Source organism: Pholis gunnellus, assembly GCF_910591455.1.
Source record: "Pholis gunnellus genome assembly, chromosome: 14".
In the NCBI taxonomy this organism is placed as follows: domain Eukaryota; kingdom Metazoa; phylum Chordata; class Actinopteri; order Perciformes; family Pholidae; genus Pholis; species Pholis gunnellus.
This window is the reverse complement of record NC_136541.1, coordinates 11,805,238-12,070,863: the sequence shown is the minus strand read 5'-3', so window position 1 is coordinate 12,070,863 and position 265,626 is coordinate 11,805,238. Positions and strand designations below refer to the sequence as shown.

General features: G+C 41.5%; 27 protein-coding genes and 1 pseudogene across 32 annotated transcripts; 13 read left to right on the top strand and 15 right to left on the bottom strand.

The window, feature by feature from the left end:
* Positions 1 to 4,968: 4,968 nt before the first annotated feature.
* Positions 4,969 to 6,534, bottom strand: LOC306705910 (uncharacterized protein; the record flags this gene model as incomplete). The annotated part of the gene is made up of 1 exon (XM_079172786.1): positions 4,969 to 6,534. The coding sequence occupies one exon, from the start codon at positions 6,532 to 6,534 to the stop codon at positions 4,969 to 4,971; it is 1,566 nt and encodes a 521-aa protein (XP_079028912.1).
* A 972-nt stretch (positions 6,535 to 7,506) lies between these two features.
* Positions 7,507 to 10,410, top strand: cldn1 (claudin 1). Its single transcript, XM_079173803.1, has 4 exons — positions 7,507 to 7,828; positions 8,636 to 8,800; positions 8,980 to 9,064; positions 9,866 to 10,410. The coding sequence occupies exons 1-4, from the start codon at positions 7,606 to 7,608 to the stop codon at positions 10,026 to 10,028; spliced, it is 636 nt and encodes a 211-aa protein (XP_079029929.1). The 5' UTR covers positions 7,507 to 7,605; the 3' UTR covers positions 10,029 to 10,410.
* A 24,825-nt stretch (positions 10,411 to 35,235) lies between these two features.
* On the top strand, positions 35,236 to 41,315 carry bcl6ab (BCL6A transcription repressor b). The gene is made up of 9 exons (XM_079172682.1): positions 35,236 to 35,307; positions 36,956 to 37,127; positions 37,253 to 37,474; positions 37,574 to 38,395; positions 38,504 to 38,631; positions 38,735 to 38,902; positions 38,998 to 39,128; positions 39,221 to 39,358; positions 39,584 to 41,315. Exons 1-9 carry the CDS (start codon positions 35,277 to 35,279, stop codon positions 39,725 to 39,727), a joined length of 1,956 nt encoding a protein of 651 aa, XP_079028808.1. The 5' UTR covers positions 35,236 to 35,276; the 3' UTR covers positions 39,728 to 41,315.
* A 556-nt stretch (positions 41,316 to 41,871) lies between these two features.
* cmpk (cytidylate kinase) lies at positions 41,872 to 46,915 on the bottom strand. Its single transcript, XM_079173619.1, has 6 exons — positions 46,662 to 46,915; positions 45,493 to 45,639; positions 44,627 to 44,779; positions 44,426 to 44,502; positions 44,058 to 44,154; positions 41,872 to 42,431 (listed from the first exon to the last, which is right to left on the bottom strand). Exons 1-6 carry the CDS (start codon positions 46,803 to 46,805, stop codon positions 42,390 to 42,392), a joined length of 660 nt encoding a protein of 219 aa, XP_079029745.1. The 5' UTR covers positions 46,806 to 46,915; the 3' UTR covers positions 41,872 to 42,389.
* A 958-nt stretch (positions 46,916 to 47,873) lies between these two features.
* On the top strand, positions 47,874 to 49,684 carry fam78ba (family with sequence similarity 78 member Ba; the record flags this gene model as incomplete). Its single annotated transcript, XM_079173669.1, has 3 exons — positions 47,874 to 48,275; positions 48,440 to 48,719; positions 49,442 to 49,684. Exons 1-3 carry the CDS (start codon positions 47,941 to 47,943, stop codon positions 49,682 to 49,684), a joined length of 858 nt encoding a protein of 285 aa, XP_079029795.1. The 5' UTR covers positions 47,874 to 47,940.
* Positions 49,685 to 51,558: 1,874 nt separating this feature from the next.
* On the bottom strand, positions 51,559 to 61,913 carry slc35a3b (solute carrier family 35 member A3b). Its single transcript, XM_079173343.1, has 9 exons — positions 61,568 to 61,913; positions 57,982 to 58,086; positions 56,271 to 56,517; positions 55,908 to 56,050; positions 54,820 to 54,942; positions 54,449 to 54,623; positions 53,157 to 53,275; positions 52,942 to 53,075; positions 51,559 to 52,470 (listed from the first exon to the last, which is right to left on the bottom strand). The coding sequence occupies exons 1-9, from the start codon at positions 61,619 to 61,621 to the stop codon at positions 52,377 to 52,379; spliced, it is 1,194 nt and encodes a 397-aa protein (XP_079029469.1). The 5' UTR covers positions 61,622 to 61,913; the 3' UTR covers positions 51,559 to 52,376.
* A 1,675-nt stretch (positions 61,914 to 63,588) lies between these two features.
* On the top strand, positions 63,589 to 65,367 carry imp3 (IMP U3 small nucleolar ribonucleoprotein 3). The gene is made up of 7 exons (XM_079172470.1): positions 63,589 to 63,758; positions 64,163 to 64,270; positions 64,437 to 64,511; positions 64,613 to 64,692; positions 64,830 to 64,881; positions 65,057 to 65,129; positions 65,231 to 65,367. The coding sequence occupies exons 1-7, from the start codon at positions 63,622 to 63,624 to the stop codon at positions 65,255 to 65,257; spliced, it is 552 nt and encodes a 183-aa protein (XP_079028596.1). The 5' UTR covers positions 63,589 to 63,621; the 3' UTR covers positions 65,258 to 65,367.
* A 992-nt stretch (positions 65,368 to 66,359) lies between these two features.
* On the bottom strand, positions 66,360 to 68,109 carry sec22ba (SEC22 homolog B, vesicle trafficking protein a). 2 transcript variants are annotated; one of them, XM_079172469.1, is made up of 5 exons: positions 67,938 to 68,109; positions 67,340 to 67,449; positions 67,039 to 67,199; positions 66,798 to 66,944; positions 66,360 to 66,580 (listed from the first exon to the last, which is right to left on the bottom strand). In XM_079172469.1, exons 1-5 carry the CDS (start codon positions 68,010 to 68,012, stop codon positions 66,426 to 66,428), a joined length of 648 nt encoding a protein of 215 aa, XP_079028595.1. In that variant the 5' UTR covers positions 68,013 to 68,109; the 3' UTR covers positions 66,360 to 66,425. The 2 variants fall into 2 exon arrangements, with proteins under 2 accessions (XP_079028595.1, XP_079028594.1); XM_079172468.1 differs by having other exon boundaries at positions 66,798 to 66,901.
* An 80-nt stretch (positions 68,110 to 68,189) lies between these two features.
* Positions 68,190 to 73,072, top strand: LOC306705788 (uncharacterized protein C1orf21 homolog). The gene is made up of 7 exons (XM_079172639.1): positions 68,190 to 68,247; positions 68,370 to 68,534; positions 69,629 to 69,770; positions 70,924 to 71,003; positions 71,417 to 71,487; positions 71,649 to 71,712; positions 72,164 to 73,072. Exons 3-7 carry the CDS (start codon positions 69,680 to 69,682, stop codon positions 72,185 to 72,187), a joined length of 330 nt encoding a protein of 109 aa, XP_079028765.1. The 5' UTR covers positions 68,190 to 68,247; positions 68,370 to 68,534; positions 69,629 to 69,679; the 3' UTR covers positions 72,188 to 73,072.
* Positions 73,073 to 74,137: 1,065 nt separating this feature from the next.
* Positions 74,138 to 75,822, bottom strand: tsen15 (TSEN15 tRNA splicing endonuclease subunit). The gene is made up of 4 exons (XM_079173512.1): positions 75,721 to 75,822; positions 75,554 to 75,635; positions 74,959 to 75,094; positions 74,138 to 74,834 (listed from the first exon to the last, which is right to left on the bottom strand). Exons 1-4 carry the CDS (start codon positions 75,784 to 75,786, stop codon positions 74,663 to 74,665), a joined length of 456 nt encoding a protein of 151 aa, XP_079029638.1. The 5' UTR covers positions 75,787 to 75,822; the 3' UTR covers positions 74,138 to 74,662.
* A 16-nt stretch (positions 75,823 to 75,838) lies between these two features.
* LOC306706070 (procollagen galactosyltransferase 2-like) lies at positions 75,839 to 81,464 on the top strand (annotated as a pseudogene). Its single transcript has 8 exons — positions 75,839 to 75,870; positions 76,387 to 76,479; positions 76,601 to 76,700; positions 76,824 to 76,836; positions 76,906 to 76,978; positions 78,293 to 78,425; positions 81,058 to 81,185; positions 81,292 to 81,464. The product of its transcript is annotated as a procollagen galactosyltransferase 2-like (transcript).
* A 685-nt stretch (positions 81,465 to 82,149) lies between these two features.
* Positions 82,150 to 89,080, bottom strand: LOC306706684 (Krueppel-like factor 9). Its single transcript, XM_079173841.1, has 2 exons — positions 88,322 to 89,080; positions 82,150 to 86,396 (listed from the first exon to the last, which is right to left on the bottom strand). The coding sequence occupies exons 1-2, from the start codon at positions 88,809 to 88,811 to the stop codon at positions 86,152 to 86,154; spliced, it is 735 nt and encodes a 244-aa protein (XP_079029967.1). The 5' UTR covers positions 88,812 to 89,080; the 3' UTR covers positions 82,150 to 86,151.
* Positions 89,081 to 121,797: 32,717 nt separating this feature from the next.
* On the bottom strand, positions 121,798 to 125,440 carry LOC306706067 (V-type proton ATPase subunit d 1-like; the record flags this gene model as incomplete). The annotated part of the gene is made up of 8 exons (XM_079172978.1): positions 121,798 to 121,974; positions 122,305 to 122,382; positions 122,472 to 122,648; positions 122,772 to 122,849; positions 123,034 to 123,113; positions 124,074 to 124,252; positions 124,533 to 124,704; positions 125,320 to 125,440. 8 exons carry the CDS (start codon positions 125,438 to 125,440, stop codon positions 121,798 to 121,800), a joined length of 1,062 nt encoding a protein of 353 aa, XP_079029104.1.
* A 1,921-nt stretch (positions 125,441 to 127,361) lies between these two features.
* On the bottom strand, positions 127,362 to 130,993 carry asip2b (agouti signaling protein, nonagouti homolog (mouse) 2b; the record flags this gene model as incomplete). Its single annotated transcript, XM_079174025.1, has 3 exons — positions 127,362 to 127,529; positions 127,761 to 127,834; positions 130,885 to 130,993. 3 exons carry the CDS (start codon positions 130,991 to 130,993, stop codon positions 127,362 to 127,364), a joined length of 351 nt encoding a protein of 116 aa, XP_079030151.1.
* Positions 130,994 to 139,160: 8,167 nt separating this feature from the next.
* Positions 139,161 to 150,235, top strand: ripk2 (receptor-interacting serine-threonine kinase 2). 2 transcript variants are annotated; one of them, XM_079172627.1, is made up of 11 exons: positions 139,161 to 139,664; positions 140,236 to 140,389; positions 141,024 to 141,179; positions 141,582 to 141,739; positions 142,827 to 142,876; positions 143,018 to 143,179; positions 143,895 to 143,980; positions 145,974 to 146,075; positions 146,563 to 146,659; positions 146,797 to 146,976; positions 147,092 to 150,235. In XM_079172627.1, the coding sequence occupies exons 1-11, from the start codon at positions 139,339 to 139,341 to the stop codon at positions 147,478 to 147,480; spliced, it is 1,860 nt and encodes a 619-aa protein (XP_079028753.1). In that variant the 5' UTR covers positions 139,161 to 139,338; the 3' UTR covers positions 147,481 to 150,235. The 2 variants fall into 2 exon arrangements, with proteins under 2 accessions (XP_079028753.1, XP_079028752.1); XM_079172626.1 differs by having other exon boundaries at positions 146,560 to 146,659.
* An 838-nt stretch (positions 150,236 to 151,073) lies between these two features.
* LOC306706191 (Y+L amino acid transporter 2) lies at positions 151,074 to 158,853 on the top strand. Of its 2 annotated transcripts, none has more exons than XM_079173151.1 (10): positions 151,074 to 151,209; positions 151,522 to 152,051; positions 153,033 to 153,158; positions 153,239 to 153,383; positions 154,394 to 154,517; positions 154,625 to 154,728; positions 154,820 to 154,916; positions 155,025 to 155,174; positions 157,068 to 157,251; positions 157,560 to 158,853. In XM_079173151.1, exons 2-10 carry the CDS (start codon positions 151,532 to 151,534, stop codon positions 157,652 to 157,654), a joined length of 1,545 nt encoding a protein of 514 aa, XP_079029277.1. In that variant the 5' UTR covers positions 151,074 to 151,209; positions 151,522 to 151,531; the 3' UTR covers positions 157,655 to 158,853. The 2 variants fall into 2 exon arrangements, with proteins under 2 accessions (XP_079029277.1, XP_079029276.1); XM_079173150.1 differs by having other exon boundaries at positions 151,074 to 151,222.
* Positions 158,854 to 159,347: 494 nt separating this feature from the next.
* On the bottom strand, positions 159,348 to 161,771 carry LOC306706066 (uncharacterized protein; the record flags this gene model as incomplete). The annotated part of the gene is made up of 5 exons (XM_079172977.1): positions 159,348 to 159,446; positions 159,557 to 159,635; positions 160,600 to 160,710; positions 161,065 to 161,173; positions 161,674 to 161,771. The coding sequence occupies 5 exons, from the start codon at positions 161,769 to 161,771 to the stop codon at positions 159,355 to 159,357; spliced, it is 489 nt and encodes a 162-aa protein (XP_079029103.1). The 3' UTR covers positions 159,348 to 159,354.
* Positions 161,772 to 164,845: 3,074 nt separating this feature from the next.
* LOC306705919 (uncharacterized protein) lies at positions 164,846 to 166,097 on the bottom strand. The gene is made up of 4 exons (XM_079172792.1): positions 165,970 to 166,097; positions 165,726 to 165,842; positions 165,568 to 165,650; positions 164,846 to 165,351 (listed from the first exon to the last, which is right to left on the bottom strand). Exons 1-4 carry the CDS (start codon positions 166,022 to 166,024, stop codon positions 165,265 to 165,267), a joined length of 342 nt encoding a protein of 113 aa, XP_079028918.1. The 5' UTR covers positions 166,025 to 166,097; the 3' UTR covers positions 164,846 to 165,264.
* A 613-nt stretch (positions 166,098 to 166,710) lies between these two features.
* On the bottom strand, positions 166,711 to 174,170 carry ccdc39 (coiled-coil domain 39 molecular ruler complex subunit). Its single transcript, XM_079173745.1, has 20 exons — positions 174,059 to 174,170; positions 173,216 to 173,335; positions 172,945 to 173,091; positions 172,703 to 172,861; positions 172,512 to 172,604; positions 172,298 to 172,426; positions 171,959 to 172,150; positions 171,737 to 171,840; positions 171,499 to 171,631; positions 170,762 to 170,956; positions 170,479 to 170,643; positions 170,241 to 170,378; positions 169,454 to 169,662; positions 169,209 to 169,332; positions 168,955 to 169,114; positions 168,690 to 168,796; positions 167,935 to 168,075; positions 167,597 to 167,776; positions 167,347 to 167,423; positions 166,711 to 166,954 (listed from the first exon to the last, which is right to left on the bottom strand). Exons 1-20 carry the CDS (start codon positions 174,140 to 174,142, stop codon positions 166,777 to 166,779), a joined length of 2,835 nt encoding a protein of 944 aa, XP_079029871.1. The 5' UTR covers positions 174,143 to 174,170; the 3' UTR covers positions 166,711 to 166,776.
* A 634-nt stretch (positions 174,171 to 174,804) lies between these two features.
* On the bottom strand, positions 174,805 to 177,648 carry dcun1d1 (DCN1, defective in cullin neddylation 1, domain containing 1). Its single transcript, XM_079173579.1, has 7 exons — positions 177,604 to 177,648; positions 176,742 to 176,955; positions 176,447 to 176,615; positions 176,003 to 176,133; positions 175,839 to 175,921; positions 175,652 to 175,748; positions 174,805 to 175,423 (listed from the first exon to the last, which is right to left on the bottom strand). Exons 1-7 carry the CDS (start codon positions 177,604 to 177,606, stop codon positions 175,347 to 175,349), a joined length of 774 nt encoding a protein of 257 aa, XP_079029705.1. The 5' UTR covers positions 177,607 to 177,648; the 3' UTR covers positions 174,805 to 175,346.
* Positions 177,649 to 177,938: 290 nt separating this feature from the next.
* On the top strand, positions 177,939 to 179,079 carry setd9 (SET domain containing 9). The gene has a single exon (XM_079173353.1). The coding sequence runs from the start codon at positions 177,957 to 177,959 to the stop codon at positions 178,815 to 178,817; it is 861 nt and encodes a 286-aa protein (XP_079029479.1). The 5' UTR covers positions 177,939 to 177,956; the 3' UTR covers positions 178,818 to 179,079.
* Positions 179,080 to 181,426: 2,347 nt separating this feature from the next.
* On the top strand, positions 181,427 to 186,487 carry eif4a2 (eukaryotic translation initiation factor 4A2). The gene is made up of 11 exons (XM_079173612.1): positions 181,427 to 181,503; positions 182,679 to 182,730; positions 182,854 to 182,986; positions 183,258 to 183,397; positions 183,794 to 183,962; positions 184,055 to 184,164; positions 184,487 to 184,630; positions 184,982 to 185,119; positions 185,219 to 185,308; positions 185,565 to 185,644; positions 185,726 to 186,487. The coding sequence occupies exons 1-11, from the start codon at positions 181,475 to 181,477 to the stop codon at positions 185,868 to 185,870; spliced, it is 1,230 nt and encodes a 409-aa protein (XP_079029738.1). The 5' UTR covers positions 181,427 to 181,474; the 3' UTR covers positions 185,871 to 186,487.
* Positions 186,488 to 192,761: 6,274 nt separating this feature from the next.
* On the bottom strand, positions 192,762 to 196,618 carry b3gnt5b (UDP-GlcNAc:betaGal beta-1,3-N-acetylglucosaminyltransferase 5b). Its single transcript, XM_079172888.1, has 2 exons — positions 196,445 to 196,618; positions 192,762 to 194,980 (listed from the first exon to the last, which is right to left on the bottom strand). Exon 2 carries the CDS (start codon positions 194,735 to 194,737, stop codon positions 193,574 to 193,576), a length of 1,164 nt encoding a protein of 387 aa, XP_079029014.1. The 5' UTR covers positions 194,738 to 194,980; positions 196,445 to 196,618; the 3' UTR covers positions 192,762 to 193,573.
* A 9,413-nt stretch (positions 196,619 to 206,031) lies between these two features.
* Positions 206,032 to 223,672, bottom strand: tbl1xr1b (TBL1X/Y related 1b). Of its 2 annotated transcripts, none has more exons than XM_079173827.1 (16): positions 223,538 to 223,672; positions 221,864 to 221,930; positions 219,177 to 219,280; positions 218,860 to 219,005; positions 218,443 to 218,680; positions 217,090 to 217,222; positions 214,326 to 214,467; positions 213,853 to 213,916; positions 213,669 to 213,766; positions 210,287 to 210,347; positions 209,785 to 209,906; positions 209,425 to 209,499; positions 209,155 to 209,282; positions 207,830 to 207,995; positions 207,607 to 207,708; positions 206,032 to 206,512 (listed from the first exon to the last, which is right to left on the bottom strand). In XM_079173827.1, exons 3-16 carry the CDS (start codon positions 219,232 to 219,234, stop codon positions 206,486 to 206,488), a joined length of 1,560 nt encoding a protein of 519 aa, XP_079029953.1. In that variant the 5' UTR covers positions 219,235 to 219,280; positions 221,864 to 221,930; positions 223,538 to 223,672; the 3' UTR covers positions 206,032 to 206,485. The 2 variants fall into 2 exon arrangements, with proteins under 2 accessions (XP_079029953.1, XP_079029952.1); XM_079173826.1 differs by having other exon boundaries at positions 223,542 to 223,668.
* An 8,156-nt stretch (positions 223,673 to 231,828) lies between these two features.
* Positions 231,829 to 233,209, top strand: kcnmb2a (potassium large conductance calcium-activated channel, subfamily M, beta member 2a; the record flags this gene model as incomplete). The annotated part of the gene is made up of 4 exons (XM_079173701.1): positions 231,829 to 231,887; positions 232,038 to 232,208; positions 232,481 to 232,676; positions 232,925 to 233,209. The coding sequence occupies 4 exons, from the start codon at positions 231,829 to 231,831 to the stop codon at positions 233,207 to 233,209; spliced, it is 711 nt and encodes a 236-aa protein (XP_079029827.1).
* A 1,233-nt stretch (positions 233,210 to 234,442) lies between these two features.
* On the top strand, positions 234,443 to 245,593 carry LOC306706713 (phosphatidylinositol 4,5-bisphosphate 3-kinase catalytic subunit alpha isoform). Its single transcript, XM_079173876.1, has 21 exons — positions 234,443 to 234,744; positions 235,689 to 236,104; positions 236,290 to 236,499; positions 236,615 to 236,865; positions 237,224 to 237,469; positions 237,680 to 237,765; positions 237,870 to 237,975; positions 238,832 to 238,984; positions 239,478 to 239,612; positions 239,810 to 239,934; positions 240,046 to 240,127; positions 240,315 to 240,479; positions 240,581 to 240,684; positions 241,101 to 241,272; positions 242,147 to 242,253; positions 242,573 to 242,694; positions 243,080 to 243,158; positions 243,360 to 243,530; positions 243,711 to 243,828; positions 243,921 to 244,072; positions 244,185 to 245,593. The coding sequence occupies exons 2-21, from the start codon at positions 235,753 to 235,755 to the stop codon at positions 244,453 to 244,455; spliced, it is 3,207 nt and encodes a 1,068-aa protein (XP_079030002.1). The 5' UTR covers positions 234,443 to 234,744; positions 235,689 to 235,752; the 3' UTR covers positions 244,456 to 245,593.
* Positions 245,594 to 247,206: 1,613 nt separating this feature from the next.
* Positions 247,207 to 250,148, bottom strand: kcnmb3 (potassium calcium-activated channel subfamily M regulatory beta subunit 3). The gene is made up of 4 exons (XM_079174022.1): positions 250,008 to 250,148; positions 249,038 to 249,241; positions 248,667 to 248,841; positions 247,207 to 248,053 (listed from the first exon to the last, which is right to left on the bottom strand). The coding sequence occupies exons 1-4, from the start codon at positions 250,061 to 250,063 to the stop codon at positions 247,685 to 247,687; spliced, it is 804 nt and encodes a 267-aa protein (XP_079030148.1). The 5' UTR covers positions 250,064 to 250,148; the 3' UTR covers positions 247,207 to 247,684.
* Positions 250,149 to 251,507: 1,359 nt separating this feature from the next.
* mfsd8l2 (major facilitator superfamily domain containing 8-like 2) lies at positions 251,508 to 258,109 on the top strand (the record flags this gene model as incomplete). The annotated part of the gene is made up of 11 exons (XM_079173362.1): positions 251,508 to 251,583; positions 251,788 to 251,973; positions 252,389 to 252,451; positions 252,557 to 252,676; positions 252,902 to 252,981; positions 253,438 to 253,720; positions 255,146 to 255,219; positions 255,668 to 255,881; positions 256,814 to 256,936; positions 257,109 to 257,239; positions 258,029 to 258,109. 11 exons carry the CDS (start codon positions 251,508 to 251,510, stop codon positions 258,107 to 258,109), a joined length of 1,431 nt encoding a protein of 476 aa, XP_079029488.1.
* Positions 258,110 to 265,626: the final 7,517 nt, after the last annotated feature.

Genomic DNA, 265,626 nt, shown 5'->3' with positions numbered 1-265,626 from the left:
TCTTGCTCAAGGACACATCAACATGTGACTAACGAAGCCGGAGATCGAACCGTCCACTTAGCCACCGTCGCCTGATTGATGGACTGAAAAGTGTTTTCATTAGAGGGTTTTGTAGCCGCCAAAGATCACCAAGAACTAAGTCTGTCATGCATTGTTGAATCGTTTCTGTAGAGTTCCAGTTTGTGGTGTGATGTGATGTTGTTGACGTGTCTTGTGCTGGATTGATGACTGAATTGAAGTCACTTCAGATAAAAAACAACTTCACCACCTCAACCACTATACCTTTAGAAAACAGCTGCAGCATTTGGACCAAAATTCATTGATTCAGATAATGGTTTTGAGGAGCACTGGAGAGGACTTCATCAAAGTCAAGGCTTTTCTCTTCAAACTTGGAACCAAAACATGACAAGCTTCAGACCTGATGGTACTGTATTCATGATATGTTAAATCAAAGATGCTTAGCAGGGCTTTTGCTAAACCATAATTTGTCAAGAGCACTCAAGCAACATTTTAGTATGTCGTTCCATTGTGGAATCACTCTGGATTACTTCTGCTGCTGGTAGTTGGAGTGTGGGAGGTATTTTTTCAATTGTTTTGCAGCAACAAACTGCTAGGTTCGGCAGTGACCCTGCAATACATGCATGCATAATAAAACATCTCTAACTGAGGGGCTGAAGACAAAACAAGTATAGGCGTATAAGAGCAGGGTTTCGCAGGGCCATAGTTCCTGATTCCTCCTCCATAATTGTAATGGGATGATAAGGAGCTTATAGCCTCTTGTTGTCCTCCAATAAGGACGGACAAGACAAAAGCCAGCGTATCATGCAAAAGATTACCATTCTGGTAACACCTTCACGTTCACTTAACACCCACATCAGGTCAGCTGTTCTTAATTTGGTCAGCAAAACCAATTTAGCCTTCACCCAGGGCCCTGGGTGCACTGAGGGGTAAATATCGACCCTTGTTTGTAGGCAAGGCTCCCATTTTGAGTGTGCAAAATGGCCTATTTGTGTCCTTGAGATGTTTAGGTCATCGTGTCATGGACGATGTGTATCACAGTCTCATAGTCTGAGAGAGAGAACCTAATAGACACATGCCCTCATAATAGCAACTGGTGATGGATATCATTTCACGGATGACTGAGCTCATTTAAGAGAAGCTGAAACCCTTCCAAAAACAATGAGCATCATAATCAAAGAGATAAATCTACTATTAGCGTCTATCATTTTTGTCCGACAGACATATGCACAGCTCTTGTAATACAGTATGATATCATCAATGATAATATTGATGATACACCTGATCTGAAATTAGTTTACATTTTCAGATCAAAAACTCTCCTCTTGAATTCTTGCCCCAGGCATTGAGTCTGCGATGACCTCTGCTCTTTGTCCTGAAGACTCTGCCCGGCCCTTGCCACCTCCCTCCTCACAGACCGGTCTAAACTCTGTGGGAAACCCCCCAGTGCTTTGTGTTTTTTTTTCGGACATTGTGCGTCTCACCAGATAATGTCTCCACCCCTCTGTTTCTTTCCTTTCCCATCTAAAGAGGTGCTGTATGCAGCGTGGTGTCCGGCACTAACTGCCCACTAAGCAGGACAGAGAGATGGGATCTAACCATGGGGGTCAGTGCTGCTTTTCATCGGGCCTCAGGACGGCACTCAGACCCCGCTGCTGTGAGTTTGCGAGGGCAATGAGAGTAATTGGCAGTGATGGATGCTGACAGGTGTTCTGGTTTTGAAGATAACTCTATCAACCTCTAAATCTATGCCGTACCTAACAGTAGTTTAATCTTTACAAAGATGTTTTGCGACAAGTCGTTGCTCAAACCCACAGAACTTTTAAATTCTACTGGCGATGGCAAATTTATCAAAAAATCTAACTATATCAACCACAGTTTGTGTGGTAAAATGTAGCTTAAGATACAGAATATCCTGAATGCAATATTATCATAAATTCCAGAAAAGTTTTTTCTTGAAGCTTAAACCTGCATCAGTTTATTTTTGGCCACTTAGGGGCAGCACAACAAGGTGTAAATACAACATGGACATATAATCATTTGTGTAAAGTTAATATGGCTAACGTGTTAGCTACGCATATAGAGCCAATCCCGGAGCAACATTGGCATTCATGTGGAATCAATGTTTCGGTTGACCTGATAGATGTAAGTACAGTCGTCACTCTCCCACCAACTCTTTAGAGAAATATCTGGCTGTAGCAGCAAAATGCTCCGATTTGTTCACTAGCTTGTTGCTGAGCTTGACTGGCTGCTGTTTGGCGCTTGGCAGGTGGCGTACAGTGGGTTTGTCAGAGCCTTTCAAAAACGTGTTTTTAATGAAAGCAGTGCCTGACTGTGATACCATTACTCTTCTTTAAGCTGTTCGATATTATCAGTACAAACGCCGGCACCCTCACTGAATAAAGATATGCATTTAAAGACTTGCACATGTCTTGTTGCTCATTAGCTAACAACCCCATGCTTTACATGTTAAATGTCCTGTTTAGACCATAGTTTTGCTCAAGTGTAGATTACCTCCAATTTCATGCCATCACTCCAAACTTTGGAAGTAAGACAGTCTCCTCTTTTTGTCATCTGAATTGTGATGTCATTCAACTCGGACCGAGGACCCAATCGACCCCCTGGCCTTTGACCCTTATTAACCCCGGGTTAGAGTGCTGTATTCAAGGTGAAGCCATCTGTGAGCCTTGCTGTGTCGGGGCATCCCTCCTCCCTCACTCTTTATCGTCCCTCCCAGTGTTCAGGAGCAGTGGAGTGATCAGAGGGTCTCGATCAACTTTTGAAAGCCCTAGATGACAGGATGGTTCACGTCTACAATCCTGTAAAAAATAGAAATATATATATGTGCCAAGTACAATTTTAAGTTACTTGTAGAATTACATGTTATACTACTTTATACTTCTCCAACAGAGGAAGCTATATATTGTACATTTTACTGCACTACACATGTATAACAGTTTCTTTATAGAACATGATTTTACGTACAAAAGCGATGTTGAGCTCATTTGATGTATTGGTATGAGTAAAACTATCCAACAACGGTATGTACAATAGTCAAAATTAGCTTCATATATACCTGTATTCACCCTCCGTCTGAAACGCTCAGTTTTAGCAGCTGTCTCTTTAAGCCTTGTTCGGGATAAAACCCAGTCTGCTCTGCTTGGTCAGAGTTTTCAGACTTCCCCATCTGCGTTTTTGTTCTTCACGTACTCACAGACTTTAGGGTGCACTCCTGCAAAGTCCGTGAGGGTTTAGGACTGTCCCACTCTCAAATCATCGAGCGTTTGAGGCTCTTTTGCAGAAATGTTGAGCCCATTATGAACCCTTTCCGTGAGTCCGCACTTCTGCAGACTTTGCGCAAGGGAATTACCCACAATTCATAGCAATGTGACGTTAAACACGGGGTAACCAGTGGAAGCATGGAGACAAATTACATTTACCCAGAAACATTAAGGATTAAAGATGGAACATAAAAACACATGAAGTCAGAGGAATGGAAGCAGAGATTACATTACACAGATTTATTCATCAAACAATTAATTTAGTCGTTGAAGCTGTTTTGACAATAGATTATTTGAATATTAACTCTCATCTTGTGAGAAAAGAGCCTGAAAGAATCAAGGAATAAAAAGTATAAAATAAATACCCACAATTGTAAATAATATTGTTTAACGTTGTCATGGTAATGGGATATGTTGCAGTAAATTGCTGTAACATTTGTATTTACACCATTTTAAGCCGTTACAGCCTCTCACACTCAACCATTTACCAGGTGACGTCAGTAAGTCCCTGAGGGTTCAGGGTTCAAGGCCTTATTGGGCCTCATTGTGTGGGTCAACCATGGATGTATAAAGAGAACTGGATGGAGCGGCGGAGGCAGCGGCCCATTCATTCCTATGATATTGCTGCTCAGTGGTGCATGAAGTAAAAAAAGTTTTATAAAAAAATTTAGATCAAATGATCTGGATCCTCAGGCGAGCAAGCACACTAACATTTCCTTTAACCCCTCCTCCAAACCCTTGGTCCATCCTCGTTCTCGGGATCATTCACATGAGGAAGGAAAATAACTCTGAACTCAGCTACTAGTGCACTTTACTACTTTTAGGAATATTCAAGTGTTCCTACTGGGAAGTTGATTCGCCTAAAAAAAAAAACACAGACATCTCTTGTAAGTCTTTGGTCTTTGGTCATAGTTTGGCCACCATGTAAAATTAGCTGTAAAGCCCGTCGCTCTTCCTGGGGGCTTGTTGTCAACTACCGGTCACTGTATAGTTGCGACATCACAACCTTATGCAAGTCCTGATTACTAGTTTAAAAGCACAGTTCCTGAATATGGGCAGTGTGCATCTCTCAGTGGATTGAGCGTCTCATTACTTGATACAGTATTCATACAGCACATAGACCTGCTTTATAATGAAAGAAGACATGGAAACCTCACTTTCTACAACTTGGGATCTTTAGCTGAAGGATCTGAATACTGAATACTTCCTCCGACATTGCCTAAATGTTTCCTGCCTTTTCAAAGTGTTGTACATTTTCAATTCAAACACATCCTTTTAAGAAGCAAATAATCCATTTTATTGACCTTTTACATTGGCAGCTGTTCCAAAACATTCCAAAGTATTCTGTACTTGTTCGGTTTAACAATGCTAGTGTACGTAAACAAGGGAGCCAGAAGCATCTACTGAGATTCAACATGTTAGCAGATGATTACTCAAAGTTGCTTTTAGCAGTGATCTTAAAAAGCAGCGGGTTGAACTTTGAACTTCACAAGAAAAGGGTTCATCCACCCCTCTTATCATTCAGCAGCATGCTTATCACATAGTGAGTTCGAGGTTTGTTTAGAGTATTGACTGTGACAGTCAGAACGGTGTGACTCTTAGCATGAAGAAAGGCTGAATGCATGACAATGTATTTGCACAGAGAACAAAGTCTGAATAAGAAGAAAAACTACTGAACAGGGATCTCGATTATTGTCTCATTGCTACATTGACGCTCATTTTTCAAAATATGCTCCATAATGCTGCCGTCATCCTCCTGAAACTGTACCTTCACTGTCAGTGGAGAGCATTTATCCACTTTACATTTGATGATTACAGTGTCACCGGTAGCTTGAAGGCTACAGCTCCTGAGATCAGGCATGTCATCTCTAGACACCGGACACACCAGCTGGTCCTTTTCGATGGAGACGACTGCCCGTCCTCTCAAATAATCGGGGCTCGCGCAAAGCATTCTGTCAAGCATCTCTATGTCTCTGCTGTTTGCCAGCATCCAGTCGTGCAGATACGACATGTGGCAGTCACATTTCCAGGGGTTCCCGTGCAGTCTCACTGTGTACAGGATGACAAAAGGGTCTAAAAGGCCCAGCGGGAGAGTTTCCAGCTGGTTGTCAGACAGGTACAGCTGCTGAATGAGAAGCTGGTTCTCAAACAGTTTACTGTCCACCTTGCTCAGGTTGTTCTTGTGAAGATAGATTCCCTTGATGCTAAATAGATTATGAAAAATCATTTCAGGCAGCAGGGTGAGCTGGTTTTCAGACAGATCAAGATTCTCAAGGGCTGTAACATTTCTAAAAGCGTCCTCAGGAAGGTCAGAGAGCTGGTTAGAGGACAAGATGAGGTCGGTAAGAGACGTCAAACTGCACAGAGAGGACAGCTCAGTCAATCTGTTCCCTTTTAGATTCAACTCCTTCAAATTTGTTGTCTCGAATCCGAACACTTTATCGCTGAAAATTGTAAGTAGGTTTCCGCGGAGGTTCAGCACCTTCAGTTTGGTTAACACAAAGAAGATATCGTCAGCGAGTTCTGATATCTTATTCCCCTCAAAGTGCAGCTCTATCAGCTGAGACATATTGTGGAACATGTCAGATGTCAGATTGCTGATGAAGTTGTTGTTCATTCTCAGGATCTCCAGTCTTGCCAGACCAGAAAAAGTTTCCCTTTTTACGTCTTCAAGCCTATTTTGGGACAAATCCAGGACACGCAGATTATGGAGGTTCGGGAAAGGGACTGGAGGCAGATCTGATATGATGTTGCCCTTCATCTGCAGAGTTTCAAGCTCTTTAAGAGAGTCAAACGTGCCAGGAAGCAAGGTCTTGAACCGGTTGGAGTTAAGCAACAGTTTAGTCAAGTTTCCTTGCTTTGAGAAAGTCCCCAAATATAAATGCTCCAGCCAGGGGTTCCCACTGATTTCCAGCTCCTGCAGCTCGGTCAGATTCTCAAAAGCCTGAGAGTGAATACTTCGTAGTGCATTACTGAGGAAGATAAGCTTGGTGAGTTGGGGGCTCTCCTCGAAAGTGTTGGAGAACAGGTACGTTACGGCTGAATTGATCAGGATAAAGTCTTTGACCTGCCTGGACATGTTCCTGGGTAAAGAGACCATCCGTTCATCAGAACACAGTATTTGGACTGAATTGAAACACTGGCATTTGTATGGACAAGAGGTTTGTGACTGTGTGTTGCCTCTGTGACAGAGAAGCAGTGCCAGGAACAGAATCAGGCCCAATTCTTTGTCCATTTTTCACTGTCAAAACATGAAGAAAGTTTCTATAAATGAACAGGAAACCAAAGTCGATTTTACTTTGACATACGAGCAGAATAAAGCTACAAAAGCTGTTTGTTCCAATGAGAAAAGAATGAGTATTTTTCTATTTAAAAAAAATGAAATCCAACATACCTGTGTGTTACAGGGATCCCGTAGCATTGAAACGAATCGCCCTGTCAATCCACAGGCCAGCTGACACAAAGTGCAAACGACACGTTTGAATTAGGCAAGACGAAAACCTTTGGTCAGCGGTCAGCTCCTGCCACGGTTTCATTTGCTCACAAAAAAAGGGGGACTCTCCTTTCGTCCAGCAATTCAACTCACAGAGCAGAAAATAGGAAACTTTTATTTGATACTTTAATATTAATATACAACATGTAAAAAAAATACGGTCTTCTGGATGACTGAGTCTTCTGTCTTTTTTATTAGTATTAGTTTCAGTGGAAGTCTGTCAGAGAAGTGTCGCTATCTACAAAAACAAAGCAAATAGATTCGAGCGGGAATGTCCTGTCACGAGAAAAGTTACTCTTTCCAGTGATTATTTTTGTCCACCAGAAATAATTCTACAACCAGTGCGACTTGTACTTCTATTTATTTAGGTATTTGGAGACACATCATTTATTTAATGAGGGTCTCTCATAGAGTAATAACACAGAGAGGCATCAATTGGAGCGCTTGAGCATTGCAAATGATCCATTAAAATTAGTTTCAATTGCTTTTGAAAGCACAACCTCAGCTGTAGTGTAAATGCAAAATGTGAATTGTGTTGTTTTAGTGTGTTTGAGTCCTGTGAGGTGTCAGTCGTTGAAGGAGACCATCTCCTCCACTAGGTGTCAGCCTGCTCCTCCTAACTTTGAAGTCAGAGTTGGTGACATTCTTGGATCCTCCCTCTCCTCTGGGATGTTCCTTGAGGATGCGCGGGTAACTGTACACTGTTTAGGATCAGCTCCACCACCCCAAGCCTCCGGGAACTACATCAAGACAAATTTAGGATCGTTTTTTATCTTTTCTTCATTTATCATTTCTATTTTCTGAAAACAAACAATGGCCAATGCAGGTATACAGCTCCTTGGGTTCACGTTGGCCTTGCTGGGCTTCATTGGCACATTGGCATCCACAATCATGGTGGAATGGAAAGCTTCGTCGTACGCCGGAGACAACATCATCACAGCTCAGGCGATGTATGAAGGGCTGTGGAAGACCTGTGTATCACAGAGCACTGGTCAAATTCAGTGTAAAGTGTATGATTCACTTCTACAACTACCAGGTAATGTTGTTAAACATATCATGTTTTCATTATGCTGTACTACTGATCGTATCATCAGGCCCAGCACAGTGAGCGTATAACAGTCACAGTATATTGTGTCCTAAATCATTTCCCTTCATCATCATTTCTTCTTCTACAAAAATAGCGTGGGAAGAAAACGGGAAATGGGATAGTGAAACATTGTTCGATTTTTTTCAATATTTTATGCATTCAGGAAATGTCTACATTTTCAAAGTAAGATGTGTGGGCCTGTATGCTGTAAAAGAGGAATGTGTGAATCTCTCTGGGCATTCAAACCTTCCTAAAAATGGCTTGCATGCTGAGACATGTCCGTCAAATACCAGCAGATGGCTGAAAAAAAAACACCTATTCTTCATTTAAATCAATTTAAGAGGGATAGAAGTTATGTATTGTGTTGGATTTCAAATGTAAATGTAGCCTTTGTAAATAGATTTTTAACTTCTATATGATAAAAGGTTGATATGTGCTTCATCAGATAGGAACGCTTCGAGTACACCTCAGCTGGATGTGACTCATGTCGTCTGCTGTTTTGTGCCTGTTGTAAACAAGAAGAACAATGAGATTCAATAAAGAACTTTCTTAAGCTTAGGTTTTGTTTAAGCTATCATTTAAGATACATTAGAAATAGGGGCAAGTAGTCACAAGTAATCACTGTTTGCAATTAATATGTATTTGAAGTCAGAACAGGAATGACCCAGGGGGAAATTAATAAAACAAATTAGAAAGCTGGGAAAGTGCATGAAACCTGCTCAAATCTATGATCCTGTGCCGTGTCTTTGCTTCCAGGGATTGTCCAGGGCACACGTGGGCTGATGCTGAGCTCCCTCTTGCTGTGCTGTATTTCTATCTTGGTGAACATGGTGGGCATGAGGTGCACCACCTGTATGGCAGATAATCCGGAGCAGAAGGACAAAGTGGCTCTAGCTGGAGGGGTTATCTTCATTATCGCTGGTCAGAGTCCATTCACTTCACACATGCAAGATGTTGCACCACACTACTGTGTGTTTTGTTTTGACTACTGTATTGCAACAGTAGTCATATGGTAGAAATGTTGGTACAGGACAGATGACACAGTCTGGCATTTTTTAACCTGCAAAACTATAAAATCTTTTTCCGGTCATGGTTTTCAGGTGTGCTTGCTCTGGCGGGAACATCTTGGTATGGCCACAGAATAGCCACGGACTTCTACAACCCATTCACTCCGACTAATTCTAGGTGAGGTCGTCCTTCTCTGCACATTCAGTCAGGAATTCACACTAAGTATCACTGTGTCTGTGTGTAATGACACAGAGGACAGACTCTTGCCAACTAAACTATCTTTTATTATACTGTTGTTCTCCTGCCAGTCCAAGTTAATCAGGTAGTATTACACACTTAAAGAAATAGTTTTCAGTGGTGTAAAAGGTTTTACTGAAGTACAATACCATTCTGTAAAAAATGATACAAGTAAAAGTCCTTCCCTCAAGGTATTTCTCAAGTAAAAGCACAAAAGTAATATCAGTAAAATGTATTTTAAGTATCAAAAGTAGAATCCTTTGTTGGGCAGTAACTATTTTATATACTCTATTTTGTAAATGGATCGTATATATATTGTTTGTAAAAACTTAATCTGCAAATTAACTGGTAATTATGTGTCACATAAATGTAGTGGAGTAAAAAGTACAAAAGTAAGCATGTAAAGGACAATACAATTGAAACACTCAAAATAAAGTACCTCAGAATTGTAGCCGAGTCAAATAAAGTACTAAATATACATGGTGACTGGAGAATTTGGAAAATACTAGTAAATATGAAGCTACAACCAGCAGTCGGTTAGTTTAGCTTAGCATCGAAACTGAAAAAAAGGGGAAACAGTTGACCTGTAGTCGTGTTGTGATCTTTGAATTTTACTGCTGTAAATCAGATCCAGCCCAATTAAATATAATATATTCAGCTTGTATTTAGACTTGATGACTTGTAATGGGTGTCCTTTTCCAAATGCAAGCATAATCAACGTGATGTGTGAATAATTCGCAGGTATGAATTCGGAAGTGCCTTGTTTGTTGGATGGGGAGCGGCCAGTCTCATCATCATAGGAGGGAGCTTCCTCTGCTGCAACTGCTCCAGCGAGGACTCTGGGAAATCTCCCCGCCACCCAGCGTCCCGCTCTGCAGGCCAGCCAGGCAAGGACTACGTCTGAGGAAGAAACGTGGTCTTTTGCAGGGAATTGTCTTCTGTTACTCAGATTTGTGTTTCTTAATATTTTGCAATGTGTATATTTGCAGGTGTTGTTTTTGGTGTATGTTTGTATTTGTTTGGAAATACACTCCATTCTTTGGTACTGCATACAGCTCATAGACAGACAGCAAACATTTGGAAAAATGAAAGAAAATATTGGCATCCCTCAAGTACTGCAGGAAACTTCCACATATTCACAATGGAAATTTATATTACAGACGACAACAACTATAACCCATTTAATATAAATCTGCTCAGTGCATGAGTTTTATTTTTGTTAATTGCTTTGTTTGGATTCTTGCCACTATTCCATCAAATCATGTAAAATAAAAATTGTTTTTGTACTATTGTATGTTTTTATAGCATTCAGGTTTGGTTTGGTTTGATGTGTAACATATGGCTGCTGTTCAAATCCTATATAAACCCCTGCAAGCCAACAATGTTTTTGCATCTCTCAGTACTTTTGAATTTTGTGTGTGTCACTCATCCACATGCCCACTCGTTCTTTTCATGCTGTTGGAATGGCCACTTAGCGGCTGGACTTCAAGAGCAGCATGCTTGACACAGAGGTTAGGTGCAAACCAACATTTATTTCATCAACAATTATCACAAAGCAGGACAGTCATCTTAAGCGTGGTCCTGGCAGCGACAGCACTTGATTGAATCGGGCAGCTTTACTGGCGAGGACCTCAACCCCACTACAGTATAGGTCACCTAACAACACAATTACTTACACCACAACAAATACATTCAAATGTATTGCTATCAGCCTAATACCAATCATCTGCATGCTCTCTATTGGTGTTACACATCACATCAGAGATCATATAAAGCCCGAACAGGGAATTCAACTTCTCTAACGCCCCTCTACTAATTAATACATGGAGAGGAAACACAACAGTGGTAAGTCACTTGAACATAATACACACTGCATGTTATTTGACTGCATAAACAAACAGTTTGTACCCTCAATCATCATTTTGGCAAAGATAGCCAAATGAATCATATGTTTGTCTTTACAGGCACAGCCTTCAAACAATTCTACCGGAGGCTACTACAACATCTACCGGAACCCAATGATCAACACAGTTCAATAAAACATTCAACCCTTTGAGTGTGTGTCTTATTCCCTGAAGCAGTCCTGTGTACAAAGTGCTACAAATGCTTGTAATGGAGATGGCCTTCATTTCACATGCTATATCTTTAAAACAGGGTTACAGATATGTCAAGGGAATTATGATTTCAACGGTAAGTGTGTGTGTGTGTGTGTGTGTGTGTGTGTGTGTGTGTGTGTTTGTGTGTGTGTGTGTGTGTGTGTGATACTCCTAACCAAGGTTCGGTACCTTTGTCGTCGCCATCTTGTTTTTTTGGCCGCAGTTATTTTATTTTTTGCAACCAGAAGTGACAAAAAAGAATGAAGGTAAGACTTCTCAATGCCGAGTAAGACATTTGTAGTCGACCGGTGTTAATTTTAACATAAAGTTGTCAAACAAAAACACGGACAACTTACAGACTAGACAACGCAGTGGTTTCAACATGTCAATCAGAAGGTAGCCACACCCTAACGCATACCTTGCTTTATCGTCTATTTTACACCCTGTTGGCTATTACAAAGAATGCAAGTTTAAGGCACTTTCGCATTGGCTTCATTTATCAGAATGAGAGGTTGCTGCCTGAGTGTGGCACTAATGCACTTTGCTTTAGTATGGTGCCGTTCCATCTGAGAAGGATGTTAATCACACTACCATCTGTGCATATCTGGAAAGTCAAATGACATGATTTTTATATTTGAATGATAATGTGTCTGTAATGTGTTTTTTTTGCAACTCTAATTTATGTCAAAAAAGGTCCTGAATAAGTAATGTTATATGTTGTCAAGAAATTAAAAATATAGTATGTCAAAAAACAGTCATAGTATAGAATTTCGGAAAAAGTGTAGTATATAGTATAGTACTCGAAAAGTACAAAATAGTCTTAGTTTAGTATGTTGAAGAAAGTCATAATTAAGTGATAATATAGTATGTTGTAAAAAGTCATAGTAGTTCTATGACTCTTTTCAACATACTATACTACGATTTTTATCGACATAACCTTTCAATGTCATTTATAAATGCTTTGTAAGATAGTCCCCACTTTAGATGAGGTCACGCAAAACACTTTACTAACGACTAGTAACTACCTTAATTAATCATGAATTAATCATGAATTAATCATGAATTGCAGTAATAATACGCATTTATAAAACATATATTAACATAGTCCCTAACCATATATTATTATATATATATATAAATGGATGAATAATGTACATCTAAATATGTTCTTAATCATTTACTTACACTTTATAAATGATCGTATTAATCATCTACAACTCATTAATAATTGGTTTGTAATATAATACTTAATTTACAAATGGGGAATCCATCATTTATAAAGTATGAAAACACAATCATGAAACACACAATAGACGAGCTTATTAATGAAGAAAAAAACATTTATAACTGTTGTTATGAATACCATACTAATGAGTGTTAATGTAGAAACAATGCTTTATAAATGATGAATTAAGTGTTTACTCATACTTAACTAATGCTTCATAGTGTGTAGTTATTATAAAGTGTTACCAAATTTTTTATGCTATACTATGACTTTTTTATGACTTTAAGTCTGTGCAAGAATGTGCGTGCGTGTGTCTCCCAAAGTGATGCATTACAGCACATGGCCAAGTTATACCGTGACATCTTCTAAGAAAGATAGGGATCTATAAATAAAATGTAGGCCTATCTATAGACTAATGTTTCGGAGTAACTAAAAGAAATACTAGCGAACAAATAAACAGTGTAGAAAAGTGACAGCTCACAGGACTTGAGTGTTTGTTTAAAGCTTCAACCTAACCATTTAACATATCTGTAAAGCAAAAATAAAGACCTTAGAGTGAGCAATTGTATGTTTAAGAGAATGAAATGAGTCAAAATAATCTTTTCATTGTCCAACATGTGGCGACGACTGCTGCAGAAATGTGTTGCCTCAGGGTCAACAAAACCAATCCAGTCAAAGAGAAAGGAGGCTGGGGAGCGGCTCCTGACAAGCATACCTCAAGCCCTTGTCCCAACATGCCTTTTCACAGCGAAGGCATCAGATTTTATGAAAACCTGATTCCAAATAATTTACACCCATCTATGTTTAGTACATAAACTCACACTGTGATATATATGGAGGGGTGATGTAGAATGCCCCCCCCCCCCCCCACATCCAACCAGCACGCTCACAACAATACTGCATATGTTTTACCTTCTGTATGAACAGACAGTTGTCTTCATTGTATCTCGCACAACACACACTGTGCAACGATTCTGCAGCAGCGAGCGCCACCATCTGGTAACCCGAGAGTCTGCAGCTCAAATAACAGAAATGAAAAACAGAGAGAAGATGCAATGGTTTAAGTATTGTTTGAAATGCTGGATGTCTGACAATAAAGTTCAAATTTATGTTGAACTCGTTTATGCAACAGGAAAAAAACATAAGACAACAGCCTAAACACAATACACAAATAAGAAGAGGGACGACATGCAACAAAGGTCCCCATCTGGACTCAAACCAGGTTTTGTTGCAGTAACATCAGCATCTTAAAAGCCGGGACCATCAGGAGGATGAACCTCCATATCACATTCTTTGCAAAACACTATTTAAAATTAAATTAGGTTATTAGAAAAAAAATGCACCTTTGACATATTGGCAGTTTATGTGCCTCGATAATGTTGAACTGATTTAAAAATGCAAGCAGCACAAAACATTGTATTCCTTCATAAGCAACAAGCACACAGTGGTCATTGTATGGCTCCCTCTCCAGAGACACAACTACTGCAATAGAAACTCACCGTGGAGCAAACAGAAAGAGGAAGTTGATAAGAATGGACAAAACTAAAGTATTTCTTTAAGATATGAGTAGTCTTCATCATAACATTCCTTCATTAATTCATAATTCCTTCATTAATGATGTCTGAAGATGTCGTTCAATCATGGCTTGAAAACATCAATGCCTTGACTGACTCATCGTTTTGTTAAGAATTCCTGTTGTTGGGGTGCCCTCATATTTTAGGGGTTGCGATGCTGAACATAAACTGCATCGTAAATCAATTTTGCTTCCCGAGAAGTCACAAAAAAATACAGAATGAATCATCAAGACCCTTCTAGTCAAATGTCACAACCGTCCTTTTCAAGTTCCTGAATTTGAAATAGCGAAAGTGCACTCAAAGTTCAGGTCCAGCGGTTGTGGTGTGGTGATGGGAAGATGATCATTTACTCTTCCCCCCTTACATCCAGGAACTAATCTGGGCTCATATTACTGTCAGTGACACTGCTTTGTATTGTGATGTACATCCAAAGTACAGTTCAAGATATACTGACGGGACGTATTAATAAAAGGTATCCATAAACAGCAAACTCTGGATGAATTTAAAAGCCGTGAAAGAAGAATCACAATATTTGAAATTGCAAGTAACAAAAACATTAAGATATGATTCAACGGGCAATTTTAAACAATGTTATGCTGATGTAGATTTTTTCTTTTTTAAATTACAAGATGAAAGTATAAAGTATTTGTTGTTAACTTAGTCAATAAGTGCATTGTGAAAATATTCTGTAGAAAATGTGTGAAACGTGATCATGTGTGGCCACTAGAGGGCAACAGAGGCAAAGTTTTGGATCACTTTCCCAAAACCTGACATACATGAGAGGTATACACATAAAACTGTAAACGCCATTTATTGTTAGTAAGGTTTAAAAAAATAAAGACGAATGGATAATAAGATTATGAGGTTTATTCTGATATGTTTATACAACAGTTGTAATATTTATCACCATTTTGACCTTACACAAATCAACAAAGAGAATCGTTTGATGGGAAATGAACTAAACAATGCAATATCACAACTATCATATATTTTCAAATCATAGAAAAATATTATTAATCAACATAAATCATGGATACTACTAGTTTGATAATAATCACAAAAGACACAAAGGAGGACAAACAGGAACGCACATCTCGTGATCTTATAAGCACCATGACTTTAAAAGGTAAACGTATCAATTGCATTTATTTGACCTTTCATGACACTGTTTACACTTCTATATGGCTCTGACTCTCACTCTAGTTCACGTTAATATCTTTAGAAGTGGTATAAAATTAATATAAACGTTGGGGATTCTTGGAGTCTCGGCTACTGCTGTAGGTCAAAGGAGGGGAAGTATGCAAACAATAAACCACGGCGCACCACAACATGTCCTCAGATTTGACCTTTGCTCTTCTTCACACTTTATCCTCAGACAACAGTCTTAAAATAAAATTGCCCAAATCCTATTTCCCCAAAGTTACGATGTGCACAGCTACTATGCAGAAGTTGCTTGTATCGTAATCCAATTTTTTTTTTTTGTATCAGCAAATGATCCATAAAGTATGACAAAACGCTGCAGTGAAGGTCATTCTGAGTGACATTTTTATGATCTTTCTAAAACGACTGCACACTCAGACCGAGGAAGTGCATCAGCAGAGCAGCACTTCCAGTAACTCCAGGGCTTTTCCCCTCTGTAGCCTGGTATTGGACCTGGATCTGGACCTGGACCAAACTCTAACTCAAACTGCTGTAATCAGCAGAGAGCAGCTGCCAGACATCACAGAAAAATCATTGAACGGCTACAAAATCAAACAGCAAACTACGCTGCTGTTGCTAAAATCATTTCTTTCTTCTTCCAGTAGCATCTGTGGCCTCTTGAACATTACAGAACGATCCTGAAAGTACAGAACGAGGGGTCGTACTTGTCTTAAAATAGTGTGTCAGCTACTGTCAACGCTAGGTACAGATCAGCTTTATCTCACAGTGCAGAAATCTAAACCTGAATTATTTGAGATGTGTAACTGACTAAAGTTACACTGACGCTCCCTTAAGATAATTACCACTATATATAGAGCGAATATAGAAATAGCTCTGCCTGTTAGCAGAGAGTGAATATGAGTGAAGTAAAATAATCACATAACAGTCTTTAAAAAAGGATATAATGACTTCTTAAAGTCGTTATACTGACGATGGCGGTGAAAGAAATATCCCTGAAATGTAATGACTTTTCTTTTTCTTTGCTTGCTTGCGTCATTGTTTTGTCCTCTAATTTTCGATTGTCTCTGAAAGATAGTGACCCTATCTTAATATATGCAATATATTAATGGTATATTGTCTTCTCTGCCTTTTACTTACTGCTTAATTAAGTCTTTATATTCTAACATGCTGTACATTTATGGTTCAGGCTCTAATAGAAACACTGGAAATCTGTCTCCTTTAATGCCCTTTAAAGTATGAATCATCAGTTAGATCCATTCTTTGCTCCGTTGTTATAGTCTTATTAGCAGGTGTTGAAGGTATCGCAGTACATACACTCAAGAACTGAGGTACATTTTTTAGCTTAACTTGAGGGCATCCATTCACTTCATGCTTCTAGACCACTATATATATATAATTTATATATATATTTATATATATATATACAAATTATATTTGCTGTTAGACATGAGTCTGATCTCCCTGTGAAGGCCATGTGCATTTATTGTCCTGATCCACCTCCTGTTCTCATTGTTACATTTTTATTTCAATGGTACTTCATAGGAATAAAAGCACTCATTGAAATTAATTGAGAAGATTCACATAAAAGCACACTCACACACACACACACACACACACACACACACACACACACACACACACACACACACACACACACACACACACACACACACACACACACACACACACACACACAGAGGCAGTACAAACAACGACGCAGGCAGATAATCCTTGAAGCTTATAATGAGATCACCTTGAGTTAGAGAGAAATCTTTCATATTTATGTTTCTGTGGTTGTGTGTGTGTGTGTGTGTGTGTGTGTGTGTGTGCATCATATTGACTTAATCAACTCTCATTGCATGTCATAAGCAGTGCAGCTCGCAGCTCATCAACACTTATTCCACCTCCGCTGACCTCCTCAAACAGCTGGATCACTTTCTGTACGAAACAGATGACCGTCTCCATGGGAACCAGGGTCTCCTCCTCCATCTTTGTCATGAGTAAACACGAGCAGTGCTTTTTATGTAACGTCTCCATCCGCTACGCTACATAGAAAAGAGGGAGACGGACACTATGTGACGCATGCCGGTGATGCACATATGTGGTTGAAATTCAGCTTTTTGGAGTAATATTAAATTTAACATTTTAACTAATTTGAATCCCATCTTATGTTGAGAATGTGGTAATACACAAAGACAGTTATAAGCTCGTTAACAGTAGTAGTTAACAATGTGGTAAAATAAAGTACAACCTCAACGGAGATACTCACTTGCAATCTTGTAACCTTCACTAGAAAGCAACAACATGAATACAAAAAATGAAACCATCTGCAGCGCAGTTCTCTCTGCGTTGAACGATCAAAAACAACGTCCTTCAACTCAGCAACAACAAACTTAAGGCATCTAGTTGGCATTTCTTTATCAGAGTATAACTTGGATACAAATCTTCACCTTTTCAGCAGTCGACCCTCACTCGACTTTCACCTGCAAGATAAAACATTTTGCATGGTTCCCTCTCCTTGAATCTGAGGAATATTTCCACATTCTCTCTTGCTCTATTAGGTGCATATTTTGGATCCCTAGCAGGAGTCTCCAAAATATCCAGAGCAGCATGACCAAGATGTGGACACGAGTAATTTAAACACAGACATTGCCAGGCGTTGCTGCTGTGACTCCCTGCCTCCTCCCATCTGAAAGAGAGCGGGAGCCAATTGAATTCAAGACCCGTCACCTCTGCTTTCCTGAGCGATGCCACAGCCGACGTCAGGAAACATATTCAAGGTAGGCCAAGAGTCCCCGGAGTCATAATTTGTCAAGATATAGAGTGTATGAGAACATTGGATTTACCAATGCAACCATTTTATTTGTCACTGCTCTGTTTTGAAATACAGTTTGATTCAAACCTTCAAAAAATGTTAAAACAGTTAAAACATTCTCAAAAACATGATAGGGGAGAAATAAAATGTTTCAATGGACAATGTTCCCTTTTTGAGCAGGGGACCATGATGGAAGTATAATTAAAATACATTTTTTTTACAACCAACATTATTTTTCCTGGTCTAATAAAAGCTTTGGTTTTAAGTAAACACTCACTGCCATTCATTTATCTGAAGTTTTTTCTTTTACTTTTCATTTTTCTTTGCCTTTCATCCAAACTGTGTCATAAATAAAACTCTAGACATCGACATATTCACATCCACACATCCGGTATTTCTTAAACAGTTACGTAAATATGGTTGTACATGTGGTATCAGCTCATATTTTGTCCTCAAAAGGCCATGGAAATGTTCCTCCTTGAGCCTTAAACTAACACCGCAAACCCTCCACGTGGCGGACACATGGCTCTGATCATGAAACATGGAAAGCCAGAAATTATATCTCTTTTCCAAACACACACAGACTTTACCACTGAGCTGCTGGCTTATTGAAAAACATTTAAAAAAATTTAAAACAGGTTTTTTTGTATTTAGTATTTTTTCAATTACAATACTGCTTTCTTACATAAATGTAAGTTCTTAGTCATTAAGTGTTCTAAATGTCCCTATTGGTCTGCATTTCTAAATATTGCTGTTATGCTTGGCATGAAGGAAGAAGTCAAATGATATTGCCCAAATGTAACTTCAAACTGTCAGTTAAAAGCCCTGCTCACCACGTTCCCATACTTTGGCTGATTAAAGCGGTTGACTTCGGGCGGTGCTTTGCTGAGAGTTGAGTAATTTCATCTGCTCTAAGGGGCAATAAGACAAAGAGTGTTGCTGAGCCACATGTAGCAATGCCACCATGCAGGACCATGTTGTCAATCCAAATGCATCCCATGTTAAGGGTTCACAAGTGAGATATATGAGAATGGGTGCGTGAATATCGTACATTTTAACAACAGGCTGCAATTTGATTTACATTTACTCCGTGTCGCACTCCTGCTGCTCTGGACAACCACGTTTCCATCAGCAACATGCAAAAGTTTTCAGCATATTGATGTTTCCTAAAATACCAGAGGGGGTTGGGAGAGAGAGGGGCCACTGAGAACATGAGGAACTAACGGAGACTTTAAGTGAGTAAAAAACACTCGAAGCTCTCTGTGAAAGGTGTCTGGCAATTTTGTGTATTGGTAGAGGAGTTTTATTCCCTAACTATGCCAACAGAGGGGGTTAATAGTGACATGGATGATAGTAAATAGAAATCATCTGTTTCAAATAAAAAGGAAAAAATAAGACATTTCAAAATGATCAGTCGCAGTTCTCCAAAAAAGGAAAATGATTAGAATCATTTTTTACTTATGCCGTCATATGAAATTCATCCATTCATCCAATTAAGTAATTTGGTCTGCGTGGGAAGCTAACTGGAAACACTAAGATAGAAGTTAACTCGGTAAGTCTCTTCATCACTGAAGGACTATTTTAGTGCTTGCCGGTATTTAGTTTCATTGTCAATGAAAAATACACATAATTTCCCTCGTTATTTGTGGGAAATCACATATTAAATATGGATTTTAAACACATTTTGTAAGTACTGCAATGTTTTCCTTTGAATCAGCTGCAATCAGCTGACAAGTAAAGCCTAAAGTGAGATTAAGTACTGGAATGTATGTTATATGACATGTATTACAAATATGATGCTATGATAGCATGGTATTTTACATGTGTAAATGTAGTTTATGTCAATCAATAAGTAATAAAGTGCCCTTTATTTCCCACCATCAGGATACCCTCCACTGAGGTTTTGAAACAGAAAAATATTAAAAAACAATTATTCCAACATCTTGGTTGTATAAAATATATTCTAATCAAAATATCTCAAAAGGTAACATATTAAGATGTATGAAAATAAATTTGATAATACTTCATTTCATCCTGTTCATCCAGAGCACAATCTTGACAATAAAATGATTTGTTTTTTAAATCAACAAAAACAATCTGAGAGCCATGAAATGATGACAGTTGAGGTGGTTTGACCTTTAAAAACTTGCTTTTGTATATTGGTTACCAAACACTGAAGTATATGGTGTGTGTGTGTAAGGCCTGATCAACATCGTTACCCTCCGCTATCTGACCCAATAAGAAACATGTGCTGAGGCACTCCGACGTTCTCACATTGAAAAGAAACTACATCATTGTGTTGCATCCCGATTTTAAAGGATTTCTTTCAAGTCTGAATAAAATCATTTCAGTCCTGTCAAAGAGCTGGATATCTACCCTTTGTTGAGTTTTAATTTCAACAGTTTGTGAAGGGCTTTTGCTCTGCTCTTGGCAATTTCAATTGTCATTATGCATTGAGACATGAAGGGACTGTTGAGAGAAAAAGATGAGGGTGATAGTTCATCTTCAGTGGTACAATTATCTAACTGAACATTGACCAGATTTGTTTCATACGATGAGATTTTTGTCTTTGTTTTTCATGAGCAAAGAGACATAGTACGACTGACCTGCTGGCAGCAGATGATTTCTTCATGTGCCAAAAAACATGAAAACAAATAGTGAACTAAAGTCAACATAGCATTAAATTACATCAATGGTTTTGAAACCTTTTGTGCCCAGGGCTCTCCAAAGAGCAAGCCAAAGTCTCAAAGCACACTTGTTTTCACATCAGTGCAAAATAGCATCTATAACACATGCTATCATTCTTATCACTCTGAAAATCAGAGTACTGTGAGTATAGAGTACTTTTTCTGTCCGTGGACACATTTTGTGACCGCTATAGCGTCGTCAGATGCAGTCACGCAACCACAAGGCCGATTTTGAAGATGTGTGTGGTTCGAATAACGGCGCCGGAAGTAGAGGAGTAGGAAAGTGATAAGGGGCCATTGTTCAAGCACATTGAGTGTGACATTTTTAAATCTTGTCATTTACAAAAAACACAATAGTGAAATCTCTGCAGACTCACTTCGCCGCTGAGAGATAAGCAGGAGGTTACCTAACACAGATAATATGATTGGTCTCACATTCCATGGAAAATGTAACAAATTACACGGCAAAGCTTACATAAATGCGTAAGGTGGCATAAGTAAGTGTACACATCAATCCCACTTATAGAGTCATGCGTCACAAAATGTATTATTGGTCGCCTTTGAAGGCGCAGGCTCTAACAAGGCTGCTGCTAATGAAAAGAACATATAGACAAAACTGCATCTATTGCAATTTGTTCTAAAGAGGTCATGGGAAGATTAGAGCATCCAGATTCAAGCCGGACACAGTGTGTATGTAGTGTTCCCGTCTGATTCAATTTACAAAGAACATGTGAGTGTCACTCAGAGGACAGACAGAAAATTACAGGAAGATGACAACAGGAAACTGTGAGCGCACTGCTGCTGTTATTTCAGTCTGAAATTGGCCAAAATGTTCAATCTGTATCTGACGATTTGATTAGACTCCATCCACCCCCAGAAAGACACGTTCAGAAGTCAGAGTTTGATATTTAAAGGAAGCATTCAACATTTTGGGAAATATTCTTATTTACTTTATTGTTATTTCCGTCTTTATTACTGGAGCACTTATGGCATTTGACACGATACACTCATCTACATCGGAGAAGTTAATCGGGGGGTTTGGATTAATTAGTGGGGAGAGGACCCTGAGACGTTTCCTGACCATGGACGACCACTCAGTCAGACCTGCCGGACCAAACGACCACTGAAAGAGGAGTCGAGAGGGAGGAAAGCTGAGATGGAAGCTAAACTAATCCAGCTAAGACCTCAGTCAGCTCCTGGCTAATGTGGGGTCGCAGGGAAATTCAACCTAATTCAGCGGCGGTAGGTCAGTGACTGTTGTGTCTACATCTTCACAGAGACCTGGCTCCATCGTGGCGTCCTAAATCAAGCTGCACTTGAAGGGCGGGCCGACAGAGCGCAGGACTCAGGTGGGACTAGCTTGTTGACATCAATTAAGCGTGGTGCTGAAACATAGTTAAAGTTGGTGGACAGTGTTTCCCTGATGTCAAATCCTTTATCTCACGATGGCGTCCATATTTGTTTCTGCTGTTTGTATTTCTCCTGATTCCAAAAATGCACAGCAGGAATGCACAACTGTTTTTGTTTTGTCTTGTTGTCTTGTTTTTCTTCGCGGTGCAACCCTGTGTTGCATAATCACAGTAAATTGTCCTCGAATCCTTGAATTATGCTACGCAAGCTAACACGCAGCTGGTTTCAGCTTCATGGTTAGCATAAAGAAATGAAAGCGTGTATTGATCTTCTCGTCCAACTATCAACAAGAAAGAAAAATAAGCGTATTTTTCTTTTTCCCAAAATGTTGGGTTATACCTTTAATGTCCCTTATTCGTGAGCACATCTGATTTTCCAAGATTGTTTTGTTTACTGGTTGCTTCTTCTGTGCTGAGACTAGGACAGGACGAACCAGGGGAGAGAGCTCGGGTAAACAGCAGGGTGTTCAGTCCCCAGCATCGATTATGGACCCCAGAGACTGTCGGTTGCTAAGGCTGATCTTGGCCTTTAAGCCACGGGTCACTAAGTGTTCATTTAAAAGTGATTCATCTATCTATGAAAAAATCAAAGTGGCTGCTTCTCTGCACAGCCAGTGGAGATATCGCATTAAGAGACCACACACATGCAGCATGACACACTGACTGGTCGGGGATTGAACTTGTGTAAATCAATACCCGCAATCATTTGGGGATACGAAGCCACTGGCTCACTTTGAGGGGAGATTAATGTAAATCTGTGAGCCTGTTGAGATGTGATGGCGCTAGTGAGACTTGACACCAACACTCTACATACTGGAGTTCCTCTAACATCCAAACGCTGTCTGGATAGCTCTGTGGAAACAAACATGCATAACTGCTTTGTTGATAAATGCTCACAATTTGTGGAGTCTACTTCAGTTCAATAACTTTTCATGAGTGAGGTCGTCTATGTGATGATATATCAGTGCAGCACCGCAAGTTGTCTAAGATTAGGAAAATATCATAGGAAACAACAGTGAGTGCATCCAACACATCCACGCTGCAGTCTCCAATGACTTTGCAGCCTAAAAGTGTATTTTGGTCAATTTCCTGTATGACATTGAGACAATGCAACAAAGAGAGGTATACTTTCTGCGATGATAAAGACAAAGCTGCCAATCAACCAAAAAAAAGTCTCAAGTTTTGCCGTATTACTGGGCTTGAAAGTATCCAGTAAGACAAACTGAACAAAACAGTTCATGTCTGTGTGAATCTCACACCCAAGTCAACACAAAAATGATTCAGGAGATATTTTCTCATATAAAACTGGACCTGCATGTACATTTCGCCTCCAGTCTTGGGGCGGTCTTGTAAAAGTTTATTTTTCCCCAAACACCTCATGTCATGTTTACTACTTTTTGCCTTTCCTCACCCTATCTCTCTCTACCTCTCTAGTTTCACAATATAAACTTGCAGAATAAATGGCAGTTTAATAAAAGTGTGTTTTTCAACCCATCGGTCAAACGAAGCAGTGCTATTTGTGATGGTTTCCATCCTCTCCTGCGTCCTAGCAGAGGAATGTGATCTCTCAATCCACCCGGATCTCCTGTGGCAGACTGAAAGCTTTGTGTGAACTGTTTGACCCGGACGGGGACTAATAAGCTCTGACAGGTCGTGGATCAACACTGGACCCTTAAATAAAGGTTTTTGTGTACCTGTTTAGATGTACGCAAGAGATTCACAGACTGTATTTCATCCACACCTGTTGAAAAGATATATAATTAGTTATATATATTATTATTTTTATATAGCATGCAGCATTGCTGTAGGAAAATAATGTTTGCAGTTAGGAAATCATGGATTAACACTTAATTAACAGTTTCCCCGATGCCTTCTTTCCAACACATACAGTAGTGAACAGTGTTGATTACAGTCAGGGGCTGCTGTCTCTAGCAGACGTGCAACGTTATTATGTTTCCTCCCTCTCCTTCCTTGTCCGTTACTGCGCCTCGTTGCAAACTGATCCAGGCAGCGAACACCAACTAGTCCTGGAAATCTGTCACCTGCAGGTGTCAAATGCAGAACAGAGACAGAGGGCCCACCTACAACATGGCCAGTACCCAAATAACCCCTGATGATTAGTCTCATGTACGGCGCTGCCCTCTTTCACACCTCCCTGTCGCTCCCGTGTGGAGCAGTTGTTTACCTCTAGCTCGGGTTACACATGTGGTTGTGCATTGGCTAGTCTTTTGAAACCAAAGCGATAACCTGGAATTCTATCCTTTGACCCCTGTGTGAAAGGTGCACTTGTGACCAAGCTGTACTCACATGATTGGGTTCTTTTTTTCTTAACCCTAACCCCCCCCCCCCCCCCCCCCTCAAACCAAGAAAGACTAAATCAACACAGCCTAACACATTAAACCATACCTAATACCTTATATTAAATGGAATAAACATTTCTGTAATGAAGAAGGAAATCCTCCATTCAACACATCAGGGCAAAAATACTGCTATCTCATGTTTCAGGTCATACTCCTCAAACTGGATTTACCATCTCTGTGTATAGCCCAACCTTGAATGGCCAACAGAGTGCATAGCTTTCAAAAACATTGTGGCCTCTGAACAAAGGATCGTTTCGGCGACATGAAAAGCCTGTTCACAGCATCATAAACAATCTGCTACATTACAATAAGAGAATGCAGAGCAGCAGGTAGCAACAGGTGAAATATTTTTAGATTCGTATGACCACAACGGGAAATGTGACGATTATAGCACGTTACTGTTACTTCACAGAGGAATAGAAATAGACTCATCACTTTCTTTGTATCTGTGTGTGCTGGAGCCACTCTGGACAGTGTGAACTGAACAACAAGTTAAAGGACACAAGGTTAAGCTCCCTCACTGCCAGACAGCATTGATGCAACAATACATATTTGTTAATAATTGATAATTACACAACTCTTCAACTACAAGTACATTTTTTTGTCAGACTAAACAACAACTTAATGGGACTTGCTTCATAATCCATTACATTGGACCACAGCCTGCATGCTGCACAAGTCACATTTCTTTGGTCAAGTTTTGCTTCGTTGAGGTTTTTGGTCGCTGGGATCCAATCCCTCAAAGTGCTATGTTGTTATCCATGACTTTTCAGATTTTCATGAATCTTATGGACCTCACCTAGGTTCTAAATGCTGACATTGTTATTTTATTTTTTTTAGCAACAGTGGAATCATCACAACAAGAGTGTTGAGTTTAAAACACAGGAAACTCACTTGTTCGCTTTCTTGTCCACATTGAGATGAGAAGATTGATACTCTTGTCGTTGTCCGTTGAATATGAAGCTACAGTCAGTGCCGGCTATAGCTTAGCTTAGCTTAGCATAGAGACTTGAAATAGGGGGAAACAGCATGGTTCTATGCCAAAGGTAACAAAATCTGCGTACCAGCACATGTAGACCGCACTAAAGAACATATTATATCGTGTGGAAAAAATGACAATTGCCCATTAGCTGTTGGACAGGGCCAGGCTTGCTGTTTCCAGTCCTTAAGCTAAGCTAAGCTTAACAGCTGCTGGCTGTAGCTTCATATTTACCATTCAGACATGAGACAGACAAAGACAAGCGAATTTCCCAAAATGCCAAAACATTCAAACTGTTGCAAAAAGAACATTGGAGAGACAAATGTAAAGAGACATAGCAACGGTAACAACAATTCATAAAAAAGTGTTAAACAAATTTCTAAAAATCATAATTTTATTCAAATATTTCATTTGAGATTAAGAAAAGAAAATGTACATGAAACTTGGGTTTATTCAAAAAATATATAGATATATATATTTAAGCAAAACTTAAATTTCATTGACGAATCTCAGTTTGCTCTCCATTTCTTAAAAACTAGTTGGACATTTAAAACACAATGGTATTTGGTGACGAGGAAGGCTCCAAGTAAAACATCAAAAGCTTCAGCAAAATGGATGATTAAAAGCACACCATCTGCTCTGCGTGTGACACTCCCTTTTTTCCATGTTCCACCAGCATTCCTGAAACTAACAGCACATATATTTTAACTGTCAGACAAAAAACAAGCCACGTGTATCTCCCACACAACCCTGCAGAGAGGGGGGAGACGTCCACTGCTGGGGAACATCATATTTTCTGAGCTGCAGTTAAAAAGTTTAACATACCCATCTGTCCGACATTAACGCGGGTTATGGATTAACCCGCTTCTTAAATACCTCCACTGCAGAAGCAGCATAACTTTCTGTTTGTGTGTTTCTCGAGGGCAGGTGTTTCCCTTTTAGAATGTGTAATAAATCATAAGTTGTTGGAGTGACCGAACAGGTTGAAACCAAACTCATATTCTAAACCGGATTTTGTGAGAAGTTAAAGCATCGTCTCAGGTGCTGGCACTGCAAACTGAGAGGGAGAAACGAGGACTCCAGAAACATGGACTCAAAACCTGTGGACATATTTGTATTAAAGTTGCCGTGAAGAAAAGGATTTACGTTTTAGAAAACAATTCAATTTCACCCCATCACAATATCAATGGGTCGTTTTAGACCAGCTGGACTCAATGAATCACATCAGTGCCCGACACTCAGGTTACACAGTAACAGATATCAACAAGGGTAACTAAGAGGCTGCTTTTATGATACGCTTCACCCCATTAGCATGATCTCCTGGAGACATCCAATGACAGTCACTGCATAGCTTACATATTTAGCATGAAGGGATGTTCTGTGGTTCACGCTTCAAATGCAACCCCTGCTTAAGGTCGAGGGCGGATCTGTGGCCTGAACATGCATGTCAGAAAAGGGGGAGGGGGGCCTATGTATTTTTTTCCTTTTACTGAAGGGAGGGTTGTCTAAGTTTTTTGGGGAGAGAGAAGGTTATCTCTCGAGGCAGCATGTCATTTGTTTTCCTGCATCTTAACAGAAAGCAGAACCACTATGTCGTAAAATATGTATCAAACTGTAATTATAATCGCATAAAGAGATAATGAAAGAAGGATTATGAAGAATGGTGACACTGTTCATTGAACAGGATTCATCACTTGTTTGCCTTGATTTTGGCATTTACTTATTCCACTTCTATTGGACATCGAGACAGTTCAAAAGACTAACATGAAGAAAACAATGTGATTGCCATTGAAAACACACAAAAAAATGCTAGAAAATATAATATAATATCTATAATAATTATGATTAGAAATAATGATAATACGATTGTATGTGCATGGACAAAAAAAAGAACAAGTGTGCTGCAGTCATTCTTTATTGGAAGCTTGGATTATTTTGAATATCAGTGTTTCTTCTTTCAGTTCAGTTTTCGCCAGATCTAAAGTCACTGTCCTGGCTCCATATGATTGCATTTTCGTGCCAATGTGACAATGATGGTACACAGTTTTAGTTATGAATGCAAACAATTCAAAAGTGTTATATTACCTGAAGATATTGGAGTGTTTCTCTTATTTACCCCAGTAGCTTTCATTCAGTCCCTTAGCTGAAATTGCCTGTAGTAACATGAGCCCTTGACTGACATTAACAGCAAAAGTATCTGTTGTATAACCTTGGCAAATCTAGAATGAATGTTTGTCCTCAGAGCTCCGTGTTCCCTCTTTCCCTGCAACGTCAGTCAAATCTTCCTGCAGCCAACTCTGTTTACATCGTCTGCTTTTTCTCACGGGCTCACCAGCATGGGACGAAATGAACCTCTGGCTTCTTCAGAGTTTCACCGAGTTATAGATTAGCTGCTAATCGGCGTGTTTTCTTACGACAATTCTTATGACTGCAGCTGGCGGCCGGACTAATATTGTTAGCTCTGTGCTCTCTTGTCCTAATCTTGTCCTAATCTCAAAGGAAAAATCAGGAACAATAAGTAATTTATTCGCCTCTTGCAAGTTTGAGTGTGTCCACTTTTGATATAAGGGATTTCAGACAAATAATGTAGCACAATAATGGATAATAATAAAAATGTTGTCAACATAATTACTTACTATTGCATGCAGTTAGTCCATTAAATACAAATCTGGGGGGTATTTTAAAAGTGAATGTGTGCAATTACTGTAAGTTTCAAAGGAGGGCACCTGGCTGCAGTTCATTTGCACTGTGCTGAACTGTTTAGAGAGCAGGCACAATAAAAACATGTCCACATCATGATGCAGGGAATACATACAATCCTCCCAGTGTGAAGCTTCTAACGTCTACTTTTCTGTTCTATCAGAGAGGAGCTGACTCAACGCTTTGGGAGTTTTTGATACGATTGTTGGATTATTGCTCAATCTGGATCATATTATATTATTAAAGTAATTCTTGTTTGCACTTAAAATATAATAAAATCCAATATAACATTACAAACTATGGCCTCATGTTATGCAGCGCCTAAAGACTGCTAAATGAAATTATTCATTTACATTTATATTGAATTAAAGCTGCATTAACTAATGAGATTAGTTGATGCACCCATATGTTCAATATCAAAATAAATCAATAACTTAATTTAGACAGTGAAATTAGAACACAAATACATTTTTTGTTTTTAAGAGACCTTGATTTTCGTATAATCTGTTTTCTTTCCCACACTCCCACATTAGTGTTTCTCCTGCATTGTTTCCAAAATGTTGAGCAAACATGCACAAAAACCACCAGGCTGCCTTTCAACGTCACCCAGAGCCATTGTTTATATTTCACTGACATTCACTCAACTGCCCTCTTTGGTTTGTGTTGTGTTTTTACAGCATCTCTGGTAAGAACAGGACAAACCAAACAGGTTTTTGCCAGGTCAATGAGCAAAACAGCACATTGTTCGGCAAACAACTGACTGCAACGAGAGATGACACAGGCTTCTCATTAGAAATATGGAAGTGAAATTCAGCTTTAAAATATTGTTCTAGATGGTAAAAAAAGATGGTAATCATTGACTGTGCGTGTGATTGGTTGTTTGACTGATGGAACATCCTTGTTGCTACAGTATGTAGCAGATAAGGACGGTGTATACGGCTACGGTATACATAAAACACAGATACACACACAGAAACAAAGATGCTGCAAGCACTGTTTTTGTTACATCTTTAATATGTGAGCAAACTTTATTAAAAGAAGATGACCTGGAGAATCGTAGAACGATAACAAATAACGAGCTAGTTCAGTGGGACAACCTGATCTCCATGTTTATTTTAGAAAACACATTTTCACAATACATTTTGTCATTTTTAATTGCATCTTAATAAATGTACTGCAATGTGTGCTTATTTGTGAAGAAACCATATTTAGAGTTTTCTCAATTTAAATATTGACTTGATGAAGAATAATTAATAAAACTGGAACATGTTGTCATTGTTACTTAAAATGCTGAGTTGAAGAGTCAAGCAATACGTTGATTTTACTGCAAACTTCAAGTACAAACAATTTGGCTTTTATTTTAGTTTCTTTCAATCTATTAGTAGATGTTGAGGTGAAAGATGTCATTCCTCATACAGTTTTCCCATTGAAATATTCCCAGCTGTTCTATTGTGAAGGTACATTTCCAAAGCTCAACCACTGGAGAGGCACACACAATCAATAACTTTCCTGACTCTCTCTCTCTCTGTCTCTCTCTCTCTCTCTCTCTCTCTCTGTCTCTCTCTCTCTCTCTCTCTCTCTCTCACACCTCTTGTGTCTGTGCAGCCCCCCCTCCCCCCCCCATCGTCCTCCCTGAGGTTTAGCTGTAAAACAACAGGGGAATCAGCAGTGTTGACGCGGCGTCCCCTGGTACTTTTCCACAGATAACATGAAGTGAGAGGTAGAGTGTTGCAATATGTGTTTATATTGACTTTGCACATGTATTGCCACACATTCCCCATATCCAAGGTAAACCATGCTCAAGTATTCCTTCAGGGCTTTAAAAGTGGGTCAGGTTACGCCACTTCTGACGATGCTTATGGTGACAAGTGTTTGTCTGTCCATTAACCTATTTTTAATAAACTGACTGTGAACTGTGTGGTGTCCAGACAAGCCACAGGCAGAGACACGGCACCTTACATATGTCTTGTTGCACGGAGTGGTCAGCTGACCTTTCCTCTGTATGTACAATCCATCTGAGGATGCTTTTTTTGAAGAGCAACAAAGCCACCATTCATGTATCCTCTCTGAACATTATATTTGAGATTAGACCACGAGGACGAGTGTTTGTCCTCAAGCGACCTGAAACCAACAGGATGATCCAAATAATGTGATTTATTTTTTGGTCAGTGTTGAGTAACACTGCAAACTGGCCTGTTGTTGATTGAGAAGACACTCCTCATTGTACAGTGGAATGGTTGAATCTAAATTAGTTTTTTAAATGTTATATAACTGTCACTGTTATTAAGCATGCTTGATGTAAAATTATTCAACTTTAATATTATATTCAACTTTGCTGGCAACCCAGGCACCATACAAACATTTGTAATGTACGTTTTTGCAAACCTTGGAATACGTTGAATGTCGACATTTCTAAAAAATCTTAAATACATTTCGAAGTATCACGGTTTTAGAAACTTACAATGCCACGAGGTTAAAGATGTGAAACGAATTGTTAGGTTCAGGCAACAAAACTACTTGAAGTTGAACAAAACGTAACAACGTAACTTACATAAATACATAACAACCGCCCTTTGCAGACTTTCTTGCGAACAAGCGTCAAAGTCAAAGTTTAGTTTTGGTTTCACACAGGACATGAATAGAAGACTTCTGGGTCCAGTGAAATTCTGAAAGTCCAATGTTTGTTTGCCCCATCCATCATCATCTCCACCACCATCCACCATCCACCACTTGCCCTTAGTGGACTTTTTTGCTTGTTATTCTCATTATTTCATCATGTAACTTTCAGTTGCTCAATATATCATGTCACTTGCTCTGTGTGTTGCTTGTTGTACTGCGTCTAAATTTAATGTATCTGTGTTTTGCAAAAAAACTCATGTTTCACTTGACAAAAGTGTCTTAGAGGCAGCAACTAACATTATTTGTTAATGACCCAATTATTTTCTTAATTAATCAATCAATTTTTGGTTGTCGAAATATCAGGAAGTATTTAAAACCACAATTTGACAATTTGACATGTTCCCACAGTTGCTGTTTCCAAATTGTGGCTTATTTTGGCTGATCAATATTCAAATAAGCCAAATGTATCAATTCACAATTTAAGGGAGTTTTGCTTGAAAAATACTTCAACTATTAATCCATGATTGCATCTCTTGCCAATTCATTTTCTGTAGATCGACTTCTTCTTTCAGCTCTACGGTGTTGTGTTTCATGTCTGGTTAATTACAATATAGATTACAACACTTCAGGTTATTCACACTTATGGTAACATATCATCTCAGCACTTTAGCAGTTTGACACCCCAGTATTTGATGTATCCAGTCACCCGAAGTTCACCGGTTATATTGTAAAAACTGCACACCAACAGAAATTTAAATATATACTTCTAACTACGTCCCATGCAAGCAGCATGAAGGCAGTTCAAAGTTCACTATGTTTAGCTCACATGGACGTTCCATATTCAATGTTTCATAGGTTGTGTGCAGTGTTCATAAACAGCTGCTGAAAAATGACACTGAACTTTGTGCTATAAATAAGTGAGTCAGGTATTTTCATGCATCTTCTTTTACCTTTATACATGTTGATCACAAACAAGCTTCACATTTTCTTATTCTTTTGCCTTTCTGTGGAACCTTTGTGCCATGCAAAACTACTGACTCATTATGTTGCAAATTAGATTTTCCTCTCTTGCATGCTTCTCCCCAAATTCAAGTGCACACTCCTGCTTCAACAGACCTCCCTCTATCCCCCCTTTGGCTATGTGTCTGTGAAGACTGAGCTAGTTTTAGAGTCATATTTTACTGATATGACCTTTGATCCCTGTCAGACAACCATGTACCTGGGTCATGTTTTGGGACAGGCACGTTGATATCCGTCTGCGTCTAGGTCCCGGGTCAGCGGAGTTCATGAGAGGGGGGGGAGTGGGGGAGCGCTTGTTAACACATAGCACAGCCTCTTTCACTAGCCGAGCAGGAGACGGGAATGGCAACAAATTTGTTCCAGAGCTGGCTGGAAAAATCCCATGCAGTGTTGTTTTCATGACATGCATTCTTCAGATGGGCCCCGCAGAAAATGAAAAAAGACGGCTGTTGATATATGGCACACAGGCACAAATGTTTAGAAAGGAATTACAAGTTTTGTTCTGTTGATCTTTAGTGTTTTTTTAAAATAATTTTAAAGTGGCACTCCACCCATTTCACTGATATCGGTTTTACTTATCATGGCTACTGCTTGTCAGTCGGTAAAAACAATCAAAAATATGTAAAATATCTTCTGTCTTTGGAGGCGCCTTCTAAAGAAAATAACCCTGAAGATGTCATGGTGATGTCATCAGGGTTATTTTCAAGTGGGGTCAGAGACACGACACATTTAGAAGAAAAGTTTGGATTTTGAAAGAAGTGAGACTTTACACTATTGAGTATTTTTGATAACTTGATTAAACATCTGGATATATCAGATTCTGCAGCATTGACTTTTAATTTGTCTTTTGTAAGCCTCACAACATCAAAAACATTGTGGAGGCGCAACAATAAATCCCTGCGGTGCCCCTTGACCCTTTAATCCATCTCTGTGACCAACAGCAAAAACAGACACACTTTTTACATTTTCAGCAGATGAGGGGAAATATTTATTTTTGTGGCGCAGAAAGAATCAGACCCTGTTAGAAATGTATTCTGCAAATCAAACCAGAAGCAGCATGTTTGTGTGATTATGGACTCTTGAATGAACGACACACAGCAGTTTGTATGTTTAACATCTGCTCTAGCTTATCTGCTATTGCACTGCAGCTAACTACTAATGTGACGTTAAAGATGCTGCAGCGATATGAGCAAGAAAAAGGCTGACTGACCAAATCTATGCATTATTGTCTGCAAATAAACAACTTTTAACCAGGAAATCAGATGTATATTTTCAGCCAAGGTGAGAGCTGACTGAGCTGACTGAACAAGTGCTGCCTCTTCTCAATCAGACCAGAAAGTATCACTTCTTTCAAAGGATGTGAAGATGATCAACCCACAGGAACTTGGGCCACTAAAGATAACCACAGGGGAAAAACATCTAGAGTGAAAACATTAACTAGAAATAGACCTCTTTGTTGCCATAGCCACCTGAACAGCTGTAATTTAGATCTGTTGAGCTGCTCTATTCATTTATCTCACAGGAAAATTCAGTCAGTTTTTCTTTTTTGCAACAGACAAGCATAAAGGAAGGACTACATGCTTATTTTGCTCTGTTTTATGTGTGGGTAATTCAAGCAGTGATAATAATATTCACACGAGACTTCTCTGATCAATTATTAAGTATCATTTTTACTGTTCCTTGTATTTAATGTTGCTAAATATGACCTACAAATTGTAAAGTGTTACTAATGATGTTCCATGCCAGACTCTTAGACACTTATTGGAAGCTATGTTTATTACTGGTTAAAAACAAAGGTGTTTGCAATACTAATATGAGCATGTTAATAATGGTTAACAATGGGCATACGGTAATATTGACATAATGTATGCTAAATAAAACTGGAAGTCTGAAGTCTAAATGTTTTACTTCAGTGACGAACATGGTCCTTGTTAAGTCACAACTACTGGCTCTAGTTCTCAATTACTGTGGTTGTGTTTTTTCCTCCCACTGAATCCTCCAACCTGCCTGAGTGTTTGTTCAGCAAAGCCTCTCTGCAGCTCTCGATGTGAGAGTGCAAGGTGATGCCAACAAATGGTAATTCTATATATTCCAAAAACACAGAAAACCCTTTTGTTCATCATTAGCTTTGACTAAATCAGGGAAGTGAAATAGGGAAAAATTCAACTAAAAATGTATTTAATTTACAGAATATAATGTTGTCATTAAAGAAACTAACTTGAAAACGTGAGCTCTACGTCATATTTTGTTAGTATGATCACCTGGAAAAGAAAAGAAGCCTGCCACTCGTATTCTTAGATAAAGTTCAACATACTGTGCAGAGGAGCTGAGGTTATATACATATGAATAGGTTACAGATTAGATTAAGGCAACACTTTGCACAAGGCAAACAGAATGCTGCGTAGCTATCAAGGAACAAGTAGGAACACACCCCTTGTCTTAAAGGGACACAAAATAGTAACAAAGATGTAATAAGTACTTTAGAGTTAATCAGGAACGAGTCATTGAGATCTAGAAAATGTCATCACTGGTTCTTTTACATAGTGTATGTAGCAGTCTGTTTTTTACAATCTTGTCATTATATACTTTTATTGACATTATTTATATACATACAGCGGAGTTATTCGGGAACGTCGTGTTGGTTGTTCATTAAAGAACAGTTAGTTCCAGATTTGTTGACTAATTCATTGGTAGCATTTAGGATTTTATGTTACCCAGATGAATATACAGCTGCGATGGTGAGACAGGAAGTGGTGGGAACACAGACGAGTGCAAGTGAGCCTTTTGGAGAGTTGAAAACTTCACACACTCACAAACGTTGCTTTCTATACCTGTGTGACATTAAAAACCCCTCACAGTCGCAGCACACACTGCATGCGGGAAGGGATGCACACATACTCTAAGATGCGAGATCAATTATCAGTATTGCAGAATTCCCCAGCAAGGTAATCAAATGCCCAGTGCAAACTTTGACAAAACATACTTTAAGAGAAAGTATTCACATACAAATATTGCCAGAAATGTTTTGGGTTGAAATCAAACACAAGACAGACAACTCTGGTGGGGAGATGTTAGTTAAAAAAATAATAATTAAACGGAGGCATTTTTATTGCTACTTATTAGAAAATAAGACGACCGACTTTTCTCAACTCTCCGTGGCACCTCAGGCAGGTTAACTCACATGCTCTCATATTCCCCACGGTATTTATAACTCGGTCAGCTGACCTTGCACTCGGACCCATCCACTACACAGGGAGCTAACCCCACTAGGAAACACAGTTATTAACTGCTAACACTACTCACACAATACTAGCCCTACAAACGTGATTAATCATTAACTGTAACTGCGCACAAATGTAACACCGTACAGTATTGAGGGTAGAGGATGGAAACCACGCAGATGAGGATGAGCAGCTCCCCCGCCTCGCAGATAATGGTACGGTCCTCTGTTGAAATTCCGAGAATTGAGCTGTTGTGTTTCTTAGAACTGGATTCTCAGAACTGGTGATGCACAGAGTTTCGAGGAAACTTTTACAAGGTGACTTTTTTTCCTTCCTATTCTCCCAGCATTAGGTCAGAAGTGTAGCGAAGTAACAGATGCTCATGTGACTGCTCCGGGGCTGGAATCGTTTCAATATTTTGAATATTTTGTCATTCTGTTTAGCTACAAGTGAACTCACAGATTTGAAGTTTGATAGTTGACTTTGATGGCTGTACCGTCTTTGACTGTGTTTTTTAACGTTAGACGGAAGTGCGACTTTCTAGGCTGTGTGCGGATTTAATTTGACCATTTGTAGTTTTAAACAGCTGCCTGAAAACAAGTAGATGTTTTTTTTTTTTTTTTTTTGCGGCGTTAACCTTGAGCTAAGGCAGCATTGTTTTATTTATAGCGAGCTCAGTGTGATTTAGACCGTTTTCTAGTTGTATTTGTTACAGCATCTGGCAAGTTAAGAGGCGCAAGAAGTGGCGCAACAGGACAAGTCGATCTGGTTCAGTCACCGGAATTTTCTCTCTGCGTATTTCTCGAGAAACAATCTTCACTTCACCAAATGTCTAGTAGAGCGGGTGACTTTCCTGTAGTTTTAATGAATATAACAACACATCGTTATTCTGCAGACTTGACAGTTCAACACTGTTTCTGAACTTGAACCGACTTGTGCTGGCCTGCTCGCTGGTTCACAGCCGAAGTTACGCAGCAACCACTCCTTGGAAATAAAATCCCACGAAATCATGCCGTCTCGGTCTGACCGAATACTACTTGAGATAACTGTAGATGTTTGTGTAGCAGGAGGAGAGTGAATGTTAACGTGCTAAATGAGATGAGTGAGTTCTACTTCGGGGAACAGGAAACCTCTCTGTAACGTTTCTGGCAACTTAATCTGAGCAGCCAGGACGGAATGTGCTCAACGTCAAACACGTTTACAACCTCCAGGCTGCAGGCTGCCAGCGCTGTACTCTGCCCTGTTACACGCTGTGCAACTGCAGCAGGGGAAACAAAAAGCGTACAACCTCCAACTACATCATTTATCCTCAGAAATGCGATGTAGGGTTTTGCAATACATGTACTGTTTGTACATTTACTGTCTAAACGTTGCGAAGATTTGTTGTCGCCTCGAAAAATAGGGTCAGCGTTGATCTAACAACTGACAAATATCACGATTTTCAAAAGTAAAAGGTTGAACTATTGCTTATGTAATAATAACACCGTCATAACGGCCAAGTAATAAGCAAGGCATGGCTGAGAGGGTTTAGTGAAACTCCCTTTTTACTTTTCTGTTTGCAATGGCGCCGCTCATCGATGAGACTCTGTCAAGACACTTGTCAGGTTCAATGTTTTGATCCCTGACGGCAGGTGGCTCGTGGTAGAGAAGCATGAGTCAGGGGTGATGAAATGAAAGTGTTTATTATCTTATAAGTCTTAATTTATCTACAATTGACTCATTATAAATCATTACAAGTCCAATTGTTTGGCTTACAGTGTGATTTTGTTCGAAATTCAATTGCAATGCCGCTATTCTTTATGTAGTGGCGCATATATTATTAGTGAGCAGTGAAGCAATACATTTTTCTGAAAACTGGTTATGCTCACATTGGTGCCAATATATTTTCCCCAGCCTGCAGTATGTCACTCCTATTAGAGTCACCAATAATGATCAACCTATTTGTTATTTATTGCTCTTGCTCAGATTGTGACAGCATGGCCACGACTGCAGATGGCTGCATTCAATTCACACGCCATGCAGGCGACGTCCTGCTCAACTTCAACCGCCTCCGCAGCAGGAACATCCTGACTGATGTCACCATACAGGTGGACGGACAGCATTTTCATGCTCACAAGGCCATCTTGGTGGCATGCAGGTATTCACCATCATGAGTTCAGCAGCATGAGTACTTTGAAGTACTATTTCTGGGACGACACGACCTCATCCCAAATCAACAATTTTCAATAACATTGTATCTCCCTCTCTCTTGTTCTCTCGCAGTGGTTTCTTTTATTCTGTGTTCATGGACCCCAAGAACGCGAACCTTAGTGCCATCAGCTTAGACCCCAAAGTGGACCCCAAGGGTTTCTCCATCCTGCTGGACTTCATGTACACATCCTGTCTGGACCTTAAGGACTGTCTGGTCCTGGCCACCATGAACACAGCCATCTATCTCCAGATGGAACATGTGGCCGACACCTGCCACAGGTTCATCAAGTCCAGGTAAAAAGAAAATGAAACAAGACACACTCTAATGTCTTGGTAAAAATGGATGAGATGTGAGTCGGAGTTAATAACTTCTCATTAATTATGTTTGTACAGGCATCAGATTGAAGAGGTGCAGATCAACTCCTCACATCTGGCTGAGGAGATCCCTGCTTTGATGCCTGTTGATAAAAAAGAGCCAGACTATAGAAACAACCATATTTCAACATCAGACCCTCTCCAGGAGTGCAGGGGCGTCATCCCTAATGTTTTCAGGGGGATCAACACCTCTGGTTCCTATCACGTCTACGGGGACCTTCCCGTCCCTGCTGGGACGCTGGAAGGTAACCATAAGGTCAGCGACCTTCCCAGAGGAGGGGCGTTGTCCCAGAAACAATGCTCGCAGGTGCCCAGTGCCAACATGGCTCACAACGAGTCCACCACCACCTCCCACCCTGTGCCATCCCACCCAAGTTTCCCCACCCCTATCATCCGACCTGCAGGAGAAGACGGCATTCACCATCCCCAAACCAGCTGCCTAAGATTGTCTCCAGGTTTTAGCAAAGGTGTGATTTGCAGCCCTCTAAGCCCCCTCAGATCTGACTGCCAGCCCAACTCGCCCACTGAGTCCAACAGCAGCAGAAACGCCACGCTGAGCCTCAGACAGACCCCAGACTGCCCCAAAGACGCCAAGGCCCGCAACTGGAAGAAGTATAAGTTGATCGTTATGAACCGATCTCCTGATGAGAACGAAAAGGAGGCTCAGGGAGGCAGTGCTGAAGCTGTAGCCATGTCCCCTACGCTGAGCCACTGTAGGAGTGGTGCATCCGGTGGACACAATGAGGTCCAGGCAGAAGACGGAGCCAGCAATCACAGAGAAGAAGTCCTCACGTCTCAGAGTGTGGACAGCTGCAGCAGCAGCACTTGTAGCAGCATTAGGTAAAACTCAGAATCATTGTGAGAACATAGTTAGTTGGAACTTAATACACATTTTTAAGAGAAGAACTCAACTTTATTTGAACTCCGTGGTCGTCTTTCTCTGTTCAGCTACCGCAGATGCTCCTCCTGTGGCTGTGACAGCCCCCAGTGCATGGAACTGGGTCACCTTTCTCCTGACTCATACAGCCGAGATGACGCCACCAAACTGCCCTCCGAGTATTCCTCCTCCAGCTGTGGTAAGTGGACTCCGCAGGTGCCAGACCATTAACACAATTATTTCAAACACCACCACAGAGGTTGTGTTGTGTTCACATTGATTTTGTTTGCTTCTTTGTACAGAAAGCAGCATCTTCTTCTGCAACGGGTGTGACTCCAAGTTCACAGAAGAAGATTCCCTGAAAGAACACATGGCCCAGGTTCACAGTGACAAGCCATACAAGTGTGACTGCTGCCAGGCTGCCTTCCGCTACAAGGGCAACCTGGCCAGCCACAAGACCGTTCACAGCGGTAAGAAGAATAATTCCTTTTTAAAGTACCATCAAGCTGACTTAATGGATGTGACAGCTTCATTCATTGCACAACCTGCCGATCTTTTCTTCCAGGTTCAAAGCCCTACCACTGCAACATCTGCGGCGCTCAGTTTAACCGGCCAGCCAACCTTAAGACCCATACCCGCATCCACTCAGGAGAAAAGCCATACAAGTGTGAGACATGCGGTTCCAGATTTGTCCAGGTGAGAGAATTTTTTTTTTTCTTCTCATTTGCAGATATCAAACCACTGTCTTTAATTGTACGTATTTTAATATATGTTTTATTGTCCTCCAGGTGGCCCATCTTCGCGCCCATGTGTTAATCCACACAGGAGAGAAGCCATACCCCTGTGAGATCTGTGGGACTCACTTCCGCCACCTTCAGACGCTGAAGAGCCACATGCGCATTCATACTGGAGAGAAGCCTTACCATGTAAGCCTCCTCGTCAGTTCCTCCCTCCTTATCCACTGTGTCTGCTGGCTAAAAAGAGAGTAATCCCTTCTCCCCCATGATCCATGTGCCTATCAATAGTTATAAGTCCAGAGTGGTAATCCTAGAGAGCTATGAACTGTAGCTGTGGGGGTTGGGGGATGAAACTGTCCCTTTTTAAAAAAAATAAAAAAAAGTGATTATAAATGATTTCTCTCTTTTCTTCAGTGTGAGAAATGTGACCTCCACTTCAGACACAAGAGTCAGCTGAGGCTTCATCTGCGGCAGAAGCACGGCGCGGTCACTAACACCAAGGCTCAGTACCGCAGGACTCCTAGCAACATCATCACAGGCCGAGTGAAGTCCTGCTGAGCCCGCTACAGTCCCCATGTGTGTCATTTTTGTTTTCCTTTTGCATCGCCCGCCATGTTGTTAAAAGGCTTTTATTTTTACAAACAGAAATATAAATATATATATATTTGTCCTTTATGCATTTGTAAATGATGCACATACTTAAGCTCTTTGGTATTTCAAAGATTGTAGAAGTTTATGCTTTCGTTGTGAATGTCTAACAACAGAATGTACATTTTGAGTGTAAATTTGAGCAAATCACATAATGTCAGCATTGAAGGACAGTCCTCTTTCTCATTCAGAGAATCACTGTTACAGGTTTTCTGTAGATATTGGTATGAATTTGCCCAATAATGTGGTCACAGTTCATGGAGTTATTTTCCGTGAGGTTATTTTTTGTAAATAAGATAATATATATTTTCAGATTGCCATCTGCTGGCAGAGTACAAATATATTTACGTTAAGTTTGTCGTTAACAAAAGGGCTTGTTACTTTTGCCATCTCATAGTTTGTGGTACGTATTTTCATTGTAAAGATTGCTATGTACATATTTCTTTTTTTCAATCATTTCTAGCCTGTTGGTATTTTGCACATACTCATAATGCTGTAATTCATATATTTTCATAAAAATATTTCTACTTAAAATGTTAAAATGACACGTTTGAATTGTTGTTTCGACCCCGTGCCCAGCACTTGCTTTTTTCTTATTTATATTCAAAGTTTTATTTGATGTATTTGGTGTATATGGTGCTGCGATGATCCATGTTCCTCAGCAGTATAATTTAAGTCTGAATGTATTTCATCTAACGATATGTATTATAGTGCACTCGTACGAACCAGTTTGAATAGTGCCTTACATTCACTTAGATATTTGCTATCTACCCAGACTAACCATTAATGTGTTAAAACTTTGACTATATAAAAGCCCCGGGAGTTATAAACTGCTGTTGTGAAGCATTTTACATTTGGTACGTTGTCCTGTTGTCATGTGTGTGCACGTCTGGTACTGTTGTTTTGGAAGCTGATTATCTGTTGAGTGTAGCTCTTAAAATGCAGATTCACCAGGCCTCAAGCTAAAAAACGCTCAGGAATATTCGATAATATGTAAGCAAATTTCTTTGTAACTGCAGATGATATATATATGACATATGTCATATAATACAAATAAAAATGTATTACTAGCACTTGTTGCAATAATTATGTTCATTATTTTCAAGTGCTTTGAGCAAAGATGTAATTAAGCCTTTAAGTATTTAATAACATTTTCGAGTATAGTTTTGTAGGTATAAGTAAAGTTTACTTGCTTCTCTGTGGCTCACCCTGGTGTTCACTCTTAAGAACCATCATTTATTCTCCTACAGTTTAACAAAAAGAGACTTGCAGGGAGCATTTGGAAGAGCACAGATGGTTTAGTTAGCCAATCAATTAGCCTCTATTTGTGTTTGGGTAAAGTGGTGAAACCACAGAGGCCAAAAGATTACTTATCAATAACATGAATAAACTAACAGTGAAATATGAAGAATTGTCCATTTGAACTAGTAAACTTTCTAAATATATGAATGAATGCTGAAATAAATACAGAAATGCGTTACTATTATATATGTATTCAAATTAAAATACTGATATAATTTACTATTTAATGGTGAATGAGTCTTTCTTCTTCCTTTGTAAAGATCCAACTGACAGTTAATTGAAAAAAATTAACCTGGTCAAAATATACAGTGGGGTCTAGCGCCCCCTGCTGGCTGAAAGGGGTTGAACGCTATTACGTGCATTAGGTATTGTGAGTTTGTAAAACCTGATGCAGCAGTTAATAAGTTAAGTACTGGACTACAGTAGAGAGAGAGCGAGAGAGAGAAACTACCAAAAAAAAATCACTACTGTATAAATGTACAACCCTCACTTAGTATTTGCTAAATAATCTAAATTAATTGAGCAAAACAAGGGGAATAAGTAATCGTTTTTACTTTTCCTTCAAGCAGATACAGTACAGATTTAACAAAACCTTAATTTTCATTTTCCCTCTCTGATTAGACCCGAGTGTCATAGCTGTGATGAAGCACATGGAGGCGTTGTGGTGCAAAGTCAAATATTGATTGCAGAATGGGCCATCTACCACAGAAACATCTACCGGATGCAATACTGCCCATTAAACATGAGACCGATGATTCACACATTTTATTTGGAGGCTATTGGATGTTCTGTCAGTCTTAAATCAATCCCAGTCTGTCGTCATCAGGTCAAACTAGTCGGTCTGAAGCGTTATCGCTGCTTCCAACAACATGACTCTCTTGTGGATAACAAGTTTGTAGAGAGTTTCACGACTAGATGCATCTTTGACAAAAAAAATGTGTCTATCTAAGCTAATGATACACTTGGTTCCTATGCAAAGGCCTCAAACTATGATGAGCACGCACTTCTGAGCAGGAACTAGTTGATCATAAGGAGCTGCTCGGCAACTCTACTTCTCATTCATACCAATACATATTGTACACACACTAACAAACAAACAGTGCAGCATTTTACAAAACAGATGGCAATATGTAACCAAAATGATGTAACCAAAAGGGAAAAAAAGTCATATGAATGGACATATAAACGTATTATAGTGTACATGTAGTTGATACAAAGAAAACTTAAAAAAAAAAGTAGATAAGTGAATGTTGTTGGCAGCTGGGGAACCTCAACCCTCTTTGTCCAGGATGGCTTTCACATCAGCAAACACCTGAAAGAGAAGAAACAGGTGAGAGTTCATACATAAAAAGACTGAACTGTACAAGTCATTACGAAACTCAAACTATCAAGAGGAGCCTGACGTGCTGTCCATCTCCAGAACTCACACCACAAGTAAAACACAGAGGAAAGCATTTAAACGTTTCAGATTTGGGGATGAGGTGACACGGCTTCAGTGGTCAGATCATCAGACAGGTTTTAACAAATTCCCTCAGAAGGATTTGACCTGATTTAGAGATTTGACCTGATTTAGAGCTGCAATTAAGGATAATTAAGGATTACAATTCATTATTGAGGTAGAGCGGTTCGTCTTACAATCAGTTAGATTCCACAGCTCCCCCAGTCCATGTTAAAGTGTCCATGGGCAAGACACTTAACAAATTTAGGTATTGAAAAATTCAAATACCCAAAATGTCCCAATCATCCACTATCATACATCCAATGTTACACCCACTAAAAGTGTGAACAGGTTAATGTTCAACCAGATTGTTTTTCTGCTACATCTGATGGATGTTTACAACTATTCAGTTGGGGAATCATTTTGGTTTTCACTCAGAACTAAATTAAAATGTGGATTTGTTTAAAGACCCCCCCATAAAAAGGTTGGATTGACAAATTAAAAATGACATCCAGTCCTTTTTCATGTCAGAAGATTAACTATTAGACACAATATGTCTCCTACTTCAGTACGTTTTGCATAATGGACCAAGATTGGCTTCAAAACTAGTTACTAAGATGTCACAAAATCAGCTGGTACTTTCATATCTTAAACTCAGATTTAGGGTGAGCTCAGAGTAACTTTCCCTCTTCAGCAGACAAATGTGAAAACAGCCTTCAGTGTCAAACTTAAGCATCCAAGTCAAGACACAATAAGCAACACATTCTTGTGAGTGGAGGGGGACTTGTTGTTGTTTCCCACATTAGCCAGAGGCACTCAATGCCCAGATGTTAGCAATTAAAGCCAAATTAAAAGAAACATAAACTAAACCAAACTGTTGCCATTGCCTCATTGAGGCCATGCAACATCTTGTACAGAGTCTATGACGTCAGCCTCGTTTCTTCATTTTGATCAACAATTGACTTTGCAAATCCAGCTTTTTGTTTTCCTGCTCGAGTTTTTAAGAGCATCTAGTGGCCACCAGATGAACTTCATATTAAGGCATTTACCCTTTGCTCACACACGCACGCCCCTAAACCTGAATTAAGTGTCAGTCCTCTGTTTCCACTGACTTTTTCAGTGGATTGCCGGACTTTGCTGACAAATAGAACAAACTACTTGACAACTATTTGGCCACTAATGTGAGACTGAACTCAATCTGGTAAATGCTGCTACCTGACATCTTAGTTTTTGCAGTATTTTCTTTGGTCCAACCTCATTAACATGTCTAACAACCCGATGTGCAAGCTATTGTGGAACTGCCTTTAAACTGAATTTCTTCAGATTACCACAACAAGCTGGAATTAAAAGAAATGTATTAGACTGAGGATATTGGTGGGAAACCCCTCTCGTGTCTTTTTAAGGACTTCTTTGCACTGAGTGACAACTCCTCCGTGGCTCCACCCACAAAATGTCTCTTCAGAAATATATGGATGGCGCTCATGGATGCCTTTTACTCACCTTATCCAGAGAGCGAGAGGCGTCTACAGTGCGCACCTTGCCTTGTTTCTCATACAGTTCAATGATTGGTCGTGTAGACTGCAGGTAGGTTTGGATTCTGCATGAAAAATATGCCTGGTTATTGGGGCCAGATGACACACGGGACTCAAAAGAGACACAAATTAGGTCAAAAACAGACATGCAGGTATCCAACACTCAGCTAAACGGGTCAGACAAATCTATACCAATCATATGCTTGATGTACTTTGTTACAGACAGAAATCCGTCCATGAAATCAATTAGTGGTGAAAGGCAGCAGTACAAACTTCTGGGGTTCAGTACTATTAAAGTCTGAAGTGATGCATCTTGTTTATGTTGCGCGATTATACCTTTTCTCCAAGCTTTCTCTGTTGTCGTCTGTGCGTCCACTGCTCTTCCCTCTTTCTAGACATCTGTCGATGCAAACCTGTGGACAAAACAGAAATAAATCTGGTGCTCAGTGTAAGATGTCTGAGGATTTCCCCTCAGTTCTCTGTATTTATCTGAAAAAAAGCTGCAAGAGTTTTAGCTTTCAAGTTTCCATGACGCACCTCGTTGCTGCAGTCAAAGAAAAGCACAAATTTGACATCTGCTTTGTCAACCATAACGGTATTCCACCCCGTAAGGTTGTCCTCGTTGCGGGGGAAACCATCTATGAGGAAACGGAACTGTTTATCGTCTTTCCGAGTGGTCTCTTCCATTGCCTTAGAAAACAGAAAACAACGTGAATTCATTAAACAGCCGTTTATTCAACTGACCAATCACAATAAACATTGACGTACAAATTCTCCTCAATGTTCTTTGTATACGTCTACATAAAAAAAGAAAAAAAACGTTGTCTTGGATTGGAAACCTTATAATTTTATCAGGAACAAAAATAGAGCTGCAACTACTGATCACTTTCGGTACGGCGTTGTTAGCTGTAACCTGCTTATGAGAGCGGTGCAGAGCGGGCTGCAGCTAACCAGCAGGGCTCGCCCACATGCACGAACAGAGGTAGATCTGCTTTCTCTGCTCAGGTAGACATTACTACACTACATATTTAATAGCAAACTGTTGTTTGCTGTTATATTAATGCTCTGAATCCCGTATATTGCACCTTAAATGATTGACTACATGTATAAATGTAATCAATGTATCGATTGTCACCGTTAAACAGCCTATAAATTGAGTGATTGTCTTGGTTTCAGTACTAAACAAGAGAAGTTCTGCCCGGATACTGGCATTATTAGCCAAGACAGTAGAATCAAATTCAAATTATTTTTTGTATAAGTGTGTGTCAGAGTTCAGTCGAGTTGTGCTAAATTACAAACAGGTCCTGAATAAAAGTGTCTGCGCCCAGGCAGGCAGACTGGTTAGGATTTGTGTCTTGCTATGCAAACACAAACCTGATTGACAGCATGTTTTTGGTGCATACCATTCTGAGTAAGTTGATGGTGATCTCCACAGGGACAATTTTGCCCTCCTTGATGTAGCTGTCGATGAGCTGTCCAAACTCTGATCCCTCTCGGGCTCGCTCTGCCCGCAGCAAGTCCCCAGCCGACAAATGGGTGTAGCTGTAATTCTGGGAGAAAGTGGCAGAAGGTCATTTAAAAAATTAAGTTAATTTCTATTAACACTAAAGATCTGTATTTGACAAGACGGCTTTTACAGACAGATTAAAGTCATCTCTCACACACACACACACACACACACACACACACACACACACACACACACACACACACACACACACACACACACACACACACACACACACACACACACGCAGGTCAGGAATACGTGTGCTGAATGAAAGGAGCCTCTATGCATAGCTTCCATTCAGGTCTAACCACCTTACATAAAGCACAACGGCCAACACCCAATAAATAGTTATACAGTCTCTTCAAGAAGCTCTCTCTCTCTCTTACTTACTAAACTGTAATCATTTCTTAAATTTACAGTCTGCGTTGAGGTGGATTACATATGTTGAAGTATGACTCATCATCCCTTACAGCAGGTTGTAAGTTACAGTAAATGTCTACGTCACCGACTGCTGTTTGTTCAAATTCGATGGTGGAGTGACCAAGCACTGTCCAGACTCATACTGACCATTACATAACTTCACAGATGAGTCAATGATGAGTCTACAACACAGAAGAAATGTCAATAGAGTATCTCTCTGACTATCAGGTATGTGTGAAGCTCCTTAATTGAGCCTATTCATTCAGGCTTGACTGCACAACAGCTAACAGTGGGCCACAGTTTAATTCCACTGCTTTGACTCACATATCAGAAATTAATACTGTGGCGTTTCTGAAGAATACGGATTATTAAAACTGTATGTTGTAGCTCCTGTATTCCTGCACAGGGTATATGAGCGCATAAACTGAAGGCTATAACCTGTGTGGCTAACTAGCTAGCTGGCTAACACAGATTCATTTTAGAGGACAACCGGAAGTCAATGAAATCTAGACATTACCTTATTAAAAAGCCCCAAACACCCTGAAATCATATTAATAACATTTTCGTTACGACATGCTAAATGTTAACCATCAAAGCCGCTAGTTGTTAATGTCCTTTCTCTCGCCATCTCTCGTAAATTACCTCCACGATTTTGGAGCATTGGGTCCCTTTACCGGCACCAGGCCCGCCCAGCACGAACACAACCTGCGGCTTCATCATCAGCGACACCCGGTACAACAAGCTGTGCGCCCTCTGAGACACGTTACCGAGCAAGGAGCCGATCATAAACCAGCGCCAGCAGCAACAGAAGTGAACCGGCTGGGGTGGGGACAAATATAACGAGCCAAGCTGACCGGTGAATGCGTGTCAGTTTTGGTGAGTAGGAAGTCGATGGGCCAAACGACACCACTTCCGGTGTTGACTTCAGCGACCAATGGGGGTTTCACACAGGAGTGATGCGGCGCTGTAGCCACGCCCACTTGCACTTGTTGTTTTTTTTTTTCAATGCAGAGGTCGGGCGACGCCCCTCCCCTGCCTCTCTAGCATCAGCACCTCCAAATTGAACAAGACGGCTGGTAAAAGGATGCTCTCCGGTCCGCGATGCTCACCAGCTCGAGGAGACGTAACGATGAGGCGACACACCGCGAGACGCTCGAGCGGCTGGGTATAGTCACTGTTTCTGCACGTTTATGCTGCCTCGCTGCCCCCATTCATGATGCACCATTCATGCATCCCCAAGAATGGAAGCACACTGCGAGGAAAACATTAAAATAGCCTTTTACAGCCCTGTTTTCTCGCCTTTATAATACACATTCTCGCTTTCTTTTTTTTATGAAGCTTCTTTTCATGTAGGTCAAGGTGATGAAGAGCCCGATTTTGTCTTTTGAGGGCGCCGCGCGAATGTAGGGCTAATACAGGAAAGCACAAGCAAACAAAAGGCATCCAGCCCCCCTCCTCTGACGCACCTGGCTGCCCTGTCGCCACTTGACATGACAGCGCAGAGCCGGGAGCAGAGCAGCAGGATCAAGGGGCACCGACGTGCAGCCGGACGTGTGGACTCGACGAGGAATAGAGGAGCATCCGGACGCACGGCGGAGAAGCAGCAGCTGCCCAGGGGAGGCCGGATTGCAGTTTCTGGGGACGAGCGCCAAGGGCAGTGCGGCAGTCAGCAGGCAGACCGGGGGGAGGAGGCTGCGGAGATCTGTGATACTTCCCCCCCAGGCCCCACCGCGCTCTCACCTCCGTATCATCCTGAAAATACGATGGTGGACGCTTTTATATTTCATCTATGGTGACTCTGATACTCCCCGTCATTTTCTTTCCTTTTTTTTCCCTCCTCCTTCCCAACCAATCAGTGGTGATGGGCAATTAAAAGATTTAGATCTGGTCTTCAGGCAAGGGTGGACCCCGGAGGGGACTGATGTGCATACTGGCCAGGTATCATTTGCTCCCCACTTCTCTGGTTTTGCTCATTTTGCTAGTCGCCTGCACTATGGGCTGTATTCAGAGCATTGCATGCAAGCCCCGCATCAGACGGGAGAACATTGTGGTGTATGAGGTATCCGCCTCTATCGACCAGTGTCCCACCATCATTGAGGAGAACTCACCGATTGTGCTCCGTTACAAGACGCCTTACTTCAGGGCCTCAGCAGGGGTTGTGATGCCACCAGTGCCCCGCAATGAAACCTGGGTGGTTGGCTGGATCCAGGCTTGCACCCAGATGGAGTTCTACAACACCTATGGTGATATTGGCATGTAAGTGTAAAGCAGACAAACTTTTTGCCACTGAATGTGCTCAGTGTGTGTGTTTAGTGTTTGGATGTGCACACCTGTCTCCAGTAATATTACACACTCAGAACATCTAGACCACAACCCTGCACCTGCAAAAAAACGTTGTCCTCTTCCGTCCACTGCCGCAGGTCCAGCTGGGAGTTACCAGAGCTGCGAGAGTGTCGGGTCAAGGCCATCAGCGACTCAGATGGCGTCAGCTACCCCTGGTACGGCAACACCACAGAGACAGTCACCCTGACCGGACCCACATCCAAACCGTCACGCCTGACGGTCAGCATGAACGACAACTTCTACCCCAGCGTGACCTGGGCTGTGCCCATCAGCAACAGCAACACGCCCATGCTAACCCACATCACCAGGGACCAGAGCTTCATCACCTGGCTGGTAGCCATGAACTCCGTCACCAAGGTAGGACAAAAACATGGAGAGCAGCTCGACATTGGAGATATATCACTTTGCTCCCACTTGCATCAAGCTCGTATCTTCATACTGCTGCGTTATTTCACCAGCGTTCTCACAGTTGTTTTGCAGATTTGTCCGGTGCAGTTTAAATGAAGAACGCTGGCTATGCATCTTCAGAGACTGCTCTTGCATTACACACACAGACTGACTGTGATGTAATCATCTCCCCCTGCACTTTCCCTTTCTGGTGTAAAGTTACAAAGTACCTCCTCCTTGCCTTCAACTCTTCTGAATAAAGCCCCCGTAATGGCCCAATAGGAGTCAGTCCAGCTTAAAGTGTGTATCAAAACACTTACAGTATTCATGTATTGGCTTTGTGGAAGAGTTGTATTCTTTTTAGGATGTTACAGAGAAGGTTGTCAGGCTTGTTTGCTTCATTGTTGGTCAATAAGTTAGACGCAGAAGAAGAGTATGTATTTAGGGACAGAAAACTAGTGTTCAAATTCTGCATTTTAGCCAATTGTTCTTTTTTGTAATTTAAGATAAAATTATATTTAACAAAGCTGAAATAATACATCAGGATGTACAATAACTACATATCTATTAGCAGTAGAAGACATGATGCACAATCAACTTTAACAAAACACTTTTCATGTACTTAATATAGAATGTACCATGCACAAATAAATGTATACAGTACTGACCAATATAACATTCCCCTCCTCCAGGAGCGTATTGTGCTGCAGACGGTGCGGTGGCGGATGCGGGTGGACATTGCTGTGGACCCTGACATGCCTCTGGGCTCTCGGGCCTCGTTGGTGGGTCGTCCCTACCAGGAACAACCGCACATCCTCAACTACCAGGAGCCCATCCCTCCCAACGCGCTGGGGAGGCCGAATGCCAACGACGCCCAAGTGCTCATGTGGAGGCCACGGAGAGGAGCGCCACTAGTGGTCATACCGCCAAAATAAGAGGGTGAAATGGTTGCACAGACAAAAGAATAATTGTTCCCTCCTGCAGAAAAGCGGGCACGATGAAGGTGATGAAGTCATGAAGCCTATGTGAGAAGAGAGAAGTGACGGTTTCACTGCGCTCAAGATGCCAGTTGCTCATTGTCCCTGAAAGATTTAAGTGGGCCATAACATAACAAGCCAGAGTGGATATTACATCAGCTTGGTGTCAGAATGGAAGTCTACAACAAACTAATGTCAAGGGCCTGGGGTTGCATCAAGGCCTTTTTGGCCCCCCAACACGTTTTGGACTGCATTAAAGAGTTCTGCCTGCTTTTTAGTGAAGAAGGAACGCTGTTTTTAGACGTACCACAAAGGTATTAGACCACAACGAGAACTGCACCCTGCATCCTTATGTAGATCTTATTGCATGAGAGAGTGAGCGTGACAAGAAAAACTGTCCTTGAGAAGTTTAAGAATAGCATTTGTTTTGTATAACTTGATACCTGAAGACATTTTGATTGAAAAGTCAGCCAAAAAAGAAAAACCTGTGGGCTGGTTAAACCTCGTCAGTGCCAACAACGGCCTTCAGCACACTCAGCACAGAGTCAAAGGATGTATTCAGAGAATTTAAAAGAGACAAAGTATTATATGAATCTTTTTAGGTTAAGATTAACTCATGCATCAATCAGATTGTATTAAGAGCACCCACCTCGCATAAAAGTCTGGAAGAAAAACAAATATGCTGTAGTTTTCACTGGAGCTTTTCTTACACACCAAACTTATGCACCAATTTATCAACTCCCTCGCCTCTGTCCTGCAGCTGATATTTTATTCAGATGGGTGACAAACTATCAGAGAGGGGAGTTGGACCTGTTACCACACTAGATACATAATGTCAGCTATGCTTTCAATAAGTGCAGTGTAAATGACTTGGATTAGTGCCATACAACAAATTTAAAACAAGAGGGTGATAGTTGGAACGGGGCCGAATTGTACTCAGGCCTAAGGTAGATTTGATGTGGCACTAATCAAGTCATGTTGCACTTTCAAGTTACATAACTCTTCCTACAATCAGGGAATCTAAATGTACTCTTAATAGTTTCCTTGGTGTTGAATTAAACCAGACTGAATTTTGAAAATGATTCATTTGAATTAGTGCCATTATTTAACATCGGTTTATATGAGGTCATATCTCAGTTTCTGCTCACATCATTTAACGAATATTATTTGCAGTAGTTCTGCAGATAATCCTAGGCGAAGGTTTCCTGTGTCATGGCATGTCCAGTGGCTCATCCTGGGCTCAGTCCAAGTTCCTGCCTGCCACTCCACACAGGAGTCACATGACTCATCCTCCATCTGTGCTTCTCTCCAGGTTCACGCCTCACCTTCCCAGTCTGCCTGCTCGTTTTCTCCCGTCTGTCCACCTCACCACACTCACTATCTCCATCCACGTACACTCATTCGCTCTGAAATCCACAACTATGCAAAGATTATCTGTGTCTGTAAACAAAACCAGAAAGAGAAAGATGTGTATTTTTGTGCATCTGCCTCAATCTCTTTCTTATTTGTCAGGGTCATTGTTGGACAAAAATGGCTGTTGTAAATGTAAAATACTCAGATATTAAAATAGGTTATATTAAATCAGTGTGTCTACATGTGTCGCCGCGCCGCAGCTCATTCAGCCATCTGTTGCTATAGAGACTGGTTTGGTTTTGCAGAATGCACTGCAACTGGAACTGAAAGAAAAGCAGTTCAAAATATTCATGGGTGTGCCCAGCTCTGTGTGTACGCATTCGTGTGTGTTGGAGACAGTGTGCACACATACACACACTCACAGCTCCAACGTATCCATTCATTTCACTTTGAAGTAAGAAAAAAGATCAAGGCAGAGCTGGTTGCTTGAACATGGAAATATGCCTTAATTTATTCATTTGTTCTCACACAAAGACCCTTTTTTTCCGCATTTGAATAACAGCAGAATGAGTGCTTCTGATATGAATACTCAGATTGTGAGCAGCAAGGTCAAAGCAGTCATAACCCATCTCATCTCATCTCATATGAAAAAGGACATTCAGCATCTCTGACCAAAGGTAACCCCTCCTCTTTGCAGCAAGTTGGCTCCTCATTCCACCACTAGATGGAAGCTCTGTCGAGGAGTTTCCTCTCTTTGAGGAAGCCGCTGTCAGCACCATTATTAATAGACTTCCCTTTTTGTTCAGTAAATACACTCATTTCCCCATATCCCATCACACATAATTACACATACAGTATATTGAACTATAAAATAATGGCTTCCAAATATCCACTCGGCCATGGTTTCATCCCAATCTCCCCCTGGTCCCTGTACATTGCACCTATAGAAAGCTACGTTTCCATGGGATAATTCTGTCATACAGTATGTGAGTTTTACTGCAACAGTTGGAATGGAAAGTTAGCTCCACTGTGAGAAGACACTTAAATAAATACATCGACAAAGGACTAGTACATATTGTTGACCCCCATCTTTTGTGCGTAGCAGCATTTCCCCAGGAGTGAAGGGCAGCCTTCAGCTGTAATTGTTTGGCAGTAACAGGTTTTTATCACACTTTTCATATATTCTTAATTTCCGCATGCCAAACTCTCTGTCAGAGTGCATTGAGTCCTGCTCGGGTTTCTGTCGTGTGTGTGTCGTCCCTTCTGTCGGGTAGCACGCTTCACAGAGCGTCTCTGTTTATACTTTGACGGCGCTGCCACTGGCCGGTTTGCGCTCTTTGCTGTAGAGAAATGTGGCAGCAATAACCAGTATTGTCCCAAGGAAAAATAGACTGAGAAAGGCGGGAACAGGGAAGAAAAGAGAGAAAATAAAGAGGCATTAAAAAGTGAATTCAGTTAACAAACAGCTGTGTACTCGGCTCATGTCATGTAAACAAGTTAACAGTTTGGACACTGAACTTAATGCTACTGACAGCATGCTAACATGTTCACAATGACAATGCTTACATGATGTACATTTCCTGATGTTTAGCAGGTGTGGTGTTTGCCATGTTGACCATCTTAGTTTGGCATGTTACCTAGCTGAGGCTAATGGGTTTAAGCTATCTAGACATAAACCAAAGTATTGGAGAACTTGAAACTTTGACCTCCTGTTGCATTCAATTAAAAGTCAGAGGATCATAAAGCCATGCAGCTCACTAGCATTGTAAAAAAAAATAGTGAGCTAATTATTAGTCATGAGGAATTCATTTCAAACCGAAATTAAGCCTTGTGGGGGTGTTCATGAGCATGTATATGTTTACCTTGTAGGGTTAAAGTCCTCCAAGAGCAAATATGAAATAACTGAGGACATGATGATGGACATAGAGGTGGCGAATCCCTTGAGGATGTTGTCTGCATATTTAATGACCACTGCTACGATCAACCCGCCCAGAGCCTGCAGACAGTTAGAAAGGTAGTAAAAGTTACAATGACAATTTGACAAATGTGAGATTGAAGAGAAACTTAATGATCAAACCTGCAAGGTGACGACTGTGCAGGTGACGGTGTTGTAGCCCTGAAACATTCCCGACTCTCTCACCATCTGGCCGTCATACACTATCATTCCTATCAAGCCAAACACAAAGCTGAATGCACCTGGAGGAGACAAGGAGAGACACAGAGGTCAGGTTTGGGTTGAAACTACAAGGTATAGTGATGTTTCAACTGATCTTAGACAGGAAACATTAAGGCAAAAACAATCATGACGGGATGGTGCCATTACTTTTGCTAGAGTTTAGGACAAGTTGTTGTCTTAAGAAGTTGTATTACTACACCTAACTGCCGCTACTGTATTTGAGGTTACAGCTAAAGCTGCTTCACATAAGGTTCAACAGAGTGTAAGATTTAGTTTAAGATTCACACACACACACACACACACACACATACAGGAGAGAATGGAATAGTTTAGTCAAGTGTCACGTGTCCGGCCCATTAACTCCTATACCTCCAAGCACTTATCACTCATTTTTCATGCATCATCACATTGTTGTAACACAAGCACAACATACTGAGAAATCCATAAACAGGCTATATACATGGATTTCACATCAACTGATTGCTTTGTTTGTTTTATGGCTAATGCTCATTGATTGAATAGAGTGCTGCAGGAATGAGTCCTAAAACCAGGAAATGAGTTCGCAATTTTGCACTCGTCTGAATACTAATTCTGAGCACATTACCAGGGTCTGAAAACCTCTTTCCAGGGCCACATGAGACCTTAGACATCTTCACAGGCTGACTAGCACTCCTCCTGATGAGTAAGGTGAACTTTATGAGAAAAATGTAAACACCACACACTCGTCAAATCTCCAGCAGTCAACATAAAGGAGATGTTTATTTTTTCTGGTACAAACCTCCAACAAAACAAGGTTTATGAGTTTCTAAAAATGGTGGCCATTATTAACATTAATAACCCACTCATTAACTCTTAATAGGTCAGTAATAAAACATTGATAAGACCAACGTTTGGGATGCCAGGTTGCGCAAAATCCCTTTCCCTAGCCAAAACTTTTCAGTTGAAATTTGTTTCTTTCAGAATCTATTTTTATTTAGGATACAATTAAGAAATAATTTGGAAAATGATGACACCTTATTCCAGTTTATGTTTGTGACACACAGAACATGAATTTCTGTGAGTGTGAGAGGAGGATGGGTTAGTTTAAACGTCTTATTCTAGTTTATCTATCTAACACACACACACCATTATTGACTCAACACAAATCGTCTCTAAGTCATCTAACCAAGCCAACGGAGGTCATAGTTACCCACCCAGCTGTATGTTACGGACCCACACACTCTGTTTAGTCTGCTTGAGGATTTTCTCAAAATAAACTCCAGCGAAGCCACTGGACACACAGGCCATCAGCACAGCCATCAGCCCCACAAACCGGGAGCCTGTCGACAGGGTCTTGTGCTCAGTGTCACCTTCAGACTCTGAGGGCCACTGTGGAGGTTACAACACTGATCATCACATGCAAGGACAGGCACAGATGGGAAATCTGTCAATTAGAGTAATACAACTCATTTAGGACTAAAACATCTGATGAGTCAATATAGTCGTATTCCACTTTCATGCAGCAGATAAAACGGTGCAGATGTAAATTGCTCAGGGACTTTGCAGGCTCAGTGTCAGCTGGTACCTGCACTAGAGTGACTCCTGCCATGAGTAAGAGCAGGGAGAGCCACTGGTAGAGGCCCAACCTCTTCCCCAGCATGGAGATAGAAAACAGTGCTGTTGTGAGGATCTTCAGCTGGTATGTGACCTGTGTGGAGCACAACACAAACACACCACTAAGCAATAGTTGGGTATATGAATATGACAGAACACTTACATCATCCTGAGCAAACTTAGAAAAGTCAGCTGGTTAGCTTAGCTTCCAGTCAAGGTAAATTAACCAGCTGTTGGCCGTAGCATTAATTGAAGACAGATATGAGAGTGGTATAAATCTTCTAACTTTTGCTTATTGCTACTTATAGAGTTATGAATATGGTACCAATCTTTGGGTCAGCCACTTTTCTTTGTGATGAGTAAAAATGAAAACTTTCTATGGTGTAAGTATTTGATTCTCAAAAGTGGATTTTGCATATATGTCTTTACGTTATTTGAGGTTACAAACTGATGGAACAAAAAAAGTATAATTAACACATTTAATGGAAATGTTAAGATGTTATGCATTCTCTTTAAAGAGAGACTTTATGTCTCTCCAAACAGCAAGCTTTAGTGCCGTATGGTTATGCAATGACCAGGACAGAACAAGATAAGATGGCCTTCATTGTTCTGTGAGATGCTGTTTTTATACCACGAAGATAATGTGTACTCAACAGTCTCCAGTGTATAAAACACTGGCTTCTCCTCTGACCTTTGCTCATTTGCGCATTATAATTATTTTGTCTGTGCTGTGAATCCGACTGCAGGCGCTTGAATTACACTTACAGAATGGCAAAAGTTGACTTTGTTCTTTATTCAACAGAAATTGCCACATTAGACAAAAATAATGGAGAATATATTTTAAAGGATTTATGTAAAACAACATAAAAAAACATTTCCCCTTGACACATACCAAGCTCTGTAAATTCATGGCTACACAGTGAGGCAAATACCAAACCATATGGAAACTAATAACACGCACACACACACACACACACACACACACACACACACACACACACACACACACACACACACACACACACACAGTGAACTTGAACCAGTACATTCATGTGCTACCTGATAGGTGGCTGCGTCCAGGTTGGATAAGGCAACATAGAGCAGATTGTTCTGCAGAGTGTAGATCCCTGCAGGAATAGCCAACTTCATGGTCTCCGCAGGCTTGTTAACAATCTCCTCCTTCAGCAGCCGTACGCTGAAATCTGGCAGAGACAGAGAGGGTGTTGTCAGTAATTTAATCAAGGGACCACCCAAGGACTGAAGAGACAGTGAGCAGAGACAGAGAGGATCTGACAGCCAGCCTGGTATTAAGCGGAAGATTTGAGGACATTTATATGAGATATTGTGCCCTGTAGAGCCTTCAAATAGACTACTAAGAGAATGGAAAAACAGAAACTGCTTACTGTCGCCCTTCTAACTCACTGTTCTCCTTGAAGACGAGGAGGGTGCAGACGAGGATCTTGAGCAGCTCGGCCGACACCACGGCGGATGAGGCCAGGTAGCGGGGGCCGTCTTCCTTCAGGGTGCGGGAGTAGCGCATGGTGAGCACCAGCGAGGTGGTCTGCAACACCAGCACCCCCAGAGACAGATACTTCAGCCTGACGGAGTGTGGCGGTGGCACCACCATCGTGGAGGACTCTGTGCCAGAGTCAGCAGACAACTGAGGAGTCTTTGGGATGGACAAAAAAAAAGAGGACGAATGAGTGAGCCTGGTTCAGTCAGAGAAATTAGGGATTCCCCTGCAGCTATATAATATAATAATATTAAGAAAAACCTATAGAGGGAGCATGAAAGTGAAAAACAAAGGAGAACAGTGGAGGGTGTCTCAGAAGAGTCTGAGAGAGGAGAGAGAGTGAGTGTAGAACAATCAGGAATGCTGGTCGGTAGTTAGACAGAAAGTGGAGCCTGAGGCTGTGCAGGGCATTCCTGGGACTGGCCTGCAGACCTGGAGCCCATTAAACAAGCATCAGACAAGAAATAAGAATTATGGGGTCAAGGGGAAAAAATAGTATTTTACAGTACAACTCAAAGTACAAAACAGCTGTTATCTTCTGTATACTTAGTAAAGAAGACTCCTCCACCAAAAGAAACAAACTGCTTATTCAGGAAGGAAGGGACTGGTGAATTATGAATGAAGCTTCAAGTGACCAGTGTGTTATAAAACAACACAGCCTTCTTTACTTTTCATACCAAATTTGTATTAAAATTCTAAAATTAAAATGTTTCTGTTATATTCCATTTATCATCTGGTTGATGATATACCTATTGTCAGTTAGTTCTTCCTGTTTTAATGTTCTGTTCTAAGAGAGGAAACGTTTTGTGTGCTTGTGTTTGTGATTCTGACATCTAACTACAAGGTCAATTTGTCCTCTGAGGCAATACAGGTAAACTATATTTAAGTATCTCATAAAAATCTAATTAGATCTAAAACTGGCTGTGATCAGTAGAAGTACTCTCCAGAGTATTCATAGCTACTATTTTACATGGGTCTTCTTAATAACATTTGATAATGTTATCACTGGTGTAACTGTCAGGGGGTAGAAGATGTACTCAGATCCTTTAGTTAAATACAATTACCAATACAGCAGTGTAAAATACTCCAATACTCCAAGTGCTACATTAACAATCCTACCCAATAAAAGTACAGTATTATACAGCCTATATTTTACATAGGTAAAATAATCCAATATGATAATATAAAAAAGCAAAGAGATAGATGAGACAAAAGTACAACAAACAAATACAATCTAATAATATTAGTAATAATAGCTGATATCACTCACTGGGGCTACTTCTGCAGAACAAATATGTTTTTTTGATGCTTTAAATACTTTTTACTGATAATACTTAAACCTTTTTACCTAAGTAGGATGATGAACGCAGGACTTTACACTGTTGTATTTGTACTTTTACTTAATTAAAGGGTCTGAATACTTCTTTTAACACTGACACACATACACACACACATGCTGTGTCACAAGATGTCAGGCTTCGGTAGTCTACAAGTTTGATGGAAATTTCACTAAAACGTTTTGTTTATCTACACAGCAGGCTGTCGAGTGTTCAGTGTAGTTGTTATTCATAACCTGTCATGCATTAAAGGTTAGGTCGAGAGAAATGAGGTAATTATTACCAGTCTTGTGACTATGGTGTCCTGGAGGTTTGAAGACGGACATTCTTCACTCTTTTGCCTTACATGGCAACTTGATTGAAGCATCTTTTCATCATCCAAATGCCCCTAAATTAAAAAAAAATTGAAGGCAGAACATGAGGGAAACCATACTCAACTTCTGCAGCGATGTCACTTCTAGAGTAGGTCTGCTACAGCCCCCTTCAAGAGGTGGGAGGAGCTGAGGGACCGCTGCTGGATTTTCTGAGGTAAAACTGAAGCGTGTGATTGGCTCAGGTGGATTATTTGCTCTAGCTAATGTGTACCTGGATCTGACTATAACACTGTTTTTTCCTTCCCGCAGTTAAATAATTATTTTCTTATTTCAAGCACACAAACTGTAAAAGTTATTTGGTGAAAGTACCGCAGGAGGGACTGTGTAAATCTGTGTGCTCTTTTACTGCGAGATAAAGTCCACTGAGCCATGTTATAAAATGGTTGTATATATATTCTACTATGGTTTGTATCTTTTGGTAGAAAGAGGCTGTACAGCAAGCCACGAGGGCCAAAGAAGTGTTGACAGTATAAAAGGTGTGGTGCGTTCAACACACTGATCTCCCTATTTAGCAGCTCTGCTTAGCTGAGGGCCACGGTTACACAATCCCTCTCTGTTGGTGTGTGTCAATGTGTGTGTGTGTCCTTCTACACACACCTAAAACTAACTCTCCTCTCTCTCTTTCTAAGCACATTTTCAGAACACTATCAGCTTTCATTTGCAGTTGCCACACTCTAAACAATTTCACTGTAAAACAACGGTAACTTACTGGCAGCAGGGACGCCAGTAATTGACAGGGTTTTTTTACGGTGAAACTACCGTAATTTACTTTTACGGTATTTTACCATATACTGGATTACGTTATGTGACAGTAGGATAACTGGGTTTTACGGTGAATTTACTGCATATGCCAGAATGTTACCGTTTATTTACAAAGGGTAATACAACCCAATACTTGCATTTAATTCCCAACAAATAAAAGAATAACAATAGACATTCAACACATAATTATTGCAGTTTAATATATGTTCTCAAGACAAATAATAAAGGGACATTTGTATTACATCACAAAACTCACAATGTACTGCATGTTGAGAAGAAAACAAATAAAACCATAAAATCTTTAATGACCGGCTTAACTGAACTCATGAGGATAATCTCAGACCAGTAGCGCCGAGATCGAAAAGTGGCCGATGGTATGCTACTGTTGTTCTGTGGTAGGTACCCATCCCTGGACTGGAATGCTACTTGTTGAGTGGTAGGTACCCATCCCTGGAGTGGTATGCTATTGTTCAGCAGTAGGTGCCCATCCCTGGAGTGGTAATTCACTGTCAGACAGGCACACCAGTACCGTCTATTGATGCATATGCACATTTAATGTAAATTGGTTTGATTCACGAACAGTGATGCCGTAAATGTATTTTTTTAACTTTATTGACAAAGTAGTGCAACATAGTGTCTTAAATTAAGGAATGTATCTATTTTATCTCGTCCATTTTCTTGTTCGGATATATAAAATGACAATAAAGTGATTTAGTATTTACTGGTGTGCCCTGCAACTGATATTATAGCCAATTTATATATGTATATACATACCACTGATCTAAATGGCATACCACTGTAGGGAGAGGTACCTAACCCTGAACAACAGTGGCACACCACAGGGATAGGTACATACCTCTGAACAACAGTGGCATACCAACGGCCACTTTTCGATCTCGGCGTCACTCGCTCAGACACTGAATTAGAATAGCATTAGGAGTGAAACGCTGAATTAAAATAGTATCAAGAACAGTGTAATTGAACATGCATCACAGTCTAGCTTGTTAATAAGTCTTATACACATTTATAGTTAATTTGAACTGCCTGAACTCACACATGAATGAAAACAACAAGGAGAGAGAACACCTTGAAAGAGGACTTGACTGCAGCGTCTGGCTGGTATCCTCAATCTCTGATGATGAGTGACTGTAAAACAAACAAAATAAAAACTTATAGAAACACAATGTACAAACTTCTGGAAAGTTCTATGACATCCAGGATAAACACACTTAAATGAAGCTTTGGGTGTTCATCTGTGGGTTTGCATGTGCCTCACATATGTTAACATATCAGTGCAAGTCTTTGAAAAAACCTAATACAACAATACCATACAGTTTAAATGAACAGACTATGTGATGAGCTGATTACGTTCGGTGAAGAAATGAAGCTAAGACAATGGACCACAACGGACTAACTTGCAACACTAAAATGAGTTTGATCTGGTGTTAATGTTGCCCCTGGGACAACACACACTAACGTTACTGTTAGCGTTACCTCAACTGTTCATCGTCTTCAACATAAGTCGGCGATTTCTGGTCCGCTCTCCATTTTAATAATCGCACCGTTTGCGGTCCTACAGTCGGTTCAATAATAGCGCAAGTAAACACAAGTTAGGTTACTAACGTTACATCTTAACACTGTAATTGGTGATTAACTTTATTTATGTTAACTTAACTTGCTATGCTGTTAGCTAGCTAACCTTTCTACGGCTAATTTAGCTCGAGCTAGCTGATGTTACAGAGCTAGCTCCACCAATATCAGAAACCTAACGTTAATGTAATGAAACAGACCAAGTCGTCGCCTTCCTAAAATAATGGCCCAAGTAATTTTTTCAGTTTTTGCAGAAAACACAAAATAAAATGGCCTAAGTCACACTCTTGACATAGGCCATTAAACTACAGGGGTAGAATCGCATGATCTGTTCAACTGAGGATGTAGGCAATTCTACCAGAGGTGGCCAGCATCATGAGGAGATGATTTAGGCAACAAAATTGTTGTCAAAAAATGACGTAGGCCATTATTTTAGGAAGGTGACGAAGTGAACCTTCATCTGAGATGTTAACAGATCAATAATCATGAAGACAAAACAATACTGGAGACTTTGAATTTCGGATGATAAGCGTAACTTTACCTTGGCGCCTCGGGTGATCTTCACATGGAAGCTGAAGCTGTCCAAAGGCACGTTCAGGAGCAGTCGGTCACGTCTTGACACTCAAAAATGACTTTTAGGCAATGAGCAGTTTGAATAATACAAACTATTCTATCATCATTACTTACACATTAACCTACAATAGACAGTACGATGTAGATGGATTGTGACTCACTGAACATGTATAGAGAAGACCACTTCACAGAAAATACTGTATTATGCTGATAAGTTACAGTAGTCTGCTGGTATGGTTAATTGACGGCATTGACTGTTAATTTGCATGTTACAGTTATTATGAAATACTGTAAGATACTGTTTTAAATCCACCTTAAATGTACAGCAATTCATTACAATGCATGCAGGTATGCAAGGATTTTCAAATTTTTTTATCAAATCGTTTGCTAAAGTTTACTTGTCAGCTGCAGGAATATTTAAACTCCTAATAAGCAGCACCCTATTGGTGGCTCGGTCATTACAAACTCATCCTGCGCAGCCTACAGAGTTTTTTAAGTTCTTGTGGAGATCCCAAAGTCTCAAAAGATATCAAACATGCCAGGCTTCTTTTGTGAGATGACAATATTTACCTGCTGTTGGATGAGAAAATAGTCCAGTTGTTGATCTCTGGACAACGCACTCATATCTTTCAGTCCTCAATCCATGTTGCCAAAGGAAGTTACTAAAGCTATAGTGCAAAGTAGATTTGAAGCAGGAGACGGTGTGCAGTGATATGAATTAAATGAAGTTGAAAAAAAGTTCTAAGCTCATCGTAGGAAGATGCAAATAGGCTCTGTGTCAGATACCTGTTGGCAGGTGAAACAATTTGACACAGATGTTGTGCAAAGCTTTCTTCCCCATGTGTCAGTTGGCTTAGCTCAAATATGCTCTTCCCGCCTCCTTCCCTTGGAAGACAACCGGTTCTAAAATGACTGAACTGAGGTCATTATCATGAATGCCACTGTACAGTAATTTCCTGAAACAAGAGAACAATACTACACTCTTCTGATAGGCTGGAGCTTTGATCACATGGAAGCGTCAGGACCAATCAGTTATTGTGAGCAGCTGAGCAGAGAGCAAGGGAAACACACATTTTCAAAGCAGATGTAGCATCAGATAACATAGAAAACAGATACGTGGTGGAAAGCAGTGTGCCTGGTGGCTGTGGGTGGGACGTCCACCAAGGTGTGCTCCATCTTTGGGACATTTGAGACAACTATACGAGCACGTAGCTCTTATTCTGATAATTCAGCCTGCATGATATAAGGTAACCCAACACTATTGAGATACACAGGTCAAACTGCTGTAGATGTAATAGGAGTGTATTGAGTATTAAGTTATTCACCTGAGCAGATGACTCAGGACCTGTGTAGACAAATGCAAATCAAAAAGCCAACCGTGGCAAACAATGACTCATGTGTTTGACTTGAACAAATATTGAACATAACAAATTCATCAGGATGTGGATCCGGCAGAAGGAAAAGTGGTAAGGAGAGAAGTGAGTGAGTGAATGAATCCAAGCAACCTCTAATTAAAGGCTCATCCGATATTAAGTTGCTTTCTATATCTGATGAGTCCGTTTGATCAAACTGTCCCTGAAGGGATCTTGACAGATTGAAAGAGGCAGGATATAGAGACTAAACTAAAGACAAAAAGAGACCCCTCTCAAACTCTCCATCATACAATCATTTACCTGTTGGAGTGGAGCTCAGCTAAGGACGTGGGTGAAAGTGTCCCGACACTCACTCGCTGGATAGTCTTCTCCTTTTTGCTCCACTTATTCTAACACTCAAAAAGTTAATCCGACCCCTATGTAGGGCAAACCATGGCCAAGACACAGACTCTCTCACAGCTGTATACTGGAAAATGTTGCGGTAAAAACTGAGTCTATAGCTTACTACAGTCCCGACTACAGTATATCCCTCTGTTCTCATGTAGGCTACTGACTATACACCAAACGTTTAGCGACTCCTGCTGGAGTACAAACTTACTTTTTTATTTTTTTAAACCAAGTACGAAAAAAAAAGTAAAACCATATAACAGCTAATTAAAGCAATCCTTATCGAAACAAAATGAAAATAGATCAAATATCATCACCAAAAAATAATATTTACACAAGCCAACCAGTAAATAAAAGTAGCAGTCTCGCGAAGTGTAACCCCAGAGGTTTCTGTGCGGGGGTGCATTACTTTTTTTAGGTTACATTGATGTGTTTGGAGTGATATCGTTCATGTCCACGAGGTTTATGGAGGTGAACAATTCATAATTTAATCCAGCTGCAGATCAGTCTGAGTTAATTACGCATCCACGAATCTATATGGACAGGCTCCCATTCATGCTTTCAACCTATTATCGTCTGGCACCTTAATACAAATTTTAAAAAGAATAATGTGGCTTTATGAAATATTTGAACGTAAATGGGCTTTGATTTGCTCCTATGCCTTTTTTTGTTGTAGATAAAATAATTGGATAAAGACTAAAAAAATCAGACGTTAAATGTTGAGCCATGTGGTTGAGCCGCGGTAGATGGCGCTGCAGCTCACGTGGACTCGACGCACGACGTTAAACGGTCGCCGAAGAAGAAAAAGAAGAACACGTGTTTCCTCTTCAGTCCGCTGCATGGGAGCAGAGAACGTTTTTAAAAATGGTTCGTAAATTAAAGCACCATGAGCAGAAGTTGCTGAAGAAGGTTGACTTCATCAACTGGGAGGTGGACAACAACCTGCACGAGGTCAAAGTGTTGCGGAGGTTTCGCATCGAAAAGAGGGAGGACTACACCAAGTAAGACGTGTTATCTACAATAGTGCTGCTGGCTACTGTCAGTACACATACTGCTGTGTGAAGACTGGAAAATCAAGCTGAGCTACCATAACAACACGATAAACTGTTTCATTTTGAGTTTTAGTAAAACAAAATGTAGCCGAAATAGCTAGGTTGAAACTCAAAACACAAATATTCATCTTCTTATTTGACCTGATTAGCTACACCACGTGAATTACCAGATATCAGAGCTTTTTTTTTTAAACAGTGCGTCAACATTTTCAACATGTAATTGTGTAATTTGAGTGAAAACATTCAATTTGTTTTAAGGGAAGCAGCTGACCAGTGAATGGTACAGACGTATAAACCCAAATTCATATTTATAGTAGTGTATAGTACCGGCGTTTATCTCTCTTATGTCTCAGGTACAACAAGCTGAGTCGTAACATCCGGGATCTCGCCAAGAAAATCCGAGACCTGGATGAGAAAGATGGCTTCAGAGCTCAGAGCACACATCAACTACTGGAAAAACTGTGAGTGTCTCCGTGTGATATTGTGTCTTATAACTGTCTTATAACCGCCTGAATCGCAAAGACATAAAGTGGTGTTGGTTTTCCATTGCTGCTTTAGAGCAGTCTTGGTTTATCTGTTTTAAAATCACAACAACAAACTGATAATCTGCTTGTTTCTTCACACAAGGTACTGCATTGGTCTCTTGCCCACCAAACAGAATCTGTCCCTCACAGATAAAGTCACAGCTTCTTCATTCTGCAGGTAAATCACAACAAGCACATTTTTAATCGAGTCCCTTTGACGTGAACGTGTATCACGACTCTTGTTTTCTGTCATTCATTTGACCTTTGTGGCTCCTGCAGGAGGAGGCTGCCGAGCATCATGCTGAGCCTCCGTATGGCTCAGAACCTGAAGACCGCCATCACCTTCATCGAACAAGGACGTATCCTTCATTACTTCCTTATTGCAAGAGTTTATGTTTTGGGAGCGAAGTTTTACGCCTTGAGTTTCCTTTGAGTGATTGGTTAGTTTTGTCTACGTCCGAGGGTAGGAACTGTTTAGACCTTGACTCACTCTCAGATGTGCGTGTTGGCACAGACATCGTCAAAGACCCAGCGTTCCTCGTCTCAAGGTTAGTGTTCACATTAATTTAGTCTTCTCATAAATTGTGTGGAACCACTTTATGCAGCCAGGTGTCTTTCGGACAAAACCGTCCATTCTGCAGAAACAGAAATGGCAGCATAGATTATATGTGAAAAAGCATCTCAAGTGATCAAATACTAACACAACACGGCCGCTTTCTCCAGAAATATGGAAGATTTCGTCACATGGGTGGACTCCTCCAAGATCAAGCAGCATGTCATGAATTATAATGATGAGGTGAGTTTGAAGTGAATCAGTTATGAAACCTACAAGTTTCATCGGCCATCTTTTCTGGACTAAAGCATGAGGCTTATACAACCGCTGTGTTTGTTTTGCAGAGGGACGACTTTGATCTGGTGGCATAAGCCTGTTGTCTATCATCCATTCATCACCCTGGAGAATCGCTCTACAAGAGGATGGACCATGTGTGTGCACATCCAGGGACAGATACTCGGGTGCAAGACAAAAGAACTTAGCTGCAGGGCACAGAGGAGGTCTGCACACTGTCAGGCTCCAGGCTTTTTGGAGTTTTACAGTTTGAATAACTCAACAGTTCAACTTTTCTATCAACTGGGAAATTGTGAGAAGAAAATAAGTGTCAATAACTTAAGTTTCATCTGAGCAAACGCCCAGGCTTTACTTTGTGCAGCGAACACCTCGTTTGATGTGGTGAAAATGAACAACTAAAACCTGACTAACCTGATCTACTAACCATCTCAAATATGTGGATTCATCCGAGACTGTATTTGTGACTGACAATATTTCCTGCGCCTTCAGCTGCACAGATTCTCAGTTTTTTTCCTCATGTTTCAAATGTTTACTTGAACATTAGCAGTCATCACCCTGTGTACAGAGCAGCTTTTAGTGTTGTGTAGGTGACTGTCACCTGTCCCCCCTCCCCCACCACACACACACACACATTAGCTTTTCATATTGTGTTCTTTGTGTGAACATGAGCTGGCTTAACAGGATATGTATATGATCATGGAAATGCTGGTTTATAGGTGTGTATATACCACAAGGACTGTCGCTCTCTGTTCATGATATTAACATAGCATGCGTCATAAATACAGCTGTAAAACAGAAAATACAATTTGATAAATATTTAATATTTTCAGAAAGACTTTGTTACAATGTAAACTTTGTGAACAATAAACATTCTTTTATCACAGTATCAAGACCGTTTCACAAAACTTCTGCATATTCATACTTTCTCCTTAATGCTGAAACCCTTATTTCCAGTTAATTCATTTATCAACACCCTGCTCTTAATATTCCAGTAAACATGAACTCCCCACGAAGCATTTGTTCCAATACATAAAGATGTCCTGTCACAGACCTGTGGCTCAGTTTATACTCTATACACGGCATAAATCAAAGCTGGATAAAGCATAGAAATAGTTTTAACCTTCAATAGGGAAAGACCATACGATCCCTTTAAGGCACCCGGGTATATCATAAATGTAACCGGATCAGTTAAAGTGCTTGTTTTTCCAAAATGAAGCACCCTCAAAGTCCTTGTCGACAGTCCCATCAGAGCCACCAGAAACGCACATAGATGAGCAGTGTGATGAAGAACACCGACACAGCAGCCACCTTGGCATACGTGGAGCGGGTATTGAGATATTTGGCGTCGCTGCGGTACTTCTTCGACAGGCTGGACAGATTGCTGGCTTTTGTGTCAAGAGCTGAGGGAAATAAAGAATCGCGATGAGATGAACTGCATATTTACAAAGCAATCAATGTACATTACATCGAGTTGTGGAACAGTACTGACGTAATACTGTGAGAACATTCTTCCCGAAGGCAGAAGTAACAGCAAAATAGTGATTGATTTCTGTGTTCTTGGTAATTTGTCCTTTGTGTTTTGTGCAGGTACTCTGTACTTTGTATTACTGTACTCACCAGTAAGAGATTCTCCTCTTTGTAGAACTTCCTCAATATTTGCCACCATAATTCTCTGGACATCCTGCAGCTCTGTGTTGATACTGCCAAAGTTCCTCCTGGCCCTATTGTCAACGAATGATTTCTTGGTTTTCTGGATGTACGTGTCTGAAACAATGCATGTATGACATAAGCTTAGTTAAAGATGTTGTTCTTTTTACATAAAGTTTAAGACGCAACATTTTCTTGAAAGATCTCTTACCAAACTCGATGAAAGAGTACGGCCTTGTTACTGTGGGTACTTTCTTTCCATACTGCTGATTGAACTCACTGTGGAGGTCTTCAAGGTAGGCAAAGACCATCTTTTTGGGAAATGAAGCCTCACAGAGGAACAGGTAGCACACACCCTGCGCTATTAAGTAGCTGAGAACATAAAACAAGTTCAGTCCGAATCAGTGGTTATGTATCTATGGCAATGTATGCAATACCACATAAGCAACGTGGGTTTACCCTTTGAGACTACACGTAATGAACCAGAGTGCGTCGAGCTTCTGGTGACTTACTGGAAGTTCATGTCCCCAGCCTCCAGGGTGCAGCGGTCCGGACTCTGAGCGTTCAGTTTACGGCACAGCTGCTTGGCTTGGCTCTGGTAATGCTGGAGGTCTCTCCCTGACTGACCCAGATAAGCAAAAAACAGGTTGCAGTCAGAACTGCCATTAGTAAAGTTGTAAATGATGGTATAAATCAACCTGAAACAACTTATCGGCATTCAAACCGACGACAAAACATTCATATCTATTTTATTTAGCTAACGTTTGAAATGGTTATTTTTACTTCTACAGTTGTTTTCAGTAGAATAACGTCCTGTTACATAGATGGACAGTAGGAATGTTACTACGTTTGTTGTTAGCGTACCATAAGATAAACAAAATAGGTTATAGATTTATTAATGCGTCATCGATTACCAGGTTACATGGCAACTTTCCCAATATATTAACGTTATACCAAGAATCACATTAATGTCTTTATTCTTGTTAGGGTAGATCTAAATCTTAGCGGATAAGCTAGCAGTCGCTACACATGATATTTTTGAATGGAGCTAGTTGTAGTTCTCTTCACACAGAGAGGCTACATGGTGGGAATGCTAGCTTTCATTCAGACCTGTTCATCCTCCTGAATGGAAGCAGCGAGCGGAAGTCCGTCCGTTAAACGAGTGATTATCGTCAGTGAAGTCATAACGACGCAGGTCAACAATCGGCGACGTCAACTGTCAGTTTTTTGGTCTGAGACAGTGAAACTTTAAAAAAAAACTTCTCGTCTGTTTTCGCTGTCAACTTTGATGACGCGTAGGAATGAGCTGGACGAAGTTCCTGGTGCGCCGATAAATTAAGTCCGAGTGGCAACGGGTGAAATTTCAACTTCGTAGTCGAATTTCCATCGCATGAAGAGGTCGGATGCTTCCAAAAGAATCGTATGGAAATTGAGCTTAGCGCTGGAAAATAATAGCAATTAAAAAATATATAAATATTTTGGAATTATTTGACTCGCTTCTTTATTTTCTAATAGGTCGCCACTATTTTATCACTTTAACAGAGTGTCGGGCCATGAGCTCCGACCAGACAGCTGGCAGACGTACTGACTGCATCTCGACTGCTGATGCCTGTATTGAGCCGAGAGGTGCAGATGCGGTCTGGGTCCTGCATCAGGAGTGAAGCCTCTCTGAATTTAAACCAGAGGAACCATGGACAAACCGGAGAGGTAATAATGCCCCCATTGTTGTACGTTTATTTGGCTATTGTTCGTTTACTTGTTTTCCTTTTTTCCATGTCGCCTCGGCGTTTCCTGCTGGCCGTAGAATGGCTGCTCTTTTCCCACGTTCCTTTTGTTATTACTTGTTTAAAGGAACCCTGATCGTTGTCCCCTCTCTCCGATGTTGTGAAACGAGACGATGGTTGAAATGTTGCAGCTCAAAGGGAATGCATTTTCCCCTCACCTCTCGTTTCTTATTGGCTTGCCTAGAATTGTACGAGATAGCCCAGCAATGCACCGTTCACAGGCTGCAGCTTGTAATCTATATACATGTACAAATGTGAGCTAATTGTGAGGAGGATAGTGATGTGTGCGGTTCAGCTGATCCTGCAGCTGAGGGGTAAGTGCGTTTAAGATCATTTATACCACATGGATTTCAATCACTCCTGCGTTTTCCCAGAGCTGACGTCAAAGATAGCGTTATGTTAGCCATTGCTGTGGGTCTCCCAAGTCAATATGACGGTGGAGATGGGAGCACTTGTGCACGACCACACTTTAATCCTGTGAGCGCCACAGAAACCCCCCATTCACTAATAGAAATGAGCCGGTGGCTCGCTTGGCACAGTGGTATCCTCACAGCTTGAAAGGCCTTATTGTTGCAGTGCAGCTGGCACAACCACGCGCACGTTCTGATTGGTGTTTTCCCACACCGGCGTGTGCATGATTCACACCCGCGGCTAGACCGTCTATTTTACGGTCTTTTCCAGAATAGGTTGGGATGTTTTAATGCTAGGGTGGGGCTCTTCATAACTAATTGATTGTGGAGAAAAAAAAGAGAGTGATTCCCAAGCTGGAGTTCAGGGGAATCCTGCGAAAGGAAGACTAGTTTACTTCCTGTAATGATAATGACAGAGACCACACTCTCCACTGGATGTCTCTAATAAGGACAAATGCTCCTCAGATGATTTCCCCAGGGACCAAACCTTCATCAAGGGGCCTGTTTGTGTTCTGAGGCTTTTCTGCTCGTGGGGGTCTTTCTTAAAAACAAATACGTTTGTGAACTCCTGTATCCAACCATACTGCCCTCATACCTGCGCCCCCAGGTGTGGCTGTAATGCTCAGGGGTGAGAAGGAGAGCAGCTGAGGAGGAGGAGATGGGCTGCACCTCCACCAAGCAGGTGTCTGCGGTGCCCAACGGCGAAGAGGGCCAGAATAAAGCCTACAGCAACGGGGACCTGCTCTCTGGTCAGTCTGTTTACTTTTGATCACATTTCCAATGCTCCTCTATTATCAGGTGGCTTTCCACTTCCTTGATACTCTTGCTTTATATTTGGGGTCAGGCTGACCTATTGATAAATATGAGGTATATTTGCCACCGTTCAACAATGTCATTCACTGCTGAAATGGAAGTTCCCTTATGATTCAGATCATTTTGGGAAATTGTTATGAGTATTAAATATAATGAAGGAACCATTGATTAGTGCTTTATTAAAGGCTGCGGATGAAAGGTCAGTTAGAGCTATATATCACTTTATAACTGAATCTTGTCTGGGGCTGCAACCAACAATTTAATTCACTATCAATTCATGCAGCAATATCATTTTGCTATTTTTCAATTCTGAGTCCAAGATGTCGTCTTACAATTTCTTGTTTATTAAAGTTTACAATTATGTTAAAAAGCTACAAATTCTCACATTGTAGAAGCTGGAACAGGTAACAGTTTACATTTTCTGTTGCTTTTCAGTTTATTAAGCAAATCAAATTATTTCAGCTTTCTTTGTAATTAAATTACTATATAAACACAGTATACATGTTGTATGTCTTGGGAAAATGGGTAGATAAAAAAAAAAAGCTTACATTTCTGCTCACTTCTCATATTAACTCTAGCCCGTGAACAGAAAAGTTGTGATTTAAAAAATCAAATACTACAACTACTACTTGTACTACATATATCAATAATAATGATAAAACACTAAACATGTTTAGCCATGATCCAAAGGGCTGGAATGAGCGTTTAAACTCAAGCTGTCTTTCTCTGAGCTAAAACAACGATGTGTTCTAACTATCGGTCCATCAGGCCCTCATAACTATGCATCGTTACTGTCATTTCCTTCTTTCTAAATGCGTGGGAGTGAGACAGAGGAGGGGGCCGTGCATGTGTGACGGGAAAAGATGGAGAGGCAGAGAAAAGAGGAGAATCAGGCCGACAGCTCATGTGTTCGCAGATTGCCAACCGTTGTTAAGAGAGGATTTAGTCTGGAGCGTGAGAACTCGAGCAGATAATTACTTTGCCAAGTACTGAACTGTGAGAACTATTAGCCCGGAGGATTGTGCTGTGAGTGGGTCGTCCTCTGCTATCGTGTATTAATAAGAGGAGATGTGCTCCTCTCTGTCACAGATGAATACAAGATGAAAGGAGTGGAGAAAGTCAAGTACATCAGTGGAGAAGAGGGAGTCATGGACGGCCAGGACAGCACAGTGCGTGATTCTATTCTGTTCTTATGTCTTTTATCGAGTCAGTAACGGGACATTCACGATATAGTATGATGGATTCTGTGCATCTGTAAAAATAGTCAATTTGTAATCGAAATGAGTAATGACATAAAACTTCATAATCAGACATTTTTTTTTTTAGGATTTTGGTGCTCCCTGCTGCATACATCTGCATATTAATGAGGACAAACTGAATGCTTTTTGTATTAATACCACACATTTGTTATGTTAATATTTTTTGATAACTAATTTGGAAGTGTAATTAGTTCATTGTGTGCCGTGTCTCATGCTGTGTTTCCTATTCTGCTGAATGATGGGACATAAGACAACTTTTGGATCAGATGGTTGGTTGATTGTGTGTGTGTGTGTGTGTGTGTGTGTGCTTGGATGTCCTGCAGGAGAAAAGTGCTCTCCTTGGTAAAGGTCAACACATGGATGAAACGGGGTCAAACGGAAATGGAAAGATTCTGTAAGTGCCCCCGACTGACGATGCTGTTTCAATATCATTTAAAATGTGTTTATATGATGTGTATTAGTAGTGTGTTTGTCTGTTTTGTTCATCTAAACAGCTCGTCATGCCTTACGTAATACTGCAAGGCTCTAACCCGCGGTACCATTTTCCTTTTGCAGGAGCATCCACTCCTCAGAGAGTCAGCAAGAGTTCTTCAGGATGTTGGATGAGAAAATTGAAAAAGTAAGAAATGACAACCCATCACTGGAGTCACTGTTTGTTTCTCTATTTTTGCAACAAGCTCCTGCTAAGTGACATAATGGAGGTTAATCCTACCACTGCATCAAATCTGTAGCAAGTGGGGTCACAGCAGATGACGTACTTAAAACAAAATAAAAGCCTCAATCTGTCGTGTCCTGTGCTTTCCACTGTTGTTGAAAACATGTTGCACTGAGTGCTGCAGTGCGATTGGATCTGATCAACCAGAGAAGTGGTTTAAACAAACTGGGCCTCTTAATGAGTTGTATTGTTTTGTGGCATAAAGGTCAAGTGATAAATGATATCATGTGTATCAGAGTATAAGGCCTCCACTGTTATTGTTTTGTAAGGTGTGTAAGCCTTAGGGATATGAAATGCATATCATCAAATAAGACTAAAACTGTAACGTAGACTAACATCTCTGTTTTGTTTACAGGGCCAGGACTACAGCTCGGAGTAGGAAGATGTGACACAGCACTGTGGTTGAGTATCCATCGGCCCCCCGATATGAAAGAACCGTCATCGCAGTGTTACGGACGGATCGTACCATGTGTCACCATGAAGGACTGTCCCTTGTATGTACACGCCTGAGAAAAATGGAGTACTGACTTGAATCAAGCACCTTTTTTGCCCTCCTGCTTACAGCATTAGTTCCTGCTTCATATATCAACCAAGTGGGAAAGGGCCACAAATATCAAAGATGGTTTAATATTTTTAAGTTATTGAGGTTTTTCTTCCTTAACGAAGCCATTGCAGGATGACGATATACATGGCTTTTACCGAGACTTCCTATAAACATTTGAAACGTTCAGACTGTTGCACACAAACATATCCAACAACAGAGGCACCCTGTGCTCTCTCGGACTCTCAAAGTGAAGATTACGTCTCCATCTGCGTCATTTTGAACATTTCATTCTTGAATGCCTCCCTGAAAAGTCAACAGGTTGGACACTTCCTGCATTCCAAGACACAGTATGAACCTCTTTTCTACAGTACGTTGGCCAGTACAGTGTCCGTCTGTCCATGTCTGTTTCTGCTACGATGTAGAGTATTTATGTTGAATAAGGCTCAGGGTTGAAGTGTTGTAATCTCTGTCTCATGTATTCAAGTCCCTCCTTTCGTTAGGACACCGTTGCACCATTAAAACTACACACTCATGCACTCAAACAGCAGGGTTATCGACGTCCACTGCTTCAGTATCTGTCCCGTGTTGAACCTACAGCGTGGACTCTGCTACGTCACATAATAAGTCTATGTATTGCGCTCACCAGTGTTATGTTGTTGTGTTCAGTTTCTTTGTTGAGTTTTTGGTTTTCTAGAAAAATAAAGTGTTTTCAGTAACTTATTCACACAGCTGACAAAATTGTGTTCCTGTAAAGAAAAGCCCACAGAACAAGTCACGTGAATCATTTGGTCAGCAAAATGGGCTACTTATTGAAGCTTGATTCAAATGAATACACCGTTGCTGCATTAGCAAATGGGATTAAATATGCTGCACCATATCATACAAAGTTGTCTCACCATAAGGCACTGGAGCTTGTAAAAAAATACCTAAATTGGGTGATAAGATTATTATTGGGCAGCTCAAAGCGGTTGGTAATGAGACCAATTGATGGCTGATATTATCAGGCGATGTTCTCATGATATTAAGAAATCTAAGGATATCATTCCCGAATGTAGCATTTTCCTATTAAGACGTGGGATACACCAACATTCTGATTTCAAGAGAAATCTATGAACAAAAATGACATTCGAATATAAGTTACATCTGAATTGGGGGTCTGACCACAGTTTGCGACACACAGACTTGTCTGTTTACAGTCTGCTCTTTTGTAAACAAACTATGAACACAAACCAACATGTAACTAACCAGCCAAAAGTTTGCAAGGCTGGAGCAGAGATGCATGCCAAAAATAAAAGGCCACATCTCTGGTCGGAAGGGCAAACATAAACATTATGAAAGGGCGTTTTAAATGAATCGGAGTATGCCCCACTGCATGCAATCAGGAAAACTAGTGGAATATTCATGTCCATGAGCATGTAAACTTAGTAGGAATATAGTCTTTTGTGCACGGGAACATAACGTTAGTCAGAGCGTCACTATTACATAGTGTGTCACTATAGCACTGCACCAAGAGCTAAAAAGAAAAGAACAAAAGTTAACACATTAAAATAAACTTCTTTTTTTTTGCAAACACATGAATTCATTCAACATACATTGTTGCCACTTTCACCTGAAGCCTAAATTACACTCTTTTTGTTAGCTTCATTTATTGTTTACTTTTCCGGTGTCTGTAGATGCCACTATTTCTGTTTTTCACATCGGTCAATGGTCCTTTCAAAATAAGATACTTCTGTTTTTGAGAAAGTAACTAAATAAAAAGCAAAAAAACTAAACGATAATAGGAAATATGTCTTGATATTTAATTAAACTTTCAAATACCAATGTGTGTCAAATATCAGTCAGGCTCTAGTATTAATGTACCCGAAATGTTTTGTGGATCCCCCGGGATCTAACTCATCAGGTCCCGTAGGAATGTTTTGAGGAAGGCAGGTAACCTCAAACTGTCAAGCTGCAGGGTTGTGTGAACACATCCCTGACTGCATTGAGGGAGTACCTCGTCAACAAATCTCTCAAACATGGAAGGTTTGCATCAATAGATTTAACGAATAACAAGCCCAAAAAGTTGCAAGCCCCTGATCTAGACTTCGCAGGTTGTAAATAGCTAGTCGTTTCTCACCGACAGCACCTGTTTGGGCCCTGTGGTTTGGTCCATTTGCACCTGCTGCTATGTTCTCTGTGCACCTTACACCTGTTTTTAGAAGCAGCTTACACAGACAGACAGACCGACCGACCGACCGACCGACCGTCTGTCCCATTCCGCTCTTTTATGTTTCACCAACAACACCAAGATGACGCCGCACTCCAGCTGTGTCAGGGCTTCTGCCGTCTCTTCCGGTGCTGCCGACGTCCCAAATCCTGGAAGGGGCCAGCAGGAGGGTCCGGTGTCACCAACCCATCGGTCATCCTCTGGTAGACCAGGGTGGAGTCAGAAGCCACGGCACACAACAGCATGGGGAAGCCTCTGTCCAGCACGTGACGTATGCTGCACAGCAAGAGAGGAGGAAGCTGTGAGTTTGGCGAATACATTTTGTGATGGTAAAAAAAGGTGTTGAAACCAAAAGAAGGAAGGGGCGGTACGTCTGAGAGCTTCTCCAGCGCCTAATTACCTCTTGTGGCTCAGAGATCGGTGAACAGGCAGTGGAAGAACTGTCTGGACGGGTGCTCCTTCTTTCTCCCTCCCTTCCAGCAAAATCACCTGCAGCTCAGGACTCTTGACACAGGACACCTCTTTCCACTGACGCACTGGAAACACAGAGTACAGTGAGAGCGGCAGCTGCCATCGAAGACACCACGCTCATGTCCTCCGTGCTGTTTTAGTGAAATGATGGACCCGAGGAGGAAATCACAATCTACTACACATTGAGGGATTGAAAAGGCTGAATCTATTACTTCTTCCCCCTCAAAATATTTAACTTTGAAAATGTAAAGACAAATAAAACGAATTAAATGAAAATTGTATTAATGGGTTTCTCATTTCTTCATCGTTAGGGCTGAAGCAGCATTTTGACCATAGTGGGGGATAAAACTTACAGTAAACACAACTGATCCTTGTTAAAGCACAAGTGATTCATGTGAAAATAAATAATAATATCACCCTGTTAGATGACCCCCCCTCTCTGCATGACACATAAAAAGACAAGAGTGATAGTTTAACAGGAATAATAATCCTGCTAAACTCTTCGTAAATCTCGTCAAACTGACCCTCAGTAAGATCCATGAACACGAGGAAAGCTGCGTGTACTTGTGCACTGTCCTCAATCTGCAGACTCTTCATTTGTTGATACTAAAAAGAAGAAAAAACACGGTGTCTTTTTGCACGGTTTAGCAACAGAACTCTGAATGCACGGCGGAGGTCCGCTAACACTCACTGCAGGGTGCTGAAGGATCCAGTTCGGAGGAGGAGGTTTCTCTGCTCTGTTTGACGCTTCCGACATTTTATTTACTGCACGAAATGACTGAAACTACTGTCTCATTAAACGCGTGCTAATGCCAGGACACACCGCTGCTGTCACGAACATGTGAGAGTTGTGTTTTCAGGTTTTGCCGGTGTGCTACAGTGTAAATCGTCCGGGTGGAAAATCGTAGTCATTCATTTCAGCAATGCTGGGGAACGGCAGTTGCCTTACAGACTGAACAGAGGGCGCAAACACCCAACAGTTTCCATTTATGGTAAATTGATTCAAATTTACTAATTTTTTTTAATAATTTCATTTTAATATTGTTATTATAGATTATTATATCATAGTGTGTATTGTGTGTGTGTGCTTGTACACAAAATAAAAGCAAGATTACAAAATATGTAAATATAAATTGTAATTAGAAGCAATTATATAATGAAATTATAACAGATTATACATTGTTATATGTTTTACACTACATTTGAAAAAAAGAATGTGTACATTTCATTCTTCACATTTTACAATAATGTTTATCATTAAACTCAGACAACTGAGAAAATAACACACAGATGGGAAAGGAAGACAGAAAGAAAGACAGCACAGAGAAGTGAAAACAAAGAGCTGACGTCTGACCAGTGTGGACAACAGCACGGCCATGCTTCTGGAGTGGCTCAAAGGAGTTCAACACTTTTACCACTCGGTGGAGTGGAGGCCCATGGAGCAACCGAGGTGAATCACCTGAGGCAGCAACTTCCTTTATAATCCACCATCCTGATATTAATCGTAGATTTGATAGAGTGGCAATAAACCTAAAATATCCATATCATTATTCTGTCCTTCTTTCTTTCAGCTCTTATGCAGACGAGCAGGGTGCCAAACACTGGCCCGACTCTCAGTTCACCCACGTGATGGAGTCAAAGCAGGCAGCACTCTGGACTGAGTACATACCGGTGAGACAGAAAAATACCATGAGGAACAGATAATTAAGTGTCCTATTGTTCAGAGGCATTATCCATTATCACAGTATCTGGTTAATCACTATCACCACTCTGTCATCTATTACTGTCCCTCAGTTTGTGGACAGTGGCAACCTGCAAAAAAATTAAAAAGCCTTTATTCCAACTTCTGAGACGTGATCCGTTTGCTCCGCTGCAGGGGCTCAGATGTATGTGTGCAACAAGGAACATTATGGATATTTACCAGTGCCCCTCAAACAAGACCAGACACTGGAATAAGAAGAGGAAAGTTTACCCACACAGTGACAGAGGCACTCAGCAAGCACTTCCTCTAAATGTGCATACCATGTAGTTGACTATAAGATTGACAATTCGGAGTAACAGGAGGAATTTCAAGGCTCTCTTTCTTCAGTCTTTGCTCTCTTTTTTTCTTGTTCCTATATGAGCATTTGGTCCTTTCGGCTCTCACAGTCCTGACACATGCCTCACTCCTCTGTTAAAGCCCACTGCCTCTCATTTCCTGTTCTTCCCCTCTTATTTGACTGTTTCACATCAGTTATATGTTGAACTGATCTAACAGATCCCCATGAAACCAAAAGACTGTGCAAGAAAAGACAAATTTGCTAGACCTCATGTGAAATGTGTAACTTTCTTTTCCAGTTGCCTAAACCCTGGAGTCTTCACAGTATAATGTATGCACACTATGCCTAAAGAACCAGGAAAGGTGGGATTTAATGAGGTACAAATAGCTAAAGAGATATCTTCCAGTTATTACAAGTTATTACAAGTCCAGCAATCAAAGTTTTTACCTACATGAAAGTATAAAAGTATCAAAAATAGTAATATTACTTTGAAATAAGTTTTTTTACATCATATTATATTAACACTGAAATAATAGCGTTGTAATTGAGGTGTACCTCACTTTAACCACTTTTGACCATATTAAATGGTCCTCATCAGCAGACCATAGGCCACGTTTTATATCAACTTGAATGAGAGGTGCTCACAAACGTGGAACGTCCATGGCGACTGAGCAAACTCAATCTGCTGACGAGGACCTGGTGATATGGTTGAAAGTGAGTTAAGATGGTTTTGCCGACTGCTGTTTCCACACGTCATGAAGCTCTGATTTAGTTTACTTTATATTCTATTGGGTAGTTTGTTAACAATATATCACATTTAAATATTCATCTCATGTTTTACAGTGACTGTCGACAAATCTTTAGACGGATTGATGTGGCGGAGTGAGTACACATATATCGCCTAAAATGGATCTAGTAGTACCTCAAAATTGCCTTTTTAGCACAGTATTGGAATAAATTACTTTTTACCACTCATATGATGCTCTTTCTTTTTGGTAAAATAACTGCTCTTGTATACTGGGGTATACAGATGTATTAGTAGCCTGAATTAGAAAACACACAAACAGAATATTCAAGTACCTTTAATGACATTTTAATAGGTGCATTTAGGATTATTGTTGTAGAAATTGACAGTCGAAATGAAGCTTCACCTGTCAGAACATTTTAAAGGTCTTATAGCTGACTGTGATTGTGAGGAAATATGTTTCCTTGTGTTGTCCACAGAGCCTTGAACTCCTCCCGGCTGCAGGCCATGGGTATCGCCATGCTGCCCGGGTACAGAGACCCATATTCAGGCCGCGTGCTGACTAGAGGGGAGATCGGCTGCTTCCTCAGCCACTACAACATCTGGAAACAGGTAGCTCTGTAGATGTGTCAAGCAAGACTCAGCTACGTGCAGTGAAGCTGGTGTGGCAGTTTGATGAAGAGCGACAGAAAGGAAACCAAAATCAGATTAAGTTTAGGTAAGAATATACTGGGTTGGGTTTAGGTAAAAGGAGGGGCTAGGTTGTGGTTAGGATTACGGTTAGGTTTAGGGCATCCTAACAACAGAAAAAAGACAAAAAGACAAAAAGAAAGAAAACCAAGCAATAATCAAGAGCGTTTAGAAAAACTCAACAATAAGTGAAAAGAAACAAAGCTAGTTTATAATAAAATTGGTGGTCGAGGTCAGGGTTCGGTTAGGGTTAGGCACCAACGTCCAAGTACACAAATTAAAAGTTACAAAATAAAAGATCAAAGATGAGGGATGAAAAATGAGAGGTAAAAAATAAATAATAAATAAAGATAAGCGTTAAAAGAAGGTGTTTTCTAGGGGCATAGATAAAAGAACTCCTCCCCTAGGCACTGGCAGGGTTAGGTTTGGGTGTGGACGTGGCCTCCTGGTGGAGGTCACGGGGGTCACGGGCACAAGGGGATCATTTATCTAAAAGAGATCTTCGAGTGTTCTTCTATTGGGAGCATAGGTTTGCTAAAATAAAAAATAAAAGTTTGAAATGGGATAAAACAAAAAAATTCAAAAGATTCAAATATCATAAAACAATAAAATAAAAGATTTTAAAAAGAACATCAGAGCAGACAGACGGGCAACGGGCCCTTAAAAGAAACCCCAGGATCTCCAAGGTCCGTCCCCCTGTGGGGGTTCCTATAGAAGTTTGGTAAGTAAAAGGCACCGTCCAAAATAAATTATGATAAATAAAATTACGTTTTTTGGCAGAAGGGATTTATTTGTAGGATAATGGGGTTGAGTTTAAGATAGAACAGTATAAAAGCACACAATACAAAGGTGTTTCCTTAGTATAAATACATTACAAAGAATTAGAAATATATACAACATAAATAATATATATACACACACATACACGCAGGTGTGTTTAATTCGCACAGACTGTGAACCTCCTCCATGGCATTGCAACATCAACCAGACTTTATTCCATTTTTTCTTATTTTTTCTTATTCTATTTCTTCAAATTCAATATCTGCTCTGTTATTTTATTGTACTGTATTGTGCGTAATATTTTATATTTTATTTTACTCTGTAAAATGCTGCTGCTACATACTAATTTCCCCCTGGGGATGAATACAGTATACATCTATCTATAGTATTATAGTGTAGGATGATTGTATTGTGAAGGACACACTGCTACTATATATTAAGTCATATTGCAGGAAGTTTGCTCAATAATAATGTGTGGGTGGCTCTTAAAGGAGCCGTTTTGGATGTGCTTGGGCATTACACGGTTTCTTGCCATGGGACCATTCCCTCTGCAGAGAAGTGGGATGTGAAGGCCTCCCTCACCCTGATGGCCTCTCTTGCTAAGTTGTTGGCAGCAATTCTTCCCAGATCTGGCAGTGGCTCCACCTCTCCAAGTTATGCTCACTGCAGTTGTTTGGCTGGTTTTCCACAGGAAGTTATGCAGAACACATGTAGTCTTCACACACTTCTCTGCAAATTCTGGGTGGACCTCAATGGCTCGCCTGTACATCCTCCCCTGAGAAGAAAGGATCCCAAAGGCATTCTCCACAACCAACCGAGCTCGGGAGAGACGGTAATAGAAGATCCGGCGCTCCCTTGGAAGGATGCGGCCGGGGAACGGCCTCATGAGATTTTCTTCTCAGTGTAAAGGTGTAAACAAAGACGTGTGGCTGAAGTCCTTGGTGGTCAGCTCCTGGTAGCGGCAGGTCAGCAGGCAGTTGGAGGGTGCCAGATTTAGGAGCTTGACCAAAAGCTGAGTTGGCCAGACTGCCACCATCGCTGGTTCTTCCGTAGCCCCCGACATCAATCAGCCGGAAAAACAATATTGCGCATCCACAACTGCCAGGAGAACTAATGACGATGTTCCCTTGTAGTTGAAGAACTGAGATCCGGAATTAGCAGGGGCTTTGAGGACAACACGCTTTCCATCCAGTGCTCCACAGCAGAGAGGAAAATTCCACCGCTCCTCAAACTGCACAGCAATTGACCGCCACTCCTCTGTGGTGGGCACAGCCATGAACTCCTCCACAAGGCAGCCCCAAATAGCTGTGGCAACATCTGGAGACAGTGGAGACCCCAACACGGAAGCTGTTTGCAATGGTCCTATATTAGTCACCAGTAGCAAGATATCTGCAGCACAGAAAAACATTCAATTTAACAGTTATATTGAAGGTACTGTAGTTGCTAATAGAAGTATAGTTTTTATTGATATGACTGCACAGCTGCTATCATGAATAATAATAAAATCTTAAATGCTGGTGATTTTACAATATATACGTATCAGCTGGCAGCTAACTACCCCACACCCAGATCATGGCAAGGTAGTTTTTTTTCTAATTTATCCCATCCCCCACGATTCAACAACTCAAACATGAATTAAGTATGTAGAACCATCCAATAGATAAAATGGTTCTTTAGTGGAACCACACTGCTATTTAAAGAACCATTTTTTTTCTGTGTGTATGAAGAGGTGTATGCCCTTCAGAGTTGACTGCTGTTACGTGTCTCCCCCTAGGTGGTGCAGCAGGAACTGCTGCAAGTGATTGTGCTGGAGGATGATGTGAGACTTGAGCCCAGCTTTTGCAGCAGGCTGGTGACTATCATTGGAAATGTACAGAGGGTGGGCCTTGAATGGGACCTCATGTCAGTCACTTTATGCAGTTTTATACACATTTTTCATGGCTTGTACCTTGCATACTCGTATTCAAAGCACCACAGACCTGTCACTCACGTTCCTGTGCACATAAAGTTATGTAGGCCGTGAGCGGCTGCAGGTGAAGGAGCCAGAGCGCTGGGTGAAGGGAGTCAGTAACCTCGTGCACCCAGGTTACTCGTACTGGACCTTGGGTTACGTCCTGTCACTGAACGGGGGCCCAGAAGCTCCTGCAAGCGAAACTCCCTGAGCAAAATGCTGCCTGTTGATGAGTTCCTACCTCTACGTCAGAGACACAGACACCTCCACCATCTTGGACGACGAAGCCGTGGAAACAGACTGGAACAGAAATGGTGAAACTGAGAAAGAAGAGTCTCTACCTGCGGCTCCTCTCTCTGTCAGTGGAAGATGGAGCAGATTTTACGTGTTCATTTGAAAAACTTGTGTATAAAACTGAAATGACGGTACAAAAACTACCTTTTAGTAAAAAAAAAGCCCTACACTAATCATCTCAGTTGATTTTGGGCTCTGGTGGTATTATTATATGGTGGCATATTTCAACCAATCTTCATTCAAATTGTTTTGGAGCTTTTGGGGCCCCAGAGCAGCTGCTTCCACATCAAGACCACCCGTCGAGATCAAGACTGGCACATTATAGTGTAAAATAATACAACCCTGCTGCCACTAATATTGCCTTACATGCATTACTGGGTCAAGATGTCACGTGTCTTTCAACGATGGTGACACCATCCTTGATGGTTTCCTTTATTTAAGAAATATGACCTTCAAGTGAGAATCAGCTACAACACCTTGTACTCATCAAATAAACTCATTTCTGTTTACGTCTTATCTAGGCTGATTATTATTTTGAACTGCCTGTAAGTGCTTATAGTGCAACTTCAATGAGCCGAAGAAAAAAAGACACAAATCAACTTAAATGTTTTAATTCCTTAAAAAAAGCACAGGTATTTTCATGTCAAGCAAACAATGGAACCATTGTATATTAGCACTGTTCCATATCACAAAATGAGTAATGAAAAGAATATTTAAACCACACAATTTCTTGGAATAAATTAATCAGCACAACAAAAGAAGAAAAACATGCTTGTACTTAGGTGTTGCACAGGAAATATTGAAACTCCAATGCTGAAAATGTAAGACACCTGAGAATATAAATATCAAAACGACTTGCTGCAGCAGTTATTTAGTTCCACAGTTCCTCCTCTTTACCTTAACTAAAGCGTTGACAAGAGTTTTCCAAAAATTACATTAATGTAAAAATTAGGCATCAATTTAAAAAACATCAATTTTTGTACAATGTGCATATCTGAATTAGTGTGGTGACGAGCGAAATCATTGCATCTTCTTTCTCAGCAAGGCAGCAAATAATCAAATCCAAAGTGGACAACGCTCGTCTGTCATCAAGCCACATTCAGTGATATGAACAGAAGGATTTGGACTGAGCTCTTTCAATTGAAACCTGCAGTGAAGTGAGTTTACAGATATTTGTTCTTTACATTTTAATAACCCTTTTTAAGCCTCTGCCCGAGGCAGCAGAGAGCCTTTCCCTCCATAACGAAGACTCCCGCTGGGCTTTAATGACAGGGGCTTGATTTATCCCAGAGATTCATTTGCTACTGACTATTAACAACAGAAGTTCATTGAGGCAGGAAAAATGAAATTCTGCTGCTATACAGGTAGTAGTGATGTTGCATATAAAGACAAGATAAGGGCAAGGGTACATAGCAGATCGTCTAGCTGATTAAAAACTCATTTCTGAAATCCAAAGTTCGATGGCTGTTCAGGACTTTCTGAAAGACAGTTTGGATGGATTTTGTAAAGAAAAAAATAATCAGTGAGGTATGTTGTTATTGTGATATTATAGCTTTGAGACACGGACAGAGTCTGTGTGTGAAGATGCTCATCTGTGAGAGCAAATATTTCCATTTGACGTAAAAAAAACAAAAAAAAAACACATTGTGTGTGTTCCTTAGTTAAACAGTCCATGTGTTCGTGGTTACTGCCAGCAGCAACCACGAACAGTCAACAGATCAAACTTCTGAAGAAGAAATGTGTACAAAATTTCAAAGCATCGCATTCACTCCAATGAGCATCAACAGTGAAATGGTGACGGTGGTTTGACACATGGATGAGGAAGACATCTGAAGTCTGAATGTGGAGGAGACAAAGTTGAAAGATCTATATAGAAATAAAATACATATTCCATAACGAGAGATGATCTGGATGACTATGCCACACACGCGCACACAAAAAACACGAACCAAAAAAAGAAAACTACCACCAACTTATTCTATCACGTTTTCTAAAGCACATGGACAAAAAAGGCGTTTTTACAAACCAATCGGTTAGCAACACATTAGTTCCACAGTGCAAGCCATTACACTACTCAGCCAAATACACCTGTGAGAAAAAGTGCCATCCATATTGCATAATGAGCATCTGTGATGAGCCCACGTGAGGGCATGTATACCTATACAAGCATCCAACTGTAAACATGGTGCGAAGTAGTTCTGACATAGTTTAAGGCTTTAAGTGTTAATTCACTGAGATAAAGGAATATGTCCATGCGCTGGACAAACAGTGTGGAAACATAGAAAACAAATTAAAAAAAAGATTCTCTCTCTATAATCAAACCGGTCAGATATCATTGAATAGATTTGAAATCTCTAAATTACTTGAGGTTTGCTGATGAATGTTGTTTTTCCTGAAATACATGGCTGATTATTGACTTGTTTTGGCATGTAGGAATATTTAGGTGTCAGTTTTCCTAGAATGGACTGAACAGGTTCTTCATCTGTTTTTCCAACATGCGATTATGTCATTGGATATTTTGACTTGTCAAACACAGGTGTAACCAATAACACTGTACCCTGTTCACACGTGCCTGCTGGTTCAATGACACGCCTTCATAGAATAGTCATTAACTTATTATTTATATTAGTTGCACCTGTGCTTTTGCTGCTGTGACAAGTCAAAATGTGCGCCTCACCAAATGGGAGCACAGTAGTAGTTTTTAGCAATTTTGTTTGTTTTTTCCCCCAACGCCATGCGTTAGACTTCTGGTTATTTTGCTGCTGAAACTCAAACCATACAGAAACACCTGGTACACCTGGCTTCACAGCCCTGATGAGTGGGATGAAGACTTTTACTTTGAAGGCAGCAGGCTGAAAGTCAAGCTCAACTTGTGTCATCTGTTTTATCCCAAAAATATTTTTGACATCATAGCATACACACTTTTCCCAGTTCTGTCGCTAACAAAAATGTAAATAAAAATACACACACACACACACACCGACGCTCACAGGCAATGCCATCCTATCAAGAGTATACCATTACCCCTAATATAAGGACTACAATTCATCACACATTAATTCTGCTGCTAGTAGCATTACCATTTATCTACATTAAAAGCTTAAAGCTTATATACATTTGCATCAGTATTAGACATAATACTACTGTGTATTATGTGCCAGCATTTCTTGAGTGATAACTGGTCTTAAGGATGGCGTGCAAACAGCTCCTATACAGTTTGATCCGCTTTCTGGCAAAATCAACATTTGATCATTAGTTAAACTGGATGTAAAGAAAAGATTACAAAATTGACTCAATGATGGTTACCAATGCAATAAAAAATAAAAAGAAGGAATATGTCACAAATAAAACTTTTATATGGAATGAGCAAAGCTAAAAAACAAATACATCTAAAAGGCTTCTAGTCACCGCCTCGCTACCTAACATCACAAGTTTGTGTTACTCGTGGTAAATAAATGCTACTGAAGAGCACAACAACAATCTACAAATTAACCACAGAAAACAAGAGGAGGTTCGGCTTCTGATGAATGTGAAGACTTTTACAGAAAATGTGAAAAATCCCTGCAAGTTGTGAGTTTTTGAGTTATTGTTAGGGTTGGGTTTATCGATTCAAATCTGCTTAATGATTCCTTTCCTAATCGAATCCTGAGTAAGAAAAGAGACCAAAGTATGTTGAAAGTAAAAAACACATTTATTTTCATAAGGTTTAGGCTGCCATATACAAGTAATACATGACAACGTATTTAGCAATTTGTTTTTGGTTAAAAACAGAAAAATATATAAATAATCTCTGTTGAGCCAAGTTGAATGGTTTTACATTTAATTTTGCTCTCTGAGGCATTAATCGTTGTTTTAGGCAATGTGAGGCAATCAATGAGCATGACTGCTTTATGGTATAATTAGTTTTACAGTTTTGCATCAATGTGATGAAGTACCTTGATTTGCCCTGTATTAAATTGAGTGGATCAAAAAAAAAAAAGACATTCTCATCTGGTTATGTGATCTACAAAAATGTTTCATTTGATTTAATTGTCATGATACAGGACATCTAAAATGTTTAATTCTTAAACCATTCTGTAGTAAATGTGTCATATTAGGCAGACTTTTTAGCCTTGCATGTATGTATTTGCAGTGATTACATTTCAGTGCCTCACTACGGTCTTGTCTGAAGCGTAACCACACTTTTTAAAGCGAGCTCCAGACCGTCATATTGTAAACATTATACACGTACTTTGATACACGTGTAACCGGCAATGCAAATGCAGTGCATAGGTCCAAACTTAGTTTTCAGGAAACGATATGTGGAATCGAAAAGCACATTTCTTAACGAATCCCCCCCTCTTATGGATTTGGAGCATTCTAGATACCCAACCCTAGTTATGTTGATCTGGTGAATAGTGGTCACATGACTCATCTATGTTGATGGAGGGATGAAGCTGCTTCAACCTCGCATCTAGCTCTGTGTCTGTGTGTGTTGTGTATGTTATGTGCATTTTTTGAGTACAACACAGCAATGCTAAACCCTAATCAGTGGATCTGATTGTAGTTGGTTAACTTGAAACCACTGTGACCTTCTGTGCTCCTGCTAGGAACCCCCCCCCCCCCCCCCAAACGCAAACCATTCTAATGGTGCATGACTGGGCTGGGAGAGGAGGAGGCGCCCTTGTTGCGGCCCAACATGGAGGGCTGGAAGTCAGGATGGCGACGGGCATGCTTGATCAGGTGGTCGCTGCGCATGAAGCGCTTGTCGCATAGTGGGCACAGAAAGCGTTTTTCCCCCGTGTGGGTGCGGGTGTGGCGGGCGAGCTCGTCGGAGCGGGCAAACTTCTTTTCGCAGTCAGGCCAGGTGCACGGGAAAGGCCTCTCACCTGCAGCGCGGAGGCAGAGAAGAGAGGGGAGAACCATTTAACACCATGTACTTTATCACACTGTTGACTTTGCAAAACAAGCATGCAATAGATTTTTTGGGATGACTAAAATATGTTGCTGACACATGGGAGACAATCACTTATTCCCATTCTGCCCAACTATTAAGAACTAACAAGTGTTGCACCAATGCAGTACATCTGTGAACTAGCAGCCGGTGTGTATAATGACTTCCATTATCGATAATCTGCAGAATGGTGATGTCAAACAGTTCAAACCCTCAAATTATGTGATTTACTATCACAGAACACAAAGAAAAGCAGCAACGTCTCACAATTGATACTGAAATTAGGGAAAGATTGCAAATAATTGTAATTAAATAATTGTAATAACCAATTATCAAACTAAGATTTGATTCATTTTCTTATCATTTCCATTTTATTTTTGATTAATTTATTAATTGTGCATTTATTTTATTTGTTTAATCTTTAATACATCATATCTTATATATGTACTTATGTTTGCATTTTAATAACATGATCCTGGGCATTGTGCAAGCACGTTATAGTCTCTGTATTGTTTTATTTTGTTCCTTTAAGATCTAATAATCATCTGCTTTCTAATTACCGTGTGGCAGAATAGGTTTGTTTACTATGTTTTAATTGAACAAATGTACTCCTGCATACAATATTAGTAAGAAATGTGTGATTACATCCCTGGAGCAAAAAACTAGTTTTTAACTGAGCACATTTAATAGCAATTATGGTCACAAATCTACTGCCTGCATTACTTCTATGAAATATGGTGTGTAGACAAATAATCTCTACATTGTTAAATACGTGACAACACATATCTGGCCTTTGGATTCTCCAGATTAGTCTTGCTAAGCTATTACTAGCCTTAATCTCCTGCAGGCAACACGAGCAAAACCAGGATAAGTGAGTAGGATGCTCGGTGCCATTTTCAAGATCACAAAGCCAGGCCACGTTGTTGTTGCAGAGTTCTTTGTGGGCGTTCCCACCACCGTTTCTTTGAGCCGTTTCCTGTCCTTAATCCGTTTGCGCCTGCTCACTGACCCTGAACACACCGATTTATTTTAGCGACAATTCACATGGACGTTTCAGCTCCGTTTTCATTCTGACAGGTGAATCTACTCCCAACCACATATAGCTCTTACATCGTGACAATGCACGGTGGAAGAGTGAGGTGCAGCTACACATTCGGTGACTTTCCTCCGCGAAACACACACAAATGACATGAAAACCTGTTCATTCAGAACATCGGGGTGACGCATCCATTATCGGACGCACCCTCTGCAGCTCTCCCTCCAACGTTTTATCAATAATTTACACATCGCAGAGAACAACATCGATTTAAACTCGTTAGCAGACGCCAACAAGGAGTTGATGCCCAGAGGGGGGGAACAAAAACTTCAGTCAAAACATCGCGCACTTGCTGCCGTCAACAGGACCAACTTTGCCCGACAATAAACTCTCTGCTCTCGACGTTAAGGTTTCGTCTTACGTTCATTTCATATGCAAATGCGGGCGGGAGGAAGACCATCGTCACCGAATTTAACGTCCAGCCCAGTTCTTTTGTTAGTTTACTTCTTTGTCAGAGTCTCTGAGGGGAGAGTTTTTCTGTCTTTCCCTCTTTGTTTGGCCACGTTATTGGACCAAGCGGGGGGTAAATGGGGAAGCATTTTCCACCACCACACCACTATTAGCTAATTCTAAGAAAACACACACACACAAAGAAGAGCACAGCACTTCCCATATTCCCCCATGATTAGTCCCGTAATAACAATAAGGGTTTGCATGTCACCGACACAACATTAGTCGGGGACCATGTTTATATATTTGGGGGTTAGCTAACAGCTACACATGTGAACCGCTGATGCAACCAAACTGTTATTGTGTCTCCGTACCTGTGTGTGTCCGGATGTGTGCCTTCAGGTGGGACGATTTCCCGTAAACTCTGTCGCATCCGTCAAAAGTGCACTGGTGTCGCTTCACCGGGGACCGCGGGGGCCCCACGCCTCCTCCCCCCCTAAGCTGTCCGGGGACAGGGGTGGCAGAGGGGGTCATGGTAGGGGTGGTGGGGTCGGACAACGTGGTGTAGCCGCTCTCCCCACCACACGAGGAGTTGCTGCTCTCCGAGTAGGCCGACATGGGGCGGAACTTGCCGTGTAGGTCGGTGAGGATACCGGCCACCGCCATCATGTTGGCCCCCTCAAGTCTCAGCGCCTCCCGCACTTCCCTGTCCTCGCACGACACCTCGGGCTCCCCGGGGAGCAGGCCCACGGTGGTCGGCAGACTGGCGGGGGCGACCGGGGTGGGTCTGTGCAGGACGGGACCGCTGGATATCGACACGAGACACTCGGCAGCAAAATAATCAGACGAAGCAGTCAACGACATTGTTATCTGCTTTGTTTGGGTGGCGTTATCTTAAAAATAAACGAAAAAGATTCCGCCAGGAGGGGCTAACGGTCGTCTAAGCCTGACCTCGTTTTCATCAAACTCGACGAACCAACCGTTTCCAGCGGAGCCTCGTTACAGCCATACAGCGTATCGGTAGTTTATAAAAAATACTAAGTTTATCAAAAAAAAGATACAAATGAGAATAATAATGTGCTAAAACCGTGCCAATGCCTCCGGGCCAACACGCGTGTCCCTCACCGTCTGACGGTTCATTGTGTCTGAGCCGCGGAGAAGCCGGTCAAACCTACGCCCCCTGGTCCGGACTGAAGATGCGTTCAAGACCTATCTGATAAAACAGGATGAAGGCGTTGATGAGATTAACTTTCCATAAATGCCGCACTGGTACGGCTATTTTATTCTTTCACTACAATTGCTCCAATATTGATTTGATTTATACATTTACGTCACTGTCATATAGCAAATCACAAATCCCCACATTAAACTCAAACGGTGAATGTAGCATCTAGTTGTGTTCTAGTTGCGTACTTTTATATATCACCTCTAAAATACGTGTAGAATTGTTTTAGTTTTAGCATAATACATAATATTTGGCATACTTACTGTAACTTATTGTACTACTATTTCATGACCTACAAGTTGGGGGGTGAAAGCACGTTAACAGTATTTTAAGCGAAAAGTCTAAAATTCCATTTTCTTTAGTTCTTTGAACGCAGCGTCAACCAAAAGCACGCAGAGACTGACGTCGCAGATCGGGCGTGGACCACGCCGGCGGGTGCATCCTGGAAAGTAGGTGGCAGGCAGCTTGGGTAATGATGGGGGAAGGAGATGGGGTTTGAAGGGGAGGCGTGATGGGCTATTTAGTCTGAGCCCAACTACGTGGCTGAGCGGCGCATGGCTTTTTAATTCATATTTCTGGCAAATAAAGTTGTATGAAGAGCCTTTATAGTCCCTAAATATCTACTTTCAAAAGTTGTATTATCACAAGACACAGACACGCTCGTAGCCTACCTCTCTCAACTAGTTTGCTTTGTTTTCAGAGTTGGTTGTGTGGTTTATTGATATAGACTGTATGTGTATAGGAGTGTGTATCTGCAAATAATCTCCAAACAAATCTATTCTATTGTTAAAGATGTGCAACAGAAAAAAAACGTCTTGTTTTGTTTTGTTGTGCTATTCTATTGTTCTGCATAAGGTGTTGTTGTTATTTTGTCCTAGTCTATCCCTGCAGATAACTATGCCATTATAATTCCGGCCTGCCAGCGTTCAAACTGTTTAACTTCCCTGCAATAAACAGAATTTTCTCTTTCTGGCTCATGTCGTATTTATGTCCAGGCTAATGGGAGGAATAAGAAAACTTTTTTTTGTGAGGCCCAGTACTGTGTCGAGTGATTGGCTCAGAGAGTTTTTGTAGCCCCAGCTTGGTAGGTATTTCCTGATTGGTCGCTGTGAGCACCATGGGTCACTGAGGGAGCCCACATACAAGTGTGGTCTTTCAGTGGCTGTGAACAGTGCTTGGTTTTCATCTCGCTTACATGTGGAGGCTTAGATGCAGCGAGACCTGCCGTGACTTAGGGTTGCTATGGCTATGTCCTTGTTACTTCTCATCTGTCTAAATGTTACACTCATTTTTCTCCTGCTACATGGTGAGTTTTATGGCTTTTGTTGTTTTTCTTGTGTGCTTTTTTCATTCCTGGTGTGCAATTTAATTTTCCATTGAATTTAGAGTTGACTAGAGTCAAGATGAAATTACTTTGAGTGTTCAGTAATGTGTTTATAGCCGGCAATGTTTGAGAAAAGTTGGTATTTTTTGTCATTATGTCTGATATTTTTTACCTGATATTCTATGCAGAAGTTGATGGATTTCAGACGGAACCAAATCTCTGTGATTCAAGTTGTGCTGGTGAGAATCCAGTTTGTGCTTATGTTGAATATGATGCATGCTCACTGACAAATACTTAAACAAAGTGTTTTTTTCATTCAAGACATTCAATTGTTTGTACTACAATATTTGCCTTAGTGACACATTTCTTTTTTTGAATCTCATGGTTATTGTTTCTTGTCTGTAGGGTTTCCTACCCTTGACTTGTCCTATCAGAGAGGGGTGAGGTACACTTACAGATATAGCACGACAATTACCACAACCCTTCATGGCTCCAATGCTGGCAGGAATGGACTGGCTTTGGACTGTGTGGTTGATATTGACGTGGTTTCAAAGTGTCACCTAATGATGCAGGTCAGCTTTAATCAAGGATTTATTCATTTTTTAAAGAAAAAAAGAGTAGGCTTCTGTAAAAAGTCAATGATCTATGCACATGCTTGTCCAACAGATTAGGAATCCACAGATAAAGCGTCTTTCCCCTCAAAAAGAACATTCTGTGCAACGTTTAAAGAGCTTGAGGTACTATTCTTTTGATTTCACACAATTTGATGTGTTTTTTTAAAGTATAGTGAATGAATGAATGTTGGATTGAATGCATGTGGTTCTGTCTTTTCTCGGCCTGCAGCAATCAAAGTGTGAGTCCAGATCATTTTGGAATGCTACAACTGTTTTTCCTCTGAATGTGATCCTCTGTTCAGACGCTCCACTTGTCTGTGTTCTCGGGTCTCGGGGGGGCTCATCTGGTGTTTTTGTTTCCCAGGGAGTCACTGGAGAGAAAGCGCCTCAAGTTCTCCCTCCAGGAGGGAAAGGTCACGGCCCTCTGTCTCCAGGAGGGGGAGCAGGTGTGGGCCCTCAACATTAAAAGGGCTCTACTGAGCATGCTCCAGACCTCCCGCATGGCCTCCAAACAGGAATTGGAAAAGGAGGTGAGGGTTAATGAGGGCTATGTTCTATCTACATGCCCAATTTGCAAGATATATACACACACCAGCTCTGAAGTCTTTATCGTCTAGTCTGACAAATACCACCTCTACTCCTACTACAAACAATAACCACCATTAACACCATCTTGCCTTAATATAGTGCATTCACGTGGTGATTATCTGACTTTTCGTAAACTCCTCTTTCTCAGACCGATGTGTACGGAACGTGCACCAGCAGGTATGAAAGGAGAGGACCTGTGCTACTGAAGAGCAGAGATCTAAATGAGTGCCATCAGTCCAGGCTGGCAAACTTCTGGCCCCATTCAGTCTCTTTAACTGAAGATACAGTGAGTTCACCTCTCTTCTGTGGAGACAGAGTTTACATTCTATTCAATTAAAAAATGTACACATGGTAGTTGTGTTATAGGCTGATTCCAATGTTATGAGACTATATTTAATTAAGAGTGCTTTTTGTTTTTAGGTCAAATTCATATTTAAATGATTCCCTATTTCTCCAGTTTAATTTTATTAGCAGCTGTGTGTAGAACTTAGAAACATCAGTTAGACCATAATTTTAGTAAATAAAAAAAGTAATTAAACACAACATAGTTATTGTTGGACTTTGTCCCGGGATCTCAGTACTTCTAAATTCCTAGCTATGGGCCTGGTGGTACATTATGCTTCTAGAATCCTTTTTTCTACTCTTCGATATCTGAGTTCAAGAGAAGTGGAAGTTGAAAGTGGGCAATGACGTTGGTTGTCACTTTTCTGCACCACAGAATAAGAGGATGTCCTTTTTAGACAACAATTTTTGCCAATATTACATCAGTCATTTGGTTTCGATTCATGCTTTTTTGATGGGAGGTTTGTTTTCTCTTTTGCTAGTCAGTGCAGTCAGAGCTGCACTGTGTTCAGAGGCATGGATCTACAGTGATGGAGGAGGTCAACTGTACTGAAGCCGTTTCAATGGCAACGTGGTCCGCGGCTGCCGGGCTGGTGAAGACCCAAACAGTGTCTACCTTGCTCCTACTTAGAGCCCAACCGGGCACTCCTTCGGGAGCAGGTCAGGAGTAGTACCAACACCTTAGCAACTGTGCGGTTTTACAGACATGGACCCTGATGCTTTCTCAATGCTCATGCAGATTCCTTACGTCTTGGCGTGCTAACTGACCTGCAGTTTGAGGATGAGGGGGCTACAAGGCCAGGAAAAGCCAGAGCATCAACACCTCAGCAAGCCAGTCAAACTGTCAGGATGTTATGTAGCCTCACCTCAGAGCCACAACTGGTAGGACTCAACAGGTGGCAGTCATCTTCAAACTGTATTTTTCTGTAAAGAACACATTGTTTTCATCAAATGAATATAAATCCCTCATACGTAGCTGTACCCTGCCAGACCACTGTTGGCTTGTTTGTTGACTTCCCCTTGGGCTTTGCTGTGTATCATTTTAATGTGTCCCATACACAGGAGGCCAATCAATCTAATCGGGCAACCTTCACTGTAGTCTATTTACATGGGATGTGTTTAAAAGAGGCCATCAGAGCCACACACTCTGTGATTTATTACTGTGTTAGGATCAGGTGATTGATGTGTTGAAAAAGTGTGTTCACAGAAAAGGAATAGTTTTGAAGAACTGGAGTGTAAATTTCACTTGTTTATGATGCATGTAATGTAAGTCCTTGTATGTGTTTGGATTTCCTCCCAAGGTATCACAAAAGTTCCTTCAACTGGCTTTCCAGCTGAGAGATCTGACTCTTTCTCAACTCCAGACACTTTGGCAAGAAGCGTCTTTCAAGTGTCGCAATGACTGGTCAGTATCTCCCCAGTGTTTTATAATGGAGCATCTTATGTCTAGTCCTTCAGGTTTCCATCAATGTCTCTACATGATGGTTTAAGTTGGGCATTTCCACACTTGTTACAATTAATAAAAAGTCTTGTACTACCAGTAAATTGGATTAAAGCCGATAGGACTCTTGTTTATGAGTTACAATTCTAAAATGCTCAGCCTCTGGCTCAGTCAACAAGCACACAAAGAACAGTCTGTGTGGGACAGTAGCCAACCTAATCAGAAACTACTCTGAGACACAGATGACGTACAGTAGAGTGTCCTTATCATCACAGTATATCGCAAATACATCTTTATCATAGAGGACGTTCTGACTTGTTAAACACAGGTGTGACTGATACAAAAATCAACAATGACCTCCTTTCAGTGAGGTGTGGCAGTACCTCATGTTGTGTACTATTGTGCATTGCATGACTCACTGGCCCAACTAAATGAGATCGAGATTAAATAACCATCTCATGTCAATCGGAAGCTACAGCTAGCAGTCGGTTAGCGTGGCATAAAGACTGGAAACAGCACATTTTTACAACACCACATTATAATGTAGGACACAGGTTACAGCAGAGGTTCATATTGATGCTGATTAACTGATTGGACAGGCAGCCTTTGTTGGATGCTTTACCGGCCTGTGGATCTGAAAACTGCATCGTACTACTGACCGACCTCATGAGGAACAAAGAGCTGGAGGAGGAGCAGACTCACGCTTTTCTCACCACCATAGCCCTCATCCCTCATCCATCGCCACAGATCATCGACTCCATCAATGTAGGAACATCTATGCGACATTAATGATGTCCTAAACTTCTCGTCAATGCTACTCTCTGTATTCACTCCTGATGTATAAGTCAAATTAATGCCAGAGATATAGAAATGCAAGTAGCTTCTCCATCCATCTTTACAAGTAAATACCCTCATCTTGTGAAAGAAACATTAAGGCCTAGAGGCTGAGCGCATACTGTGTCTCTGCTGCCTCTGTTAGGCCTTACTGGAGGTCCCTGAGGTGCGTTCCAAGGCGCTGTTAGCTGGATCATCTCTGGTCTATCAGCTGTGCCAAAGGTCTGAAAGCTCCTGTAGTGAACTTCCTCAGGTACAGTCATTCATAGAGACACTTGAGGAAACCCTGAAGGACGGCTGCGAAGGAGAACAACCCACTCCAGTTAAGGTGCTTGTATTTACAGACCAAGACACATTAAAAGCTGGCACTAAAACTGGTGCTTTGAACAATTTTACATAAACAATGCCTAATATGCATATATTTTGTCAACCCTACAGCTTTTGTATGCACTGAAATCAGTGGGAAACACCGGTCTGTCTGCTTCAACCTTCATTCCTCTGCTTAAGTGCTTCATGCTCGGCCACTCAACTGCACTGGAGCTGAGACTTGCTGCTGTCCAAGCCTTCAGACGCTTTCCCTGCTCAGCTGATGTGAGATGATTCTGAAACTAATTCTTAAATGGACATATCATGAGAAAAAAAAACACTTTTTCAGTGCATGTGCACATACATTTGGGTATTTGGAGTGAAAACCAACCCACAAACTGTTAAATAAAACAACCCTGTCAGTTTTTTGGGCTGCCTAAATCATAAAGCAAGTGATGTGAGCCATTCAGAATAGGCTCCCCTTCCTGTGTCACATGCAAGCTCATCAGAATATACAGCCCCCCATTTCCACAGCTTGAGAACTACCTTTGCAAAGGTGCACCATGTTATTCTTGCATGCCAATCAGAGCAGACTGGGCTTGTTCGGTAGAGGTCTCAAAGAGACAGGCACTAAAACGAAGCGTTTCAGAGGGTGAATACAGGTATATTAAGACAGACAGTATGATAAATACTGTGTGACATTGAAGCAATGAAACATGTTCCAGTAGAAACCCAAAGTACAAGTATGAAGCTGGAATTAACATTTTATGTCCCCTTTAAGTCAATAATGAAATGATTATTTGCAACAGTGACTTCATGATATTTCTTTCACACATCCCTTCACATATGTTTTGTTTAAATTTGTGGAAAACAAATTATCTCACTTCCAGCTCACTCTGCATAACAAAATAATTTGACAAGATAGGGATCCTGGACCTTTAAATTGATTATAAGCCAGTGTTCACTTTTAAGGGGAGGTTTGTCACTCAAATGTAAATATGATAAGTCTAATTGATTCATGATGAGTTGAGGTGGAGGTGAAGAGGTGATCGTCAGTCTAACATTCGTGACTGACAGCAGTTTCCTTTCTTCAGAGATCTGTGCTGTTGCAGCTGTATCGGTCCTCCCAGGAGGATCCTGAGGTCAGAATCGCTGCATACCAGCAGCTCATGCACTGCTCCGATCAGAACGTGTTTGAAGTGGTGAAGATGACGCTGAAGAACGAAACATCCAGCCAAGGTCTGATTTAAACCACTGTAACTTCTCCCAGTTAAAATGTTTAGCAAATGAAAATGTTGATGAACTAAGTCCACTGCTTCTCATGATCATATTTCTGCTTAATTGTCAAACAGGTGAACTATTCTTTGTTGCAGTGACTTTATCATATATTTTCTGTTTTTTATATGTTGTGTTGCTGTACCACAAAACCTAAAATTGATTGCATTTGTTTCTTTATACAAAGCTGATGATCCATGTTCTTTGTATAGACCAATTTTGACCAAATAATTAAACAATTTATTTGTATCATATTTCTGTATCTAATAAAAGCATTTGCTCCAGTGAATTACAACAATTATTATTTAAATAACAGAGAAATAGTTCTCGACACAGCATTTATGGCAAAAAAATGAAATATATAATAGAGAACAACTTATATAGATGTTAGTTTGCCAATCTCACAAAGCACAATTACAGTGGGGTGTGCCCCAGGGGTCCATTCTTGGGTCGCTTATTTTCCTCCTTTACATAAATGATTGATCATATTTGTTCGATAAAGTTTCTTGCATAGTGTTTGAGGATGGCACAGCATCGGGTCTCTCAAACTCTATTTTTCACTCATTGATTAAAGAAGCTAACCAATATTTATCTTCCTTGCAAAAAGGCTCAAAGCAGACAAAATCAAACTTCAGAACTTTCAGTGGCAAAAAAAATAAAATAATAATTTATCTAATATCCAAGCATTTTCTTGTTCAGTTTGACATTCATACGCCTTTCCTCTTCTTCTTCTCTAGTGGGATCATATGTGTGGAGTCACCTGACTAATGTCCTGAGGAGCGAGGACCCCATTAAGCAGGCCCTAATCGAGTCACTGCCTGACGACATTATCAGCAGAGACTTTGAGGCTGAGTTTTTGAAATACTCCTCCTATTCAGACTACACAGTTTCATCAGGTAATGACGGCTTCACTTCAGCTTCATATAAAGAAAAATTGCAATCAGGATTAATGTCTGAATTATTCTGCTTCTTTGTTTGTTTCAGGCATGGGAATTACAAATGTGGAAACATCTTTGGTTTTCTCTCCCAAATCATTTCTACCAAGATCTGCCACTGCCAGTCTGACTCTATATTTTCACGGCAGAGCCCACAACCTTCTGGAAGTGAGTTTGGTATCCATTTGATTCCTATATTAGTATGTATATTACAATCTTACAAAATGATATTGAAGGCTTTCATTTTGTTTCCTAACTAAGGTGGACCTCCACGTTGAAAATGCTGAACCCCTTTTGAAGAATGTTTTCGGTCACCAAAACTTTGACTCCAATGGAGAGTCTGTGGCTCAAAGTCGAAAGACGCAGCCTAAAGAGACTAAGAGGACAAGAAGAAAAACAGATGATGACCATAGAGAAGAAAAAGAAAAGTGTTTATCTGGCAGCAACAGTTATCTGAGCCAGGCCAGGGCCATGGTGAGGTCACCGCGAATGTTGTAAGACAATCATCTCTACTGGGGATGGGGAGGAGCATTGTGAAGCAGATTATGTGGCATTTTAGATTTTTGACTTTTAGTCAATGCTGTTATCTTGACAGTGCATTAAAAAAAAGGGTTTTTGTATGAGCAACAGTCCAAAACCCCAAAATATTCAGTTTACAATAACTGAAATACATGTAAAAGCAGCTAATTCTTACATTTGAGAAGCCGGAATTATCAAATGTTTGTCATTTTTGCCTAAAAATGACTTAACCGATACTTGATTCAATACGTTCAAGTATATGATAACCAGCATTTTAACCAACAAAGAGTGAAGAGAGCAAAGAAAAAGACAGAGTGCCCTGAATATAGATAACAAGAAAGACAATTGCTAAGATAAAAGAATACAATTTACAATACAAGGACGATTTTTTTTCAAATGACATGTTTTGGCTTTGTCTTTTGCAGTTGTTTGGGAGGAGGAGAACAGAGGATAACAGGCCCAAGTGTTGGGTCGGTGTGAAGGTTTTTGGCAACGAGCTCAGCGTGTTTACATGTGAAGATCTCTACAATCAGATTGACCAGCTGTCGCTGAGCATGGCAGGACTGGCTGTCAAACTGCTCAAGGTATGCTGGAGGTAGATTGTTCTCACAGTCGCTGGTCTCTTCTCTGGCTGTTTACCCCCCCCTCATTTTCATTCTCGCTTCTGTTTTCACTCTCAATCTGCCTTCCTTCCTCTTTGTCCTCCAGGGTCAGGAGGTTCAGCTGAACCACAGGGCCGTGCTGATGACAGACGAACTGGTTTTACCGTCTCTGTCTGGTTTGCCCGTCAAACTGAGCATCAACACGACCTCCCTCCTGTCGCTGCGTCTGAAGGGAAACGTCAACTACAGGGATACCTCTCACTTCTCCCTGACTGGATACATCAAACCCAAGTACTTCCATATTAACGCACGTAAAAGGGGCTACAACCCTGACCTTTGGTTTCGAACTGCGCTCTTCACTAGAGTGTCCCCGCTGTCTTTATTCTCAGTGCCTATGTGGGGCTGTCTGCCATGATGGGGGTTGACGGTGCTTTGGGTCAAGCTGCAGTGGACTGGGTCTCTGAGCTGAGGAGCTCCACCAGTCTGGATGGCAGCATTCAGCTGCAGGAGGGGCGGGATGTCAGGGTGACACTTAACACGCCGGAGGACGTCATGGACATCATCTCTCTAAGGTTAGTGAGGGCATGTATTATAAGGATTTACATGTATTATGAAGGCGATAAACTTAAAAAAATGTATAGAAGGTTGAATGTTTTATCCTCTTCCTATCATGTAGGCTTATCAACTGCATTACCATACAAAAGTATAAACATATGCATTAAAACATCCAGTACTTTTTATATTGTCTCTTGAAAAACATTTTGTATGCTTTTTCGTTATCATGTTTAGCAGGTTGCATTATCTTGGAGTGTAGCGATAATAAAGTTCAATTGAATTGAACCAAAAAACTAAGCGTAGTGTTTGTTAGTTGGTGTTTATGATATTGCAGAATATTTGAAGACGTTTTGAGAATGATGGTTTCCTAAAGAGCATGTGTTTTTTTTTGTGTTCACCAGCTCCAGAGTGTTTCAGATCAGTGGAGACCACCGAGAAGAGATAAAGGGGCCAAAGAGTCAAGTTCAGAAGACCAGCTGCACACCAAAGACATGTAAGTCCTCAAACACTGTTTGTATGGCGTCATACATGACCCTTTTAAATTGTTACTGACTATTGACTTTAAAAAAATACCACAGCACGTTCTCTATTTTTCTGTGTGTGCATGTTTGTATGTATACATTCTGGCTGGATTTTGAAAGTGTGATTCAGAAAGCCATTTTCTTCTGTTTTTATGCATCGGAACATTTATCTAAAATAGTGAATGTTGGCCATAATTGTTTGTTTGATCAGCTGACTCCCTGCAATGGTCACATGATAGTAGTACAGTTCTTTAACAATCCCTGATGTCTGTTTCCTCGCAGTGTCCAAGATGGTTGGCTGGCAGCTGTGCTCCAATGCCTCCTACCCATTACCTGCCACAGGTGTTTCTCTTCCTGCTCCAGGACCGGTCCACCTCTCCCTCAGGCTGCTGAAGCTGGACAGAGGCCTCCATTACTACCTGCTGGAGGCTGCCTACTCACTGCTCCCTCAGGTGCGAATATCCACAGATGAGTTTCATCTTTGAGATGATTTTCTTGTCGTATTTCCCTGAGTGAGATCTCTTTATCTACTCTCACGGGGACTAACGCACAAAGCTGTCCCAACTTATGTTTCAGAGAGGCACCTGGCTCCCCAGAGAGGCCTCCATCCACCTCCTCCTGGCCACTCCTCAGTCCTCCATCCCCAGGGACATGTCTGTGGACCTCACCTTCAACCCTCACAGACTGTTGCTGAGGATCACCCATCCGCTGAAAATCATCCAAATACAGGGTTGGTCACAAAGGAACACCATAAAAAAAACCCCCCTCTGTCAGGGTTCAATGCTGATACTGTGTTGTTTTCTCAGGGCAACTTGAACAGGAGAGGAACATAAGGTCAGGAAAGCTGGAGCTGTTGATTGATGGGTTTCATTGTTATGTCATGGTAGGTATTTAGATTTACTATAACAGGATTGTTCTGTAGGAAAGATACAAACCTGAAATGATTTTACAGTGATAAAATATGTTAATGATTGTGTCATCTTTAGGGTTTGGTCGACACTCAGACCCTCCTGTCAGAGCAGAGAACGCGCTACCATCTTGAAGCCAAAATGGCCGCTGATGGACATCCCATGATCCTCTCTGCTAATGTTACTCGTGGACTGGGCAGGAAGACCAGGTTCTCTGCCACTGTGAAGAACGTGTTCAGAGAAACAGCATCACTGTCAGGTATCCAACTGACGCGACCAAACAGTACACGTTTATTATCTCTCACTAGTTTTATATTGAACATTTACATTTTACAAGTCATTTTGCTGTGTTTAGTGGCCCTGGAGCAAAGGCGGGACGGCAGCAGTAGGCAGTACTCTGTGGAGGCCGAGCTCTTGTTACCCGATGTGGTCGGCACCAGGATGCTGGGACTGATGGAGCGGAAGGGCTCACTGTGGAGCTCCGCGCTCAGGCTCAAATATGGTCTGGGAGGTAAGTGACTGAAAAACACATATATACTGTAAATGGTAAAGTTTTCAGCTGCCGCTCATAAGAGTATTACAAATATTTCACCATCAGTTGGTCCTGACCGTTGACCCCTATGCAGGTGATGCCAGGCACCTGCGTCAGGAGTGCTACACGTCTCAGAGACTGAAGAGCGAGCGGTACTCAAACCTCACCTACATCATGAGAGCAGATCATGAATTCTACTGCTCCAACACAGCTCCTATCAACCACAAGGTACCTGGAGACACGTTAACATGAATCTTAATGTAAAACTTTTTGTGTGGTTCCGTCTTCCACGCATGCTTACGCTTCTGGTTTGCAGCTTCTGAGACTGATTCATTCCTGGGTGGGTCACACAGGTAACTGAGCAGCTTTTATGTGCGTCCGCAGATCCACCTTAGGCATGAGGAAAGCCGCGACCACATCAAATCATCCCTGGACATGAGCTACGGCAAACACTGGGATGAGATCAACAACAAGCGTACAATTCTCCTGAGCCAGTCATTCAAAAACCAATCCACACAAAACCACACCAGCTACACACTAGAGGTAAACAGACCTCTGTGAGGGCTCAAAACGCTTCTATAAACACAAATATACGTTTTTAAATGCATTGCCTGTTGGGGCATAATCCTTTTCTAAGCATTAAATGCATATTTTCTTTGTCTCATGATATTCTAGTTCAGTCTCCAGGTGCCAGAGAAGAATTTAAACTACAGGACTCAGCTTCTGCACTCTCACCTGAGACAGCTCGGGTCTGAGAGCAGCACTCACCTAAAAATCAACTACAACAACGTGATGCCACTGGTGGCTGGATTACACTGGAAAAGCCCTCCTAAAGACGCGCCGCAGAAAAAATGGGAAGGTAAGACGGCTCTTGTGAAATTATTTTTAGAGTCTATAACGGCAGTGAGGCAGAACTCAGCATCGTGTCTCTCTGATCATTGTCCAGGCACATTTAACATGGACACGCCGTGGCTGTACATCTATACGGCCCACAAACTGAGCCAGCACCAGCGCCACACGCTCCAGCTCGCCTCAGAGCTGACAGCCAGCAAGTGGCTGGTCATCCGTAACCTCAGGCTAGAGGGTTTCTACAGAGACAGGGGCAGAGAGAGGGAGGCCCGTCTGGAGCTCTACACACAAGCTGCCACCTACATCCAAGTAAGGAAGGAGCTGTTCCATCTAAGAATCAGTTCATATTTCGCACTTTTTTTTCCCATGATGGGCATTTTATTTGTTTGTACTGACTAAGAAAATGTGCTACTAAATTTGCATTGCCTTCGTCGTCCCTCCCCAGGCAGGAGGGTGGGGCGTGGTGGGGAAGCGAAGTGCGAAGGCCTCCGGCTCGTTGAGCTCCTTGTGGACTCCTCCCTTGAGAGGAGATGTCTCTCTGGAGACCTCTAAATTCAGCCACGCCCTGCAGATGGCCTCCGCCTACGGCAAGCACAACGTCAGCCTCACTGCTGCCCTCAACACCTTGAATAAGGTGGGTGGCGACACCGGGCCTCGTAGAATGGATGTGTTCAGTTAAGTGCTTTTTTAACTCTTCATAGAATGACTCTGCTAACTTCTTTAAGAATTTGAAAAAGAGGCAAGCCATACTGAAGATGACCTTCTCTAAGCCGAAGAGTCCGTCCACAGAACTGCAGTTTGAGGGAGTAGTAGAGGAGCTGAGGAAGGACAAGAAGATGTATCAGAAAACAGCAATGCTCCAGCTCAGGTCTGTGCCTCAATCTGATTGACTTGGAATTAACCTGTTGATGTATTTTAGGACGGTTGTGATTTTATTACTGAAAACAATGGCAGCGAGAGCACTGCTGACTTTAACAGCGATCCCATATCGCACAGACAGCCCTTCCAGACCTTTCCTCAGACTCTCCTCCTGCGGGAGACTTTTACCGTCGACCTCCTCAAAGGCCTTTACATCCTGGAATCGAAAGCTGGTTTGCACGGCAACAGAGAGGTCATCCACACCCTCACCCTCGGCTACCGACCCCCGAGCCCTTTTGTAAGTGTAGCACAAGCATGATACTTCAACAGAAAGTGATTCATTACTGTATTCAGAGATGTTTTTGTTTTTTGTTTAGGTTTGCTCTGCACTCGTCCATTCTTTCGGCTCCGACACTATTCCATCAGACTCAGAAGCCTGTGTGATGATAACCAGCAACCAGGTAAATGCCAGCCTTCAAAACACAAAACACTGACGTAAAAGAGACAAACGTTAATACAAATCTAATTCAACATCCTTACAGAGATTTATATTCTCATACATACTTACTTACTAACCCGTGTCCCAATGTTTCTAAAGATATTACACATTTACATTACAAGCTGTCTTGCAGAGAAATGAATGTAATGTCAGTCATTAATACGGTGTTTTGGATTTATATGATCGATGATGAGTATGACCTAGCTTCAGTAAAATACTTGATGTTGATATCAAAACATTTGTGTATTCAATATATGTTTTATATATGGCGCATTCCTTCTCAGACCCAGAAAGACATACAAGGGAGGCTACGGGTTGGCAGCAAGGAGAGGCTGACTTTCTTCGGACGAGTTCAGTTGAACCCTTTACACTCGAGTCACCACGTGGTAACAGTTAAAGCCAACTTCACTCATCAGCTCCAGGTAAGTCTGCCTCTCCACTCAGGAAATCAGCATTTTACTGATAAGACGAGATAAGTGTTGATTTGTATGATGTCTGGTGATTGCAGTTAGCATTGTAACAAGCCATGTTCATCGACCTCCAACAGCATACAGTATAGTCTACAGTAGGAAAGGCCAAACTTGTGACCAGTTTGCTGGTATTGCTGTTACAGCTGCAGTTCCCCTCCTCCGCTATAGTGGAGGGAAATGTATGTTGGAACCCAAAAAACAACAGTGACTTTGATTATCAGGCCACAGGGAAACTGAGAATTGAGCGCCAGGAGTGCCAAGTGAGTAAAACCAAACCAGCATTTTAATTGTTGCTTGATTAATTGGCTGCATTTCTGATGTGTGTGTGGTGTTCTTGTCTCATTAGCTTTCTGTACAGCTAAATGGAACTTCAGGAAGAGTCGGCCTTTATTCCTCTCTCAGCCACCCTTTCAAATCAAAGATTCCCAAAACATTAGAGGTGGGTCGCTTCTATGTTTTGTCAAGATGCGTCATTCATTGGTCCCAAAATAGTTTCAAGTCTGAATTTAGTTCTTGAAAACAAACGATTTTGATTTTCATGTTTTTCGTGTTAAGGTAAAGGCCACTGCAGACATTTCTGCAATGGCTGGTACAGGAAGAAGCTCAGTACAGGTGAGGGCGGATGGGAAGGACCGGGTGAAGCTGAACGCCCAGATATCCCACACCTTCCAGGGAGGAGACAGAGCTGTGGGACTGAAGCTGAACGTATCCCAGAGTCTGCTGCCTTCTGCCACTGACATGCATGTAAACATGGCTGCCAACATGTCCTCAGACAGGTGTGTGCATCCACCTGTATTTTATCACACTGTCTAAATGTATCCTTTTGTCTTTATCAGATATACAAAGACAATCACACATGCAATAAACAATGCTCAATGTCTCTTTATGGACTTTTGGACTTACTGTGCCGTGTCTCCTCCAGTGTGTCTCTACATGGCTCCTATACACAGGGAGATGAGGCTTTGCTGGCTCAAGTCAAAGGGTCTCTAAAAGACACCCGTGGTCTCCAGCTGGCGATGTCGGGGGACCTGAGGCACTCCGTGGCCAATCTCGCTATTTTGCCTCCAGTGCTGGGGTTGGACGGTGTGCTGGGACAGTCTGATACCCTCATTGAAGGTAGAAGAAATCTTTAATACTACTTTAATATTTCATGATGCCATGTCATTTGGTTTGGATATTATCTTTAGACGAAACCCATCCTGACTTTTTTGTAACTTAATATTATTGTAGGACAGCTGAGAGTTAGAGTGATGGAGACCTTGCACGTTGTGGAGCTGAGACATCAGGAGGCACCTGGAGATACTTCGGACAGAGAAGATGAAGAGGGCATGATGGGAACGAAATTCCACGTGGCCCGTGATTGGCTGTGTGTTTGGATAGGGGCGGAGCATTTTTGTGTGAATGCGAGCCGTCGACTGGGGGCTCGAGGGACGGGTGAGGTCACCACCAGTCTATCTCATTCCCTCCGCCTGCTCAATGCAACAGGTAAATCATCGAAGCAATAGCTTCCTGACAGGCCGTGTTATGTTGTGATTACATCTCATAGCTGTGATAAAATCACAACATATGACACAACATCATGAGCTTTTGCTTTTATAAAAAGGTCATGAAGTATTGCAATATGAAAGTTATAGACAAATTCCTTTCTAAATATTTCATTCATTGTGCGACCACTTAAAAAACCTGTCCAGCGTCAGTTGGAGGGCTTTTATAACTGCGTGTACTAGGCTTGCCTATATTTGTGGAGGTGTGTAACTTGGCGTGGCGAGGATGCTCCCCCACTTTATCCTGTCTCGGTGTTACGTCCCAACTGGTTTTCAAACTACCTTGTTTCCGTACTGTTGTGTTCACTTAACAGCAGCAGTTGTGTGCCTCTGTCAACAGATTCGTCACACGTACACAAAAATGTTACGATTTTCAACCTGCATCTTATATAAACTGCAGCGAATATCATTGAATAAGTGAGAACTAAATCACAACCACCTCCGAAAAAATACATTAGGAATATATATTTTTGCAAGATTGCATCGAACTAGATTCGATATTGCCAAATGTTTTGCTTGTATAAATCTGGAGGCTGTACCGGGAGACATGGAGGGGCAGTCATAGCGGTCGAGAGGAAGGCCAGGGCTTGCAGAGCATGTTGGAGGGCAGGCTCTTAATCCAGGGGTGTGTGCTCACTGAAGGACAGCCGGTGGGGGACACTCTGTCCTGGACACTGACCCCGCTGCTGTCCCATCCCTTTTAGATTCCAAATCAATTTTGGCAGATGTGACCCCCCCCCCACACACACACACACACACACCCGTGACCCTGTCGCTAACCAACCATGACAATAGTCTAACGGTTTTTCCATTGACTGGAGTGATACTAAAAAAGATGAGGCACCATAGCAGTGGTATGAGAGTATTATAACACGGCTATAAACCAATCAGACGGCTTATTTTAACCCGTATAATCCTTAACACATAACATATTTTATATCTTAAACATTATAATCTCTCCTGCATACAGGTATATATGCCAACAGTAATGCCCAGGTGAGGTGGGCTCAGGATGGCGGACGACTTTCGGTCTTTGCAGAGCTGCAGGCTGGACCAGAACATCTAAAAGCTGAGTTTAATGGAGGCAAGACAGACAAGGTTCCCCTCCGATGGGAGTATTTCTCCAGGCTGCAGCATCAAGTCAAGGCTCTGCTGGAAAGCGGTGTATCAAGCTCCATACAAGCCAAAGCACATTACCAGGTGCAGGTCTATCTTCTGTTTTTCTATCCCGAGCATGTTCATATTTTATTGACGACCTTAGAAGCATCGATGTGTCATCTTTCTCAGAATATCTGTACTGTTTGTTTTTCCTGAATTTTCATATTTTTCTTTCCTCTGTTAGTTAGAAGCAGACGCTCTGGACACAAGCTTGGTCCTTCACGTGGAGGACGAGAGACTGGTTGACATCCTTTTTAACGCTAGATCGAAAAACAGCACAGCTATATTAGTAGTGTCTCTATGGCAACAGATAAAGCTGCTCCAGGGACTCATACCCACCTCTTTACAGGTAAATGTTTTCATAATTTACACATGTTCGCTACCAGATCTCTACCTGTGACTGAAAATATTTCTTTGACTGTGTTTTTATTCATCTTTACCCATGATCTTTACCTAGTTTAAGAGCATTGTGTTCAAACCACCTAAAGGAATTGTGCCACATTGTAACATTTGTAAATACAGCTAATCGGACGTGCTTGTATTTTGTTACCTTTTGAAGCAAGTCGGGGTTTCTAGCGCAACTTCATCTAATTCCGAGATGCATGGAGAAGGGGAAAAGTCTGAGGGTGTCAAAAGTCAAGCAACATTTGTAGTATATAGAACAACTTATTGTTACACCAATGCATTTCGGCTTGTTGCCTTCATCAGGGTCCGTCAGGTCCATTTTGTTTTCTTTGTACAGAGCCAGGCTAGATGTTCCTTCCTGCTTCCAGTCTTCATGCTGATAGCTATAGCTTCATATTTACCATACAGACAAGAGAGTGCAATAAATCACAACTCACAGCAAGAAAGAGAATAATCATATTTCCCAAAATATTCCTTCAAAGAAGTTGACCCACTAATCCAGCTTTTCCAACAGCACAACATGATCGTATTAAATAAACCACTAAGAATAAAACAGAAATACTGTTCTAACATTAAACATGTATTGGTTCATAATACAGGCTCATATAAGCATGTTGGTACATACACAATTGTATGATTGTATGTGGCTGGTCTAAAGTTCAGTTATTCCTCAGAAATTTTTACGTCTCCTTCTTCAGTTTCGTCTTTGAAAAACAAACTTTGCCAACAGGGGTTTTGTTTTCACAGATGAACTGCACAGGGGACGCCACCGCGGACCGACTCTCAGCCCAGTGTTATGGAAATGTGGCAGGTCGCCCTGTGGAGGTACGAATCTTTCGCTCCTATAGACCACACAACAGGCTCTGCTATGGCCTGTCGCTCGCTCACTTCAGCCTCAGTGCTCAAGCTAAAGGCTGTCACAGTTCCAGAGGCCAGAAGGAGCTTAAAGCTAACCTCACTCATTCATCCGTGCCACTGCTGACCTATCTGGGCGTGCCCACTAAATCTAGTCTCAGGCTCCTGCTCCGGCCTGGGCCTCAGAGGTGGGCCCTGGGGATCGGGTTGATTGTTGACCCCTGGAGAATGGACTTTAATGTGGGACTGAGGTTGGAGAGGCCTGAGCTATATGGTTGGCATGGGCTGCTTGAGTTTGGGACCCGCAGTGTTACACGCAGGGCAGAGGTGACAGGTCGGATGATGTTGGAAAGTTGGTGTCACATCTGGGCAGATGTCATTGTAGCATGGGACTCAATCACTTCAAGTCTGTTGCTGTCTTTCCGGTGTAAACGGCTGGGGAGGCTGGCATGGGTGCAGGTTAGTAGAGCTGACGGGGGCGCATCACATAAAACATCTTTAACCATACACGGACAAGCGGGGAAAGATGGACTCAAAGGTTCTTTGGATTTAGAAAATGAGCAGGACTCCTGTCAGTGCGTCGTGTTTGCACTGCTGAAAGACCAAAAGGCTGAAGTAGACTGGACCCTCCAACATCACTGGGCCTCTCTTGCCTCCGTCATCCCAACCAGAGTAGACCTCCAGGGTTCAGGTGAGCTCAGTGACACCTCCCTCTCTGGAAGCGCTCGGGTCTCTTTCAGCACTCGCTCCGCTCTGATCAACCTGACTGCTGCCTGGGAGCCCTCCACCTCCTTGAGGGTCATGCTTCACCAAAACCTGGCCACCACTGGTGTACCAGGGGAGCTCACTGTTAGCATGTCGACCACGGCTAGTCAAGCTGAATTGGAGTTGGAAAGTGACGTGTGCTCCATGCTTCTCCTGGCAAACCAACACAGGGGAGGAGAGGACAGGAGGACCAGCTGGAACTTTTTTGTCCACCAGCGGTGTGTCTTACTGAAGGTTAGAGAGGAAACAAGAAAAAGGGCCCGGAAACTTGTTTCCCCAGAGATTAAAAGCAAAAGAAACATCTTCATCTTGGAGATGACTCTTTCCATTACAGAACAAGATGCATAGATAACACCAACACTATGTTAAAATAAGTACCAACAAGATCATGGTTGAAATGAGGGTTAAGCTACTAATGGATTTTAGCTATGCTTGTGACATGGCTTTAGGGAGACTGAAACATTTGGATGGAATGCCATGAACTTTGGTACCAACAGTCACATTCCCCTCAAGTGACATTGTGAAAATCTATATTAACCTTTTGCACAAAAAAAAAATGTAATGCAATGAATCCTTTCAGCAATGGTCTTGTTTGTGTATTTCAGTATATTTGTGCACCGTGCGTGTTTAACTTGTCTAATTTGTTTGGAAGGATTGAAGGAAAGTCCCGTTTCTAATCTTTCCTTTTTAATGTTTCCCTCATAGACTCTCCTGCCGTCGCAGACTTCAGCCAACATCTCCATCACCCGTTCTGGCTGCTCCACTAATCTCAGTACCATTATCCACACTGAGGGGAAACAGAAAGGCAGCCTTAGTCTGCATTTAACTTGTCACCCTCACCTTGGTCTGAAAGCATCTGCACAGCACTCTATAGAGGCATTACAGAAGCTGGGATTTCCTGCCCATGGAGCATTAATCCTGAATGTTTCAACTGCACATCTGCCTGGTGTGGAGGTTGGCCTGGAGCTGGGACGTTGTTATTTTAGGGGTAATTTGGGGAAAAGAGAGACTTCAAACATGAAGGAGCAGTCTTCTTATGCTGTGAACGTGACAAACTACTGTCCTGCTCTACAGGTCAGACAATCAATCAATTACTTTGGATGTTGCTTGTGGAAACCTGAATAAGCAAGTTGTGAATATTACTGTTACGTCTAACTGTGAAAATATATTGTCATTTCTTTCATCACAGTTGGAAGAACTGGGATTTCCTAGTGATTCGCACATGTCCATATTAACACAGTTTCCTTTGAAATACAGTTTCCAGCTCACTAGAAGGTCAAGCTACAGCTCAGTTATTACAGCAGCAGAACAACACAACAGATGATACAGCTGCTAGATTACCGTCACCTCTATTTGACTTGCTTCCACTTTGGACAGAGACACAAAGTCAACTGTCCTTCCACCAATAGGCAATCTGAGTATCTCAACACAGATTAATAACATTCTCCGTGTATATGTGCCATAGGGAACGGTCCTCCCAGCGTCCCTGGCTCTTCAGGGCCTCCTGTCAGTCGTCCCCTGCCAGCTTACTATGACCTCCTCTCTGAGGGCAGACAGCCAGGACCTCTCCCTGGAGCTGAGTCAATCCTGCAGGCCTGCTAGTTTCTCTGGGACCCTCACACACTCCTTCCTTGGGCCGAGGAGCCACGGTGTGCCCCAGATGATCACCGTAGAGGCCACTGCTCCTGGAGGCCCTGAGCAGGCTGGGACCCTGTTCATTAAGGCTGGGGCATGTTACATTAGGGCCAATAGAGACGTAGAGGCCAAAGGAAGGACACAGTGGCTCTGGTCTCTGGAGTCAAAGTGCCCGGTGTTACAGGTACTGTAGGTTTTTATGGATGGCGAGTGAAGCGTTGACATAATTGAATGTTGTAATAAACTCCATCACATTATTTGATTTGGGAATTTTGTAGTGTGTGCCAGTCAACTGGGTTAATATGGGCGTTTTCATTATACAGTTCATGGTCTGAATGAAATCAAACCTCTCTTACACACATTATTGATTGCCTAAGCCAGGCACTACATTAGACCCTTCTCACCGGACAGGACAGGTGTAATTAATACCATAATTAAGTCTGTGGCACTCAATTGAACTGAGCAGCCGTCAGTCTTATAGGTCCAAATGGTCTAAATATTCGGTAATTGAATAAGAATGCGTCATCCTCAGCCAGTGTTTGTGTGAGATGTTTTTTTCTTTTTTTAACAGTCTTAATGACATTGGTGTTCTGACCTTACTAGGCCCATTTGAATGGCTCAGTGTGGCAGGACCCTCATGGTATCTGGACAGCGATGGTGGACGCCGATTTGGAGGGCAAAAGGGGTTTCCTGAGGCTCAATGCAAGGGCCTGGCCAGAGCTGAGTGTGGAGGGCGAGCTCAGGCACAATCTTCCTGCTCTCCAAGATTTACCAGAGCACAGCAGACTGAAAGTCACCTGTAGGGTCGGAAAACATCGATATGACACGGAAGCCGTCATTCAGATGGAGGAGTGTACTGTTGCAGCCAGTGGAGCGCTGATGTCACAACCAGGCCTGCAGGGGTCGCTGGTGTATCACAACAACTGCACAGTGATTCAGGTTGAGTAAACATACCACATGATTATCGGAGTGCCTATTAAAGCTATAATAACTTCACTATATCACTTTCTAACCATGTCTGTAGGAGTGGGGTAGTCCGGACAAGATGCAGTCCTCTGCTTTGTTGGTTGTGTCACCAACTCATGCAGAATCTCGGGTCTCCATGGCTATGGATGGAACAGAGTTACAGGCTTCAGTGGCTCTTAAGAAAACTAAGGTTTGATGATACATGAAAGCATTTGTGATTTTACATTGTGTTACATTTTTAAAAAAAGTAAATTATTTGCCTTTAAAATGCACCCAAATTCACATTTCACTTGTGATATGAAGTTGCAGCCCTAATTTATCTATTTTTAGAGACTGGGACGCCATGCGTCATAATTCAATGCTGTTGTTTTCCCAGGATACAACTGAAGCATCGCTCAATCTAAACCACTCTGTGCCCCTGTTGGAAAAGCTGGGTCTCCCTGTTAATGTTGCAGTGACAATGAATTCTGGGACTCAAGGCAATGGCTCGTACTATTATCTAGTACACAGCAGTGCGGGAAACCAAAAGGTAGGAGGCAGCATAAGTACTCGATGCAACAGTGTTGTGTGAGGTTTGTAATGAATTGCTCTTTCAAGTCGCACATCCCTGAAGTTTAGGACCATAATGATAATCTGTATGTGCATTCATAACCACGGCAACCTGCCGCTGCATGTAACAGCTGCTGCAGTTGATACTCTGAATGTTTTACAGATAACTCAAGAGATGACAGTTTCAAAGATGACTGAAACGGTCAGAGTGAAGAGTCATTTTAGACACACAGTGAAGTTTCTGAAGAAACTGGGAGTCCCTGCTAACAACAGCATCCAGGTTAGAAACTCGACTCGACCACCAATAACTGACAGTTGATTGGCTTTTTAAAACAGCTCACGGAACAAAGCTGTACATTCTCTCAGATGGTTGATATCACAGTGACTGTGTGTGCAGGTGGAGCTTGGCTCGGTTGAGGGCAAGACCTTGACATTACAGTCCCAGTTTGGAGGTCAGCAGGCAGGAATGAGACTTCAGATGAAATGTCTCCCAATTACCAAAGAGATAAGAGGAACCATCTGGCACAGCTGGTCGTGGCTGCAGGACAGAGGACTGCCACTTAATATAGAGGTAGCAGAATACATCTATTATTTTTGGGGGTTCTTTATATTGTATGGCTTTATTGAAGCCAAGAGTTGATGAAAAAATAAACACCTCTCTTATGATTTTCTGCTCCAAGGGCCTATGTTCCATCCAGGGAGTGTTTTCTCAGTTTCAGTCCAGAGCTCGTCTCACTGTGGACGGACACAATCTGCTCGCCTCCGGTTTGAATGTCACTGTGGCCAGTGGGCGTCTGGCCCTGCTGTTTTCCTACTCTCCGCCAGCTTCTAATCAAACAGGGATGCAGCACAGACTGGACACTTCCCTAACTGCTCAGTACAAAGGTCAGATTGCATTAACAGCTGGATTTCATGTTTGTGTTTTTAACATTGATTTCTGAAGTTTAGGTTGTTTAAATGCGTCTGGGTTTTTTTCTCAGTACCTTTTTGAAGATGAAGAGCAGAAGTGGATTTCATTCTTTTTCGTCATAACTCATCTCATAACCAGCACTATCCTAATTATTGTATTTCTGTATGTGTTTGTATTCTCATGATGGCAGTATTATGGCTTTTACATTGAACAGCTGTAGTGATGCTCTGTGCAGGTCCTCTGCGGAGCGCCTCAGTAGACATTCATTGTCACGACTGGAGAGTCCGAGTTGTGGGGGACGTTGGCGGCTGGGGGGCACATAGAGGGTCCAGGGAGGCCAGAGTCACACTAAAACACTTTGTGCAGGGACTAACTAGCCCTGCCTTACAGGTGAGGGTAACATACACTCAAAATTCCCACAACTTTACCCCTCTGTGCTAACCATCTCTGTGACTGTCGATGTAGGTCGAGGCCTGGGGAAGACTTACTGAGTCACAGCTGAGGTGCTCCATGGCTGTGAACCCTGAACTCAGCTCCTCAGTGGCACTCATCATTCAGGGACACCATCTGCCTCATAGGTACCATCGACACACACATACAGACACCACATGGGTCTCATTGTTTATAACCCAAAATGGACGGCTTGACATTCTCCCGTCAATCAAACGCATGCATACACACTTACTTTAGGTGACAGGTGTTCTTTTGTCCAGCAAGGACCTGATGGTGAAGGTGGTCCACAATTTTCCCAGGATGTTGGTTTACCTGCCTTCTCAGCTCAATGTCCGCTCTCAGGTGGGTTCTTATTCTCAGAGGCGCTCTTATTAAATCATATTAAAACAAGAATTAAGCAACGTGTTCTGCAGTTGTTACACTGTTTTCAATGCATTTGTTCTTGTAATTAAAGAGTTTAATGGGCATGACATGTCACACACAACTCATGCTGCCATCTCTCCTCCCTCGCTCCAGCTGAACCAGACTCAGTCCAGTGTGGCAGGTTTGGTGGAGGTGTTGTCAGGCAGGAGGAGGCTGTGGGCTTTGGGGGAACTAGCAGCTATAGAGAGTGGATACAGACAGGCTCTAGAGCTTAAACACTCTTACCCACAGGTATTTCTGAGCTAAAATATCTCTTTACAGATCTAAAAAAAAGTGCAGTTGATCAATCTGTAATAAACATTTTGACTTTTCACACCCTGCGCATCACTTCCTATATGAATCACTTTGTTCTGTAGTTGAAGCCGCTACCCAGGACTGTCGCAGTGAGGACGGTGTATGAGGCCAGGAACTGGAGCTACCAGGTTCAACATGGAGCTGTGTGGGGCGGCCAGGAGTTCAACTTGTCTGGTCTTTACTCTTCACCTCCAGCACTGGAGATGGGGAACCAGACCCTGAAGGGTAAACTATTGCAGACCAACTCTGCCAAACGTTACAACCATCACAGGGACAATGTTTGTTCAATTCTACGACATCTTAAGAGGATGCAGCTATTGATGAGTGACCTATGATTTTGTCTGACGACAGATTGTCGATGTTTTTATCCCGTTCTTGACTTCAGTTCAGATCAACTGCGTTCCCCGCTGGACTAGTTTGGAGGTGACTCTCGAGCGTTCCTTACACGGGCGACTGGACAGTGTTTTACTGGGCTGGACGAGGCATGGTCGACAGGAGCAGGTCAGACTGTACGAAGTGTGTCATGATCCTGAAAATGTGATGAGCTTCATTCAAACTTGTCTTTTTAGTCTTGTCCTCTCAGAAACTATCATATTCAATAGTAAAAATGTAACGAACATTTTGATAAAAAAACATGAATCCGGTCCAGTTTATCGGAGACGCATGTCCGGCATTCTAAAACCGCATTTCTGCGGTCACAAACTGTGGTTTGTTCATCTCAAGGTCAGAGCTCTGAGCTGGTGGAGTCGATCAGAGGAGATGAATGAGACCAAACTGGAGCTGAAACAGCCCTTCTCCTCCACACTCAGCCAGATGTCCCTTCACACACTGTCACACAGCTCACAGAGGGAACGACGCAGCAGCCACCACGTAGGCTGCCACACTTATACCTCTTCATTTTAAACTATTAGAATATGTATCATCTCAGCTATTCATTTAACCCGGAAATGAGTCTCACCATTTGTTCTGTGAACTTGACACATTTGGCATTTCAAACAATATTCTTTACCTCTATTTCTACTCGCTGAAATGGAGCAGGTAACTGTTTTTCTGGTTTCTTTCACACCATACATAACGTTGTTTACCTAAACTAAACTACATGATTAATAATTCCCATGATTTAGTATAGTCTAATGTGTCATTTTTATTTCTGTTTTTATTTGCATGACTATTACTGTGCATACAGACACATCTGTCATGGGACAGCGCAGTCCCTGTCAATATCACCGTCACCCTGAACAAACAGTGGCAGAATAACTCCAGCAGGGGGCAGGCATGTGCTCTGCTCTCATCGCAGGTTTGTGGACTCTTTTCAAATATTAAACTCTTCATGGATGTCATGTATGATACGTCTTTATTGAGTGCCCAATGACTTGATCTGTGTGTGTGTGTGTGTGTGTGTGTGTGTGTGTGTGTGTGTGTGTGTGTGTGTGTGTGTGTGTGTGTGTGTGTGTGTGTGTGTGTGTGTGTGTGTGTGTGTGTGTGTGTGTAGATGGCTGTGTCTTTGGTTAAAGGTTGTGTGTCAGTGGGTCAGGAGGGAAACTTGTATTCACAGAATGCAGAGCTAAGATGGGACAACAGGAGCATCAAGCAAGGCATGAAGTACCAGGTACTCTGAAAGCTAAAGCTTTGACTTTATTGCTATGAGGTATTCTCTCGTCATGCGATTGCAGATGACTGATGTTGTTTTTGTGTTGTTTTTAGAGAGGGCCACAAGGAATGCACAGTCTTCAGGTGAATGTTGGCCTGGACAAAGTGTCTCCTGCACCCTGTCCGTCACACACACTCCTGACTAAGATTCAGACCAACCTCAGGGATCGCTTGGAGCACACCGTGCTGCTGGGCCTCTGCCCCCCACAGCCTGTGAGTCAACTCATCTGCATCCTTTGGTTCTTACTGCTTTCCTTCTCATGCAGTGATTTATAGTTTGGTTTTACTCCCACATTTTAAGACGTGGAGATTGTAGCTGCCGTGCTGGTATACATGAGTAACGGTCTCTCTGTGGGTGGTTGTACTACGATTAACTGCATAGTCTCTGAACGTATGTCCACGTATGTCACCACATACAACCGTCTTTCAGGTTTTCAGACCTACAGAATGCTGTTGTTCTTATTCCCTTTCTTCAGCTGTTGTTTGTTCTCTGTATGTTTCTCCCAGACTTTGTCGTGGTCAGGATCCCACAGAGTGAACTCAGGAGAGGAGCTATTTTACTCACAGTCTCGCCTCTCGGTGACAGGACGGCCCCACCAGTGCAGCCTCACCTTCGCCTTGACAAACTCCTCTACTGCTCAGAGCTCCAACGTGTCTCTGTTCTCTGAGGTGAACAACACTCTGGGGATTAATTAACAAGAATGTGTCTCAGTTAAGAACTTTAGTTGAACAGGGCATGTCAAGTCAATGTTGTATTATTGGGTATGATGGTTTTATTGCATTGCTGCCAGGACTTTATTGTGATAAGGCATTATTAGATTTGGATTAAAAAGCACTCTGTACACAGTGGCTGTTAGCGCTGCTACTCTGTGTGCTTTTGTGTTTCTGTCTTTGTGAGGACCAATAACTTTTAGCTTAGAATGTAAGGACAATTTTTGTAAAGTAAAGTGTCGATCCTCATTTCTTCAAATAGTTTTTTTAATTTATTATTCTTGTTTAACCTTTATTTTACCATGAATATTTCCCATTGACATTTAGCATCTCTTTTAAAGGGTAGTCCTTGGCAAGTTAGCAGCATAAAAGGTTTCACAAAACAGAATTAAAAACAAAACTGCAAAAAATGTAATACAAATATAATACATTTCATATAAAAGAAACAAGCAACAAACAGTAAATTGCATCAACCAATGGATTACTGGTGTTCAGTGGTCAAATATTCCTTTATCCTGTTTTTTGTAGTCTTCCATACTGAAATATTCTAGTTTATAGTGACTCACAACAAGATCAGATTGCAAAAACTTTACAAGCTTTTTAACCAAAGACGTTGCGGGTTCGAGGAATGACGTATATAACGTGTCTGCATGCCCGAAGGTTACAGCTGCTGATACTTTTAAAAGTCAGTCGAGCACACAGATAAGAAGGCAGTTTGTGGAACATATAGCCTAATAAAGACAAATGTACCAGTGTTCCAACTTTCTCATACAAACTGCAATGATGGGTAAGGAAACCACAATCAGAGACAAATCGCAATGCAGCACGCTACACTGAATTTAATCACAAGGATCAATTGCTGATAAAAGTATTACTTGAATTATCATTAATTAATAATGTTGATATTTTATATATGCATGGAAGGTAACATTAAAATTACACCTCTAAAGCTCACTGATTAAACAGACGAATAACAGCATTTAAATCTGTACAAAAAATGTTTATATGTAAAGTGTAACAACAACCAGTTGTGGTTTTACGGGAGGTTCTGTGCAGACTATATCAGTCCATTAATTTAAGAAATATAACCACAATAAAGATATATTTGAGGGTCCTTATGAATGTACAAGTACTGTGTGTGTGTGTGTGTGTGTGTGTGTGTGTGTGTGTGTGTGTGTGTGTGTGTGTGTGTGTGTGTGTGTGTGTGTGTGTGTGTGTGTGTGTGTGTGTGTGTGTGTGTGTGTGTGTGCGTGTGTGTGATAACTTCACAGTCTAGGATTGGTAATTGGAGTGTTGAGGTGGGGGGCAGTGCCCTGTCTTGGCCCGGGAGGTCTGGTGTTCAGATGCAGGCCAGACTGGACCGCAGAGAGAAGATCTGGCTGAGCGGGACGTTAGAGGGACGATGTCTTCAGACCACAGCAGGTTACATGAACGGTAAATACGGAATCATCTCTGCAATACTTGCAAAAACATTAGGAAAATATTAACACTAGGATTGTGAAAAACTCAATCTGTTCATATCCGGGTCCAGGTCTGAACGAGGATGTCACTGTACTGGCCTGTGTGGGAAGAAATCTCAGTTTGATGCTGGACGTGGAGAAAAGAGACGGCAGCAGCAAACCTCAAACTCTGGGCAGTGTGTCTGTAGGATCAGCCAGTCAGAGGCTGATGCTTCGAGCAAGTGGCTGTTTGGAAAGTCTAACTGCATTGGAGGTATCCGCAAAACAACAGAAGTTGACACATTTTTACTACAACACAGCATGGCACTTTGATATACCGTGTGGTGTTTTTTGTCACAGGCACGGCTTCAATACTTGAGCTCTCAGATACAGAATAAGTTGCTGAGGAGAATCAAGACATTACAGCATCTCCTTGTTGAATTCAGGCGCCAGGTAACCGAACTGCTGCAGGATTACTTAATGTAAACAATGCATGTAGTGGTTTAGGCTCAGCCAATGATAATGATCTCTTCTCTTCACAAACATCTCTGCAGTCCAGGGGCAGCGGGTGGCTCCAGGAGCTGAGCGCTGTGCCCCTTCATATCTCCCAGCGAGCAGAGACTCTGCTGGAGCACAGAGGCAGAGGTCTGTTGGCTCTGTGGCAGAACAGCCCCCCGCGTCGCATCCTGACCGACAGCCTGCCTCGCTTTCTCGGTCTGCTGCAGCACGCCTCGCTGCTGGGACAACAGGAACTGAGGAGTGAGTGCAGAGAGATGACGTTAATCAGTCGCATCAGTCGCTGCCTTAACTGGCAAAGCCATTAAAAGTTTTGATTTAGTCGTGCGTTTTGATTCCCTGAAATTAAATTGTAGAGACAGAAAGATTGAGAGAGCAGATAGAGGAGATAGCACCCTCTCGTGTTGTCTTGTTTGTCCCTGCCTTTCCTCTCAGGCAGAAATCTAATCTCGTTAAGAAACTCTAAATAACATTCTAATCTTTTCTTCCATTATCTGACGTAGGAAAAGCATCTCTTCTGTCTCGCATTTATTATTTATTTCGTACATAATCACAGACTTTTTCACTTTTTTGGGGTACTCTGACCCCTACACTTCTTCTGAGTCTTGTATCGTCAATGTGAGAAAAACATTTGCCTGCAGTTGCTATTATAAAACAACCATCTTAATACGTGAAGTGTGAAAAGGTGTTGTGCTCTGCTGTCAGGGCCCCTGGCCACTCTAGCAGGCGTGTACCAAGATGTGAAGGGCCAGAGGTTGGAGGTGTTGTGGAGGGAGGCGGTTTCGTTGTGGACTGACGGGGTGGTGGAGGTCCTACCTGTACTGTTGGAGAAAACTCAGCTGAGTTCGCTGGCTCAGGCCAGTGTCGTCATGCTCAGTGTCTTGCTGGATGTGGTGAGAAACCTTAGTATTCATCATTTCTCTTTAGCTGGTTTAAAACATTTTGTATATATTTTGTGTGCATGTCGGGTTCTGTATCATTGAGTCTGTTTACATGCACACCAATATTCCGTGGGTTTTTGGAGTATTCCTTTCATGTTTTCTGCATGTTAATATCCGGGTTTTAAAAACGTTGATGAGCTCGTATTCTTGTTTTGATAAACCTGGATATGCTAGGAACTGAGTTACTGTGTTTCTAATCATTCTCGTATGCGTTCAGGTGCGATAATTAGTAAAGTATAAAATATGGTGAGAAACTTGCAAAATGTAATCATGACCATCATGCTGAAATTCATGCAGAGTAGATGGAGAGGCTAAATCCAGCAATGTTGAGGAAACTCAGTCACACAAGACAAATCCAGGATAAGACCAGCATACTAATGCAGATGCAAACACACTCATTAATGTGTGTTAATGGTTGATGTTCTCTGTGAACCAGGCAGGACAGCATACCTACCACTGGGTGGACACCAGGCTGGCAATGGCTCTGTCTGGAGTCAGGAAACGACTGGCCTCTGTCTACAAATTCTCCCCCAGGTACTGCACATGTCTGAGACATACATGAAGAAAAGCTCTCTGTGCCACTCTGTTCCTAAAATGGCCTTTCCCTCATGACATTTCCCTCACTATGTGATATTATGCCAATCCCACTAAAAACCAAGGTCAACAAAAGATGACGAGGAAACAACTGGGCTAACTTTGGTTGAGGCATGACGTTTTTGTTGGATGCCTCAGTATAACTAATAATGTGACTTTATTTTAGTTTGAAGCAGGTCCTAACTTTATGAAATATAATCATTGAAAGGCTCTTGCGACAAAAGTTCATTTCAACCTGGCTGCAAATCACTAAATTCATCCGTATTGCAAAAAAACCCAACAAACAATAAAGAACTATTACTTTTGTAAAAATGTTAACCCAAGCTTCAAAGTTCTGCATTTGCTGTTAAATGAACAAATCCGAACAAAAGAGATATAATAAAATGTTTCCAGTAAGATATTTAGAATCAAGTGTTCTTGGTTTTTACAGTGAGTGTTCAGTGGTTGCGTCAGTGCTGCTCCCCTGGTCCAGGGTTTCCGAGGCTGGACTGGTCGAGATCCTTCTGGAAGAGTGGCTCCTGAGACCCCTGCAGACCCTCGCTTTCATCAGGCCCACAGCTGAACTTTACCGCCTCAAAAGGAAGATCATGGACAGCCCCTTTATACGTATGACTAGTTTCTCAGCAGTAAAAGCATGATGTAAATTTTACTGCAGGACTTAATTGAATTGCAATGCTGTCTCTCTTCTTCTGCTTCTCTCTATAAGACCAAGCTTTGTTGGTGGCAGATCAGTTTGTGGTGACCTTTGACGGTCACCTGTATGAGCTGCCGGGCTCCTGCCCTCTGATCCTCGCTCAAGACGTCAGCGCTGAGCCTTCATTCACGCTGCTGCGCAGTTCAGACTCGCATGGCTTCCTTCTGATAGGAATGAATAACAGCACCATCAACATTCAGCACAACGGACAGGTACAGTATGTGTAGCCGTCGGTGACAAAAAATGGCTGGCTGAACCACAAAAACATTCATTTAGAGAGTGGAGTTTAGTGATTTACAGCAGTGCAGAACAAAGAACAAAACTGCAGCTTCTTCCAACGTGTCTGAAAAATAAAGAAAATGTTTGTCACAGGTGAAGGCCAACTGCAACAACGCTGTAACGCGCGCATTTCACAGTGACAATGGATTGTCTGTCAGAAGAGGGTCAAACGTTGTGCAGGTGTCCAATCAGAATGGTGCGTCAGTGTCATGTGACCTGTCGCTTGAGGTCTGCAGCTTCACTCTGGATGGATGGTTGCATGGTAGGATTAAAACTAAAGATGTAACATGTGTTAGGAGAATAAACAAGTCCATGGTCATAGTTACTGATCCTCATTATTAGTAACATGTTTTTATCCACACAGGCAAGTCCACTGGTCTGTTGGGGACTAATGACAATGAAGCAGGGAATGATTTTCTTTTGCCTGATGGGTCTCAGGCTGAAAACATGGAGGGATTTTTGTACAGTTGGCAGGTAGGACATATGAGAGACTGGCAGTGTTTGTACATCAAATAAATACATAAGACAATCTTGTGTCTGCACATTCCTGTTGGTAGAGCTTTATTGACATAAAAACATTCAGTTCTCACATGCAGTGATCATGTTTCTGTGTCTTCAGATGAAACCGGATTGTATGAAACCGCAAGGTGTAACAGAGCACATTTCTAAAGCAGCCTCAAGCCCTGTGAGCTGTGACTTTCTGTTCTCCTCTCCTGAGTCTCCGCTGAGTTCCTGCTTTAGGGTGGTCAGTATTTATTTTATCGCATGTGCCAGACACTGTGAAAACATGTATCTTCCACAGCGCCCACCAAACAGCCCTGGCCTCTCCTAATTCTTAATGGATTTCAAGGCCAAAATAAGAAATTAATCAGCTGGCCGTGATGATAAATGTCCATGTGCCAAAGTAAATGTTGACTCTGCACTTGTGAACTTCACTCATAGATTAGAAGAAGCAAAAACTATGTCTATATCGTATCAGTGAAGAGAGAAATAAGAGAAATAATGCTAAACAAATATACATATTTTCATCTAAAATAATTCAAATCTAATATAGGTTTGGAGAAAGGCAATATATTGGACTTTCCTGCTGCTTGACATGTCCATGGCACCACAATCATAATCTGTTTTTGTTTGACTGATTAAGCCTTAGTTTCACAATGTCTTTTTTGTCGTCAGGTGGATCCTGGTCGGTTCTTGTCTGTGTGTGAGTTGAGCTCCTCCAGAGCACCGTGTAGATTAGCATCTGCTTTTGTTCATCTCTGCCAGCAGAACTACATACCCCTGGAGGTCCCTGTTCGGTGCTGTAAGTTAGGCCGTTATACAACTAAAGACGTGCACACTGTGATCTAATCTATAGTGCTGTACTGCCAGGTGTTTTACATTTTGTTTTTGTTTTAGTGAAAAAGTGACGGGAGGACGAGCTGATGAAGAGCAAAGATGGGTGATTCTTGAACTCACCTGCCAAAGCTTAGCTGCTAAAACTGACAGATTAGACTTTTATACCACTGTTTTTGCTACATTACTTATATTCTTATATTTTGTATTACATTTTGTACACTATTGTATAGTTACACATTATTATACCTCATGAAATGCACACGTGTTCTTTTTACTCATGCAGATATTGTGCCAATAATGTGAACGTGAACATACTAACTATAGCAAGTAGTTATTATTAATCACGAGGCTTCACTGTTGTATTTTCTGAGGTCTGTAATAAAAACACAGAATATATTTGTGACTGACTTTAAAGCACCACCAGTATCTAATCCTCACAAACAAACTTGGATAATGAAGAGATCAACAAGTATGCTTTTGATGAAGTGCATTTATTACCTCGTTGTTTCACAACTCTATGTTAGATTTATGTTTTTATTGCTCAGTTCCCTGGAAGATGGGTATGTAGTTGTGTATCTTGGATTTCTGTCTCTGTGTGACACACTCGGCGATCCAGACAATGTTGCGACTCTCCTGCTCCTTCAGTTTGATGTAGGAGTAAAATACTCCGAAGTGGAACTGCTGCAGGAAAGCAAGTGTGTTCAGTTTCACCTGAGAACAGATAAAGGATAAAGGATGGACGCTCAGAGAGACAGAAAGGCAGGTTAAGATAAAGTTAAGATGTATAGTTTACACATGAATCAAGTTCAGAATGTGTTTGCTTTGTCTCTGGTTGACTTGTCAAAAACATTTACTTTGCAAATTGTCATTTCGTCAGTAAAAATAATTTAAACAAACTGCCCATACTGCAAAACTGAATTTTATGTGAAATGGTTTGCTCGGTCCAAATATTTTTGCAATATCAAAAGTTCAACAGCTGGACGCTACATCCTGATCAGACGGTACCCTCTGCACTACTGAAGAACATTACAGTTATATTACCTCTTGTTCAAAGAATCTGTCTTCCAGAGTCTTAAATCCTGATCCTGGCTCAGGGTCATCAAAAATGATTTTATACGCCTGCAGAGAAGTTAAGTTTGAGGTCAACCACTTTAATGACTGAAGTTAACTGCAGAAGCAATACTCTTGTTAAGAGTTCACAGACTCACTGGGTAACAGTCGGCCACATCTTTAACCTGCCCGTGGTCCTCTGCTCTGCCCAGCAGGCGCAGCCCTTCAGGGTAAAGTTTGCCACAAGATGGATACAACGCAATCCGGTCTGCTCTGCTAAGATCTGTCCCGAAGGAGTTCACTGTGATGATGAAGGCCCGCCTGTCTGCCTCAAACTGCAGAACACACACACACACGCATACATACAAAGCATTTTTGACAAACACAAATAAGTATATATATATATATATATATATATATAGTACATACAACTTCAATAGTGGATATTGTCACAGTACCTCCAGGACAGGACACATTATATCTTTTGTGGCTCCACCCATGTTCTTGCAGAAAGAGTGGAACGACTCTAAATATGCCTTTGAGGAAAATATATGGTAATTTCATGGAGATGGCTTTAAGTGTCTGTAACATAAAACCCTGACTTCAACCAAAGAATGTAAGAACAACATTGTAAAACTCATGTTAGACGAGTAAACCCTGTAATCCAGAATTTATATGAACACACACATTATATAACAGTTTTTAAGTCACCATAGTCACCTTAAACAGTTTGTTTCTGAGGATCTCAGCTTCCATCTCATCCAGGTTGGACTCAGATACAGCATCCTGGAAAAACTGAGCTATGACAACAACACAATGGGCATCAGATTCATTAGTCTGTTTTATATATCACTTTAATTTTTTTTATCGAGCTTCAATTATTAAGATGATCAAAATACAAACTCTGACTAACTGAAGGGCTGGACGGACCAGCGTTTAGAAATTGTGGTGTGAAAATGAATTCAATCTGATGGAATAGTTGCGGTTTGTGGATTTGTTTTATGTTCCTTCAACCCTTTGTTCCCTTAGCCCTATGTTCCCGCAGATGTATGCTCCCTTAGCCTTATGTTCCCGCAGATGTATGCTCCCTTAGCCCTATGTTCCCTCAGATGTATGCTCCCTTAGCCCTATGTTCTCTCAGATGTATGTTCCCTTAGCCTTATGTTCCCTCAGATGTATGTTCCCATAGCCCTATGTTCCCTCAGATGTATGCTCCCTTAGCCCTATGTTCCCTCAGATGTATGCTCCCTTAGCCCTATGTTCTCTCAGATGTATGTTCCCTTAGCCTTATGTTCCCTCAGATGTATGTTCCCTTAGCCCTATGTTCTCTCAGATGTATGTTCTCTTAGCCCTATGTTCTCTCAGCGGTATGTTCCCTTAGCCTCGTGTTCCTCATCCTTATGTTCCCTCAACCCTAAATTCTCTCTGCCATACGTATTCATAAAATAATTCACTGCCACCTAACGGTATGAAGAAGCCCTTCAGTCAACATTTATGATAATGATTCTAATGTTCGAGTTAGTTAAGTTGACTAAACATGAGCCTTTTTTTCGCTATCCAAGTGGAAATGGACTCCCATACTGCAAAGACTTTTCAGAGATGTTTCCTCCCCACCATAAAATAAAATCCACTCTCACTGTAAACTGGTTATGGTTAATCATGTTTAGTGACTTGCAACAACCCTGTGACTGGCATTAGTCCTGTTCATACTAAAGGTTACAGTCTTCTGAAGTTCAACACAGGTTGTTTGATGAATCTACCTAGTGGTGTGTCCACCAGGATGGCTGAGTAGAGCTCAGTCGGGGTACGAGCGATGCCCACTGCTGCCATTTGGTCAAAAGCTCCCAGTGGGTGACACCGCGGAAGGAGCTCTGCCACATCTCTCTGTTTCAGGGCCCCGGTGATCAGCATCACCACATTGTCGATCATGTAGCTGTAGCTATGGCAACACAGAGAGCAGGGTCCCTTTATTTTTCTGCATGGCATTTTATATTTAGCCACAAACATGCCTTTGTTTTTAGAAACTGGTAGCAGATGCAGTACGTTTAGTGAAATGAGCTTTCTTTGAATGTGATGGACTAAATTATAATGGAGGAAAAAAATGTATATGTACATAATCCACAGTTTTCTTTTAGCGATAATCAATAAAAATGGATAGATAACAAATAAATATGACATGTGACCTTTGTGTAATGTATAACTTAACACATGAAGCGTACGTTATATAGTCAAGGAAGGTTGATAGTGGAGGCAGGGCATTGGAGCGAAGGCAGCTGAATTCAGTCACCAGGTTTTCTCTCAACTTGCTGTCCACCAGAGACACCGTCAGGTCCTCTTCAGACGAGGACAGCATCTTACCGTAGTCTGTGCACTGCAGATGCAGCTTCATGTCTGAGAAGGGGAGAGGAAAGACATTGCATCAAGGTTCTGTACTCGACCCCACTTTTTATTCATGGCATCTCTGTTTTTCCACAGCAGCTTCCTGTTAGGTTGCAGGAACAAAACAAAAAAAACAGGAATAGCTGAATCATACAGTATTTCACACATAGCTCTTTCTGACTTTTGACCAACTTGTTAAACACATTACAGCTGGTAAAAACTAACATCCCTCATACATATAGATATATATAGATTATATACACAAACACATGGTGTTTGTGTATATTTGGAGTCTTTCCAAGAACCACTTGCCCCAGTATGGACAAACTAACATAGCTGGAGAGTGGGAGAGTAAACATTCCTGAAAAAATATATCGTGCAGAACTCATCACAAACATCTCATTTGTCTTAACTGACTTGCACTGTATGTGTCTCCCACAAAGAAATGTCTTGTTCCATGGTAAGAAAATTCAGATTATCTGCTTTGAAAATGGGATCAAATTAAGTAAGATGCGCCCCGTCAACCCCACACATGACCAAACTTTTTTAAAAGATACATTTCTGAGAAAACTAAATTCCCAAATTAAAAATGTGTCACAAAATGGCAGTGTGATACAATATTCTTACCCTCAAGTGTGTCACACTGAGCCAGATTGTTATAGTCGGAGCGAGTCAGGATTCCGGCCTTCATTCCTCGAACCAGACCCTCCAGATAGCCATGATCCACGTTGAAACTGAGCTCTGCCATGATGCCAAGTGAGCTATCAACCAGCCTGGGTGCATTTAAAGTGATATTTCTCTGCCCAAATGGGTCTATCTTTGTTTGTTGTTTTACACTGACTTCTGCATTATCCCTCTCTGACTAACATTCATGCGGTTATTTTTCCCTTCCTCTTTGACACCAATACATTCCATAGCTGCCCTAAAAGTGTTCACCCAGTTCCTTCTCTCAACTACTTTTAGTATAGATACCCAGGTTAATAATGTGTTTGTGTGTAGCCTGCTCTATACCCAGGGGGAGAAATATCTCTTTTTTGAAAACAGTTTGAGTTTATAAATCATAAGCCATGATGTTCTTTGGCCCGACATCATGCAGGGGTAAAAGGAATGAAGCGAACTCATCTGTTTTATAACCGGCGGTAGATGAACAATGACCTTAACTGCTCTTCCATCGTCAAATGCTCCCCATATTTATGGGCAATGAATCTCAGATCATACATTTTTGCACGTGTGAGCATGGATCTGTTCAAAATCAGGCAGAAGAACACGGATCATGTGGTTTGTGAAGATGGCATTTTTGCAATTGACCATGTTCCCTGCAGACACATTTATGTTAGACATAATCGCTGACCTTTCCTTGTGTCCTCTTGTCTATATACATGATTATTTTTCATTTAAGCATTGATTGTGACATAATCATACACAGTACATGTATTCAGCTCAGTGAATTTATATGAGTCCCTTCATCATGGATTACTGTAAAGTTAATATGGCTCTTTTGATCAAAACTTCGCTTGTCTTAAACTCCCTTACTGGTCATGGTTCTTTAGGACTCCCTGAACGTATGATGATCTCTGTGAAATAGATTATCAATCAAGACATAACTACTGTTACATTTAAGTGTGCTTATTTTGTGTCCCAGACAAAGTAATACAGTAAGTAGATCACAGATTTAAGAGAAGCAACATTTCTGTATTTTGGTTTTCACAGACTAACATCAACATGTGTCCATGCAAGTCCTTCCTGGATACACACTTGGACATAAGATCAATAAGATCAATGTGCATTATCTTGAAGATTTCCACATAGTTGTCCTGGAAGAGAACACAAATCGGCTTTAGTCCGTTTTTCCACAAGAGAGCGGCCCGCCAACATTTGATATAACTTTTTATTTTTGTTGCTTTGTTTCGATGATGTCTCTCAAAACTAAACATGGTTTCCTCCCATGAATCCACATATAAGTGACTTGTAATTCTACATTTATGTATGTATGCATTTTAGGACATTTCCACTCAAAAAACAATTAAGTAAAAGTACAAAGCAAAAGGATAATATAGGTTTATGATATATTTATTCAATAGCATAAACATAAACTAAGTTTAACTCATCAATCCGCATTGGGTATAATGAGCAATTCCACATTTTGGGATCTAAATGCATCGGTTCTCCAAGGAATATTTTACATAAGAACAGAAAAGTCTGGCTTTTAACTGTTTCTGACTCAAATCATATGACTTTGCTTTATTTTTCCACATCTACTCTGTAGAAGAAGAAGAAAATATATGTCCTAATGAAAAGCAGCGGGAAATACCTAAGGCACTATGCGTAGTTTACATGTGTTTGTCTACATACATGAAAAAGCATATGTCACTCATCCTTTGCTTCACCTACTGTACATACTGTATGTTGGGTATCTGGATATTCTGTACATACTTATGTGAATATTGTCACTTAGAAGACAAAAAAACACAGGCTTCATTATTTCATCCTCTTCTCTCCTTTCATCAAGTGTTGAAGCCACAGACAATACAAATAACTTTTTTTTTCATGATTTTCCAAACTTTATTAGTAGTATAAATATTATCTGAACTGTACATTTCTTTGTTTATATATGCATGTCACTGTATAGTGGAGGTGCTGGGTTGTATCTGTGCGCGTTTGTGCTTCATCTACGTCTTCTTTAAGCACAGGGGGTTCATCCTCCAGCAGTGACAGATGGTGTTGAAGAGTCGACAGCGGCAGGAAGCGCAGTGGTCACAGCACGGGACATGGATGGAGCAGCTCTCCATCAAGCGGCCACAGCGACGGGCAGGGGTCATGACGTTTGACTTGTTTTTCTGAAATAAAAAAAAAGGAAAAATAATCCCTCTGGACCCTATGGATTAAAACTCACCAATTCAGATATATTCACACAGAAATGCAAACTTACACCGCCAGCTTCCCGAGAAATTGAGCCATACTCTAGTCATTTTAAGCATTCATAAGCATGCCTTCCTGAAAGGTTAGTGCACACATGGTGGCCTTATTGAGATAAAAAGGCAGTTAAAGAGGAAAAGAAGAAAGCTTACAGGAGCGAGACTTTCCTGTGGTGGAGAAATCTTCCTTCTTGCAAACAGTCGTCTGGTCCTAGCTTGGCTCAAAGCTACAGTTGGAAATAACAGAAGAATCAACGGTTAAAAACAATCCACAAACATCCATTATTATACAGATTTTTACAACTTTTTTCCCAGTGGATGTTAATTCAGCTTTGAAGAAAAACAAAAACCTCACCATACCCTCTTGTGACCGATATTCTGGTCACAGAAAAAAATCATGTTTATCCTCCTTTTGTTCTGTCAAGACAACACTTAGCCTCAAAAGAGAATTTAACATGCATAAAATACTATACGAATATGTATCCCAGATGGGTGGTTATGGTCTGCCCTGGGTCGTCTTACAGTCGGATGTCCCTAGCTACTGTGAAGGAGCACTAATTTTACTCTGAGCTTCTATTGGATGTCTAAACTCCTCGTTGTTCTCTGAGAATCTGCATCTTAATGTGGTGAACAGGTTTATGTGTCCCTAGGAGCTCTATTGTAGAGTTCAGTAAGCCTCTTTTTTTACCTTGGAAGATCCTATGCTCAAGGCAAAAAAGATAAATTCGAGAACCCGTAAGACTCGACCACAAATTGAAAGACAACCCTGACAGGAAATAAGCAAACCGGGATCCCCTCCTGGAGCCAGTACTGCGAATAATTTATTGCTAAAGTAGATGCACATTTTTCTCTAAACAAGCCAAGAAAGAAGCCTCAGAAGCCGCGCAATTTGGGCGTCCTTTCATCTCCTTCAGAGACAAGTGATCACTCTGTCATCAGGTGGGCCTCATCTGGACGAGAACAACAAGAGACTCAGCTTTTCTGGCTTCTTTCTTTGGTCCACGGCCATCCTGATGTAAGCGTTTTCAACACTTAATCAAATAAGGTTGTACAAAACATATCCTGCCTCTATGAGTCGTTTGTCGGGCCAGTTGGCTGGAGGATGTATTATTGATCAACATCTCTTTCCTCACACTCTTGCCTGATAACAGTGAGAATCAGATGGAAACTGTTTTGGCTCACATAAAAGAGCTGATAAAATAAGTTTAGCAGGAAGTGAAATCCATTTTAAATGTGTTAAAAGACCATTCCTGGAGCCGATCCCAGCTGACATTGGGCGAAGGCAGGGTACACCCTGGAAAGGTTTATCGCAGGGCACATGTGGAGACAGACAAACATTCACATCTACGGGCAATTTAGAGTCTCCAAATAACCTAAGCTGCATGTCTTTGGACCGTGGGAGGAAGCCTGAGAACCCACGCTACTACCCAAACTACTCACCTCAGACACTGGCACCTTAAATTCTTTGTTAAATTCTCCTTCTTGGCTCAGACATCTTTCCCTCTGCCCCATGACTGATGGCTGCTGCCCTTGCCGTCCAATCCTTTGACTAGTCTTTGGCCAGATGTTCATCCGTTATTTTTAAGAGAATACCTTCAGCTCGGTGGCGTCTCATGCCTCTCTTCCTGCTGATGCTGATCCACGTGCATATCTTCCTTTTTTTAGATATATCTCCATTTGACTTGAAATAAAATTCTCATTCTCAAATGCTTGATGAGTACTTAATACCAACCTCAAAGCTTTGTTTTACTGACCTCTTCTGGATGCCAGTTTCAAGTCTAGTACCTTCGACACAGCACAACTGTTGGATTTGGCCCAGCAGTAATGTCACGTAGTGACCATACCCTCAGTACACTTCACCGCAGCAAGAATTTAAAGATGCAGCCAATTCCTATTTTCATACTAACTATGTAATAAATAATGTTTGTTGTCAGAGTCTTCTGTAGTGACAAATCCACAGAGAATTACCACCATCCTCTACCGTTTCCCTCAGTGTTTCAGCGTCTTTCAGGGTTTTGCAGCAGCAACATGACTGTTTTGGTGAAGTCTCACAGATCTTTTTTAAAGCTAGCGGCTTGCGAGTGAACATAGTGAGGCATGTAGCAGCTAAAGTGTCAGATATTTTTCCAAGGAGGTGTTGGAGATTAAACACACAGCTGAGAGAGAGTGAATGCTGGACCCACATTCACCAGGTGGCCAGAGAAACACGACGACGACGTTGAAGTTCAGTGTTGACTGTGTATCAACCATTTGAAAACACTTTTGCTATATTAGCTAGCGTTATGTTACTTTAAAAAGGAACAAGTCCTGATCCAACTGTAAACAAACAGTTTACCCAGCACAGCACAAAAACAGAAGACAATTACAAAATATAAGTTTTAGAAGTTTCTGCATGTGGCTGTTAAAGGTTTGGTATTAAAGTTTGCAACAGTAAAGTGGGTTTAATACACAGGAATATGTGGGTTTTTTTACCTTTAAGTCAAACTCCTGGTCAAAATGATGGATTGGGGCTTTAAGTGTGACAGACTCTGCACATTTCATGCTCATACTGTATTGAAACTACTCCTTTACTAAAGAAAACAAGCTGAATCAAACCAAAATGAAACCATGCTTTAGCCAAATTAAAGCTGTCACAAAGAAACAGAATACTGAGATGATCGGTCAGTCCAATGATTTGCTTTCAAACTTTTTTTGCTTTAAAAAAAAATATAAAAGCATTATTATTATTTATTCTAATAATATGCAAGACTGGTTAAAAGACAACGATAATTTAAATATAATTAATTATTTATGAATTAAATAATGTATACAGCCAGCAATAAAAGCTGTAAACCAAAAGATTTCAACATATCTACGTTTTTAGGTGTTGATAAAAATAAAAATAATCGGACTCATATGTTTGCATTAGTCAGGAATTGAAAGCAAACTTCATTACAAAGCCTCCTCTGAACAGATTAATAGTGATAATTGTATGTGTTATTTCTTACGAAATTATATTTTGAAATACAAATTTAACCATGAGCATAACCTCCGACTCTTCTTAATTATTTTATGTTATTACTGATAAGTGTTTGTAATGTATGCATTTTAAAAGGGCACCCATAAATCTATGACAGTCACATTTATTCATTTAACTAGTTATGCTCTTTTATATTACGAGCTGCATGCACGGTGCAGCATTTTAACGCCCTTTTAGCGGGGCACGGCGCTAAATAAAGCGAATCAAATCAGTTTGAAAGATTCATACACAGGATTTAAAAAGCGGTGTAATACTCACCTGTGTTATTCTCACTCTTCTTCACATTTTGCTTCATGTCCTCTGCCCAGGACAGCGGGAACGCAAGTAGGAGAAAGCACAACAAGTGTCTGCCGGCTACCTTCCTCATGATGATGATGATGATGATGAGTCGTACAAATCTGCCTCACGTTAATTGAATAAATCCAAGGCTACCAGGCGCATCTGGGGGAATAATCTGTGATTGTACTTCTTCTACTCTTACTCTCTCTGTGAGGAGGAACCTCTCCCTGTGACGTTTGGGTGGGTGACGAACGACAAAGACCGAAACGCGTCACCTCGCGTGACGGGCTCGACGGGCGACAAGAGATGAATTTCCCTGGCAACAGACATCAGATGGGGCAAACGTAATAAAGTACAGGGATTTAGTGATTTGGGGGCACGAGGCAAACTGACCCATCGTGCTTTATATACTCAGATTTTCGCTGACTGAGAACCCTTTGGTGGTAAGAAGTACTCATATCCTTTACTTGAGTATTCTACCAACACCACAGTGTGAACAAAAGCCTACATACAAGTAAAAAAACCTCACTTAACCTTACTTTAAAGTCAGTATTATCAGCAAAATATATAAAGATGTAAAACTATAAGTATTCATTGTGCAGTAAAATGTTCCAAGTCAGTGTTTTACTATATTATATATTATGCTGTTGGATTAATATCACTGCTGTATAAATGTGTGTGTTGGATTTACTGATATAGATATTTAAGGTTGTGCTAATTTCAACTTCAGTTTATACTGTTTTACATCTAAAGCAATGCATCATATTCTATAATATCATATTGTAGTGAAGGCCAACATTTCCCAACATACCTAGTAATAATATCCATATGGAGCGGAGCGGCCCTTTGGAGCGGCCCTTTGGAGCGGCCCTTTGGTCAACAGGCCTCGACAGACGCCGAGCGTGATGCCCACAGTGAAATGATTCTGAATGATCCTTTAAAGGCCCTGCACATGCACACAAGTGTTTTCACTTATTCAGGTTGATTAGACTTCTGCTCATGTTATAGTTGGGTGGAGCTATGCTGGATTCACTCAAATCTATATATTAAAAAAAATAAAAATAAAAAATAATAAATAAATGAATACACCTGTTTGGGTGGACATGGATGGGTTGGGTCTTTGAAACAGATTCAGTATTACCTGGTTCTTTGTTATGGACGTGTACTTGTACACTCAAAGTGCTTTTACACTATATGTCATTCACCCATTCATACACCGTGTGTAGGCACAAAGAACAACGTGTCATGATATAAGGAAAAAGAGCCTTGTATTTGTTTCCTGTTGTTATCAACATAAAAATCATTGGGAAATACATGACCCAAGAGTCAATGAAGTTAGAACAGTATAGAGTTCTAATATAAGTTTTGTTCTTGTGTAACCCTACACAGTTGACAGTGTTCAACACTAAACTATTCCCCCTTAGTTGCAGCTTTGGAACACATACAACAAGCCATCGTTCTGTGGGTACATGATTCAATTTGTATGTATCTATGGTGCGAGTTTCAAAGCTCCTCGTTGGAGGATAAATTACCGCCACGGCAGGATAGAATGATCCAATGGATGCATATACATAAATAAAGTAATCTGACTCCTGTGTAGTTTTTGTCGGACCTGTACTTTATTTACCTTACTTTGTTTGAAGACCTAAATGAAAGGTCTATAATAGCTTAATGCTCCCTTTGAAAATGAAAGAAAACAAAATCCGATTTATGTTTACAGTCTGAACAATTATGATCCCGAATCTGATTTAACTTCTTCTGATCTCCCTGGTGAGTCTTTCACATCTGGCAATGTTATGCAAACCTTTGAAAAGTGTAGATACAATAACTTACTTGATGTACTCATAGTCTTACATTGTGTAGTTTTACTTTCTGAAAATGAAAAATGCTTTAGTCATATACGTATGATCATTCTGCAGGATGTTGGATTTATGGTGATTCACAAACGTTCTAGGTATCCATTGGGAATTAAAAATGCTTTATTACTCCACATAAATCAACTGTCAGGACAGGTTTCAGGACTTCACTTAGAGAGAACTTGACATTCACTTTGAAGATGTATGCAAATGTTAGAAGACAATAATTCTGACTGGTTAATGTTCTGTATACTGACAAACCCTTAAATCTGCTGTTGAATCTTGTTAAAAGCCACTTAAGATCAATGTTTCAGAGCAAAGACAACCGCTAATAAAATCAATCTAATTGCAAGGCATGTGGACTGAAGGAAAATAAGATTAGTGGTGCAATATTAGAAACACAAACAGTACAAGGTCATTACTGTCGACCCACTATAAATCCACAATCTCTCCTGCTGCCTGGTGTGCTGCTTTTGACAATTATCCAATAAATGCCTCTCTCTCTGACAACGCCCAAATCCCCAGAAGCACCAGTCCCAATTTCACAGTCCATCACCAGACAGTGGACTGAGTGACCTTTAAGCTTTGGGGGAAGATGTGGCACCAACACAATTCTAGGTGAATGTGAGATTCTGGAAAATGCCCAAATATAAAAAATATTTATACTTTTTGGCTTACCATCATAGACAGTGCCCCCTCCAGTGTAAAGGCTGGTTTCACAAAAAAACACTGTGACTATGGAATACCTATTTGACTTCCATTAGACGTCTCCATCTGTTGCACAAAGCTGTCCAGTTCTTTATTATTTTCGGACTAATGTTCAATGACTTCTGGGTAAATTAAGACTTGTTTCAAACGAAGAAACATGGCTGCACAGCTCTGTTCATTCCAGCAGATAATGTTTCTTTGTTCAGCAACGAGTGTCACAATACAACATTGCATTTAAAGCACAAAATTACGAGACATGTTTTCCCCTTTTTCTTAGCTAGCCTGCCAGAAACCTTTTTATTTGTGAATTTATCAAACTTTCCTAGAAGCAAACGTAAGCCTGGCCTAACATTACTGACCAGTCAAAAATATCTTGCATGCAGCTGTAAGAAAACCTCCAGTGCCTCCGAAGCTCCAGGTTCATTGTGTGCTTTACTGATATATTGAAAGTGTCTTTGAGAACATGCACTAAAGCAGGCTATAAACTGGATGATAAGAGTCACTGAGGGGCCTTGTGTCAAAATATAATTTCAATAACTATATAATTTCAGCTGATATCATGTTTACATAGAACACACTCCTAAATAAATGTGTTTTTAATCATATTATCACATTTTTAAAACATAAAAACAGCAGTCCCAAGGAAGAATATGAATCACGAATGGTAGTGTTTGTCCTTTTCTTGGGCCAAAGTTCAAAATATAATGAATCTGGCATGTAACTGTGTGCACTGCATGGATTCATGAGTGCGGGCAACATGATACTCATAAAGCAAAAAATGTGGGAGGAACAAAGAGGTCAACAGGGGCTTTTCATAACAAATGTTCCCCAAGAACTCCCACTGGACCGATCCAACCATGCAAACTGGGCTCTACAACATCACCTCCATAAATAAAATCATGTGTACCAGCACCACAGTGAAGCCTTCAATGATGTGAAGGTGTTTCTACGCTTCAGTAGTTGTGTTCTGGATGTTGCATTAAGATCGACTCAAAGGTATTCTCGCCCAAAAATCTCTCAACAACAACTAGATTGTGAGCAATAATGCAAGATTTATGTCCACATATTTTTTATTTCCAGGAAAATCTCCAACATTAGTCCCCACTGCGGGACTAATAAAGGATTATCTTATCTTATCTTCAACCTCTGAGATGTTGAAAGCAAAAAATAAAAGCTGACATTTTGCAGGTCAGGTAACATTTTGAAAACTGTCTGTACTCTTGAATGGCGTCCCGTGGACACATGTAAATAGATGAAGTAAGTGAACTGTATTAATATTAAAGTCTTGGATGTCTTGTCACATTGATGTTCATGTGAGATGAAACCCTGTGGAGTAATCTGTAAGCAGGATGGTCCATGTTTTTAGCTCAGCTCTTTATAAATCTTGGGATTCTGACACCTTTTGGTCATAATTTTTGGGAATTGTGACGTACTTGTGTCGCCACTGACTGATTCCAAGTCGGCTGATTCCAAGTCGGCTGATTCCAAGTGAGCTGATTCCAAGTGAGCTGATTCCAAGTAGGAGATGAATTTGCCTTTTATGAGGAGTGGAAATCTTCATAACTGTGTTCCAACATTATGGCCCTGACTTTTCCCTCATGCAGAAATGAACAGCTTCTGACGTTCTGCCGTTGAGCGAGTGTGGGATTCACTTCACAGCAGAACATTTGTCTCCAAGGTTCTATAATAGATGGATCAACACTGGACAGTAATTAAATCTAAGTGATTCATTTATTCATGCTGTTCGCGGTTTCTTCACCTGCGACAGTGTGATTGTTTTCACAAGTGTTCGTATGAAGTCCCAAGTCAAGTCCAACTCTGAGACGTTGTGCTTCAAGTCCTAAATAAGTCATTATTTGTCTGCCTGCTGGTCTGCACCTTCATGCTTGTGCAATTAAATGTGCTGCTTTGGGATTGATTGAAAGTATTGCCTCATGCCAAGAACATGTGATTCACTGCAGAGTTTTTACAATATAATCTTTCATCTTTGGCCGTTGGGCGTTGGGAGTTATTCCAAGTCAAAAGCCTCAAGTCCATGTGAAATCACGAGTCATTGGTGTCTAAGTGAAAGTAACGTTGCATCTGTCTTTTTTGTTATCGAAAGTCTTCAAAACACCCATTTCAACATGATTGGGATTGTTATTATTTATGTAAGGAGAACACAATGTATAAATAAAGATATAAAGCAGTAAGGCTCTCAGACATTCTGTATTGCTTTCAAATGTTTATCCGTGCAACACACATGCATGTCATGATCTACTTTTGTGCCGTGTGTTATGGGAAGTAACCTCTTTGAATGTGCATGTGGCACCCATTTTTACATCAATAATATTCATTTTCATTCATTTATAAACCCCCTTGACTTTAATCGCTCAAACGTTTTTAAGCAAGATTTCTGCTCATGTTCAAAACATTTCCACCATATCTGTGTTTTCTGAGATGTCGAGACAAAAGTTGTAATAATTTGAGGAAAAAGCCGTAATATTACGGGAATAAGGTCGTTATTTAATAAAAAAAATGACCTGCTCTAGTGTGCTTTGCAAGAATCTCTTCATCTGAGGTGGAAAACCGAAACTGAAAACACTTCTGATCAGACTCATACTATGGTATGGCCTATCTTCCACACAGAACTTCACCACCTCCGATGAAGTGCAGCTTCCCTCAGCTTTTCAGTAGGAAGCATCTTTCACAATGTTTATTATTCTTGCTTTTTTAGTTGTTGTTTATTATTTTCCATATCTTGGTTAGGCAGTGGGACTACTTTCAGCTTCCGTGGACGTTTTATTCTGACATGTTCTTTTCATTCAAATCCGTTTCATTGTACAACTAAAACAAAATGTCGTACAAACGCATTCAGTGTGGCAGTACGAGTCTCTGCCCACGTCTGTTATTTGTTCTGTGACTCAAATAGAATGAATGAAGTGAAACAAAGTGTCTCTTCAATCTCATAATGACGCAAGTATGAATATAATTCACATTTTGAGGGGTAAAAATCTCATCCCAACTGTGCACAAGGTTTGGAGAGATGTCCTTGTGTGTGACGAGCACATGAAAGCCCTGGAGGCAAATGTCTTCCATATGCGTATGATGAGAACAGAACATCAAGTTCCCGGGATCCCTTTGATTCAGGTGCAGTGGCTTTATCCTTGGAAGCTGATAATACACTGCCACCTTCTGGTCATATTTGTCTTTCCAAACTCATAGCAACATTATTAATAACAAGGTTCACTGCTGCTGTTAGTTGACAAGGACTCTTGAAGCATCTCCGAAGAAAGTGACAGGGATCTGTGGGAGAGGAATAATAATACTTCTTCTATGTCTGTGCAAAAGACACACAGAAGATTGACTTTCTTCTTCAGGGGAGGTGAAGTGGTTGTCCTTCTCCTCCAGTGTCTTCTTTAAAGTGTAAACCTCTCCCTGATTTTCAAGGCATTCCCTCTGAAGATCATGGTTCCTCCAGAGTCTCACAAAAGCCTGTACAACAGACAACGGTTATCAGATTTCTTGACCTTAAGCCCTTGAGATAATATTGTTGTGAAGAAAGTGACATCACCCTACTTTCCTCCAGACTGTCAAATGAACTATGGTGAGTCAACCAAACACAGAACGTGTCTGACAGCTTCACTGAGAAACACATAGATTAAAAACTCCTGATCAACCAAGGCAGAGTGCGATATCTGAAGAGGTGTTGAAAGAAGTAAGGCGCATTACCGCCAACGACAGAAACACCTGCTGATGACGTCTTTGTGTAACTTCAGGTTCTGCAGAAATGTATGCAAAACCTGATCTGCCTCTCCTAGAAGATCCTCACCAGTTGTCTTCGAACCAGCACTTAGGAGGCTCAACGAAAGCTGGGAAACTACTTTTTAAGCTGCAGCGAAGCAATGACCGAATGGGTGAGAAAACAGAAAAAAAGTATGGCAACACTGTCATATTAGTGAGAGTGAAAGGTCGTTTATGATGGTAAAAGCACTCACACTGACATGAATGAAGATGAATGTCATGTGTATTGGATTAATTACAATGTTTGGAGGCTGCAGATTGTATCACCCTGCATATCTGTCCTTTCCCCACAAAGGTTTGTCTTTTCACACCACGATGCTGCATAAATAACATTTGAGAGTGACAGAGGTGCATGATTGTTTCCCACCTTGCAGAAGTCAGTGTCCCGTCTTAAGACCACCCAGCTGTCTCGTAAAAACCTGCCACACAGAGGCCAATGCAGGCACCAACAATAAGTTGTAATATCAGAGATCACCTGGACGGTCTCTGTAGTGAGCTGTTCTGAGTGTCTTAGCAAGTTAACACACAAATAGAACATAAAGAAACATCAAATTGGGGGTTTTTAGGCGTATGCTGCTGCAAAATGTACTGACATGCTCACACATGATTTGGCTCATTCATTGGTAATGTGCCATCAACAAACAGGTTATGTAAGCTTTGTAAAGATAGGAAGTCACATGATGTTATGACATCACATCAGACAAAGTCCATGTGTTTTATATGTGTTGTTAAAATGCACACCCAGCCACACAATTTTAGAAACCCCGTCAGTCTGAGTTCTTTTTTTTTCATTGATGGATTTATATTTAAGTTTGTCCTACTTAGAAATGACATACCTGTTAAATCCCTCTAAATGCCCTCTCCTCCAGGAAATACTCTCCGGTTGTGAAGGCTCGCAGTTCATGGATGAAGTAGAATGTACGGGAGACCCCCTTTTGGTCCAGGACCTGCCAACTCCAGTCCACTGGGAATGGGACTTAGAGTTAGATGATAGTCTTGCTGGATCATCAAAAACTGTAGACACGTGTGACCTCCACAGTAGTTAAAACGTCACTGATTTGTCGACACCCTCTGCTTTACAGGGGGTTTCAGAGAACAAGCGGGACAAGTCCAGTGTGTCCAGTTCCCCAATCCAGAAAGCTTCTATGATTGAAAATATAATCAATTATTTTTATATGATGAAATTGTAAATAATGATACACACTTTAAGTTGATAACACAATACGGTGATTGCAATGTTATGGGAAGTGCGGACAGTGCTTAGTGACATATATTTAATATAATTTATTATTATTATAAGATTTTAACTATATTATACCACAAAACAAATGTGACATTTGTATAGGATTAATTTGAAACGTATGTTTGTGTTATAAATTGTCTTCTTTACTCTGTGTATGGTCTTATTAAGTGAAACGCTGAATGAAACATAGGCCTATAGTTGTTTTTCTATCGCTAAAAGAGATGTGGGACGTTTTACCCCTCGCAGGAAAACCCCACGTTAGGGAAATTCCAGCATGTTAAAAAAACCAAAAAAACCCGATATGACCAGTTGGGCTCAAGCACAGAGGAGGAATTTAGTTCCATCGAAAGTGAAACAAAAATCTGTATTTGAGGTTTAAACATTACAATAATGTATTCACTTGTAAACACCTCGTCATCGTATTTGGGCTTGCTCTTGTCTTTACTTCCCTTTGGAAAGGCTGTGTGGTCAGAGGCCCGTCAAACAATAAAATAAAACTCAGATCAACTCTGTCATTCTCTCGAAACGTCACTATGACCCTGAACGCATCGCACAAAAACCAGGAAGTGTGTCGTCACTAGCAACAACAAAACCACCTGGGTTGACAGCGGCGCTGAGCAACTCGCTGTTGTTGGTCCTCTTTGACTCAGCCTGTGGCAGCTGGTTGGAGGCAGTCTGGCCGCATAACACGAATAAACGGACGAATTTAAAGCGCGTACATTTAATTATAGTCGTTGGGTGTTCGCCGGGGTGTTTTTCTTCTTCAGCGAACGGGTGAACCGTTTATCGGTTTCCGCTCATCAACGGTAGCTTAGCTTTGCTAGCAGTCCGCGACGTTCTGGCATGCGTGTGGATGGAAGAGCTCTTCCTCATTGCTTTCACCGTAAAGGTTTAGTTCTGCTTTCAGCTGCTGACCTAGTGGAGGAGAACTCCTCAGAGAGACTTCGCGTAAAAGGCCCACAAGCTGCCATGGAGCCGTGCGCGGCTATGGGCTGTGTGAACATCGGCAGTCTGACCAGCACCTTGCCGGTGATCCCGTACCAGAAGCTGACAGACCTGTACTACGTGAGCAGAGGCGGCTTCGGCACCGTGTTCAAGGCGCAGCACTCGGACTGGAGGACCACTGTGGCCATCAAGTGCCTGAAGCTCGACTGTCCTGTGGGAGAAAGGTACCCTGTGTGTTGACGTGACCACCTCGCGTGACGCTGACTATTTAGGCTTTCGATGCGTTATTAAAAGGACGTTTTTACAGAGAAGTAACTGTGCGGTTACAGACTGTCTAAGGTGGAAACAGAGCATCAAGTCTTCAATTAGTGTCACTTTTTAGGCTTTAATCAGATGTGTCCAAAGTGTCATAAACGTTGTTTCATTAATTGTCTCTTCCTGCAGCTCAGGTGAAGAAACTTGCTTAAATCCGCATATTCAAGCCTGCACACATTTATTTTAATATATATTACATGTCAGGGCTCTCTGGTAGACAAGCTATGTATTGGAGACTCCATTTCTAAGTCATATTAAATATATCTTGGTATGTCTGTGCTGTAATTACTTGTTACTTTGCCAACATGCAGTATATGCCGATATATTAGTTTAGCTGATTAATGCGACAATCAGCTTCCAAGATTCATTCCTTTGGCATGCTTCCTGTAATCCACACCCCAAACGTCATCAATGTTTTGGCTTGTTTTATTTCTTTTTGTGAGAATAAAGACTGACTTTGTGTCACTGGCTGTGTTTCAGAGAGAGGAACTGCCTGCTTAAGGAGGCCGAGGTGCTCCACAAAGCCAGGTTCAACTACATAATCCAAATCTTTGGCATCTGCAACGAGCCAGAGTTCTTCTGCATAGTCACCGAGTTCATGAGCAATGGCTCTCTGGACCTGCTGCTCCACGAGGTAGCTATATGTCATCATGTCATTTCATAAAGCTAAGAGTTGCTCTTTCAAGTAACTGCTCTAGTCCTGTGATAATAATCGATGGATCAATCTTAAAGAATGAATAAGGATTAAAGATTAATAGAACAACCGCTGTCCTTCGCTACGTGGCATTTCTATTCTTTTTCCTCTTTCCCTCAGGAAATGAGAGCTAATATGTAACTAAAGTACAAAACATGTTCTGTATTCAATCAAATTACACGGTCACAAATGTAGAGAACATCTAAGCTTTCCACAGTGCTTTCGTTTCCAAAATAGCTAAAGTGAAAGAGTCTCTTTGTGGTTTTTGGTAAGCTGCTCTGTCTCATGTATGCACCACTCGTCATGTGTATGTGTGCCATACCAGGCATTCATGCCTGTGACTCAGCAAGCAAAAGTGGAACTTGAAAGTATTCACAGTTTATGATGAAACTCAGAAACAAGCAGGGGAAGAGAAAGAAAAGCAGACAAATATAGTTTGGGGGAAATTCCTATTTGTCTTGGTGTAGTAAAATGTCTCTCCTCTCTGCCTGTGCTCTTGTTGTGCTCTGTTTCTTAGTCGGTCTCCCTGTGATGCTCTTACATTTGAAACAGAGTCTGTGGTCTCTTCCTACAGAAGGACATGTACCCCGGGCTTGCCTGGCCTTTGCGACTGAGGATCCTCTATGAGATTGCCTTAGGGGTTAACTTCCTTCACAACATGAATCCACCCCTCTTGCATCATGACCTAAAGACGCAGAACATACTGTTGGATGGAGAATTTCACGTTAAGGTGCGTCAGCAAGACTTTGGTACAGTATGACCTGGATGTGTGACAAAAAGAAACAAACATTTGAGCTTAGGTGTCGCTGAGTGTGGTTGACTGTGTGTGTGTATATGTTCAGTAAAGTCCCATGTTAACCCACAGAAACCATACAGTACGGCACAAAAAAGAAAAAAAAATAATCACCAAATTAATCAATGACAATAGTTGTTGGCAAAGTGCTGCAGCAAAATCATGTTGTGCTCTGTGTGTTATAGTAGCTCCTACTATAATAATATAACAATTATCCCACAACATGGCTATTGTTCTTAGAGCCTCAATCAGTTGATAGATGAAACGGCTGATCCAGTGAAAACAACATTTATCTAGAATTATAAATGAATGCTAATGTTCTGTTCTCACTCGGCCCAGATTGCAGACTTTGGCCTTTCAAAGTGGCGGCAGCTGTCCGTCAGTAAAGGCTCGGGGTCCAAGCCCACAGAGATGGGGGGCACAGTGATCTACATGCCCCCTGAGAAGTACGAACCATCCAAGAGCCGTCGGGCCGATGCGAAGCACGACGTGTACAGGTGAGACAGCGAAGCTCAATAACTAGTCGTTAGAAAGTGGTTGGACAATAGACAACAACAAGTGCGGCCTCCTTTAATCTGGGTTTCAGAATCTACAACATGAGTTCCATCTAAATATGTTTTATGGTCAATTAGTCAGTGGTCAAATTATTGGGCTGAATTTTGGATTGGACGAACTCTCGAAGACTTCACTGCACAGTTTATAAACTCTGACAGAGTAAATATGTGTCGAGCTGAAGCATTACAGGGAAGCAAGGTTTTCCTGACTGGCAAGCTGTCATACTGTGCCGGCATGGGGCTGTTGGCATACCAACAATCAGAAGAGTGCAGCTGTATGTGCCGGTGGTTAAAGCTGTCATTGATGCTAGGAAAGTGGTTTAATTTCAGGAATCTCTCAGAAAGAGGGTGTGGTGACTGTTACAAAAGAAGATGAACAACGTGGTTGTATGAGGTACTTATCCACAGTCGGTGTATTAACTGCAGTACAGTAGAGGACAGTCTGCACACCTCCAGCCTGGAGAAGCAGACAAAACATATTTTAGTCACCTAAACGAAAGGCCCACCTAAAAATAATCGATACCACTTTAAGTGTACACTATATTCATAATATTTCACTGCTTTACCTTAACTTTAGACAGCCGTTAATCTGAAGCTTATATCCATCTATGCTCTCTTCAAAACAACCAGACTTCATTGACAAAAGTCATTTCCCCTTAAAAAACCACGGCGACCTCGATCGGTTAGTTTGTTTGTGATATTGTGAGACTTTGGTCAATTTGAACTAACACTTTAAAAACCCAAAGTGTCCGTCTCTTTCGTGCAGACCACCGTCTACTGTAGAGTAATACACGATCACGGATACGTAGCTTAGACAATCCCACTGTGAAGAATCCAAACTATCGCTTGAATTTTTTGGGCAATGGGTTTCGATTGCTGCAACAGGTCAATTGGTCATTGTTCTTCCTCAAAGCAGCTTCTCTGGTTAGCTTGACGTAAAGTCCCTTAACTCTGAAGGGGAATACCAGTCGAAGAGAATGATGTAACTAATTTCCCTTCACTGATTCTCTCCCACATGTTTACATTGAAGCTATGCCATCATTATGTGGGAAGTGCTGTCCAGGCAGATTCCATTTGAAGGTAACACATTATCTACTTTATTATCTTTTTTTAAATTTTATTTCCAAGTTTAATGTAACTCTCTCATTCTGTCCAGTTGCTCTTTTGAGTGAACTTTCATGGTGCCACCAGACTAACACTGATCTGTATTTGTGCGATCAGAGGTGACAAACCCAATGCAGATCATGTTCAGTGTGCTTCGTGGGATGCGTCCTGACACGAGTCTGGACAGTCTGCCTCCCGACATCCCCAGCAGAGAAACCCTCATCAATTTAATGACCCGCGGCTGGACCACTAACCCTGATGAGCGACCTTCCTTCCTCAGTAAGCTCACACAAATAACCGATTTGCAGAAATTCCTTTCTGGCAGGAGTTAAACATTCCACCCTCTCAAAGGATTGCACTCTGTTGAACCTGTTTTACAGTTTGGGATAAAAAAAATCCTGCTTGTCAGTGCAAAATTGTACCCTGACAAGGCAGTGACTAAGAATCAGCTTCCTGTCACATTATGCTGCTGTCTTCACTGAATCATTTTCATAGACATTGTTCATCTCTTGCACAAAACAGACAAATATAGACATTCACTACTTACTCACATTCGTTCAGACAATAATCTTTGGCAAGTTCAGGACTAAAACTGAGTGCGTCTTATCTTCTATCTCTTTCTCACTGACACACCCACTCCAGCTCCAGAGTCACAGCAACACAGTCACATTACATAGTGTATTTTCCACGTCTTGATTTAACTGTACATTTGTGGTATTGAAACCACAAAACTGAGAACTGAACCTCAGTTGGTACTAAGTGTTTTGATGACCATACAGCTTCCTTTCATCTGTTGATAAATGTACCAGTAACAACCAAATGTGCACTAAAATCACCAGTAAACATCGACAAGTTTATGTCCACACCTGCAGCAAAGAAAAAACACATAACTGTCAGTGAAACCAGTTAAAATAGTTTTGTCCTGTCCTGTTGACTAGATATCCTACTGTGAGAACAAAACCGTAGAAATGTGATGTGTTTTCTGCCATTTCAGAGTGTCTGATTGAACTTGAGCCCATGGTGAGGACGTTTGACGAAATTGACTTCCTGGAGGCCGTGCTGGAGATCAAGAGGTCAAAGGTTAGTCAGCTCACAGTTTTTTTTTTTTAAGGATACCTTCCATACCTGTAGTTCAGTTCATTTCGTACGAACCAAGGGAAAAACTTAGACATGGTTGCATTTTAGTTCTGGTCCGGTTCCTGTTTACATTGACTTTCTACAAACGAGCCAACAGGAATAAACATGAAGTTATACAGACTGACAGGGCACTTGTTGATTGGACAGATGATAACAGTCAAAGGTCGTAGCTCAGTGGGTAGAGCGGGTTGTCCTTTAACCACAAGGTTGGCGGCTTGCAGCTGCAGTGCTGACAGAGCAAACCGTGTTTATCTGAGGGGGAACCGGAGGATGGGTGCTACGCGTCCACAAAAACGGCCTCGGTTAGCGGACCGAGACCCACCTTTTCAAGAGTCTCGGTTCGATTGTTTGGTCCGCACGAGGCTCTGATTGACGGCTTTCGCATCAGCACAAATGAACCGTACTAACCGGGGAATGGACCTGAGTGTGAACCTGCCTTAAGTGTTTAGAGATGAACTAAAGGGAGAGAGAGTTGGGCAACAACATGCAACAGAGTGCTGAAGTTAATTAGAATTGTCACAAGTTACCAGAGCCTGAAAGTGAAGTTTTATATATATATATATATATATATATATATATATATATATATTGACACTCTTTCATGTTTTTTCTTGGTTAATGAACAAAAACTGTCAATTATTAAGATTTGAATCGATTACCTGTGTTAGTTGCTTGACTTTGCTATTGTTCCAGGAAGCAGTTTTATCTTTATTGCTCCCTTTCACTAAACACCCAACTGCTGCATGGCAATTCAGAGAGCAGCTTCAGAGGAACGTAACTGAACAGTCACCGTTGTGGCTGTGCGTAACTCTGAGAGTGAAGCAGAACTTCAGTGTGAGAAACAAAACACACACATTCTCAAAAAAGACCCGTTTCTGTCACATATCAGTGATTGGTGGTTCAGTAATACTTGTCTGGGTGTTCAGAAGAACATAGTTAGTTACAATGTAATGCTGAATAATTGATGTCTGTAGATGAACAAGTGAAACCGTCCTTGAATTGTGTGTAATTTGGGACAGTTTGAATTGTACTGTGATGAAGAGGGGATTGATTTTTACAAGAAGAACACACATTTTACTTCATAATTTGACCTTAATACAGCCTTCTTCTTGGTATGTTTATGTGTGCACATGACTGAGACCATTGCAACCAGCTTTGACAGCGACGCTGGTATTGTTTGTGTTTGTGTTGTCATGGCAGAATGTGGTCTACTACAGAACCGGTTTTGAGCACTCTACCAGGTGTTTGTATTTCTGTGGATAGCCACCGTCGTAGCGCCCCAACTGTGCAAGATGTATCCATGAAACTGTCAGGTGTGTAGTTGAGATCAAAATTAATTCAAAGTACAAACATTGGCTCCATTTGGCGTCACGGCTGCTGGGATCCCATCGCTAACATGAAGTGGAAAAGGGGAAAAAAAAACAATTGCTGTGTTAAAGGATTAGTTAGTAGTTAGTGTGGTTTATTGTGTAGTGCTACTATGTTCGTATGTCTATATATTATAAGACCTGTCAATCAGTTTGTGACTAATAGCTAATTGTAATCTTGTGTTTTAAATTGTGTTACTACTAATGAATAGTCACTATTTATTGCTTTTTACTGAACTGGGATCCACAAAAAGTAGTACTTGGTGGCTTTTATATTTTCAGATATGCATTGAGTCTGAACAATGAAAGGCAGCAAAACTTCCACCAGGAACTAGTGAAGTGGATATTTAACTGTGTGGTCAGATGCATGAAAACACTTCTGCTCCAATAACTGTTTGACACCGTTTATAGTCATGTATGCTTGTTAGTAAATAAGGTGTCTTATTCGGGTTAATAGCAGATGTGATTCATTTGACTTTGGCATATTTGATTGAACACAATTGATTGTTTCCTGCTATTCGTCTCTGTCAGTATGACTCACTCCCCTCTTCTTCCTTGTTCCTCCACAGAGGATGCAGACATCCGGCTGTTGTTCAGCCGAGTCAGTGAGTGAGAAGAGGAGTGAGGATGGATCCCTGAACATGCTGAAGGACAGGCCCAGCCCCTGGCCGGTCAGTAGCTGAAATCTCTGTGCAAACATCAAGAACAAGTCTAATAATATACAGCGATACTTGGGAATCTACATATAAGCATTGTCTGTTTTTGGTATTATGTCTTCAAAGTCCCAGTGAGTCTTTAGCTTTTATACTGTGACGTATTCCCTCGTGAAACAAAATATTTGAGCGGTGCACAGTTACAAGAGGGATTTAAATCCGATCCTTTGCATTTGATTGGATCAGCTACAAAGTGGGTGGCCTTAAGTAGCTCAATACTTAAAGGACTGTAGAGGAATGTAGCTCCACACACACCTCACTTGTTGCTAAAAGTTACAGATTGAGAGATGGATGGATGTCATGATATTATTGGTTGCATATATTGTTAAATAAGTGCACAATATGACCGTGGATGTGATCTAAAAGGGCATCTTTCATATCTTCTGGACTTTAATGTCTGTGTGGAAATGTGAATTAAGCATCATTGTTTGTTCTGCCACAGCAGAGCTCCGGCTCCGGCTCAGGCTCTTGTTCCTCCCAGGACACAGATATATCTCTACCAGGCGCCCTCAGCAGCAGCAGCAGCAACATTGCTGCACCAGGTATTTACAACAGCACTGACATGTTATGCATTGGCCTCATTTACTGGAAACAAACACAGCTCACAGTGCCACGCATCAGGTTTTATGTAAATATCTGTGTACTATACAAGCCTCCTCTTCTACTCTTTCTGATACAGAGGGGCTTCCGTCGTCATTTTTACCTCATGCACTGGAGCCTCCTGAGTCTCTGAAGGACCCCACAGGCAACAATCTGAACGGCGATGTGAAAGATTTGAACATACCCAACAAGCCACGCCTGCCTGACACTGAGTATGAGACCCAGCTGGAGAACCTCAAGCTTCAGCCTCAGCAACAAGGTACACCAGTTATAGCATGATGTATGAAGTGGCTGATAATGATAATACAGTTCTGGAAATTTGAATATTATTTACAACCAGAATCTGAATCACTCCTCTCTCTCTCTCTCCTCAGTTGCAGCAGAATACTCTCCTCCATTGCGGCACTCCCCTCCCTCACAAGGCCCAATCGCCCAGTGGATCGCGACCCGCCGCGAGGAGATCGTCTCCCAGATGACGGAGGCCTGTCTGAACCAGTGCTTGGACGCCCTGCTGGCCCAAACCATGCTGATGCGGGAGGATTACGAGCTGGTGGTGACCCAGACCACACGCACCGCCAAGGTCCGCCAGCTCCTGGACAACTGTCATCGGCGCTGTGAAGACTTCTGCCGCATTGTCGTCCGCAAGCTGCGTGACAACAAGCAAACGGGCCTGAAGCCGTACCCGCCTGAAATGAGCTCCCCGATCCTCTCTTCCTGCGCACCGCCGCTGTCCATATCCTACAATATGCCCAGGAACGTGTAGCAACAGTCACCGCCAAACGAATGGAAACAATCCAGATTATAGACTGTGCCAACTTTACACTACACATAAACTCTTACTGGTACTGTTTTCGGTAAGATGGTCACCACGCTTCCTGTCAGTCCTGCCCTCAAAGAGGAACTGAAGGCTGGGTGAGCAAAAAGAGTCACAAAACTAAGCTACTCCCTTCGAAGTATATCTACTCACAAGAGATCTAATGTTTGATTCTGTGCACTCGGAATCCAAAGATTTTGAATGAATCAGTGATTTTATTTCACAATGTTAATGAGGTGATTTATTTATCGTCCCTTCATTCTGAGGGGATGTATCGCAGGGTGTCGCTCCTTTAGTACGTTATGCTTTTGTCTCCAAAGCTCAGTTTCCATTATGTGAAAGTGTGATTATTTATAGAATGCAAACACCCTCAACATCCTTTACCCTCTGAGTGAAGTCAGTGAGTATGTGGCCCTCAGTGTGTTTGTATTGAAGCACATGGTCTACGTTCAGTCGGTGAGAAGTACAAGGACGACGTCAGAGCCAGCGACCGCTAACTATGTGGTTTGGGATGTTAACAGCTTTACAGAACTGAAGTGTTGGAACGAGTCATGAGTTTGGTCACTGTGGCCGTTTGACCGTATGGAACATTTTGTCCCTGCCTTTTTTCTCCCCCTTTTTTTTTTCTTTTTTTTTACTGCTGAGCTAAGTTATTTGCTGAGACGTGGAGTAAAGAAGAAGTTCAGATTGTAATACAACACTCAGAATGAGGGGTGTGTGTGTGTGTGTGTGTGTGTGTCTGCATGTCCGTCTAGATTAAAAGTGGACCAAAGTGATCTGATTTATTTTGGTCTTCTCAGTAGTGGCCTCACCTCTCAGTATTCTTAATAATGTTCACTTGAGGCTCATCTGGAGTTAAAGTTTAACCATGCGCTTCACTTTTTTTTGATCCTGCAGAAGAACTGCAACAAATGAACAGAGAAGATCAAACCTGCGTTTCTTTTTTCAACCTTTACTGCAGGGGTGGACCAAACTCTTTTTATTGTCACGGATAGTTTTCAACCAGTTATAATGCAAGAAAGTCAGTGTTTCTATACCAGGAAACCTGTGCCTTAGCAAATTAATGTTGTGTCAAAATAACCAACAGAACAAACAGTTTATGTTTGACATTACAGTAGTTTATTTGCGTTTGTGTGCTCCTGAATTTAATTTGAATTAAATCAATACTTTTAAACTAATAAATACAGTGCATTGCCTAAGTGCCCACATACGTATTATGATATGTGTAAATCTGTATATAAATAAAGTTATAACAGGAAGAAACAGACAAATATTGATTTCTGTTCATGGCCCGAGGGCCCACTTCAAAGATTACAATGTAACAAACAGAGCAGACAGAAATGGTAGAATAATGGTTTCTGTGCCAAGAGGTTAAGACTAGGATGTGCAATTTATTAGAAATATGCTCAAGTCATATTCCAGTTTGTTTTTAAAACATCACCACTTAAAAAGTTGGTTTAGTAGTTTGGCCGCCCCGGCTGTAGTTTACCTGCTGTGCAGTCACTGGTCAGTTCATCACTCTGGACTCAACTTACTCTACAGTAGCTGTGCTTCCCCATCTGATCAAAGTGATGGTAACACCTGTTACTTTTATATCATTATCTCTCTTTCTCCTGTACATAGATCAATAACATTCAGCGAGGCGTAATCCTGTTAAATGCAAGAAAATACACACATTCATATCAAGGCAGTAGTTTTTATGTATACATAATACTGAGTAATAGTTTTCTTTACTTCACTCATACACGCAGTATATATGTTCTTAGTGCCAGAAAGAATCACATTATTTCTGTTTCCATGACACAGTTTGAACCTTCAGTCTTCCTAATCGCCATGTTTTTATATGTGTATTTAATTGGACTATAACATTTACTTTTGATTAATTTAACAATTATTTCCTTGATAATCGTTTGGTCTATAAAATGGTAAAAAGTTCTGTTTATAGTTTTCCAAAGTCCAATATCTTCAGATTTTCCCTTAATACAAATGTTTCTTGTTGTTTGCACATATGCCTCTCATTAAGGGCCTTACTGTCCTCATCACTGCCTTCACGGATCACTTAACTCCAAACGTTGTCATAGTTTACAGTGTTGTGTCATTTACTGTCTGTATATCCTCCAATTCCACAGACCTTTGTGTGCTTCCCCATCAGTCGGTCCAAAGAAAGTTGAAGTTCCATAAAGAACTTAACTAACACAGTGGGAAATGAGCCACAGCAGGTTTTTCTTAGTAAGAAATCGCACACAATTATATTATAGCATTTAAAAGACAACAGGAAGGCCAAGCAAGGTCGCTACGTTTCCATCATGTCGGGCCTTGTGTTCGATAACTGTGCCTCATATTCTGATTTTGGACGACGGGCAAAAGCCTTTCACACGTATCGAGAAACGCTGAGTAGAAATACTACAAATGTGATATCTTAAAGTGTTGTAACATATTTTGTACTGTCGAGGATAGTTTCATCTCTTTTATATATATTTTCATTTGTGATCACTTGTTTAAAACTCATGCATTATTTTTGTCAAGTGATGATTTGTAATTTGTAGAATCGCCTTCTGCAAAATACATAAATATATATATATATATATATATGTGTATGTATAATGTAGTGTCCATGTCATCAGATCAAACAAGAATATAATGTGTTACAGAATGTGCAGTTGATCTGTAGCTGTGGTTTCAAACCAGGATTTTTCATATTGTATCAAACTCTTCATTAAAATGAATACTCTGTTTTTACTTCTGCCTGCCGTCTTATTTTTATTTTTTATTTTTTTTATGTAACATTAATTCAATGGGAAAGTTTACTCTATTTTTACAGTCTGCTCATATAATGTTACCATCTATATAGAGCTGCTATAGGGATACCAAGAGGGTTTATGTATAGCCATAGATTACTACCAGGACAGGCCCAGGAGCCTCAGACGTCAGGGTTGATGCACCTGCTAAATGTCACTGAAAGAGACGCATGATGACCCAAAAAAAACCTCAAAAAGGCTGCTATGTGTTGTAAAAATGACAACAAAAGGCACATAATTACCTTTAGTATCAATTTTAGTTTTGGTGTCTTACTTCTATATACATGGAGGAGGGGTGGGGGGATTTTATATGTGTGTATGGATATATATCTCTGTCTCTACCTATAGTTTTTGACCCCAGTTTGAACCCATGTTGTGTGTTTTTGTCGCCTTTGTTTTGTTGGTCATCTTGCTTCGTAGAATCTCTTCAGGCTGTTTATGTGTCCCTGTACTTGTCTGTAATCACTTATTGCGCAATATAAAAATAACGAAAAAAGAAAAGCAGCTGTTGAGACAGTCACAGTGCATTAGTTATTCTTTAACGACGGATCATTTTATCGCAATATATTCTGTATCGTATATCTACGGTCTGTACCCGGTGAGTTGACAGCTTGGCTACCTCCGTCCTATAAAGCTGCCAGGGGCCGGGGACGAGGTCTGCTTCTCTCTGAAAATAGCACTGGGCAAAACATGTGTGTGCAGTTCGTTTGGTGCTGGAAAAACACCCGTTGTGTTTGTGCCGGGCTGCAGGGATTACAACATCGACCGTCCTGTTGCTACCGCTCAGATGTTATTTCACCAATGTCTCACTGCCTGGTTCAGAGGAGCAGCACTGGTCTGACGACACTCTACACGTAACAAACCTGTTGATCTTCTATAAGTAAGCAAACAAAGTAAGCTCACCTTTTTGTCCTCTTTACATATTGGCCGTTTGTGTCCTAATCTACAACCGTAAGTATGTTTTGTTCCTGTCTAAAGAGCAGACTATGGGCGAAAATGTTTGTGTGTGAAAGATCATTACTGGGAGATATATTTTTTGTATAGTGGACATATTCAGGCTTGAGAAGTGTAATTAGACATTAAAACGTATATTTAAAGAAAATTGTGTAATAGTTATATGGAAGAACAGTTTGTTTTGTCTGTCAAACAGGAATAATCTCCTTTAATTCCAGCCCTTTCATCTTCACACCAGCACTGCAGTAATGGAGGATCTGAGGCAGAAGATGGGAGTCATGTCACAGACAATATGCCCAAGTTCACGGACTCCATCTGACGGGGACTTAAAGGCCCAGAATAATGGGAAAGAAGAGAAAATGCAGTTGAGGAGGGAAATCTCCCTTACGAATGGGATCTGCCTCATTGTCGGGAACATGATTGGCTCTGGGATCTTCGTCTCACCGAAGGGTGTACTCATGCACAGTTGCTCTTACGGGCTGTCTTTGCTGATTTGGGCTGTGGGAGGCATCTTCTCAGCGTTTGGGGCTTTGTGCTACGCGGAGCTCGGCACCACCATCCCCAAATCTGGAGCCAGCTACGCCTACATCCTGGAGTCGTTCGGAGGCTTCCTTGCTTTTATCCGTCTGTGGACGTCCATCCTGCTTATTGAGCCGGCCAGCCAGGCTGTGATTTCCTTAACCTTTGCCAACTACCTGGTGGAGGCTTTCTACCCCACCTGCCAGCCGCCATACGATGCTATCCGGCTTATCGCTGCAGCCTGCCTCTGTAAGAAACACTCCTGTGTAGGTCTACAGTTCATCATCCAGAAAGAGATTGCAAGGAAAAAGTCTGCGCAAAATACAGGGAGGAAAAACTCCCAGTACTGCCTACTAGTGTTTGATATTTACACTGCGATACCCACTTTGGCCTCACCCCAGTTCCTGACTTCAGCTCAACTGTGTCGACAGACTGACTCAGATCAAGCGCTGAAACAAAACACTTACACTTAAAGTTACAATCTTTAAGATTTTCCTTTTCAGTGCAGCATGTAACCCAGCGTTACTCTTTGTGTCTAATTGAACTCAGCCTCACTCTGCTAACGCCGCATCTGAGCTGTGAGACATTACTGCTAATGCAAGGGTGAAACACATGGCTTTACATGAAACACAATGTATATGTCAGTTTAGATAATATTTTTAAGTTTTAAACAGCTTTCGTTTTACCCATGACATGAGCAGAAACAAGTGGTGCAATGGTATTATAGCCACATTCATCCCAGTATGAAACTCAGTAAGCCTGTGTGGAACTTGCACCAGCTATAGTTAGACTGTGGACAAGTGTGGTTTACAGCCTAGCTTTGTGCTGTGCAGAACGTAGTACGCAGAAGTGCCAGTTAGCTGAGAGAGCAGCAATACCACGAGCTGATCTACTAAGAACTGAGTTTCTGTTTCTGTACCCTCATACAGACTTATACAGACATACAGACTACGTGACACACAGGAGATGTTCAGCAATCTCTGGCACACGGCTGAGCGATAGCATGCTTCTATTAGCTAGCTTTTGACATTCAAGTTGATGCAGATTGAGTTTCACAAACAGACAAACATGGTTTTGTTTTGTTTCCTGAATGATTCATCTTTGAAAATGCAACCTAACAAGAAAGCAGAAGTTGTACCCAAAGCTGTATTAGGCCTTGTTTGTATAAATGAACTTCTCAATCATGGAGATAAAGGTTCATTTATTGCCGTATTCCTCTGGTTTGTCCAGGTATGCTCACCTTCATTAACTGTATCTGTGTGAAGTGGGGGACACTGGTCCAGGACATTTTCACTTACACCAAAGTCATGTCGCTCTGCCTCATCATCATTGTAGGACTAATGAAAATAGCAACTGGTAAGACTACGTTGGAATAAAATTGCATCGGTGGAAACAAGATAAATATGTGCTTTACACTTTGATTTATCTTGATGTAGGAGAAACAAAGAGCTTCGACAGTCCGTTTGAGGGCTCCTCCACAGAACCCGGAGCCATTGCTTTGGCCCTCTACTCAGCTCTGTTCTCCTACTCCGGCTGGGATACACTCAACTTTGTCACTGAGGAGATTAAGAATCCAGAGAGGTAACACACGTACAAACACAGGCATACGAAGATGGAAATGTACACACGTTTGAACCTTAGACTTGAAGTCTCTGACTAGGTTGAGTAGGGTAATACAGGTGCTGAAACGAGCCAGTGGGAATGATACTAAAAACTATTTGATAAATTGGAACTGAACAGTTTTTGATGTTACCCAGTCAGACATTTGTTTGCTTTATTTAAACCTGGTACAATCAATATTTTCGTATTTACAGTGGTTATAATGACTACTATATGTGAAAAGCTCTGCTCGTAATGATGATTATCTTGACTCTACAGTTACTCTTATCTCTACGGAGGATTTTTCACTTTAATATTTGGGCTTTCCTGCCCTCAACTGTATTGTTTTGGTTCAGTCTCACTGCTCTCATCATCCTTGTTTCCAGACACATAAGCAGCGAAAAAAGCTCTAAAAAAACAACTGTACACTTCCTGCCCAACACTAAACGTTAGATAGACAAATGTAGCAGCTAGCTGGTGAAGTTAGCGGAGCATTTAGCATCTTAAGCGGTATTTCCCCTTTAGGAGTCGGTGGAGACCAAACACAGAGCTAATAGAGAGCAAATACTGGACTTTCAGTTGTCATTTGTTGCACAAACAGGACTAAATCAATGCCAATGTTGCTCGATAGCATGCTGGACGTGCTACTGTACTTTTGTGTTTACAGCTTATTTCTGCTGCCTCCAAGTGGCCAAAATATTACTTATTGCAGGTCAACGCTGTCTTTTCAGAATACCTTAACAAGACATTTTGTATGGAGCCAGATGTAATTCTCCAGTATATTGGATGCTCATCCGTTTGCATTTTTAGGTGAATTTGAGCTGGGATCATCCTAGTTACCTGTACAATCTTTAACTGAACAAAGGAAAATGGGCTGCAGACGTTGAAATTGCAACTTGAGTAAAACAATGTTTTTACATGAATCCTCTGTAATCTGTTTACTGCAGCTTTGCAGTGAGTCACAAAACGCTCTCTGTGTATCGTTGTTCTAGGAATCTTCCGCTGGCCATTGCCATTTCCATGCCCATCGTGACCATCATCTACCTGCTGACCAACGTGGCCTACTATGTGGTCTTGGACATGACGTCTCTGTTGGCCAGTGATGCAGTTGCTGTGGTAAGACTACGGTCTGTAACCTGAGAGAGATTATTCACTCTGCTGCTAAATATAGTCCTGAAATTGTTGACCCAGGAACGTTTTGCCATGTTAATTTGACCCCACAGACATTTGGAAATGCAGTCCTCGGGCCATTCAAGTGGATCATCCCTGTTTCAGTGGCCATGTCCTGCTACGGAGGACTCAATGCTTCTATCATTTCTGCCTCACGGTAATCAGGAAGTGCTGAACAGGTGCTGACTTTGGGCTCCCATCGTGACGAGTGTTTTGCCAGTAACTTTCCATCTTTGTTGATGATGCAGGTTGTTTTTTGTCGGCGCCAGAGAGGGCCACCTCCCCAACAGTCTGAGTCTGATTCACCTGCAGCGCTACACACCCATACCTGCACTGCTGTTCAATGTGAGAACCATTCATCTTATTATTCATATTCCTCTACTGCATAAACGTACATGTCACTTCAAAGGATAAACAGACTGGAACATGAATATATTCATTTGTGCTCTGCAGGGGTTAATGAGTCTGATCTTCCTGTGTGTAGAGGACGTGTTCCAGCTCATCAACTACTTCAGCTTCAGTTACTGGCTCTACGTGGGTCTGTCTGTGGCCGGCCTCATCTACCTGCGCATCACTCAGCCAGACAGACACAGGCCTGTGAAGGTGCTGCTTTATTCAGTGTTCAGACCATGCAGAATAAAATTAAATGAATATGGTTCATAGTGTATGCATGTGTGCCTACCAGTGGCGGGCCGTCAGGGCCTGCAAGGCCTACTCTGCTGGACTAAACAGAATCATAAAGTTATAGCTATTTTATAATTTAATATTTTTTCCTTAAATACATTACATGTATTATAATTTATAAAAATATTATCTTACTTTCTCATTGCACAGCTACTGTCTTCCTCAGTTGCTCTGCTTCCAGTGCAGCTTGTTTAAAGTAGAGCTTTTATCCAATCAGATTTCACCTCTGTGTCTCCAGGTAAGAAGAGAGGCCCGAGGCCTGCAGACTCACCAGTGCCTCCATGTGCAGTTTACGTGAATGGGGACGATATTGTTGATTGTCATAGTGTTCAACCAATCAGATCTTTAGTTTGACATGTTGGGCGTATTCTTTGACGTGCCAGAGCTGCTAGTTGGCCTACAGCTACGTCAGCATTAACACACAGCTCAGTTTTCAGGAGTAGTGCTGCAGTGAGGTGCAGGGTGTGCTGTGATTGGTCAGTGGGTGAGCACGTGACTATTGGAAAATGAAACTTAACTTGCCAGCAGAGCTTAGTTGGAGGAGTAAGAGTTCAAATTGAAAGATATGGAAGAAATTATAACATTTTTAGGGTTTTGCTTGGTGTAGTTTATTTATTTTTTTACCTAGCTTTGTTTCTTCAACACTCAATGGCTGAATAAGGAGGAGAAACGGATTTAGTGGCGGAGTTACTGACAACGTCTTTCTCAAGAAAGACATTTCAGGAAAAGCTGGACATCGTAAGAAATGGTCAGTCAACGCCACAGCTGGCAGCCCTGACTCAGCCAGGAAAAGGATTTGTATGAATGGTATTTCTTGCTGACAGCGTCGGAGAAGCGTTGCGCATTTTATGGCTGGGATTGGAGCTATGCTACGCTAACCTGAGGACACCATAGCATTTGAAAACTTTTGGAGAGACTCGAGTGGATCTACAACTCAACGAACACGTTCGCAGGGAAACATCTCCACAACTGCGGCCCGACATGCGGTCTGGGCCAGCCGCCGGCGCCCCAACGTGTGGTCTGCGCATAGTAACTTTACTACCTTTCATTTGTCTATCGTGTCGTTTTTATAAATAGTATTTGAATGGCTCGTGCTCTTGTGTGGTGGAATGCGTGGATCCGCTGCAGGTTTGCTGGATTGGTTAGCTCTACGCATCTCATTACAGGTACTTGAGTAGATGGAGAATACGGTGTGATGAATCAGATGAGGTTATTATAGGTCATTCAACTGTGAGTAGGACAGCACAGAAGGCCCAGGTATAAAATGCACGGCCCGCCACTGATAACTACTGTACATACACAATGCTACAGGTCCTGTGTAATAATATTTAAATTATAGTTATGGTCTGAAGTGATCATTTCTGTAATAATTTCATTTTGAACCCCATATTTATCCCTTGTTTATACATCTGCAGTTACATTTGGATTCAAGACTCAAATTGTATTTGTTACATTCTCATGCAGTGAAATGCAGTGTGAGTTAAACAAGAATAGAAAAATAAATGTATTATTTGCTGTATAAGTATTACATTAACGTGTATATTCACCATCCCGATTGCCTAAAGCTGTTTCTTTATCCTCTTCAGCTGACTTAGCTTGTTACAGTCCAAAACTAAATGAACAAAGAAATATGACTAAGTCACTGAGTAGAGAGTTTAGTGGGTCTGTCATGTTGTGCCTACTCTTATAAACACAATCTGAAGCACTGACAGTTTCCATAGTTTACGTATTGGCTTTCATCTTCACTCTGCATGTAGATACTCAGATATCAGTTTACAAACTAACCCGAGCTGTGTCTTTTTCTCTCCACAGTTGTCTTTGTTCTTCCCCATCATCTACTGTCTGTGTAGCCTGTTCTTAGTCATCGTGCCTCTGTACGGAGACACCATCAATTCTCTCATAGGAATTGGCATTGCACTGTCTGGGGTGCCCGTCTTCTATGTGGCCATTTACCTGCCTGATGAGAGGAGGCCCAAATTCATACGCAAGTTAAACAGTAAGCTCAAATGTCCGCGTGCAGAAAATATAATATTTGTGCAGCAGAATACGTGTTTTTGTTCGAGCCGTGTTCAAACATGTGAAGAGGAGGTAACAAAAAGACAGACATTTCCTGTACATGAGGCATGAAATTATTAATCACAAGCATACACCCTTCACCCAGTTTGTCAAACATGTGTCACATGATTTGATATCACAATACAAAACACAGCATTAATCATCTTGTATTATGAGAGTCAGCTGTCAGCAACCTCTCCACTTCCACGTCTTCCTTCCTCTCACCTCTCACCTCTTTTCCTCCTCCAGACTTTGCCACCAGATCTGTCCAGATGCTGCTCTACTGCTGTCTGACTGAATTTGACACTGAGACAGAAGCACAAGCAGGCGGTAAAACGCAGTGAGCTGCAGACAATCCATCGCTCATTGACCAGTTTTCTGCCCGGAGGCCTCCGTCTTGTCCATGTGTCAACGTTCATTCCTCTCACGAACGCAGAAAGGCAAGGCCTTGCATGGACGGAGTGACGTGGCGCAGGCGCGCAACGTTTGAGAGGATTACTTCTCCCGGGTCAAGTTTAAAAAAGGCCCGACATGTCAAATGACTCACCGCGAAGGAGCAGGCACTTGAGAAACGGCAAACTGTTGCTTTCTTTTCTACAGAGATCAAGGAATATCTTCTATGAGGATTTCATCAAACTATGGAATAAATATGTCCAGATATATTTTTGGAGTTTGTATGTGAATAACAAACGTATGCAAATGTAAACACTATAAAATTGTCAATTACAACTAATATTCTGGGATTGGTTCCTGAGCAGCTGTGTATTTCAGTCAAAAATGTATTTTGACCAATTGAATGAAGCTTTTCACCAAAAAAACAACACATGACCTAAAGACCTTACACTGCATTATCTGACTGAGCTTTGGTACGTGCTACGTTTGCATCACGTTATTTCAGAGCATGTTTATGGAAAAACACTCCTGCAACTGGGTGATAGCTCACTCACAAACTCACTCGCCATCAGCAGGCTTCAGCCTCTCCACAATGGGGAGCTGTTTCGTTACTCTACGGGAGAGAAAAGTAGGATTGTCCTCGACCAAAGAAATACTTAGCTGAACACTCATACAATTTTGTCAACTAATCGATTAATTGATTTAATCAACATATCTGTAAAACTGAGTTTCTCCAGAACAAAATCACACAAAATCACCCCCTTTTTTTGGGGGAAATAAGTCATTCAGCATTAAAAAAATCTTTAAAAAACACAATCGACTAAAGAAATCTTTGACGCCTGAGATGAAAATGAATAAATGACCACGAGGGGGCAGGGGAGTAGCGAGAGGTGGAGCACGTCATGCTGTTGCGGTTTCTTGTCTTGCTTAGGTAGCGCAGGTCGGACTGGAAGTGTAGGTCCCCACAACAAATGATGATGTATGGAACCATTTATAAGACGCAGCATGGAGAGTTGACTTTGACAATCTCTACTTGTTCTCTTATAAACTGTAACACTTATAGTTTCAGACATTTAGTTTGTCTTGAATGTATGTTTATATTTCTGTTTCTTCATCATATTGCCTTGTGAATAAACTGCATATGTTTTAATGCATCCTATTATTTAATTATTTTAAGTATCATTTTCTAAAAGTCACTGTTCACATTGACAAAAAAATGGTAATTTTTTTACAGCTTTGCAATAAAAATATATGTATTCTTAGTCAACCAGATTAAAAACGAGATGTCATGATGAAACCTTACTGTCGAATTGACTGGTGGACCTCATACACACTCACGGGACTGAACTCAATCACACATCTCACTTTCATCTTATTATTGGGTTGCACTTTGTTTCCAACAGAAGCTCACAAAAAGCTGTATTTTTGTTCTGATTCAATTCATTTATTGTAAAATCATCATCATTCATAAAATATTTCAACACTGATGTTCAGGAGCATCAGCTGTTCAAACATCCTGCAGTTTCATATCTTTTAGATTATTAACATGTATCTGAATGAGGCCCGTGTGAATACAACAGAAAGATAAATTCACTGTTAGGAACTAGATTTCTCTGAAGCCTTATTATTCCACACATTAGGAGATCTCTGCCTAAAGGAAGGTGCAGTTGGCGGTATCGAACTCGGGACAGATCCACTTATTGCTGAACTGGTTGTATCCCTCAGCACTGATCAGGTCACTTCCTGACCAGAGGAAAGCACACATGGTATTCATTATTATGGTTTCTTTTGGAGTAAAACATTGACATAGTTTAATGAATGAACAATCTCATGGTGTCAGATTAAATATTTACCGTCCATCAGGTTCTGGAGGCTGCAGTAGTTTGTGCTGTTATCAGCTGGATCTTTGGAGAACTCAGACACGGCCTCTCCCTGCACATCAGAAACATCAGGAAGGAAATGTCAAAGAGGCTGATTAACTTCTGAACTCTTTTGAATTTAATTTTCTTTTCAGTAGCTTTAAAGTCAGAAAAATAACATCTCCTCTCACTGTGTCACATTTTTTTCTATTTCATGTGATTATTAAAGTCCATGCTGCAGCTGTTAATGTTCACAGAGCAGATGTTGCATCCTGTGACCAAGCAGAGATGGATAATGCTTTATGATGGTGTTTGGGTTGCATGAAACCTACAGGGCTAAAGGGTCAAATGCACGTTAGACAAGGTGCTTGTGAATTCAAAGCCTCATTTCTCACATGTTATCTTGGATATGGGGAGACCACAGGACTCACAAGACACTCATTAGTCATGTTAGGGCAGAGAAATAGAAAGCTTTCATGATCAACAGTATCTAAAGTTGATCTTTAATGATTTTTCTGATGTTTTGAATGATACATGAGCCTCTAAGTTATGCCAGTAATAAACATAACGCTCACTGCTCTGCTCTGCAGGTTGTTTGGCATCTTGTGTGAAGATGTCACTGGAAAGATCGTGAGCCAGATTAAAGCCTGGCAGATCGGGCAAAGCTGTCTCTATGCAGGAGAGACCTCCGATACATCAATTATTTTTGTGAAAATAATCCACATTTCCAGCATTGACTTGTGACCAAGTAAATAGAGACAGATAATGGTTTATGATGGTGTTTCAAGATGTCATCATACTTGCTTGAAGTAAAACTTCCAAACATGTTAATGCTTGCACCATGAGATCAAAACCTGTATGATGATTACATCTGGTATTCACTTGAATTAATCAAACAAGTCCTGTGGTCTTGAACAAAGCTTTTCCAGCACAGCTGAAATTAAGTAGCTTTTAATTAAAGACACAGTTTAAGTTTTGTATGAGCTGCGTCCGTCTGTTTATTCATTCAGAGGAATTAAAAAAAAAGAAGCACTTACAGTAACTTTGCAAACGGTGGACTGCTCGAGAAGAAACTGGAGGTCGTTGACTGTTTTGGTTGCCGGAGACGTGTGCGTGGCTTTGATCACGTAAGGAGCTGTCGACACAAGCTGCAGAGCAAATTCAGTCAAGTCAAGGAAATGTCCTACACTGTGCATCAGGTACTTATCATAGCCTCCACTTACCGGCACTATAGGGAGCATAATATGAAAGGATAAATATACTATATTTGATTAGAATTGACACTGCTGCAAACAAGTGAATACAGGCATTATGGTCTATTTAAAAAAAATGTAATTAAGGACAATGTACATTATCTCTATGAGGAAATTCTATCATCAATCAGCTGGCTTCCTGCATCTGATTCTCAATTACATTATTGCTGGAAATGTGGATTATTTTCCCAAAAAATAATTTATGTATTACACTTTCACAATAAATGAGTTGACTGAGACGTTTCCAACCTCGTACGAGCACCTCTCTCCTGTATAGAGACAGCTTTGCCCGATCTGCCAGGCTTTAATCTGGCTCACGATCTTTCCAGTGACATCTTCGCACGAGATGCCAAACAACCTGCAGAGCAGAGCAGTGAGCGTTATGTTTATTACTGGCATAACTTAGAGGCTCATGTATCATTCAAAACATCAGAAAAATCATTAAAGATCAACTTTAGATACTGTTGATCATGAAAGCTTTCTATTTCTCTGCCCTAACATGACTAATGAGTGTCTTGTGAGTCCTGTGGTCTCCCCATATCCAAGATAACATGTGAGAAATGAGGCTTTGAATTCACAAGTACCTTGTCTAACGTGCATTTGATCCTTTAGCCCTGTAGGTTTCATGCAACCCAAACACCATCATAAAGCATTATCCATATCTGCTTCATCACAGCATGCAACATCTGCTCTGTGAACATTAACAGCTACAGCATGGACTTAAATAATCACTTAAAATAGAAAAAGAATACATAAAATGAACTTTAAGATTGCCCAAAGGCACCCACAGAACCCTCACACACAGTTTGATTCAACACAGGCTAAGCAAATCTATAAATACTCAGAAATGAACATTACCATTTGACTTTGCACTGTGAGGTTCTGTCAGCCAGTGAGATGGTGAGTGTGGCCCCGAGGAGCAGAGCTGAAGCGACTAACAGGAATCTCAGGTCCATTCTGAAGGCAGGTGGATCGGGAACAGCGTGAGGTGAAGTGTGTGGACGTCTTCTGAATGTGTCTGCTCGCTCTGCCCAGAGGGCTTAAAAGACCAGCTCACGGGTCATGTGGAAAACTGGAAGAGAGGACAGCACAACATTGATTAACATGCACCGCGGCATGGGAAAGAAAGGGAGTGGAGGAAACCGAAGATATAAATATCACAGAGTTAACACAGGGAACGTTATTTTCACAACAATTAGACTATTTTATTATGTGTAACCATTTAAACTACGGCTGTAAAAACTTCTCAGATCGATTTCACACCTTCTGCAGCCATTGCTTGCAATTGAGGATCCTTTGAACTTGCAGAGAAGTGGATCTTGATCACAATGAGTTCATAACACATCTCACATGTCCAGTGTACATGCAGGTTTTGAGATATTTGTCTATATATATAAGGAATGGAAATTGAATAGAGTTTTGTTTGTGGTGCTCACAACATTGACGGATTACATCAAAGCAGCACAAAAAAACAACATTTCTCACTTCACTGGCTCTTCAGCTGGTAAATGCTTCGCCACGTTCACCAGCTTGACGCTAACTTCGTCTGCTGAGCAGGTGATGAGCAGGTGATGTGCAGGTGATGTGCAGTGTTTTCCTTCTTCTTCTTTTTGCAGAAAACAGCAGTCTGCTGTGGCCAAGCATTACAAGAGGGCCGTGAGAGTCAACCAAAACAGTGAGCTGAAAGAAGATTCAAAACCAAGTTTTTAGGGGCTTAAAGAAGCTTTGACAAAGACTTTAAACAACCGCTTCCTAGATTCATGTTAATTACGTGTCTTAACTCAAGCACTGGAACATAGTTGTGTAATCAGTGATCAGAAAAATGTAACCAGAAATAGAAAAAGAAAGTGGAGCAGAGGACACAACCTGCATGTTCTTGATAACAGACTTCAGATGGACTGAGGAGCTGCAGGGTGATAAAACCGAGGAGGCTTCTGTGGTACGGGAGGAGTCTGATAAAAGAATCGTTATGTGTGTTTAGGGCCTAAAACCTGCGAGCATGGAGTTTGAAAAAAGTCTATATTGGTCCCTAAGTGCGTAGAACATTGTTATTAATTTATCATCATCTTATGATAGAGTGCTGCAGCAATGAGTCCTAGAACCCGGAAATGAGTCTGCATTTTTGCACTTCCAGTTCTCTTGTCTGGAAGATAATGGGGTTTTTTTTTAATTAGTTTTTGGTATGATGCCTGAAATCAGGTCTGTGGTTAACACAAGCTTAAGAGATTGTAAAGTTTTGTTCTACGATAAAATGCGTCAGTAAATACCCTTCTTAGGAATGTTGAGGCTTTTACGTGTCTTTAAAAAGGCAGTCGCTAACAACGGGCTAAATGAGACTAGAAAACGTCAACGCGACCAGTGTAGATCATTAGCATAACAACAGCTTTTTAGATCGCGTTCACACTTCAAAAATCATTTGACAAGGTTCATTTGTGAAGATTATCTTGCTGATCAAAGCATGTAAGTATGATGAACTTGTGTTTGCCACAGAGTTTATTTTCTGCACTAATCCAAGATCCAATGGAAAAATCCCATTCCTCTTCTCCTTGGTGATAACAGCAGAACTGACACCACGCTGGAGATTATTTGCTCTCACACTGATTACAATCATTGCTATTTAGAGACCATGACATGGAAACTGCTAAGCACACACAGCGTTTGTCATGGAGCATGATACACCAACATGACTGCGCCCACAGAAAAGATCCCTTTGTATCCTCTTGACATGACATTTCTGAGAGGTGAAGAAAAGTAAATAGCAAAAACTCTGTATTTGCTATTGGGTGGTTAAAAAAACAGTAGGCTTATAATGTGAGCAGGATGTGGATGAGGGGTTGTGTCAGAGGAGGGCCATCCCAAAGCTCTCATCTTCAGCCTGTTTCGCTCTCTACAGGCTGAAAGTAGAACTGCAGCAGAAATGTATCAACTTACCGTTCACTTGAAATTCCCTCTTAATTCTTTACTTTTTATAATTACCATGTTGATAATTAGGTTCATGTAACTGTCTTTGTAGGCAAATAAATGTCTGCTTTGAAATCTTAACATTATAATTTTTCTAAATTCAATGCTATGCCTACGATCTAAGACAATCCACAAATAATAGTAAACATGAACAACTCATCACAAATATTGATTGAACTCTCCTAGGCTCGAGAAATAACAATGAATAACTTAGGTGGTGTTTCCCTTGAAGCAACACACACAAACAGTCTTTTCTTATCACACACGTTTGTTGATGTTTCAGTGCAGATGACTGAAGCAGCCTATTTTACTCTGTTGCTGTCTGTGAGTCTTCCTCCTATCCTATCCTATCCTCTATCTTCTTATCTGTAAAAAAATGTAGTTTTGTAACTCCTTGAATTCCTTGACTGTGACTTTTGTTAGCAGGCTTTGACCTGCAGCGCTTGTTTGGCGACTGCGGTCCCGCCTGGTGAACTACCGTGGTGTCACTGAGGTACATTTCCTGATCCTGAATCTAAACTATCTAACTATTTGGATTTTGATGAGTGAAAGTGGCATTTCAGTACAATCGGCAATCTAACATGTGACGTTCATTTGCTTTTGACGGTTGATGGTTTAGGCGTACTGGGCTGGAAGCCATTCATTCTTAAAGTCAGTTATGTTCTGATAATTATTGTCACTGCTGCCAATTAAACGGGCTAGGTTGCCATCTCTGTCAGAGACCAATTGTGCATAATTGCAGTGTTCAATGAAACACGACAGTGCGTCATTGTCCAAGCATGTTTGTACACGAACATTGTTGTTGTGTGTTGTTTTCTGACACTGAATGTGAGCAGAAGTAGATCCGGAGTTATTGACACTCAAGAAATTTAAAGATGAAGACAAAGTTGACATAACACATGAATTTCGAAACAGTTGAATGTGTAAAATTTAAAAACTGGTCAACATATCTTTGGATTTTTGCAGAACAATATTTCATGTATGGATGCGTAAACTGCGTGTCATTTGAATTATACAGCAAAACTAACACATTGCTCATAACACAGCTCTCAGTACGCTCATGTTTAAGTTGTAGTCATTTTAATTATTGGAGCTTCGAAAGCAGCAGCTCCCTCCATTACTTCGTGGTGGGGTTTAGAGCATTTTCAGTATTATTTAAAACATCTTGATTCAACTTCTGATACTTTAAACTTGACAACATTCAGCATTATCCATTTGTATACCCCTCTTTAATGAATCAAAGCAAATGCACATTTTACAACTAATCAGGCCTTACTCAATTTAATTTTGTCAGTAACTAAACATCAACTAAGACTAACATTTTTGTGGTGGGCCTGCTTGAGGGGCGTTCATAAAAATGTAAATGAAATTAGAAACATACATCACAAACCACTGAGGCTTCTCCTTATCCAGTGTTAAAGAGAATAATTATCTATTATTATTATTATCAAGCCAAGCCAAACATACAAACACTAGTGTGTTGAGGTTTTAGACTTTGGTGATTTTCTTCACTGTCATTTGAAAATCCGTTCTAATTTCCTGGTTCCGCAGGTTCCGCCGGATCCAGGCCTCGACCTAAAAGACACAAATGATTTTTGAATTCATCATATCCAGGTCAGTGTCCACCGTTCAGTCAATAACTACAGTGCGTTATTGGATTGTGTTCTTCTACACAGATTATATCAGATAGCACTATCAATAACGACTCTTATTAATATTATAGAAATGAAAGACAGAATTGGATATGACTGTATATTTGTGAAGACAGTGAACAAGGTTATAGTGAGTTACCTGTCTCAGGACTGGAGCTATTGTTGTTTCATTGAGCTCATGGGTGGACTTGACAGCTGACACAAGGATGGCCACAACTGGTCCTACAATAGGAAATTCATTAAAATCATGTCAGACATCAAGTTGAATCATATTGTGCGAGCCTAAAATACACTTACCGTCTATTGAAGTAGCTTTGAATATGTCTGTTGCTTCGGCTGCGAATGCGAATGGGATTGAGTTATTGAACCCTCTCAAGGGGATACTATTTATTTCCACAGCAAAGGGAGGGGATGCTGCGGAAACGTTAAAAGAAATTAGACCCAATTTCAAATCTAGACAGTTGAACTACACCCTACAAATTGTAGCTAAATAAATGTACTCACAGTATACACATTTAATCCAATAATTTCAACTACTCACTTGTTTGTGCGGCACATGAGGACAAACACCCAGCAAACAGAATCAGCAGCAGCATGTTGAAGCTTGGTTCCAAAAGAAACGTGTAAAATCTGTTGTGCAAATAGTGTTCCCTGTACTGTTCCCCGGAGTATTTGGCTACTTTTGTTCTGTGCCAGGAAGGGTAATCCTTATGCACAGGGGTGTGGCATTAGACAACAATAAGCTCAGTTTTTCAACAAAGGGCTTGGCATCTCAAGGAGGTAACGAAAACACATACTGTTCAATGAAACCTGAGAAGGAAGCAAATTCTTCTAAAATTCATCTAAAAATTCAAAAATTCTTCATCAGCACGGTGTTTGTTTGTTTGTTTTTTACTGCTTCTTCCACAAAGCAAAATCATTTCAGACCCCTGTGAATTATCCAATGAAAAGGTTAAGAGTGGGGTTTTTGCTATAAAATAATGTTTTGATTTAACTTAAAACACCTAAAAGCAAGTTGTGGCAGCACATTTTGATGTGCGCAAACAATAGCTCTACGGTTTCTCGGCTACTTTTTATTAAGATGTCTTTGAGTCAGTTGTACTTTTAAGACAAAAAAAACTACGTGAAATACAAACAACAACAATACTAAAATGAACAACAACGTACTTTTTAATGCATTAAAATACATTATGACACCACACAACCTCTTTTTACAACTTTGAAACACATTACAGAATTAGACATCACATCACATCATCTCATCTGTGCAACTAGAACTGACTATAAGTAACTGTAATCCTCTTTCTCTTGTTCTTTATTCACAACAGTAAAACAAGTTTGATAAGAATCACCATGGGCTCTTTAACCTGCTGCTGCTGCTGCTGTTGCTTGCAGAGCTGGAAATTCTGGAGGTGGTGTTAGGAGGGGAGGTCATGGTCAGATCCAAGCCCAGTTTCACAGTCTTCAGCACGGGGGAGTGAAGTGCAGAGGCCCTGGGGCTGCTGCTGGCTGAGGAAGCAGGAGAGCTACAGCACAGAGAAACAACAGCAACATCAAGCTAGAGAGGAAGAGCAAATTCTATATATGAATTATTCTCAGTCAGACTGTGGAGCGTACAACCACAGTCGTTTTCAGCTGACTGGTTATATTTTATTGACAAGAGCAGTATTCAATTATTTTCCTCTCGCACACTTTTATGATTAGTCCAATCTGACCAATGACCATCTGACAACACGCCCTGAAGAAAGAGGCAACTCTTCTCTTTGGAAGAGGTTTGATTATGAAGGAATCAAGTCTAACCTGAAAGAGGCAACGCTTGTCTTTGGAAGAGGTTTGATTATGAAGGAATCAAGTCTAACCTGAAAGAGGCAACGCTTGTCTTTGGAAGAGGTTTGATTATGAAGGAATCAAGTCTAACCTGAAAGAGGCAACGCTTGTCTTGGAGCTCCGATGGCTGGAAGGAGTGGAAGATGCAGATGGAAGAGACAGATTGGCCTGAAGGAGAGAAACACACTCAAAGTAAAAGACATTTGATTTTGCAACTCCATGAATCCCATAAATGACTCCATAAATGACAATAAAGCACAACTTATCTTGACTAAATGCTTAATCAATCCTTCGAAATATAAAATAAAATTTAAAAAAATGCAGCGTCAATTGTTTTATACCTGCAGGAAGTATTTCTCGAAGACTAATTTGAGGTCAGGTTTGTCCTCCATGGCCTCACTCAGCATGCTGTTGGTACTCTTATTGAATTCTTTCAACTGCCTTAGCTTAATGTCCTGCTCCTCAAAAGTCTCATTCTTGGTGTTTTTTCCTGAGCGGATCGCTTTAGTCAGCTTAGAGCACTATCAGACAGAGAGGACACACACACAAAAAGTATTATGGTGACAGCTAATACATGTTTGTGGTCAAAGATACCCATAATGTAAATACACACAACAACATTCCTTTATTCACTCCTAACTTCCAGTGTTAAGAAAAAAAGGTGGGACAGGTATCAAACCTGCTTTGTGGCTCTGTCAGCCTTCTCCTGCTGGGAAGCGATTTCTTTGTTCAGTTTACTGATGAGTGACTCTTTGTGCTCTATTTTAGCTCTCTCCAATTTCTCCTCCTGCAGCAACCTCTCCAAGGTATTGATCATGTCCTGGAAACGGGGAGCATATCATACAAAAGCAAGGCATCGGGGCAGATTCAGAGCAAGTCAACTTCCCTGGACGAGTTGTGGAGTGAGTTTATTCATGACCCCATACCCTTGCAGGAACAACACCTAAATAATAAGCTGAAACTGAAGAGGAGAGACAGGAATGAAGACAGAGCGCTTTGACAAGGAAATGAAAAATGAAAAATACACAAAGAGTGTATATAGAAAGAAAACTGGAAATGCTGACAATAATTTCAATCTCCAACAGTAATTAGTGTCGTAAGATCGCCCATTAGAAATAAAATAAGAATGTTTAAAATACAAAACATAAAACTATTACTACTAAATGTATATTAAGTGCAGTATAACCTAATTAGTGTGGATAGTAAAAGAGGAAGTGGGATACTTGGTATTGATTAAAATGATGTTTAATTATAAACTGTTGAAATGCTGTTGACAGTAGCATGTTTAAATTGTAGGCTGACCTCTGGAGGATATATTACAAATGTAAGACAAATAGGGGAGTGTTGTGATGACTATGCTACTTTTTAGGATGACTTATTTAGTGTTCAGGAACTGATTTTATTTATCTCAAACGGGCTATGAATAGAAATAACCTGCAAGTCCTGTTGGAGCTCTTCCCCTTGTCTTATCTTATACTTCAGCGTCTCCTCAGCTGCCCTCAACTGCTCTTCTAGCTTCAGTTTTTCCTGGTGCTCTGGACCTGAAACAGAAACAGTCTGAATTACTCTGTGATCAGTGAGAGGTGCTCTATTGATTACATGGACAAAGAGGAAAATTACACATGAATCACTTCCTGCTGATGATCCCTGTCAAGAGAGTTGTTGCTGATTTTGTTTCACTCAGTCTACCTGTACGTACTGGATTCATCTACTTTGTTGAGCGATTTGCGAAATGTCGAGTTACTGTTGTCGAACAGCTGAATGGTGTTGTCCAGAGCTCTATTTTCCAGCTCCATCTTGCGGATTGCGGCATCCAGACCGTCTCCCTTCCGCTTGAGCTCCTCTTTCTCTAGTGCAGCCTGGTGAAAAGCACACGGCAATGATGCAAAGTGCCGGTGTTCAGCTTCAACAGACTTTCTATGTAACGCGGTGGTGTGTTTAAAGACCTCTTACCTTTGTGATGTAGTACGCTTGTGATTTCTGCTCTTCCCCCTCAGGAGCTGCCATCATAAGCATCGCAAGCTCAAAGCGTTTCTTCAACGTGTCGATCTTGGACAGTTTCTCATTCAGTTCAGCACTGACACAAAATCAATCGCTGAATAAAGTGAACGTTCTCAAAATCATTCAAGTATGACATGAAACTGAAATAGTGGGCTGGAGGGGAGTGAGATTTGTGGTCACAGCTGTGTTTCTTTTACCTGAGTCTCTGTCTCTCCTGCTCACTGATCTTGTTCTGTTGGCTGAGCATCGCTTTGTAGACCTTCACCTCTTCCTGCCTGTCCTGTATGAGTTTCTGCAGCTCCAGCTTCCTCTTCTCCAAGGACAGCACGGTGTCCGTCTTGTTGTACAGCAGATCACTCTGACGCTTGACCTCTATCTTCAAGACGTAGTGATCCACCATGTTGTCCTGATCAGGAACAAGTGAAGTCAACATAGTGCATGGGTTTGTTCTGCGTGCCGATGCTGTTCATTTTCAGATACATGACATAATGTCAGATATATTTGAGTGTAAAACCCTTAAAAACATCATTAGCGGACTGATGACCTCAGCTTTTTGGTATCTGTTGACATCTGTGGTCGATTAGTGAGCAGCTTGCATTGACGTCCTAAAGGTGAAAGCTAGAACTGTAACTCACAACCATTGTGATTATTAAATCATCTCCTAATTATTTTTCATTTCTCAGTTTTTCTTTAAAATGTCAATAAATGACATGTGCTAAAATTCACATTTTTCACTATTTTCCTGCAAGCTACAGGCTAAACTGATTCATCGCAAAAAACAATTGACAGATTAATTGACCATAACAATAAGTGTTGATCATAAGAAAGTTGATTGACTGTGACCACTAAATGTCTGGTAGTTGTACTTGAATAATGATAAACAATTGTTTCAGCAGTAAGAGGAGCTTGAATCAAACCAATAGTGAAAAGGACACAGTATGTCCACATGGTTTTATGGTATATGCAGTGGCAGCAGTTAGTTACCTGTCTGCTGAGCCTGAGTCTCTTCAGCTCCTTTTCATTGCTGTGTCGGAGATGGATGAGCAACTCCACCTTGTCGGTCAGATCTTTCTTTTGAGCCTCTGACTTCTCCATAACTTTCCTCAAATAGCGAATATCATCCTGTCAGAGGCAAAGGCGTGTGTGAGAGGGGATTATTTCACTGGTTTGGTGTGTAAAAGATGCAGAGTGGTACGGTGAGGGGACAAACAATCAAACTGACCTCAGACTCCTTGACCGTGTTGGTAAGCATGTTGGCTGTGTTCTTCTTCTCCTCCAGGGCTTTCTGTAGCTCAGCAATCTTTATGTCGAGCGTTTGTTTTTCGTCTGTCTCAACCTCGTCTTTCAGCCGTGCCAGTTTTCTAGCCAGGGCGAAGATCTGCGAGTCCTACACAATGCAGGAGAATGAAAGTATATGTGTCACCGTTGTAGAGTTTAGCACCAGACTAGGGAAAGATGGGTATTTGATTGTAGAAATTTGTGTGTGTTTTTTTTGGTAAGCATGCCTGTTGAGTCATGATCATCTGCTGTCTCATAAAATCCTTCTCCAGCTTTCTGATCTGGTTGTCCAGGCTGGTGATGCTGTATTTACTCCTTGAAATCTGTGCAATAGAATCCTTCTCTTTTGTCTTGAGAGCCTGCGTACACTCTTTACGACGAAAAAGCTCCTCGCTGTATTCACGCACCTGGAAATCCAAATCCTATAGCAAAGCACAGAAAAGACAGGGTTACACAGTAACAGAACAAATCGGTATCATTTTGAGCTCAGTGAAATTGGGGGTTCTCTAAATTCACATTTAGTTTCAGAGTTAGTTTAGTTAGTATTTAATGTATTTGCATCTTTACAGAAAACAGAACGGTCTCATATTTGATTGATGGTCAGTTATTGTGTTGTGTTTTTAGGAGAACATTAGCTGTTAATCAAAATATCAATTAAAAAAATATATTTTTTGTTTATTAATTGTTTGTGAAGTGTCTGCAGCTCACATCACATAAAGCACTAAAAACATCCACAGGGTATGAAGTCCTGTATAGAGCATGATAGGGGTTAGTGCAGCTTTAAATTCATGGCTTAACCAACAGAAGCTTGTGTTTTGATTGTGCCTAAAAGCCATCAGAAAGAGTGTTCTGAGATGCAAAATGGCCCTGAGATGAGGAACTTAAAAAAAAACTATTAATGCTTTAAACAACAGCCAACATAGCAAATGAGCGGTTTATGTTTCAGGATTGTCAGGCTGCTTACCTTGATGGTGTGTTCCTCATCCTTGAGGAGCTGGTCCATCTGGTCCGCTCTCTCCTCCTCACTGAGGGCTGTCTGAGTCACAACCTTCAGCTTCTCTTCCAGTGCAACATTGTAGGCCCGGGCCTTCCTGAGTCTACAACACACACACACACACACACACACACATACAGATGGAGCTTGTGTACTAAAGCTAGAGTAATAATATAGCAACAGACATGTGTTGTAAGATGTCACTGACTTATCATTGTTATCCTGGATGTCTTTCTTCATTCTGGATATTTGGGACGTCCCAGACTCCACATCGGAGTTTGATCTGTCCAGTCGGCCTTTGCAACTACGAAGCTTTAAGACACATGACAATCAATCCACTCATTCATCTAAAACAAAATTGAAGCATTCTTTGAAACATTCAGCTATGCCCAAAACTAAAAATATTTGTTAACGGGATTCAAAAGTTGACCTCATCCTTCAGCCTGCTGCAGTTATTCTCCTGCTCCTTCAAATCCTGCCGCAGCTTGACAGCCTGCCGGTTGGCGATGGTTATCTTCCTCTCAACCTCCTTGTTGTTGTTCCTCTGAGTATCCAAGAAGTGCTTCCTCTCCGTGATGGTGCCGTTCCTCTCCCTGATGTTCTGGTTGGCTTGGGCAAGTAGCTGGACGTATGAAGGAACAAGACGGGATAACAAACAATTTTCACTTGACTGTCCAGTTCGACGTACGTTCATTCTGTTGGTTTTAATTGTTCAGAGGTTTATATGCTTTAGGTCGGTCAGCGTGAAGTGCAAGGTCACAGACTTTACCAGAGCACACTGCTGCATCTCAGCGTCTCGTTGCTTTATCTGCCTGATAGTTTTTTCCCATTGGTGAATGAGCTGCTGTGTCTCCAGGTGGGCCTGCTGCAAATTTTCTGCAGTTTTGTCCAAAGCGATCTGTTCGGAAAGCAGAACAAACGTGTATTCTCATAGACAATGTGAACGTCTTAAAGATTGTATTAAATGTACAGTGTTTTCTTACCTGTGCGGATACAGTCTCGGCCAATTCTTTGTCAAGTGCTTTGCGCTTTTCATTGGCCTCCAGTGTCTTCTTTTCTAGAGCCAGAGTGAACGACTATATTGGAGAGATTACAAAGATCTTAGTTCAGGAACTTGTAAACAGCATTTTATTTTACTGAAAACAGAATGGGTGCACATTCCTTTTCTCCTCACCTTGATCCTCTGCTCATCTTGCTGGGCGTACTTGATGATGGCCATTGTGTCTTCCTCTTTGCGTGCCGAGTCCTCTAAAAAGGCATCCATGGTCTGCTGGTCCCAGGCCATCTGGTTCCTGAACTCCTCTAGCTTCTGTTTGGCCTTTAAGATATGGTTCTGAAAGATTGAGTAGTATTTTTAGCACCAAACAGCTATACTTGTTTCTCTGTTAAAGTATATTTGTTGTGGATGGTATAGACCTCTAGCATGTTCTTCCTTTCTTCTAAAGATCTATCATCATTCTCCATCTTAGCAGTCTCCTGTGCTAGGCGACCTTTCTCCCTTTCTGCGAGGGCGGTGAGGTGTTTATCCAACTCTCCTTCCCTTCCCTTAGCCTTGTACAGAGCCTGTGTTCAGCACAATCAAAAAGAGAAATTAACAACACCCCCCCGATACTGTGACTATAACCCAATTACAAGAGGAGACACGCATCTGTCTGACATTTAATAAATACACAACGCATAAACCTACCTCAGTATTATCCAGCTCTTGTTCAATATTTTTATGAAATTCGGCCTTTAACTGAAATTGATCCTTGTTTTGATCAAGTTGGTTTTCCAGTTGCACCAACTCTGTCTCCTTTTTACGAATCTGTTGTTGAGAAAGTCATCATAATAAAAGCACAACATAAAGGAAATACAGTCTGCAGCATGTTTGTTCTTGGCAGCTATGGTTTGCCCATCACTACATGCAGTTACAAACATTTGACTCGTGACACATGAACAGATGACATTTACCAAAAACACACATTACAACTTGTGAATCCTAGGTATAGAGCCACATGGCTGATAATGTCATTATTACAATATGGTCGCAACGTATAGAGAGAGCATTATATAAAAGTTACTGATGAAGCTCATGTGAGCCATGGAGATTCTGATAGTGTGCCACATGACCTGGCATCTATAAATTGAATTATTTGAAGAAAAAATAACAACTTCAGACAAAAGTTCAAAAAGGCATCACAGTTCAATACTACAGAGAAACATGACGACATCCCTTAATAACTAAGCAAATATGCAGGCCTACATACACACATACAGGTAAACATCTTGTAATCCAGGAATTAGACATTTTTGACACACTTTAAAATCTTATTTTCAGCGTTTCATGTTTACTATATAAGAAGAAGAAAAAACACGTTTGTATGGCAACCTTTTCCCTCAGATTATAAAAAGTAAAAGCATAACTCGTGAGTCATTGGGTCAGATATCATTTCGGAACGATGACCAGACGGTTGAATCGACCTGTGTCAACGTTACTACGTTACTAAAATAAACGAGTTAATTCGCGTTATAACGGCCTCACACTCACCTCGTCTATCAGAGCCTGGTTTTCAGTGTTAGATTCTGGGACAGCAAAGCCCTCGTTCCAGTCCGTATCTGTAATGCCCGACATTTTCCTGCACTGTTCGACTCTACAGAGTAAGAACAATGTTCAATCAAAGTGATATCTGTTTCTGCTGCGATCAGTCGTTCGTTTCTCCGGTTTGCTGTTACCACGCTGTCTGTTGACAGTGGCTCTTAGCAACCGCTCGAGCCTTAAAATGTTATCGCCACAAGGAGGCAGCGCGAGGCGATTAACAGTGTCACACACGTTGTTGAGCTACACAACACATACAATGATAAGAGTTAACTCACAACGTATCGTACAAAGGTACAGTATAAAGAGAGCCAAGTATGTCGAAAAGAATACTTCAACTTCTGCATATGGTTTCTCCCTAAAAGTATAATCACTTATGCATAATTTAAAATACCAAAACCAAACATTGTCAGCTTAAAATTGAGTTATACAGACTTCTCCAAGCAGAAGAAAATGACCTGCCAATCAAAAACCATGAGCTTTATGAAGTCATTAACAAAACATCATTGGTGTTGAAGTGAGAAGGTTTTCAGCTTGTGATGGTATTTGAGCTCAAATAACTCAAAAGCATTTTTCTCATTTATTAGAGAAGGTATATATATGACCTAAATCAGAAGTATTATCTAACCAGGTGTTACTGAGAATTACCTCTAAATGACTTTCCTTACACAGAAATACAAAGGCCTGGGCGCTTTAAAGATACCAAATTGAAACATTTATTTTATCTTTATACATTTGTGTTTAAACAAACAGCATTATGCTTAAAAAATTACAATCAATGTTTTATACTGACTTGTCGCACAAATGTATCATAAAACAAAAACAGGAATGCACACAAGAGTATTAAAATTCAATATTTAAAGAACAACATCCCCTCGCGAACCCTCGTGTTTAGATAACAATTCAAAAAGTGTGTCTGTCAACCTGCTTCTGAGCGGAGCTCAACCACATCAATGGGCCAAGACGGTGACTCCTCTCTAGTTGGCTTGAGCGCACACAAAAAGCCCAATACTTAAGATAAAAGATCCAAACCACCACAAGTTGACCAACAAAGAGATATGCCTTTTTATATATATGTAAATACACACACACATATATAAAGTCTCTGTTGTGTAAAATATTTCAGTCCTGAGGGTTGAAAAGGCAACATAGTTCTCAGCTCAGTGTGGTCTTCTTGTCCTCCGTTCACTGCGCTCTCTGGTTTTTAGAAACCTCACATGGATGTTCCCACATTGAGAGCTTAAACTGCCGTGCTTTTGGTCCCGATGTGTGGTCGTGCAAACTCCACAAAGTCATCAATAAGGACAGGCCATGCGCCTATTGAAAGAAGAAATAAAACAGATTAAATGAATTGACTCCACAATGTGCGAAGACATGATTATGGACTGATCCGATCATTTGATACTGGGAGATCATAATAGGCCTGTGTGAAGCAGGGTAGAGGCGCCTGTTCTAATAGGCTGGGAAGGAACAAGTACAGGTCACAGACACTTGCATCCACACAGTGATAAATGGGTTCACTTTTAGCAGACTGTCGCTACAAACCTTCCTCGTCATAATTCGACATGTCATCTGTGATCATAGTGCTGAAGTCAAGTAAGAGGTTCCAAGTGTCCTTAGGAATTGATCTTTTGTGGTGCTCCTGCAAAAGATGTAGAGGCAAGTTGAAAAAAAAGGCAACGAGAAGTAATAATGTTTGCATTTTTAAATTAATTCTGAGTGATCGACTTACAACTAAAAATTTGTTCCACAACTCCAGGAACTTGAATCTTCCAGCCAGTACTAAATTCCAATATGCAATTGCCATTTCTAAATCTGTAAGACAACCAGAAAAAGCTCAATATACACTAAATAAATAAACAGTTGATGATGAGACGCATATTAAAAGATCCTTACCCAAACCTTTCTGGCCCGGATTCTTTGCAAAATTAAATGTAAACTGGTAAAAGTCCTTAAATTTCCCTTGGTCCTTTAACTCTTGATCCATCTTTGGCAGCTGAGCTTTGAGCTTCTCTATGCTGTCACACCTGGGGGAACACAAAGCAGACGGTTTCTACAGTGCGACCATCATTGTTTGTTGTAAACCTAGCAATTCATAAGGTCCATGTGTATGTATAATGGTCAAACTTACAATTAATCAATCAGTTTGTACTCGACACCTTCTAAAACAAAGCCTATAGAAGCCTTTATACTGATAAGCATGTTTCGGCTGCACATCGTACATCTCCATATAATATTATATAAAGTATAGCATCTCTGTGAGTTTGACGATGAAGTCCACTTTACATCAAACAGATGGAGTTTCATGATTGTTTGTGCCATCTGAAAATTCATTCTCACCCCTGTTCTGCCATGCCATCCATGAACTCCTGTTTTGAAAATTCGCACTGTGTTGCTGCCCTGAACTTCCAGGCTATGAGGAGGACACTTATACTGGCTGGGTCCAGAGCCAGGTCGTCGCAGAACTGCTGGATCCCATCAATGCCGATCTTGTTATCATCATGAGGATCTAAATGTTAGGGTGTGAAGAGTGCTTGATTCATTACTTTCCAGCCAACGATTAACAGTCACTATTATATAATATATGATGTATTCTTATACTGTCTATAACACCCTCTCTCTAGAGATCTCCTACCTCTATATCTGGTGTACAGTTGATCGAGCCTCTTCTTGTCTAAGGCCCCCTTTAGATTTGAAACATAGAGCTCTGGATTTTGGAAAAACTTATCCGTGGCAACATCTAGCTTCCAGTCATTCTGTGACAGACAGGTCAGTGCGGTCTTCTCATTGGATTGTGTGAAAATCATGAACTGACGAACTTTATCCTTCTGTGAGGACTTCAGCTTGTTCTGCACAAAGACATACAAAACACTTGTTGTTGCAACACACGAATAGACTCACGTTAGTGCAAAGAACAGCAATGGCAAAAACAACCTTATTTATCAGTTGTCAAAAATGTTATGTTAGACTGCAGTACTCACTCCAACATAATATTGGGCTAGCTGTTAGCTAAATAAACATGGAATCATTGATTATCACGTTTAATAGCAACAATAAGATAACCAGCAATAACATGCCCCCCTGACAGCAGAGACCGACTTGAAACGTGTTGAATGGCTGGCTAGCCTTCGATGGCTAGCACCTTTACATTTATGATACCATTGAACAACCAAGCTAGCCATACAATCGTCTCGACAACAACACATAGCTGATGCTGATGCAGTGTGTGTAACGTTGGCTGATTTTGATTGTCAGTTGGCTTAAAGGCTAGCAAGCTTAGCTAACGTTAGCTAACTAGACAAGCTGGCTAGGCTCCCCGTGAGCTAGTTAGCTAATGCTAATGTCGAGAGCAGCGTTTGTTTTCATTGTATAAAGGGGATGTGAGGTACTTAGCCCGGCTGCTTGACTGTGTGACTCACAACAAAGTGATAGTGTATGTTTGCAACCACTGTTTACATCTGCATCAGAGGACCTGATTAAAAACTACCATTTCTTACCATGTTTGTCTTTGCCCGACTCCCTTTCCGCCCATCCAGCTGGCTAATGCGTGTAAAGTTTTAAGAAGCACGGGAAAAGTTCTTCCGGTTGAAGCAGCGTATAGTAAAATAAAAGTACAACATTGGTCTCTCCTTGGTTATACCACATCCTAAAGTGATCTTTTTATTTTATTTTCTAGTCATTACATAATACATTTTACACACGTGTGATTAAGTGAAAAAACACTTTGTCAAAGTTTGACGGATATGGGTGAAATTGTGCTTTTATTTAGGAGCAACATGTAGGAAGTGACTCTAGAATTCAAGAAAAATTGCTCTTTCCTCCATGTCCGACCCACCAGACGTCTATCTGGATGTTTAGAACTGTCCTAAAAAGATTTCACAACAAATGGAAATCGTACAGACACAGGTTTGTACCTTGGGTAGTACTGAACCTGTCCAGAAATGAGGAAACTTTGCGGCAGGTGACAGAGCGCTCGAAAGACAAACTAGTCCCGGATGAGGAGGTTTCACGGAGCCTGCTGCAGCTCTTCAGAGTCCTGCTCAGGAGTCATGGGGCTGATCACGGGCAGCTCCGAGCTCTTCAAACTCACTTTCTCGGGCAAGTAACAAGTGAAGAAGACCAGTGTGGAGGGAATTCAGTGAGTGGAGATGATGCCATGTTACAGTCACTGGGATTCTGCCTTGACCGGAAACCTAGCTCTTTACCCTCTGCAGGAACTGGAGTGTTTGTCACCAAAGGATGTGTACCCAAAGGAGCTACAGTGGCCATGTACCCCGGCACAGTCTATCAAGCCTATGAGCCAATTCTCCTCCAGTCCATCAGAAACCCTTTTGTATTCAGGTGTATTGATGGTGTCTTGATTGATGGAAATGACAAAGGCATCTCCAAAATGGTGTTCAAGTCATGCAGTGGCAGGGACAGAATGGGGCCTTTCATGATGAGTGACACCAGCTGGCTGACATCCACACCACAAAACCCACTTGCTGTTGGTCAGTACGTGAACAACTGCTCCTACGAGACGCCTGCAAACGTGTGCTACCAGGAATACGACGTGCCGGACAATTTTCCCATCCGGCTCCGCCAGTATCTGCCTAATGTCAACTACAGCCATGAGGCACAGAGGCCACTACGCTGTGTTGTCCTTGTGTCACTCAGAGACATTACAGCAGGCCAGGAACTCTTCTCCAACTACTACACCATTGTGCATTAGAGGCAAAGTACACAACACTGTTCTGTTTGGTGTCAGAACTTAAGAAAATGTACTTCTTTTTTCTAAATTATTTTTGTTTGTCTTCCTAAAAGAAGAAATACAATTTTCAAAAACCTCTCTCTTTGTACACTCGCATTGTTCTGTAATAAAGGTAAAGTACGGATTACTGTAATATGCAAGACACAATACTGCTCTTATTTGAGCTCAAGGGTGTTTCTGGAATATATAGAAAACATCCGAGATTAATTGGGCCAGTGAAACAGACCACATAGGATCAGCATGTTACAGATGTGTACAGTGGTGACAGTGGCGTGTCCACACGTCTTAACTGGGGTCAACCCACGTTGGCCACTGACTCCTGCAGGGTAGGAATAGCATTGATCTGACCTGTTTTCAGTCAAGATATCTCTTGAATATCTAAGGCCGAACTATCAGCTCTTTGTCCACAATACAAGATGGGCAGACAGGGAGGAAAATATATCATTTAACTGTTCATTTAACTTACTTAAAAAGTTGGCTTTTTACATTCCTCTGTTTAAACCATAAGGTGCTGCCTCTGATAGGGCAGATAGCAAATCCTTGTAATGGGGTGGCACCTATGTGGCCAATCAGATTTCAGGGGTAGCCACTCCTTGGTCATGCCTCTGATTGGTGGAAGACGTATTAAAGTCCTTTACTTACATTTGAGGAACTTTGAACTTGTTATGAAACAGTCTCAATTTAATACTGTGTGAGCTCCTGGAGGGGAAGAGCTCCACAGCAGCAGCACCTCCTCCTCCGACCAGGAGCAGAAATTTGCCTCACTGGGAGCCAACAACGACACCGCACGACTGGAGGCACAGGACATATTGAGGGACAGTCTCCATGTGCAGTCCTGGTACTGACTGTCAGATCCTGCTGTCAATAAATAAAAGTTATACAAAAGGGATTCTAGTGCTCGATAATACTACGCGTTTGTCCACAGGGACCACCAAAGTCAACACAAAATCAAAGGTCCTCGTAGCTTTAAGTAAATGTTGCAATGCCCCAATACAAGCAAAGGGTCTGCATTAAAAACGTTACATCAGTAAAAATACAAGTTATCAGCTAAATGCAATAAGGTGTCCAAAAATAAAACTATGCAGAATAGCCCTTTTTAGAGAGTAATTATTTAATTCAGGAAAAATAGATTTCATATTATTGGATTCTTTCTAATATATTGATGTATAAGAAGCATGCTGTGACAGAGGATGAGCTAATACTACTGTAGTTAGTATGTTTTGTATGAAAACTTTAGCCTTCAAAATAACTAAAGGAGCATAAAGGAACTACTCAGGTAAAGTACCTCACAAGTGTGCCTGATTAAATGCACTTTGTTACTTTACATCACTGCCTTACAGGAAGACCGATCATTATAGGCACTCAGCAGACAAGGTTATACAACTGATGTTACTTTAGCGGGAGGGATCGAAGGTTCAGATTCAAGTTTAGTTCTAAAAAGGGTACACAGACTTTGATATCACTGGGAATTCCATGCACACTACTTTTTCAATCGGGGATTAACGTGCACTTCATCCACATCTGGGGGGAAAATCTTTAACAGCCAGGGTTAAATGGGTTCTAATGCAGAAGAGGGTGCAGATCCTCAGGTATCATGAGTAATTCAGAGGCAGACCTTCAAACAAACAAAAATGATGGGGTGAGAAGGGCAAGGATAACACAGGGCAATAGAGACATACACTGGTCATTTTCATTGGTCACTTAGGAAAACACAAGAAAAGCATAATACATTATGTTGGTTATAGTCTTATGATCAGTTTAAAATGATAGGTGGAAAGAAAACTGCAGAGAAAATGATATTTGATACATCCAGCAGTGGAAGTTTTTTCCACATTGTGCCACATAAAGACTACGTTTGTCTGTGTAATCAGGTTTCTTGAGGATGTGCAACGTACCACGTCTCCCTCTGCTGCACCTCTTCCATTACACATGCCAGTTATAAATGAGAGGGACTCCTATTTTGAATGTATTAAGCAGTCCTCAATTGTGATAAGCAGTTGTCGTTCATAGATAGCTCACTCACTGCAATCTAATATTCCACAAATGTGCCTAATTATTATAGAATATGAAAATATGTATGAATAAATAATGCAAAACACTGCATTCACTGCTGCGTCCCCTCCTCTAAACTTCACACCAATTACAAGTGGTTTCATGATGATGAGAACGTATATTTTCTCTTTAAATGTTTTATTTCTCCTAATGTCACATTAATTGTGTTTCATTAACTCCGTAATTGTATCCTAACTGCAACTGTATTTCATTAACACCCCTTGTATCGGCCGCACACGAACCCTCTCTAAAAAGGATACAAGTTTTGTCCTTTCAGGGACGCTGTAGAACCCTAAGCACTACTTATTACTGCAATATCCTTCCGCTGAGAAATATAGTCTAGATTAGTTTTCACATTTTTAATGGTTATTGTAATATCTATTTGTTAAAATCAGATTGTGAATACAAGTTAGTGTGATCCAAACATTAAGCCAGTCAATTCAGACTATGTTATTAACGGAACTGAGCATTTTCACTTCAACAGGGAAAATAGTCCGGCTGCATAAAAGCAGTTGGCATTGCCATCAGCGATCTTTCCAGTCGCATGCTGAAGTTGGGAACGGATCATGTCTACCGATTCTGCTGATTACAACAGGTAACAATTGTACATTTGGTACATTAACAAAATTAAATAATAGTTTATGTTCATGGGCACTTAAGAGTCCCATGGTTGTGTGCACGATGCCGAATTATTTGTTATTTAGCTAACATTAGTTAGGCCCCAACCGCTGTGAGGGTGATTGGGTTGCTAACAGTGATGCTAGCCTTGTAACGTTAGCTACACAGAATTTACAAACGTTACTAGCAGTTTGGATTAGGTTGATTTTTCTTAACTCTATATGGAAGTTATTAAAACTGGGTTGTATTTTTTTTTTAAATTTATTTTTAATTACTTTGGTGTCGAAGCCGGTGGTTGTTAGTCGGAGTAACCGTTGGGCCTGGCTACCACTCGGCCTAGTTGGGCACCAGAAACCACCGTTGGCACCACAGGCCCAACTGTCCGACATATTGACTAACTCGTTTGATTCTGAAATGGACATGAATCCCCATCATCGGTGGGCGTATGAGCCGGCCTCTAAACCTGTACGGGTCCTATAATCGGTCATTAATGGTAATAGAGCCCTCGTGCGATTTGACACGTGCGTCCAGCAAAGCCCCGGACTCTGATGAGATGCATACATTGATGTATAAAGAGATTGTGGGTACATCGTTGGTGGCGGGGCTGTTTATTCCCATTAAAGTAGCTTAGTGTCTCATAAAGCCAAAAAGAAAGTTCGGCATCCATGGCCCTGTCGCGCATGCGCATAAACTATTCATTTAATGGAGTGGCCTCTCAGGACCCACGTAGAATAAACAGGAAATAAACATTTCTGTCGTTTCTCCTCTCTTTCACGTAGTTTCTACGGTTTCTTTTGAAAGAATATAAACGGAACACTTTGTTGGAATATGTACTACTCGTTAACGAGGCTGTGGGTCCTGAGAGGCCACTCCTACCACACATCTGCTTTACGCACTCGACCATAAACCAGTTAATTCAAAACCAGTTAAACTCGCACACCGGCATTACGTCATCCAGACTAGGCCATCATCTCCTGACTGCTTTAGAGTTCGGTATTGCCCATGCTGCAGCGCTCCCTTTCAGAGGAAAGAAACCGAAAAATGCTGCAAAGCTGTCAACACAAACTTGTGGTTGTTCTACCCTGAAGAAATCTCTTTTCATTTTTGGTGATGGTAATCTGATTGTAATATCACCTGACACTTTTCTTACAGTCCAAAAGACCATGGGGGTCCAGATGGAATGGAGCCTGATGGTGTAATCGAGGTAATAAACACAACAACGTTGCATTAATCATCTTTATTTCACTGCTGAAATGCATATAAATATATACCTTCAGCATGGAGTTGGTGTGTGTACACTCAGTATCTTTTTCCTTTTTCACTTCAGAGCAACTGGAACGAGATTACGGACAACTTTGATGATATGAACCTGAAGGAGACTCTTCTCAGGGGAATATATGCATATGGTTTTGAAAAGCCATCTGCCATTCAACAAAGGGCCATCATACCTTGCATCAAAGGTACAGAAACGTATTTAACTGATAAGTGGATTGTTCATGTTTGAGTGAAGTGATGTTTTACCATCTTTCGGGACTTACTCAATAATGGTGATATCTTTTTGTCTTACTGATCACTCAATATAATATAAACTTTCTTGTTTACTGCAAGGAGGCGATCAAACTTGACATCTCGTCATGTTTGTTGTATTAAAAACATGAACGCACAATTCTAAAAAATGAGTTAAAAGACCTCTTCTCTTGCTGTAACTAATATTTGTGCCCTTGCCATCAGGCTATGACGTCATTGCCCAGGCCCAGTCGGGCACTGGCAAGACGGCCACGTTTGCCATCTCTATCTTGCAGCAGCTGGACTTAGAGCGGAAGGAGACTCAGGCTCTGGTGCTGGCTCCCACCAGAGAGCTGGCTCAGCAGGTATGCTGTTTCTGAGGTCATTGACCTCCACAGTATCTCAGACCTAGACAGCATATTGGGGACATTGATTCAATTACTAAGGTACCCTTCTTTCAAAACTTCTAAAAATTCTGAAATTGTGACCATATCCTCTTAAGATTGGTGTAGTCTCTGTCCATGGCTGCATTGGTCTAAGATCTGGCTTTGATTTGATTGTGGTTTGAAGTATTCACATGTTGCTGTGGAACACTGAGTGATATGATGGCATACCATCTTTCGGGACTGACTCTTCTATGGAGATATTCTTGTATTTTACTGATCACTTTGACCAGTTGTTTCACACACTGTGGGAATGTCACGCCGTCTGTATCACACTTTAGCCTGACGTTGTGTTATGGCCCTGTCCCCACTCGTTAGATCCTGAAGGTCATGCTGTCTCTGGGGGACTACATGGGGTCAACCTGCCACGCCTGCATCGGAGGGACGGATCTCCGTGTTGAAATGCAGAAGCTGAAGGCTGAGGCCCCTCACATTGTGGTCGGCACACCAGGACGCGTGTTTGACATGCTCAAAAGGGGATATTTGTGTAAGTACGACTGGTCCTGGTCAACAGAAAATCATTCTCAGTCGATTCATTTCACAAATAAAAGCTTGACTTAATGCCATGTTTCTGCGCAGCTGCAACATGTATCAAGATGTTTGTCCTGGACGAAGCTGACGAGATGTTGAGCCGAGGTTTCAAAGACCAAATCTACGAGATCTTCCAGAAGCAGAACACTAACATTCAAGTAAGAGTCTCTATTTTAAAGTACAACACTGACTGTCTGAAATGTTTAATGTGGAACCCTTCTGCATAAACTGAAGTCTGCTATAATTGTGTGACTCAAATTTTGTTTCATGCGATAATGCTAGCAGAGTATTGCGTGGAAGGAGATTATTACTCACTGTACTGAAAATGAGATGTGGTCGAACCTCTTTCTTAATGTTCATTGGCCTCTGTCTCAAGGTGCAGTGCAACAATTGGCTCTTTGAATTGTGACTTTATGCTGCACCACTTATTGACTCTGTTTAGTGTTTTGGCTCTTATGGTAACACATGTGTTCTTAACAGGTGGTGCTGCTCTCTGCCACCATGCCGGCAGAGGTGTTGGAGGTGACCAAGAAGTTCATGCGAGAGCCCATCCGCATCTTGGTGAAGAAAGAAGAGCTTACCCTCGAGGGTATCAAGCAATTCTACATAAATGTGGAGCGAGAGGTGAGTTTACCCATAATACCACGTGACACAGTCATCGGTAACGTTCAGCAAGCTGCCTCTCTCTGTTAGGAATGTCAAATGTCCCTTCTCTTTAAGCACCCTGCTAAAACTGCAGGAGCCAAGCCTCAGGTTTAGCTCATGTGGCCGTGTAAGCATGGGTACACCAGGGAAGGAAATGAACGGCACAGTATAGGAAATGAGGCTCAGGAGGACCTCTTAATGTCCAGTGTCCTTTGTCTCAATATCCTGTGTTACATGTTAGCTGCTTTTTATAGTGTAGTTTTATATTAATGTTTGACTTGTCAGCTTAACCGTGCTCAGTTGACAATGCATTACTGTTTTCATCTCCAGGAGTGGAAGCTGGACACCCTGTGTGATCTTTATGAGACGCTGACGATCACCCAGGCTGTCATCTTCCTCAACACCAGGAGGAAAGTGGACTGGTTGACCGAGAAGATGCACGCTAGAGACTTCACCGTCTCTGCTCTGGTACAATTTGTTCTCTAAACTGGTCTTTTTGATCAATGCCATTTTGTATTAATGCTGCACTTTTTTTTTTTTTAAACTAAAACCATTCTCAATCTACAGCATGGTGATATGGACCAGAAGGAGCGTGATGTGATTATGAGGGAGTTCAGGTCAGGCTCAAGCAGAGTGTTGATCACCACTGATCTTCTGGTTAGTATAAAGTCTGTGTGTGAAGCGGGGGGGGGGGGGGGCCATGTCATGAAGTTACAACCCAAATGTTTTCAATTGTGCAGCAGTCCTACAGTGGCCAAGCAGTCAAAACTTTGGGCAGATCAGGGCTGGTACTCCACAATGGGTTTCTCTCCTGTAGAAATCTGTTACTTTGATACGAGCGACAAACACAAGCAGAACCCTGTAACTGTTAACATTTTGGGAATGTTTTTACTCATTTTATTTTCCTCCTCAGGCTCGTGGGATCGATGTCCAGCAGGTTTCCCTAGTCATTAACTATGACCTTCCTACAAACCGAGAGAACTACATTCATAGGTAAGTGGCAACACGTATTGCATAATCATGTACGTCTCGGTCTTCAGTGAGTTTAATGTGGCTCGTATTTGCTCTCTGCAGAATCGGCCGTGGTGGCCGTTTTGGCAGAAAAGGAGTTGCTATCAACTTCGTCACTGAGGAAGACAAGAGGATTCTTCTGGACATCGAGTCGTTTTACAATACTACCGTGGAGGAGATGCCCATGAATGTGGCCGACCTGATTTGAGCCGTGCGGTTATTTTAAAACGCGGTGATAGCGATCGTCCACTTGCATTGTGCTTATTATATTCGAGGGGAAAAAAAAACTTCAATGCTAAACCTTGGCTCTGAGTTTAGGTGTGTGTTTAAAAGCGGGGTGACTTCTACGGTGGTCCCTCTCGGACAGTTGTAGATTCTAACCTCGACGGCTGGCTGTTTGGCGCTACAAAGTTATGGGGTCTGAAAATGTAAAGGTTCTTATCAGGTATTTCGTTCCATGGTCAATTAAGATGTGTGTATTAGATGTTCTCCACCATTTAGTAACTTACTTGTGGACTAAAAGGTATAAGTGCTGTATAAAGTCTGCAAATTATGCTATAATAACATGCGTGTATTGTGGGACTGCTTAATAGAGGCACTAATTAAGTTTTATTGTAGATTCACTTGCTTTTTTTTATTAACTTTTGTGAATGTTGATTTAAATGTACTATTTTTAATCCCACTTGCTCTTTGAGAATTCATAACCAGTTGACTGTTTTGCTGATGTGGTTTTACCCATATGAGAGTATATTGCTAATATCCTCCCCCTGTCTACTTTTGGGATTTCCTATTGTAGGTCTTAATAAACTGATATTGCTGTGAGTACACTTGCTTTGTTCACTAAAGTATTTAATGTGAGATGTAATTACTTGTGTTTTTTAGTAAACGCTAATATTGCACCATCCAGCAGGTACGCTGTTAACGATATTGCCTGAAAAGACTAAAACTAATTACTCTGGTGTGCGTGGAGGATGTAGATGTCATAACATTATGTTTTCCACTTTCAGGGTTAAACTTCTGTTAATTACAAATTGGTTTTTGAACTTGTTAAATTGAAGAAATTAGTCTGTCACTTTAAAAGAAAATAACACTTGGACAATAGTTCAAAATCTGAGAAAATGACCTATCGACTGCATCATTTTGTGCTTTTACTACCATAGAATCAAATATTGTGGTTTCAATTGGGACATTTTCTCTTGAGTGTCTGTATCAAAAACTGAATTTGGGACCCAAACCTCACTCCCGTGCTGTAGTGTAAGCCATATGCATAGCACAATCCAAAATGATTGCTGTACATGGTTATGGAAGACTTGTGACTAAGCACCACCTACTGGCAAACAGCGGTGTAAAACACTACTTTGAGTCACATTTAAAATCTATTGGAAAACCTTGTTACAGCAGTCAAATAAATTACTCATTTAAACTGCGTTTGGTCGACAAGTTGTCATGAACGTAAAATTATAGTATGTTGGGGAGGAAAATCTGTTAATCACAAGTCAGTTTCAAATGACACGTTTGTTTAAAATAAATGTGATCAGTTTTTTAATGGAGTTTGTCAATATATACTATGACTTTTTCACGACATTTTTACATACTACCTTCTACATTCTCTACTGTGAATTTTTTAGAGGAACTTTTTGACATACTGCGCTATGACTTTATATTTCTCGTCTATATATTTCTCGACTATACCGACATTTTTCAATTTACTGTACTAGAACGTTTTCATATTTTACAACAGTATGATTTTTAAACATACACCATGACTTTTTTCATGAGTTTTCAACATACTATACTGTGACTATATGTACAATTATTAGGCAAGTTGTATTTTTGAGGATCAATTTTATTATTGAACCACAGTGTTCTCGTCAATCCACAGATATTCTAAGAAAGCCAAAACCTCACTTTTACTTTCTTAAATACTCAGGTTTGAGGTTTATTAACATTTTGGATTGACAGCACTGTAGTTCAATAATAAAATGAATCCTCAAAAATACAACTTGCCTAATTGTGCACGCAGTGTACTATGACTTTTTCATGATAGTTTTTAACACGATACACTATGATTTTAACTGTAATCTGATTTTTTTCACAACATATTTTTACATGCTAAACTATTACCGTTTATGCCATTTTCCGACGTACTTTCCTATGACAGTTTCATGCAATGTTTTGACTTTTTCTCTCGATTTATTAAACATACTATGACTTGTTTCGTGACATTTTTCTACATACTGTATTATGATTTTATTTCATGATTACATTTTTTTCGATATACTAACCAATGTCTTTTTTCATGTTTTTGACAAACTACACTGACTTTTTACATGACATTTGTCAAGATATTGTACTGTGACTGATATTTTTCAATTTACTATATCGTGACTTGTTTTATGACATTTGTCTACATACTGTATTATTACTTTTTTATGATGTTTTTGAACATACTTTCCTTTGACTTTTTACATGACACTTTGGAACATACAATAGTATTGAGTACATTTTTCGACATACTGTACTATGACTTCAAATGATATTTTCGAAACAAATGATATGATTGATGACAGGAATGAAAGGTGTTGTTCTTCAAGTCTTGACTAATGACTCAAAGAGCATACATTTGGACAAATTGCAAAAATACAGTGTCTGTTAATGTCTGTTAAAGATGAACACATATAAGCAACATCTTTGTCATGTTGGTCTTTCCTCGTGAGTGGCTGTATTGCTGTAATGCTATCACAACTGTGAGATAGTGAAGTAGAACGTGGTGAAATGATGAGGTTTTCATGTTCAACTGATATCTCTCTTTCTTTCGTATCTGCATGGAAAAAGACAGCAGCTGGTTAGTTTAGCTTAGCACAAAGACTGGACACAGAACTTTTTTGTTGTTGTTGCTGTCATGCTGATTCCTGTCTTTGTGCTAAGCTACGCTAACCAGCGGCTGGCTGTAGCCTCATATTTAGTGTAGTAGAGAGTAGTATCAATGTTCTTATCTAGGCAGGCAAGCGAATACGTGTACAATAATGTAAAAACTAGTCTTTTTTTAAGATCTATTTTCATATGAACTTTTGTGCATTGTCTACATTTTGTAAACATCGTATTCCGGGATCGGCTTTCTCTTTAAAGTTTTTCTTAAAAAGCTATGTTATAGCTCACCCATGGGGCTCAGCTGGCACATTGATCAGCACTGCCTTCACTTAAATTTAGCATATCAACTTTGTTAACACAATTATTTTGCAAAGCCACCTCTTGGGGAGTGACTGAAGATGAGCTTCGTTGTTCTGATGACTAAAATCAGCGGCTGGCTCCTCGTGGGCCGGTTCTCATTAATGATCACTTCCAGTGAATCTAAAAATAACAAACTGGTTTCTATCTCCAAGGGAAATTATACTAAACAATAAAATGCCTATTTATCATCTGTCCATATCTTTAATGCAAACCCCCAGTCAGTTACAACCGTAGCAAACAGATGTATGCAGCTGGTTGTGTTTTTAGGCCTGTTTAATCCTGTTGTGTGAATTCTTCTTCTTCATGTGCTGCCTTGGAAACAGAGCAGCTGTTAGGAGAACAGCTAATCCAGGCAACATCACATTTCAGGAGGAGGTGCATCAATAAACAATTCGACAATTCATAGTAGGTCGAGGTGAGACGAGGGACACTGAGAGTGAGTGATATTTAAATAAAAAGGGAATTTACTGAGGTGAGATTTGATAAAAGTTTAATATTCTCAGAGATGAAACCTGGCTATTGCTGCAGCAGAAATTGGATATACAATACTTTAAGGCAGAGGTCTTCAACAGGGGGTCCGCGGAGGTATTGCAGGGGGTCCGCGACATTTTTGGTTGATTAGACTATTTTATTTTTTCAAACATGAATCTGTCCATTATTTTAATAGTTCAGTATTGTATGCAAGATAACAGGTATGTTTATGCATGGCAGTGGCACTAATAGGCCATCATTCATTTTCGTTTCCACATTTATGTTTAAAATAAAAATGTCAATTTGAATAGCTCCTATGCATGATTATCATGCAATTGATAGACAATGTTGATATTGGCATTGGTATCAGTTGACACGGTATGTTTATAAATGGCAGTGGCACGGCCACCCTGCTCACTGTACCTTGCACCTTTAAAATAAAAACATGAAACAGCAAGCAAAACTACAGAGCAAAATCACACTCTTTGTGATTGAACCAATCTATGAACTGTCTGAAACGATGGATATCCGCGGCCCCAAACGGGCCCCAAAAAGACTTGCCCGCGCGCTACGCGCGAAAACATGCCACTCCCCTTGGGGCTAAGCCCCCCCTTTCTTTGACTCCTAGAGACGCCCCTGGTTAATATCACACGACGATCCTGTTGTGTGAATTCTTCTTCTTCATGTGCTGCCTTGGAAACAGAGCAGCTGTTAGGAGAACAGCTAATCCAGGCAACATCACATTTCAGGAGGAGGTGCATCAATAAACAATTCGACAATTCATAGTAGGGCGAGGTGAGATGAGGGACACTGAGACACTTAGTGATATTTAAATAAAAAGGGAATTTACTGAGGTGAGATTTGGTAAAAGTTTAATATTCTCAGAGATGAAACCTGGCTATTGCTGCAGCAGAAATTGGATATACAATACTTTAAGGCAGAGGTCTTCAACAGGGGGTCCGCGGAGGTATTGCAGGGGGTCCGCGACATTTTTGGTTGATTAGACTATTTTATTTTTTCAAACATGAATCTGTCCATTATTTTAATAGTTCAGTATTGTATGCAAGATAACAGGTATGTTTATGCATGGCAGTGGCACTAATAGGCCATCATTCATTTTCGTTTCCACATTTATGTTTAAAATAAAAATGCCAATTTGAATAGCTCCGATGCATGATTATCATGCAATTGATAGACAATGTTGATATTGGCATTGGTATCAGTTGACACGGTATGTTTATAAATGGCAGTGGCACGGCCACCCTGCTCACTGTACCTTGCACCTTTAAAATAAAAACATGAAACAGAAAGCAAAACTACAGAGCAAAATCACACTCTTTGTGATTGAACCAATCTATGAACTGTATGAAACGATGGATATCCGCGGCCCCAAACGGGCCCCAAAAAGACTTGCCCGCGCGCTACGCGCGAAAACATGCCACTCCCCTTGGGGCTAAGCCCCCCCTTTCTTTGACTCCTAGAGACGCCCCTGGTTAATATCACACGACGATCCTGTTGTGTGAATTCTTCTTCTTCATGTGCTGCCTTGGAAACAGAGCAGCTGTTAGGAGAACAGCTAATCCAGGCAACATCACATTTCAGGAGGAGGTGCATCAATAAACAATTCGACAATTCATAGTAGGGCGAGGTGAGATGAGGGACACTGAGACACTTAGTGATATTTAAATAAAAAGGGAATTTACTGAGGTGAGATTTGGTAAAAGTTTAATATTCTCAGAGATGAAACCTGGCTATTGCTGCAGCAGAAATTGGATATACAATACTTTAAGGCAGAGGTCTTCAACAGGGGGTCCGCGGAGGTATTGCAGGGGGTCCGCGACATTTTTGGTTGATTAGACTATTTTATTTTTTCAAACATGAATCTGTCCATTATTTTAATAGTTCAGTATTGTATGCAAGATAACAGGTATGTTTATGCATGGCAGTGGCACTAATAGGCCATCATTCATTTTCGTTTCCACATTTATGTTTAAAATAAAAATGCCAATTTGAATAGCTCCGATGCATGATTATCATGCAATTGATAGACAATGTTGATATTGGCATTGGTATCAGTTGACACGGTATGTTTATAAATGGCAGTGGCACGGCCACCCTGCTCACTGTACCTTGCACCTTTAAAATAAAAACATGAAACAGAAAGCAAAACTACAGAGCAAAATCACACTCTTTGTGATTGAACCAATCTATGAACTGTATGAAACGATGGATATCCGCGGCCCCAAACGGGCCCCAAAAAGACTTGCCCGCGCATGACTCCTAGAGACGCCCCTGGTTAATATCACACGACGATCCTGTTGTGTGAATTCTTCTTCTTCATGTGCTGCCTTGGAAACAGAGCAGCTGTTAGGAGAACAGCTAATCCAGGCAACATCACATTTCAGGAGGAGCTGCATCAATAAACAATTCGACAATTCATAGTAGGGCGAGGTGAGATGAGGGACACTGAGACACTTAGTGATATTTAAATAAAAAGGGAATTTACTGAGGTGAGATTTGGTAAAAGTTCAATATTCTCAGAGATGAAACCTGGCTATTGCTGCAGCAGAAATTGGATATACAATACTTTTAAGTCACGAATATTGCAAATGAACACAAAAGCAATTTGGAGACGTGTGAGTGTGAACATCTTAATAGCTGTTGGTTTATGAACAGTCTGTAGTTCAGGTTAGGTATTTCTCCCGACCTGATTTAAGCATCATTTTCAGTCACACAACTAAAAAACGACGTCCAGTTTTGTATCTGTCGTCTGTCGAGCACTGACAGAGAAGCAGCCTCCGTTATTATTGTTAGCAGTGTACCAGATGCCTCCGTGGATCACGCTGATGACTTTCTGGCATATGCCAGGGGTATTCTTGGCTCTACGTATCACATGTCAGGTGGGGAAAAAAACCAAACAAAATCATAGTGAGCAGTATTCCAGCTCACACGCTCTGGCAAAGTCCATTCCTTCACTCATAAAGGTGTGTCTGGATCGTAAATGGTGGAGCGCTTTCATGCGAGATGTTTGCACTTGCACTCTAATGAGGCTTGTGTCGCACCTCGAACCCACCTTGCTGCTCAGCTATGGAGAGGATGGGAAAAACACATTGGTTTGTGCAGTAATCAGCATATTACACACGTTTCAGAGCATTGCTTCATACTGGGTACACTGCATGCATTGTGGTTCCATGAGTCACCCAAAGTAAGGAAGTTGTAGTTGTGACATGATGACACACAGCTGCCTGCCCATGGAGTTGTAATGAAACAGTTAAAAGAGTTGCGCAGTCAAGCGTTCCAGTGTTTCCTTATAGATGTTAGATTATTGATACTACTACTAAGACTAATATAATTATAATAATAATAATAAAATAATAATAATAAAAAACTTTGACTTTCACGTCGGAGATTTTATTTCATAAAAAAAAAAAGCATTTTCACAAATCTAATTACAAAAAAAGATCTTATAACAAGAAAATGTTCAATTAAGAGCCATCGCGTTGTTGTTACATCATTATTATTTTCAGCACACGAACTGTTAGTAAAGTCTTCTCACTGACACATTTATTCTACCTCAGTGTGAGGAATTTTACACTTCGTGACATGGAGACATTTTTAGATTTGACACATCACACTCACTGACCGCACAGTTTCATTATGCTTCTGGAACAAGCAAGATAATGTCACTTCTGCATTTTACTTTTAAAGAAATTGATAAATATCAGAGAGAGAGGTGTCCTTTTTTTTGAGTATTACAAAGTTGTGCAACCGAAATGTGTGTCGCAGCAGTGGAAATAAAATCCAAGATCAGGCGGGAGCACTCTTATAATCAACTGGCTGAGATGGAAAACCAATTAAAATCTCATTTGTGAGAACAGGGGGTTTGGGAATACATGTAAACAGCATCTTTTTAGGAACTATTTTAACACATTCTGCCATCAATGCTAAGCTAACCTTATTACATTTTTTTAAACCACCAAAACTAGCGTGTTGTTGATCTCACACTAGCAGTGACAAGCATGAACTTGGTCTCTTTGCCCTCTGGAAACACAAAACACACGCTCCAGTGTTTTGACATGGGTGTCCGACTGAAAGGACTGAGGTAATATTTGCAGCGACGGTCCTCCATTCATTTTGACCTATGACACACTCCCTCTCTCTCTCTCTCTCTGTCACATACTGACCCACACACGCACACCTCACGTAATACTACATAAAGGCTGCTTTGCAAGGGTATGTGTTCAAATAGTATGGTCTACAAAGGAGAGACATTTTCACGGCTGCGCAGTACAGCCTCCTTATGAGTCCAGAAGTCTTCTGCTTCACCTGCGGGTGGGTCGCTGCCTTCCACAGGTCGTAGATGTCCTCCACGTGACCATGTGAGGTCATCATCTGGTCATAGATACACGTGTGGTAGGGCGCTTTGCCCTCACCTGAGAAATAGACGTGCTCCTGCGGAGACACACCGACAGCATTGGCGCAGATGCCCATGAACACATCGTCTATGTAAAGAGAGGCGTTCAGGGTCAGCGTGGCTTGGTAGATTTTGTCAGCTACGTCCCTGGAGACAACATACCCGGCCCCGGCTGTGTAGTCAGGGTACGACAGCCACGGGTACATCTCAAAGGGCACATAGTACTTGCTGTCTTTGTTGCGGATTGGCGGCGCCCCTCTGTGCACTCGACCGACCCAAAGGTCTGTGACGCCTCTGCTGCTCATGTCCTGCAGGTAGCTCACCAGGTTGGGCATGTGGACGAAGACGTCGTCGTCGGCCGTCATGAGGAAGCGAGCGTGTGCGCAGCGGCTGTGCATCCAGTGGAACTGCAGGATCAGCTTCAGGGTCAGGTTGTGGAAGGAGTCTAAAAAGTCTTGCTGGATCAAATCGCCACTGAGGCGGTCCTCGCGGAGGAGCTGCTCCTGAAAACAAACCCTGCTCCCCGTGGTACACGAGGGCCCCGCCTTCTTGGCCTGCAGTGTTCCTAAGGCGAACACCACCTTCACTGTCACTCCCAGGGCGTTTCGGATGTAGGTCTCATTGCCCCAGGTGGATCTGATGGCCTTTCGCCTCTCAATGTTCTCCGGGGACGTTTTGACAAAGAGGAGGAGGAGGACGTCTTTGTCGACACACTTATCCGAGTGGTCCAGCAGGTAGCGGAAGCTGCTGAAGCTTCTGGCCTGCTCACGTGGGATGGTGAGGCTCTTGTTGATGTAGGTGAAGCGGTTGTCAAGGTAGCGGTAGGAGTAGGACTTGACGTGGCTGATGACGTTGTTGTCCAGCTGCTCCCAGCAAACCATCACCACTGACAGCACCAGGCAGGTGGTCATCAGCTGCACACACTGGCATTTTCGTATCCGGCGGAAGTTCATGAACATTCTGGAATCTTCTCACCCGGTGGCGCCGGTCCCCGTCTGGTTGGTGATGGCGGCGCAGCGGCTGGTTGTGCTTGTGTGCGTGAGGGAGGAGGTGAGATGGTTGCGGTTGTGGAGGTTGAGCCTCAGAGCAGCACTCGGTGGATCTTCCATCCTAGGCTTTCCACATTCGGCGGGAGGCTTAGGCGGTGGTGGAAGTCACTGGGTCTGCTGGGAAACGTCCTCCGTCATCCGTCCTCCGTCATGCTTAAGTGATGAGAAGAAAGAGGACACTAACTGTGGTGACGAGTTCGATAAACACTTTGATGAAGCACACAAGTGCTTCTCTGTTTCGTTGCTTTCAAAAGGAGGAAGTGAAAATATGAAAATGTGAAAATGCTAAAATGTGCTTAGCCAATTTCCTCCCTCTTTGGAAGCAGTTGTTCTGTACCATTATCTTGTTGGGTAATGATGTAGCACGCATTTACTATTTTATGATGTGCTGCATATATGCAGCAATCTGTAAAGTCCGTGAATAGATTATCTGCCATCAACCTAAGCAATTAAACCTCAGGATGTCAATGAAAATAGAGATAAACATTTTGAAACAATACAAAGGACTTTAATTTATCGGTCACTCAGAGAATCATTGACACTCTATCAGCAGAAACTACGCTAAACAGAACTTGGCTACACCTGCTTGTGTTCAGTCTTTTTTTTTTTTTTTGCAGGAGCAATAACGTTAGCTGAAAAGTCAAAAGTTAGCGGTTGGGGTGAAAGGGACGGATCGACTGAATACAAAAGCCAACACAGCAAATGTGCCGATGCAAGCCAGTCCATAATGGAGGGGTTTAAGGGGCAGACCCGCTGAAATTGCTGAGAGTCATGGAAAGCATTGAACACAATGGAATAACTCGGCAGCACAATGCGGGACAAGAATAGTCTGCTTCCGGCTGGCCCTGGGCTCAAAGCGAGGGGGGGGGGGGGTCATGATGGTCCTGGGGCCTGGGACTCCCACTGCACCCCGAGAGCTTTTTAAACATCATTGGATGGCCTGTGCCTAATGGGGTCACTGGCTCAGAATGGCTCTCTTTCCTCTCTGCCTAATAATGAGAACCTCACCTCTGTTACATCCAATTATTTACTACTTTTCCAGGGTGGGCAACATACCTTACTTTACAACCTACTTGTCACATATATATATATATATATATGAGAGCAGGCTATCTCATTTGTTAAAGAAGTACAATAGATAGCAAACTGAATTGTCTGTTTAAGTCAGGTGTCGTCATCCAACAATGTGACTCAATTATTACAGCCCCTTTCCAGCAGAAGAGTGTTGGTCTGTACTACTTTGACATTTTCTCTATTTTCAATAGTAACCCTTTTCCTGAGATGATCACAATCTTGCCGCGTGTTCTGGTCATGTGCGTGAGTGCACAACGGTTACAAGTCGTTTCTTAGAATTCACTTTGTTTAGATTATTGCCTGAAGGCGCTGCCACTACCCCGTCCTGTTCAAAGGCTGCTCTGCTGTCACCCACTCTGCCTGAGCACTGTACTACGATCCTCAACCCCTCCGTCTCAGCTGAGTCTAAAACAAGCGCCGTGAAAGCGACCCAACCCCCGAGCATAGTTCCAAAGTCACCGTTTGTATATAAATAGATTTGAAACACACAGTGGGAGGGAGGGGGAAATCACACGTCAAGCTGATCACTACAACAACACTCACCGGAACAAAAAAAGAAGATATGTGTGTGAATCCAGAAATTTCCTTTCCCACGGAGTCTTCTTCTCTGCTGCAAGGAGCCGCCTCTCTGCTTGAAGTGTACTTTTCCTCAAGATGACAGGATGTGAAATTGTTGTCAGACCAGACCAACTGCTCTTTAAAACAGTCAAACCCTTTTTCTCGGATCCGTCCTCTGCCCTCTGTGCGTGGACTGTAATTTGTTAATGTGCCCTCCCCACCCTCCCTTTCCTCTTTCCTCTTTCAGTGTGGGGGTGGTCTGCCAACCGCGAGAGTGGTTGTAGAGAGAGGGGGGAGTAAATGATGAGAAAGGCCGGCCCTCTGTGCCTCATATTCGTTCTGCTCGGCCTGAGTAATGACAAGTTCTGTCATTTCAAAATAGAGCACAAACTAGAATAAGCGCCTCGTGGCTGTGTATGCCTCCACCAACCAAGTCAAGTAGCAGTTTGTTTCTTCATGAATGTATTCTGTTGGACATTTGTGTGAACATATGAATTCTTGAGATATTGTGTTCAGGAGGATAGGACGGGCGGGCGGACAGACGCACAGTAAACATAATGCCTCCGGCCACAGATATCGCCGTCGTAGAGGCAGACGAAGTGTCTGCCTGCTCCTTGCAAGTCTTTCAGATCTCTCTACCAAACTAAATAAACTCTGCATCTTTTGGATCCGAATGACTTTGGTGATCCCCTGACTTCTCATCTCGCACCACCATGAGATTCACATGTAGCTGTTTTGCTTTGTGAAGTTTCAATAATTGATTTTGATGAAATGTGGTAGTTTGTTTCCAGAGGATGAATCCTCATGACTTTCATCATGCTGAGCTTCCTTCTAGCACCACCAGCAGGAACAACGGTATTCACTTACCCGGCAAAATACTTCAACACATACCAGATGAACTGGTTTAAAATGTGGTATTCATGGTCCCCAGGTGATGTATCCTGATGTTTATCGACATCTGCTGACTGTTCCATTCACCACTGTACTCCTGTGTGAACCATAATGTGATTAACTAAACCAAATAATGCATTTGCACGCTCTGACATGGTTTAAGATTAGTCACGAAGAAGCTCTGTGTGTGAAGTGTCACGGTGGTTCGTCTACACTTATTTCTTATCTGTGCAGACACAAGCTATGTCCCAATTCAGGGGCTGCATCCTTCGGAGGACCCAGCCTTCGCGGTCTACGTGGGCTGCGTCCTTTGAGGACCGCGTAGGCTAGATCGTGCGGTCTACGCTACAGAGGACTTCCTGTTTCCGTCACCAAACAGGAAGCCAGTTTTTCCGTTGCTGTACCCATCGCCTAGCAACCAGCTTCGCGGTAAAAACGTAGAAAATGGAGCCAGACTATGAGACCTCTAAACAGCCAAACTGCAATCATGATTTAAAGAGAGACTGTAGGAGAAAAAACAGGTCTACATGTATTTTATGAGAGTCGGAAAGATGCAATGAGGACAAACTGCAGTCAGACAATCGACTCAAAGATGCTGTGGTCCAACCTCTTTTAAATAACCTAATCTGGATCCCTCTGTTCTCAGCAAATTTAGACCCATTACTAAACTTCTGTTTCTATCAAAGGTTTTAGAGGAAGTGGTTTTAACCCAGCTTGTGTGTCTTAATAACGTATTTGAGGAGTTTTAATCAGGTTTCAGAGCTTTGCATAGCACAGAAACCGGCCTCCTCAAGGTATCCAATGATCTCCTTTTAGCAGCCGACAGAGGAGAGCGCTCCATTATAATTCTTTTAGACCGGAGTGCAGCCTTTAACACAATAGACCATTTTAATCAACCGTCTTCAGGCCTGGGTTGGCATCAAGGACGCTGCACTTAGTTGGTTTTATTCGTAACTTTTAGCTAGAACCCACTCGCTCACCATCGGTAATTACTAATCCTCTACATCTCACATTACCCCAAGATTCAATTTTAGGTCCAACTTTATTTTCCATGTACTTGCTCCCACTTGGTCAAATCATCCAACGTCACGATGTTTCTTTTCATTGCTACGCAGACGACACACAGATATACCTTCCATTGAGAAGCCCAGCTGCTATTTGAGACGGTCTTAATGACATCAACTGGTGGATGGCATAAACGCTTCTTCAACTCAGAAATCAGAAATCATAATATTTAGTCCCTCAAACCCAATCACTCCCATTAAAAGTGCCCTTGGCCCCCCCGGCCATTAACATAAAGGCCACTGCTAGAAACTTCGGAGAAGTTTTTGATTCAGATTTAAGCTTCAAACCACAAATCACAAAAGTTGTCCAGTCCTGTTTTCTACAAATTAGAGCCATCGCCAAAATCAAAAGAATGCTCTCTCAACCTGACCTGGAAAAAGTCCTTCATGCATTCATCCTCTCACTCCTTTCTCTCTGGCACCAATAAAAAGTCACGTTCTCACCTCCAACTAGTTCAGAGCGCAGCAGCTTCTCACTGGTTCTAACAGACGACATCACATCACCCGATCCTGGCTTCACTGGCTTCGTTTTAGAATTGGATTTTAAGATTTTACTGATCACTTTTAAAGCACATAATGGGTTTGGCCCCAAAATATATAGAGGACATGTTGACCCCGTATGAGCCAGCTCAAAGCCTCCGGTGTGGCCCTTCTAAAGGGGACCGTGCCTTTGCCTTCGGGGCCCCTCGGCTTTGGAACGAGGAGATGAGGAGATGAGGAGACGAGGCTCGCAGAATCACGAATCTCTTTTAAACACTTCTTAAAACACATTTTTACAGACAGGCTTTTATGTGATGTCGTCACTTTTCTGTTTTGATTTTTATTTGTTGATTTTACAAAATCATTTTACAAATCTTTTATATTTTCTTTATTTCATTTTCTTTATTTCTTAGTTTATTTTTATCGTATTGACCGTCTCACTGAGCTTTCTGTTATTATTATTGTCTTGCTTTTGCTGCTTTTTCTGTCAAAACAGTTTGTAAACCGTTTTTAAAGGTGCTTTATAAATAAAGTTATTATTATTATTATTATTATTATTATTATTATTAATTTAACTGCCCAGAATTAGAAGAGTTAGGCGACCGACTCTTGCGTTAGATGAACATCTAAAAATATACTGACTGACCTGATTAGAAGAAATGCTTGTCAGGAGGTCACAGTAGGAGACTACAGGTCCTGCTGAGCACATGACAATTGCATCATGGGATTTTTCAAGAAAAGTGTAGGAATAAAAGAGGGACTTTAAGGGTGTGTGCACACTTCCTCACGCATACAGAAATACAGTCATGCTTCCCGAACTTGCTTTTAGTTATTTCTGTTTTCTTTGCAGAACTGATAGGTTTTGCATTCGTGCCAGTAAGATATTAGCATGCCCTGAAATGAACCTTTCCTATCTCCAATGTACAGTAAGACATTCTGATGTTCAGCAGAGGATAGTGAGTCATATCGACGGGGTATGTTCCAAAGTTAGTTCCTTTCAGTGTGAAACGACTTCTTTGTGTCCTCCCAGACGGTTTCCTCGCTGACGCTGACAGTGTGATAGTAGAACAAATATAGATTTTAAAAGAGTAACTTTGGAAGACGTCTACTTGATTTGCTCCACTCAGACAGCTGACGCCTCATATTAGCTTCATTGGAGTTGATTTCGGATATGCTCAAGTCGTGGCCTCCGACCAGTAGGAATGATTACAGCTAAACTAACGGTTTCAACGCACAGACGGCATTTGGAGGTATTTCATTACGATAGACTAGATAGATCAAATGTCCTTTGATTGTAGATTGGTATGCACTCTTTCACAGACACCGTGTGTGCATCCATTGCTGGCTCGCTCACAGCTCGCTGCTGCACAGTACATTTGAAAGCATTGGCTTCACTTTCCGTCTGAATTCATCTTACAGTCGTAGTTTCACACACATACTGGCATCAATGAAAATGGAGGAAATAGAGAAAAACATCAGCTAGAATTTGTAAAAGTGACTCACGTATCGAACAAATTATTTGATGGCAAAACCATAATGCAGGGGTCGGCGACCTTTACTATCCAAAGAGCCATTTTGCCCTATTTTCCACCAAATAAAATGTGTCTTTATATATTACTATTTTTGCTCGACAGGGTTCGAATCTAGGTTGATGCGATCTTCCCATAACTATATTCGAGATCATCTCGAAAACAATGCTGAAACGCCGTGTGGACGGAGGACTCAGGGAGCCGCAACAGAGGGGCCAAAGAGCCGCATGCGGCTCCGGACCCGCAGGTTGCCGACCCCTGACCTAGATCAACAGTCCAAAGCTGGTCGGCTTCGTCTTCTAGACATCAATGTCTGTACAGAACTTCATGGCAATGCATCCAAAATATGTTGAGCTATTTAAGACATTTATCTGGAACATAAATGATGGACAGACCGACCAACAATCACAGAATTCACACAGAATATACTGGTGTATACTTCCCTCACGTAAAGACACGTACTTAACAACTTGGAAAGTAAAAACAAACACTTTGATATTATCAAAATAGATTTTATTCCAGACCTTCTGAAATCTGAGTGAACAGTCAGATCAGGAGGCTGCAGACTGCAACCATGTGAGTGAGAGAGAAAGAGCACAACATGGGCGAGGGCGTATAGCTACAAATGAGTCATCGTTACAAACGTTTTGAGAAGTACAAAACCTTCAAAGGCTCTCTGACGTAGCAAAGATAGAATCGACGTTAGTACTTTCAGAAGGGACACAAAATATAAAATTTGTAAAAACAAAACGTTATAAAATACCATTCCATTGTCAGAGACATCGTTTGAAATGTTTGTGGTACGACCCAATCCCCGATGACTGCATCAAGCCAACTTCAAAATAGTCTTCAGCTTCAGTACAAAATGTTTCCAAAACAAGTAACCAACAACACATGCGCATGTGTGTGTGTGTGTGTGTGCGTGTGTGTTAAACCATTCGTCATCAGGACTGCGGGTTGAGATCTGGAATGCCCTAAAGTTGGCTTTGTTCAGCTTTGACGCGCCCCGAGGAGGCAGACAGGACACTGCTCACCCTTACTCACCCGCTGCACACCTTCTGATATATCCCTAAGAGCATTTTAATGGCTTGAATAAACAAATACGAAAGTGCAGGGGGGAAAGAACACCCTTCAAAAGGGCTTTCTCTACCCTCTACCCTCTCTAGGACTGTTTAACGGTATTTTATTAAAACAAAATCGACTGGGTATGTTACAAAGTTAGTTATTCTCAGTATGAAACGACTTCTTTGTGTCCTCCCAGACTGTGTTTTCTCGTGTTAGGTCCGGAACCTCTCTGTACTGTGGAAGACCGCACGTCTCCCAGCCGTGCCAAAAAACTCAGCTGGTCCAAGTTATGATCAAAAAGTCTTTAATTAACAGAAACTAAAACAGTTGCAAACTGTGTTACAATCGATAGAAATATCATCAAACAGAGATCAAATGAAATTCTCCCACACAGCCCAGCAAAGGATGTCTGTTTGAAGGTCCCAAGTGATCTGATCTTTGGCCTGAAAGTACAACAATAAGTCTCTTATTGTTTGAAAATGTCTCATCAGCTTCAGTGATTGGCCGAAATCCATTCGCCCACTCCTGGTTTCATCCTTCCTGTTGACCACTTCCTGATGACTTCATACGATCATCTTCTGGAAAGCCTCACTCAAATCCCTCTCTCTCTCCCTCTTGGCTACTCTTTACAGTGTTTGATACATACAGTGGCTATACTTTTGGTTTAACACTTCCATAGGTAAATATACTGTAAACATATAATACCCTCTGTAAGTAAACATATTGTGACCTTTAATTAATACTCAAATTCTTCACACTCGCTGACGCTGACAGTGTGACAGTAAAACAAAGACAGATTTTAAAAGAGTAACTTTGGAAGACGTCTACTTGATTTGCTCCACTCAGACAGCTGACGCCTCATATTAGCTTTATTGGAGTTGTGTCGGGAAATGTTCAATTCGTGGCCTCCGACCAGTAGGAATGATTACAGCGACTCACGGTTTCAACGCACAGACGGCATTTGGAGGTATTTCATTACGATAGACTAGATAGATCAAATGTCCTTTGATTGTAGATTGGTATGCACTCTTTCACAGACACCGTGTGTGCATCCATTGCTGGCTCGCTCACAGCTCGCTGCTGCACAGTACATTTGAAAGCATTGGCTTCACTTTCCGTCTGAATCCGTCTTACAGTCGTAGTTTCACACACATACTGGCATCAATGAAAATGGAGGAAATAGAGAAAAACATCAGCTAGAATTTGTAAAAGTGACTCACGTATCGAACAAATTATTTGCTGGCAAAACCATAATGGCTACTACAAAGACTTAAAACACTGAATAACGCGAGTTACCTGCAAAATATACAGACATGTGTCTTAGAAACAACCTATAATGCCGTTGTGATCTTCTATTGGTCGAGTGCAGCTACAACACAAATATTAAATACACTAAGAGGCATTAAACCGAGACTTAAACATATTATTACTTTGTACATAACTTTTAAAAATGAAATGTTCAGCCGCGATTACCCAGAGGATGAAGGGGTTTCCTGTTTTACACAATGAAAAAAATATACATCTGGTTTCTCCTCATGTTGCGTTACAGCTACCACACAGTGTGTGTGTACAACACTGCTTTAAACGGCTCCGACAAATCAACAACAAATCACGAGGCAATGAACCTCCTGCATGTTGATCCAGACACAACCTGTCTGACTACATGTAGAAGCAGAGTGTGTGCATGAGTCAGTGAGACTAATGAGCTACAAAAACAAACAGAAGTATTAACATTAGAGTGAATGTGTTCAAAGAGCTTTTATCGGGTCCTTGACTTAACCTCAACAAGCAGCAGTCCAGACGTTCCACACATTTCATTTTAGATTCTAGTGATCCTAAAGTCTCCAAACACATCAAATAAGTCAGGCTGAAATGAGTGTATGTATGTATTTCACTTTGTGTAAACATATCACAGCTTCAACAAAGAGCTGAAGACACTACTTTTAGTCGTTAAATCTTGTATCTTTAATACTTTGCATTAAATACTGACGGGCAATGCTGTGAATACACTTGAGCTCAGAGACACAGAACAGGATTTTGCAAACGCAGCGTTTTTCTGCATTAGACTCATTTTAGCCCTGATAAATATACTTCTTAAAAACCGGAATAGCATGCATTTCCCTACCAAATTTCCTGGCACCGATATTTAAAATGTATTTAAAACATTTAACTCTAAACCAAATGTCCAACTCACGGTGGCGCTAGATCAACAGTCCAAAGCTGGTCGGCTTCGTCTTCTAGACATCAATGTCTGTACAGAACTTCATGGCAATGCATCCAAAACACGTTGAGCTATTTAAGACATTTATCTGGAACATAAATGATGGACAGACCGACCAACAATCCCGAAAGTCATGTTAGCCACGTGGCTAAAAACTGTCCAGTGTATTTGGGACATCACACAGAATATACTGGTGTATACTTCCCTCACGTAAAGACACGTACTTAACAACGTAGAAAGTAAAAACAAACACTTTGATATTATCAAAATAGATTTTATTCTAGACCTTCTGAAATCTGAGTGATATTACAACAGTCAGATCAGGAGGCTGCAGACTGCAACCATGTGAGTGAGAGAGAAAGAGCACAACATGGGCGAGGGCAAAGACAACACAACAAAAACAAATTGGTATTTACACGTTCTGTGTGACAATACAATGACAATTAAATCCAGATTTCACTTTATTTTTTCATTTTTGTGTACGTATAGCTACAAATAAGTCATCGTTACAAAAGTTTTGAGAAGTACAAAACCTTCAAGGGCTCTCTGACGTAGCAAAGATAGAATCGACGTTAGTACTTTCAGAAGGGACACAAAATAGCAAACACACTTGAATGCCGTGTAAAAACAAAACGTTATAAAATACCATTCCATTGTCAGAGACATCGTTTGAAATGTTTGTGGTACGACCCAATCCCCGACGACTGCATCAAGCAAACTTCAAAATAGTCTTCAGCTTCAGTACAAAATGTTTCCAAAACAAGTAACCAACAACACATGCGTGTGTGTGTGTGTGCGCGTGTGTGTGTGTTAAACCATTCGTCATCACGGCTGCGGGTTGAGATCTGGAATGCCATAAAGTTGGCTTTATTCAGCTTTGACGCGCCCCGAGGCGGCAGACAGGACACTGCTCACCCTTACTCACCCGCTGCACACCTTCTGATATATCCCTAAGAGCATTTTAATGGCTTGAATAAACAAATACGAAAGTGCAGGGGGGAAAAGAACACCCTTCAAAAGGGCTTTCTCGACCCTCTACCCTCTCTAGGACTGTTTAACGGTATTTTATTAAAAAACAAAAAACATTCCTCATGGTCACGACCCCCGGTGATGCACAACAACACCACGTACTGTATCTCAAGCATGAAGTAACTTTAAAAGCCTCCATTAGCGTATGAGTGGAAAAGAGTCCCCTGTGATATCACAGATATATTCAGATATTATATTATATGCAGATACCATGTTACATCAAGTCATATGCTTGCTATTGAAGCACAGACTTGCCTCAAGACGCCAACAACTACTAACAAAAGCGCCGTCTGTCCCTGCTTAGGCTTAAGGCAGCCCGTCTCCAGAGTGTGTGTGTGTGTGTGTGTGTGAGAGAGAATGCTGGGCAACGACAAACTGAAGCAGTGACTGTAGTGTGTACTTGCAGGACATGAAAGCTGAGAGAGTAAGATGGGACGCTGGGAGTCCATGCCGCCTGTCAATCCAAAGAAGTAATCTTAAAAATTAGGCTTTTTTAAGCCGTCTGACCGCTGCCAACGACCGGTCAACATGACAAACTGTGATATGAGCTCCAGCCAGGAAGTGATACTCGAGACGATGTCCTGATGTTTAATGACCAAGCAGGGGAAACAGGACACAATTAGCGCGGCCTAGTCCGATTATCATTCAGCATTGGTTAGCAACGAGCCATTAATTGAGGAAACAAAGCACAATTACCACTTAATTGTTCATGTCAGATGGATGCGAGCGGTTATGGGCCTGTTTTCCCGTCTCTCTCTCTTTCCCCACAGATCCCAGAAAGCTAGATTCTCCCGCACCACGTTACCTCACTACGGACACACAAACACACCGGCCGTCTCGTCGCAAGCTTGAGACAGATCCAGGACGAGCTCGGCGACGGAGACCTGAAGCTGACTGCACATCAGAGTCGGTGTCCTTCTGCCCGGCAGACTGATCGAACGCGAGATCGACGCGGCTTTACGAAGAGGATCTTGAATTCTTTAGAGCTCTATATTAACCTGATGAATCGTGAACACCTGAAACACATTTCTGAGGAGACAGTTCAGCCCGTTATTAACTGCTTTAAACGTTGTTAAAAGTAAATGACACAAACCTATTCGATAAAAAATAAGTCGACAGAATTCTAAACCGTTCTCATCTTCTCAGCTCTACGTCTGCATTCGTGAACCTTAAAGACTGCAGAGAAGTGGATGAATGGATTCCCCCAATGGTCGGCTTTGAACCGTAAAAAGACAAACACATCCCCCCCCCCCCCCCCCCCCCCCCCCGACCCCTCTTCTCTCCCACCCCACATGTACAGTAATAGAAAACCTGAAGGTATCAGTAAAATCCAAATTCAAAACAACAATGTCCACAGGACATCAAATGCTGACATATGCAATATGCACACACCAACAGAGAGCAAAGAATCTTTAGAATTCTGGTACAAAGGATAAAAAGACGAAAGCAAGAAGAATCCTACGGTTTTGGTTTGCATGTGATGGGTCCGACAAGGTTGTACTGTGTAATAACAGAGACGTGTTTCCTGCTGCAGGTCTGTGAGAGCGGCACCGTGTGTCCATACAGACCTGACGCATGTCTGACACACGCGTCTCGAAGGTGTGGTCCTTGTGTGTACATTATGGACTGTAATGGCGGGCCATGGCGTCTGATGGGACTACAGCAGTGTGGCGGACAGGCAGGGACAGTCAGTCATTTTGGCTATGTACACATTCGTAGTCGGTCCATTGCTCCCCCCTCACGAGTGTCATTTCCTCAGGTCTAATACGCAAACCTGGAACAACAGGAAGGAGGACGGTCAGACACAAAGCCTCTTTCTGGCTCAAGTAGGAAAGAAGCTTCATTTTACATCAATGGCTTTATTAAGTTGTTAGAGATTTTAGTTCCTTTTACACAAAACTAAATGCATGTAGGTCACTTCATTTATCATAAAAAGTTGATCGTGTGACTCCCAGCCCTCGAGACCAAGTGAAGGCGCTTGTGCAAAGCTCCACCATCGGTGAACACAAAGGACATAGAAATCGAAGAGAGAAGAAAAACTAGACAGTAAAGACTCGCACTGAGCTACAATGATTATGTTCCGTCACTGCATTATTACAGAACAGTTGACGTCTGCGTCAGAGATTTCCAGTTGTGTTGGTCAATCAATCCAGAGTAAGCGCGAGCTGTCAGCCGGATGGCCGTACACTAAAACATTTCCAGCAGACTACGTCCTTCCTGTTTGCTTTTTGTTTCAGAGGGTTTAAGGTTTACGATTTAAGGTACCTCGCGTCACACTGAGCAGAGCCTGATTCCCGAAGGCAAAAGCTAAACTGTCACTCACTGCAGAAAATCTAAGAAAATCTTCACAAATTAAAATAGCTCTGCTGCTTTATCCCTCTCACTGCATGTTTTAACAACTTCATTCTTTTATCATATTACAGAGAAGCCTAAGTCACAGAAATGGAAAAGAGCAGCAGCAGCCGAGGGTGTAGAATTTAGTAGAGAAAGTAGCGACATGTCCGCTCCATATCAAACAAATACTGAACAGCTGGATGCACTCATAGAAAACGCTGCAATCTTGTAAGAATTCGCATCCCCTAAACTCACTATTGTCAACAATCTCATGTGACTGGATGTACGCGTCATAAGTCAAGCACTTCACTTTCATCACCAGCAGAACCAGGTTCGACCTCAGCGTGAACCCTGATTCTGACCAGACGCATTTTTACGGCGTCATCTTAAGCCGGGTCAGACCTTTAACACACACACTGCTGACCCACAAACGTCCTGGGGTCAGCAGCCTGGTGCAGAAGTTATGCATAGAGACTGAAGTAGTGATTATGATGCACATGTGTGTGACAGAGCGCACGGAGCAGAACAACTCACCGATCCATCCGACGCGCTGGCTCCTACTTTGTCCCCTGTGGCGTTCCAGCACACTTCGAAGATTCCTCCCGTCCCCCGGTAGCTGTGAACTAAAGCACCCGTCTGAAGAAACACACACACACACACACACACACATTAGCAATAACATATCTTCATCCAATGTATTCATGCCACCAGAAATGATTACTAAAGTGTATGTGGTTAGAATTGGATTATCCCAGACCTGAGTGTTCCAGATGTGGACACACTTGTCAAAGGAGCCACTGGCGAGGTGTCTCCCATCGGGACTGAAGGCCACGCTGTAGACGGGCTCCTGGTGGCGGGTCAGTGTGTGGATACACACCCCGCGCTCCACGTCCCACAGACGCACAGTGGAGTCAAATGATGCGCTGGAGAGATGGAAACGGGACGAAGAGATATGAATCTGAACAGCTCACGTTGTTTTTAACCGTATCGCCGTAATAACACTTTGAATGTGTTTTGATGGAGTAGAGAGTTATTTTCTCAATAATAGATGTCTATAAAATATTTAAAAGTCTATCTTGCATTTATGGCCGGAGCACTGAGTTCCAGCCATAAATGCGTGCATGCATTATGTGTATGGAGCCTCCATGAATAACTGTGATGTACGTCTCAGAGTGACTGGTGGCGGCTGTGCAGCCATCGGAGCCCAGAGACGCAGACAACAGTGGTTTGTAAAGCGTCCCATCTGTGCAGATTAATCGCCCAAACCGATCAATAGGTCGACCTCTAGAGCTAAGTGTACAAGAGTTGCGTTGCAATAAAATGAACCTGACAGATACAGTATGTCCACTGGACAGGACAGCTCTCAATAAAAGGAAAAACGTCTAATCACCTCCAGTTTATGTGTCAATCGTCTCCCAATCTGAGACAATATCTTGGAAGGCCAACATGACATGTTCAATATGAGACACTGAGACACTTCTGTCTTTCAGTGATATACCGTGAAGGCCATGGTCAGTTTTGTCAATTCTGCTCAGGCACGTTAGGATTCTCGGGTCGTTCGGGTGGAAAGCCCACTCTGATCTGCTTGAGCCGGTGTTATTTTCCTCGGGGTCAGTTGAGCCACGGTGGCATTCTTCACAGGTGCATCTGAAAAGCACTACCGCTGGCAGTCGGCCAATAGCTAAAAACATCACGGAGTGCAACTGAGACACCAGAAAAGGCTCTGCTGATGTTCACAGAGTCCGAGTCCACACGGAATAATACGAGCAGCAGCATTGAGGTCAGTGTCAAATATTTTATCGATGAGGTTCTATGAGGATGACGAGGAATGGGAGTGCTACTGAAATCCAATGAGAGCAGTGAACTTGTAAGATTTATCACAAATTCAGCAATACAGATCAATCGGATTATCTTAATCTCCTGATATCTCCTCGTAAATATGAGAAAATCTATCAGTAATTAGAAAGAAACTGCTGACTTCACATAGGTTGGTATTTGTGTCATCTCTCCTCTATTAATACACAGCTACTCTGTAGCACATGAGTGTTGCTCATGATGTTCAGGTGCTGCTTTGTGTCTTACCTGGCCAGCATGAGGTTGGCGCTGGGATTATTGGTCCCGGGGCCCGTGGGGCTCCACTTGATGGTGTAGATTTCTTTACTGTGGGCCTGGAGGTCATGGACACACAGGTCCTGCTTCATACTCCAGATCTACGCCAGAGAAGAAACCAGTTCATTTGGCTTTAATCACAGTGTTCACATCAACGAGGAATTTGTCTGATTAAGGCCAATTCTTGGGCTCGTTTTCGCCATAAAGTGACATGCACTACATCTGCATGTTGACTGGACCGACCTTCAGCGTCATGTCATCTGAGCAGGAGGCCAGCAAGCTGCCAGTGGGGTCCCACTTGATGGCGTTCACCTCATTCTACAGCGAGTAAGAGAGAAAGTTAGAAAAGAATACAAAAACACAGAATATTTGACTGATGTACATGGGCAACCATAGAAATAATGCACTTATTATATCGATACGTTTATGACAATATATCTAAAAGTGATGTCCTGGTTTGTCACAGTTGTGAGAAGGATTTTCCTCTTCTTAGTGTTAAGAATGAATACACCATAAGGGCTTTATTAGCTTTAGTGAGCCAGTGGCAGAATCCATACTAGCGATCCTACAAATGCTTTAAAAACAGCACGAGTCCCGTCTCACCGTGTGTCCCTGGAAGGTCTTGACAGGTCTGTCCTGACCCAGCTTACACACATGGATGCACATGTCAGTGCTGCAGGAGGCAAACGTGTTGTTGCTCTGCCAGTCTACGTCCAGAGCCGGTGCTATTGGGAGGCAGAGACAAGAGCTTAGAGCTGCTGCAGCAGCGAAGTATGTAGAGACGGGGGAGAAAAGATGGCATGAATATCGTGGTCTGACAATAGTGTTGGTATTGCCACATTGGATCGGGTAATTCACTTTAACAACACTTAAAAAGGGGCGGACATGTTTTCTGCAGATTCACTGTCACACTCCATCAAGACGATGTCAGGAATGCAGAGCTGTTGTGCAAAATGTGTAAAAACAAGTTGGGTTGAATGTGGCTCTCAACCATATCAGTCACAATGTGTAAGAGGACTTAAATAATATCTAATCTGTTTAAAACCAAAATAGCCTCTTGCATGAAAAGTCACATGGAACAATCCAGCTGACTCCCGACACTCACCCGAGTGGAAAGGAAATTGTTGTTTTGCCTCTCCCGTGTGGGCGTCCCAAATAATTGTGGTCTGTGTGGAGGAGGAAATTTTCATTATTTATACTAAACCAGTAATGTTCATGTTATAAAAGCAATAAAAACATCACATAAAATATAGAAAAGGTGCTCTTATCTAACACCAGTTGACCTGAATAATGGTGATATATCACACACACGCCTTTTTATGCCTCAAAGACTCAGAATGTGTGCTGAAGCGGTGCATGTCGTCGTATTTCTGTACACTAGATGGCAATGTTGAACACAAGATGGGAGCGTGTCTTGTTTCTGGTGGAGATGATCGTCTGTCGCCTGTCATTCCGTAACATTTGGTAAGTGTATGCAGACCCTGACATGCAGGTATACACTGAGGACAGTGCACAATATCTGCATAGAGCCGTCTATGGTCTGCATGCTTCCCCTCGGCATAGCTGATGGTAACGGATGAAGATTACTTTAACCTCTTTTAAGCCGACCCTCTATACCAGGGGTCAGGAATAGGCCGGACGCCGTCGTATCTGGACCTGGACCTACAACCGTTAATTGTTCAATTTTGTCGTGATGCTACTCAGCCAATCAAATGTGTGTATTCCGATAAGCATCGCGGCTTTAGTGAGATCATAAACACACTGGAGAGAGATGGGCTGAGAGGCCGAATAGTCGGCGTTCTCCAAAAAGAGAAATGTTAACAAGACCAGAGCCGTTATCCATTTTAGCCAATGGAAAGTGTCTCATATGTTCAGAGACCGTGGAGATTATTAAAAGAGGGAATGTGAAGCGCCACTACGAGACAAAGCACAACTCTTGTTGAGCAAACGTACTCACATCTGAAACGAAGGCACAGAAAATAAACAACCCAAGAGTCCAATATGATCGATCCACCAGATTCAAAACATTCACTCACTGCACAACAGTGATCCCTGCAAACGATTCTCTCTTTTTAGAAGATGAATATACTATTGAGGTTTCTGTTACGCATGTTTTTTTTAAATGCAGCCCTTATTTTACTTGAAACGAGAGATCATTTATTTAATATTAAAGTATGTATTATGTCAAATTCATCCAGTTCAATTAGAAACCTTATTGTTGAGATATTATTCAACTGAACTTTCTTTATTTGATTTGACAGTCAGTTGTTGACGACATACAGACGTTAATACAACTGTTAGTCTACCTCAATATGTATATATGGGACTAAATCAGAGCGCAGGTTCACATTATTGTGATGTTCAGGACCTTTGCATAAAGTAATTGTCTTAAACTGGACCTCGTTGAGTTTTATTTGAAGACCCGCTCTATACAATAGACTAGAGGGAATCTCTACGCATTTGATTCAGATTCAGAGCTACAATGCGATTATAAAACGATTATCGATTCATCTTGATGCATCAAAATATTCCTATACATGATTTATTTCTGCTACTTTTCAAACACTGCATATTTGTAATAATATATAATTAAAAAACAGATGAATTTACCTTCATAATCTTTTAATAATTCAATATTAATAATAATGGATAGTTACATTTCAAAGTACTGCGAATTGAACCAACAAGAAAATAAATAAAATTGGGCCTGTAGTAGTAAAAACACAGAATTCAGTCAGAACAAGCTGCCCTCATTCACAAATAAATAATATAGACTTCTCTTCAAACAAATCCTCCTGTTACAGGCAATGAGCCTTCAGCTCTACAGAAACACGTGGTGAAACTGTACATGCAGCGATAAAGTGCTCGGTTACGATCACACGAGATTCTGTGGATGTCACGCATCGCGTGTTACTTCTTTCAGACCCGCTTCCCTCAGTGACTCCATGACTCTAGCTTTGGTTCGGGTTGTAGAGTATCGATGCGTCTGTAAAAATGTTGAGGTGAATGTTGTATCTCGGTCCCAAAGTGTGCGACATAGCGCGAAAGCTCTAAATGCTCAATGACTGAGTAGGGGTGCTCCAATACGTTAAGCTTGTGCCGGTCGGATTGAGTCCATATTGGGCTGCTTTATCACCACAACTCCGCTAGTGTTTTGTCTAGTTTAGAACGTAAAGAAGACGCACGTGTGTTACCTCTGGTGCGTTCAGGGGCAGCGGTAAGGAACGGACAGCTCGGTGTCACATAATTGTTACACGTGATCATAACGACAATTGAGTTTTAAATTTACGATTATTGAGTTTTCTGCATCGAGTCATACATCATCTTTCAAGAATCGATTTTGTTCCCACCTCTACTGTAGACGATGTCATTTTTCAGAGGGTCGGAGGGTCTTTAGGGGGAGATAGTAGGTCAACAGGATTATGCCAAATAGAAGAGGTATACTTCTTCTGAACACTTGGAACCTGAAGATTCATTTGAGATACAGCTCTGCACTGTGTGTCTATCTGTAATACATATTGTGTTTTATTTAGGCGTCTATTCAAATGTTGAAAGTGTAGAGAGTATAAAGGCTGAGAAATGATAGACAGTCACATTCATTTATCATAAGTTGTTAACCAAGAACCTCGAGAATTTGTAAAAAGAAAAAACTGCAAAAAGAGAACAAAGACACCAAGACCTTGAAGAACACCACAGAAAATCCATCCTGTGATTTGGTTTCAGAAACTTGACATTTGAAGATTTCTGCAAGAATTGCATTTTTTGGAGATTGGATCTCTATTACTTCTGTTCATGAAAGCATCATTCTCAACATATGTAGGAAAGCCATACATCCTCTGAATTGAGAAAAAGATGTTTGCACAGCCATATAAAATAGATATTAGAGGGAATTACGACCTGTTTAACCCCCTAACACTAGCTCTAAGCAGCTTATTATATATTATTAAAACTAATGCCAAAATTATTTTTAATTAATTATTTTAAGTATTAAAACAAAATACAACCATTTACTTCCTAATCATTTGTATAGTGTGTTTTTATGCAAATAACCACTAGATGACAACAACAAAGTAAAAAGATAACATTTATCATTTTTAACAGTTTACACTGACTTATCAAATGAAAAGACTTTGGGACGGAGGTGAAAGACGTTAGTCTAAAGCTTTGCTGTCAATTATTGTTCTTAGAAAGAAAATTGGAAATCGCCAAAAAACAGAATCAGCAGATCATACTTAAAAAAGAAAAGAAAAACGGAATCCGGCAAGAAAGTTTCAATCGGTGCGTATCTATAAAAACTAACTATAACCAACTAACAAACCCCTCCAATCAAACATATATCACATTATAGAATCATCACTGTGTCACATCCCACCTCAACATAGTGTTATAATATGTCACATTTTAAAAAGGTACCTTTGAAGTTGCAGTTCTCACAACATCAACGTTATTCTACTCCCACTAATAAAGCTTGAATCAGTGAGCCTTACCTTGTCTACACCAGCACTGAGGATGAAGTTTCCTTTCTTATTCCACTTGAGAGCAAAGATCGGACCTTTATGCTGACCCAAAGTACTGGCCAAGTTACCTGAAAATATCAGAAATGTAACACAGCTTAAAAAGTGAGCAGAAACATTTCATCAGCCATGCGTCCTTGCAAACCTATGATCTTACCGTCTTTTGTCCATATTCTAGCAAAGCCATCGTACGAGCCTGTTGCTAGCAACGTCCCCTCGCTCTGAAACGTGGAAAGCGTCGATTCTCATTAGTTTCAAGTCCGCTGCATCTTTCTCAGTTTTACACATTCTGGTTCGGGCAGCATTGGGCCTGGTATTACCGGTATATTCCACTTAAATAACGAGGCACGTGAAGGTGTAATTAGTTAATTACAGACAATATATTAGTGCACATTTGCCGTAGAGAAGTGACTTGTACTACTCAGAAAAAAAAGTTTGTAGCTGAGCAGCATTAAAAGCCCCCCCCCCCCCCCCCATGGGAGTGACTCGCCCCCATATATGAGGAGAAATGCCTTCAGCAGAAGTAGTGGTCACAGGCATGCGAGCACACACACACAAGATTAGATTACTCTAAACTGCACTCAGTGGAACAGACACATATGCTTCCCCTGTACACACACACACACTCACATTCCAGTCTAGTGAGGTGACGTCTTTGTTGCTGGGTACGTCCTGACCCCCTTCTCGTATGCAGTGCCTCAGAACCAGCTGAGTGGACCCGCCTGTACTGTTCTCAATCAGGTTCCAGATTCGTGCCGTTGAGTCCCCGGACCTGTCGAAATCAACACACACACACACACACACACACACACACACACACACACACACACACACACACACATACACACAAAGACACAATCAAAACATTAGACCCGTATCATGGCTTTGACTCTTGAAATCAGTACTGAAAGTGATATAAAACTGACCATCGCTGCTCTTGAGTAGTGTTGGGGTCAGAATGCATTTTATGGAACCTGAACCCAGTATCAAATCCAAAATCTTTTTTAAATCCCTATCAAACCTTTTCACATCATCCGTTGAGGAAAAAGGAGAAAGACGTTTTACAAGCACACAACTCATTAGCTTTAACGGGGCCCCTAACTGAGCTTACAGGACGGGGCCTTTGGTTTTTGCATTTGTCTCCATGTTCTTTGAGAGCTGTGCTCGCGCTGCGCAGCAGGACGGCTGAATACGTCACTTCTTCAGCATGTTGAAGTCTCACAGGAGAAAGTTTAAGATGATGAACCATTCTTGTTCCTGATTTTGTTTGGCAAAGTAAAATAAATGTTTCCTTTTGACAACAGCATCGATGCATGTGCTGTGAAGGCTGTGAAGGTAAAGATTCTGATCATATTGGGCTCTTAGGTTGTTTACTATCTGTGACTTCGTTTTAGATGGGTGTGGGTACGTTTGCTCAAAAGTTGTGTGCTTTGTCTCGTAGCGGCGCTTCACATTCCCTCTTTTAATAATCGTCACGGTCTCTGAACATATGAGACACACTGGGTTTGAACTACCCGTGCAGAATGAAAATGTAAGAGTCTGTCCATTCTTGTTTAAAGGTTCTGGTCTCTCTGTTAACATTTGTCTTTTTGGAGAACGCCATGTGAAATAACTTCCGACTCACATACTTCTCAAACTATTGAGGCTCTCAACCTGTGTGTGTGTAAATCTCACTCAAGCCACGATGCTTATCAGAATACACACGTCTGATTGGTTGAGTAGCATCACGTGATGTGTTTTACAACGCATGCAATTAGTCGGTGTGTTTCCTGCACCGCTGAACGAGTGCCGTAAAGACTAGAAAAGCTGCGTGGGTTAAAATAGAAGCGCTCCGTCAAAATGTAATAATTCTCAATTATCTATCGGTTATAGGTCCAGGTCCAGATACAGCAGCGTCTGGACCCAGACTACAGTCTGCCTATTAGTGACCCCCTGAAATAAACCATTAGCAAATCTCAGTATCGTTAAAAATATAAATATATATATATATATATATATATATATATATATTTGGAAAAAAAAACATTGACATTTTGATTACAATGCTCCTGCTGTCCTGCCTTAGGGCGGGACATCTTATATCAATTTAATGAGTTTCTTTTTTTTCATGCTAATCTGTTTTTGGTCAAAACAAAAACTACCACCTCACGCGGGTCGTGACCAATCAACAACCAGAATACAATATTGACATTGCGTTGCTCCAATGAGGACATCTCCGTTATTTATCAAGCAGTAGCTAGCACTCATGCTAGCCATCGCAACAGTTAGCTTGTTGTAGCAGGTCTGAAGGATTGTAACCTAACAGCGAGAATGGATTTGAACTGGACGGTAAGGCAGCAGCAGGACGCCGCTGGCTTTGTCTCGTTCCCATCTGTCACGGCAAATTGGAAACAACACTTAATATCTGTATGTTTTATAAAAGTCTTTTGTCTAGTGTGATATACCCCTGGCTCTTTTGTTATTGTCCCATTTGTATACTATCCACTGACTCTATGTTCTTTGGTTTGATACAAAGAAATAAAACTAGTCAACTAGTGTGAAATAACATGAATCCATGGGTTGGTTTTCCTTATTTCCTCCCAAATTTTGTGAGTCACCAGCCGCCTTGGTTTGGCTTCTTTTCCATCTGTGTGACTGCTCAGCAATGAAGAGGTCTCCACTGAGCCATGTTGACAAACATACTGGGAGGTAAGCGTGGAGATGTAAACATATGACCGCATAGAAGGAGATTTGTTTGAATTGGGGAATTACAAAGTTGTGCATTTTGCTTACTTTGACCCCTCAAAATGAAAAGAGAATACAGTGAAAAGCAGTATTTGCAGTTTGGCCTGATCAGCTCAGAGGCACATAGTGTGAACACAACCCAACCCTACTCTTGAGGCAACACAAATGTGGTACACAATTCATATGGAAAGGGAAAATAACTGAAAAACCAATGACTTGAGTCAACAAAGGCTTGTTTAGTTGTAATAAATGAGGAAGGACTTATGAAAACAAGCTGACTCTCCTCACACCTGTTTTCCATGAACAAGACAAAATTGCCCGTTAAAGAAATGTTTTGAAAATTAGCTATCTGACCAATAAGAGATACAGATTTTGCTTTAACTACTGGAGGTCCTTTCAGGTTAAACAAGTAAGCCTACTCCTGGACCAGAAGCACTACAGACCACTTGCTGCTGTGTGTGCAAATCATTATGGTTGAAGGCCGTCATTAAAACTGCTTTTGTACTAAATGTAAAGAAAATGCTAAAAACTTGACCAACTTGTATTAAAGTCACTAATGCGTCACTCAACTTGACCATGGCTGTAATAACGACATGTTTCCATGATATTCTAAACACCGCACGACCAGTGACAACCACGGGGAAGTGATGGATGATGTGGAGACACTGACCCGGAGGCGAGGAGGTCGTTCACTGGGTTCCAGGCACAGATGAAAACTTCGGATTCGTGTCCTCTCAGCACCATGGCTTTACTCTGGGGGATCTCCACGTCCCTGTCCACCTCCATCATCTCCGAGTGGTGATCTATAGAAAGGAGTGAGAAACACAAACGTTGACCACATGACCGGATTCATCAGCTATCGTCCTGTTGTTCGGAACATGAGGATGCAAAGGTTATTAACAACATGTGAGTAATCACCGTTCCTAGTAAAATAGCTTATTAACTTTGAAATGAATAGCCAGTGTTTTCCTACTTTTGTGGGCTACTTTCTGTTTTTTCAGCCAAGTATATTAACAAAAAAACATTTTAATAAGGACAGTCTGACATCATCTAATTTCCTATGAACCAGACCAGTCCCACAGCAGTGCACACGTACGTCATCAACTGATATTGTTGATTCAAAGAGAATGACAAAGGAACTGTTTCTAAGCTCAAGTAAACAGTGTTGTTCAGAGTGAAAACCAGCTGGAACATCAGACAGCTGCGGACTTTAAGAGCACGGTGTGCCTGTTGTTGAATGACTAAGAGTGTTTGCACAAAACTACAGCTTGTCCAAAAATAGGTGAAAAAGTGAAAGACACTGTAGGTTAGTGAGCTAATGTTGGACTCGTCTTTAGCCCATAAGAACATGAATCCATCCCTCAGTAACTCTGTCATTTGATTCTGAGTGTGTTGGGAGAAGGAGGTGGTTTTGAGGGAAAACAACCAGACCACATTTTTCCCTTTTACGCTAAAACAAACAAACAAATGTGTTCTGGGAAAAAGTGACTAAAAACATGGAGACAGTTCTACACAGGAAGGACAAAACCATGAGGAAACACATGTGCTAGTGTGAGGAAAACACCATCGTAGCTTTGAGTAATACCAAGGAACCCACAGTTTACAAAAAAACAAATCCAAATGTTGTACTGCAGCTGTCAATAGAAAGGCAAATAGCAGACACACACAACAGGAGGTGGTAAGCTTTAACGCCATGCAATAAGAAGTGTCTTACAATCTTACATTCTTTTGTCCATTTTTTGACTGATAAAAATATCAGCGTGACCATTTCCTTCTGTGTTGCTCTTTGACATCCCACCCTTTATAAACTGTCTGCAGCATAAAGTGAAATGTACATCCCTGACACACATTCAGGTGAGTGGAGACATCAAAAAACAGATAAAGGGGTGAATGCCAAACAGCTTCCACTGCACCTTATAACCATGAATCAGGTTATGTTGAAGCATTTAACGATGGAATAAAATCCTGCATAAGAACATAAAACATCTCTGGAACCATTTTTTTCGACCATGAGCTAGCTTACTGGCTAAGGCGTGGGATCCGTTTTCCTCCCCGTTGGCAGCGCCCTCTCCGTTCTTGGTGCTTCCCTGGGGCCCTGTGCCGCTGCCGCTGCCTGCCGCCTGCTGCTGCTGCTGCTGCTGCTGCTGCTGCTGGGCCATCTTGTCCCTGTAGGCCTGCTGCCTGGTTTGGACTACATCTGGCATCACAGCATCGATCAGAGACAGCGACTCTATGGGCCGCCCGTCAAATAAGGTCCCGTCCTACAGAGACAACACCATTTTTATATTCATTATCCTTCATATCATCCACCAATTCACTAAAACATAGAGTCCAAACAGATGAGCTGGAGTCAAGATAAAGCTGACAGTGCACCTCTCCTTGCCAGCATGTTGTGGAGTTACACTAATAAGTAGTTGGCAGTTTAAAGAGGGAGTCTGACCTCATTGATGCTGACTTCAGCCTCCACATACTGCAGGCCCTTCTGGATGATGGAGATGAGGGCAGCAGGGGGCACAAGGGCTCCATTGATGTTGGACTGGCTGATGTGGCTCTCTATGCCAAAGGTGAATGCTGAGTGGGAGAAGCCTGGAGGACGCATGGATAATTTGGAAGGTAGGAGGGAGCAAAAGATCAATTACAAAAAGTCCAGAGCAGCATTAAACCTTATATTTGAAATATTTAAAAAGTGCAATGACCAGCAAATACGACTGCATTCAGAGAGAGAGATTTACCTAAAAACAAAAATGCAAGACTTACCCGACTCTTGCAGGTATCTGTAAACCAGGAAATTGACTTCATCACTGCTTATGCTCATTTTTAGTCCTGGTGATTAAACCATTGGGTCAGCATAGGATAGGAGCCTGTAAAAGCAAACCACAAAGCAGGGAGCCTTAATTAACATGTGGTGGTGTTACACAACATGGAACTCCTGAAGGAAGGTTTGAGTAGTAAATTCATCACTCAAATGCTGGGTAATGATAGTCAACAGTAAGATGATATGCAGGGGCACTGTGCCAAGAGTAAAAGAGAGCCGTCTCTCTCTCACAATCACACACACCAGGGACGGTGTTACACTACGGACTAACTACATAGCTCACTAACAAACTGGCACACACCGCGATAACTGAGAAGAGGAAGAAGTTAAAACATCACTTTGCTTGACCTAGATCTTGCAAATTCCATACAGAGAAGCAGGCAAACACAAGCTGTGATTGCCATTTGATGCACTAGGAGGTTTCATTCTTTCTTAGTTTCGTTGGCTACAGAAGCCTTCTGGCTCCAGGCAGGGCACCAGTTTCCATTCATTAACCTACAACTGGAAATAATTACCAGCTGCCTTCACGAGGCAGGCTGGGTATTTTGGACTAAAACGTCTGGAATAAATGGGTTTTAAACCTCAGCAATAACAGATCCTACAGTGCTTGCGTCTGGGCTCCATATTTATTCATGCAGAACCCGCACTGTTGAAATGGGACTGTGGAAATAAACAAGGGGTCTGGACCGGGGACAGAACCTCCACTGTTTCCATCCTGCCAGCCCGCTGAAAAAGTCAACATGTCTCCTGCCGTTTCCCAGAGGCTGAGGTCCAAGACCAACTAAACCAAGAGGCATGGAATCTAGAAGAAGCCTACTAGACATCAGGAGTCAGAGAGTCCTGATGGCTAGCAGGCTCGTGTTTCTAACACCGAAGCACGACCACTAGAACTCAGCAAATGGCTTCACTTCTGCTAACCGCAAAAACAAAAATCTTTCTCCATAAAATATTGCATAACTCCAACAAAATGTGTTTTTTCTGCTGCACCACTACTGTAGTCATGCACTTACAGAGTGTTGTGTTTTTCCATAACATTTTGTTTAAGGGTCAGTGTAGTTATGGTGCACTACAAGCATGCTGACATGGCACTCTTGCATATCTGACACTAGCCTGTTTTGAAAGAGTGCCGGCAAACGTCATCGCCATGGAAGTGATGCAGGACCAGTGAACGGGGTCAGAGCTCTCACTTACAGTAATAGGTTGACGAATCCAGGTGGCTGACATAGCGGCCAATATTTGATTGTTTTATGAACTTCAGCATTGATTAAGAGCACTGACAGATCACTGCTTATCTCATTGTGCCTGACGCAAGCAAGTTACACATGCAAATGACCTAACCTCCTCGCATGACTGAATCGTGTTATCTTGTCACAATATCTTCAGTTATAGGTGTGATAAGAACGCATAGGACATACTAATAAGCAGATAGCAAAGTAGAAGGTGGGCCAAAACAACTAATTTGTTGTCATCAGAATTGCTCAGTTGACTTTCAAGTCAATATGTGATGTAGCATGCAGTTTATCGCAGGCATTTTGAGATTAAAAACGTTTTAAAAGTCATTTGGCAGCACTACAGAATCTTTTAAGTAATAAATCACTGTCCTGTTTGGCTACAACGCCACATTTTGCTTCACTCACTCCCAAAACAATTTCACCTCAAAATGATAGCAGACCACCTCAGTGTCTGATGCACAATTCCAAAAATAAAAACCCTCTAAAATGTAATGTACAAGCTTTGTTCCCTACAATCAAATAAAACAAGTTCTTTAAAAGCAGCTATGATATTCATAAACATGTTGTTGTTTTTCTAACATTGCTGCACACTTCTAACCAACATATATTTGGTTCAGGTGCCATCGTTTCAGAATTGCAGCTTCTATAGTTGTGCAACTATGTTTTGAACAGTGTCCCATATGACGAATATTTCTAAATGACGGACAATGCGAACTACTGTTTGGGTCACAAGGCGTACCGAACAGAAGACGCACACCAAACGGTTTGGGGCGCCTACACATTGCGTTGCCTCACTACACCAAACCTTGATCACTGTGTATCAATTTAGCAGTGAAACCACCACACTAATAAAATGACTCAGAGCAACATTATGGTCTCAAAACGACAATGAAATACCACCAGTGGTGTACGGCCTTTATCAATCGGTTTCGGACCATCTTAATTCTTGTTGTGGTACGATATATTCTGACAAGAGCGCTCACTCTCTTTTAACCAATCACGTATCCTCAGCTTATTGCTGAAACAACAAGGAATTACATTTACAGGCAAGTGGACAGTTCTAGTGGTAACTGATTAGAACTATTGATAATTGCAACAGCTGTGCAAACAACTGGTTATTAAAGATATTTTAATGTGATTTGACTATGCATAATTTCTTCAACAGACAACTATTTTGTGTGGCACCCAATATAAACCTGAAGGTCTTGAGTGAGTCATTCATTCTGACACTGGTTGGGTACAAAGCTAGATTACAGCCACTCTCTTCTCTAGAAGACTACAAAAACACTTTGCTGTAGCAATGTGATCTTCCAGAAAGCATACAAGCAAAGAAAGATGCAAAACAAGTGTGGAAAAAACAAAACAAAGGTGTGACATTAAAGAGTGAGGTACCCTACCCATGTGATCGAGATGTCTTCAGATGTGCATCATAGCTCCGTTCTCCTCAGCAAGAACTCTCAGCCCCTGAAAGTAAAAAAGAAAGAAAATTGAATGCTTCCAACTGATGAATTATACTAAAGAATCACGTGTGGGCATCACATCTGGATCCTAAAATGCAGATCTATGAAATCACTTGTAGTGAACATGTTGATTTTTTCTTTTCTTCAATATTGTGCTCCCACTATCTCCCACCATGTATGGTAGTTAAGTAAGCTGCCTCGACATTCCAAGTCGTGCCTAAGTAACACTTCTGCTCATGTTATTGTGTTTAAATCTTGAGTACGCAGCATAAGAAGCATACAGGCACATAAGACTGTGTTTCTCCATTGGTGCTGTGACAAGTTATCTTAATTACAATTGACAATTTAGCAGCAACGTGTCAATGTGTGGGTGGAAAAGGATGAGAACAGAAAGTGTAAAGAACAAAGGGGTGTGTCACCAAACAATGAAAGAAACTGGGTCAGCAATATAAAAAGCCCAAACAGCCTGTGGGTATTTGCGCTATGCATGGTGTAGCTATACCTGAATGATAGCTATTAAAGGGGACGTATGCTAATGTATTGTACGGAGTATTTTACAACTTGATAAAAGACATTTTAGATGCTTGCTCCCTACAATTGTAACAAACATCTCACTTCTGGTACTGGATCACCAAATGGGGGCCAAGGGATGTAGTGTCTTAGTCGCCATTTCTTTCATGGCTGTTGGGCCTGGTTCAGGGTCAGATTGATTTCGTGCAAGTTAAAGGCATACAAGGTTAAGTCTATGCTAATCTGCTGGTCGCTAAATTAGCAAAATAGCATGGAGAGCTACTTGAAATACATGACCCATCCCCCCCACACACAGTTGCGAGTGAATGGGCTGAACAAACTACAGTGTGTACGTTACCCGACGTGCTGTGTGAGGCAGAATCCAATGACTTAAAATGTACTTTATTACTGTGAGACAAGCCTGAATCAAATGTCCACCTTCTTCCATCAATGAAAAACTGAAATGTATTGCAGCACTGTCTCTGTAAAGTGCAGCAATCATTGACCTCGTTACTGTTGTAACTTACTGTAATGCTACGCTGACAATCGTCCGCATGTCACGGGTCACTAGGTGGATGTACTGAGAACTGAGAACAGGCTTTATCGGCGCTGGCTCTCTAGGGAATTGTCAAATTAGCACGATCTACTTGCGTCTTCGCATTTACGTCGTTACAACTGTAATTGCCTGTTAATGTATAACCAAATTTACCGCGGGGGCCCCATTCGCACTGTCATGACCTCACGTTGCGGGACGTTAGCACGCGAGCTAACACGCGAGTTATCGTTAGTTTTGCATTGGTGGCGGTTGCAACGTTAACGGTCACCACACATGCCAATTTCCTTTATTTGATGAAGGGCACCAACAGCTAATAGATACCGTTGTTAAAATAATGCAGCTAACGGGATATGGATCAGCGTTGTATTTTCAATTTTTTTTGTATACAAAATTGACCCCAATAACATTAAGTTAGCTTATTTAAAACAGCATTTCTGACGAGTACAGTGAGCCCAGCTTGACATCGCTCTAAACCTGCTAGCACGCTAGCTAGGTTGCTAACACTAGCATGCTATGCTAATGACAGTGTTGCTATAATCTCGTACCTACTTGGATAAATTCAATAGACGATATCTTCCACAGCTCTTGTGTTCAAGTCAGACCATGTTATCTCTTTAATCGATTGCAAGACAGTTTTTTTACGCACGTGTATAACTATCGATATGTTATAATATTTAAACTTAAGCCAGGCGGTAAAGACCCAGCAACGGCTTCAGACGTTAGACTCAGTGGAGTGACCCGTCATGCAAAAATGAGCTGCCTGTAACTACTGTTATTTTAAAGCGCCGCTTTCTAAAGCTCATTGAGCTGACGACGACAATGTGTTCACCATCTCCTCGATCAAATACGGCATAGTATGATGGGTAATTTATGTAAGAATACTGGCTAATACATATATACGTCACAACAGCAGTATTTCTACCTAGCATTACTAGGATATAGTACTATATAGGTGACTAACCTAATTTCCAATATCGTGGTTTGCTGAAGTGAAAGTCGCCCTCAAACGTTGATTAAAATTAGCTCCTGGTCCGTTTGACAGGTTCACAGGAAAATGGAGCCACATTTCGTCGTTGAAACCGACCAATGAGATGGAATTGAAAAAAAAAAAATCCCGAGGCCTCTGGAAGTTTGTCCCGCATCCAGCACTAGTCATAACAACAGTGTTCTCGCCCATCCCCCACTACACCCCATTTCTGCTTGTCTGGTCATCACTAGCCATAGATTAATGACACCCCACCCCCTATCCTTTGCTCAGTCATTCAGACTGGGAAAGTCAACAACAAGCTTACATCATCATTGCAATCTGTGTTTTACACTGTTTTTTGTGTGTGTGTTTTTTAGCTGTGTACATAATCCATAACCATATTAATATCTCCAATGTTCCAAACGAAGATAATTGCCTGAAAATATTCATGCACCCATCATGTAAGATTTATGAAATATCAAGGATTTTCATAAGTAAAAAGTGTGTGCCGACCTTCAAAATGATGTATTTCTTGTATCACAATTAGTGATAATGTCATTAGCTGTCCCCATTTAAGTGTCTTATGTGAGATGATGAAATAGCAAGAACTGTTGAATTGGGGACCATTAAGTCGAACAACAGCGGCAAGTGTGCAGCATATTCAGTATATCTTTTTTGCAGTGTTTTTTTTTTCTCTCTTATTACCAAAAACGTAAAATACTCTGCTGGGACCACAGATACCCTTACAACATCCCCTATTTTCTCCATATTCTGTGCATCCTCACAAACAAAGAACAACCATAACTTTAAATTAATATGTGTAATTTTGTGAGGCAAATAATCTATCAATGCAAAAATGGCCTGGCATTAGCCAAGTTAACATTGAAAATATATCTGAGGTACAGTATTTGCATTGCCATCACATGGTAAAAGTCTACCCTATCTGATTAACTGTGTTGTTGAGGGATGGAGTATTTGTCAGACGCTCTGTACCACTGCAGTCCATTGACCTTTTGCCTCTGCTTCCTCAGCCTCTGAGCTGTTTGATCCTCCCACTTCATTGTATACCAGTGCTCATCTGGCCCTTTGTCAACATCCTTCCAATTCCGTCCACCAGAGACCGTATACCTGACTAAAATCTCATGCAACACATTCACCAATATGAAAGGGTGATGGTATGTTACAATGCATTGTCTTACCGAGAGTAAAACTAGGAAGATTCTACTAGAGATTGTCTCAATGTAAAAAACTAAAAAACAGTGATTATGGATGGACTGCATGATTCAGTTTCTGTGCTGTTTGTCTCTATTAGTTAATGTATATTGATTTCCCACATTCTGCCTCTTGCTTCTTTCTCCTCAAGTTAGTAGGAATATAAATATGTGCTCCATCACTCCCACTGTGTGAGGGTGTTTTGGCTGCCAGTTAAGAAATGTGAAGCAAATTCCTCCTCTCCAAAGCTTTACGCAACATATGATTCACTCTACTGCGAATATTGTGAATTGACTGACCTCTTCTCTTTGACTGTAAATCCTACTCTTCTATTACTTAAAGTACATGCACATACTGTGCATTAATGTCAAGTAAAAAAAAGATGTAAAAAATATACGTCAACATACATTTTTGAGATTTGATATCATGAGTTCTGTTGGTGTCGAAATAATACATTAGTTCTCCATAAAAAAACATGAGCACAGTTTCTCTCCATACATGTGAGATAGAAGGAATACAGCAGTATGGTATCTGTGTGGGGGCGAGGAACTCATCTGCAGGACAATACCATGAGGTTGCTAGGGATGCGAGAACAGCGGCAACGCTGATAAATATGTGCTGGACCTGTTGGCATTGTGTAATTGCTTGGATACTGCTACACAAGTGGCAGCAAGCTTTATCAACTGCCTTAGCAACAGCATGGATTGCCTTTTTCTTTTTGTGTGTAAAGAAGACAGAAAATGAGAAAGGAGATTAGTGGCTTCATCTAAGATAAGGATAAGTAGTCTTAGATTTGTATCTGTTAAAGAAAAGAAAAGATATCACGCTATGAATAATAACTGGATGTCACCAGCTCCAGAAAACAAGTATTACCTACGTGTGATCCCCTGTTGCAAGTAAAACATGTGCAGAATAGGAACGCTGACAAGCTGATGATTTGTGTTTTCTTTATTAGCCATCTTTATAATTTCTTAGAATAAAAGCATCCATCACAAAGAGAGAGTCCCAACCTTAAACTGTGTTATTTCTTTCAGCAGAGGGACGCACAGCAGGTGACACTCCACTCAATCACCACCAAACAGAAAGACCGTAACATATTAGTAACACTGTCTTGGGCCCAAGCTACATGTCATATGTTAAATAACAGCAATTTAAATATAGGACAAGACCGACTTGACCTAATAGCTGAGTCCACCTCGTCATTAACATGATGTGTTGTACAGAGTGACGGACAGGAAAAGAGGAAATGGGAGCAAGAGAGGGGACTGCAGCTCAGCTCCACTGCCTGCTCAGCAAGTGCTATTTTTAGAGCCCGAGAAACAAAGAAGCAGAATCGCCTTTCATCCCCCCTGTGACTGCGTTGTTTCACCTCCAAATGTGGGACTCAAAGACAGTCTGCACCTCTTTGTAGCTATGTTTAGGCCGAACCTCAAATAAATATGAATACCTTTCCATCTACCCTTCAGTCTTTTCTCTCGTCCTGCTATATTTGTGCACATGTTTTCTGTCTGTCTTACTGTATGGAAAGACTGGTATTTTTTTAAGGTTCAATTTAAGACCCGGGTATAATTAAAGGGAAAAGCATCTGAGCTAAGACGGAGGGAAGAGCTCTGGAGTTCTTCAGGGAGATTGTTATGTATTACACTGTACTCGCTGGCTGGATGTGGCTCGGAGGAAGCGGTGAATGTAAAGAGGAAAGCAGTAAACACACCGCTAGCAGGATCTGATCTGATGCGGCTGCTATGTGGGACAGACTTTACAAGGGGGTTGAGTAAAGACTGCAGCCAAGATGGCTCATCCACTGTGGTCTGCAAGAGAAAATCCTCCAGCTGGTCAGACCAACACTGTCGTGGAAATCACTGCATAAGACATCTCATTAGAAAACAATAGCATCGACGCGTTAAATCTACTGAAAGGATTTTAAAATGAACACATTTCACAGAGGTCTAGCATGCAAAGCAAAATCTCTAATGTATTCAAATCTGAACTAAAAGATAACAAGGTGCCCACATGTTATATTCTACGCCACCATCCCAAGGTTTTTCAACATCTTGTCCATAAAGGAGGTCATTTTCACTGAATCATAGGGAAATGGGTCTGATTAATTTACCTGAAAATCTAGAGCATTCTTGTGGCAACAATTAAAAAACAATGATGATGGTGTGACTATTCTTTGACCAAACATTGAGAGAAAACAATAGCTTATATTGTTGAAGAAAATCCTCGTATAACTTGTTGTGTTCAGGATAGCACACTTGGTTTCATAAGAACATTCCTAGAAAGGGACAAATATATCATTCCAAATGATTCCAAACATTTCCCGAACATGTATCATTTGTCCTGCCAGAACATCATCTTGACCCAGACGAGGACACGAGGAGACCAGATGTGCTGTGTTCCTGGTTCAATCGACGGGTTTGATTGGTGGAAAGTGACACAAGGGGCTGACTTTAGACTATAAGAGGAAGCTGCAAGAACCAATACTTTGGATTTGTTAAGAATTGCCATTGTGTGCATTAAACAGTCCCAGTGGTTTGCAACTCCAAGAACTATACGTCTCTTCTCTTCATTTCAGCCACAACATAATGGTGGTGCTTTTGCCACAACAATATCTGCAAAAACAAACTGATATCAAGTTCTCAGTCTTTAATGTGTCTTATAGAAAATAATGAATTCAACTTGTTATTTGTAGTACATCTATTAAGTAAGAAAGGTACAATTATACATTCACCAACAGACTGCCTAATTGCTCTTTTGCAAGGTATTTCTCAACACCTACTAACATATTTCCACATTTTTACACTTGTCATATTACCAAAAAGAAAGCGTCACTCCAAAAAAATCCCCAGCATTCCATGTGATCTGTAAGCGAAGAGGACTTTGTCCAGTTTTCGAGGTTACAGAGACCCCTTGTGGTAAGACACAGCTATGTTTTCTTGTCTGAGGCTGAGGCTGTGGCCTCCAAGTTGCCTGTGCATACGGTACATTTGTAAAATGGAAAGGCAGAGGTGTTTAAAATTGCTGCTCCTGAAGTCCTCTGTGGATGTGCAGCAGTGCCTGCAACAAACAGCGACGGGCACACAGTCCAGCCAATCAGAGCCAGTTGTTCAGAGTTACGGTGGAGATTCATTGTGCTGGACCAACTCATTTTAAGCATGACGACATTGTACAGGGAACTCATATTACTAACACAGGTATGGCAGGCATTCTGTTCACTTAGGGAAAGACTTTAAATACGAGGTAGCCAGCTGCCATCCCTGGGAGAGACCATGTCGGAGAGCCACTGCTGACAGTTGTAGCCCAAAGTCTGGATTATCATAACACCGAGACAAGAGGTAGGATCTCACTGATCGTAAGTATTATCGCCACTACTTCATGTCAGCTTACACAAATCACACTCAAAATCTGGGACTCACTGTACTTTGAATGTGCAAAGACCAGAGATAACTACAGGCACCGCAAATACCAATTGAGACTGTGTGCTGGAAATTGATCCAACTCACAGCAGAGGTTAACCTGCAGCTGGGAATACAAATGGGTTTAAGTCTCATGCATATGAAATGGATTCATGAGGGCTCAGATTGAGCTGCAGTGAAAAGGTTTCACTGCATACAGCCTCTATTTTCACCAAGTTCCTTGATGAATCTTAACTGGATAATAATGATAGGAGAATGCTGTTTTTCACTTTTGTGTTTGTGGAACAAGACAGTAAACAAATGCAAAATACTCATAATTCAATTATGAATTGATGACTGGGTATTGACATTGTGTACAGCGACATTAACTGCATGCACAATATGCTTGAGACATGCAATTTATAATGCGTTGCACTGTTCACACTGTTTGAACCTCAGTGTTTACTGCGCCGCTTTTCTTCTGTGGGGTGCTGTGCTGTGTAGCATGTGGCTTTTTAAAGGCACCACACACTATAGGACACCTGACATGAAAGCAATAATCACTGGAAGGACAAGGCAAAAAATACATCTTGAGACATTCTTCGTCAAAGAGCGTGTTGATAGCAGGTCAGGCCCTGAATTCCACAGCGCTGTTAAGCACGCACGGTGACAGTAAACACCTTCTGTACTGAAGGTAAATGTGCAGGATTAGCAGACTTAATCACGTCTTAGTCTCTATACGATGAACACACCTTCATTTCACATTTATAATGTACATGCAAATATGAGCTCAATTAAATTGAAAGATTATGAGACAATGGGCCCCTGGTTGGAGACATGTTAAAGGCCCCCCCACCCGTCCTACATACAGGCAAGGCACCCGGACTGAAAGAGACACAAAATGTCATTTGTAGTTGTTTTGTGTTTTTGTTGTTATATCGCTCTTTGTCATTATTTTGTGTCTCTTTCAGTGACTTCCTGCAGGTGAAGCAGTATTCTCAGGCGCTGCTGTTGGTTGAAAAGCTACAGCTGAACTTCAGTAGTTAGTTTACACTGGCGATACAGAGAGGTTGTCTGCCGAAGGGCCCTTTGACCCATTCAGTGATCCAACCATGTATAAGATAACACCTGCTCTGTCGTTATGTGGTCTACCACGTGCCATTTTGGTTTGTCGCTCATTCAGTCACGTTCCTCTCTCACAATATGGGAGAGAGGCCGCTGGAAGAAACATGAACCAAGGACACACCCATAAAGATTATACAGTGGGGTTGACTGATCCCATCTGCCTCTGGCTCAGGATATGTAGTTCATTAAACTGATAATAGGAAAATGTGAACAATAAGTTCCTGCTGGGGTAAGCAGTTTCACACTAGTGCACAAAAGACCGTCTCCCTCCAGTGCTTCATGTGGTGACATTGCAGACTCAGTAGCTTTTTAAATAAGCCATGATATGAAGAAGAATGCAAATGCATACAAAAAGAATATTATTTTTCATGTTGGTGGCTATCATTTAGAACCACTTCTGACACCCTATGACTATGATGTTATTTACGGTTTAGCCATTTCACTTCAATGGTTTCAGATTCCCAGGGGTCTCAAAAACGTAAAGTATTTCTAAGTAACTGTAAAAAAAAAATGATTGAATGACAAAACTGCAGAAAATAAGACGTTTTTTATATTTTTCCCTCATTTCAATCTAACTGGGAAGGCCCTGCAAGGTCAGCCTCTAAGTCATGAACCTGCCTGTCCCATATATCAGTGAGGACACTGTCCGTTCCACTGTAAGGCCAGCTGACACAGCTACAAATTCACTGCTTTAAAAACCCTTTTAAAAAATTGGTACACGGAGTAAGACGATCTATCCGAGTGTGTGTCGACGTTTAGCTGTAACCAATACAGATATGTGTGGAACTTGAGGCGCTCAAGTGGCAATGGTCAGCGTGCTTCTACTGAGTGGAGAAAGATTGAAAAGTCGTAAGACAGACCATAAAACCCATGTTAAGTGTGACCCCCCCCTTTTGTGCGGGTATGCATGCAAAATCCTGTGAAATATTTCTAGGAACATTTGTGGTTTCCTTCAGATTCCCTTTGTCACACTGGGGTCGTCTCTCGGCAACATTTCCCCTAAGCAGCTGGAAATGTAATACAATGAGGAAATTACTCATCTAAGAGGAATTTGTTGGATTGTTTTCTAACTATTCTGCTGCTTAAACTCTGACAAGGTTGTTATCTCCCACAAAATGAAAACAATCTACTTATTGTACTTACATGTTAGAGGACTGGATGGCGGCTCCGGAATGTCTAACATGATCAAATCTGATCCATTATGCATTGATTATGCTGCATCTGAAGGGGAGTCAATAAACAATACAATTTCATTGTTGATTCCCGCTTGTTTTTTGTGATTTCTTATTACATTTTGACATCATGTGCACACTTTTAATATATGAGTACATGACCATACATAACTAACAACGTTGCCCGGTAAATTAATTTGTCCTGAATTGTGTTTTTGAGTCAAAGCCTGGAATTCTCAAGAGTGGGTTTGCATCGACGCTAACCCTTTGCCGACCCACAACAAATGACTTATGATGTCTCCCTTGCCCATTCATTTGCATCTGACTCAAGACTAATGTTATTTGTGTGTCCAAAGCTGCATGTAAAACACTGAATTCTGTATTTTCTGCAAATGGCATAGACCAGCAGAGAGCAAGAGGAGGCACATGCGAGGTGTTGTTGTTGTGCCAAGAGAGGACCCAATGACTTTGTGTTGACAGCAGAAGTGTTCAGGATACAACAGGCATAGGTTTTTCATGAGCGCCTCATCAGCATTAACACCTTTCATCTGTGGCTATCTGTCATCTTGTTTACCCTTTGTAGCATTTCTTTGTGTTCAAAATGAGATGTTTACCTGGTGGAGACCACTATATCAGAGGTGCTTCCTGTCCCCACACTGCTGCTCAGTTAAGCAGAAACTGCTCTCTGCAGGGTTATCAGGAGAGCCATATACTTCATAGTGCTTTTGTACAAAACGGGATATATTTACAAAATAAGTGAGTTTGACAGCAACAATGCACCAAAGGTACAGTATGATTTTGTCGTCTGAGATATTTGCTTTGTAACTGGAGACTTGAGATTTCTGTCGTGTTTATGATCCTGAAAGTTTAAACATGGCAACAAACCGGCTGTACTTCACAGGTCATTTCAGCAATCCTTCCGATCCACCTCAGCAAGCAAAGGAGGACGCGGATCATCAAGGAAGATGTTTTTCGTGGCGGGGGCCAAAAATACAGCAGGAGCAGGCCGAGGAAATGAAAGGTGGTAACAGGTTCATACCAATTCAGGCTTAAAAAAAATGACTTAAATTGCAAAGGAGAAAAAGAGTGCATCCACGGCCATGAGAGACACTCTTTGTAATATTTGTATTGTAGCTAGAAAAAAATAAGGTCTTCTCATTTCCCTCATTTTTAGGTCAATCTATCAGAAATTCCGTGACGTAGATTTACTGGACAAGAAGAAGACAGTGACAGCTCTAAAGCCGGGTGAAGATCGTGCCATTTTCCTGGGACTCGGGATGATCCTCTCTTCAGTCATGATGTACTTTGTCCTGGGGATCACGATATTACGCTCCTATGACGACAGGTACAGGCCTGGTGTTTGAATAATATTTAGTACCCCCTATAGAGGAGTTAACCGATATTTCTGGAGGAAACATGTTTAATTCATCAGATGTGCTTGTTGACAAACTGCTTTCAGTGTTCTCTCAACCTGAAAATTGCAAAAATGAATACTCGATTTTCAGGTACAAATTATACCTCAAGCCGATTTCATACCATCAGATCCCCGAAATGTTTTCTGTTTTTTCTTTTTTTTTTTTTGCATTAAATTGGATCTTCATTTAAATGTCAACACAGCGTGTGGACAGAGGAGGGTTTGTGTGTTGTACTCAACTCCACGGTCACAGCAGACATGAACTGTTCCTACAACTGTGGGTCAGACTGCTGGAGAGTCTCCAGATACCCCTGTCTGCAGGTCTACGTGAGCGTCAATAACACGGGCCGTGTCAGCCGTTTATCACACAATGAGGAGACCCAGGACACCAGCTCTGAAGTGAGTACAGCGCCAGAAGGGAAAATACTGGAAATTACTGAACCGTCTCAAATGTTGAAAGCTGCTGTCAGACGTTGGCCTGATTGTAGACTTACTCTGCTCCCGATTCAGAAAAATGTTAGTCGATAGGATTTTTCCTGGTCAAGCTGAAAGATGATACATGAAGGGTGATGTATTCAATGTTGTGAATTACAAGAAGCTCAGCAGCCATCCGCAAAACAAAACGTATGACAATCCTGTCATTGCAGTGTGTCTACGTGCCCAGGTGCCAGAAGGACAGCGTGGCCATGCACGTCATGATCATGAACATCTCCGAGCGCCTGAAGGTGAACCAGCGGGTCCCCTGTTACTACGACCCCAGTGAGCAGCGGGAGACCGTCCTCCTGACGAGGCTGTACGACCACAGCGTCGTCTTCCACTCGCTGCTCTGGCCCTCCTGCATGCTCACAGGAGGGGCCCTCATTATCGTGATGGTGAAGCTCACGCAGTACCTCTCCAGACTGTGCGAAGAGATAGGGAAGATCAAGAGGTGAAATATGTGCAGCAGCAGTCAAAGCTTATGCTGGTTTGGTGATGGACATATCTGACATGGAGTCTCTACCAAACAAACTTGCTGTGACCTCTTGCAAACTTTCCTCTTCGTCTGAGACATCAGGAACAGCTGACTCTCTCTCCAGATCCAGGATGTGACTGTTTATGAAAGTGAACTGAATGTTCCAAGGAGGAAACTGTTTGACATGTAACTGGCTGTTATACAGGGAAATCTATGACTGGATATGCGTGATGATAAAGTATTGTAAAATGTTTTACAGGTCTGTGTTTACAAGAGTTTGTTACATTTTGAATCTCAAATATGGTATGTTATGAGCATGTGCTTGCATAGTGAATACCAACCTGTACTTAAATTGACAGGAGAAAACACTGCAGTCTGTCTAAAATGTTTTCTATACGCATTGTTAATGTTGAGGAACAACAGTTCTATATTTTGATGATCACATGCGATTACAGGACAATAATATGTTCTTATTTGTTATCTCAGCCACCAAATTATATGTGTTGGTCTCTCATTATGAACATAAGGTGTTCATAACCTGACATGATTTTCTGTCTGACGTGACTTTTTAAAAAACGTTCTGGATATTTAGCTCACCATACAACACTAAACACATAAACTTTAACAATCTAAGTGATTGAGACAGAAAAGGGGTTCCAAAAGATTTTATCTCCATCAAAACACACATAGGGTTGCTGATTGGTTGGTGGTGGCCAAGATTTTTGGAGAATATTCCTGTCCTAGAAAATATGATTGTGTTTGGAAAAGCATGGATGAAGCAATCAAGCTCAGACCAATGGGCATTCTGTTTTATGTTGCTTATGACGTCCAACTGAATTCCATTGAAATATTATGCAGTGGTAAAGAGAAGACATCATGTCCTAAGTTTAAGCAATAAAACTAAGTATGCAATAAAATGTATGAATCATACAACTACCAGTGATTTATTTAGGGGGCTCCCTACACACACACATGCTTGTTCTGACAGGATTGTTTTCGGCTCTGCTAATGACTGTCTCTGGCAACAGAGTTTATTTCTCATGTACTAATTAGTTGTATTTCTTAAGAGGCATTTAATTTCCTAATGGAGTAAACAGTGAACAAGCGGTCTCTGCTCCCAGCCTCCTCTCATGACAAACCGCTTTCTCCACCAGCTCACTCACTCTGTGTGGGAGGGCGGTCCGTGATGATGAGCCTGCTAGCAGCCTTCGAACAGGCTATCGTTAGCTATGTGGAGCTAGCGTGCTACCAAACTGTTCAGTTTATTTTCGGGACAGCACGATGAAGAACATCATGAAGCATTATAGACTTATTCCACTACAGCATATTGACACGATCACTGGGAGCTAGGGGCGTCGTTTCTCCACTTACACCGGGTCTGCCCCGACCCCTCAGTGTCATTGTTTGGATGGACTAACGCTAGAGCTAGCACCGCTGCTTGAGACTTCCCGAGCGGGCACGGATGGGATTTACTAGCTTCGCGGCTAACCGGTTGGCGTTAGCTATCTGACACAGGTAGTTAGCTTTGTGCTTGTTTCCGACGTGTTTTGTTGTGTGTTCGCTTTTACTGTTATCCTAAGCAGCTAACGTTACCCAGTTACCCACGCGACCAACTGTACGCCAGACTTAACAGTAGCGTGTGTATCAGTCGAGGTGTTCATATTGTAGCGTTAGATGACATTGATCTGCTTAGAGAACTTGGCTAGCATGGTTTCCTAGCGAGCTAAGAAACAACACCTAATGTTGATCCACCGAGCAGCATAACACGAACTAGTCGAGGTGACTGTCAAGCCCAGGCTACAAGCTATAACTAACTAATGTGTGTGTGTAATGCTAATGCTTGTTAGCAAACACGTTTGTTTACATGGTGTTTGAAGTGCTTCCATTCGACATCACTGGACATGTATCAGTTAATGTGCTGCCCTCTTTGAGTTAGCACGAGTTATTTTAACACCCACTCCCTTAAGCGAAAGTTATTTTCATATTTCTGTCTGATGTGATGACAAGTAATGTTGTCGTTAGGTTAAGCTAACGTTTCTTGCTAACGCTATAATGATTTAGGAAAGTGTGCAGTGACATCTTAAATTACTGCTAGTGACATCGTTACAGTTAGCCAGCTAAGTGGCTATAAATGTGTTGCTACCAGTCCGCTGTCAAACTGAACGAAAGTAACTCAACATAACGGCTTTGTGCAATACAGTCGGCTCACAAACACTTAACGAAGAAATATACAGTGGTGCTACAGGCATTCCCTGTTATGCTGTTACTGCATTTTATATAATTTTTTTTGGCAACCCATGATACATTGGGGTACCCCCACAAGTGTATATTTAGCATATTTATATGCTGTCACTATGCAGCTCTAGCATTGCTTCAGTCAAATGTTTACCACAAGCACTCTGCATTATTGTGCACGGGTCAGTGATTTATATATAATCCCATTTCCTTCTTTCTCGCAGTTGGTTGACATTGCACATGTGATAATTAGTGGACTCTGAAAATAGCAGATTTGTTGGCACGACCATGCCTCCAAGGCCTTCCTCGGGAGAACTATGGGGGATGCACTTGATGCCCCCCAGCATCCTGGTGGACTGCCTTCTGCCAAATGGCATGATTCTCACGTTGGAGTGCCTCCGGGAGGCCACGCTGATTACAGTCAAGCATGAGCTTTTCAAAGAGGCCAGGAAGTACCCTCTTTACCATCTGCTGCAGGAGGAGAGCTCCTACATCTTTGTCAGTGTCACCCAGGAGGCAGAGCGGGAGGAGTTTTACGATGAGACCAGGAGGTTGTGCGATCTTCGGCTCTTCCAGGCCTTCCTCAAAGTCATTGAGCCAGTAGGCAACAGAGAAGAGAAAATTCTCAACAGAGAGATAGGTACGGTTCATGAATTTGTATGCAGTTGCATAACAATCCACTGTACTATACATTATTGTACTGTGTGTTGCCCTTGGCGTTGTCATTACCCACAGTCATGGGAATTAACCTAATACTGTTTTACTGTTCCCATGAAAAATGGAAAAAAAGTTGAGTGTTTATCCAGCGCTTGTTCTTCCTTTCAGGTTTTGCCATTGGAATGCCTATATGTGAGTTTGATTTGGTGAAAGACTCGGAAGTGCAGGACTTCAGAAGGAACATTTTAAATGTTTGCAAAGAGGCTGTGGACCTTAGAGACACTAACGGACCCCACAGCAGAGCTTTGTACGTCTATCCTCCCAATGTAGAATCTTCTGCAGAACTCCCCCGGCACATCTATAACAAGCTAGACAAAGGTGGGATATTTGTCTTTGGGCTCAAAATGTATTATAACATTTTACAGTAGTCTTGTTTGCTCCTTCTCTGCATACATAAATGATACCAATTAAACCCTTGTGCTCTTTCCCTCAGGTCAAATCATTGTGGTCATATGGGTTATTGTGTCACCCAGCAATGACAAACAGAAGTACACCCTGAAGATCAACCATGACTATGTGCCAGAGCAGGTGATTGCCGAAGCCATCCGTAAGAAGACACGTAGCATGCTGCTCTCCCAGGAGCAGTTAAAGATGTGTGTACAGGAGTATCAGGGAAAGTACATCCTCAAAGTCTGTGGCTGTGACGAGTACTTACTGGAGAAATATCCTCTGAGTCAGTACAAGGTAATCTAATTTAATCTCACATGTGCTGCGTCTGATGCTATTGTACTTAGTGGGGGAGAGATCCATTTCACATCAAATTATCATCCAACACAAATGTTCTTGACATTTATGACATGAAACGAAATGTGATGCCTGTAAAATGTGCTGATTCAAGAATAGAGACGGTATACATCTTGGTATATAAGTACTGAATGAATGTCTCGGTTACTGCTGAGTTGTACTTGTAACATCCAATAATTTACTTGCTGATAAACCTAGAAATTGTATGAAAGGGCTTCAAAATGTCAAACAGCATGAATCGCTTCCAAATGTCACAATCATGGCTGCTTCAAAATGTCACTTTCTGTGTCCTTGACAGTATGTGCGCAGCTGTATCATGTTGGGACGGATGCCCAACTTGATGCTAATGGCAAAAGACAGCCTGTATTCCCAGCTGCCCATTGACAACTTCACTATGCCGTCGTATGCAAGGCGAATATCCACAGCAACGCCCTACATGAATGGGGAAACAGCCACCAAGTCTCTCTGGACTATCAACGGGACGCTGAGGATCAGGATACTGTGCGCCACTTACGTCAATGTCAACATCAGAGACATTGACAAGGTACACCGGTGTGGTGCGATGACTGCTTCACCTTGTTTTATTTATAGCTTCTCTGCTTTGTTCTGGTTTGACACAAATACATTCTGACCGTAATCTCACGTCTCCACTACCTCGGAGGTTCTTAGAAGATGGAGCACAGTGTTCTTCGCCTCATGCGGTCAGACATGCGGCGAGCGATATCTTTACCGGTTGTTCTTGTGGCTGCTCTAGATCTACGTCAGGACTGGGATATACCACGGTGGAGAGCAGCTGTGTGACAATGTCAACACCCAGCGCGTGCCCTGCTCAAACCCCAGGTAGTACGCAGTGAAGGCTGGCGATCTATACTCTGGGCTCTCACTGAGCTGTGTGACCGTAGTGAGATTGATTATGTTAATGGCACCTTCCCTGTTTATTCCAGGTGGAACGAGTGGCTGAACTACGACATGTACATTCCAGACATCCCCCGTGCTGCCCGACTCTGCCTCTCCATCTGCTCTGTGAAAGGAAGGAAGGGAGCTAAAGAGGTTAGCTACTGTGAAAGTTAAAACGCTACTCGAGCAGCTACTTCGCAAGAAGTATGTCAAAAAATGCAACTGGTGTGTCTGCTTTCAGTGCAGCCAAACAAACTAGCATTGTTGTAATAACAAAGTCAATCAGTAATTGTCCTTCCATCACGCCATGAGCAGCTGTGATCCGATGTGGTTGCTCCCTCTTGTTTCAATACTTTCTGCAATAGATTGAACTGATCGGCCGTCTAAAAGTACCAAAAATGACAATGTCATGTTCCGTAGACGCAGTTTAGAGCGATAACCTTAGGGACAAATACATTGCCTTTCCTGTGTCCGAGCGCTTCGCAATAAAAGCCACTGCAGTGCGTTTCACCAGCTGAACACTTTCTTGTGAAGCAGCAGGAGTAGGAACTGTTTGGTTTGTATGAGCAGTAACTTAATACAGCTTTGACACGGCAGTGGGAGGGTTAACAGTAAACAATGAGGCTGATATCAACAGGGTAAAACAGTAACCCTGGATCACATACAGACATCGGTTTCCTGTGAACCTCCTCATGCAGGGTTAGGTAATCTGAGTCCAGCGCTGTAATGGTTGTCTCTGCCACTAGCTATTGAAAACAACTTTATATAAAGGTCACAACGGCACGTTAATGAATTGAATGGCTATTTAGAAAAACAGAAGAAAAAAAAATTGCCAACCAAATAAGATCACGCAAACCCTAAGAGTTTGAGTCCTATTTGAATTAAAGCAGTTCTCACAGTCAGCTAATATAAGCATGAGAAATAAACAGCTCCCGTCCGTTCCATAGCCTCGAGCGGTTGCCTCTCTAATCATTTTCATATGCATCATCTTTCTGGTATTTTCCTGCAGGAGCACTGTCCTCTCGCCTGGGGCAACATTAACCTGTTTGACTACACCCACACACTAGTATCAGGGAAGATGGCGCTCAACCTATGGCCTGTCCCACACGGCCTGGAGGACCTGCTCAACCCTATCGGCGTCACAGGCTCTAACCCCAACAAGGTGAGTGTCTCATCTTTCTTTACAGAGTGGTTTGATGGACAGATCTCAAATGTAAACAGACGTTGCTCTCCTTTAGAGGTTTGTTTGTGTCAGTTAACTCGAGGATATGTTTTTGCAAAAAACATGCGAAACTCTTATGTGCCAAAATCTTAGAATTATAATGTCATTTAAGGTACACAGGTTGTTAAAGAAGATTACTTTCAGTTACACGGACCAGCGTATTGAAACTCAAAGACGATAGAATGACATGGCATAAAACATAATCTTTTCAAAGCTTTTCAACTATGTATTATGCTCATGTCTGCGACTGACCCCTAAGCCTCATGACCCAGTTTGAATCGAGCTGAAGACGACCTGTAGAGCCGGATTTAAGCCGCTTCGGTTAAATCAACCAAGCCTCTTATCCCACCTAATTAAATACTCATTGACACAGGCACCTTTCTTTGATTGCAGTAAACACCTTTCCCTTTTCCACCACTTTCTAATGCTGCAGGAAACCCCTTGTCTGGAGCTGGAGTTTGACTATTTCAGTTGCCCTGTCAAGTACCCTGAAATGACCATCATTGAGGACCATGCAAACTGGAATATATCCAGAGAGCTTGGCTTTAATTACTGCCACACCGGTTTGGTAAGATAACGAGAATTCATTCTGTATGTGTTTTTGTTTAACTGAGATCTGATAATCCTTCTGAGCAGCCGCCACATTGTTGTTCTCTCACGCCACAGACAGCAACTTCCTTTTCATTCAGTTCTATGTGACACAATACGGCACTGGCATTGTTCAGTTTTCATTTACTCTGTTACATGTGTTACATGGTGTCTTAGAGTAACAGACTGGCGCGTGACAACCCTCTGACCGACACTGACAATGAGCAGCTACGACAGGTGTGTAACAGAGATGCGCTGTCTGAAATCACTGAGCAGGAAAAAGACTTTCTATGGAGACACAGGTAATGGGTGTGCACTTGTATGCCAATATATGGGGTTTCTGAGGGGACAAAGCCATTATGTTTTACATAAAAGTCATTGTACTAAGTTGTTCTCTCCCCAAACTCTTTCAGACAAGACTGCGTCAACATGCCAGAGATCCTTCCCAAGATCCTCCTGGCTGTGAAATGGAACTCAAGAGATGAGATCGCTCAGGTAAGCTCAGGTTTCCACTGCTGACACACCTTTATTTTGAAGGACATTATTTGGGAAATGGGTGTGTGCCTGTAGAACTAATGCGCCTCAGCTGATATTTACACAGATAAAACACACTGTCTCATGTATTGTAAGGGTTGTTTATAAATGCAAGAATGCTAAAAACATATACTGTTTTTCATTTCAGATGTATTGCCTCCTGAAGGACTGGCCTGCTATCAAGCCAGAGCAAGCCATGGAGTTGCTGGATTGCAACTTCCCTGATCCTATGATCAGAGAGTTTGCCGTAAAGTGCCTTGAGAAATACTTAACTGATGACAAACTCTCACAGTACCTCATTCAACTGGTTCAGGTGTGTGGTTCAGTTGATGCTTCAGTTTCATATACTGTAGTAGTGTTTTTAGGTAAATAACATGTTTTTTATGGTATTTTCTATGTTTTTTTTCTGCCCAGGTGCTAAAGTATGAGCAGTACCTTGATAACCCACTGGCACGCTTCCTGCTGAAAAGGGCATTAACCAATCAGAGGATAGGACATTTTTTCTTCTGGCATTTGAAGTGAGTTCATTTAAAAAGGTCTTCTTTCAAGAATTTGCGGAGCCGTTTGTATGTGACTTGAAAGGTTAAACTGATGTTTGAATGCCGCTGACGGGGGAAAGGTTGCCAATTTTCAAGCAGCTTTCTATCGTTGCAATGCCACCGGATGACGCCTTTCAAGCAATCGGCAGACACACGTTGGCAAATGAGCGGGCAGCTCCGGGAGCCGGGAACACGAAGGAAAGCCGAACATTTGCACATACCACCCACGTTGCAATGATACAAAGCTGGTTGAAAATCTGCAAAGTTTCCCTTTAAGTTTCGCTGGTCGCCAATCGCATTAAATTCAAGAAAGTTATGTGAAAACAGCTGAGGATGGACACATTTCCCATCAGCACACAGGCAGCCTCTTCATTTTTATTTCTCTCTTTGTGCAGGTCAGAGATGCACAACAAGACAGTGAGCCAGCGGTTTGGGCTGCTGTTGGAGTCGTACTGCCGGGCTTGTGGCATGTATCTGAAGCACCTGAGCAGACAGGTGGAGGCCATGGAGAAACTCATCAATCTCACTGACCTCCTCAAACAGGAGAAAAAAGACGAGGCACAGAAGGTAATCTGACAGCCGGCAGCTGTTAATTGTGATTCACTGAATCATTGAGTTTAATCTTACCAACATCTGGACCAATCAGGCCACAGTACTATACAGTAGAATGATAGTTTGGACATTTGCTTTTTCAGTTGCTTGCTGCTATAATAGCCATATTTTAATACAGAATATTCTTAAATACAAACTGGCGTGAATTGTGACATGTTTAATAATAATGTCAAGCATACTCAAAGTCTATATATATATATTTATATATTGTTTAAGGAAGTGAAAAGTGCCGCAATAGCAAATTATTGTTCCTTATTAGAATACGATGGAATTACTTTTAAAACGGTACATCAGGCAAAAATGTCTATCTCTTATAATTGCACTCAAATAAAGCAAATAATGGCCTTCACTTAAATACGCCACTATTTAAAAATCAACAGCATTCAATTATTTGTAGACATATGACATAGTAAACCGTCTGATTTGTACTAATTTAAAAATTGTTCGCTAGCTCACAAATAATGTTCAGTTTAATATTTACTGGCTACAAGGAGGAGGTTGTGGCAACTAAATAAAGTGTCAATCAATCCTGGTGATGGTTTCTAAGCAAATGCATTGGTTAGCTAGCTAACTAGCAAATTGACTTAATATCTTAATGCATCATTATCAACCCAGTGATGGCCTTTATCAGAGATGAAACGACCAGCACACAGCACAAGACGGGTGCTCGTAGAAGCTGCACTCGGCTCATTGTGAAGGTTCATCATTTTGTTGTTGAAAATCAGCAGCGAGCAGACTGTACTCACCGTACAGCTACCAGGCTGAGGGAGTCGCCAGCTGTGTAAAACTACTGTTTGATTAACTCATGCGATGGTTTCTCTTCTTTAAGGTTCAAATGAAGTTTCTGGTGGAGCAGATGAGAAGGCCTGATTACATGGACGCCCTGCAGAACTTCACCTCTCCACTGAATCCGGCACACCAGCTGGGAAACATCCGGTACATCAGCGCTCTCATCTAACTCCCTCCTCTGGAAAATAGCGTTGAATACTACTTTCCTTTGCACGTGTTGCGTTTGCCTTTTCCCCTCGAAGGCTTAAAATGTTATCATGTAACACAATGCCAGTGTTTTGTGTGTATATAGAGTATATTTAGGGACATTATGAACTCCATGCTCTTGAAGCGCCGCCTCGTTTTACAGCAAACGCGGTCCACATGACTCGCTTGGGATGAAATAATGTATATATTGTTTTGAGTCAGGACTCGGGGGCACAGGCACATGTCCTCCTCCTCAAACATATCCCTGTCTCTGTTTCAGCCTGGAGGAATGCAGGATGATGTCATCAGCCAAGCGACCGCTATGGCTTAACTGGGAAAACCCAGATATGATGTCAGAGCTGCTCTTTCAGAACAACGAAATCATCTTCAAAAATGGAGATGGTGAGTTTTGTCTCTGTGTTTTTCCCTTGTGTCTCTATTGGCCCACCCGTGCTGTGTATCAGCACACACACACACACACACACACACAGACTTGAAAAAGCTCTTGCTGAGCATGCAGCATAATTCAGTCTAAGCCTGTCGGGCATATGATGGCACACAAACACAACCCCATCCCTGTTCTTTACATCGAATTCTGAAAGAACAAGCCACATTATTGGAATCACACTTGAGCGCAGCGGCTTAGGCATTTTGCTGCACCGTCTGTGGCAAAATTGACTTCGACGGCTCTGCTCCATAATGCATCGTGGACTTGATCAAAGAGCAGCACAGCAGCTAATATTCACCTTACTGTCACCTACCTCCTCGTGTCTCTCTACCTCCGCAGATCTGAGGCAGGACATGCTGACGCTGCAGATCATTAGGATAATGGAGAACATCTGGCAGAACCAAGGCCTTGATCTCAGGTAGGCTCCTCACTTCACCATGACAGCAAGGATGCAGGTGCATATTAACAGGCGCTGGATGCTTTCATGTTCTGCACTCGTACCTGAATGCAGATTAGTGGCAACCCCTGCAAGCCACCACAAGTCATTTAATATGTAGTCCGTCACTGCTGCCCTAATTATTTCTGCCTCCCTTTATGTTTCCTGTCCTTCCTCCCCCAGGATGCTGCCGTACGGTTGTCTGTCAATCGGTGACTGTGTGGGTTTGATTGAGGTGGTGAGGAACTCTCACACCATCATGCAGATCCAGTGTAAAGGAGGCCTGAAGGGGGCACTGCAGTTCAACAGCCACACACTGCATCAGTGGCTCAAGGATAAGAACAAGGGAGAGATGTGAGTGGCAAAAACTGTGATTTATACAGCTTTTCCTGATCACGAAGGGTGTCGACGGGGTGTTAGTGATAATTTAAAGACTAATGTGAAGACTTACTATCTAAAAACACATTCAAAAAATGGAAATAGTTCCATACAGCCGCTGAATTGTTATTATTTTCCATTTGTTTGATTTCTCAGGTATGACCAGGCCATAGATCTGTTCACGCGGTCGTGTGCAGGCTACTGTGTAGCCACATTTATCCTGGGCATAGGGGACAGACACAACAGCAACATCATGGTCAAAGATGATGGACAGGTGATTATGATTCCTTTTCTCCGTGTATACATGCGTACTTTCCGTTTCTCTCTTTAAAAAAAATTAAACTAATTCATATTTACTTTTCACAGCTGTTCCACATAGACTTTGGCCATTTCCTCGACCACAAAAAGAAGAAGTTTGGCTACAAGAGAGAACGCGTGCCCTTTGTGCTCACACAGGACTTCTTGATCGTTATCAGCAAAGGAACTCAAGAGTGCACCAAAACAAGGGAGTTTGAAAGGTACCGGCAGCAAAAGTTTGTTTTCTCTGGATTTTGTGGAATATCACTCACTTGTCTTTTCTTCCATGCTTGTATCCCTTGTTGTATTCTCTTTTTCTTTCTCCTCCCTCAGGTTCCAGGAGATGTGTTACAAGGCGTACCTGGCAATCCGGCAGCATGCCAACCTCTTCATCAACCTCTTCTCCATGATGCTGGGCTCAGGGATGCCCGAGCTGCAGTCGTTTGACGACATCGCTTACATCAGAAAGACGCTGGCCTTGGACAAGACGGAGCAGGAGGCCCTGGACTACTTCATGAAGCAGATGAACGACGCTCACCACGGCGGCTGGACTACCAAGATGGACTGGATCTTCCACACAATCCGCCAGCATGCCATGAACTGAAATGATGACTAATACAAGAGAGGAGTAAAAAGGACCGTGGCAACAACGGCACACTAAGAACCAAAAGAATATTGAGAAGCGAGCGAGGTATTTTCCCCAAACACACTAAGGCCTGGTAATACTTCTGCCAGCGTGTGACTCTGAAACATTACCTGCCAGAGCACCACAACACAAGGCTGCTTAGAAGAGCCTATTTCAGGGACATAATGCCTAAATGCTCCTGTTTCTACAGGTTTCTGACTTTTCTCTCTCTCCCTGCACTATGAATTTCAGATGACGTCATATTTCATCAGTCTTCTTCATAGGAACTAAGCAAGTGTAATGGACCTCGACAACGTTTGCCTTCTTTTGTGTGAACAAACTATCTACTATACTACTAGATTTTTTGTATTCGTTATTCCTTTCAGTACATCTACAACCATCAGCATTAAGAAAGCAACATCATGAAGCGGTGTACCATGAGCACAGACTGTTTTTCTAAAGGTGAACTCACTGCTTCTTTTCCACTACCTATTTTAAACTGATGAAGGCGGGGGAGATACCGGCGCACACGGCCAGGCTAGCTGAGACAGAAGGAAAGGGGACAGTGAGAGAGGCCTGGCGGGTGACCACAAAATCAAGATCACCCCCTTACAATCATAAAAAACAATTGCGGAGCTGATAGGGGACATGTTGTTACACCTAGATAGCATTTAACACTTAACGCTAACTGAAATAGCAACTTATTTGTAGCCTACAGATGACGTGTCCTCAGTTTAGAAATAACGGCAGATAACTGACTTTTGTACAGCAGTATATCCATAGACTTGTATGCATTCGGTGCACATATTCCTTTTTGAGTCTATTTTCTACTGAGCCAAAGTACTAGATGTGTAACCCCACTATTTAGCAGTCTTATTGTTAAAAAAAAGAAAAAAAAGAAAAGAAGAAAAAAAAAATAGTCACGGCTATTCCAAGTCTCTTGTCTGTACTCATAGCACTGATCTCTGCAGTATTTGTTTTTGTTTCGTTTCGTCTATCAGTATTATTTTGTGTCTGATGTCCACCTCGCGCAGTCGGAACACAGACGGACCGGAGAAAACCTTTCTGATGGTCGACCTGTTAAAGATGTTCTGAATTGGCTGATGAAAGGCAAGAAACGCAGTAGTGGGGGGGGGGGGGCGGGGAGGCGGGGAGGCGGGGATGTGCAGGGTTCCTTTTGTGTGCTGTGCTGTTACACTATGCAAGTTGTGATTCCTAATATGTACTGTAGACTGCAGAAAAAAAAAAAAGAAAAGGTTGATGTCAGAGTAGGACAAGAGAGAGACATTCATCTCCCCCCGACATGCTCACACAGACAAGTGTGTCAGTGAACTTTGTGCAGACAGTACATGGAAGAGGACAAAAAAAAAAAAAAATGCTGCACTGTAACAGAATCCTCTACTTCTTCCCAACAAAAAGAACTGTGAGAAACGCCTTTGGACCCTGCCTTTTTGCTTCTTACCAGGTTTATATCTGGAGCTTCAATCTAAGCCATCTGTATAATGTTTGGTCAGTCGAGTTTTGCTCCTGTCTTCTTGTTCTCAGTCACACATTTGACGGGTCACTGCAGACAGACTCTCTCCTCACTTTTGCCATATGGTCCCAGATCGTGACGTCCAGGTAAAGAAAAGTAACCGAAGTGAAATCTTTTTTGTCAGCCTTCCAAGTGTCTTCTTCCCCTCTTCTTTCCGATGATTGTCACCCTTATGTGTGGAAGAATAGTCTTTGCAGGTTCGCTCGCTGCACACAGACACATACGTAAGAGGTCAGTAAATGTTCCAGCTTTACCAAATGATACACAACAGGCCGGTTTCCTGGACACTCAAGTCTGTCTGAAAGTCCACCTTTTTGTTTTCTCTACATGGCTACGGACTTAAAAAAAAACGCCCGGGAAACCGATCCGAGCGAGATGCATGTGCTTCTGTACAGGCGACAGAGCAGTGGGCCGGACCCAAACGGAGAAAAGTAGACCCCATAAACTTTATTGAAGAACTCTCTAAATGATGCTATTTCCCTTTGTAATTGTTGTTTCTTCTTCTCACACTGCATTATGCATGAGGTCCTCGAATATCTACCTTTTTTTTTTTCTTTTCTTTTTTGTTTGACCTGATGTTGTTTACTTGAATTTCATGTACAGAAATGACCTTGTTACTTGTGTGAGGTACAACAAAGTCACAATGAAGGTAACAGATACTGATAACTGCTACTACATGTGCAAATGCTTTCCTTGAATTACTACAGAGGTAATATATTTTTGTATTTTTAAATGTAAGCAAACTCGTATATGTAACTGCTAACCAAAAAAAAAAAAAAAAAAAAAAAAGGAGGAATCATGCATAATGTGCACCATCCTCATACAAAACCCAGTAGACAGCTTCTAGTTGTTGAAATGATATGAATGACAAAGCAGAGGTGGATTGTTGAATGAAGGACAAGGACTTGATGCTGTTGTCAGTGTACGATCTTCACGCCAAGTGGAGATCTCTTGCCCTAAGTGGAAGTCTGTAAGCACAATAAGGAGGAAGACGCTACCCTGCATGTTTTAAAAGACCCAGAGCCCATATGTTAGTTATATATCCATCTGAGTATATATCATAAAACCTCTTCAAATACTTGTTTTAGTTATCCTCATATGACAATGTCTGATTAAAAGAATCCTGTATGCATTCATTTATTGTACTGTTGAATAAAAACATTTCTCCCTATCTAAATAGATGACCAGGCATTTTTATTACATTGCTTGTTTTGCAAGCAACATGTATGTAATGTACAAGGCGCGTTTGCACTGTTGTGCTTCATGAATAGATTGACATTCATGTGGGATAAAGCTTCAGTAATATCCTTAAATTTGTGCAAAACAAGGAAATCTTTTTCTCAAAACAAAAATACACACAGACTCTACTGGTTCTACCGTACTGTATACACTTTCAAGAATGGTCCTAAACTTTGACTTCTGAGTCAATTGTTTTTTTTAGTAACATTCAACAAATTCTCAAGTACTAACTAACCCTGCGTTCCAAATCACACACTTTTTCACGTACTATTTTCTCATAGCATTGCGTCTTGAACTTTGACCCTCAAATGATGTCTTTCTTGGACTTTTGACACACTCAAGAGCAAAATCTTACTCTGATTTCTGCCCCGGTTCACATTATACACAAGTTACATATTCACATATTTTGACATGTCGCAGCACAAGCACTGGATATCATGACGGAGACTGCATGCTGGATACCCGGAGGATTCCGTACAGCTTGCCCTGAGTGTATCTTGATGTCAGCCAGCCCACTGCAGCCTCGCTGCACATCTCCGAGGAGAGATGGGCCAAGCACTGTGTCAGCTTCACAAGGCCCACCAGCAGAGCTCCTCCACCCAGCAACAGACAGGGCCACAGCAATGCAAACAGGGCTTTCTTAAAGGTGTACTTCCTGCTCAGGATGACGTCCCTGGGGTGCCTTGCCGGGTCAGTGACGCACGACGACGTGCTCCCCAGCTGAGTGTCCAAGCTGTTTTTCACTTTCAGGACTTCCTCCTGAAGTTCTGTTCTGTCCATCTGACATTTGGGTACGTAGAAACACTGAGAAAGAAGAGATATGATTCAAGTGTAATTTTTATCAAGTGACCTGCTTGTTACAGCCGGCGGCACTGATTGCAATCACTGAGACGAGCTGCAAGTTTCTTTTTTGATTCAGTATTTTGTCAGTTGAAAAAAAAGAAAAGAAAGAACAGCCCTTCCTAGCCTCCATGTGCTGCACTAGCACTGAAAAAATATGTTCTGAATGGAGCAGAAGACCAGCATAAGAGCATCCCCGAGTAATATCTGCTGGCTTATTCACAAGGGTGCAGGATTCAGAGTAGTTTTCCATCCTGTCATCTTGTTCAGTGCAGCTTTTTGCCTTCACTTCTCTCACAGGTGCTTTCTCAAGTCCCTGCTTAGATGTCTAATATGAAAACATGGATGACTGTGAGTCCAGGGCGAGCTAAATTTGATTTGATCTAATTCAACGTTGTAGCACATAGACATAAAGTCTTAATGCTCAAACCCTCTCCTCGAGGTCTCAGAGTAACCTGCAGGTGTTCCTCCCTCACAGTCGACAAGCCACACCTGATATGAAGCAGATTCAAACCCGGGGCTCATAAAGCTCTACGTTATGACCTAAAACCTGGAATTTACAGCCATTAATCCCTACCTCAGGAGCGAGGAGGACCGACTCCTCGTCTAAGTGGAGAAAAGCCCTCTGATTGGAGTCTGTGAGGTTAACCGTAACCCTGAGGCAAGGCACGGTGCTCACACCTCTGCAGTCCACCCACTCCTCCAGGATGTCGGCCTGCAGCAGCACGCAGCTGGCCTCCTCCTCCCAGTTACTGGAAAACAAGAGCAGTTTGGTGCGTTCCAAGCCAGATCTTCAGTCCATGTAAACTATTGACAATTGACAAACTATGAATAATGACAATAACATGTCAGCCACAATTGTATTGTTTAAAATCACATGCTATAAGTCACAGGACTGTCTATCATATGACATATCTTCCAGCACCAGCAGACAAACTATGAGTGCACCTGTTGACATAAGGTTTGACCACAGTGATGCCGACCACAAAGAACATGAGCACAGAGAAGGCCATCATGGCGAAGCCCAGCAGGACGGCTCTGTCCTCCCCGACGCTCGACACCGGCATCTGTGTCCGAGCTCGCTGCCCCCCACGCCCATCCACCCCGCTACTCCACTCCGGCTCCTGCGCTGTCGCTGTGTGAGGGAGCTCTCTGTGTCACTCACACACACACACACGCACACGCGCACGCACACGCACACGCACACGCACACACACACGCACACACACACGGGATGTAATGATTTTATCCAACAGTGATTCAAATAAGAGTTCTGATTCGATGCCTCATCAACTTTCGTGTTCGACGCATAAAATGATTTGGTTCATTTGATAAATGTTCTGTTCTTTCAAAATTCCCTTCAGGGCTGAAAGTGTCCAAACATATTTAGAGTTTTTGAAATAAAAAACATAGTTTGCACGAGTTCAAAGATTGAGATTTATTTGCAAGTTTAAACTTTGGGACGGAGTGGAAGCAGCTCCTGTGGCTAAAGGTTTAAGTCTATGTAGCATTTGTCTTTCAAACTCCACAACCACATAATAACACATACTTTCTGGTAATAGTTTTAGGACCAAAGTGAGAACCCTGGTGACCTCATCAGATAATATTTTGTCAAATAGCTCCCTCCAGATTCACAGAGGACATTCGTTTTTAAAGGCCTAGTAGTTCTTCTTCTGACATGTGAACTGACCTTGATAGGCTAAATCTGGTCGCCTTTAATGCAATATAAATCGATTTTAGTCAATTCAAACTGCTCAAAACTATGCGTCTGGCTTTTCAGACATATGTAATTTGTCATACATGCTCATATGTGTCCAGAGGCTGGAACTCTGAATGTGGAGGTTTGTTAAAACTCCACCTAATGGTGTCACAACAGTGTTTTCTAAGACTTTCCGCCCGGTCGATGGTCCTCTCTTACCGTGTCTGCCGCCTGCGAGCACCCTGCAGGTTGATGTTAATGGGGATGGTGAACATACCCACTCCTATCTCTGTCTCAGCCAGCTCCCAGTCCTGAGTATATGAATCCGCCTAACAAGCTCTTCTCTCGCTGAAAGTGAAAATGTCCTTCTGTTCTGTCAACCGCTGATCGTCTTGTGTCTCAGATGATGCACGGTGAGTGAGTGAACCAGATTACAGTTTATTCACTGGGACTTCCTGTTGTTTACCAAGGCTCAAAGGTGAGTGCAACAACATGTTCCACCCTCGTGTGTGTTTCTATAGGAACCACCACAGGTACAGTAAGACAGGTAGGATGCTAATGGCCTCTCAGTGGGCCCGTGAGGCTCAGCTGCAGCAGAAAAGCAGAATGAATCCATTCTTAAATATTAACTTTCTACAGCGAATGAAACAGCATGATGACAGTTCATGTTCGTAGAAGATCAACCATCTTTACGCACATTTACACACACACACAACAGATACTGACCCAAACATGCTTGTTCTGCAACATTTTATTATCCTGTTGGCCCGTCGAGCTGGAAACCTCTCACATTGTTCCGACAGTGTGTGTCAAGAGTGCAAGTTGCTGAGCAAGTTTATATGTGTTATTCAAACTCCTTGAATTATTCATGGTTTGCTGGAGAAACATATGGAGGTATTAACTTGGTGACAGTTCAGTTTAATATAACAAGCCCAAGGCTGGGAACACCACAGTAGCTTGAGAATAGAGCCAACTATTCAATAAAACAGACAGCAGTGCCATACCTAATTTATTCAGTGTTGAATTCAAAAGAGCATTATTTTTTGAGGGGAATAAGGCATCTTATTCTGGGAAATGTAATTGCAGTTTTTCTGATATATTTTATACCCTGTATGTTTTTATTACTGCGTGTGAGGCATCGTGTTTGTGAACGGCAAAGTTATTCATATCCACGGCCCTACGAGAGGGCCGATAGGTCCGGCACACTTCTTCACCGGGCTGTGGGAGAATAAAGTGCTTTTGGTGAAACCGAAGAAAACAAGATTAAAAATGTATAAAGCTCAGTGTACTTTACCTCACCTGGTAACCCGAGACATTGCCTTGACCGAGAGGCTCTCAGCGTGGCGCTGCGCTGCGGAGGTGACTCAAAGAGAATTTCCCCTTTAACATAAATGGCTAATGGAAACAGACTACTGCAATAATCTCACTGGACTGTGTTGTTTTCTGCTGCTGATTTGATGTATTCTGCCCTGTGTTTTCAGGTCTCAACCCTGCTGAAACTTCTTCTGCAGGAGAAGCCTCGTATGGTTCCCAGTTCTCCGTTTCTAAGAAGTTCGAAAAATTACCTTCACAATGTTGGGGCAAATTCCTCCGACTATTCGGGGCAGCAAGTTGGACTAATTGAACGCACAGGGTTTCCTGTCATCTGATAATGCCGCTGAACGACATTTCTGAACAGCAAGAGGTCGGCGTATAAAAGGCAGCAAGTCATTGAGCACAATGGATTATCTCCAAAAGAGGAATCTAACTTTTCTTACTATTGGATTGATATTTATGCTGAACGGCATTGAGTACGGTAAGTTCATTATTACAGCTTTATGGACTTGAGGACATGAGATAATGGCCTCATTAGAGCAGATTCTGCCAGGCATTTTGGCTTCAAGCACTCATCACAGAATATATTTATTCTCTGTGTGAGTAAACAAGGCTTGTCATTTACACATCTCCCCTCCTTTTCCTCCACACTCGTCCTCCTCCGTGCTTCCTCTGGTGGTCTCAGCCGTCATTCTGCCTACAATATGGAGTTATCTGCAGATTTTGGAGGCCCCCCCTTACTTCCTGGGTCTGGGTCTGTCTGCCTTCAGTCTGAGCGGACTGCTCACAGGCCCACTTTTTGGGTTATGGTCAGATCGCAACCAAACTACAAAGTCCATCATCCTTTTCTCCAACCTTTTTGAGATTGCCGGTGAGTAATCAAACCACAAGGCAAACCACATAGAGCCTGATTATAGAAGCCACTGGCATGACTGCGTGTTTGTGTAAAACTCAAACTGTAGCTCGTACTTGAGCTCATTCATTATTTACAACACTATACTTAAGAGACCTTCAATGTAAAGCACTATAAAGGGTCCGTGTTTCAGGTAATTCCTTTCATCTAAATGTCCCTTTGTTTAGCCTGAATGTGCAATGCATGATGGTAGTTACCTTCAAGTTAGTGGCCGTAAATTGTGCACAAAAGTCAAATGTATTCATCACCTGGCCATCCATCTGAGATATTTCATGTTTTTTTTCGCTGCTAGTATTTCAGTATTTAAGTGAAGCGTTTGTTTCACACTGGAGACGCATTTCTCAGCATGACTTTCATCTTTATTGGTCCTCAGGTAACTTCATGTATTTTATTGGATACTCAAAGTGGCTGTTGCTATCCAGTCGTCTTGTAACAGGTGACGCACCCGCTCACATGCTTGCATGTCATGAAATAACAGCCAAAGCATGTACTGTATCAGCACGCTGTGAGGTGTCACAGACAGATGCTGTTTCCTTCTCAGGTGTCGGCGCCGGAGCGGGCTCCTCCATCTTTGGTTTCCTGACTCGGAGCACTAAGCCAGAGGAGCGCGCTGGCATCTTCGCCGCCGTCATGGCCTGTCGACAAGCTGGCCTCCTTGTGGGTCAGTTTTCCCCCCTTCATCTTACCGCAGAGAGAGGGGGTCATTTCACCTCCCTCCACCTCCTCTGTCTTCTGAGAAATATCAGACACGGGAGACGATGTGATGTCTTCTTTGATGTTCAGTTTCAACCGGGAGACATTCAATAAGATGGAGGCTACCGTCTCCACACATCCTCTGTTTTTACTCCTTCTCCTCTTTAAAGTTCTGCTTCCTGTCTCTCTCCAGGGCCGGCATTCAACCTGTTCCTGCGGCTGTGTGATTTCAAACTGGGGCCCTTTGTTGTGAACAAATATACATCTCCTGGGGTAACAGCATCCAGATAATCAGTAATCTAAGGTTCTCTGAAAGCCTCATGAATACTGAAACAACCTTTAGAAATAGTCGCTCCACATTCTGCACTCCTCCTGGCTCACACGTCTTCTTTTATCTTCTTTGCAGAAGAATACAAAAATGCCTGCAGCAACACTCTGGCCCGTAACAACTGAAATCGATCTATTTCCACCTCACGAGTCTCTGAATAAAACACCTGTAGAACAGTTGCAGCTTAAATGAGATATAACAAAGCTCTTAAATTCCATTTCTTCACATAATGTGATGCTGCACGTCTCTCTATATTTCACCGTGCCAGGTTGCTTTGTCTTCCACACTCTCCTTCATATATCCAACGCTTTATCTCTCCTGAGAGTTTTCTTGGATTTTTATGTTGTAAAAAGACGTAAATATTTGAGGATGTGTTTAATCTGTTTCCTCCTTACTCGCAGATCTTCATGTGCCTGTTGTGGCTGCTGCTCCAGTTTGTCGTCCTGGCTCTATACTGGGATGTGCCACCCATCAGCTCAGAGGAGGGCACGGCGATGGTGGAGATGAAGGAAGAGGATGATGATGAGGAGGAGGTGCTGCTGATTGGGTCCGAGGAGGAGCCGCTGCACACCTACAGAGCTGTCAACTCTGACCAATCGGAGACCTCCACCTCGTCTGGGACGCAGCCCGTCCACGGCGCCTCGACGCTCTTGAAACCCTTCAAAGGCTTCAGCGCCAGCAGAGGTGAGCGAGCAGGTTTGACTGCCTGTTCCGAACGATGACTGTCATCTTTCCTCTGCCTTATTTGTAGGATTCAGGTATGAGGTGTCAGTGCCAATGCACATGTTTTGTATCAGCTCTATTGATTTCCTACACACACACACACACACACACACACACACACACACACACACTTACCATTCTTCAGGTCTCTCAGAGGAGACCTGTGTGGCATGTCGGATCACATTCCCTGTATATTGATTGGACTTGTGTGTGTGTGTGTGTCTGGATTATGTTATGAGTGTGCATGTATGATGTCAGTTGTCCTATTGGATTAGTGTCATCGTAGGTGTACATGGGATGCAAGCAGATATTGTGTGCCGTTATTGATGAACTCTTTCTTTACGTTGTTTGTGTGTGTTGGTCCCTGTGTGTGTGTGTGTGTGTGTGTGTGTGTGTGTGTGTGTGTGTGTCAAACCTTTAAATCGATTCTCTCACTCTTTTGAGGATGTGCCAAAGGGATGGACTGTAGCTTTCGTTTTTTTATTGACCGGGTTGCTGTGGTTGACTTGTGGATGAAATGGAGACAGAATTGGTAACGTGGTCAACATTTTTGTTATTGATTCCTTTTTTAAATTTGAAGAAAATCTACAACACCTCATGAGCAAAAGTGGAGGATGTCTGCAGCTTTTGCACATAGGAGTGTCTGTTTGCCTTTCCAGGGAATTAATTAATTCAGACATTTATTTAAGCCTCGAAAATCATTGAGGTTCCCCATCATTGCAATGACGACAAAAGACACACATAATGAAACAAATCAAAAGAAAAGAGGACAATACTCAGTGAAGCACTCACACACTGAGGTGAAGTGGTTTGAGATCCTCTTGAATTGAACTATGTTGCATACTGTAATGCAGTAGTTCACAAAAATAAAATCATATAGATAATTCTAAAAACATTGAACAGAGAGAACGGAACCATAGTAGATCACACACTGTAATATCAAGCCATTCCTCCAGCCATCTGGCACGTACTTCCAAATTTAGCAGCAAGCCCGGCTCATTTTTACTCCTCCATAAGGGTTGTTCCAGAAAAAGCTGGTATCAAAATTTGGAATTTATTATTTATGTATATATATATATATATATATATAGATATACAGTATATCTATATAGATAGATAGATAGATATATTCCTTGTCATCATGTGATCATGTTTCAGAAAAAAGCAGAACCCTCACTTATCTCTAGAAAAAGACAGGCAGCCAGGATTCATCACTGCCTCTTTCAGTTTTAAGATTACCTTCAGATTAATACGTTTTCTTAAACTTTATTTCAACCAAACTTGTCCGTTGAAACTTTCAATTCAATGGCACCACTTGAGCTTGTTATATGATTTTCTCCTCATTTTCAGTATCTCTCTGTCTCTCTCTTGTCTTCCACTCTGCAGAGCTCCTGAGAGAGGAGGTGGTTGTTCTCCTCACGGCTCAGTTCATCACTCTCTTCAATCAGACAGCGCTGGAGGTGAGAGCAGCTACCGTTGAGATCCATCAGCCGGGTTTTCCAAGCATTTCACACAGTGTCACACTATTTTACCCCGGGTCTCACCCAAACTGCATCAATCTAAGCCTTGCTTGCAAAGACCTGCTGTTACTTTAAGAAAATTATCAAGTATCACTCAACACTCAGTATACGACTGAATGCACAACATCAGTCTCGTGTCCCAGACCTGAAACATGAAGAGTGTCTTCTGCTATTGTCATTAAAATGTGGCCACTGAATAGTCATGTTGTGCTGACCTGGACAATCACTTCAATATCAAAACAGAATCATTCTTTTGATCTGGAGTGAATGGAGTGAATGGAGCCTTTGACGGAGTTAAAAGGAGCATGTTTCAGCTCCTCTACCTCTGACTGAATCACTTTCTCTAACTGACTGACCTCACGTATACATCTTTCTTAAAATCCCTCAGACCATGGTGACTCCTCTGACGCAGCGCCTCTTCAGCTTTGGCGAGCTGAGCAACAGCCTGATGTACAGCCTGTGCGGGGTGGAGGTCATCCTGGGCTTCTTCTTTGTGCGCTGGCTGAGCAGGAAGGTGGCGGACCGCGTCGTTCTGGCCGTGGGCCTGGTCATCTGCTGCGTCGCTTGTATCTGGTGCCTCGTCTTCCTCTGCAACCCCCGAGGTGCTAACCTGTCCGGGAAAACGTACAAACACAAATGCAAAGGCGCACACAGTCCTAAAAAAGCGTCGTGGTTTCGTGCCAAATCCTTTCTGTGAGACTGGTGTTTGGCGTAGTGTGCATATTGGGTTTCACACCGGATGAATTGAATGTGCCCTGTAAATGATATCATTCAGGAGATCATACAGGCAAACTGGATCCTGTATGTTCATGTTGGCCCGCGTCTGTTGCAGTTCGTCACGTTTATCGCTCTGATTACAAGTGACAGGTGCTGGAGCTGGGGAGTGCCTGAGTACGTATAAAAGGATTACAGTAATCTAATTAGACAAAAATGCTATTTGTTAGAGCGTATCCTACTTTTGTTTGCTATTTGTTACAGTTACAGTGAAAACAACCAAGCAAAGAAATGAAACCTTAAAGGCAGATACCGGATGAGAAATACGTTTTTTCTTGGACAACTGAGAAAAGCTTTTGATTGGTGAAATTTAATTTTGATTATTTGATTACAGAAAGGAACATCCAACAGTGGAGTGGGCACATATTCACACAAACATGTGCATGTTGCGAAGCAGCAGAGAACAAATATCTAGCGGCTGCCAGCTTGGCAGTGGTTTAGCTCGCAGATAGAGCCATCGCTGGTGGTGCCAACCCATTTGTGGAAGGAACTTAAAAACCGAGAGAAGGGATGGATAACTAAAGTATGATCTGACGCAGGCATTGAGTCCTTACCACCACGTGTCATAAAAAAAATGTATAATAATAATTTAACAGCTAAGAGATCTACTGATATATATTTATTTAATGTACGTGAGCGGTGGAGTTAGATTACAGTCAGTAAATGTAATTGTTTCATGATATGTTCCATATAATATGAGGGCAAACTACTATAATTCAATGGGCCTAATACCAGGGTATTATCTTTCCGATCCCGCCAGGTGGATATGGATGGGAGCTGTCGAGCTTCATCATCGGAGTGTTTCTGCAGCTGCTGGGCCTTCCCTTCGTGGCCGTGTCTCAGGTGTCTCTCTTCTCCAAAGTCACAGCAGAGAAAACACAAGGTTGGCTTGCTTAACGGCTGTTTGCACGATTCAACATATTCAAACAACAGATTGCTGCTCAGCATATGCGATGCAAAGAAACAGTAGTACATGCTTTTTTTTTTTTAACTTGCCATATTTCAATGTTTGAAATAAATAATGTTGTCGTTATTTTGTGACGCCTCACCAAAAGGATTCAGTCAAGGTGTCAGACGCTCAGTCGGGGGCTTGGCCACCATCTTGGGTCCTTTGTGGGCCGGAGGACTGACCAATAATTTGTACTTAATGCTGGGCATGATGCTAGCTCTTCTCATATTGATCACAGTAAGTAGAGCACAGCTCATTAAATAGCGTCAAACTGATGATGAAACGATTCTCATGTTTGCAATAGTTGAAGCCACCAGCTGGTTAGCTTAGCTTAGCGTTAAGACTGAAAATGGCAAGCTGTCTTGTGTTCTTTAAGAAATTCCTATAAAAGCATCCGTAACCTTTTTTTTAAAGCATCTGAAAACTTGGATTTAAATCTTACAGCAACAGTGAGAAATATGCTTAATGGCTTTCTTGAAGAGAGTATTTGGGAAGATCAATAATGACCAAAATCCACCTAAAGCTCACTATTTGTTTGAACCATACAATGGCTGAAGTACAAAAAAAATGGTGTGGTTAAATCAACAATATATATTGTGTTAACAGAGCCGGGCTAAATGTCAGCTGCTATCTAAGCTTCTCCTGGCTGTAGCTTCTTATTTAAAATCCATCTACCAGCACCTCTAAAGCTGGAGAATTAACATGTTATATTATGTTTAATCCATACAAATACCAACGTGTAAACAATATCTTTGTTCCACAGGGAGGTATAGCGCTACTCTCAATGAGCTGGAATTGACATAGTTAATGCTTTAACACAGTGCTTCTTCTTTCCTACCCCACTCGGTACATGATGTGTCCTCTCTATTAGAATCCATCCAACGCCTTTTTTCACTTACACAAACGGAAATAAAACAGTGGCTACTTGCCAGTAAAATCCTTATCTCAGCATGTCTTTGATAGCCGCTGCTTATTACTCGGTGCTCTCTATTCTCTAAAGCCATATCACGCTGTTCGTTCTCTCAGGTTATGACAGCGCTGTCATACGACCGCCTGACGGAGCCCAGGGCCGTGCAGAGCGCCCAGAGCTCAGACAGCGGAGGATAGAGCTGCAGTCTGTGTGGAGAGCCCGAGAGGCTGAAGAGAGACAGAGGGATTGCCCTTCACTTCTGAATCAATACAAGTTTACTGCAGAGGAAAATGTATGAGTGTGGAATAAAAATGTTCAAAACTCGTACTGTACCTCAGAACCTGCCAGAGAGGTGATCACACAGGTAAAAACACTTTGTACAACCTCTCAGCAATCAGATGTTATTAGAATCCATCTTCAATGCATATCAGACTATTTATTGTCCTTTACACAAGGGGGCACCATTGCTCCCATATTGAATATTCAGAGGCGTAATTGAAGATGAAAGCCATTATTTTTAAACTGAACTATTTATATTCCCAGGTGTTTTTTCCTCCATGTGACCCACGCACCAAATTTTTCATTTCTTGTCCCGAGTCTTTCTTCCTCTAAAAAAGAAATGAAACAGTTGACACAATGGGTGCAGAAGTGGAGTTGTCAACATCTTAGCAGCTCCATGTCAGTGTAGCTGATAGAAGAAGAGGGTCAAATAAAGTGAGGCTTTAGAGAATTCTTCATATTTATTTGTAGTTGTGGAGTGAAGCAGCATTTCTAGTGTTCATACAGAGCCTTGGATGTGACTAAAGCGGAGAGATATTATCTGAAAATATTCCTGTATATCTAATGTGCAAATGAGGAGCTCATGAATTAAAACCAAATAGGACAAGTACTTGTTAATTAGCCAGCTCTATCGTTTCACTTTGGGGGGATTTAAAGTTTAATTGCCTGTATTCATAATTCAAAACATGACAAGGTGTGACTTGTGTACCGTCAGCTGTTCTTGCCTATATTCTCCTCTAGGATGTGCTGTATGCTACACATGAGAGGAGAACGCTGTAAGCAACATCAAGGCATTGTAGATTCCCTTTGTACCAACGTATATGGTTTTGGCCAATCTCTGTGTTTCTGCATAATTGCAGATAAGGCTCAGTAACCTTTTCCAGTTTTCACTCAGCATGTGATATTTGGCTTTCCAGAAGCTTTTCGCCTGAAATGGAAATTTTAATCTTTGGGACTGAAGGATATAATATATATAAGTACTTTCATGCTCTCATCAGCGTATTCAGGTACTTGACATTTTAAGGGAGATAACAGGGTGCAAAAAAAAAATCTGGTCAAGCCTGAATTTACTCTGTTTGAACAAGCTCGCTTTTTCAGCCTGATTATTTCTGTCTTGTGTTCTTCAAGAAACTCCTTTGCAACAACCTAAATAGCCACAACCATTTTAAAGCCCCTGAAAACGTGCATTCAAATCTAAGAACTAAGTATTTACGACGAAATAAGAATCAGTGTCTTGTTGCAGAAAGATGTTAAAGTTATTTCAAAGCATGACTATATGTCATAACAAATGAACAATTTAATTCATAATCAATAAAACACATCCTTTCTCATTTCTATACACTGCTGCTACAGTGTTACTGGGTCTGATATGACCCACAGTGAGTGGTGACTAATGTTTGCCAGCTGTTAGTTAGCAAATGATATTGCTGCTGTGTAAATAACATTAAAGCTGGCTGCTGACTTTATGACTATATTGCTAATGTCACACTACATTTCAGCATGTAACAGATCCGTTTTTCAATAGTTTTATTATAAAAAATAAAACAGGAAGTAAACACACTGTCCCTCTTTTTCATATGTTTAGATAGAATGCAGTAAACAGCTGACAGAACATGACATTGCAGTTACATGGATGGTGTCTTAAAGCCCCTGAAAACTTGGCTTCAAATTTGAGTTTTTTCACTATAAATAAGACTAAATAAGAAACCAATGTTACATTATATTTCGGTTTTATTTATGCAGAGTTTAACAGTTAAAAAGCTCAGTCAATCAGGTTTGTGTGGGTGTGGTTTGATCGGATTTGATTGACGGTGACCAATCATTCAAATGTTGCAAAATTGTGATTGGTGTACAGAAGTAACATCACTTTTTTCTTACAAATATCTGCCTGCTTTTAACCAGCAAAAAGAGCTCAGAGAAAAAATGTAATAAAGAAATCTTTGATGTGAAATACACAACAGCATTAAACCTTTGGCAGAAAATGATGCGTTTATGTAGGACCCCAATCGCTAATAGTGAAAAGCTAATAAATATCTTTTAGGGCTCTTAAAGAGATTGCATTAACGCTTTGTTATATAATTCATAAAAAAGGTTTTTCTCTGCGTGGTACCAGACAAACCACTTCTCCTCTACATCGTGATGATCCTGCTTTCATACAGTAGATCTGTGCAGTCAACTATGCTTCGACTCAGCTTCTGTAACAGCCTATAGAGGCGGCACACAACCCCCCAAGGACATAAATAGACGAGTCAGAGGGCCTTGGGCTTTTATGTTAACGATACAAAAGGTAGGCACAGAAGCACAAGTTATGAAATGTTAAAGATACACAGAGAAATTATTTCTCTGAAGCATGGACGGAAGTTTGTCACTATGGAGATTAAGTTGTGGGGGGGGGGTAGTTACTGGTAGTGGTTGTATAGTGTTGTAGTACTACCTGACTCAGTATGGCTCAGTCTGCCTCCTATACTAACTGTCTCCATGCCATGTCGAGGAAGAGCAACTCAGCTATGTGAAGTTATTTTACTCAGTAGAGTAAAATGCCTTGGTAGCTTTAACAGGTATTCAGTGTTGAGTGTTTTTTTTTTTTTGTATGCTTGCTGCTGTTCAATGAACTGAACTGTGAACACTGAACAACACTTTTGTCCTGTTATATCCAAAGTCTGCTCGTCGACCGTTGTTAGGCACAGAATACACCAAGCCTGCATATTGTTGCCCCACAGCAACACAAAGTATTTTTGTCCCTAACACCCGCCCACTTATACTTTGAATTTACACATGTGCGACATGTTTCTGATAAATCAAACAAGGAGCTGGGTTCTGGGTGAGAACAGTTTTTCAGGAAACAGAGCCAATGTGGCACAGGAAAAGGAAAAATGTGACTATTTTTATGCCTTTAAATCGAGATAACTTGGTGGAAGAAAAGTGCAAGCGTGAGCATGAATCTCTCAAGCAGCATAGTTGATGCTGCTAGACCGCTTATTGGGACAGTACCATGCTCAATGACGTTCAGTGTTAATTCTATTTATTAATACTCACTGGCAATAATGGACACACAAACATTTTAAGGTGTAAACGGGCAAAAAGGAACCTGACGTATTAGGACCAGTTTTATAGGTTTCACCAGGCTAAAAACCAACACACAGAAACTACACGTTCTTGTTTCTTACAGAGTTACTTATTCCTCTAACTAAGAATGATCTATATTAAGATAGCACAAACATCTTGTGAAGTGAACGAAAAGGAGAGAACATGTTTCCGTACAAATGTACTATATTTCTTATTCCGAGGCAGCGTGCTGAAAATGTGATCTGTTTCATCACCGAAAGCAACTGCTTCCTGAGAGTAATGAGGACCGTTCATGAAATATTTGGCAAAAATATATAAAAATGTACAACTTTTTGACAGAAATTACAATTTTCCTGTTTTTAAACCCATATGACATATTGTTGAACTGAAGGGGAAACATATCTGGGATGGGGATGAGAATGATAGTTGACTGTTCACATAAAATAAGCATATTTTTTCTCCCCAAAAAAACCCAATTTGTGCAGATGACTAGTAAAATGTATCCACTTTTCATCAAAGGGAACTTTACCCAGGCCTGTTTTCAATTTTTTGCATTGCGTGCAATGAAAGCAGATTGACGCTGTCGTCTAACAAAGATAACAGTAATTGGTCATAAAGAGGAAAACATTTGACTGGAGCCAGTGTGTAACAATTATGTTAGCGGCAGAGAGGGGCTCTGCTCTACCTGATGGTATTACTGTAGCCAGACTGAGGACGGTTGTTAATGGGTCGTAGATGATAGATGAGTTATCATCTCCTGAAGAATAGGAAGGGAGATGAAATCAGGCCAGCAATATTCAGTCCATGATTCACTTTTTTTTCTTCTCCCTGCTGCCATCCAGTCTTTGTGCAGAAAGATTTATCCCTACAAATCATTACGATATCTAATTTTACAGGAATATATTTATTCAGGATGTAATTTATTTTCTGTGGTGGAGGATGCAATGAATGCAATTCATTAAAAAAAAAAAAAATCCTTTAGATGTCAGCGTGTTTGGTCTCCTGCCAGCGGAGTTAAAGATTTACTTATTTCACCGCTTTTGTTGCTGACTTCAGAACCTGACTTCTGAATGTCATTGACAAGGTGCGGCTCAAGTCCAATACTGCGTGTGTGCAGACACACAAAGGGAGGGGGAAATTGGCGACAATAATGTGACAATTTATTTTCATTCAATTCACAGTATTAAGTGTGTGAGCTGGCATAATGCTGTGAGTTTGAATGTAACCCCTTATAGCGATATCGAGATTGGGCGACTAATGAGCTGACAGGGGAGTGGGAGAAGAGAAAGAGAAGGGACAGCGTGCACGAGGCTCGGTATCGATGAATCACAATCCTTCCATGTCCCCTTCCTCATAAGCTGCTTAAGATTCAAAAAGCCGGCTGTCTGGCTGGAAGGCAAATGATTTGATTTATTACATGTGACGGCGGTGCTCGGGGGGGTTTGCACATGTATACAGTCACCTCAGGTATAGCTCCACTCTGCATTTCTTACAGCTCCCATTACTGTGTGTTTGTATTCCGCACGCCTGGCATCGCCTCAGATACATTGAATCAATTGCCTCCACCCACACCGACCATCCGCCCCCATACTCATATGAGAGGCACGGTGAAATGAATGCCTTAGGGACGTACACGAGCGCTGTGTTTAAGGCAGCCTCGCTCATTGATTGCAGCCCATTGTAATGGCAATGGAAATATATTCAGATAATTATCAGGCTCATTCAGGTATGTGGTTTGCTTGTGAACCTGGTGTTGCTCTGCGATGGGAGAGAGTTTTTTCTTTTTTTTTCTCCCTTCCTGCAGCAGCAGCACCAAAGAGCCTCAGAGCAGACAGTAAATTTGCTCATCAACTGGTTTCGTTCCAGTGAGAGGTAAAATTATCCAATATTTCACGGTCTGGCCCTTTGAAGGTGGCGTTACTCAGCAAAGCCCAATGCGCAATGGAGCCAAAATGCAATAGTGTTCAAACAGACGCCTCATTTTCACGGGTGGATTCAGGCCTGTCCAAACTGCTGCATGGAGAAATGATGAGAAATAAGAAACTCTTCTCATTCTCGGTCGTATACGATCGACTGCAGTAAACAAATCAAGTAAACAATCGACCCCCACATTTCAGTTCACCCTCTTTCATCCCCCTGTGGCGCTGGAAAAAGCGCGGCCATGCTTGTTGTCTGACAGCAATACGGTCAAGGTTTATGTGCGTTTGGACATGTGGGAGCCTATTGATCCCATTAACAGCATGTGAGAAGAATATTATAAAATGATGAGAACTTCATAGGAGGTCATGTGAGGATCAATATTAAATCCTATCTCATTTATAATCCCGCTGAGCAGAGAGGCTCCGCGGGGTTTAGCCGCTTAAAGAAGAACGCATTCGACAATTTACTTTAATGCTTATATGAATAAATGTAATGACACACAAGTGCTTTGAGATGAAATGTTTTTCTTGTCTGTTTGCAGGCACTTTAGTGCTGTTTTGTTGTCAACAAATGCACTATAAATACACTGATGGATGATGGAGAGGCTTGACCAACAAAGGCTCACACACATACGCACAAACATGATCAGGGAAAGAATTGACATATCAAATTAAAATCAATTCATCAAATGTTTGTTACATCTCCTGGCAGATTGATATTGTGTTCTCGGTTATTTTTAAGGAGATTTGGCTGCTCTTATCTGCAATCTCCACCCTCTTAGACACAGCGTCTTCAGATCAAGGATTAAGTTTCTCATTATACATATCACTTAGAGGATTAACCCGTTCGCACACTCTCATCTCCCCGAGTTATGAATCTGACCGCTGATGGATGTAGGATTCAATGAGGGGGTTTCATGAGATTGATTTTGAAACAAATTCCAGCTGCAAAAGAAGAAAATCTTTTTCACCCACTCTCCCAAAATCGGGGAATGTAACCTCTGATTTCGTACACTCTCGAGCCAATTAAGCTGTGAGATTTGTTTGAAGTCGCAGATTGAAAGGAGAGTTTGCCCAAACAGTGAAGGGAGACCACAGGGGTCCAGGTTCCCAGAGCCTGCATGTGTAATCCAGTCTAACATGCATGCAAATCTCATCTGTGCCCGCACACAATGGTCTGTCTGTGTGAAGGAGGGAGGCAGGGGAAGCAGAGGGAGAGAGAGAGAGAGAAGGAGAAAAGGCTGTAAGTGTGTGTCCACTGTGCCAAAGCATGATAGGTCTTAAGAGACAGAGCGAAGACACACTAAGGTTCACAGACTAGTAAGAATCTTTTATCAGGGTTGATATTTAAACATCCATAATTAATCCAATATCTGTGGAGCTCTCCAAGGAGAAAAAAGAAACCCACAGCATTGCCCATGGAAAAGAGAACATTGTAAATTCCTGGCACTGCACTGTTCTTCTTCTCTGCGGTGTAAAAACAAAAGTTGGCAACCAAGATCCCGGGGGAAATTAAAAATCTTTGTCTTATCCAGCCAATTAAATGATATACACCTTTTCGTACATGGCTGGAGCTGGCCCCCGGAATCTATTTATGACAGTTTTGTGGTCACCACTTCTACTACTCACCGCAGAGAGCTTCACTTCACCCCGAAGGACGAGGCTGGAAATCAGAGCTATGGGGTGAGGGTGATTTCTTTTTTTCTTTCCCAGAGGCAGAGACACAGAGAACTTACTTTCCATCTGTCTCTATCATATAGATTTATAGGATTAAGCCAAATGCTGTTTTAGTCCTGAGCAGAGGCTCAACTCTTTCATGTGAAACATTGGATTAGATAGTCAGAGATCCTTTGTGTGTCGTCTCCAGTCTCCCAATGACTCCTTTCTCTGGCATCTTATTATTTAAAGCGTGGGTGCTTCTGAATGCAAGCCGCGCCTTGAACTTTATTACATTTCGATAACTTTATACATGTGTGTGCGTCTTTATTCTCTAGAGCTCGCACCTCTGCTCCATTGGGACCCCACTGGGCAGACCATAGCTCAGTGGGGGGCCTTCACTCCAATTTGCCATCGTTTGTCACCATTTGTTCGTCGCGACAAACAAAATGTTGGCCCTCGGTCCCCTCCCGTTTGGCCACAGTCGCAAATGGCGTCAGCTGCTCTCTTCTTCTCATGGCTCTATTTATCCCTTTCTTTATACTGAATAACTCAGCCCTGCATGCTAGCCGCTGCGCACATTTGTTTAAAGTAGTTTTTTCATTTGTCATTTCATCTGACGTGAATATTGTAGCATGTTGCTGTTGCATTATTGATGCCGTGTTTGTCTTGGTGTATGATATGTTAATTAAAAGATAAACTGGGGCTTTGGCTGTATGACAGTTTCTTTATCCGGGAGTCAGCGAGCTTCCAGAGACTTCTTTTCTTTGACCCTGTCTTCTTGTCTGTTGTTG

Excerpts from the sequence above, each read along its gene's own strand:
- cldn1 (XM_079173803.1), top strand. The coding sequence starts at position 7,606 with ATGGCCAATGCAGGTATACAGCTCCTTGGGTTCACGTTGGCCTTGCTG. Across the intron at positions 7,829-8,635 it reads TTCACTTCTACAACTACCAG|GGATTGTCCAGGGCACACGT; the intron begins GTAATGTTGTTA and ends CTTTGCTTCCAG. Across the intron at positions 8,801-8,979 it reads GGTTATCTTCATTATCGCTG|GTGTGCTTGCTCTGGCGGGA; the intron begins GTCAGAGTCCAT and ends CATGGTTTTCAG.
- bcl6ab (XM_079172682.1), top strand. The coding sequence starts at position 35,277 with ATGCACAGAGTTTCGAGGAAACTTTTACAAG. Across the intron at positions 38,632-38,734 it reads GTATTCCTCCTCCAGCTGTG|AAAGCAGCATCTTCTTCTGC; the intron begins GTAAGTGGACTC and ends TTCTTTGTACAG. Across the intron at positions 39,129-39,220 it reads GCGGTTCCAGATTTGTCCAG|GTGGCCCATCTTCGCGCCCA; the intron begins GTGAGAGAATTT and ends ATTGTCCTCCAG.
- cmpk (XM_079173619.1), bottom strand. The coding sequence starts at position 46,805 with ATGATCGGCTCCTTGCTCGGTAACGTGTCTCAGAGGGCGCACAGCTTG. Across the intron at positions 44,503-44,626 it reads TCTTTGACTGCAGCAACGAG|GTTTGCATCGACAGATGTCT; the intron begins GTGCGTCATGGA and ends TTTTGTCCACAG. Across the intron at positions 44,155-44,425 it reads AGAGAAAGCTTGGAGAAAAG|AATCCAAACCTACCTGCAGT; the intron begins GTATAATCGCGC and ends TTTTTCATGCAG.
- slc35a3b (XM_079173343.1), bottom strand. The coding sequence starts at position 61,621 with ATGAGTGCGTTGTCCAGAGATCAACAACTGGACTATTTTCTCATCCAA. Across the intron at positions 53,076-53,156 it reads GCACAGTCGTCACCTTGCAG|GCTCTGGGCGGGTTGATCGT; the intron begins GTTTGATCATTA and ends AACTGTCTGCAG. Across the intron at positions 52,471-52,941 it reads GAGGACTTTAACCCTACAAG|TCTATTTTTCCTTGGGACAA; the intron begins GTAAACATATAC and ends CGCCTTTCTCAG.
- imp3 (XM_079172470.1), top strand. The coding sequence starts at position 63,622 with ATGGTTCGTAAATTAAAGCACCATGAGCAGAAGTTGCTGAAGAAGGTT. Across the intron at positions 64,512-64,612 it reads ACAGCTTCTTCATTCTGCAG|GAGGAGGCTGCCGAGCATCA; the intron begins GTAAATCACAAC and ends TGGCTCCTGCAG. Across the intron at positions 64,882-65,056 it reads CCAGCGTTCCTCGTCTCAAG|AAATATGGAAGATTTCGTCA; the intron begins GTTAGTGTTCAC and ends CGCTTTCTCCAG.
- sec22ba (XM_079172468.1), bottom strand. The coding sequence starts at position 68,012 with ATGACTTCACTGACGATAATCACTCGTTTAACGGACGGACTTCCGCTC. Across the intron at positions 67,200-67,339 it reads GCTGGGGACATGAACTTCCA|CTACTTAATAGCGCAGGGTG; the intron begins GTAAGTCACCAG and ends TTATGTTCTCAG. Across the intron at positions 66,581-66,797 it reads AAGAGGAGAATCTCTTACTG|CTCTTGACACAAAAGCCAGC; the intron begins GTGAGTACAGTA and ends TATTTCCCTCAG.
- LOC306705788 (XM_079172639.1), top strand. The coding sequence starts at position 69,680 with ATGGGCTGCACCTCCACCAAGCAGGTGTCTGCGGTGCCCAACGGCGAA. Across the intron at positions 71,488-71,648 it reads AACGGAAATGGAAAGATTCT|GAGCATCCACTCCTCAGAGA; the intron begins GTAAGTGCCCCC and ends TTCCTTTTGCAG. Across the intron at positions 71,713-72,163 it reads TGGATGAGAAAATTGAAAAA|GGCCAGGACTACAGCTCGGA; the intron begins GTAAGAAATGAC and ends TTTTGTTTACAG.
- tsen15 (XM_079173512.1), bottom strand. The coding sequence starts at position 75,786 with ATGTCGGAAGCGTCAAACAGAGCAGAGAAACCTCCTCCTCCGAACTGG. Across the intron at positions 75,095-75,553 it reads GTTCATGGATCTTACTGAGG|TGCGTCAGTGGAAAGAGGTG; the intron begins GTCAGTTTGACG and ends CTGTGTTTCCAG. Across the intron at positions 74,835-74,958 it reads CGATCTCTGAGCCACAAGAG|CATACGTCACGTGCTGGACA; the intron begins GTAATTAGGCGC and ends CTTGCTGTGCAG.
- LOC306706684 (XM_079173841.1), bottom strand. The coding sequence starts at position 88,811 with ATGTCGTTGACTGCTTCGTCTGATTATTTTGCTGCCGAGTGTCTCGTG. Across the intron at positions 86,397-88,321 it reads ACACATCCGGACACACACAG|GTGAGAGGCCTTTCCCGTGC; the intron begins GTACGGAGACAC and ends TCCGCGCTGCAG.
- ripk2 (XM_079172626.1), top strand. The coding sequence starts at position 139,339 with ATGCGTGTGGATGGAAGAGCTCTTCCTCATTGCTTTCACCGTAAAGGT. Across the intron at positions 139,665-140,235 it reads GACTGTCCTGTGGGAGAAAG|AGAGAGGAACTGCCTGCTTA; the intron begins GTACCCTGTGTG and ends GCTGTGTTTCAG. Across the intron at positions 142,877-143,017 it reads CAGGCAGATTCCATTTGAAG|AGGTGACAAACCCAATGCAG; the intron begins GTAACACATTAT and ends TTGTGCGATCAG.
- LOC306706191 (XM_079173151.1), top strand. The coding sequence starts at position 151,532 with ATGGAGGATCTGAGGCAGAAGATGGGAGTCATGTCACAGACAATATGC. Across the intron at positions 154,917-155,024 it reads TACCTGCACTGCTGTTCAAT|GGGTTAATGAGTCTGATCTT; the intron begins GTGAGAACCATT and ends TGTGCTCTGCAG. Across the intron at positions 155,175-157,067 it reads ACAGACACAGGCCTGTGAAG|TTGTCTTTGTTCTTCCCCAT; the intron begins GTGCTGCTTTAT and ends TTCTCTCCACAG.
- LOC306705919 (XM_079172792.1), bottom strand. The coding sequence starts at position 166,024 with ATGCTGCTGCTGATTCTGTTTGCTGGGTGTTTGTCCTCATGTGCCGCA. Across the intron at positions 165,843-165,969 it reads CTCATGTGCCGCACAAACAA|CATCCCCTCCCTTTGCTGTG; the intron begins GTGAGTAGTTGA and ends ACGTTTCCGCAG. Across the intron at positions 165,651-165,725 it reads CAAAGCTACTTCAATAGACG|GACCAGTTGTGGCCATCCTT; the intron begins GTAAGTGTATTT and ends TTCCTATTGTAG.
- ccdc39 (XM_079173745.1), bottom strand. The coding sequence starts at position 174,142 with ATGTCGGGCATTACAGATACGGACTGGAACGAGGGCTTTGCTGTCCCA. Across the intron at positions 170,644-170,761 it reads AGATGATCATGACTCAACAG|GACTCGCAGATCTTCGCCCT; the intron begins GCATGCTTACCA and ends TGCATTGTGTAG. Across the intron at positions 168,797-168,954 it reads CAACAAAGTAGATGAATCCA|GTCCAGAGCACCAGGAAAAA; the intron begins GTACGTACAGGT and ends TTTCTGTTTCAG.
- dcun1d1 (XM_079173579.1), bottom strand. Across the intron at positions 176,134-176,446 it reads GATGGCATGGCAGAACAGGG|GTGTGACAGCATAGAGAAGC; the intron begins GTGAGAATGAAT and ends GTGTTCCCCCAG. Across the intron at positions 175,424-175,651 it reads GTCGAATTATGACGAGGAAG|GCGCATGGCCTGTCCTTATT; the intron begins GTTTGTAGCGAC and ends TTCTTTCAATAG.
- setd9 (XM_079173353.1), top strand. The coding sequence starts at position 177,957 with ATGTTTAGAACTGTCCTAAAAAGATTTCACAACAAATGGAAATCGTAC.
- eif4a2 (XM_079173612.1), top strand. The coding sequence starts at position 181,475 with ATGTCTACCGATTCTGCTGATTACAACAG. Across the intron at positions 181,504-182,678 it reads GATTCTGCTGATTACAACAG|TCCAAAAGACCATGGGGGTC; the intron begins GTAACAATTGTA and ends CTTTTCTTACAG. Across the intron at positions 182,987-183,257 it reads CATCATACCTTGCATCAAAG|GCTATGACGTCATTGCCCAG; the intron begins GTACAGAAACGT and ends CCTTGCCATCAG.
- b3gnt5b (XM_079172888.1), bottom strand. The coding sequence starts at position 194,737 with ATGTTCATGAACTTCCGCCGGATACGAAAATGCCAGTGTGTGCAGCTG.
- tbl1xr1b (XM_079173827.1), bottom strand. The coding sequence starts at position 219,234 with ATGAGCATAAGCAGTGATGAAGTCAATTTCCTGGTTTACAGATACCTG. Across the intron at positions 218,681-218,859 it reads CTGAAGTCAGCATCAATGAG|GACGGGACCTTATTTGACGG; the intron begins GTCAGACTCCCT and ends TTGTCTCTGTAG. Across the intron at positions 213,767-213,852 it reads TAGAATATGGACAAAAGACG|GTAACTTGGCCAGTACTTTG; the intron begins GTAAGATCATAG and ends TGATATTTTCAG.
- LOC306706713 (XM_079173876.1), top strand. The coding sequence starts at position 235,753 with ATGCCTCCAAGGCCTTCCTCGGGAGAACTATGGGGGATGCACTTGATG. Across the intron at positions 236,105-236,289 it reads AATTCTCAACAGAGAGATAG|GTTTTGCCATTGGAATGCCT; the intron begins GTACGGTTCATG and ends TCTTCCTTTCAG. Across the intron at positions 244,073-244,184 it reads AAAACAAGGGAGTTTGAAAG|GTTCCAGGAGATGTGTTACA; the intron begins GTACCGGCAGCA and ends CTCCTCCCTCAG.
- kcnmb3 (XM_079174022.1), bottom strand. The coding sequence starts at position 250,063 with ATGTTCACCATCCCCATTAACATCAACCTGCAGGGTGCTCGCAGGCGG. Across the intron at positions 248,842-249,037 it reads GTCAAACCTTATGTCAACAG|TAACTGGGAGGAGGAGGCCA; the intron begins GTGCACTCATAG and ends CTTGTTTTCCAG. Across the intron at positions 248,054-248,666 it reads CGGTCCTCCTCGCTCCTGAG|TGTTTCTACGTACCCAAATG; the intron begins GTAGGGATTAAT and ends CTTCTTTCTCAG.